The sequence below is a fragment of the Phymastichus coffea genome, unplaced genomic scaffold (genome assembly GCF_024137745.1).
Source record: "Phymastichus coffea isolate CEN01 unplaced genomic scaffold, Cenicafe_Pcof_1.1 PCOF00040, whole genome shotgun sequence".
Lineage (NCBI taxonomy): Eukaryota > Metazoa > Arthropoda > Insecta > Hymenoptera > Eulophidae > Phymastichus > Phymastichus coffea.
This window is the reverse complement of record NW_026706851.1, coordinates 228826-513971: the sequence shown is the minus strand read 5'-3', so window position 1 is coordinate 513971 and position 285146 is coordinate 228826. Positions and strand designations below refer to the sequence as shown.

The window sequence follows — 285146 nt, the reverse complement described above, 5'->3', positions numbered from 1 at the left end:
CACTGGATTACATTCAAGCTTCCATACACACTAAATCGAAAGGCAACAATAAATAAAATAAATAAAATACGAAAAATTTATAGTTAATTAACATAAAATTATAAAATTTTGTATGTAAAAATCTGTTATAAAAATTGAATTAATATCTCTCTTGTATAAATTTTCTTAAATTGAACTTGTAGCTGATATTATTATTATTATATGCTCTGTTTTGTTAAAGCTCGTTTCCATTTCCGGGAATTTCAGATATCTTACTCCTTGGACAGGAAGAGAATCCTTTGTTACAATTGCAAGCTCACAGGTCGGTAAGTGCTTTTGCTCACTATATGTATCGCGTTCCTTATGCACACAGTAACGTGCGACAACGTCACGGCAAATCTAGTTAAAACGGTTTGTATACTACTTAATATCATCTACTTTGTATCCATTTATCCTTACATGCTAGAGTATGGTCCTCTTCATCCCTTTGTGAATTACCGTGATGATCAACTGTAATCTCAAAGATAAAAGTCCGTTTGCCGTCGGCTGAATTGGCTTAACTGGATGTTTACATACTAATGACATTAAAACCAATGTAATATGTTAACTCTAGAATGAAAGTCTAGGCTATTTAATTGAAATTAGTTCTCTTATTACCTATAATTTTTTTGTGCTCTAATGGTGGAAAGATTTGTAACTCAAATATTCGATTACATTGAAAATATTTATTAAAAAAACAATAATCTACAAAGTTGCAAAATCCTATGTTTTTAATTTCATGACAAACAAGAACGAAATAACTGGTTGATAGATATAAAGATCACCAGTGAAACATTAAAGATACTGTCAAAAATCTAATCAATAAAATAATTTAATATTCCACTTTAAAAATTCCATGTTAAAAATTTTACAGTGTTATAGGGACTAATTCTATGTGCAGTTCACTTTTATCAGAAATTTATATTGTGACGTATCTAATTATTCTGATCATTTAGTTCACAATAATAATTATATAAGTCTGAATTATTTGATCAATGCAACTATTTCGGCACCACTAATAAGAACTACTCAACTAAAATTTTAAATTATTTTTATTATACTTGATAATATATAGTGTAAAATGTAAAACGATTATTCATAAGGCAAATTCCTTATCGTATATAATGATCGACTTTTGAACTTTACTTTAACCCAATTCAATCTTCATTAATTCATTACTTTTAGCTAATTAAAAGAGGATACAAGTGCCAATGAGAATGCTGGCATATTCACATAAGTATAAAAAGAGTAGTGGTAGCATTATATTGCATTTTGCATTATCCTTTCAAAATATTGTAATATTTTGCCAAGTTTATTTTATTCATGATCATTAATGATATATAAGTAAATATTTAAACCTCTATAACAGTCTTAATTGAATGAAATAATGTATTGACACAATACCAACGTATTTTATATTCTTCAATCAATCGATAATTCAAATCAACTTTATTCCGGTGTAAAAATGTTTTATCGAGGTATATTTAAAAAATCTAAATATAACTTATTGTAACTTATTTTTACGAAAATATCAATATAGCAAACTGATAAATAAAAATTGCATAGATTTCACGAAATGTATGAGAGTCAAATTAATTGCTAATTAGATAACGTAACCACAAGAAAACACGAATAACAAACTCAGTAAAACATCAAGACGACATTTTAAGACAATGAAAAAACTTTAAATATTTTTATAATAAAGAATTGTGGGACTGTCGTAGGAGAAGGCGAGGAGCGGCTCGCCTTCAAAGAGAGAAAGAGAGCGGGTGAAACAGGGTCTTTAGCATTAGTCATTAAGACCTGACTGTAACGACGCAGTCATGTTGTATCTTATATATCTTACTGCGTTCATTGGAATACAGTCGTTCTCATTCATTCTATTAATTTGTTGGCGAATAGTGTTTGAATCATTAATGTGTTTGCTTAGGCAATAACAGTGAGTTTTATTATTAATTATCAGTTCGATCAATTATTTCTTCTTAATTCCTTATCAATCCTATATACATTTCTTAATTTCATAACTTTCTCATCGGTTTCACGCAAGTTTTACATTTATATTCGGATAATCAAATGCGCTGTACTGAAATACATGAATGTAGCAATAAAGCGATTCGAATAGTTTACTCTTTTTATGTTCTTGTTAATCAATGTTCTTTTCAGTATATATCTTTCAAAATCAAATACTGTAAATTTTTATGCCAAGAGATATGATTGCCACATATCATACGTATAGAGCGAATAGTAAGAATAGAAACTTTTGCTTGATTAAGATCAAAATAGGATTATAGAATAATTATTTTCTTGAAATCAAACCAGATAATATAATTTTATCTGAAAGACTTTATTCATTACGCACAAGCAGAAGAAGTACATCTTTATGAAAGAACGATAAACTGTAGAATAAAGAATTATAAGTATACGCATGCTACATTTTGGAGGTTCTACGACCTGCTCTCAATATAAATTTGCACTCTCCAGTCTGTGTTAGTTCATACTTGTCACAACAAACTGTTAATAGTACAATACGTAATGTGAAGCCTACTTTATCGAAAGAAATTCTGCTTAACTATTGAGAAAATATAATTACTTCAATCACGTACAATATCATCCATTTTATATACTATTTTTCTAAAGGGAATATAATATTGTTTTCTGTGACATAAATAAGTTTTCAGTTGCGGAATGGTATTTCCTCAAGATAAAGAAAAAGTGCCAATACTTTGGAAACAATTGAAACGTACTCACGGAGTATTGTACTTTACTTTATGTAGAAAACGAGCTAAACATGATTGTGGGAGTGTAGACTCTGAAAACATATGACGATATAGGTCGTAAATAAATTTACATAAATAGACAAGACTTATCTAAAAGTAGAGACCGCAAATCGTGAAAAGTTTGTGCTAAAAATACCGGATGGGGATTTACAGCTCTCCATTAATATCGAGAAGCATGAAAAGCCATAGCAACCAAAAGTCGCTCGCCTAATCATCAAATCCTCGTGAAATAAAGATAAAAAAGTTTGAAGTAAGAAGTGAGATCATTGGAAGATTCATTGCTGTGCATTGAAATCGATAACGAGGAAAAATTGAGCTGTGGTTGTCGGTGGAGGAGGGAGGGTTTCCGCACGGATAGCAGAAACCAAAAAATAGATAAGATCCGCTTGGTCGCTCGGCGTTTGCGTCGTTTGCGCTACTGAAGCAAGTTGAGGGAACACAGAGAGTAGGAAGAAACATAAATTTTAACATAGCATATATGGAAAAGGTCGGGGAAAAAGGAGGAGAGACGCGCGCTTGCAAAATCCGCTCGGAAAATCCCAAATAGCCATGACATCAATCGTCGAATGTGTAGGTGCAGAGAAAGAGAAAGATAGAGAGAGAAAGAGAGTGAAAGAGATAAAAAGAGAGAGAGAGAGAAAGAGAGAGAGAGAGTGAAAGAAAAAAAGAGAGAGAGAGAAAGTTGTTGCGGCAGCTCGAACGCGTCGGCGATGCTGTTTCTCTCCGGCGCCAGCGTATATAGTCATCGTGCCCCGAGGGGAAGCGCTAACAGCAGCTTTTTCCATGCTTTAACCAGAAAAAGGAGGAGGCGACGTTAGGTAGGCGCGACGTTAGGTCGCCACGCGGCCGTCCGCATAATCGCTCGGCTGCACTGCGCAGCTGATATTTCACCAGGCCCAAGTGGCCTCCTCAAGGCCTCCTACGTGACCCTAGGATAAACGATACGATCGTCGCTACTGTTACGTTATACGTGCCTGTCTTCGTTTCATTCTTCATTCCGCTCCCTATTGTCTCTTTTTGTTATTGTGCATCCGCCTCTCAGAGATACATTGAGCTATGCCTGCACTGAATTTTCAGACTCGCGATCGAGTCGCGTAAATGACTATGCAGTAGTATCTGTGTAAGACGTAAAGTAGGTAAAGCCGATATGCTCTAACTTACGATCAAAAAAGCTTTCGTTAACATATGCCAGTTCATTTTATAGCTTATGAAATTAGCTTAGAAATTCAAACGGGCAAACAATTCGGTCGTCGGAGCAATAAGCTGCTGCAACGTAAACGGAATGGCTTTTCGGCAATGATTTAAATAATAGATTAAATAATGGAAACTGTCACTACTTGATAGCACAAATATAATACTACAGCGCTGCATATATGTATATATATATATATATATATATATATATATATATATATATATATATTGAATTGGTTATAGTTCTATATTAGTTGCACCTACCTTATAACAAACTGCTTTGATCTCCATTCTGCTTTTTTTCGGTTGTTGTTCAGATGAGCTATCGGCTAGTAATAAGCTATCTTTCCATTAGGATTCGGAAAATGATTGAATAAAAGATAGAGTATAAGTATGCAGTGTAGGTCCAAGAAGAGATTGATAATGTTGCCAGTTATATTAGATTATGGTATCTCGATGAGCTGAAGTGACTTGAAGCAAAGTTTGCGCCGCTCGTCGGCATTGCGCGTCAATTCTATAATCTCATTTTCTCCGTCGTAATTTGATAGTCGAGCTGCTCTTGCTGCAAGTAGTGGAGGTATAATGCGAGTCGGCAGAGAGAGAGAGAGAGAGGCGCTGCAGAGAAAGAAGGGAAACGAGTTAAAATGCAGCTTGTAGGATATAAACGCTGGTAGGTAGAGCGAGGAAACAAGAGCTCTCGCTCGCTCGCCTGCGAGGCCTGACAAGTTGATTAGTCGCACCGACTGTGCATACTAATGTCGGCCCAAAATTCTCGTGCACAGTAGGCATCCGCGTGTGTGCCAGGCTGGCGGCGTACAAGTTGACTTCCGATTTCCCACTGACGCCACTTCCGCGTTACATATTAAATTTCGCGAGCTTCTAATTGGTCCCCCTCGCGCCCGTTCGCGCAATTGCCGGCATCTGTATAACACACCAAGCGTATGCACGGACTTGCCATCACCCCAAGCGACTATAAACGCCTAATTTGTATCGGGTGTTTTTGTCGGAGTTTAGCCTGCAGTTTCGGCGTGCACACATAGCTGCGATATGTCGCGCCACTAGCGCGTCTGCGGCTTTCAACTCTCACCTGCCTATTTAACATCTCAATTGCGTACCGGATCACGACAGCGTTCCTTTTTATCACCTTCGACTTTAATTCGTTTAATTGCTGAGAAATTCCTTCGAAACTAAATTTACTGTCGATCTCACATCTCATTGATCTACCGTGTGTCGAGCCGTCACGATTTTGAATGCAGAAACAATATGAATAATGCTGAACTTAAAGTATTGACATCTTTCAATTATTTATTGACGGACTAATCTTTTATGTCCATATATTTCGATTTTTTATACAATAGACATTGTATTTAAACTTCTTTGAAAAAGAAAACTATAATTAGAGAATTTATTATTTGTAACAGTCCGTGACTCATCGCGATGACATGTACATTGGTCATTGAATTCCTATATCGTACTATTTGAATGTTAATTCTGTTTTATGTAGTGTTTTTGTCTTTGTTGTTATATCCATTAATTATATGAAAACGACAGAGTCATCTTTCGTTGCTATCCTGTTATAGAATGCACGAGTGAATTTTTATCATTTTACATGATATTTTTATTATTTTATGAATTTTTATAAATTTTGTAGTTGTATAGGTATAATATGAACAAATAATAAATACTTTTTTTAGAACACTCATAAATTTTGACTGAATTCATTTTTCTTATTATTATTTTTTTTTATTTATCAACATTTATTTTATATATTTTTAATTATAAATTACGAAAAAACAACAAAATTATTTCAATTAATTAATGTACATGTATTGCTATATTGCATGGAAATATTTTTGAATTTGTTTTCATTTTTTGTTTAACTAGTGTCGTTAAATCGTTTCGCGCGCTCATCTTTTGCTTGAATTCAGTAATATTCAGTTTTACGCTTGGATCAAATCGAAATTATTATAGATGAAATAAAAGAATTTTAGAATACACTATTATATTCATAAAACAATTCTATGTTTTAAAACGCTTACCGTACGTGAATATTAATTGATAAATAATCCAATCACGTTGATATTCGCTGAGTAGCAGTAGCAATAATTTCAAATCTAATAAAATAACAGGTTCTTGGATGTTTAGCTATATATAGATAATATAGACAGCGAATCACATGAGTTGTTCTTTTTACTTTTTCAAATAAATCATAATGATATTTATTTTTAAATAGCGGTTACTATTTAGCGCACTTCGCGCACTCTTTCTTTTATGTTTTTCTGTTGTTTATTACATTATTTAAACATTTTACACGCCAACTTGGAGATTCTAATGAGCACGAATAAATCATGCTGTTTGAAATAGACTACATACATCAATATTTTATTAATGAATAAAAATAGAACTTTCACCTATTTTTTCGTAATAGGTAAACCGATGAACTTTTACTCATTTTAAGATAAATTATCCAAAAGACTAATTCAACCTACGATCAATAAAGCTATTATAGTATATTATACAACACTAAATTTTACATACGCAATAGTAGTGATTATGGCCCCAATCGCATATTATTATGAGTAACACGTTGACCGTCGTGTGCTTTTTGTTGCCTCTATGTAAACATCCATGAATATTCTTCATATTTAATGGGGTTAATATTCTGATAATTAGTTTTCATTGCTCACTTCATAATTTATAATATACAAAAGATAGAATTATATTTTCCTCTATTTTATTCTATTCATTTTCTTTCTCTTTTTACCAAATTTTTATACAACAAAATTTCTTTCGGTATCATACGTGATTATAAAATTAATGAGTTGTAATGATAATTTCAAAACAGAAAGTCTTATGTTTTCAAAACGATTTATCAACGGCATATTTCCATTCTTGCAGATTCTTATCCGTGTTAATTATTCATAAATTAAATGCTGAAATAGAAATCTCACACTCCTAGATATATAATAAAAATATTTCAAGGTATACGAAAATTCAACATTTCTCGATCTATTTTAGTATCAATCAGTCACAAAGCTGGATGTCGGTGACTCACCATTTTTTTAAGATAGAAAAAGGAAAATAGGAAATAGAATAGAACCGTCAGCTGTGCCTAACAATTTAATTTTATTTATTTTTTAACATATTAGTTCATGATATCAAGATTTTCGTAGAATGTCTCCATATAAACAGATATATTATTTTATTTAACTATTTTTCAACTGTATATTATTGTTCAGCTGTGACCATTTGGAGTATTTATTTATATTTATAAATTAGTCAAAATTTTTTTACGATAAATTAACTTTGTCAAATGCATCCGAATTAATTCACAGAATTTTATATGAAATATCAATTTATAATTCTTTTCATTGTTAATGATATTTATCTTAAAATATCTTTGAAATTTATAATAAAAGTATTCAATACATTTATATGTTCGATAAATAAATATAATTGGAATGCATTAAGATTACTTTATTGTATTTGTTAAGGTTAGGCCATTAAGAGAATGTAGGAACCATTAACTATTCAATGCCTATAAATTATTATATTTATTTGTATTAATAGATGTAAAACACCTCGATCTATTATTATTACCTATTTAATCGTAGCTGTGACCCATGTGACTACATTCAGTTAATCAGATCACGAATAACATTATTTTACTCAGCGTCCTTTTTCATATAGAAAAATAAAAATATACAAGATCAGATATACTTTACGCTTTTTTTTTATCTTTTATTTCATTTTTAATTTTCTTTTTAATTATTTGTAGCATTTTTATTATCTTGTATTAGAAGCTATTATGCTTAAGTCAAGTAATACAGATATGTGCATTTCTATTTACATATCTACAATAGATGCACATAAGATTTACACATAGGTTTACATAGAAATTTCTTAATTAATAATTAATCATGAGATGATTAAATTTTAAGTTTACATGGATTAAAGAACAATCGGAGTAGTTTACATACTGATACTTTTGGATTTGTGAGTAGTACTGTTACAGACAGTGGTAATTGTATTTTTAATTTGGATACGTTTTTTATTAATTTCAGTCTTTGCGAATCATATTTATTACATTGAACTGCTAGACTGTAATGATTATAACGATTTCAATTAACAGTTGTAACTATATCGCGTGAAAGATTTTTATTATTGAACCATGGTTTGTATTTGTTATTGTGATAGCTTTTAATGAAATCGATGCCACTGCCATATTCAGTGATGAGACTGCTGGTGTTTTCTCTGGCGTTTTTACGAGCGTTTTTTTTTAAATCAGTGAATGGGATTTTTCACGCACTATTGGGAGCATAATTCGAGGCAGCTTCTACGCATTGATCAGCTTGTTCATTGCTTACGATGCCTATATGTGAATACCCATTCAGTAAAATTTAATTCGGTTTTTATTAATTTTGTTTGTTGAGATTTTGATTTTACTTTTGAGTTTAAATAAGTAAGGATTAAGTTTAATGTCAAATTTAATGTTTTTCATAGAAGTGAGGGCGCTAAGTGTGGACATTTTATAACCGTATGTGTATAGGTGTAGTGAATTTTACAATGTATTTGTGAAGTAAGATCATTTGAATTAGAATTACCAGAAAAAAGTATTCTTTTGTTTTTGTCGATTTGATTGCTTACTATATTATACCTTATTTTATTAATAGTATCAGAGACTAACAATTAATTATGTGAATATACTTTAAAGAGATAGCAAAAGCATAAGAATTGCGTACAATTTTTAATAGATAACAGCTTACATTCGGATAGTAAAATATTTAGTGGGGTGCTAATACGATAGCCGAATGATAATCTGATAACAGTGTTCTGAATTGATTCTAGTTTTTTATCTGAGAGCTTGCTGCGTGGGATAGTAGATAAAGCATGCGTAGTCTATTATGGATCTTACATAACTTTATACAATAGTGACAGGCATCCCGCATTTGCAGCTTACTAAGTGCCTCTTAAAAATTTAATCATATCCACAGATCTGAGACATTTTTTCTTTATGTAGTCAACGTGTTCGTTAAATGTAAATTTGTAAAAAAATTTATCAAAAAGTTGATAAGAATTTCACCGCATTACTAGAATTTATTAATGTATTTTTTAATGTAATTGTAGTTTCTCCTGGTTTTATATTATTTTTGTTAAAGCGTATGAAAACAGTTTTATCTGGATTGAGTTCTAGTCCTAAGTGATATACAGATTGTTATGGGTTTTGTGTAAGTTTTTGCTAGATTCAGCAGTATCGCGAATACACCAGATTCCAATGTCATCAGCAAATTGTGATACTTTCACACTTTCAGGTAAGTTAATAGTAATTCCTGTGATGTATATGCAGTAAAGAAGTGGGATTAGTACTCCACCTTGAGGAACTCCTTTGGAGATTAATTTAATGTCAGTGTCAGGCAATTCCGTTGCGATTATTCTTTAATACCTTTTAAATTTAATAAATTGGATAAGAATAAGTGGACAGCCAATATTAGCTAATTTTGGCATCAGTATCTCGATGTTTACATGATTAAATGCACCACTTACATCTAAGAAAGCTGCTAGAATATCGCGTTGTTTAGAGAACGAATCTTCGAAATTAATTGTAAGATTGGCTATATTATCCACTGTACATTGCCTTTTTTGAAAGCCTGATTGGCTTTTGGGTAAGATGTTATTTTTTTCAATCCGCCATTGTAACTTATTTTTAATCAGTGTTTTAAAAAGTTTGTTTGTACAGAATGTAAGTGAGAGTGGTCTAAGTTCAGAGCCCTTACTTTTATCTACAAAATGTACGAAAGTCTTTTTCCGCTGTGCTGGGTAGCTATTATTTTTATACATCTCGTTAAAAATGTTGAGTAAAATCAGTTTGTATTTTACGGGTAAACTCTGTAATGTAAGATAATCAATGCCATCAACGCCTGGACTAGATTTGATATTTTTATTTTTCAGAGCTTCATTAAATTCCGCGAAAGTAAAAGAGGAACTCAGAAGTTTATTTTTTTTACATGTAATCTGGGTCCATCGCACACCATGCAGGACTAATTGTATCTAACGCTTCTTCTATTTTATTGTTTTTTTGGTGGTGTTCAGGTGTGACTAGGTTTTATTTTAACCCATTCATTATTAAGAATTTTACAAGTGTTCCATATATAAGTAGTATTTGTTCTGTTACCAATGCTTTGGGTAAATTTTTTGTAGTTGTCTCTACGTTTAGTTTTAAAAGTTTTATTAGCTATAGCGCAACGCTTTTTGTAATTAATGTAGTCATTCAACTCTTTATTATGTATCCACTTTAAATACGCGTATTTCTGAAGTCTTAATACCTGGTCACTCTCCTCGTCCTACCAAAGTACTAGATTTTTATGCTTTTTATCTTTAACGTGTTTTTTGATCGGCGTACATATTTTGATCGCATTAGTTATAATTTTCATAAAGTTTTCATATTTTTCGCTAGCAGAAAATTGGTCATATTCTGACGATAAAAAATTTGAGTATTCTTTATCCAAAAGATCAGTAAATGTAGACCAATTAGTACGAATTGAACTCAGCATCAATGTTATTTTACGATAAATAGATTTGTCAACGTTAGCGTGTACATATATAGGGAAATGATCGGAACCCCATGCATCTTTTTCGACTTTAACTTCGATTTTGTCAGTTACGATGGAATTCGTAAATACTAAATCGATATTAGAAAAATTATTAGTAGCTTTGTTCAAGTGAGTATAAGTGTCAAGATTGTATAGAATTAAATTAGAATTATTTATACTGTTATATAAAAGTTTTCCTTGTGTTACTTATTAGAGGTATAAGCAAGTAAAGCTATTAAGGACACAATAAGGAGAAAAAGATATATATATATAAACTGAAGGTAATATTAATTGAGGGAAGGTGTATAAGGTAAATGAAACAGCGAATTCTCAGACTAAATGTTAAATTTTACTGCAATTTTTATAAGAAAGTCAGCCGGCATAAAAAACCCCAGTCATAGGTGGGGGAAAAGCCATTTGACACAAAATACAAAATAAAATACTAAACTTGTCAAAAAGAGAGAACGTGAAAATAATAAGACAACAAACAAAAAAACAATGGCGCAAAATGCAAGCAGGGTAGGCGGTGCTACAAATCTGCACGGAGGCTCGCTTAGCCTTTACAAAGGTCGCAGATTGAATGGCCACTCAATATGTCTTAATACGTTACCGTGATTAACGTACGCACACTCTCGAAAATTGATAAGGAAAGCGCCTCTCCGGTGTTTTAAGGCGCTCGGTAGCTCCGACGTCTCGGACACGGGTCAGCCCTCGCTACGTCGTCGCTGAGATAAAGATGGGCAGAGCCGCGTGGTGAGAGACACCCCAGAGGATAAGTCGCGTCCTCTCCTAAGGCAGCAGGCAAGCCTGTCCTTAGACCTTCGGTACGTCGCACACAGGGAATGTATTAACTCTGGCAGACACTTACTAAGACGTTAACAAGGAATAGCGCGTTAGCAAAAAAAAATTGAGCTCTGCTCAGCGACCGGACGTGTTGATTTTCCGACTTCAACTGCACTTATTTTCCGCCAGCGCAGATGGCGTGAACTCTTGTCTAGCCCCTCCTCTATGGGGCCCTCTTGGCGGACCAATCAAACTCGGAAGGGAATTGCGGAGCGGGGGTTACACAGCCTCATTGCGTAATACAGATTTCCCCAAATACTCTCTCGATTCTACATTTTCTCGGCTGCCTGTTGCACGTCTGTTTTGGGTTTTCCCCAAAGCCCCATGGTTGGGATTAAGTCTTTATGACCTGTTGTTCTATCTCTTTGGGTTTTCCCCAAAGTTTTATGTTTGAAGAACTCTCCAACCAGGCGCAAGACAAGCGATTAAGGGAGCGCATATGGCGCGAACATTCCGCCCGCCTTCGTCTTTTAAACGAATCGTTACATTTGATAAATTAAAGCTACCGCAATTAACCTCGTTTAGAATTTTCTTCTTTATCTTCTGTGTGGATAGGGGCCAAGCAAGCGATGTGTCGACGAAGTGTGTTGGTGGCGGTTTTCACGGTGACCACTCGAATGCGACCGTCTGAGGCCGGATGAGTTTCAATGAGACGTCCCAATAACCATTTAGCAGCTGGGTACCTGTCGTCCCTGATCACCACAAGTTGGCCAACTGTGAAGTTATCTGTGTAGTTGCGCCATTTCTTCCTTTCTTGGAGTTAAACTACATATTCGTTCACCCAACGTTTCCAGAATTGATCCCTCAGCCTCTGAAGCAGTTGGTATCGATCGAGTCGATTGAGTGGGACGTCCTGTGTTTCGTCGCCTGGTATGATGATTGAAGGCCTTTCAGTAAGGAAGTGAGCTGGCGTTAGAGCTCGCAAATCGTCTGGATCAGACGTATATGCAGTGAGTGGTCGTGAATTTAGACAAGTGGTAATGTCAGAGAGCACCGTAGCAAATTCCTCAAACGTGAGCTTGTTCTCGCCTATAGTTTTCTTGAGCAGTGTTTTTGCTGACTTCACGCCAGCCTCCCATAGACCTCTATAGTCCGGAGTGGTAGGAGGGATGAAAGTCCAAGAAATTCCTTCTTCAGCTAACTAAGGGGCTACGTCTTGATAAAAGACCGAGGCGTTGCGGAACATAGCTCGGAGCTCAGCATCTGCTACTCGGAATGTCGTCGAGTTATCGCTATAGAGACGCTTGCAGTTTCCCCTTGCATTGACAAATCGACGGAGTGCTAAGATAAAGGTAGCTGAAGTCAAATCGCCGTCAGGTTCTAAATGTATAGCCTTGCTCGTAAAGCATACAAAAAGGGCGATATAGCCTTTGTAAGAAGTTCGGCCTCGTCCTTTTGAAGCCTTTAAGTGGAAAGGTCCAGCGTAGTCCAATCCGGTCGTGGCAAATACACCTTCCGGAGTCACTCGTGGAGCAGGCAGATCCCCCATTAATTGATAAGCTGTGATGATGCGTCATCACACGAAAAAGTATACTACCGGCACGATGCGGCAGAACAGCCACGACCGCATATACCCGCCCACGCACTCCCGGATCTCGCGAACTATGACCGCTGGAAGTCCCCCTGACCGATTCGCACGACCCTTACGCTCGCGTACAACCCCTCGCGCACTCACGACCCGATCCGACAATTCCCCGGGGAGCTAGAAGCCCCTAAAGTTTCCAGCCGCGATCAGCTGATCGCAAGCCCCCGTTAGTTAAGGCAGGCCTAGCTAGACTAAAAGTAGGAGCGGCCGAGCGCGTGAGAGCAAGCGAGACCGCCGATGCTAGACCGATCGGAAGCGAGCGAGGGGAATCGGTAAGACCAACGAGCGGGAGATAGAAGAGGATAGACAAGCGACGCTAGTTGACCGGCCAATCGTTATCAGCTTAGGGGTGGTTAGACTAATGAGTAAAAACCGACGCTATCTTCGCGACCAGTAGGCAAATTAGGCGCGAAGGACCGACCAATAAACAAGTTGCGCGGGCAAAGAATATTAATATAGACGGCGCTGAGACCCGGCATAGCAACAAATCAGCCAATCAACAATTACGAAGGGGAAGTAAGCTAGGAGAAGCGGCGCGTCGCCGAAAAACGGCGCGCCAGTGACCGTTAAGCCTCGACGGTGAGACGTACCCGTTGAGCCTCGCTGATGCGCGGCACCCATACGCAGACAAAGGAAGTGAAGAGATAGATAAGTGAAAGGATAGATAAGTGAAGTAAGAAGTAGATAAGTGAAATAAATAAAAGGAAAGAATAGTGTAGAGATAAATAGAAATAAAGAGCAGTGCGGAAATAGATAAAAGAAAGAGCAGTGCAGAAATAGATAGAAAGAAAAGAATAGAGCAGAGGAAAACAGACAGGAATTGCGGCAGCAATAGGTCCGCCGACCACAGACAATCCCCTCAGCCGAGGTCCTAATTATTTTGTGGAAGCGACCGAGTGAGTACACCCTTATTTTATATATACCGTGTGTTGCCCGTCCTCACCCTCGGGAGTGCCGTTAGACCTTCGCGCGTCGGAGTGATCCTCCTATATATATTCACCGTTGACCTCTCGAGTAATTCTCCGTTGTCGCACCGTTACGCTGTCCGTCGTCGAAAGACTAGTTTTCGCGCGCGCATCTACGTGCTGCAAAACCATCGCTTAACCTAAATAAATCCTTGATTGGAAGCGGGTTTTTCCGTCAAGTCGCGCGATCGCCGAGCGTCCGCGTCCTCGCGAGTGTCGCATGACCTTCGCGCGTGCGACAAATCTTGTGCGTGTTGACGAATACCTTTGTTACGACCGGACGAACATTAGATGAGCTGCGCTTGACCTTCGGTACTATGTACGCGCTATCAGTTGTTTTCACCGTAGGATTATCGTTCTAAATTGCTAACATTGCCGGTCGAGTAGCCGACCTTCGTACGATCGACCAATTCCGCGTGTTTATTCGAGTGAATCCCGAGCCAGCGCGAGATAAATAATTTCGCATACAACTACGCATTCGCGACTTACCGCTTGTGTTGACAATTGCCTGCCTAGACCGACCTCGCATCGTAGTACGCCACTCGCGTCCCCCAGTAACCTAGACCAGGCTGACCATCGCTAGGGATAGACCACTGGGGCTGACCTGGGAAGTTCTTTTGCGTAATAAATCTGAATTGCCTTTACATCCGACTTGTTATTGATTGTACCCACTTGATCGCCTCATCCCCCGTAGCTTCCGCGATCGGTTTGAGATCGGTAAGAGCGTGCGCGAATTCTCCGACTGCCCTGATTATCACCCAGCCGATAGCCGCCGTTGCAGCCACTACGCCACCAGTCCAGGGAAGGAGCTATCCCCCCTGAACCACTAGCCCGTCAACCGGGGCGCCCCTGCGACGCCCCCCTCGATGTACCCGCTTCTGGGTTAATAGCCGCCATGCCCCGAATCTTCTAGCTAGCCGAACGAGCCGCAGCCGTGGGTGGCCTTGTAAACCACCCGTTGCCCCCTTTCCCCTTTCGCTCGATACGTCTCCCCGCTTTAGACTCGAACGAATTCGTAGCCTAGGACTTCGCGCTCCTGCTTCATTCTTCACAGGTAATAGCCGGCCACGCGCGCAACAACACCGACGGCGACGAGGAGGGAGGCAACGGGGAACCACCCGACCTCACAGCGACCAGCAGGACCACCGAGCCGAGAACCAGCCAACGTTGCAGCGCTACCCGCTCTCCTAACGCGAGAGCGCGGTAGCTGGCGCCCAACATATATTAAATAAAAGCTGTACACGTTGTCTCGGCTGACTGCGCGCCGCTGGCGACAGTACGAGACCGGAAAGATAACCGTCTGTTATTTTTCCCCTCCCTCTCCCCCGTCGCAAATGGCGCCCAACGTGGGGCCCACGCCATCGAACTAGTTGACGATTAGTGGCTAGGGCAACACCCCCGCCCCCGATCCGACCAAGTGGCGTACTGCGATTGTGAATAAGGCGATAATCAGAAGCGAATAATTTGATGAATTTGGCGATTACATTTGATTATATGCGATGTACATGTGAATATGTGATTATATGTGAATATATGTATAAATTTATGCTGCTAATAATAACTTACTAATCTATGTGTGGGCTGACCGAGAATAATAGTTGTAAGTTGTCCGGGTAAATTTTAAGAAGATCGCGATTGTTGGGCCTGACCTGGGACCTTATATCCCCTGTGTTTGCGTTGGGAAGATTTTCTGTGGTAGACCTGCGAGAGTATCCGGCTAGACCTTTTGTTTAGCTAAGGGCTCGAAACCAGTTATTGACCGACCTTGGATAGGTCGTTGATTAGGGGTTTGACCGCTGGATTCGTACGACCTCGCGACTTTCTGTCCCGGGTAGCAAATCCCGATTGGACTTGACTCCGAACGTGGAGTGAGACCAAGCTTGACCAGTCGAACTGGCCAGTAAGGATAAGCCTGACCTTCGGGAACCGAATGACCTCGCGACCGTAGAACTCAGTGATAGACCTCAACTGGTAACTAGTTACCCTTCAGTGATAACTAGATTAAACCGGGTATTAAACCAGAAAACCACAGTGCTTAACGCACTAGCTGTTTGGCGCAGAATGGCATCCAACGCAAGTACAGGAGTACCGACCACCAGGACCGAGGATATGGACACCTTTGAAGGATCCGAGGACCAGCCATGGGACAACCTGAGGATGTGGGACACCCTTAAGAAATCACATGCTGGACGAGAAATAGCCGTGACGATTAAGGAGATGACGCTTGACGAGGTACATGGGGATGTGGAGCGACTTGGACTCCCTATTACTGGATTACCTGACGTTGACCGCCTGGAGTACCTGCGATACCGTCTGCGGGAGGAGCGAGTAAAGCCGGATCAACGAATCAAAGGATCCCTACACCTTAGCACCTTTCCAGCGTACTGCACCGTATTATGGCGTCCTGTGGAGACCAGTAGTGATGCCCAAACGCACCAATCGGAATCCACAGCAGCGGAGGGACGAAGTCGCCCAAAATCCAAAGTTGCTAAGGCTATCGAAGAAAGCGACCACGACCAGAACGCCAGATCAGGAATGAAGGCGTCTAAAGTCCGCCCGCTTTCTAAAGTACCAAGTCAAGCTGACCCCTCCGACCTAGTTGATCCGAGTACCTCAGAGGATGACACAGCCGATCCGACAGGAAGATTACGGCGATCCAAACGGACCCAATAAGCCTCAGCGATCAGTGGAGTGCGCAATCACAAGAAAGCCGACGCTGTCATAGAACAGCCGGCCAAGAAGGGCAAGAATATCCGAAAGATACCGCCGCATGGGGCAGCCGACCAACCCGAGATACATTTGGAGCTTTCGGAACGCACCGGAACCATTCGCCGAGTTACAAGAAGGAAGAGAGGTGTTGCTGAATCGAGTGGGGTAGACCGAGGGACCGATACCGACGAGCCAGCCATAAGGGAGAGCCGAGGGACTGGTCGGGGCGAAGAGTCTCTTAGGAGGGTTGACCTGAACCGATCTTTGCTTCAGTTGGCAGAAGAGGACCGAATGAACCTGTCAGCTGAACCAGGAACCTGCCGTAAGGGTAACCTGACCGGATATGGGCCAGAGAAATCCAGGACATCATGCAGCAGACAGCTGCGTCCTAGTGAAGATCGGCTCACCGGTTCGCACCGCCAGACCAGGACTTCTACTTGTATGGCTGCCTTATCATCAGATGATACAGCCAGTGAGAGCGATAGGAGGACGTCCCCGCGTAAACCCTCTTCGAAACAGTATAAGCATAGACACGCTAAACATTCGAGTCCGGACCGACGTAGCGACAAACGCGGTACTCGATCACATACGACTGACTGCGGATCCCCTGATCGGACTATCAGACGGCCAACAAAATCGACCCGCTCTGGCAAGTCTAGGTCAAAGCAAGTGAGCTCGAGCCCTGTGCGATCACATGGAAAGACCCACTGCTGCGACCACGATTCACCGAAGCCACGAATACGCCAAGGGCACGAGAGCTGCGGTCGAAGACGTAGGCCCGAGAGAACTGACCGACACTCGAGACATTCCCATCGAAGTAGGGATTCGTCATCGGAATCAGACAGCAGTAGTGAACGAGATAGTCCAGCCCGCCGCCACAAATCCGCTAAGGTCCAGTCACACCATCGTCATAGGGGTGACCACGACCGTTGGCGCGAACCTGAACGTTACGCATCCGAGACCAGCGAATCAGAATACTCGAGCGACCTCCAGAGTAGCCCGGACCGACGGCGCCCACATCGAAACAGGCATTATGAGGAGTATGATGTAGCTAAACGTGATTTGAGGAACATCAGGATACTGGAAAGCAGGAAGATAAAATATAACGGATCAGACGGCCCGGAAGAGTTTATCGGACAGATTGAGGAAGTTAAGGCCCGGACCGGAATGACCAGCAGCGACTTACTGCATGTGATATCGTCCACGTTCACCAAAGAAGTCGCATCCTGGTACCGTAGCCTGGCCAGAGAAATCCACTGTTGGAAGGACCTGAAACGAGCCCTGCGAGACCACTACGGACGCAGGTTGACCGATGACGACATTGAAGAGGAGCTGCGACGTCGATCACAAGCCCCGGGGGAGACCATCATCGACTACCTCGATGCTTTCCGACATATCGCAAGCTTCTTTAAACATCCACTCTCCACTTCGACCCAGATCAAGATAGCCCAGCGTAACTTGCTACCAGCTTATAGGAGGTATATGGCTGATAAGTCCATACGACATTTCAGCGACCTAACCTACTATGGGCGAAAATGGGAGAACCTAGAGGAGATGGATGAACAGTATCATCCTCCGTCGAATAAGACTCGTTTCCCAGCAGCGGCTCCGAAGACCAGCAAAAGAATGGCCAAGATTTCTTCGATAAGTTCAGATAAGGTGAAACCGAACCGGAGCCAGGAGACTTTACCGGACCTGACACCGAAGTCAGACAGGAAGCCAAAGACCAAGGAACCCGTGAAGGTCAGCACGACCACGGTACCCAAGGAACCTCCTGACACTCCGATGTTAGCCCAGGTCATGTCGTCGATGAACCCGCACCAGTATTTGGGGCTACCACCGACACCCCCGACCGTCACCGTTCCACCTGCGAACGGCCCGACAAACTCGAATCCCCCGCAGCTAGATCCAGGGTATGAGTCTCGATGGTTACGACCCTCGATTCTCCCCCTACGACCGCCTGTTAGCCCTCAGCCGCCCCAGCCAGACCGTCAGCCGTATAGGCCTGACCAATGTAGAGCGTGCCCGGATGACCACGATTATCGAAGATGCCCGAGACGGAAATGCTACTTCTGCTACGAGCCTGGACATATGGCAGGACAATGTCCAAAAAGAGCTGCACTATTTCCAAGAGAAAGACCGCGAGAAGCACGAGGAATGTTCTGCCAAGTATGCAAGTTACCAGGAGCCCCCTTTGACTTCTGCAAAAACTGCAGTAATCGTCGTACAGGGCTTCTGGGAAACGAGGCTTCGGGAGAGCAGGCGAGCCCGCTACTTTCCCGATCCATCGACAATCTGCGATAAAGGGCTTCGAGACGGACGCACAATGGAGAGAAGAGGATGAGAAAATAGAGAGTTGGCGCACTGGACGAGGAAAAGCGACTACGGAGCTGGGGCCTATGGACCAGGACGTAGTCGAAACGCCTTACTTGACCCTGCAGACGAGCTCTGAGGAGTCAGACATGCCCATCGACCGACCTCTCTGGACGGATGACGAGCCTCTAAGCAAGCTATTGCGGACGCTCGAGACACCGGACACCCTCATCCTGCAACTTCCGACCAAGTGCATCCCGACCGACTCAAGAGTGGAGAACGCAACGTACCCACCCCTGAGTAAAAGGAAACTGGAAAACCTGGACTCTGCTGACCGGGCCGTGGAAAGATCGGACCCTAGATCCAGCAACGACCAGATTTCCGGCGACCGACCCGTAATAGAGCGAGCAAGTAATGCGAATAAATACCCCTGGGTGTCAGGCCAGATAGATGTAGACCCCAGGGGGAAATGCGGTGAAGAAGACTCCTGTGGGTCAGGCCAGACTAGAGTAGGCCCCAGGAGAGAGATGCGGAAGAGAGAACAATCACCCGACTCTGAGGATAGCAAAAATAACTCAGAGTCGGGACCGATGAGCGAAGCTAACAAGTACCCCTGGGTGTCAGGCCAGATAGATGTAGGCCCCAGGGGGAAATGCGACAGAGAAGACTCCTGTGGGTCAGGCCAGATTAGAGTAGGCCCCAGGAGAGCGATGCGGAAGAGAGAACAATCACCCGACTCTGAGGATAGCAAAAATAACTCAGAGTCGGGACCGATGAGCGAAGCTAACAAGTACCCCTGGGTGTCAGGCCAGATAGATGTAGGCCCCAGGGGGAAATGCGACAGAGAAGACTCCTGTGGGTCAGGCCAGATTAGAGTAGGCCCCAGGAGAGCGATGCAGAAGCGAGAAGATTCCCCCGACTCTGAGGACAGCACAAATAACTCAGAGCCGGGGATGATGAGCAACGTAGGCAAGTACCCCTGGGAGTCAGGCCAGACTAGTGTAGGCCCCAGGGGGAAATACAGTGAAGCAAATTCCGGGGAGTCAGGCCAGATGGATGCAGACCCCAGGAATACGAAGCAGCAGGAAGCAATGACCGTTAGGCCTGAGGAGAGCTACGATAACTCAGGGAGACGGACGCCGAAAGGACCGATAGGACCCTGGGAGCCAGGTGGGACAGACACTGGCACCAAGGTAAAGACGGTGACCTTCGCTGACCCCGAGGACAGCAAAAATAACTCGGAGTCAAATGCGAACCCGCAAAGGGAGGAGGACACCCAGCTATGCGGGCCGGCCGACTGCTCAGGAACGACTACGTCATTCGACGCCGGATTAACCGATCGACCAGACGAGTCCGAAACTGACCAGTATGGGGCTACAAATACGCCAGGGACCCTCTCGGTTAAAAGCGCACACTGCGACAACCGTCTGTTTATTCCTATCGCTATCGGTAAGGTAGTATACGACGCCCTGATAGACTCAGGTGCGTCAGTATCTATCATCGGACCCTCGATCACAGCCCGGTACCGAGACCGACTTATACCGCGTTTCAGTGAGGTACAAGGAGTGACCGGGGTCATTGAGCGAACTGAAGGAGAATTGCCACTCCAAGTGAGCTGCGATGGGCATACGGCCAGGTTCAACTTCAAAGCTATGACTAACCTGACCGGACCACCCATCATCCTTGGACTAGATTTCTTGACCGAATGGGACATGGTGTTGCTATTCAAGGACAAGAAATGGAGAGTACGTGGGGGGCGATGGCACTACTTGAGGCCTCGCAAACCCCACGATATTGTAACCTTCTCTGCGGAATGTGCGGGGTTAATCGAAATAACGACCGCCCAGACCGCAAAGCTGAATGAAGTAATAGAAAGGCTGCTACCGCCTGAGACAGACGAGCTAGGACGTACACCCGTAGTAAAACATCTGATTGACATAGGGGACTCTAAACCGGTAAGGCAAGGATTACGTAGAATGTCACCAGCAGTGCAGAAGATTGTACGAGACGAGATTAAGAGAATGTATGATTTAGGCATTATAAGGCCGTCCAAGAGTGCCTGGAGAAGCGCACCTGTGATGATCCGGAAGCCTGACGGAACCTGGAGATTCTGCATTGACTACAGAGACCTGAATAAGGTGACCCGCAAGGACGCATACCCGCTGCCAAATATGGACTCGATATTAGACCGACTTAGGCATGCAAGATACATCAGCAAGATAGACCTACGACAAGCTTATTTCCAGATTGCATTAGAAGAAGATAGTTGCCAATACACAGCCTTCGCGAGTCCTGGTGAAGGGCTGTGGGAGTTTGTTGTAATGCCCTTCGGACTAGTAAACGCCCCAGCCACGTTTCAACGACTGGCTGATGCCCTGTTCGGACCAGACTGGGAACCATATGTTTTCCCGTATCTGGATGATATCATAATAGCAACAGAGAGCTTTGACGACCATCTACATTTCTTAGAACTAGTCCTCAGACGACTCAATGATGCTGGCCTACAGATCAACGCTAAGAAATGCGAATTTGGATGCTCTCGCCTCAATTACCTGGGATTCCTACTGGACCACGACGGCCTCCGACCAGATCCAGACCGTACTAGACCAGTACTGGAATTCCCAGTACCTCGCACCGTCACGCAGTTGAAGAGCTTCTTAGGGATGGTGGAATGGTATTCCCGATTTATCAAAAATTGTTCCGAAATTAAAGTCCCGCTACAGAAACTAACAAAGAAGAACCAAGTATATACCTGGGGACCGGAACAGCAACTGGCCTTTGAAACCTTAAAACGAGCCTTAACGCAAGCTCCGGTATTAGCCCGTCCCGACTTCAGTCGACCTTTCACCGTCCAGACCGACGCGAGTGATTTCGCCATCGGAGGGGTACTGAGTCAAGAATTCGACGACGACGAACATCCCATAGTATACATCAGCAGATCCCTGACAGGACCGGAGCGTAATTATTCGGTAACGGAAAAGGAGTGCTTGGCAGTGATATACGCGATAAATAAGCTGAGGCCATATCTAGAAGGCTATGAATTCACCGTCGTGACCGACCACAGTGCCTTGACCTGGCTCTTTAACAACAAAGAACCAAAAGGTCGCCTAGGCCGTTGGATCCTGGAACTACAACAATGGCCAATCACTGTGAAACACCGAAAAGGGAACCTACATAATCTGCCCGATGCCTTATCACGAATGTCGCCAGGACCAGATGCCGTATCAGCCTTCAAGCTGATCAAGGACACCTGGTACCTGCGACGACGATGGGATGTTAATCAGAACCCGGCAAAATTCCCGGACTGGAAGGTCGAGGACAACATGCTATACTATCACCGACTGGATGAGTCGACCGACCCGGTCACTGACGGAGAGACCAACTGGAAGCTTGTGGTACCGGACGAATATAGACAGCAAATAATGCATAACGATCACCGCGTAAATGGGACCATAAAACCTAAGCAAATAAGTTCACGCCCCAAAAATCATGTTGAGCCGAGAACTAGAAAGGACAAGCCTCTCTAGTTTTACAAAAGGGGGGGGAGAGATGTAGGTCGCGTAACAAACTAATTAACTAACCAGACTAACATCGCACGACTGGTGCTGGCTGATGACCTTCACTAACAGACCTCCCCTATTGACCCAAGCTTAAGACCTTCTGATTTACAGATTCGACCATGCCCCCCAAGTTTGGGACGCGCGCACAACGGTCCTACCACCACCGACCGGAATTGGAATTCCGGCCAACAGAGGACGGACCACAGCCCAAACCCGAGCTCGTCATTATCTCCTCAGATGAGGAAGACGACCACGACCGACCGGACCAGAGGGCAACAGCACCATCTCCCTCCTTCTCGACCTCCTCCTATATAATGGAGATAGAGGAGGAGATTCTGAAAGAAAAGGCTCGCCTCGGACTGCAGGATCGACTAACCCTGGCAGCAAAAAGGGTAGCGGCCCTGGTTCCCCCGGCGGAACAAACCGCAGCCGACCAAAAAATATTCCACCTGGCAGGCCTTATCGAGAAAACGGGTGGAAACCAACCTGCAGGAAGCGGCCAGAGCTCGGACGAGTCGGGGATAGTCCTCCTTACAAGAGGAGAAGGTTTAGATAGCCCCACGAATGAAACCAGACCGACCAGTCGAGACCCGACTCCGGAGACCACGAGAGCGACATTAGTCCTTGCTATCCGGGGGGAAGACCGGCCCGAGGATAGCCAGGAGGACCCGAGACCAAGCCAAAACGAGAGACCGTCGCAACACCATCCGCACCCGGGATGGTTACCGGTCACGGACACAGACGATAGGACCACCCTAATCCGCGGAATCGAGGAAAGAAGGATTAGGGGGGAAAATGGCCGGAGGAGAAGATATAACCTTCGGAGGCACCTGGAATATAATGACCTGGTGAGCGTGATGGACCATTCGGACGCATCCAGCGACGAACCAGGTCCCCCAACCCGCGCATCACCGCCCCGAGGCGTTCGCTCCTGGATAAATTACGAAGCCCGCCCCAGAGATACCGGAGCAGGCTTCGGAAATCTAAGAGCCATCCCTACAGACCCGACCATAGACCCTCCTGGCCGCAGTTGCTTTAACTGCTGGATGCCCGGACACAGTTACCGGACCTGCCCGCGTCCAACGGAAGCCAACCAATATTGCGGCAACTGTGGCCGGAGAGGGGTGGGGGTCGAAAACTGCCCAAGATGCGCAGAGGAGTACTGGCGTCGCCAGGACAGGACAACCGCGGGCCGGCTGATGCACCAGGTGGTACATCCAGAGGCCCCACCTCCCTCCTACGAAGAAGTGGTGCAACCAACCGCCATTGATCGACCGGGGCCATCAACCGGCGCTATCCCACGCCCCCCTGACTATAGACGCCAAAACCGTCACAACCCCAGCCACAGCCGACCGCACATTGGAGCTGCGCATGAAGAACAAGACATTGAGGACCGCCTGAGGGAGCTGGATAGACTTCGTCAAGCCGTGGAGGCTATGGCCGCGGCAGAACGCCGTAATCTGGAGAGGGCCAGGAGAGACCGCAGCGTAAACCAGGGCGAAGAATCCAGCAGCGACTAGGAATCTTGCTCTCGATTAAATTAATAAACCAGCCGCCGGGCCTATTGATCGTAACCGATAGCCTTCATTTCACCTTACTCCGACACTCCCTAACCATCTTTTCAGGTCACTAAATCAGTAGCTGAGGACCAGGTATGTGCAGATCACCAGTAGACCCGCGATGACCGACGAATCACGGTGCATGTGCATGCACCGGATTAGTGGGGGGCTATGTGATGATGCGTCATCACACGAAAAAGTATACTACCGGCACGATGCGGCAGAACAGCCACGACCGCATATACCCGCCCACGCACTCCCGAATCTCGCGAACTATGACCGCTGGAAGTCCCCCTGACCGATTCGCACGACCCTTACGCTCGTGTACAACCCCTCGCGCACTCACGACCCGATCCGACAATTCCCCGGGGAGTTAGAAGCCCCTAAAGTTTCCAGCCGCGATCAGCTGATCGCAAGCCCCCGTTAGTTAAGGCAGGCCTAGCTAGACTAAAAGTAGGAGCGGCCGAGCGCGTGAGAGCAAGCGAGACCGCCGATGCTAGACCGATCGGAAGCGAGCGAGGGGAATCGGTAAGACCAACGAGCGGGAGATAGAAGAGGATAGACAAGCGACGCTAGTTGACCGGCCAATCGTTATCAGCTTAGGGGTGGTTAGACTAATGAGTAAAAACCGACGCTATCTTCGCGACCAGTAGGCAAATTAGGCGCGAAGGACCGACCAATAAACAAGTTGCGCGGGCAAAGAATATTAATATAGACGGCGCTGAGACCCGGCATAGCAACAAATCAGCCAATCAACAATTACGAAGGGGAAAGAAAGCTAGGAGAAGCGGCGCGTCGCCGAAAAACGGGGCGCCAGTGACCGTTAAGCCTCGACGGTGAGACGTACCCGTTGAGCCTCGCTGATGCGCGGCACCCATACGCAGACAAAGGAAGTGAAGAGATAGATAAGTGAAAGGATAGATAAGTGAAGTAAGAAGTAGATAAGTGAAATAAATAAAAGGAAAGAATAGTGTAGAGATAAATAGAAATAAAGAGCAGTGCGGAAATAGATAAAAGAAAGAGCAGTGCAGAAATAGATAGAAAGAAAAGAATAGAGCAGAGGAAAACAAACAGGAATTGCGGCAGCAATAAGTCCGCCGACCACAGACAATCCCCTCAGCCGAGGTCCTAATTATTTTGTGGAAGCGACCGAGTGAGTACACCCTTATTTTATATATACCGTGTGTTGCCCGTCCTCACCCTCGGGAGTGCCGTTAGACCTTCGCGCGTCGGAGTGATCCTCCTATATATATTCACCGTTGACCTCTCGAGTAATTCTCCGTTGTCGCATCGTTACGCTGTCCGTCGTCGAAAGACTAGTTTTCGCGCGCGCATCTACGTGCTGCAAAACCATCGCTTAACCTAAATAAATCCTTGATTGGAAGCGGGTTTTTCCGTCAAGTCGCGCGATCGCCGAGCGTCCGCGTCCTCGCGAGTGTCGCATGACCTTCGCGCGTGCGACAAATCTTGTGCGTGTTGACGAATACCTTTGTTACGACCGGACGAACATTAGATGAGCTGCGCTTGACCTTCGGTACTATGTACGCGCTATCAGTTGTTTTCACCGTAGGATTATCGTTCTAAATTGCTAACATTGCCGGTCGAGTAGCCGACCTTCGTACGATCGACCAATTCCGCGTGTTTATTCGAGTGAATCCCGAGCCAGCGCGAGATAAATAATTTCGCATACGACAACTACGCATTCGCGACTTACCGCTTGTGTTGACAATTGCCTGCCTAGACCGACCTCGTATCGTAGTACGCCACTCGCGTCCCCCAGTAACCTAGACCAGGCTGACCATCGCTAGGGATAGACCACTGGGGCTGACCTGGGAAGTTCTTTTGCGTAATAAATCTGAATTGCCTTTACATCCGACTTGTTATTGATTGTACCCACTTGATCGCCTCATCCCCCGTAGCTTCCGCGATCGGTTTGAGATCGGTAAGAGCGTGCGCGAATTCTCCGACTGCCCTGATTATCACCCAGCCGATAGCCGCCGTCGCAGCCACTACGCCACCAGTCCAGGGAAGGAGCTATCCCCCCTGAACCACTAGCCCGTCAACCGGGGCGCCCCTGCGACGCCCCCCTCGATGTACCCGCTTCTGGGTTAATAGCCGCCATGCCCCGAATCTTCTAGCTAGCCGAACGAGCCGCAGCCGTGGGTGGCCTTGTAAACCACCCGTTGCCCCCTTTCCCCTTTCGCTCGATACGTCTCCCCGCTTTAGACTCGAACGAATTCGTAGCCTAGGACTTCGCGCTCCCGCTTCATTCTTCACAGGTAATAGCCGGCCACGCGCGCAACAACACCGACGGCGACGAGGAGGGAGGCAACGGGGAACCACCCGACCTCACAGCGACCAGCAGGACCACCGAGCCGAGAACCAGCCAACGTTGCAGCGCTACCCGCTCTCCTAACGCGAGAGCGCGGTAGCTGGCGCCCAACATATATTAAATAAAAGCTGTACACGTTGTCTCGGCTGACTGCGCGCCGCTGGCGACAGTGCGAGACCGGAAAGATAACCGTCTGTTATTTTTCCCCTCCCTCTCCCCCGTCGCAAAGCTAAGCGAGGTTTATGTCGTTGGCACTTAATACAACTGTGTATCGCAGATTTGACAAGAGTTCGTATGCCTACAATCCAGGCTTGTCGCAATAAATGACTTAAAGTAAGCGTAGGTCCACCATGTAAAGCTTTGATATGCGCGTAACGAACAAATAATTTACTGAGCGCCGAGCCCTTTGGCAATATTGGCGGGAACGTTAAATGATAAGGTAAATTCGCGTTACTCAATCTCCCGCCTACACGCAAAGTACCGTCATAATCGAGAAAAGGCTGCGACGGGGGAGAGGGAGGGGAAAAATAATTGACAGGTATTTCTCCGGTCTCGCACTGTCGCCAGCGGCGCGCAGTCAGCCGAGACAACGTATGCAGCTTTTATTTATTTCGTTGGGCGCCAGCTACCGTGCTCTCGCGTTAGGAGAGCAGGTAGCGCTGCAGCGTTGGCTGGTTCGGCAAGGTCCTGCTGGTCGCTGTGATGGTCGGGTGGTTTCCGCGCTGCCTCCTTCCTCGTTGCCGTCGGTGCTCTGTGCGCGTGGCTGGCTATCACCTGTGAAGGATGAAGTGGGAGCGCGAAGTCCTAGGCCACGAATTCGTTCGAGTCTGAAACGGGAAGACGCATCGAGCGAAAGGGGGGAAGGGGGGGCAACGGGTGGTTTACAAGGCCACCCACGGCTGCGACTCGTTCGGCTAGCTAGGTGTAGTTCGGGGCATGGCGGCTCTTAATCCAGAAGCGGGTACATCGAGGGAGGCGTCGCAGGGGCGCCCTGACTGATGGGCTAGTAGTTTGGGGGATAGCTCCTTCCGTGGACTGGTAGCGTGGTTCCCGCGACGGCGGCTATCGGCTATGTGACAATCAGGTTATTCGCGCACGCGCTTACCGATCTCAAACCGATCGCGAAAGCTACGGGGGATGAGGCGATCAAGTGGGTGTAGTCAGTAACAAATCAGATTTAAGGGTAACTCAACTTTATTATGCCAAAACTTCCCAGGTCAACCCCAGTGATCTATCCCTCGCGATGGTCAGCCTGGTCTAGGTGACTAGGGGACGCGAGTGGCGTACTACGACGCGAAGTCGATCTAGGCAGACAATAGCTCGGATAAATAATTTCGGGTTTCGGACACGGTCAAGCAATGTCGATTTGTTTATTCGCGGCGATAATTCCAGCTCATTCGAAGTAAATACGCGTAGGAATTCGGTCGGTCGCGCGAAGGTTAGTCACTACTCGCGGTGTTGTTGGCACTTTGTAGCGATGATCGTGAACAAAATAAAGACGACAATGTATATCCGAACTCTGCCGGTCAAGCGAAGGTCTAGCACGACTCGCGTAATGTTTTCGATCGACTCGGAAAAGGAATTCGTAGACGCGCACTCTTAGGAAACTCGTTTCTCGGATGACAACAATATAACGACGCACAAAACGATACTCGGAAGGTCGGTGGCGAAAACATGCACAGCAACGACGACGGGCGCGCGAAGGTCATACGACATACCCGCGCCCGGACATTCGGCAATCATACGGCGATTTCGTCTTTCAGATACGGGACAATGAAACGACGTGACAAAGGAAAAGCTCGGAGAAAACGGCAAACATAGATGATCGCGAGGCGTAATGCGCGCGAAGGTCATACGGCACTCCCGTACCGCGGGCGTTCGGTAATCACGCGACAACTTCGTCTTGCGGACAATGACAACACAACGGCTCGACAAAGAGATTTTCAAAGGTCAGCAATGAGTAGGCGCGAATGTCACATCATCGAACGCGCGAAGGTCGTACGGCACTCCCGAAACGCGGCGGTCAACAATTACACGGCAATCTCGCATTTGTCGGTTATATAAGAATTAAGGGGAGAAAAGCGTATTTACTCCGATAGGATTTGAAGACGATTGCGGTTGCGGCCACTGCCGCCAAGGCCGCTGTAGCGGTCGTTAGAATTGTCGTTGGTGTTGCCGTTATTGCTATTGTTGCGGGTGCTGTCGCCGCTGCTCCGTCACTTCGCTACTCTGTCACTATCTCTATCGCTGCTCTTGTCACTATTTTCTTTATTCTTCACTACCTCTCACTACTTCTCACTACTCGCACTACTTCTCACTATTCTCACTACTCTCACTACTTTTTTCTGTTCTCACTACTCTCACTACTTCCACTACGCTTTTTCTGCTTCTAATTTTCGCTTCTATTTTCTTCTCTCTGCTTCCATCTGCTCTATCTGCTCTATCTGCTTCTATCTGCTCTATCTGCTTCTATCTGCTTCTATCTGCTTCTATCTGCTTCCTCTGCTTCTCGGGTACCGCGCGTCAGCGAGGCTCAGCGGGTACTGGCGCGCCGTTTTTCGGCGACGCGCCGCTTCTCCTAGTTTACTTCCCCTTAACCATTTGTTGATTGGCCGGCTTGTTGCTAAGCCTGGTCTCAGCGCCGTCTATATCGATACTTCTGCCCGCGCAATTTGTTTATTGGTCAGCTCTTCGCGCCTAATTTGCCTACTGGTCGCGAAGATATCGTCGGTTTTCACTCATTAGCCCAACCACCCCTAAGCCGATAACGATTGGCCGGTCAAATAGCGTCGCTTGTCTATCCTCTTCTATCCACTGCTCGTTGGTCTTACCGATTCCCCTCACTCGCGTCCGATCGGTCTAGTATCGGCGGTCTCGCTCGCTCTAACGCGTTCGGTTGCCCCTACCTCTAGTCTAGCTAGGTCTGCCTTAGTTAACGGGGGCTTGCGATCAGCTGATCGCGGCTGGAAACTTTAAGGGCTTCTAGCTTCCCGGGGGAGTGTCGGATCGGGTCGTGAGTGCGCGAGGGGTTGTACGCGAGCGTAAGGGTCGTGCGAATCGGTCAGGGAGACTGCTGGAGGCCATAGTTCGCGAGATCCGGACGTGCGTGGGCGGGTGTATGCGGTCGTGGCTGTTCTGCCGCATAGTGCCGGTAGTATATTTTTGTGTGATGACGCATCATCACAAGGCCTGAGTTTGCTTAGTGGATGTCGCTTAGGTAAAGCTTGATGCTTCTTCATTAGATCAAGCTCTTCCTGGTACGCACAAGCCTGCGCTAACTTTATTAGTGTAATACGAGCATTGTCTAGTTCTGCTGCTGTGAGCCACGTTTTAGGATAAGAACCTTGACCAGCTTTACTTCGCGCGCGTTGTAGAAACGGACGCAAACTCCATGCGGTTATGCGTATGAGTCGAACCAGACTTGAGTATAGTGTGAAAATCGATGGTTCCACTACTCTAGGCTTCACATGAAGCGCTTGCACTGCCCGTCGCGGCTGAGGCCAGTCTTGTGAGGGAGACTTGAGCCACTCGGGTCCACACCACCATTTTACCATTGATTTGAGCTCTATGGGTGTAACGCCTTTGGTAGCTACATCCGCCGGGTTTTCTTTCGAGACAACATTACCCCACGATGCTAACGGAAGCTCGGTCTGTATCAAGGATATTCTATTCGCGACGAACGTCTCCCAATGACATGGGTGTTTGTTAAGCCAGTCGAGCACAATCTTACTATTGTTACGGTGAACAAACGGACAGGTATGTTATTTAAAAATCTAATTTTTGTAAGTGACGTACAAGTTTGACGAGTAGAGTCGCCCCGAGCAACTCGAGTTTTGGAATGCTAACTGTTTTTACCGGCGATACCTTCGTTTTGGCAGCTACCAGAATGACGTGATAGTTTCCATTACCCAATTTGATCCGTAAATAAACCGCTGCCGCGTATGCACGTTTGGATGCGTCAGAAAAGCCGATGATTTTGCGAGATTTTCCCACCATTAATTTCAACCAGCGGTCTATGGAAATAGAAGGGAGATCTGAGAGAGAATAGCTATAATCTTCCCATCGTTGAGAGAGATCAGCGGTCAGAGGTTCGTCCCAGTCACACTTCCCTATCCATATGTCCTGCATAATAATTTTAGCGACGACCGTCACTGGCGCTAACCAGCCTATGGGGTCGAATAGTTGAGCGAGTTCCGAATAAGCCGATCGTTTCGTCAGTTTATCTGTTTTTCTTCTGATTTTGGACGCAAAGTTTTATGTTTGAAGAACTCTCCAACCAGGCGCAAGACAAGTGATTAAGGGAGCGCATATGGCGCGAACACCTTGTTTGTTTGTATAATGGCAATTCCAGCTAGTGTTGTGAACGTTAAAATCTCCCATGAAAATAGATCGCTTGTTTTTTACATTATTAATTATTGTGTCACATTGCAACTGAGAAAGTAAACCAGGAGCTCTGTAACATACAATAATGTCAAGGGTTGTTTGAAATTGGTAATGATTAAGCTTGCTATTTCAACAGTGCTTTCCGGTATGTTGAGATTCTTGATTTCTTTATAGGCGACATGGCTGTGTATGAGAAACAGGATGTCTCCTCCTTGTCTGTTAGGGTGGTCTCTTCGACAGGTTTTGAAGCCTGTCATATCAAAAACCACTTCGTTGTCTTCATTGACTATCCAAGTGTCATCACCATTAAGCCATGTTTCCACATATACAAAAATGTCAACGTTTTGTAAGATTTTTTTGAGTTCTTCTTTCTTTTTCGATAAGCTTCTTGCATTCCAATAAAGAATTTTTAAATTGGTGTTGTAATAATTAGCTATTATAATGTTTGTAGAGTTTATAGGTTTAAAGAGTGTAGTACTATGCCGCTGTTTGTTTTTGCGAGGTGTCATTAGAATCCGGTTCATTGTCTGATTCTTCTCGTTATTTTCTAAGTTTCTTTTTGATACTAGTGAGTTTTCTTTTCAACGATGTGTCAACAAAAGGATGTACATCTTCTATCATTTTTATAAGTCTTGAAATGTCATATGTATATTCCAAGGATAGATTGAGCATTCCATTCGTAGTGTAGGATTTTTCAATACAGTCTTGAAAGCGTTCAAACGTGATCACGTAGTTATTCTCAAGATTGTTTTTGACAGGGGCAAGGGACTCACCTACTGAAAGAGCACTGGTGTTGACTTCAATTTTAGTTTTTTTTTAGCAGCGGTTTTTTAAAAGCTGTGGTTTCAACCGGGTTATCCAATGGTGCATCATAAAGTAGTTTTGTGGTGGGTTCAAGAGAGCTAGAAGAAACAGTACGAGTAGAAGGTGGAGCTTGTCTTTTCAGAGCTTTATTATTGGTATGTATGTCAGCGTTTGTTAATTAAGATTCATTGAACTCATCTATTAGCATGTTGTCATCTGCTGTTAGGCTTTGCGTAGCTATAATGTCGTAGGAATAATGTCTTCTTTTATATACACTTGTTGTCGAAATGATTGAATATACTCTATTTGGTTTAGTGAGACTTGCTCGTACATCCGTAATGTGTGAAACTGGTTTTATACCTTTGTCTTTGAGAGCTTGAAAGATCAAAGCATTCGGAATGATAGGATTTACGTTTGAAATTACAACCCTTTTATTTTTTTCAATTAGCGGTTGAATTTTAAGGGCATAGTGCTTGACTTATATTATCTTGTTTGTAACTTTATTAGCGCTTTCCACACTATAAAAAAACACATATACTCGTTCACCTGAATTTTTTGAAATGTATGTTATGTGTGTAGGATCAATGATGTTTTCCAGTCCATCAATGTAGTCATCATTGATGCAGTTTTCCATAGAGTCGATGATAATTGCTTGTTCTTTTTTAGGTCGAGTTTCAGTAGCAGTAGCTCCGGCATAGTACTTTAGAATGAGTTGTGAGTTTTCTATGTCTGTGGGTAATTTTAGTAATTGTAAGTTAGGAGTGGAAAGGGTGATTTGATTATAACTTGTTGGATTGGAGGTCATTGCTCTATTTACTGTAGGAATTGGGTTTGATTTGTGCATTTCAGACTGAAAATGCAGCTTGATTGCGTAAAATGAAATAGAATATAGGTGCCGATATTAAGGCACCTATTTAGTCCCTCTATACACAAACACATTACACTATACACTCGGGTTCTGTGTTTGCAGAAACACGTCTGTTCGCCTGGACTGCTCGAACCCATTTCTTATTCTTATATTAATTAACATATTTAATGTAAAATACTTTTTTCAAAGGGGAATTTTTCAAATTTTTTATAAAACACATATCACCGTGAAAAAATATGTCTTAGTAATGAAACACGTTTTCGAATTTGTGATTTATCAATTTGAAAAGTGCAATAAATAATTTTTTAGTTTTTTCTCAACGGGTGAAATTATTATTGCACTTTTATCCTGCTTTTTGAATAGAGATTGCAACATTACAACTTTTATTTCATTCTTATAAATTCATAAATCAGATTAGCGATTAGTAAGAGAAAATATTTAGAATGATTTCAACCTCTTATTTTTACGAAACGATTTATTCTCTGCAAGTTTCAAAAAATGAACGTAAAAACAATAACACTACTGCTCCTTTTTTTACTTTCATTATCTTCAAATTTATCCGTATCAATTATGATAAATATTAAAATTGGTTGATATTTTTAAATTAAATTATAAACAAATGTTACCATTGATTTAACAGGTGAATTGTTATAACGACATCTAAGAAAAAAATATGTAACAAATAGTTTTATGAAAAAGGTACGATGTAATTACTTTGGTAGTTTAATACAGCGCCATAAATTCACACCAAGTAACGCGTTCATCGGTCTACCAAATTAAACGTATGAAAAAGCTAGCTAATGAAAAGTCATCTACTATACGTAGAATGTATAAAGCTGACATGATGAACGCGAAGCCGGCTGAAGAAGAGTGATCTCAGCGGGAGATTGGTTGTAAAGGCAGCTAAATAGGTCGACATGCTATTTGCAGCACTACGCATTGTATCGTTTGATTGATGGTCTTGTGCGCTGATAACTAATCCCTTAAGCGTCCAGCGGATGAGCAGCATAAATGAACTTGTTGCCGTCAACACTTACCGCCCCTGTACGGCAACGTTGATTAGGTATATCTCAAAATTTTATACAATTTGTTCTTTGTCACTTCGCCTGTCAAAAAAAGACATCAATATTTAAAATACAATATTTTTGAAACCATTTATTTTTAAAAATAACTTGATTGCCTTATACGATTAAAAAATTGTAACGTTAATAAAACAATTTCTTAAATGCGTTGCAATAAAATTATAAGCTTTTGATAAATCCATGCATGAGATCGTATTTAATTTTGTTTCTCTTTTACGTATGTGGAATCCCATGAAAAAAAATATTTTTATTTGTTTTATCGGTTTTTTACATTGAACGTATGCTCTCAGTCATACCATTTTATAATTTTATGAATAAACGAAATCTTTAAAATATTTAATTGAGTTTTATTTAGTCTAAAACATTGAATGCCTCATTTACATCGTAGGTAATAAGCAATTTCAGACAAATATATCGGGAAATGTACCGCGGGTATAAGTATTTATTTGTATCAGTAAAGTCTAAAATAAGATGCACTTTTAGGAGTCTCTGAACAACGAAAATTTTTCCAATCCCATGATTTTCGGCTAAGTTTTTTCTTGTTATTAGGTCATAAACTAATAAAAATTATTCGTGAATAATGGATAGTTTTACTGTGATTATGCTTCTTTGGGCCATTATATAAAAAAATTGTATACTGGGAAATTGACACAAAACAACATAATTTCCAACGCTTATTACTGAACTTCTAAGTAGTCTTAACAAGTTTCTAAACGGTAGTATGATAGTACATATGAAGATCTTTAACCAGAAAAGTTTCGTTGAAAAACGTTATATGACAAAAAGTTATCAATAAATGACTTTTTACACAATATCATGATCCAGAAAAGAGCATTTTATTTTCTAAATTACTCGCGTATATATGAATGAAGTTTGAATATCTAAAATTTTTTCACATTAAGAACTACTTTATTTGCAAAAAGCAGAAATTTTTTGCAAGTAATTTTTTAACTATAAATAGATATTAGTTACAAGTAAAAATTAGCATGCATACAAATTTCACTATTTTAATTGGTCAAATAACATTTCATATCGAAATTACTTGTTATAACATTTTATAGATTGGTGGTAGTATAGGACATCATTTTAGCTTTAAAATATGAGCTTCTATTTGTTTTACCTTCTAAATTTTATAATGATACAAAAAACAAGAAAGACATGAAATAAAATATAAATTATTAAAGAAAAGCTAGTTGATTTACTGTAGACACCTTGACTCCATTGAATCATGCAACGGGATAGGATGCCTTAATATAATTACGTCGGTCAGAGGTATATACTCTTATTTATTGTTTATGACTTCAAATTAGATTTCAATTCGCCTCATTTCATAAATTTACTTTCAACAACGTAAACTTTTTAATTTGTAATTTTTATTATCAAGTTCACCTATAATCGATAGTCTTTCAGGCCACCTTCTAAATTTAACTCTAAATTACAATGAATAATGCTGACAACAGCTCGTAACTTTTGGCTTTTTTGAGCTACTCACCATGATATAGTCAGCAATGTTCACAGCTGCTGACACGTGGTTCGACTATTCGAGAGCGAAAAGCGAGCTGTCGGTGTATTACAACTTTAATCAGTCGCTGCCTAAATTATAACTGCAATCTTGAAAATTTTGGCACAATATGTAGCCGTAATATTGATCTTCGTAAATTGAGAGAGCATTAAGTTTCTTTGAGAGACATAAATTAATTTCCTTGCGGTAAGAGGATTTTTCACTATTTTACTTATTTACAGAACTGAAAATTTGCTGCGCAATGGATTAAGAAGAGATGATCTTTGAAGAATAAGCCTCTTATGAATAAATAAATTGGAAATAATCGTTAAATGGAGAAAGATTGAATATTTAATTTAACGAAGCTACTTGCTCGCAGTGACGATGCAAGTTGATTCTAATAAAAAGTATTAAGAGCTGGGAAAGTAAATTATGGAGACGATTGCAATGCAGCCGATCCGCGTAGTCCCAGGAGTCATTTGGCAGTTGAGAGGGCTTCGCGCAAAGTGACGGGGCAACCGAGCGCGAGGAGAGAACGGTCGACATAGAAAGGGATTTAAAAGTTAGCGAAGCGAGGGAAGCCGCGCGCCATTTGGCCGTCAAGTCTCGGAAGAGCGAGAGCCACCGAAGACGGAAAGCTTGACGATGGCAGGCTCTGCCGTTCACAGAGTAGATCAACCAGATCGCCCTATACCGTAGCGGGGCTCAACACAGCCGCTCTTTTAGTAGCCGTATCAGCAGCAGCAGAGCAACTTCCAAGTGTCGGTTGTCAAGAGCGAGGTCACTTCGCTTATATGCAAGTGGGCAAGAATGGGCGAATGCTCTTGCCACTTTGAAATTCGTTTCGCAAAGTTTCATTATGGACGGAGTAAGCCCCACTTGGCTAAATAACTAAGAAGGAGAAACGAATGAGAAAAGCGGTTGTAATTCTGTCTCGACAGAAAGCTCTCTTGGCCTCGAGCTGTCGAGAAAATATCTTTCAAATAGTGATCAATTATGGCGAGTCCGCCCGGCATAAGTAAGAGCGAATAAAAAAAAAGGGCCTGATTAACTGAATAAATCACAAGTGGTTGGCTGGGAAAATCCAGCTATTGCGGTCGGCTGCTCTCGCGGACCACTTCTCGCGCTTATAAAAGTTCGCTTCCCGCTGGCTCTTGTCGGGAAAAGTCCTTCAAATCCTTGACACGCGCGCGGCGTCGGGCGTCCAGGCGCGCCTATACCTCAGAGCTGGAAGTGCCTCGAGCGAACGCGCCAACTCGCTGATCGTGTCGCGATCGCTCCCTCCTCGCCTGTAATGGCTTTTCTCGTTGGAAGTTTATTCGGGCGCGCGAGCGCTTGCGACAATTAATGAGCCAAACGCTACCGTCGAATCCGACTGCTGCGTTCAGATTTTTCACGCCAAAGACTGCTAGCGTTACATCGTTGCTTTATGGCTTCCCCGAGCTTGCGAGCGCGCTGCAGGAAACTTCGCGAAGAGCCCAAAACTCGCAAATTCGTGACCCCAGGCACTAGCTATCTAGTGTATCGGCAATTTTCAGTTATTTAGCAAGGGAGAACTTGAGTCCCAAATATATTAAGCCGTCGTAGTTATAGCGTTCTTTAGTCAAGCATGATGCACAATTTCCGCCACGGCTCCCGATTAACAATTGGGCTATTGGAAATAATAATGCGTTTTGATAAGTAGTGACAGCAGCTCGATATTGATTCCCATGAACATGATTTATTGCAAAAAGCCAATAATAATAAGGATAAAATTGCGCTGCATCTCAGTGATTATGGGATATCGAGTGAAGATTGATAGATGTGTTAAATTTTGAAAGGACCGAGTGCAAATAAGAGATAAAAACAGTGATTAGGAATGAAAATGCGACTAACAATGCAAGGGACGAGAGAACGCGCGCGGTCTCGTCAAAATGCGGAGCAGTGGTCGTCAGTGAGCTCGGTAGTGCGAGCGACAAGCTTGGTTAGCGAGCAGCGAGCATCAAGAACAGAATGGTCGTGAAGCATCTCGCGCCTCGCAAAGGAGGAAAGCGGCCGTGAAAGCACATAAATAAGCTGACTAGAGGCTGCGTAGCTGTCGGGCGCGCCAGGAGGAGACGGCCAGAGAGGCGAAATAGGGATGGGGCCAAGTGAAAACGCGAGATGCGCACGCGACATTAGCTATCAGCAAGCGCGTGCACACATAAATTCCAAATTATGCGGAAGAGATAAAGTCGCGCGCGAGACAGAGGCGCGCGGCATAGCATAGCACGTGACCCGCTCTGTGGCTTTCTCTGTGGCAAACGACGCGTTGCAACCGACCCATTAGCCTTTGCGCTTCTTTTCCTTCCCTCTCTCTCTCTCTCTCTCTCTCTCTCTTTCTACTTTTCACTCTGTTTGCTTAATTTCACTTTATTTTTCCATCTTTCGCGTAGACGAGCGAGCACGCGTTGCATTTTTTACTAACGAACAAGCCGCATCTCCTCGCAGCTCTGAATATTATCCAGTAAAATATGCGTTTCCCAACTGCTATACATTAAGGATGTCCTGGTACAAGATTGCAATGAATAGATTTATTTTTGGTACATATCGCATATTGCAAGATACTTCTCATTTCAGTACTAAAATTCATTGATTTTTTTTTCGTTATTTTCATGCTTAATTATAAATGTCAATCTTTTTTAATTAATCACTAAATGACTCAGTAAGTGATAACACCTATTCCGTTTCATTTATTAATTTTGATGCTGCTTGGTTGAAAAATGTAATTTCTTAAATTTTCTTCATAGTTATTTTAAAAACTAACCATTTTTATTTAAAAAATGTTTATACTTTGAGCTAAAATGCATATTTATTTATTTATTAGAATATTAAACTAACCTTTTTAATTTGAAAAATTTCTATAGTTTGAAATAAAACACTTATTTATTGATAATAATATTTTAATTCAAACTATAAAAACTATTAAATTATAAAGTTTAGTTTTTAAAATAACTGTGAAGAAAATTTAAGAAATTGATTTTCTTTAACTAAGCTGTTGAACTTTTTTTATAGTTTATTAAAATGTTTATTAGGTATTGAAATAATTCTATAAATAAACATTTTAGCTCAAACTATAAAAACAATTTTTAAATTGAAAATAAAAATAACCCAATAAATACGCAAACAAAATTTTGTGTTTAATTATTGATATTTTCTAATAGATTCCACAGGTCGTGAATATCTGCTTGCGTTACTGTAGCTGTAATATTTCCGGCCATTATCAATAAATACTATTAATAATCCCTCTTATAATTGCATTCTGTGTAATGTACTTCTTTAACCAGCTATATGAAAAGAATGAAAATATACTATTCCAATGGCAAATTTACATAACAACCCACTAGATTTGTTGCTTGTGTTCTTACTTTTATATAAACCAAAATTAAAGCAAAATATATCGCTATACTCTAACTTATCAGTCTTTTTATATAACATTTGCTTACTCATGTTGATAAAATTTGAAAAATGAAAAAAAAATTGTTGAAGATTTGAAAAAGAAAATTTTGAAAGCTGTGCTTTTAAAATCCTATTTTAATAACAAATTTTTAAGATATCATAGAATCCATTTGAACATTATTAAATACAAAAAACTTAATGCTGTTTCATCAGAAACTAATGAGTTTTACTATTTAGGACGTTGGATGTCTGAGCAGCAATTTCAGATGTTTTGGTGTACATTATCTCCAGTTCAAATTACGAAAGTTGTGACATGAAAGATTATTATGTGTCCGTATTTCGTAACACAGTGAAGTTGCTTAAAGCTTCATGTTAAATCTAATGTCTTGTATATAACTATATAAATATCAGCTCACTACACAGCTCACAGTTGACATATTTTAGTTTGTTTCTATGCTAATTTAATATAATGTATTTAGGAGGAGAATAAAAAGAGAGACCATGTTAATATGATGATTTCTTTAATGTCAGGCGAAACTGTAATTAGTTCGCATTTGTAATCGAGAACATTCAAAAAACAACAAATTTCGTAAATTTTCGACAATAGTATAATATCAACTTATGATAAATAACTTGAAGTAAAAATTACTATAAAATTTATCAAACGGAAACTTATCTATTCATATACAATTTTAACATATTTTAAAAGCTCGATGTTCTTATTGTTCTACGCTTATTTTCTGACAATAAGGTTTGATCTTGATGAATATTTCCTTTATTCATTACAAATTCTTCCACGAAGTCGGAATCGTCGGACATTATTAAAAAATTTAGATATAAAAATTTGTGCTTTACAAAAGGATATCCGTTGCACTGAAAACTTGTTTCGACTAGGTCCACGCTCACGTATGATCATGTTTGACTTGTACGTATATTACAACTAGGGCAAACATTTTAATAAAATTTGATAAAATATTGATATCGATGACACTAGACAAATTAATCTCTTTTATTGCATCTCAAAAGTAGACTCTTAAAAATTGTATCACATTATACATGATTCTTTTTCGTGAAGTGATTCATATCAAGGATATTTGAAATATCCATTGGGAGCAATGAGAAGCCGTAAGATTTGGAGAAAAAAATTAAGATTTGATTTCATTGTTTCTAGAAAAGGGCACCGTTTTATGTATGTCGTTTAGACGAAGCGGTATCTTCGCTGTAGAGTTGCAAATGATTTCTAACGCGATTTTAAAAAAACGAATGAAAAAATAAAACGAGCTCTCGTTTGTAGCCTCTGACGCATGTGCATCTGATTTGTATAAATTCGAACAATTGACACCGAGTATTACGCGATTTTATATGGTTTTCCAAGCAAACCTGGTCGTCGTACGTAGCGCTTGCAACGCACATAAAACTCGTGAAGAATCGTTCAACGATCTTACTTGCCGGGTAACTCTCGTAAAAAAAAGAACAAAAGACACAAGTTGCCTTGTCCGCTTATCCATTAGGCGAAAAAACTGGCGAGCAACCGGGCGAGAGTAATAACAAAATTAAAACTATAGTCACATCCGCAGTTGGCATGATTGGTCTAATTATACCGGTATCGAGGCGCCAGCTTTGTGAGCGAAGGCGTGGAAGTCGGCCAGGTTGCACTGGGTGGCGGAGCTCCTGGCCAGGGCCGACGGCGGCCTCGCGCTCAATGGCCCGCGCCGCGGCCAGGTCTGGTCGAGGAAGCGCAGCTGGGAGTGCCTCGGGCAGGCCCCGCGCCGCGGCGTCAGTGGCTCGGCGAGGCCGGCCAGCAGCAGGCGCGAACCGGCCAGCTCCGCCTCGTGGAAGACCGGGGAGCGGGTCCTCGATCAAGAGGCCTCCTCGAGCCGCGCGGCCTGTGGATCCGTCAACAGCGTAGACCCCGGCCCGCGGGGATGGCTCTCACTGCTTGGGAAACAGACTGGGCGTTGAGGAGAGCGACGCACGGAGCGCGGGAGCAGTCGAGGGCACGCGCAACCAACCTGAGTGGAGCGGAGCGCCAGTCCCCAGCGAGCCTGCGTCAGTGCGTGGCGATGACGTCGGGCGCGCTCTTGGTGCTCTCTATGCTGAAGGGCCGCTTCTGGTCGACCTCGATGACGGCCTCGGTCTTGAAGCGCGAGTCGGCCAGCAACTGCGGGCACTGGGCCGTCGACGACAGGGAGGAGGCGGCGGACGTGGCTGGCGCCGCGGCGGAATCGGCGGCGCTGCTGGGGCTGCGCTCGGAACCGTAGATGAAGCCGTAGTTCTCGCCCGAGCCGACGGTGCGCTGGCGCACCAGGCTGCCGCGCGGCGGCGGCGGCGGCTCGGGCGCGGGCAGCAGCCGGCCCAGTGCCTCGAGCTCCTCGGCGCTGTAGAGCGACTCGTGGGCCGACCAGCCGTGGGGCGCGGGCACGATGGGCGTGTCGCTGTGCCGCGGGCAGAGCAGCGTCGGCTCGGCCGCGACCAGCGGGTCCGGGTGGCAGGCCGCGCAGCGCCTGGCTGTCGGGTGCTCGGGGCTGCTGCCGTCCGCCACCGGCCGATGCGCGTAGTGCTGGTGCCGGTGGTGCGGGTGCTGCTGCTCGTACGACTGCGCGTGCGGGTGGTAGTGCGGGTGCGCGTGGTGGTGGTAGTGGTGGCTCGGATGGTACTCGAGCGACTGCTTGCGCGAGCCCGCCGGCTGTAAAGCCAAGCACACGCTCTGTTGAGGTTCACGCTTTACTGTGCTGCATGCTCGCGGTTGTATTTCACGCGCGAGAACACCTGAGCATCGAGCGTGCGTACGAGGCTGCCTGTGGCTCTCTTACCGCTTCCTTTACAACCGCCGGCTACCGAAATGTTTCGCCGATCGGATATTGATCTATTGGACAACTTTGAATATTGCAAGTTGAATAGCATCGATTGGTTATTTTAAGTTGCAGTGATTTTGAAAGGGATCAAAGCCAATCCGTCGTACTCCACTTGTAAAGTCCAACTGTATTTGCTTATGTTGAATTCACAACGGCGATAGGATTTTGAAAAGGAATTCGGATCCGAATGTCAAAGTACGAGACAGAAATCCGGTGAATGTCGAACGCACGTGCACACGAAGAGACAAAGCGAATAACGGAGAAAACACGGGTGGGGAGGGAAAAAAAGAAGTAGAATATACGTACAGTTGGATAGCCAAATGTAGTAAAGCCCGTGGGTTTGAGTATGAGGCTCGTGTCGAAGATGCTTTCTCTTGTCTGACATTCCATGTCGCGAGTCTCGCGCTCGCCCGACTCACGGAGTTGTCTCTCGTGACTGGCGTTTCTGGCGTTGTTGCTCTGGTGGATGTCGCTGAGATCGACCGAATGCTGCACGACCCGTTGCCAACCAAGCATCGTCACTGGACTGGCCACTTCCTTGGCTGTCCCGGTCGCCGACTCGCTGCTGTGCTGTCGTCGGTGCTGTCTCTGGCCCCGATGGATGTGCGCCATTTGTGCCGCGTCCGCGTCAGCGTCGCCACCGCCGTCGCCAGCACCGCCGCCATCACCGCCGCCATCACCGCCGCCATCACCGCCGATTTCCGTGCAAGCCTCCACGAGAGAAACCGACTTACGGCCCAACTCGTCGAGACTCTTCTCCCGCGACTGGCGGATGTGCTCCTAAATCGACGAGAATTACATTGCTCCGTTAAACACGATCGATTTTAGTCGGCTCGCTGATGCTCGAGTTAAATCTATTTTGTCTACGAGGCCGTCTTGTGATAATCCAACTTTGTCCTTGTATATATTCGAACTCGTTATTTCGTACGTGAACGGTAACGAATATGCAAACGTAAAGCTGCGGGTGATCGAATGGCACGAGTCACACAGATCATTGAATGATCATAGGTACGCGCTCGGCGTGTAGGCATTATTTTGAAGCCCCGGCAGCTCAGCAAAATGTAAATGGATCGAGTAACCCGTATCGAGTGCAGCGAAATCGAAACATCATTGCACGTACGTATATACCTGCTTTGTCGAGAAGAAGTTTATTATTGTTGATGTTTTATTGCGGATCGAATCAGCCCGCAATCGATGCGTTATTTTACTGTGGAGTTTCGTGCAATCGTCGCAGCTAATAACAGTGCGACGACTGCTCGTTGATTAACGCGCATTCAGTATTTTTACGCAGCCACGGCAGAGATATTTTTCAGCTTTCACGCCTCTACCGCAAGCTCGGCACAATCCACGCACAGTACACGAGTGCAAATTAAATACGATTGTCGATTAACGAATGGTTGCTGAAGTGCGCACGCCGATGAATAAAGGGCGTGATGCGAATGAAAGGAAGGCGGCGCGGCGCGCACGTCGAAAGTAGCATCGGCAGGTGACGCGAAGCGCGGCACTCGACGTAAAACAATGGGAACGACTAGCGCGCGTATGCAGGTCGATGAGACGGGTAGAGGGCGAAAGCACTCGACGCGTACATATTGCGCGCGATTAAAAGACCGCAGTACAGCCAGATGCAGAGATAACCGCGTTTCCATACTGGCGCTAGAGTGTGGCCGAGTGGACAAAGAGCAGCGCCGTGGGGGGGCGTGTACTCATTGTAATTCCCGGGCTACACAGCTCACGCTCTCTCGCGCTGTGCCTCGGCCGTTTATCATAAGTAATAGAATTCGCGAGAGAGACAGAGCGCGCGAGCTGCGAGGGGATGCGCGCTGCCGAAACAAATCCGCGGCGTGTATTTTTAAAGCGTGGCGAGCGCCGTCACGGGGGGGGAGGTCAGCTTTTCACGCTCCATTATCCAACGCGCTATTTTCTTTTATATTTGCTAATGACTTTAACGCATTTTTCACGTCCGCGCGCTGCTGGGATAAACAATGCCAACGAAGACAAAGGTCCCCGGGGAGTTGCCTGCTGCCCACTTTTCACACGCCCGTATTTACTTTAATTGCCGTTGGTATCAATTACGCGGCCCACCGCCGATGGCCCATCGAGCTCTTCTTCGCTTCCGTTTACCCAGAATTTTTACAGAAACTTGAGATCCCAGTTTGGGAAAGCGACGTTTGATTATTCGAACGTAACGAACAGTCCTTACTACTAATGATAGATCGGTCGTGATATTCACTAGAGAGCATTGGCAAAAGTTTCGCTCTCGACGGCTCGCATATTTGATTCTAATCAAGTACGCTAGCTAAACTAAATCAATGAACAATACCATTATCCAGCAGTGAGTTTGCTCTGATATTGCGTGGATTATACGCAAAAAAGGATTTATGAAAAATTTTTATGGAAACATTGAATTTAGTATGAAATTATTTATGACGAAGCACAATCAGTGCTTCCCTCGAGTGATTTGCAAAACGGTCAACTTTCCCAGGAAAATGAACCGTAACCAATAAGGAATATGAAAATGTCGAATGCTCAAGCAATATATTATTCTAGCAGTATTATCCTGCAGGAAGGTAACTTGTGAACAAAAGGAAAACGAGCGTCAGCGTGAACGAGTAAGAGCCTTTGTGTTTCCGCAAAGCGCGAGCGGGTCATAAAAAGCACGTCACGATAGACCCATAAAATTGAGCGCTCGCGCGGCTTCGATATTGGTTGATTCTGAAGGAGTTCGCGTATAGCCGTCGCAGTATTATCAAGCGTACGACGTGCGCACAAAGGTGCGGCGCTGCGATCGTAACGGTGAAACTAATAGCCCAGTTGAGCAGTGGAGTTTTTACTCACCTTAATGATCTTATGATCGCGTATGAGCTTCTTCGTGCAATTGTAGATGCAACTGAAGCACAGGCCGGACAGAAGCAACGAGAAGACCACGAGAATGATGATGACGTGTTGAGAATTGAGATTCAAGCTGCTGGCCTCGTTCTGCAACGCGAATAAACAATTGAAGTACCCTATTGAACATAACCAAGTGCAGAGCGAACTGCTAAGGCAGGCTGCAGGCGCGTTCGTTTGCCTAGCGGACTGACGTACGCGTTACCGGCCAAGTTATCCGCAGGCTATTTATCGAGTCGTACGTGGGGGAGAGGGGCGAGCGGCGCGCCGGTCAAGTTTGCGCGACTCTGATTATTCCAATGGGCGCTGCGGAGTCGTTAACGGTTTCAAGTTTGCGCGCCAGACCGTAAACAGTCTTTACTGCCTGGCTTCGCGCGTAAAGCCTGAGTTACGCGCGACCTGCCCGCTGCCTGTCCATTGTGTCGCCAAGTCGATCGTGCGCCCTCTATACTTTACTTACGCCTGATTTACGGGCTACATCCGCGATCCTATCGCCCCAGCCTCCTCTCCGACAATCTCATGACTATATTCACGGGCCATCCCGTGTGCCTACTACACTAGCATTGTTTCTCAATTCGGGTGTCGTCGATGCCTACGATCAGGCGTTCCCAGCACCCTAAGCTTCTCTTTTTTACTTGCACAGCCGAATATTCTTCGCTGGCTGCAATGTCGCGCAACGCGGATAGATATGCTGGCAACTACAATAGATATTATGCACGTGCGCAGCCTGTGAATCATTTTGCGCTGGTGGTTACGGTCACTGTGACGCCGCAGCCAATTAGCACGTACTCGCTAGATTACCGGAATATTTTTCAAATGCACCATTCGAATTATTCGATCGTAACTGTAATAACTCATAGACTGTGTAGCTTGTCGTCGAATATGACATGCAGACGACAATTTGCGAAAAATTCGTAATTTAGAAACAAAGGTATTGGTAAAAATGTGATAAAGTGATGGCACTTGCAGGAAAAAGCTAGTAACGGCTATTATATTTCATAACCAGTTCGAGCGATTTTTGCAATCAAATTATTTTCCAGGAAAATCACTTCGTGGATTTAGAAACTAATGATTGCTGTTTCGTGGACATTCGAGAAGGAGGAAAGCCGAGTTGAAAATGCATCGAAGAGTGTGATCAAAGTAGAATCCGTATCGCAACTGCGCCGTAAACTCGACTAAATTGAAGACTCTATTCAAGTGGCAGGGCAAGAATAAGGAGGATCAGCCAGCCACTAACGACATCGGATAAGACATCGACGTACAACCTAATAAGGAGTATATAATTACTCTGGCCTCGTCACCGTCGAACTTGTTGAAGTGGAGACGAGAGCTTTCGTTGTCGAGAGCCTTGCTACAGCACGATCAAGCTACCGCCGGCAGCGACAGTGAAAAAAAATTAGCTCGCAGAAACGGAGCGACCAAGATACTTACAGGCTCCGCCCTGGCCTCTTCAACGAGCTAGCATACCAAGCAGCTGAAATTGACGAGCCTGTGGTCACTTCGGCGTTGCCTTGTGTCAAATCTCACTCAACCACATACGAGTATATATACCTTTAATTATTCTAGCCCGAAGCTATACTTTCTAACTTGTCTCATGAGCTTTGTATTAGTGCCTACTTTTTATTTCGCAAAAACTATTTTACATCGGAATTTCAAGCGTCAATTTTTCGACTTTTCTTGTCAGCCTTAAACTTGACAGAATTGTGAACAATATTTAGATGTCGATTTAAAAAATTTTTAAATCTATCAATTTAGTTTCGTTTTTGCGGAAACGAAATCACAAAGTCTGTACATGCTTGACAAAGGTCGTAGTATGCATCATTAACACCTAAGGAGTCTTTTGCGGATATTTGCAATATTTATCCTCATTTCGCAGAACGTATTGGTCTTCAGCTTGTGCTTGCCTAGCCTCGACTCGTGCTGCAATATCCTTCATTCACGCACCGCCTCTTTAACAACTTCAATATACATAATGTACTATGCATTGACATAATTTAAAGTGTTCGGATACAATTAGCGGCAATAAAGAAGCCAACATTTTACTACTGAGAAAGTACTAAACGTTGTTATTTAATATCGTACTTTTGGTTACTTTTAGCAAAAGTAACGATGTTACTTATAGTTGTAACATCGTTAAAGTAGGACGTTATTTATCACCACAAGTGGATAGCAATATTAAATCTACTTAATGAGTGAAATAGGATCAAAAGAAGAAGGGATAAGGTCATTACAATGGCTAAGGAGCCAGAAGATATGAAAATTACCAAAATCAGGGATGAAACAAAAGATAACCGGATTTTAAATACCTCCTTGCAAGCAACCAGGAGATCTTCCATTACCATGGTACCTTTTCGCGGAAGCGAGAATGAAGTAGAGGATTTCCGGAAGTACCTGAAATAGTTTTCCTTTTGCCGTTTCTTCTGCGCTCTGCTGCTTCGTCTCTCTCAACTCATTACTAAAATTTCAGCGCGCCTTTTACGGGCCTCGTTGCTCTGGAGAGCTTTCCTGTTCTATTATCATAGCTCTCGGCTAGCATAAGGTCGATCGCATCACGTGCGATTATCAAGCTCGTTAATGGCGTGCGGAAACTGCGACATTTTTAAATTGACCCAACTCTTTTCCGATCAAGCTAGCTGCTTAACAATTACCTGCCTTCCCTTCCTTACCCGTCCTTCCAAGAGACAACCCAGCTAATCTAATCACATCGTCGAGAGCCTCATCGATGCAGTTACGGAACACTGTTAGCTCCATTTCCTCTACGTTCTATTTACTAAGATGTTTCTTAACGAATTCTCTCTCAACTTGCCTGGCAGTCAGACAATTTATTAAAAAATGATAAATGATGATGATTTCTCTTTTCGGACAATAAATGATATTATCTTAAAACTGATTATTTGAAATATTCAAGCTTTAACTTCCTTGTTATTAAGTTTTGCATAATATAACTTTACTGTAATTATCTGAATAAATGATATTGACCTCATACATATCTGTACATAGCGTGTTGTTTTCATTAATTTTCTCACGTAATGAAAAAAAAGTGCGTGAATTGTAGTTTGTAAGACTAACGACTCAACGGGTAAAAATGATTGATAATATTTAAAGTTAAAAACATAGCTGAATAAACTTAAAAAGTAGCATAAATGTAAAATTCAAATGATCGCTTGGGTGGAGTGTGTGACAAATGTGAGAAACCCAGAAAAGGCTGCTCGAACAGTTCATATAGGCAAAAATATTTAGAGATACGTATATGCAGAAAACTATCGAAAAGAACTAAAGGCGACAATCTGCAAGTAGATCAAATGCCATACGAGCGAACGAAGCTCAACAATAAAGAAGCGCAAGAGAGGTAAAATTATTTCTCTGCTGTGATTAATCGACTGTGCAGGCATCGCTTGTCCTGGTGGCGTGCCAAGTATACATAGCTCTCTTCTTCTCTCGAAAGGCCATAAAATCGAAAGCAGAGAGAACGGAACTAGACGTACAGGCAAAAAGTCGATAGACATCGACGCTAAATTAATTGGTTGCGAGGTTCGCCAACTCACATGTTTAATCGTATCGCGGCTGCGTGTTACTGTTATCGAATCGATCGATTATTTTTAAAACGTCTTACCTTACAAATCTCATCATCCTCGTCAAACCGATAACGGCAGTTGTAATGATCATTGCAGGTCAACGATTTATCGATACACACGTCTTGGCAGTCAAATTCAGTTGAGTTGTCGCATGCTTGAAAATAATATACACAAACATTTACATAGTCGTCGAAGACAGAAGGAATTAGACATAACAAGTGTGGCATACATTTGCCTTGTGGTTTCTCACGCGTTGCTGTTATGAGGGCTTCAAAACTACTATTTATGGCAGCTTTTGTCGCAAAAAATCGCAGGTACGCCTCGTTGCCCTCGCTAGACACAAGGTCAGCAATGCTACCACAAAAATTACCAATAAGTTTGGGATTGTGCGGCATATTCGCTTCCTTGTTGTACATTTGAACATAGTTGATATCACACTCGTTTGGCTTATCCAGATTGAATGATATAAACGATATTTGAATCTGAAAATTAAAGTAACGTCAAGATAGACTTATATTAACGTCACGTAAAATAATATATATATGTAGGCTCTTGTATTAATACTTCATTTTGAATCAAGAGGATCTTCTTGAGGTAAAAGAAATTCTCTTTGAGACTTTTTCTAATGAAAACCACCTTGGATCAAGAAGAATCCTTTTGATCCTCGCCTGTGGACATTATACCTAAACGAATTAAAGGAGGACAAACAAGGAATCCGGCTCGAGGACACTTATAGATCCGTTCAAAGAAAGAAAACGTTCTCTTGTATAAAAAGTGACATTTAATTTAAACTGAATTTTTTTTGCATACACAAGCATTCTCCTTGTAAGAAGTTTTCTGTCCTCATAAAAGGAGATCATTTTTCAACTATGTCAGGAATAGTAAGAATATTTTCTGTGTACTGGCATTAAGTTCTTTTATCTCATTCGACATACTGTACTGAGAAAAGTTCTCTTACCACAAAAAAATTCTTGTTAACGTGTGAAAATTTTCATCTCGTAAACACTCTTATTGAGAATTTTATTGTAACAAAAAAATTCATTTGCTCCAAGCTAAAATACTTTTTTCATAAAAGGCTATCTTCTTATTACAATTTTTTCATTACAAGAGGATTTACTAAAAACTTCTGTAGTCTGGTTAAAAGAAAACTTTTCAGTGCAATTTTTCATTCAGTTTTGATTCAACAAGTTCTTCCTCCCTTGGTCTCTCTTTCTCTTTCTCTCTCTCTCTCTCTCTCTCTCTCTCTCTCTCTCTCTCTCTCTCTCTCTCTCTCTCTCTCTCTCTCTTTGTCTCCCTCACTCTGTCTCTTTCTCACACTCTCTCGCTCTGTTTATCTCACTCTGTCTGTCTCTTTCTCACTCTCTCTCTCGCTCTATCTCTCATTCACTCTGTCTGTTTCTCTCTCTCTCTCACTCTATCTGTTTCTCTCTCTCACTCTGTCTGTTTATCTCACTCTGTCTGTCTCTCTCTCTCTCTTTCTCTCACTCTGTTTCTCTCACTCTGACTGTCTCTCTCTTACATGGTTTGTTTCTCTCTCTCTCTCTCTCTCTCTCTCTCTCTCTCTCTCTCTCTCTCTCTCTCTCTCTCTCTCTCTCTCTCTCTCTCTCTCTCTCTGTTTGCCAAATTGTATTGTTGCCAACTGCCAAATGCCAAATTGATTTCCCTACACCATACTACGTTAACAAGTGGATTATTGTGTTACTGCGGTAACAACGCGTCAATAAATTTCTAAAGGGTAAATGTCTCAATCGGCAACGTGATGTAAGGTCACGGGAAGCGATGTATCGTTTTCATTGGCAATCTCTTCAATATTACATTAACAGCAAAATGTGATAAAAAAAGCTCCATAATAATCGCGCTTATAACCGCCAATATTAATTGGTTTACCTTATAGCCTTCTTTTACGGTTATATTCCATAAGCAATCTAATTCTGTTCCCTGTTCGATAGCTTCATTTTTCTCCTTCTCAATTGACGATGTTTTAATTACGTACTCCGTGTGGTGCGTTATGTGTATCACACATGGTTTCGGTTCCTTAGTCTTGACTTGAAAACATCGATTAATAATTGAAATAAGTTGTATACATTTTTTATGGGATCAGTAGTAGGCTAAAGTGACGCCTAATGATGGGTTAATTTTTATGTAAAGTCAAATATTTATATCACAAAATTTTGTTGAAATTAGCCGGGAAAATTACATAAACACTTTTTAGTATCGCAATTGCTTCTTACTATTTGGTCGAGGCATTTCACTGTAAACAGCACGAAATCCAGTACCCTCTATGTACTGGTCACTGTGGAAATGTAACCATAGATATCTCGAGCTCGAGGTGATTTCCGGGAAAGGAAAGGCCCTACAATAATTACCATAGGGCCTCGAATACCCATATGCACCGTCACGTACCTCCAGAAAATCATACTTGCAATTGTCCTCCTCTTCAAGATCGAATTTATCCCGAAATTCCACTCGCAGAACATTACCTTCCTGAGCTGAAACAACATAAATGATACGATTTTACAATAAAAAATCTACATTATTTAGAAAACAATGATATTACCGAATGCATATATTATTTCAAAAATAATAGAATTACATTTAATATTTTAGTGGTTCACTGGTGTTAACCACTAGGATATTTTCTTTAATTCGTAGGAGTTATATAGAAATATATACATAAAAACTTAAATATTATAAAGTTAATCTAAAAAAAAAGAAATTTAATATAAGTAATATAAATACAATAATAAAAATATAATTGAATTTTATCATGAAAACTTTCATATATTCCTTGCAATCCATTTTATTTAGTTTTTGTTGACCAATTTTTATTACCTTATAAAACTTTCAGTTCTTTGGGTAATCTATTAAATATTTTTGTAATAATAATATAACTACTGATTGGATACATCATTTTTTTAATTATGGGGATTTTTATTACTTCACTATGTATGTAGTACGTAATAAGTACATAATCTTATTAAGAGTTATTTATACAACAAAAAAACAAAAAGTCAAGCTAAATAATTTGCAGAGATAAACTATAATAGTGTATACAGTAGTACTACAAGATACTATCCTAGGACCACTGCTTTTTATAATTTACATAAAATAATATACTATGCTGCTATCATTGCCCGAGAGCATAATACTCTCTTTTGTAGATGACACAGACATCATTTCAATCGGAGAGAACTGGCATGATGTAGAAAATAATATGAATATACAGTTGGAGATTTTTGATCAGTATTGAATAAATTATCACTCAACATTGACGAAACAGCTTATATCGATTTTGGTAACAATTCCAATAGTACACCTGTTCCAGATGAATAAATCTATGTACAATGATAAAATAATCAGACCAAAATCACGCGCGAACGAGATACTGCACGATTGCGACGTGTTTTTCTCAGACTTACGCGAAACCGCATTTTTGAACCGCTACTCGCTCGATACCCAAATTATAAGACGTTTGAAAGCACGTTGCGTGCCGAGAAATAATTTACGACCGCATCAACGAGCGTTGCCTGTAAGAAAATCAGTACCCGACGTCGACCGCGGAGCGCACACATGTTTTCTCTCGAGTTTCCGCAGACCTTTTGTCGAGAAATAAAAGACCTTCCCGTCTCGTTTTATGACAAATATGTAAAGACTTGTATCCAATGAGAAATGCGACTTCAGAAACGTTTCTACTTCTCAAAATAACTAAAAAATGTGTAAGCCAGTAGCACCAAATTTATTAATTTTAAGATTACTAATAAGCGCCGAAAGCAAAGGAATGTAAGGGGGGAGGTCGAGCTGCAAGTTTGGATGGGTGCGTGCGATTCTGCGTGATGCGTGCTGACATAATTTCGAGTTCATAATAGGAATTTTATATAAATCGAGATGTTGAGTTCCTCGAAATTTTGAACGTTGCACCTGTGAACGAAAATTGCTGTCCATAAGCTCAAGTAAAGCATGCGCATTGCCAGAACTGATGTTAGTTTGCGAATCAAACCAGCAGATCGGAAACCTGTATATCCGAATCTTATCTCGAGATAAAGACTGGAAGATTGAAAAAATCAAGAGCGGGGGCCGTGGGTCCCACTTGAAAACCAATCGAGACACGTGAGGCGAGTGGGACAGCAGGCTAAAACACCAGCATTAGCGGCTAGCGAAAACAAGCAATGCCCCACGGCCCTTGAGCTGCAAAAAAAAGGAAAACAATGGGAAAGCGAGAAAGGGAAAACCGAAGTCTTTTTTTTGACTCGTTCAGCGCGCATCGAGCAGAACCGTTCGACCTCTCATTTAGGCAAAGTAGCGTTACCATTTTTTTTTGTGCGAGAGTTGTCTGCAGAAGCTCATACAATAAGCGATCTTTTTGTACTTTACTATTAGTGTCATTTGGTTTAACTATAACTTTTATCTCTATTAGCTGTAATTTAGAGTAGTAATATTTGTTACTTTATAGTTTCAATAAATCTTAAATTTATGTAGTCTAACTTCACCTAATTTCACTCCTCAACCCAAACAACGCCAAAAAATTAAAAATAAATATACAAGGTAAAAGAATAAACCGAGTGTACAACATAAAATATCTAGGTATGATAATTCACATTAACAGGAAATGGGACCTACATTTTCTACATTTGTATAATAAAACCATATATCTAATCTTTATATTCCATAAATTATCAAGAAATATGAGTACAGAAAAATTAAGAATTTTTTATTAAAAGGTTTTTTATAGCGCTATCTTTATGGAATGCATGGGGAAGAGCTTATTCAAGGAAAATAGGACTTAGAAACCTACAGACTAGATTATTCAAAATAGTAAATAAAAGCCACTTTATATCAGACGAAAACTTAACATTAAACAAGCTTTCTTTTTCCAGTCTCTATTATACCACTTATAAGGAACAACAACAAAACATTCAATAAAAAAAATTAACAAAGAAGATATAACAGCTTACAACTCTTAAAAAGAATAAGGAAAATATAGATTGAAAAGGTTTATATAATGACTGTTACTCATTTCAATAAACTACCAAATAAACTCATGATAGTGAACAAAAATAGCAGAAAAATAAAAGTTAAAAAAAATGGATAAAAGATAACTCTTAACAACAGAAGTAATAAGGTAAATTCAATTAGAAACAACTTACACATTTATTAGATAAAAAGTTCAGCCGAAATTCATATCTTATATTGGAAGTACATGAGAATACAAATTTTCCGGGCAAAATATTGTTAAATCTTAGAATATATATATACACTACTCATAAAATTTAAGGAATATAAAAAAATACAAGTACCAAATTTTTAGGGTCATTTTCAACAAGGGATAATTCGAAGAGAAATGGTCGTATAGAAGAAAAAAAGAAAATTGTAGCTTATAACTAACGGCTTGTAGTTTGTTATGTCTCTCTCCCTCTACGAAGCCAGTAATAAATATATTTGTAATATTGTTATATGTCGGACCGTCGAACGTCAAGAAAAAAAGATCAGAAGGTTGCCAAGCAGTTGTTGTTGTTGTCGTAAAGTTAGTTAGTTTTCGGGTAGCCTTAAATCGTGTCACTAGGGTTATGTAGTAAATAAAGTTACATTCTTTTTTTTATAATTATTTCGTGTTATTTCTTATACGGGAGTTGGTGATCGTTACATTTTGGGGGCTCGTCCGAAGATTTTCTTGAAGACTACTATGTCCGGAGAAACGCCACGAACACCGCTTCGAGTACCATTTCAAATAAAAACTGCTGGTGACAGTATTGCTTTAGTAGCCGCATTTTTTTAGGCGTGGACGAAAACCAGCTAAGTCAATTTTTATATTTTAGATAGATTGTTAGGGTTACTTGTTAGATTATTTGTGATTTTCGTAATTTAATGAGAAAGATCAGGTTAAGTTTGTAAAGCGTAGTCGATGGTAGTCAAATTTTCCTAGGTTAAGTTATCGCGAGTCACGTATCTTAACTAGATAGGATTTTGGCGAGGCTAGTGACTGGAAATAACACCAAACTTGTTCTCTCACTATTTTTCGATTTTACAGATCTGAAAGTCGTTTGGTGTTCGAGGTCATTGGGAGCACTCTATACATGTTGATGCGCTTGTCTATTAGTTGATGTGAGGTTTTTTCCTAGAAGTAGACGATTAGGCTTTGCTCGATTGATTGGAGATAGAAGATTCCATTTTATCGATTGGCTGACAATTGAATGTGACGATTTTGCTGCTCTGCTCACGGTTGTTTTGAGTCGTGGTTTTTCCGTGAGCCACAGGACGAATGTCGGAGCAGGGATAGAGATGCAGATCCACGACGTGTCAATTCCCCACTCTTATCCAAACAGATGATGCGACGACGATGTTGACGGCGTGTAAAAAGATGTCAATAATGATGATGATGATGATGATGATGATGATGATGATGATGATGATGATAATGATGATGATGATGATGACGATGATAACGATGATTATGAAATTATTCTACTATCAAGAGACGGCCCCTTCGATGAGGTGATCGAGTCAAGGATCAGGCCGCTTGTAAGTCAGAAGATTTCAAGATTTCAAAAGCAGAGATGAACGCCTATTCAAGAGACGGGCCCTTTTGGCCATGAGCGAAGGATCAGCCCGCTTGGAGAGGATTTTATCTTTACTTGGATTTGGAAGAAGAGGTTAATTTTTCAAGAGACGGGTCCTTTGGCATGGTGAGTCGAGGATCAACCCGCTTGAAGAAGACAACCTTTCCTTCAGTTTTGAGATTGTCGGGACGATAATCTGAAAGAAGAGGAGATAATGTTATATGTCGGACAGTCGAACGTCAAGAAAAGAAGATCAGAAGGTTGCCAAGCAGTTGTTGTTGTTGTAAAGTTAGTTAGTTGTCGGGTAGCCTTAAATCGTGTCACTAGGGTTATGTAGTAAATAAAGTTACATTTTTTTATAATTATTTCGTGTTATTTCTTATACGGGAGTTGAAGATCGTTACAATATTGCTATGTATTTATTTGTATAAGATGTTTACAGCGCGGATATCAGCGAACCGGTAAGTGACACGTCAATCATTCGATAGTCGATATTAAGCGCGCAACGCGAACCTCGCGGAGATGCGATTATTTTAGAGAGAGAGAGAGAGAAAGAGAGAGTAGGCGCGATCAGTAGGGTGATAAGACAATCAGCTTTCAACCGGCAACAAGGATACACCTCATGAGAAGGGCGAACAATAAGAGTGCGACGCTGGGGGATTGAAACGAGGACCCTAGTATGAACCAAAAGACGATCGCCTACAAGAGGAGAAGCGCATACGCAAGCCAGCTCCGACTAATGCGAAAACAGCCCGACACAAATAACATTTTATAAAAAAAAATGATCACATCTCACGTATGTCTAATTGTACTTCTCGAAAAAATAATTATTTGTTATTGTACCATTATATTTCTCATAAAAAATAAAAAATATCGTTATCGATAATTCACCTCCTATTTATTCGCATAAAAAACATAATTAAGCAAAAATAAATTCACAGAAAAATTGTACCTTCTGTAGTCTAAATTGTACCATCAGTACAATTCTATAAATTTGTTTCTAAAAGAAATAATAGGACAATTACAAATTACCACTAATTGTTACAACGTACAAGGATGTCATCCGGAAATGCACTTTGCGCAGACGTAGAGCTTTGTAATTGTCCTATTATTTCTTTTAGAAACAAATTTATAGAACTGTACTGATGGTACAATTTAGACTACATAAGGTACAATTTTTCTGTGAATTTATTTTTGCTTAATTATGTCTTTTATGCGAATAAATAGGAGGTGAATTATCGATAACGATATTTTTTATTTTTTATGAGAAATATAATGGTACAATAACAAATAATTATTTTTTCGAGAAGTACAATTATACATACGTGAGATGTGATCATTTTTTTTTATAAAATGTTATTTGTGTCGGGCTGTTTTCGCATTGGTCCAGCTTCGCGAAGCGTGTGCGCTACCAGATCCGGGTGAGTTTAGTGAGAGTGTCACCTGGCTTTCTCTCTCTCTCTCTCTCTCTCTCTCCTCACGCTTGCTTTGTATAACTCTTATTTGATCCGCTTCCTACTGCAACTAGTGCGTCGGGCGCACATTATCATTTCTTTGCGTCGTGTATGTGCGACGGAGTAAGCGTTCGCATACGGCGCGCCGGATCGCTTTCTATCAGCGGCGGTTCATAACGCGGCGTAAGCTTGCATTCCGTCGGCCTGCGCAGCGCATGCGCAACACCTATTCGTTTTGATAGCGCGTTTACGAGTGCCCGTGTTGCACTAACCTGCCAGACGCATGCGCATCGCTCGATTTGCGCCGAATTTTGCGCTTTACAATTTAAATTTTGTATTAACTTCCCTCTTGTCAATATAAACTACTGTTTACCCGAAGCTGGTGCCGGTTATTAACCTAACCACTCGCTCTTCTAACATTCGTGCCTCGTTTCCTTTCGATTATTCACCGGTTGATCTTCGCGTAGCTCACGACATTCTCCGCAGGCCGATTTCTCTTTCAACGAAAAAGGCAACCTAAAGCAGCTGGATCCTGGATGCGCCTATGCAGAAGCGTAGTGTTATAATATATAAATAAAATATAAACAAACATATAAACAAATTTATGTTTCGGCTTCTGTTCAAAATATCTTGAACAAAAGTCCCGTTACAAGTTTTGAGATTTAAGCCGTAAAATTTTTCAGCATAGCCAGTTTTCGAGTAGTCATTGGAAAATCTACGAAAAAATTTTTTCTAAATTTTTCTACGTCTTTAAAATGGTCAATGAATTTCAAACAATTTTTTTCTATCATACAACTTTAAAACTCCTTTAGACAATTGAATCAGCTTTGATTTTATTATTTTAAATTTCCGTGCTATAATTTGGCTCAGAGTAATCGTCGATCAAAACAAAAAAGTTCATTTTAATTTTAATAATCAATTACTCGAAATCCAATGATTTTATAGAAAATGAAACTAGGGTTTTAAAAACTGCAACATATTTTCTATGACATGAGATTAGCGGCTGTTGATAATAGTACATTACGATACAAGTGCGGGAAAGACGTACTTTGCGCACGGAGTGTCGAAAAAATTTTTTTTCGATGTGATAATATTCACTTAAAAAAAGTTGATAATTTTAAGGATATTTACAAAATTAGGTAAAAATTTAGATATAATGGATAAATCAAGAATGTCAACTGTAATTTTTTAACCTCAAAGTGTCCCTAATAAACCTCAAAGTTGCTATTACTTTTATTTGAAAATGTTTTCTTTAATGTGTGACAGCTTATTTTGAAGCTTCTAAAAGTAGCTTTGAATGTTTTTTTTTCTTGTATGAAACAAGTTATCGCACGATCATTTCGGCAATATGTAAGCTAAGATATTTCACTTTAAAATATTTTATTTCTGTTAACAGTAAGACTTTTTGTGTGTGATCAAATTATAATTTTTTATGTACGTAGATTATATGAAAATGAATTAATGTTTAAAAATACCCTTGAAGTGTACCCAATTTCGAACTATGACAAAATTTCATAATAAATTATGAAAGCTTCATATTCTTAAATAATCTTGAATAGAGCTCATTACATTTTCATGCCAAAAAAACAGTAGTTCCATTCAAAATTCAATAAATCGGGTAGCTATCATTCAAAAATTCATGCGATATCTCATTTTCATGAATAAATGGAAAGTTTGAAAATGAGCATCATTATTGAAAACTTATCTCCAAAGAAGTGTTTTACTATTGAAAATTTATCTCCAAACTAGCCAATATGTTTTTTTGTAATATATGTATATAGTTATTACAATTATATAATTTACCTATATTATTTTCATAAATAAATAAATAAATGAAAATAAATAAAGTTCATTGTAATGACAACTAGAGGATGACTAGTGCATGACTTTGATACAGTCGCATTGGATCATTGTTTATAAATTTCTTTTTATTAATTATTTTTAGAAGTTTGTTTTGTAAATTTTGAAGGGAGTATAAAATAATTATTCCAGCACCTTCCTTTACCTTATTTCCGTAATTCGTATAGTATATTTGTAGCAGTATCTACGTACTATTGGTTTTGTTAATTTATAAAAGTAATTCTAAATATCTAGTTTTATTCACATATAGTTAATATAACCAAGTTTATTATTAAGCATATAAACAAATATTACTTCATGATGCTTATTAGTTACTACTTTTTTAATGTATTTTTTAGATCATCCTGTTAATACCAGTATACACAGATGTTACATTTGATATTTACAAACTGTTGTTACGTAACAATGTATTAGAAAAACAAATGTATACATAAACATATAAATGGAGAACAGGAATGCAAATGAATTTGACTTGCAACTAAAGTCATTAAGAGATAATAAACTCTCGAGTTGCCATTAGCAAATGTTTCAGTTTTCTAATGGGTTTAATCGGCTAAATCTCTACGACAAACAGATTTGCCACTAAAATACATGCGACTAGGTTATTTACGGGACTTAAGATCTCGTAAAAAATTTATAAGATCTCTTATAAATTGAAGTGTATACATGAGCGTCGACTGAACAAATGGAGAAAATGCAATCGATTACCGGCCTGATGTAGCGATCGGAAACGAGCGAGAGGAGATAAGATGATTGGGATTATTATAAGGGAAACTTTACTCGCTTGGCGCGTGCAGAGCTTATCCGCACGAATTATTCAGTAGGGCCACCAGATCGTTAGGATTCACTTTATCACATTCTCTCTCGCTCTCTTTTTCACGCTCTCGGGCTCTCCGGGATACCTGATAATGCAAGCATCGCCACAATTTTCCTGTCGATCGGCTGTACTTGCACTATTTGGCGGGCGTGGCAGAGTAGAAGTTGCGCCCTATCGATAATAGCCATTGCAACTCCGCAGACATTCAATCGACTAAAGGTTTTGGCTGATTGAAGTTTCGATTTACATTCAAATCATTTCTTTCGTACAGTTGGAACTACATATGTACGAATCGCTTGCTAAACTAGATCATCTTCGTCTTCAATCAAAATTATGCCCCGCGTAAATCAGAACCACCTACTATCTCTAAATTCACGTTACACAAGGTGAATGTCAATTAACATACTAAGTGCGAATGAATTCCGAAATGCAATATCTTTTGTCCCGGGATGACACGATGCTGACGAAAAGCAGTTCCATTTCGCCTACCTCACTAAGTAGTACGATCAGCTTATAGTCAGGCGATACTTTGTGGATGCATGTCATTAATTAACGCCATTGCAATATTCCATTTATTAATATTTAAATATTCACTTTTACTAAAAAATTGTTTTTGTCATTAAATAATGAGTTCAAATTTATTTTTCCTTATTATTATCAATTTATTATTTTTCTTATTTAAATTTAATTTTCATTATATAGTGCAGTATTATTTTAATACTGTACTATCTAACAACAACACTATAAAAAGTTAATAATTGGAGTTAACTGTACGATAAAATGTGAGATCTTTGAAGGCCTGTGCTACATTTTCATTGATCTCGTGCCTCATTGAAAATGTCTATAACGCAGAAAAAGAAGCAAAGGAGAGCGGAAGAAAAGCAACGGCAGCAACTCCGATTCGTTTTGTATTGGCGCGCAGTGTATTTTTGTTGATGTTGCTGTTTTTTCTTGTTGGCTTTTTGTCGGGATAGAGTTGCGAGTAAAAATAAAGAAAAAAAAAGAACACGAATTTCAATGGGATCAACCGTACGCACAATATTGTCAGCGCAAAACAACGCCAGAGCAGACGCTGTTAACAGACTTTCGGTTTGGCCCAGCTTTATCTGATTCAGTGGCCCAGCTTTACAACTACACTGCTGCTATAGCTGGTGTTAGTGCGCAATTGCACGTCTCTCCAAAGAGCACGAGACAAGAGCCGGAAGTCGATTGCACAATAGATTCAACGACCTGCGAAAAGCGAACAATTGGCAGATTTACAAAACTACGTCGATTTCCTTGTCACTGCATCGCTCTACTATCCTTGCACATCCGAATCACTTATCACAAAATATACTTTTTCTCTTATGTTATCATTTGCTTTTTTAGCTTTCATCTTTGTTTACTTTTTTCTCTATATATTTCTTTATGTCTTCGTTTTATTGATGTCATTTTGTATACTTCTATAAGCTCATTTTACGTTATTTTTGTAATAAATTCTATTTATTTTATTCTCTTAATTTTATGTCTTCAATATCTTATATAGTTTGTTTAATTACTCGTAAAATTGTTGTTTGAAATATAAGTTATTCTCCGGAGTCTTGGTGAATTATAGACTAATGAAAGTAGCGTTGTTCTTTCAATCTCGTCATGGGTCTCGTTACGCGAAATTGCAGTCATGCTACGTATTGTTTATGACTTTTGGAAACGTCAATACGAATATACGTCTTTTTTCTTGATAGACTAGGAAACGCGATGTCAGTTGACACTTACTTTTCAGTCTTCCTCCAACTCTTCTACTTTTAAAATAAGGATATTAGTCCATGCGACTATTGCAGTCAAAATCAGTTAGCTGAGGGCTTTGACGAACTTGTACATTCTCAGTTGTAAACTTTTCCATGATTCTGTTAAAGTCTTAAACAGTACAAAATATTATTATCATAAAAGGTACGTACTCGCATGCCTTTTTCAACCATAATTTTTTATACATATAATAGAGCGGAAAAGCATGCATCTGTATTGCGCAGAGATTCCCAAAAAAACGCTAACTGTCCTTGTCACTAAGGGCATCACTCTCGGCTCAATTCTTAAACCGAAGAAGTCCAGACGCAAACCTGCTAAATTATTATTATTTTTTAAAATTTGTTTATCAATGCTCGGTTGAATCATTACCTACCATTCTAGACACGAAAATCCCACGCCATATCGAAATATATGTATAGTCATAATGAAAGCTAGTTGCATGCCATTTATAGCTATAGAAAACCAAGACTAATGTATAAAGATAGCTAGTGGACCTCTGCAGTGTTAAAAATGAACGTGGTACTTAAACTAACAATTACAATAACAACAATAAACAATAATGAAAAAGGTGATAAAACTAAATTTCAAACAATGGAAACTTCGTATAAATTAAAATTTCTATTCCTTTGTCAGCTGAAATTTCGAATAAAGAAAACGTATTTTCAAATCTACGCGCTGAAAAATGAAGTATAAAAAAGATAAGTTGTTGCTTAGTATAGAATTAAATTTAAATAATAAATTGAAACCCTATGCATTAGCAGATCCATTAAATTTTCTGAACTAACGCGTATAGCTCGGATGAGTTTTCAACTATTCAATGCGGAAAATGTTCTCCTTCTGAACGAAACATCGCCACACTCTCAGCCTGCTTCACCCCTCATCAAAGCAATGAAGCGAACTCATTTAACGAACTCGAGCAAAATTGGAATTACCAGCGCGGTCGAACCATAAATGAAGTTGGTCTATCGTTGTCAAGCTTCTTCCGCTTTGCAGAAGCTAACAGCTTTCGCACATACGTGCTTTGCTCATTATCCCAACGTCTGAGTTGACGACTACCTGACCGCCTTTCAGCCAGCTACCGGAGCCGATGCTTATTCTTTTTGCCGATATCGCGAAAATTAATGATACCACCGCAGCACCACCTGCATATCTCGGTAATTTGAAAACTTGCCGTTTACAAATACAAATGACTTCGATTATTTTCTTTTATCGGGCGATATTATAAATTCAACCTTACCACTAATAATGTATAGCTGTTATTGTAAAAGTTCTAAAAATTATTTCGTTTCTTTAAAGATTACTGTACGACGAACTTCATCATCAATAATTTTTATCATTTGATTATAAAACTCTTAGGATGCATAGTGATCCGAGCTTTTCTGATTATGCGACGTGAACTTGCAGTCTTTAGTGTTTTCGGTTAATCCTTTTCCATTGCATTATTCACTTTGAATTTACGAAATTACACATAATTAGCATAGCAAAACGTAATATAACGTCGTTGTTATAAAAACATGTCGCTAACCATTTTTAAACATTATTTGCAAATTTTGTTAAAAAACTTTCAAGAGAATGCGGGGAAACGAGTTAAAAGCAAAACAGTGTACGCTCGTTGATAGGCTTTGAAAAGACCAATGATAAATAGAATGTGGTCTATAGATAGAAACAATTCTCGCTAACTGTCGAATAGTCTGTCGTGTTTGTTAGTCGTCCAGTTAGCCTACGATAGGGATATCACGTATATTGCGGCTTTTTCATATTCGCCTCGGCTAGCCGAAATCCATAAAGTTACTACTTTATATTTTGCCTTTTGGCTCAAGGCGACAGCCGAATAAATTCTCTTGGCGTGAATTGGTCTTGGACATTGCCTTTGCGGTTAAAGGAAGGATGCTTTCCATTTTCCTTTCAGTGGCGCGTGCTATCTTCTTGTTCTCGTCTTCCCGCAGTTTTCCCTAACATTTTACTTGTTAATAATGCTGCTACTGTTTACTTTTTACCACCAGTCGTTTTCGCGATTCAATTGACGCCGACAACTTCTACTTTACTACGAATAAACTTCATTTGCAAGCATCTCTTCCAGCTAAACTTTGTGCACCTGCGCGTTTACCTTTCCGTTAGCAGCAAACAAAATCCCTATACTTGTTATCTTCAAACATTTGCTTCGAGTCAACAATTTTTTCCTAAAACGGAGAGCAATTCTTCTTTAAATAAAGTTATTTAAAAGATATAACAAATTAAAAAATTTGATCTCTACGCGTATGTTACACAGTATATATCCAACTAGTGCGGAAAAGTAGATTTTTCTCTCTTGCGAGTTTTACGCCGGAACGAAACGAAAGTTGAAAGGTACACATGATGAAAACTGACTCTCTTACCTGAACATGTTATATATATTACACACACACGTACGCATACATACACACGCACACATACACACACAAGCACGGTAATTTTCACAACGTGTGGAAAACGTGCATTCGAGCTCACGTTTTTCACCAAGCGTTTGATGAAGTCTTGTAACAATGAGATTTTAAATCTGACTTGCTGGGTATTGAGCAGTCTCTCGCCTATAGATGGACATTGTGCGCACCAAATTTCTGCCTAAGATCGCTTATGAGCGCCCCTTAATCCCCTTAGAGAGGTTTTAAAAGGAGAAAGAGTCTAACGTGAGAGTCAGAAGAAATTAAGACAGTCTCAAGGTAACAAGTGTGTGGTGTCCGACGAGGAAAGTACAGGAGGATTCTCCAGCAAGCAAAATGAAGAGATCTCCCGGCTACTTCGAGAATACACACATGCACACCAATAACTAAAAATTGTCCACTACCACAGCGACCTTGAACCTGCGAGTCTACTGCAGAATTTGAGATAAAATTGAGATGAATTTCAATATTTCGCTATAATATTTGGAAGACGACTCTACAAACGGTGGATTATTGTATGATAATATCCAAAAACAAGTAAGACGTACTTTTTCTAGTAAGAACAACCGCAAATTAGAAAGAGTTTATTAAAATCGCTCTGGCCTTTGACGAAAATAATAATTCCGATTGCCGTTCAAATTAGAATCGTAAATTGTATTGTAGTATTAAAAATTTGTAAGCGTGATCACGTCAACTTTCAACTTATTTAATAAAATTAACAATTGTTATTAATTATCAAATTAATTTGTTATTGTCACGATCTTGTTCCTAACTAACTCTTTCCACTAACTATTTGCTTGTAATTTCGTTTAACTGACAGTGGAATAGAGATGAGATAATAAAAAACTCGATACATTTGGCAACTTGTAGAACATAAGAGTGTCAGGTTATTGTATACGTTGATTGAAATCGTACTGACAGTAATTTCGTGATTTATCGTTTTATCCGTAAAACTTGAGTAATAGTGACTCGTTCGCACTATTCTGGTACAACGATAAATCGTTGGCACAATTGCTCTACCCCATAGGATATTCCGATGAGAAAAGGAAAATAGTAAAAACGCTATAAGATTCTGGATCTCCGATTCATCTCAGAGTCTAGGTATTTCGGGTGTCGTCGTCCTCGGGAAAATAGAGCGTCTTGAAAGTAACGTGCTGCGATATTAATTCGTGGACAGGCGTTGAGCAAAAGAGGCTCGGTTCGGCGTAAATTAAAAGGAAGCTGTCGCATCGATAGTGGACGGCAAATTTATATCGTAATAGCAATTGTATGCGAGTACATTCAAAAATTTATTAACGCAAGTTACATGCTACAGAATTTGGTGAATCTAAAGTATATGTTCTCTTATTTATTTGACCAAATAACGTTTGTTGTTCCTTCATTATTGTATCAAGTACACTTTATAGCTGATATTTGAGAAGAGAGATAACTAAGTTCAATTAACTGTGCAATTTATACTGTGGAAGTATCGAACGGTTGGAAAATTTTGGCACGCTTTAACGAGTCAACAGTTTAAAAATAGAAATGAACAGCTGCAGCTTTCAGCAATGTATTTTCGCGGTCAATACATTCATGCCCATGTTAACCGACAATATTTACGCGATTACATTGAAGTCTGCGACTTTTGCCATCTGATCCAATCACATGACATATTTCATTGTTTCAAAAAATATTGTCACACAAAAATAAAAAAAGCCAAATAAAAGCCTGGACAACGTAGCGAAAATAGCCAGATTTAAGATGCCACCTGAGTACTTGATAAATATAATGACTATGACGTATGAATTGTTTATCCTATTTATACATATTTTGGGTATCGTGTATATTATTAAAAGAGGAACACAAAAGACACAAAAAGTACAGAATTATGACATGAACAGCATACAAAATATACACAGATGCAATCACGTAAAGGGTAAAGAAAAAAATAAAGGAGTAAAAGTTATTATCCGAAGGATAAAAATCAAAACTCGAAGTATAACAGAAAATAAAAAGAAAAAGTAACTGAAGGAAGATCGGAATATCTGTCAAATATTTACCAAAACTATAAAGAAGCAGTTAAAATCAGATGAAGGAACCTGAAAAATCATAAATAAATATTAGGGAATGGAGTATAATAAAAAAATGTTATGTGGAAAAAAATAACGATTACTTAGAACATCCAATAGAAAATTACGAGAAAAAAAGGATAGATCTAAAATCAATTTAGCAAGTAAATAATAATTCAAAAGTTGCAAAGTGTATCAAAAAATTAGTTCTTAGAATAAATAAAATAAAGATAAATAAATAAAATACAAAGGAAAAAAAATAACAGGAAAATAAGAAAAAAGCTAAGGTAATATACAGAGATAAATAAATAAGAGATTGAGCATTTAGATAATTATTAAATTAATTAGTAAATAAAAAAAACAGTGTATATGTGTAACTCCACCTATATATATATATATAACTTCACCATTTCATGTATACATATGAAAGCATCAGTGATAGTTAGAGAAATAGATTGTTGAACGATTAAATACATTATTTTTTGATTTTATTTTTATTACTTATATTTGGTATTATACATAATTAAAAAATGTAAAACACTGAAATAAACTTATATATACATATATCAATACTACAAGTAACAAATTTGTTTGAAAATTGTTGGTTGGGGAATAAATAAAAGTAAATAAATACATTAAGCGCGTACAATACGTATACACATATAATAATTTTTTATTTATCTATATTTATTTTTCCTACTATCGCCTGGAAGACTTTTTTCTATATATCAATACTCTCCCAGCATCACTTAAAAATTTCACGAATTTTTGACGGACAAAAGAAGAATAATGTGAGAAACATAGAGTTTATTAAAATAGTATATTTTTCATATTTTCAAATTTTCGTTGATATGAATGTGAAGCTTGGAAGCAACTGACGTCTGTTACATCGCGAGAAACTATTCGTAAATGAAAGAAAGGTGCGAACTTTGATATCTATAAAGGGTGAAGCAGCGCGCGGCGACAATAAAGCGAACTTGATTGAAAATGACGTAGAAAATAATGAATTCCTATTTACAGAGCATAAATTTCCATCAATCGAAGGGTTCTGTAGGCGTCCGTTGAATATTCAATGTCAGGCAGCTGAGTACGCGCCCGCACGATTCAACGCCTATTTTCGTAGAGGCCGCGGACCTGTCTCACGACCCTGACTCGAATACGATTAAGCGCTTCTCATTTAACGGAACTCGGAGCTATTCAATCCATCATTTGAGCTTTCTTTTTAAGCTACCACTGCTAGTTCTAAAAGAGAGAGAAAGAGAGAGTGAGAAACCAAACGTGTTTCCTATTTAAAAATCTGACGAATTTCTATAATTTCAAAATTATAACAAAATTACACATGATTGTCATGGATAACTATACTCATTGATAACTCGACGCAAAAAACTTTCAAATCAAAAGAAATCGAATCTGTGTAGCATTCGGCTTTTATAGAAACAACAGTGTTGAAACGTTAGTAAAAATCAAATGCAATTTTTCGACACGATCATAATATTATCTATTAAGGAAATAAACAATATTTTCCTCATTGCAACGATAGATGAACCTAAAAGATCAATTGGTGACGCGTTCATTTCTAAAAAACCGAATTCAAACATTACTCAGATTTAATTTCTACTGATCTGGGAGTATTCAAATTTTGGAATGGTTTTATTATCAAAAACTAAATGGCGCAGAGTTATTAATGAGGTTTTGTATCTTGACCAATCATGCGTAATTTTTCTATAATTTTATTTTTTCCATGATTTTAGTTGATTTTCCGTTGAATTCCTTCATTTAACGAGTAAACGCAACCGCATATTACAGTATGCCTTTCCATGTATTATATAAATAATACAAATAGTGCTATAATTACAGGATAGTAATTCGTTTCTCACTCATGCTGCTTTCAACTCTACAAATGTTTCATTGTCGTTGATTTCCCGTCGAATTTTTTCATTTAACGAGCTAACGCAACCACATACCTCTATGTGTATTATACAGGGTGGCCCATTTTAAGTGATCCACTCAGATATCTAGATTGGAGTGAGTTTTATCGAAAAAAGTTTCAGACAAAAGTTACTCAACTTTGAGGGGGCCATGTTTCTATGACCTTGGATTTGACCTTGGAGGTCATGTTCAAGGTCATTTCAAGGTCAACTTTGTTTTTTTAAATAGGAACCCCCATTTTTGACCCCGGATTCGGAAAGAGCGGGAAATTTTACGTCCAAAACGGTATTTTAAAATTTTTTTTCATGGCCTTGAGAAGGTCGATTTAAGGTCAAATGCTTGAAAAACTGCATAAAAGCGTTTTTTTAATTTTTAAGATATCGAAAAATGACCTCTACAAAATTTGTTCAGAACAGAGTGGGCCACCCAATGCACCAAAAACCTTTGACCTTTAACCTCATTTTGAAGGTCATTTCAAGGTCGAAGTGTTGTTTGTAATGGAAATCCCTCTTTTTAACCCCGGATACGCACATAGCGCGAAATCCGACGTTTGGATAAGGTATTGTGTTGAGTTTCGCGCTATGTGCGAATCCGGGGTCAAAAAGAGGGGTTTCCATTACAAAAAACACTTCGACCTTGAAATGACCTTCAAAATGAGGTTAAAGGTCAAAGGTTTTTGGTGCATTGGGTGGCCCACTCTATTCTGAACAAATTTTGTAGAGGTCATTTTTCGATATCTTAAAAATTAAAAAAACGCTTTTAGGCAGTTTTTCAAGTATTTGACCTTAAATCGACCTTCTCTAGGCCATGAAAAAAAATTTTAAAATACCGTTTTGGACGTAAAATTTCCCGCTCTTTCCGAATCCGGGGTCAAAAATGGGGGTTCCTATTTAAAAAAACAAAGTTGACCTTGAAATGACCTTGAACATGACCTCTAAGGTCAAATCCAAGGTCATAGAAACATGGCCCCCTCAAAGTTGAGTAACTTTTGTCTGAAACTTTTTTCGATAAAACTCACTCCAATCTAGATATCTGAGTGGATCACTTAAAATGGGCCACCCTGTATATTTCTATACGTATTGGTATAATTAGAGAATAGTAATTTACTTCTCTGCCGTGCTACTCTCAAATCCACAAATGTTTGCTTCCATAAGCTTAAACTTGTTTATATGACTGTCGATTTCGTTTTAATTAATAAATACTTATCATTGTTATATATTCAATTCATGAATCTGATTTAGTGAAATATATAACGTAAAAAATCTAGCTAGTTAACATAGATAAATGTGCCAACAACGATATCTTAAAAGTAATTCTTAAAACAAAAACCACCTTGATCCTCTTGAAAAATATGTCTTTCACTCAGAATCTTCGTAAATTTTTGAGTTAGAAATATAAAACTTAGCAAGGTCAAATTGTCTTAGCGTCAAATTCAATTTTTTAGAACGTTTATTACATTTGAAAATACAATATTTTGAAAATAAAGACTTAGTTGTATAAATATATATTGTCTATTTTTGCTTTAAAAATAGTCCTATAATTTTTTCAGATAGTTTAAAGTCAGGAGAAGGCTCTAAAAAATACAAACAGTTACAATATCAATGCTTTGCTATTGTTCACTGCTAACAATCTTTAGTTAAATTTTATAATAAAATCAATAGCACTATTGTATTTTACGTAAGAAAATGTACGTAAAAATCGCAAACGTGCATTATATTTTTAGAAATTGTTTAACGTTCTTCAGAATTTTAGTGAATAAAATAAATCCTTATGACAGTTGGTCTTGCCTGTTTTTAGGTAGGTCTTATGATAAAACCAATTGCACCATCCTATTCTATGCGAAATAGTAAATTGAATGTATGTCAGGTTTGAAAATATATTGATAACTATGGTCGTCTATAAAAACTTCATCAAATAAATCAATTTATTATTATTTGTGTTGAAAAAAGATGATACTATTGCGACGAGACAAGGGGAGGGGAAAAATAAGGTGTGTAGTAATAGTCAATTTTTCCGGCCTCGACCACCGCCAGCGGCGTAGTCAGTCGATGTATGCAGCTTTTATTTTATTTGGGCGCCAGCTACCGTGTCCTCGCGTTAGGAGGGCAGGTAGCGCTGCAGCATCGGCTGTCGTGTGTTCCTGGTCGCTGTAGTTGTCGGGTGGTTTCCCCGCTGTCTCCTTTCTCGTCGTCGTCGTACGTTGACCTCGCGCAATCACCTACAGGAGATGAGAAAGAAAGGGAGCGCGAAGTCCTAGACTGAGTCGTTCGAAAGAGAATCAAACGGAATAAGGGGACAACGGGTAATTTTGCCACCCACGGCTGCGACTCGACGGCTAGTCAGTGATGTTCGGGGCATGAGGCTCTTGTCTCAGAAGCGGGTACATCGTCTCAGGACGCCTCGTCGACAATCTAATAGGCAGGAGAGGATCCTGATCGACCGGTTACGTGGCTTGTGATAGCGATTGTCGAAATGGCAATTAATTCATATAAACGCGTTCGCTAATCTCGGGACCGACCGCGAAAGCTACGGGGGAGGAGGTAATCAAACAGGCAAAGTCAATAATAACACTAAGTTAATAAGGACTCAAGTTTATTAAACCAACTTATATCCCCGGGTCAGCCCAAGGTCAATCGCTCACGATGGTTTACCTAATCTAGCCTGGTAGGGGCGCGAATGGCGCACCATGACGCGACTTCGACTTGGGTTGACGATAGTTGATGCGGACGGTCTTAAAAATTGCGAGGCGATTACGTAACGTCGAACTATTTATTTCGACCACGAAAGCTCAAAAGTTCGTTCAGGGAAACTAGCGATGAATTTACATACGCGCGAAGGACGCAATAAGACTACGCGCACACGGAGAATTTACTTTCCGCACAAAAACCGGAAAAGTTCGCTCATCGTTCGGCAGATCGGCAAAGGTTAGGCAAAGAATCGACCGCAAATAGACACGCGCGCGCGAATAATTCGTTGTTCGGACGGTACTCGGTATGACGGCAACAAAGAAAAATCGCCCGAAAGGTCAGTGACGAAATATGCGCGCATAAGCGAATTTATCAGACGCGCGAAGGTCGTGCGGCACTCCCGATAACGCGGACGTTTAAACAATCACGCGATCTTAATGGGAAGAAGAGAAGCGTACTTACTCGTGCGTTTGTTCGACCTCGACGCGATCGCGACCGCGGCTACCGCCGCTAATCTCGCCGTAGCTACCGCTACCGTTGCTGCCGTTGCTCCTGCCATTGCTGCTGCTATTTGTTGCTGCTGTTGCTGGTGCTGCTGCTCGCTGCTTGCTGGGGCTGCTGTTCGCTGCTTGTTGCTCGTTGCTGCTTGCTGCTCTGCTCTGCTTGCTGCTTGCTGCTTGCTCTGCTGCTTACTCTGCTGCTTTGTCATTCACTCGCGGATTCAGCTACTCCTGGTCGGCTCCAGGATTCCACGGCAACTCGGGCTCAGGTGTCTGGTCGGCTCCAGAACTCAGCGGATACTCTCTGGTCGGCTCCAGAGTTCAACGAGTACTGGCGCGGCGTTTTTCGGCGACACGCCGCTTCTCTTCACTTACCTCCCCTTAGAAATCGTGTCAATAGATGTCAGCGCCGTCTATTTTGTTAATTATTGCCCGCGTAATTTCGCTATTGGCCGAATCTTGGCGCCTAATTTCCTTACTGGTTGCACTGATAGCGTCGGTTTTATTTTATTTGTCGAACTACCCTTAAGCTGTTACCGATTGGCTAATCCGTTAGCGTCATTATCTCCTATCCTTGTCTAACAGCCGTCCGTTAGTCCTACCGATTCCCCTCGCTCGCGTCCGATCGGTCTCGTATCGGTTGTCTCGCTCGCTCTCACGCGCTCGGTTGGCCATACTTTGGTCTAGCTAGGTCTGCTCTAGTTAGACGGTGGCTTGCGATCAGCTGATCCCAGCTGGAATCTTTACGGACGTCCAGCTTCCGTAAAGATTCCGAGTGTCGGTCCGGGTCGTGAGTGCGCGAGGGATTGTACGCGGACGTAAGGGTCGTGCGCATCGGTTTGGTAAACCTTGACGGATAATAAATCGTGAGATCTCGGACATGTGCGGGTGGGCTTATGCGGCAACAGCTGTTCGGTCGCACGTTTCTATCGGGAGCGGGGCTAGCGTAAGGTAAGATAGTTTTTCTGTGATGACGCATCATCATACTATATGTACAATATAAAATTATTAAGTTCCTGACTAGTGGGGCGATATTTTAAAGTAATTTTAACGCGATAAACACATGAAAAATCGAATTAAAATAGTTAATTAAATTTCTGGCTTGTTTGAATAGTTGAAATAAAGAAAGAATTCATTCAATTCGTCTAAATATTTTATCACAAATTTTTAAAATAACCATGAAATATATCGTTAGCTAATTTTATATATTTTAGTTTTTATTCGTAATGACTTTGATTTTTATTTTCACGTCTATTATAAAATGTTTTCAACGATAATACAAACATATTTACACGTTAGGAGTCGGATTTTATTTATCTTTCACATCGCAAAATCTAAGATATAAAATAAAAACGTCATTCTCATTGCACATGAGCTTTTTCAAGAAATACATATATACTTTTTTTAGAGAATGAAAGTTCTCAATTCTACCAGTTAGTTCTCTGTTTGAAGTAATGCTCAACTTATTTAGTAATTTTGTTAATTTCAATGCTTTTATCGAGCTAAAGCTGAAAGATAATTTTTTAATTTTTTGCCTCATCTCTATAAAGTCTGTCTTTTATTAAACGCTTATTACAGCAGCTATTGCTTTGTGGGACAAATATTCCCTTTTTAACTAAAAAGAAATATTCATAAGACCTTTTTTTGAACTACCAAACAGTATTTATAAGCAGTTGTGTAGGAGATTCTGAGCAAATTTATCTTAAATTTGTTTGCAAAGAATCTTGATTTTAATGATGACCTACCTACTTTGCTTTGAATTAATAATCGATCGACTGAGCAAATGGTTTTAGAACCAGAAATAGTAAATTTAATCAATGTAAAGCTAGATACTCGAATAACTCGCGGAAAGTGATTGATGTTGGAAGCAAGGCAGGAGAGGCTATTTATTGTATTGAAACAATTGATTACATTGAAGAGTACTTTAACCCAATTATTGAGAGTGAAGTTCAACAGAAAGATTAATTAATTTCCTTATTTAGTAAATATCGAAAATGCATAGTAAAAAACATAGATGAAATTGAAATAATTGATAAGATGTCTGTGGATATTGAAATTACTAACGATAAAGCTGTAGCTTCTAAGCCTTAACGACTTTATGTCTGTGACTGTGAAAGACAAAATTATAAATGATTAGAAACGAGTTGGAATTATCACTGAAACGGATTCTTCATTTGAAAATCCTGCGTTTTCAGTTATAAAGAAGGACCAGACACCGCATATGGTTATTGATTTTCGAAAGCTCAATAGTGCAACCAAATCAGTTTCATTGCCAATTCTAAGCTTTGACGATTTACTCGATAAATTGCATAAAGCAAACTGTTTGGATTTAGCCTGGGGTTACTTACAGATGCCTTTGACGGGAAATGCCAATGAAAAGACAGGCTTTATCATTAAAACACAGAGTGGACAGTTTGAATACGCCATGTTAGGCTTAGCAAACGCTCTGAGATACTTCACGAAGTTGATGGAAAAGGTTTTAGGATCAGCTCGAAGAAAAGATATAACTTTTAATGTTTGACGACATTTGTATATTCGGAGAAGATTGGTCTCATTCGTTAAAGAATTTAGATTTTATCTTAAACTTACTGGCAGATGCTAAAATAAACCTTAAATTATCAAAATATAAATTCAGAACACGCAATGTTAACTATTTAGGTTTTGTACTGGGCGACAATATACTTCAACCAGGACCGCGGATTATATTGGCAATGGAAAATTTTCCACCAGTGATAGATAAACATTTAATTCAGAGATTTAGCGAGTTTTTTAAGTAGATTTGTACCTAATTTCGTTTTAATTGATAAGTCAATTAGTAGTTTATTGAAAGAATCAGCACAGTTTATTTAGAGACCTGAACAGGAAAAATCTTTTGCAACCATTAAATTGCAATTACTTAGTAAGCCTGTTTTAAAATTGTATAATCCAAATGCTTTTAAAACAGAGTTACATACTGATACATCTACCCTAGGACTGAATACGATAATTTCACAATGCGACAAAGAAAAAGGGCTTCGATTAGTTTATGCTATTAGTCGTTGTACAATTGAATGTGAATCAAAGTATCATTCGAGATCTTCCAGATAGCGTGGACTCTTTTGTCCATTTACTATCATTTCTAATTGGAATATGATTTGTCGTTATGATTGATTATCAAAGTTTAGTGCACTTAAATATCCGGAAAATAAGAAATACGCAAATTACTCGACGGATGAGCCTCATTTCAAAATTCGACTTAGAAATTAAACATAAAAGTGAAAAGTTAATGCAGCATATTAATGTTTTATCTTGAGCATCCAAAAGAAGGTAAACTTCATCCTATCCTACCGGGTCGTCGTTCCTTTCATATTGTACACGTCGACCATTTAGGACCGTTTCCTACTTTAAAAAGCGGAAAAACTTACATTTTAAGAATTATTGATAATCTAACGCTTTTATGTCCTAATGCTATTTTCTAGTGTTTCTACCAGAACTATTCTAAAAGAATTTGAAGAATTTGTCAATCGTTTTGGTACTCCTAGTCGAATAATTTCTGATAGAGATAATTGTATTACCTTACAATTATTTCAAGAATTTTGTACAAAACACGGTATTAGGCACACCTTAAATTAATCAAGACACCCTCAAGCAAATGGCTCATTATTAATGAATGATAATGATCAAATTCTCAGAATGGAGTTTTATAGATGAGCTCTGAAGCAAATGGATCAGAATCCAAATTTTTTCTAGAATTTTTGTTTCAGTGATAAAGCTGTCTTCAAAAGTGATGATAGACTCAACAAACATAACAGTCATTATTGATTTCCTGATAATCCGTATTGGCATCGTCAAGTCATCAAGCAACACCGTTAGAGTGTTAATCTTTGGGCTAAAATTTTTAACGCGCACATTATTGATCCACACTTTTTCGAGGCCACAGTCAACGATCCTTGATATCTTGACTTTTTAGAAAACCATCTACTTGAATATTTAAAAAGCATTTCATTGAATGTTAGACAGGTTATGGCTGCAGCAAGATGGCATTCCAGTTCACTTTGCAGTAAATGTTAGAGCCTGTTTGAATGGTCCATTTGGAAACCATTGGATAGGTTGAGGTGGATTAGTTTCTTGGCCTCCAAAATCTCCTGATTTCAATCCATTAGATAATTATTTCTAAGGATATTGCAAAAATATTATTTATGAAGATGCATCCAATACTAAAATATATATGATAGAAAGAATCAGAAGAGCTTGTGCAGTATTGACACCAGAAATAATTTGAGCTGTTATGAACAATTTTCATCACAGATTGGAACTGCATTCAAAATAATGAAGAACCAATTAAAAACCTATTGCAATCAAACTATGAATCGTTTTTAGTTCATATTAAAAATAAATAATACCAATAATCATTTTTAATTTGAAAATAAATAATTTTATTCATTATGAAGAACTATACCTAATAAGACTATTTACTGGACTCTATTGATTACGAGATAATTAAAACTAGTCCAATATGAAAACTATCTTTGTTTTTTGTATTATCTTAATTTCAAATTTGAAAAATTTCTCTTGACTTTTATGTGGCCTTGAAAGATCGAAGAAATTTTTGTACAATACCGTATCAAATCTTAAAATTTTCGCTCTTTTCAAACACAAAGTTGTCTTTGAAAAGACCATAAAATAAGTAAGACAAAGTCATCATAATAAATCTCTCGAATTCGAATAACTTTTGTTTGAAACGTTAATAATTAAATTTTAATTTTATTATTTCTATTATATCCAGACATAAAATAGTAGTAATATGTACATTTACATCAATTAGAACTTTAGGGCCCGATATACACTCCAAGATCATTTTGAGTTTGATTTTGTCTTGGAAATGACTTGGATAGAATAAATCAATCACACCACGCTAAATAAAAAATGCGATCTTTATAGAAAATATAATAATAACCTTAACATGATCTTCAAGAGTCAAATAGACCCACTAATTGAATGCATAATTTGAAAGTGTAATTATACTTTCTTTTCGGATCCGAGGTTAAAAATGAAGTTTTGAGTAAAAAAAACAAAGTTGATTTTTAGAGGTAACCTTGGGATCTTCCGGATGATACATCAATTAAACGTATGGGGTCAAAATAAAGGTTCCTATTTTAAAAACATAAGTTGATCTTGAAATGACCTTGACAATGTTCTTCAAGGTCAAAGTCAAGGTCACTATCACGTGCCCCCTTGAAGTCTAGCAACTTTTGTCTAAACATTTTTATCTAACTCAACCCAGCCCCAAGCACTTTTGAAAAAAACTGTTTGGGCAAGTTAAAATAGAACACTCAGTATTTACAGACATGTATTGTAGTAGTATATTACAGTATATGTGGCTTAAGTGTCCCATTATTGCACAGGGAATAGTTAACGTCCGAGAGAAGTGCGGACACTAAACTTGCCGTGCAATAACGAGACACTTAAGTCACGAGTATCATATACTATTTTATAGCAATATGTGACTGAAATTTCCGATAGGTGCAATTATGAAAGAGAGCGCGGAAGAGTCGGAAGGAAGCTGGGAGAGGGGGGCCTACAGCCAAGTGTAAAAAGATTAAAAGAAAAATTAAAAAGAAAGTACTTTACTTTACTGAGTGATCCATCTGTTTTACCGTCTTAAATTTTCTATCTTTCTTGCTTGACTTTGTTGCTATTCTATAACGTGAAGCACTGTTTTTCGTCTCTCTTATGTAATTACAGACGAGCTTTATATAAATTTAAACATTTTGATGGCTGAGTAAATAAAAAGAACGAATTCATCTAGCAGTGATAACAATAAGAATGAAATTATGCCTATTGATATTAGACAAAAGCCAATAAAGTCTCTTTAGATTTGTTACCTGATATATAAAAAAAATTATATATTTCTTACTATAATACCTTTAGAAAGTGGCGTTGAGATCAAAAAACGAACTTCTTCCGTTAGGATATCTTTTTGACTAACTTTTCTGAGCTTTCAAAGAAGTACACTCCTACTATTTGTTTATCTACATGTTCGATGCTAAAATCTAAAATTGATTATTTTTATCACATTGACATTAGCACTTACAGTAGATTATTTTCATATCTCAAAAGGCTAAACAAAGGTCATGTACAAAAGAAAATGTCTGAAAAGAAGTTTTTAGTTATTCAAAATATAGCAAAAGTTTTAATGGAAACTTCTGATGAAGTTTATTTGCATGAGAAAGTAAGTATGAATTCATTGTGCAAATTTTCTTAAATATATTGATTTTTAATAATACTTATAGATTGCACTAATATTTGGAGTGCCTTAAAAGGTATGAATTTATAAATTTAAATATTAACGATATAATGAATATATTAATTTAAATATTAACACCCATGGCAAATAAACAGCGATCGTATACGTTCGCTCTTTTCGTCGCTTCGGTCGTTTCGGTATACGTAGCTATGGCTGATCGCTTACAAGTACATTTGAGCTCGGTAAGAATGAAAGTTATCTAAAATTTATATAAATTATGGGCTAAAGACGTTTTAACATATAAATTACTTATAACATTGCACCATTGTTTTCATTTTATCATTACTTCCAAAATTCCATATATTCCAAAATTGTAATTGTCATTTTTGAAAATTACAATTACAAAATTAAAGTATTGTCATACTTTAAAAATTTTACAAAAACAATATTTAAGCCGATTCGATACAAATAGTTATTTATTAATGTAATAACTATCCATTTGATGAGTTATAGAATAAATTTACTATTTAATAAGTTATGTAAAGTATCTGAAAGTAAGTTTCAGCATCCTTGTCGTTTTAAGATAAATTTCACTATTTTCAAAATATGAACACTTTTTTCCATATTAGAAAGAACGTTAAATATATTAACTTTGTGAATTTGTTATCATAATGATCAAAGTATGATCAGCCTTTCTTATCATTTTTTATGTATAGATTAGTATTAGACACTTCTGAAATAAACTCTTCTAATTGTTTACAAATTTCAACAATAGATAAGCTTGGATTCATGAAGTTAAAAATTTCATTCAAAAATAGTAACTCTCTATTGTAGTTGTTTTGATAATCAATATTATTAAAGAGAAATACTCTTAAAGAGAAAAAAAATAAAACATCCATGAATAGTTTCATTCACAGTTTAAAAATGAACTTTCTGTTAAGATTTTGAAAACAAAGATTTATAAACCAATATATTTTGTGATTGCTATTGCTGTTCGGCTTTTTACTCTATATTATCAAAATACATAAGATGTTTAAAGAAAAGGAATGGAAAAAGGTGTGTGCAATAAATAAACGATTGCTTCCGATTACATAACACAACTGCGGCTTTAATTAAATGATAAAATATAAATAAGTAGCACTTATCCGGCATAAAAACTCCAGTCACAATAGGGAAAAGCCCTTTAAGTACTACTTTTACAATAATTTATAATAGATAGATAGAGACAGAGATAAGACGCGGGACGCTGTTAGAGGCTCGCTGAGCCTGTACATATAAACACGCGGTGAATGACCATTCAAAAAAACTCTCGTTTACCCGTGAACATTAACTCTGGTATGATAGGAGAGAGGGTGCTGTCCCAAACACATACACACACACACACGCACGCGGACGCGTCACAACCTCGACGTCTATTGGGCACATAAAACTGTGGCAACGCCCAAGTTGCCGATCTGATGGACAGAAATAAATTCTGGTAGCACCCTAGAGGTACCCGTTGGTTTGATGCCACTGGTTCACAGACACCTCGAATCCTGGACAGTGCGCGCGAACATACAATACAGTTGCAGAAGGTGCATATAACACACACGTAACACGCGCAGCACGTAGCTTTGAGAAGAGATAGAGAGCAAGGATCGGCAGAGCAGATCGTTCGTAGCTGTCGATTTCCCGAGTGGGACTGACTCGCGATGCGTGTTTTGGCAGAAGGGACGCACGGAAAACTCCTCCCTACTCCTTAGGCCCAGCACTGCGGGCGGATCCTAGTTCAGCGATTGAGAGGGCGGTAGAATTCTGCGCGGAGTCCAGTGGCTACCTGTGGTAGTCGCGGCTGACCCTTTTTTTTATGGTGCATGCCCTTGAATAACGTCGTTCTTTTAGACAATTTAGTTTCCCCAAGACATGTTGAGACCGAGAATAGCTTGACATCCATGTATTCTTCAGCTTTCACAATTTGAAAAAAACAACCCCAAAAAAACTATGTTAGACTGTAAAACTATGTTGGAAAGTAATTCGGACTGTTTGAACGGGCGGAGTCCAGATGCGACATGGTTTATTGCAGTGAACGCGTAAACTACCCTAAACTTTCGGGATACTCGGATTTGACAGCTTTGTGAAGGCCAACATAACCATCGGGGAATAAAACTCCCTCTCTCTCTCTCTCTCTCTCTCTCTCTCTCTCTCTCTCTCTCTCTCTCTCTCTCTATCATATTAAATATAAATTCATACTTCATACATCAATTCATCCATTGGTTACTGGTTTTGCAGAACATCTGCCAACAGTAATAACTGATGATCATGCAACTATGACCATGATACAAAGACATAGTGGATGGAAATCTAGTTCAGTAGCTTATGGTTGTATTGAAGAATCATTTGAAAATAAAAGAAAAACATTTGATAAAATAAGTAGTAGAATTGCCATAAAAATATTTTATAAAAATACAGCAGTAATTTCTTCAGATAAAGATTCTTTTTCTACTTCAGGTGAAACAAACATTTAATTTGAAGAGCAAGTAGATATCGATTAAATGAAATGCCAAATTTGTCGTGCACTAGCAGATATAAGAAGGTCCATTCACAGTGTTCAAGTGATAATGAATGTTCCAATATTAATTTAAATCTTTTATTTACTAATTTTATCTTTTAATCAAATTTAAAAATCTCTCTAGAACATTATTAGCCAGCTGACGCTTGTATTGAACCTAACTTAAAACTGAAATAGAGTATTATCGCGAATTGATTGTTTTAAATTACTTTTTTGAGTATTTAGAGATAATGTACTATTTTTTCAATAAAATCGAAAATTTTGAATATTTCTACTTATCATAGTGTATAAGGTAGCCGTGACTTAAGTAAGCTTGTCATTTCATGGTGTAATAATCGACCATTTAAATCACGGAGAAGCGTGGCTTAAGTGAAGATTGAGGTCACGCAGTACTATAAATAATTGTTTAATATTATAATATTAATATTTTAATAGTAGAATTTAGTTATTTGTCTGGTAATTATTATACAATTATTCATCTTTTTTAACTTTAAATTTTAACGAGAAATACATTTAAAAAAATATCTTAATTTATTCTCATTTTAATGTTATAATTTTTAATTTAGAAAGTCGTCAGAACCAAGCCTCTTATGCAAACTAGATTCAAGACCGAAATTTCATATAACATATATAAAACAAGTATTTTGCATAGAATTTTTGAAAAATTAATTAATAACAAAATTTAATGCGATCTTTATCATAATTTATATTACAAAAATTTTTAAATTAGTTGGAAAGTAAAATTAATTATTTATAATTTGTTAAATTATAATTTGTTAAAATTTGTTTAAATTAGTTGGAAAGTAAAATTAATTATTTATAATTTTTTAACATTTTTAATAATGAAAAAATCTGAGCTTTTGTTAATTTATCTAACAATATTATGAGTTCGATAGATTATTATAAGTGCTCTTTCATTAGATTGGTACTGCCTTAATGCGCACGCTAATGATTGATAATAATTAGATTGAAAATATTGTTAAAAAAATTAATTTACTTCATAAATAAAAATCAGATGTCTTAAATTCGTAAATATTAAAATAGTTTGTGTAGAAAAGATGAAGTCGAGTTGAAATAATTGAAATGCACAACAAATGTTTAAAAAAAATATTTTCTTATAGTTCTTAATAATTAATTGAAATATAAAAATACATAGGTTCTTAAATAAATAAAAAATAAAATTGGAAACTGAACTAAATAATTGTCATAAAAAAGTCCAAGGAAAAAGCATGCTATATTATAATTATTTGTAAATATCAGAAGTCATACCCGCTGTTCAAAGAAAAACTCAGAACTGAAAAGCAACTTGCCTTTTCGGAGTTACAAATGCACATTTAAAGCTCCTCTGTGCGACACACAGCACCCGAACCTTACTGCTCTAGTTTACACTTATCGCCGCAACGCCGTCGGTTCTCGGTCGCACGATTCGGTTGCCTATATTTCGATCTCTGCCCCTAGCCCTCTCACCTACTCGGATTGTTGGCCAACCTTCCAATTCAGGGCTAGCTTGTTAATAGTTCTCCCAGTAAGGAACTATGAGTGACCCTGCAACGCCCGGAAGCCATGTACTTCCTCGTGGGGTCTAACGGCCTTTGTGAGTCATGAAGCTCACGAAGCTGTAGGATCGTAATTACGACAACACCATACGTGGTCGTTTACGTCAATATATAGAAAAAGCCAGATGCAGAGATCAAGGCTAAGTTTACAAACGTGACCGTTATTTTTACATAATCTTTGATTACTCGTAGACATATATACGTTAAATACAGTCGATATGCACATACAATTGCTTAATTTTCCATACATCTTGTGCATTTTTAACATTCTACAATCTTTATTTTGTGTAACCACCGTTGTACTGCGTTTATGTAATTTGCCTTAATGCAATCAACCTCAAGTTGATTCGCAGAAATGTATATGAATCTGAAATTATTTGCGTGCGATTTTGAATAAGTATGTTTTTCAGAGAGTAAAATAGCGAGAAAGTGTTATTTCAGGGAATACAATAACCGTGTAGAAAAGAGGGAGAATGTGCGTAATACTGAGAGAAAGATGAGCTTAGAGGTCGGTGTCTGATTCGATTAAAGAGAACTTGGCTGACCCTTGGTTGAGTCGCACGTGCCCACTCTATAAATTGTGAAAGTTTTCGTTCATGTCAAGTGAGTCGGGTTATTGGATTATTGCGTAACATCGTGGACGCGAACTCCGCGGACGAATGCATCTTCTGTGAACGCTTTCCGGTCAGATACTCGAGAAGTAATCGTGGAAAATGCCAGCTGGAAGGAATTGTGCCCCGATGCGGAATTGGAGAAGCGTATACGGCTTGTACTATGCGCGTAACAGCGGTAGGTTGATATCGTCCTATGGTATCAGTGAGTTCTTTCTCTCTCTCTCTCTCTTTCCCTCTCTCTCTCTCTCTTTCTCCCTCTCTCTCTGCTTCGCATGAGATCCGCGACCAGGAACTATCCCGCGATACAGCACCTATGGGTGTACATATAAGTATCGCGAAGACGCTTTAAACCACGGACGAGTCATCATTGCTGAGAACGACGCGACAGTTGAGCCGCTCGGTGCTAACGGTCGTGTCTGCGTTTTTGTACATTGCAAATTCGTGTATCGTTTATTATTATATTTCCGAGGTATCCCGTATTTTATGTCAGGTATTTCTTCAAGTTTGTTTTATTGTCGAAAAATAGCTATAATAATTCGTTATATATGTATTTTGATGTATGCTAATTACTTGATCTTTTATGCCCAACTATATTCAATCCTCCTCGTGTTCGTTTGTTGCTGCGTTCGCCTGGCGCAGCGCAGCATTAAGTGATTGGAGTATTTCTTGCCTACCATCCCCGCGCAGTGAAATAATTATAGTAACCGAAAATCGTGGGCTAAGTTTCTCGTCAAATTCGGCTTTCTCCGTTACATTTCCAGAAGTCTTTAATCAAATAAGAGTTAACGGGTTGTGTTTGATCAACACAACCCAGAATTACAGCGTAAGTTCGTCTTAATCGTTATCGCGTGCGTTAATTTCGCAATCTCTGACTCTGTTCTCTCTCTATCTATCTATCTATCTATCTATCTATCTATCTATCTATCTATCTATCTATCTATCTATATATCTATCTATCTCTGTCCCTAGTGTTGAATAAATGTAATTGCGTAAACTCTCAGCTGTTTTAATGTATACACATTTATAGTTAATATAGCGTTGTTGTGTGTCTCAACAAGTCTTAACAAGTCACACATTTCATTTGACTCACACACTCCTGCATGCAATTAATCCTTCCTCGAGTTACCCATACGACGCAAATATGAATTCACGATTTCAATCAGCAGCCAGTAACAATTGCAGCAGCACAACAATAGTTACGAGGCTGTGGTTAGCTTCGAAAAACTACCTGACGACAAAGAAGAGCAGATTTATGCGTGTTACATATATATTGTTCGCTACATATTTGTCGCCGTGGGCGCAGGGTGAAATGAACTTTTAGTTGGAGTGAGGATAACTTTATTTAATTCAAGACAAGACTTACAAATGTAACGCGACTCGGCAGAACGTAAACCGCGAAGCTGGCAGAAGGCCGAGCTGTTAGCTGGTCTCGGGTTCGGGCTAGAGTCCCGGGTACTCGCCCCAACTACTTGGCGTTTCTCCTCGGAAGAATCCAGTCAAAAGGGCAAGTCCCTCCCACGAGGTCCGTGGAAAGGGTAGCTGGGACCGCGGGTTAACATTAAAAAAACGAAAGTTGGGCGCGCGCTTTCCCTTAAATTAACTCATTAACGCGGACGCGCGACCGTCGACGTTTAATGTGTTTATTGCAGATGGCCATAAAATCTCCAGCAATTCGTTCAAGAATTATGAAGTTTTTTTGCATAAAACGGTAAACTTCTGGCCAACACGTGGAGAGAAAGTGCACGCCACACATATATTTCGTGTATGTACATACTGCGTTTACAAAACAGATTAAGACCTATGTGGAAGAATTAGTAGAAGATAATTTTAAAAAGTAGCCTTTGTTTTTACCAAAGCAACATTTAAGGAATCAATATCTTAAGTCATCGTTTTGATCCTTTGTTTACAATAACCTGCAGTTTAATTGGATGTAGAGCAACTTTTACCAAGTTAGTAAAATTGTTTTTACTAAGTTTACTTTTATTATAAGTTATTACCAAATAATTGTTTAACTGTTATATCTTAATCATTACATGCATTATTATTATTCTATAGGTACTTACGCGCATTATTAGACAATACACATAAGTACGTTCAATTTCAAATGTAACACACTAGAAATATGCATACTTTAATTTCATGCCGAAATATGCGAAAATTCACACTGATAATTCATAAAATTAACGTCTTATCCGCATTTTTCAAATAATAACACATACTTGCATAAGATTAGGCAGATAAATGAGTTAATTTACTTACATGGAATTAACAGAAATGAACACAACAAGATGACGGATGGAGTTTAAATAATTATTCCCTCCGTTTCAAGTAATGTTAGTATAAGTATTAAATTTTATTTAATTAATAATTTTTTTTTTATTTATTTTTTATTTATTTAATAATGATGACATTGAATGAGGATACGTTACATTCAATAGAGAATATGGATACTGACGACAGCTTGTATAATAATAGGAAGAGGAGAAATAATAATAACGCTTAGATCAACAACAAATATAAAGTACGCCCTAACTAATATTCTACCTAGCCATTCAAAGCAATGTTCAAAACAATTCTCAAAACTTTCCTAATGATTTTTTCATTTTTGAGAGTGGACAATGAAGGGCCTTATGACGTTTGGATTAAAAAGGTCCAAGACGATAAACAAGAACTGAGTGCTTTCAAAGTAGGTAGTGTTATTTTTAAAATATATACTATAAGAACGTTACTGATATCAGAAATAGAGTCAAGTTTTAAGTGGAAATCCTTTTTTTAATAAAGAGAGGAGACGAATCTGATCTTAAAAGATACCTCGTTAACGGAACACAATATGGAAGCTTTCATTCCTGGTTATAGAAGATTCAGAAAGGGTTTGGTCAGAGGTGCACCTCGACCTCTTAGTATTAAAGAGAAGATTATCTCATAGTTTGAAGTTATTGAAGTGAAAAGGATGAATGGAAGAAATAGACAAACTCTTGGCGATGAAGATAGCTGTCTAACTCATCAATAAATTTTATAAGAGATTATTAACAAACATTTTTAATGATTTTTATAGTCATGTTTTATTTTTTGAAGTATGGTCAAAGTACCGAATTTTGTATAAGAGTAAAAAATACATTACGATAACAATACTATTTTCGACGAAATCATGAACTTATTGTACGTGTTGGGGTTGGTGAACAAGAATAAATGTGCGTATTTAAATTCGAAATAAGACTGACAAGTTTATTAACAAACACAAATAAAATTAAATTGATTTACAAATACAATACAAATGAAGCGATTCACAATGAAACATACGTTTACGGCCGTGATTACGGTAAACGCAAATCGCACGCACGTTATAATACTTATTGGACACGAACAACTTGCCCGTGCGAGATCTGAGCTCAGAGTGAGTCAAAGCTTCTCTTTCTCGGGAAAACAAATTTTCCTCCCTTCTCCCTTCTTCCCAGGTGACGTCGCCAACCTGGGGCGTGACCCGTAGAGGGCCTGAAAAAACAAATAGCGCTGGCGCGCTCTTCCTCTCTGTATCTCTCCTCTTGCCTTGCTCGTATACTGCCAATACAGCCTCGGACCCGCCCGCTTGCAGGGCCTGAGCTGTACAACCCTCTGCCTGGGTTCAGAGGTCGATGTCTGGGTCGTTGGGCTCCTTAAGTAACCTTGCTGGTCACGACGAGCAATGGCAAAGAGGAGATTAACAATTCTTCACGCATGCTAATATAAAATAATTGCAGCTCTGTTTCCCAGATCCCACGCGAGCACGCGCCTTCCTCCTAAACTGTTTATCATTTTTTATCTCGGCTTCATTCTCTGGTACAAACGCCATTCACATCTCGCGCTGCAAACGTTTATCTATACTCAAACTCACACACCCAAGACTACAGCTTCATCGCATATGCCGCAATTATTCTAACGATTGTCCACGACGAGCAGACTTTCCAACATTTCAAACCAGTCTAAGAAAACGTGTCAAACAGACCCCCCTGCGCTAAACGTGCGCCCATGAACCAGACGAGCAACGACGGGTAATAATGCAAAAAAAAAGAACACTAAAAGAGCAATAAAACAAACAGGCGTCGATATTTAATGGGGGTTTCGCTCTAAAGGCCGCGCGGGCTAAATTAATGGAGACTACTGGTGTGCGCTCGACGACAAAAAAGAAACAAAGATCTCTGCCTAAACTTTTTCCGAACATCTGCTGGACACATGCGCGTTTGAAAATTTCTCGCTCGTAATTGCGCGAACTTGATCCGTAACAGTACGACCCTCGTATATTACACGCAGATACTTATCCAATGATGAGTACCAAAAGAACTAAGAAAAAGCGAAATAACTTTTATGCTACAAAATCAACTTGAAATTTCATTAAAAGATACATTGTATTTCATGAATCTTGACACTCTTAAAGTTGTATACATGACGATAGCATCATTATTTTCTGAGAAATCATGGATTTATTGAACGACACTTATGTAACAAACGATATCCTATAAAACTTGGAGGTTGGAACTTCAATTATTGGTTCTTATGTTATTATGACGTCGATAATCGACTTCTCAGGTACATTCTTTTTGTTCTATGCCCGCGCGTGTAAAACGAGATGAGCGTGTGTATTGTAGAGAAAGTTTGGGCGCGCGAGATTTTAACTTTGGTAAAGATCGAATTAAATGCATCAGTACCACGGATGCAGGAGGGAAAATGAACACAACGATATTTAAAGAAGGGAAACGACTTCGCGAATGCTAAATAGAGAAAGAGAAAGAAGATATGATTTTATTTAACTTACTTTTATTATTCCCTTTTATTTTTGTGCGCTTCACTTATCGTAGCTTTGCGCGTTTATAACAAGTTTTTACTTTATCTTCCAAATCGTCTGTTGCTGCTTGGCAATTAATAACAAAAATGCTTCGATGATTGGAAAAAGTGCTGGCACAAGTGTATTATATCTAACGGGGATCACTTTGAAGGGACAACATAAATATTAACCAATAAATAAATATTTTTTGAGAAAACCATAAAGTCACCTTACTTTTTGAACACCCCTCGTATTGTGTCGTTAGTGTAAAATTTCCGTTTGTTCTTTTTATATCGTGGCGTTAGCATTAAGTGCGCGCTGATTTGTTACTATTTGGTAAAATTTAAGTATTTATATTTGCTAATAGGTTAACTCTAACAGACATTCTTCCACTCAAAATTCATTGAAACTCTATCAGCGAGTATTATATAAATCTTAGTATCTCAACGCGTGGACTTGACTAAAAAAAAGGAAATAGGTAGTTGGTGCGAATAATAAATTGATGTATTTCTTTACAAACTATTGATATTTATTAAAATTAAACTATCAACTACCGTTCAGCCGGAATAAAACCCCCCGTCTTAGTTTGGGGAAAAAGTCATCGAACAAATAGTTGTTACAATTAACACTCGAAAACAATCTTTCTAAATTGATACACTTTTATGATTTGTGATTTACAATTATTAACTCGGTAATGTTCACGGTAATGTATGATTATTTCCCTATTATTATAAAATATAAACAAAATAATCTCTCTATCAGTATCATTAACTAAAAATACAAATGCAACGAAGCTAACTGGCAAAAATACAACTAGTTTTAAAGAAGTAAAGAAAAAAATTTTAAAGTTGCAGAATCCTAATAAACACAATGGAAATATTAATAACATCGATGTCAATTTTTCCGAAATGATCCTTCGTGCAGTCAACCAGAGCATCCCCCGACCCAAAGAAATGTTTCGTAATAAACGTATCTTTTGATAGATGAAGACTATAACAAAGCTATTAAAGAATCTAAAACAGCATTATACAAATCCAAAATAATAATATTAAAGTAAATAAAATAAAATTAAAAAAAAAACCCTATTAAAAAAGTTTTAGACCAAATCAAAAGAATCGATGGAAAAAATTATTCATCTATTTCAGTACTTCTCAAAAATAATCTAATCGTAAATAATTCGGAAGATATAGCTAATAACACTAGCAAATAAATTCGCCAAAAACTCTAGTTACCTTAACTACACCGCCGAATTTTTAACACATAAAGAAATCTAAAACTAGAGAAGACTTATCGAAAATTATTGAACACTATTATAATGATTGAATAACCATGTTCTAGCATCTTGGAATCATCAGTGATGAAGCAGATATTTGTTTGACTCATTGTTGTTGATAACAGTTTTGGTTTTCATTCCGACATCAAGGACTGTTGATACCTTGAATCTAAAACTTCTTTAGATTTGGCCATGCTCTTATTGTAGTTTGTTGTTGAATACTTTGCGGTTTATTAATGACGTTATCTGGGATTAGAAGTTCCTACATTGTTACTCGCAACATTGGCCAAATATAGCCTTGTATTTTTCTTCATCCAGTACAAGTTTTAAGAAGAAACAAAGTGTTTAACAACATTGCCGCGATATCATTAGTATATGCAGTTGACTACACCATCATCAGGGTGCGCCTCCTCTAAGGTAATTTTGACTCCCTAACCAAAGCCTTCGGGGATAGAGCGTTGAAACCGCTTAATTATAGAAGTCGATGCATTGACTCGTTCAGTTCAGTTATTCTGATTCAGTCATCAGTATAATACTGTTTCTTTTTGCAATTAATGATTTTACAAGCTACATTTCAAATTCGGTGTAATATATTATATTTTTATGACGACGCAACGCTATTTGTTTTTTAAAGAAAAAATATCTAAAAGTGAAACGTTGATACAAGAAACACTGAATAAAATCTCAGAATTCGCCAATAAATCAGCTTCAAATTCTCTAACAAATAACAAAGAATTGTTTTCTCTAACAAGAAAAATACTATTATAAAATAGAACTAAATATTCCGAATGACCCAATCTAAATAGTAAGAGAAATCAAAATCACAGGCTTAATCTCCGACTCACAACTCTCGTGATGATTAAACATATTGAAAATCTTATCCGCTAGAAACTGGGAAGCTAGCCAATAAATTTTAATTATCACTTTCAAAGCAGTTATTTAAGGTAAAAAAAAAGTTATCCATTGAAAGGAATGTACTTCCACTTAACCTAAGAAAAAAAACTGACAACAAACTATTTATTAAAACTGATCTTTGACGAAGATCAAAACCACAAATTAATGCGTGCAGCTATAAATAAAAGAAATCGTAAAATCTAAACAAGAAATTTAAAAAATTCTTAAAACTCCATTTTATTAAAAAGCTATCTCATTATTGAACAAAAACGATATTAAACCAGATAATATAATATCAGCTACGATCTAACATAGATCAAAAATAAAACATACTGCACAAACCCACCTTATAGCTAAATCTGCTTTTCCATTACATCACACGGAACAGCAATTCTCTGTATAGTGCAGTTATGTGACAAAAAAAATACTCCTAAAGTGTCCAGTAAGGTTAAGCGTACACAGAGCAATAGCAAGATTCATACTGGATACGATAAATTATTTATCCGACTCATCCGAAAATCACATATTTTTCTTTGACTCTCCAACTCTCACAGAAAAATTATAAAATGCCAACACTACAAATTTCGGAATTGCAAAATAAATTTGGTACAAACTGTTTCTAATAAGAAAACTATTAACATCTGCCATAAGAAAATACCGTAATCAATCGCTAACCAAACCAAAGAACTTTATAAATTAGCTACAAAATTACATCTTGACAATTGTATAAAGAAGAGATTAAGAACATCATCGGTAAAGTCATAAAAATACAATAGAACAAGACATGGGAAAAATACCCGAGCAGATATAATATAAAAATAATTAGACTGAACACAAGTGACTACATCCTTTTACATAAACGCGCTTTCAATATAAGAAAAAAAATTATATTAACTAGACTGCGCATTGAACACGCAAGAATCGCCCACAAGCACCTTCTCCAAAAAACAACACTCAACATCTGCGAAAAGTACAGAAAAGTATTAACCGTGAGACATATTTTATGAGACTGTTCAGTGTCCAACCTTCATCGTAAGAAGAAAAAATTTTCAACTGATGTGAACAACTTATACGATGTAGTCAACAGCAAAGAATAATATGTATGTCTTGAAATTTCTTGAAGGAATTAAATACAATAACCTCTTCTAACCTCATCCTATGCTATAACACAATAAACAATGGATCTCAACAAACAAATAAATATGTAAGATTGCGCCGACAATCTTTAACCTTATATCTGTATATTTACATATATATATATATATATATATATATATATATATATATATATATATATAATTTATGTAATAATCTATTAAATACTACCACGTAAAAAAAAGTTGCAATATGTAACATGCATCATTATGTATGTAAACGTATTATAACAATAATGTAATATGACATACGAGTCGCTAATACCCACAAAAGGGATGAGACCTTAAGTAAATAAATAAATAGTATCGACTTCTACAGATTCGGCATCGCTTCAACAAACGTTGGCACGCAACGCGGGAAAAAAGAAGAATCAAATGAGCTTACGCGCTCTTGCTTATTTTGTCGCTCGTCCGCGGCCGCTAAACAAAACAGAATAAAGCGGGTTGCGCGAGGAATAATAGAGACCTGCGTAGCAATAGGTTAGCTAAGTTATCGGAACAAGTTAAAGAACAGAAAAAAATAGTAGGTGAAAAATAAGAAGAAAAAAAAATAAAGCGGAAGAGGTGGCGATCGACCGATGATTTACGGCGCCTCGATGGGATAGCTGCCAATTTTTCCGCAGTTACGCTGAGTCCGTAACTTTCCGACCGGTTTTAGGCAAGCGTCTAGTTCACCCCGGTTATTTGCTACCCTTAATTCCCGAACACTTTCTCTCTTTTCAACGCCTGCATCGTCTTTTATTACTTTGTCTTTTCGAGATAGAGTTCTTGCGCATTTTATTATCGTCGACGTTTTTCTTATCGTAATTTCTCTTCTTTTATCCTTTTTTTTTGCTTTTTGACTATGCTTTCCTGTTTTCTCCAGCTATGTTTGTCTGCAATTTTATCTTCGCTTCTATCAACATGTGCAAAAACTAATTTATTGGTGAATACAGTCAAAACTGAGCAAAATGATGTATCTGATTCCGAGGAAATGAATCTGAGTCGATTCACGTAACTACAATGACAGTATTATTACAAATTATACTAAAATTTTGCGTGTGCTGTAATGTAGAAAATCAATGGATATGTCGGCTGTCGAGTAGTACGAGTACACGTATAGCGAGTCGCTTGCATCCGTCAAGTAACGCGTACGTGGAAGCTTCCAGTTACGGAAGTTCTGGCACTCTTGCAAGGATGCACAACTTGGGCTTGTCTATAACTAGTTCTTGCATCAGAAACCGTCGCGAGTCGATAACTTTCGGTGGCCTGGTTGCTACTACGTCATTAGTGCCCACAGTCATTGTTACACAAGAATGCTAATGTCGAACTTTCGACTAATGTCGAAATATTACGTCAACTTTATCTCAATAGTCTAACAAATACTAACAATTCAATGGGAATGTTACAAGGTTCGAGAATTTCATTTTGATCTTACGACAGCTCTTAATAAAATAGAGTTATTGTAAGCTATCAATCGCACCCGCTGGCTTTATGAATATGTGCTATAAGCTACTACTTTTAAGAATCTGTCAAGATAAATTTTCTAAGATTGTAATTCACACATCCCTTACCTACTAAATGAAAACGTTTCTGAACAAATGCTTTCTCAACAAATTTTATGATAATTTTGAGGACATGAGCGATGAGTATTATTTAATAATTATTGAAAAATCGCATTTTCTAAATAATTGAACACGTAGTTTTCAAAATCATCGAGTAATCTGATTATTAACACGAAACAATTTTGTCTTATCGGACTCACCTTCTAAAACTTTGTAGCAGCTAATATTTTTTGGATACTGATTGGGATATCCTGGACTATAAAACTCACGTCTAACTTTATCTCCCTCACTGAATTTTATACATGGATTTTCTTCTTTATCCTCCCTTTTACGTCGCTGATTTTGATCTGTATCATCTAAAGAAATATTTTGTACGGTAGTTTCCGACGTGTGCGATGCCTACGGAAAAAATATAAAGGCTCATTAATTATAGTAGCAGTTGTCAATATTATCAATTGATTTTTGTCTTATATGAAGTTTATGCCTGAGGGAAGTACATTTTAGAAAATATATACGAGGTGTGTTCAAAAAGTAACGAGAATTTTTAAATTTCGCGGGTTTGGAGAGTCCGCTTGTATAAAATTTTTTTTTATTATGTTGGTACACATGCCCCTGAAGTACGATAAAATTTTCAGCAATATTCATTGCTTACTTTTTAAGTGGCAGCCGCTAACGTTAGACGTATTTTTCGAGCTCGGCGATTTTCGTTTGTGAAAAAAATGGATCAAAGAATTTGTATTAAATTTTGCGTAAAAAATGAAATAAAGTGTAGTAAAGTTTGTCAAATGTTAACAAAGGCATATAGTGAGTCTGCTATGAGTAAAGCAAGGATTTATGAGTGGTATAAGCGTTTCCAAGATGGCCACGAAAACGTTGAAGATGACGAACGACCCGGACGCCCAAGCACATCAACAACTGATGAAAACGTGAAAAAAGTGAAAGAAATGGTTATGAACGATCGCCGAATCACAATCAGAGAAGTCGCTGATGATGTTGGCATATCAGTTGGCTCATGCCATCAAATTTTTTCGAATGTTTTGGGTATGAAACGTGTGGCAGCAAAATTCGTTCCAAAATTGTTGAATTTCGAACAAAAACAGCGGCGAATGGAAGTTGCTCAGGAGTCGCTAAATAAAGTCAATAACGATGCAGAACTACTAAAACGTGTTATAACAGGTGACGAAACATGGGTTTACGGATATGATGTCGAAACTAAGGCTCAATCGTCCCAGTGGAGGCATTCTGGATCGCCGACACCGAAAAAGGCTCGACAAGTGCGGTCGAATGTGAAGGTTATGCTCACTGTGTTCTTCGATTTTAATGGCATAGTGCATTATGAATTCTTGCCACAAGGTCAAACAATCAATAAGCAGTACTACCTACAAGTTCAACGTCGTTTGCGTGAAGCAATCCGAAAAAAACGCCCGGATTTGTGGCAAAACAATTCATGGCTTTTGCACCACGATAATGCGCCTGCTCACACTTCATAGCTTGTTCGTGAATTTTTGGCCAAAAACGAAACTGTAACGATGCCTCAGCCTCCATATTCGCCAGATATGGCTCCATGTGACTTTTTTCTATTTCCAAAAATAAAGAGAACATTAAAAGGCCGTCGTTTTACAAGCATAGATGACATTAAAAGCGAATCGCTGAAAGAGCTAAAAGCTATTACAAAGATCGAGTTTCAAAAGTGTTTCGAGGATTGGAAAAAGCGTTGGCATAAGTGTATTGTATCCGAAGGGGACTACTTTGAAGGCGACAACATTAATGTAGATGAATAAATAAATATTTTTTTCATAAAACGAAAATTCTCGTTATTTTTTGAACACACCTCGTATATTCAATTTTTTCGTATATTAAATATAAAATTCTAAACAATTAATTTCCTACAAGAATTCTATTGCAGTAAAAAATTGATCAAAGAAATAAACTAGTTAATCTTCAGAATAAGATACGATTTCTGTGAATCGTTTTATTCTTGACGATCATGTGGTGTTACGAAGCTTAAAAAACTGAGTATTTTTCAAGTTATTTGTAAAACTTCCAGTTCAATTTTCACTAACATTACAAGATATATCTGGTGACATAAAAGTTGACGTTCCTGATAAAAAACGATCTACGAAGCGAAACAAAAAGTGACCGAATATGAGCCAAGGTGTACACCTTAAAGGTTACTCAAAGAAAAAAGAGCCGGTACGCTCAAGTAAGAATCGACAGGTCAAGCAACGCTTAGTTAGGCAAAGTGTAGAACAAGATTGGAAGACTAAAATGTATGGATGCGCCGAATCGATAAGGATAGGATGTAGTATGACCGCGAGTGAGCAAAGTTAAATTGGCCAAAGTGCAGAACAAGATTTGAAAGCCGCAAGACGCGGTGTTGTGCACTTACCTCGGCCGTAGACGCGTAGCGCTGGCGAAAGCTCGGTGGGTCCAGCAGGAATGGAACTCGATTTGAGCTGGACGCAGCGAGATGAGTGTGAGCCGCTGAGGCGACGAAAGGCAAACCGTCGCGCTGTGTCCCGGGGGAGCCGCGGATCGCGACCCCGTCCAATTGGCTGCTACTGCTCTCGGCCGACATGGCTCTCGCGCTGTTGCTGGCGTTTCCTGCGAACAAAAACATTTTTCCTTCGTTAGTTTCTTTTCAAACACACGAGAAAGAGAGTGGGAGAGTTCAGCCCCTCCTTACAATTCATATTCTCTTTGAGGCTTTTCACTTGCCAACACCAACAATTCCATCTCGTGGCTAGCTCGTTCGCATTTTTTCCTTACTAGCTGCCTTGGTAAGCGTCAGCCCGGTAAATATTTGAAGAAACGTTGCATATTCTATTCATCTTTCTCCCGGTTATATTCTTACAAACGCTTGCTATTCGTGAAATTTTATTTAGAGTTAAGACAAAAAGTATAAAACACTAATATTTGCCATTGATGTATATTCAAGTTTTCTATTCAGAGCTATACACTAGACTGATATATGATTTTGACTCAGGTTATTTTATCATTCAATTAAAATTAACACGCATATGCTGTACAACATAATACTTATATTTTAATTACACTGATAAAATGTCTACGCTTTGAGCAACGTCGAGAAATCGTGTCAAAATGTGTGATATACTACCAAAGCAACTAAAGTACTTTTACAAATAAAACAAAGAAATCATGCTCGAGAAGAGCAGAAAATTTTGGCTGTTCAGTTGCCTGTTCACATGATCGATTCCAATGATAAAAGAATCGCAAGACATTATAGAGAAAAGATTCGACCAAAAACTCGGTACGTACGAAAAATGTCGGAACGAAAAGTCGTTATTTATGATGTAGAAGTTACATGTTGTATTGAGTATTGTGGGAGCTACAAATGTGTTTAGATATCTGGAAGAAATGACGTTAGGAAGTATTAAATTTCAGACAGATTTTGCGATACACTCCCCTTTGGTATCGATATGATATTTTATGCCTTCAAACATGGTTAAGGTGTCTGTTACTTATAGATTGAAAGGAGCGATGCAGCGTTGATAGTATTGCCAAAGAATCAGTCGACGATCAAAAACCTACGTGAGCGCGTTTTCTATGGCCTTCTCTATTTTACAACGTACACTGTACATAAAAAAGGCTTCCGATCAATATGTGGATGGTCATAGATGCGTGAGTAAAACTATTTGCATTTTTTCTATCCTTTTTTCTCGTCGTCGGGCGTCCCTTTATCTACGTCTCGCTTATCAAAATAAAAATACATTTTTAAAAACGCCCTGCCGGTAAAAAAGATTTTTATTTTCCAGTTGGTCGGACCCCCATACACACGCGAATGATCGACAGACTGATGCTATCCACTGCACATTTTACCGTGAACACAAATCTAATATAGGCTCGGCGTACAGTCCAGAAAAAATCTGCTGTGATGAATGGCAGATGAGAGAGCTTTTTGTTCCGATAGCCGTCCCTGACGGGCGTTCCAATTTGAAATTTTTTAGGAAAGTCCAGTGACCATGACGTGACTTACATTCAGTTGTGATTTATTTCAAGAGCTCTTATCGTGGTCTGTTTAAGCAAGAGTAAGTATTAACATTTTTAAGCACTATTCCTAAAGAACACAGAGCATTTAAGTATTTGCGCTGTTTAACCGAAATGAAATGGTTTTCGTAAAAAAAAAATGGAAAGCCTTGTTGAGAAGATTTAATAGAGTCGCGATCTACCTAAATATACCCTTTAAAACTACTTTGCGAAACAGATAGTTATTGAAAATGTGATATGCATAAAAAATTGATAAAGTCGGAACTGATAATATATAAAAGTGATACCTGGCTTCGCAACATTCTTCGTCATAAGAAAATTATCCTACGACAAGTCCTATAATTTCCTATCCAAAAACATTCACTAAGTTCTCTAGACTTTTTTGGTCTTCGTATATATTGTCTCTGCGTAGGACAAATGTTACTTATACAGTAATTGTATGTACATTGCACCAATATTACATTATATCTTTACAAATATGGAATACCACGTCGGAGTTTGTAAGAATTATATGACATAACCGTACGCTGCATGAGCTCTCCTAACGTGACTCAATTGCCTCTCAGAATTTAAAAACTAGTTATTTCAGAAGACAATTAAAATCTTTTAAAGTGCTTTATTAATCCGAACGTGCAAAATTGCTAGTGGTGACAATAGAAGTTGAAAGCCGACTTTATTTTTCTTCACTGTTTTCGTATTTCTCTTTTACTTGCTCCTACTATTTTCTAAAGAAGAAAGCTTTTATTACTACGTTTAATTAAAAAGTGAATTCTTGAAGTTAGGAATTGAAAACAATGGAATAATGAAAAATTTTATTGTCTAAAAGAAATTTCATATTATAACGAATAAAAGACAATACTTTAAAATGGGCTATTGAAAGCAAAACTGAGAGAGAGAGAGAGAGAGAGAGAGAGAGAGAGAGAGAGAGAGAGAGAGAGAGAGAGATTGTACAACAAAAAATTAATGGTATTTATGCCGTAAATGTAAAATAAACGATATATATATACATGTATAGGCAGGAATTTGCAGAAACAGCTTTCATCTTCATATCAAAAGCTGTTCATCAAGTGCCAGTAGTAAAATGTTTTGTGAAGTTTTCCCATTAGCATTCGAAAAGAGGTGCGATTATTCGAACAGCGCAGCGAAAACCGACATGGTATATCCCAGCCGAGTGCAACTTATTAGTTGAGCATTAAAAAGCTCGACGAACGATGAGAATCAAAGTGGCGATAAAACATTGGTTATATATAGAGTTCTGAAATACGTGGTGGGCCGCTACCAATCAACAAGCCCGATGTGCAAGATTAATCGAGCACTTCGACCTGCAGGATTGTCGTCAATTTGATGCATCGGTAACCGCCGTCGCTCCCCTATCTCTCTTTCTCTCTTTTTCTCCCTCAAAAAAGAACTACACTACCAGCGAAAAGAAAACCTGACGACTGTTTATCAGTACTCTGCGAATAAAGCTAATTAGTTGCGTAATCGCAGCGGGTCGTAAAGCTCTGTGCAGTTTTCCAGCGTGGACGACACGTGGAGATCCGGAAATTTGGAGCGATTTAATCGCACTAGGCGTCTGCGAGAGGCAAGGATATCTCGCTCGCAGCTCGCACAGCCCAGGCAAATAAGTTAGCGAGAGTGTCCCTTGGCCTCGTAAAGCACAAAGTTTGCCGAGCGAGGCGCTCGAGATTTTAAAGCTATCATCGCAACGCTGGGAAAATGGCGTGTTTTGGCTCGACCGTTAGCATTAAATCCTGGCCGACGTTTTCCACGATTGAAAAGCACGCTAGACATTAGTGCAATTAATACGCGTTATACTTTGAATCGCTCGGAATCTTCATGACGTGGTGACATTTCATAAAAAATATAGCTGGAGGATGTACACTGGGAGGGCTACGCGTGTGCACTTTTCAAGTATAAACGAGGTATTCGTGTTTCCAGCTGGCGAATCGGCAAAAAATGAGACGGCACTTGATGTAATGTTGATCGAGGTAAGCATGTCGCGGTAGGCGTCGGTCGTAAAAAGGACGAAGCTCGTAAAACAAGTGTGAGCTGGATGTAATTAAAGTGTGGCTGCCGGGTATATAGGTATATCGTCAACAGGCGGAGGAAAGCTGCGTGTGGTCAATGAAAAAGTAAAATTGACTCGAGCGTCTCGATACACTCGTAAAAGTATAGTTGAAAGTTTGCCAAAGAAATATAAAGCTGCCTACGGCAGCTCTCCGCGCCGTTAAATAAAGTCCACCAACTCGAAAGCGTAATCTCAAGCGTCGAAGTAGAATGAGCGATATGAGAAAGCAAGGGACACGCGAGTGCTGGCAAAGTGCTATATAGTTGAGGAGCAAGAGCGCGCGTTAACCCGAGTGCGACAGCGGCGCGAGAAAAAGGGAGACAAGAAAGCTCGCCAGAGAAAAGAGACCCGAGTAGTTGGTCGCCTTCTCGGACTGTTCAAGTTCGCCGCTGCTTGGTCTTTGTCCCAGAGCGACTGCTCGCCGTACTCTGCCACGTAGACTCAACTTACTGCAAGCGTACAAACCCCGCAACTGGCTATGTGCAAACAGTGCCTTTTCCCCACCGTCGCAATCCTTTATGCCATCTAATAACTTTCCTTGTGCACAGTGTGTTCTTAATTAGTAAGAATCATGAGTGAATGCTATTCACTCTCTCTGGCCTTAATGCAGTTCGTTACTTAAACCATGGGATTATCGATCAAAATGACAATAGAGTACTTGAAGCAGCTATAATTATACTTTTAATTTTTTTTTTCAAGGTGTTGTTAAATAAACGTCACAAGGGTACGGTTGAAGAATTCTTTAATATGTAATAATTGTATACATTAATGTGCGTTTGCATCGTCAGTGCGTTAGTGACCCAAAAAGTGTGCGGGACGACGCATACATCGCTTATTAAATAGAGGAGACTAGAGGCCTGCAATGGCTCGGTCGGTAGGGCGACGGACTCGCACCCGGTAGGCCCGGGTTCGATTCCCAGTTCCTGCTGATTGATACAAGCACCACTGAAAAAAGTTTCATGTGCTTTGTTCTCAAACACATTGCAAGCCTCCGTCGCTGATTAGCACTGATGAAGCATAAATAGAGCGACGTTAAAAATAAAAAAAAAAAAAAAAAAAAAAAAATAGAGGAGACTGTACTCGCACATCAGCACCCCATCACAATACATTAGAAAAGTTTACGCTTGTTCATGATTCTTAGACTTATAACACATCCACTTACAAGCGTAATAACATCTTAATTCCGTTGTGAACAAATACCAATCAAATTCTTTAACGCATTAAATGTTTTAAATGACAATGCTTCAGTTAAAATGTCAGCCTATTGATTTGCCCAACATATGTATTTAACAATTAACGAATCGTTATTATAACAGTCTCTTACAAATTTATATTTAATATCGATATGTTTTGTTCTACAACGGTATCCCTGATCCTTAATTAAATGAATAGCGCTTTGATTGTCTACGTATAGTACAGGTGTTTCTGAAATTGTAGCAAAAATACATTTAACAAATCGCTCTGACCATGTAATCTCTTGTGTCGCATCACGCGCAGCTAAGAATTCTAATTCTGTAGTAGAAGTTGCAAGTAAATGTTGTTTGTCATCTTCAAGCAATCATTAAACCTTCTAATTGTAATATAAGACCGGAAACAGTTGACCTTGTAAACTAACCCATGGGTTAGCGTGCATTTTAGGTATTTAATTATACGTTTATCGCGTTCCAATGATTTTTGATCGGGTTTTCAGCGAGTCAACTTAATACTCCCACTGCAAAAGTAATATCAGGACGCGATACATTTGCGAGAAAAAATAGACAGTTGATTGCTTCTTTGTAGGGAAAGTCAAAATTGGAACCCTTTTCCCCCTTTACAAAAATTGTATTTATGAAATTTGGATCAATCGGTACACTAATGACTTTTAAATTAGTTGAATAAAACTTATTAACAATTTTCTTGGCATACGTTTTTTGATTAATATGTATAGAACCGTCATGTAAATAATTAATTTCTATACCTAAAAATATTTCCACTTTACTTGTAGTAATTTCAAATTTTTTTTGATATGAGTATAATCTGATAGACAAATATAATCTGATAAACAACAGCTCCATCATCAACATAAATTATAAGCATTAGTTTATCAGTGGAATCATTATTCGTAAAAACAAATGAATCTACATTATTAGTGTATAAATTAAGGAGGCTCCAGGGCCATGGCGGTTCTCAACCGACTCTCAACTTTGTTTTCGCGCATTAAAAAAATACTTCTGGGATTCAACTCGCTGTTATTTCAGCAATTATTAACCAATCAATGTAAAAAAAATCAGAGATGTTCCTTGAAGACTCTAGTATCTTATAGTTTGAGTTAAAATTCAGTACATAACGTAGTATTCCCAAAAAAAATTATAACCTCAAAAATGACGAAAAACGTAACTTCGGTTGATAAAAGTCTACTATGAATTTTGGAAATTCCACATTTTTTGATTGCCAGATTATTTATTAGCATCTCAAAAATCTGTTTATCAAATTTGAGGCCTTAATGGCCAGAAGAAAATATTATACACGAGATAATGTAAACCGACGGCGTTCCGTGACATCGATTTTTAGCAACATTTTCGGTAATAACTCAAAATTTCCCACGGCTACCCATATTATGTAATACACCATCTGAAAGCTCAACTTTTTCTCTATAAAATATCAGTTTTATACCATCGAACAACTCCATTAACATAATGTAAATGAATAATTTCTAAAAAAATTTCGCGTCTCTCTATAAGAACCTATGTATAGTCTATACGAAATGAGTCAACTTTGCGATGAAATATCTCAAAATTTCTCACGGCTACCTTAATAAATAATTATGCCGTTTGATTCAGCACGTTTTTATCTATTGAAATAATTACAACAGACCTCTCAAATTTTCGCGCTGGAGCCTCCTTAAGTTTTATTAGGCAGTTAATAAATTTGGTGTTCCAGCAACAAGCGGATTGTTTTAATCTATATAGACTTTTTTGAAGTAGACAGACTTTACCGAAGCCGTGATTAAACCCTTCAGATTAGAGCATATACACTATTTCCTTAAAATCTCTATTTAGGAAATCCGATTTAACATCAAATTGTATGCATCTTTGGCGAAACCGAGATCGCTAAAAAGGCTCATATGAAATTATATCTGGCTATGGAGCTGAAAATATCTTTGTAATCTACATCTTTTCGTTGTAAAAATCCTCGTATCACGAGGCTAGCTCGAAATTTATTATTATTTTCGGTGGATTTCCATTTCGTTTTAAATACCTATTTGTTTATTAAAATGTCAAGAATTGGAGGCGAATTTATCAATATCCAGATTTTATTTTTTGCTAAAGTGTCTATTTCATTTTTCATTGCTATTTTCCATATATCAGCATTTTTAATCTTCAAGGCTTGCCTATAGTTTTTCGATTTGTCACAACATGCATAAAATAATTCGTCTATTCTTTCAAAATCAAAAATGAAATTGTTAACAACATTTCCGCGATATGGAGGTTGTAAGTTTTTGCGATTGTGTAGTTCATAGCGAGGTGCATTGATTTCCACTGCCTCCTGTATATTTACATTTTTATTAGCATTTGTTTCAACTATATCTCTATTTACATTCTCACGTATATCGAGTTATCATCGGCGGCGCCATTATTTATATCGGCAAATTTTCATCATAGATATACGAAAGACTAAAATTCAATACAGAATAATTGAAGTGATTTTATGAACTGAGTTTATATTTATTTCAATTACATTTGAAGCTCTAAATTTCAATCTTGTCATCCAATCTTTAGTATGCGAATTAATTGTCTGATTAGATAATTTTAATTTCACGAGAGTTACACTATCCAAGCCAAACCAATGGGCTCTCTGTACGTGTGCCTATCTACTATAATATACCTGAAGTCGTCGCCCCAGGGGTCCCGGCTTTACAAAATCTATTGTAACTGTTCGTAGCGTGGGTAAGTGTTTACTAGTTTTATAATATGTTTTCAAAAGAAATTTTGTTTGTAGTTTCATATTTTCTTTTTCATTTTTCGAGTCTAATTTTAAATCGAATCTAATTAGTATATCAATCGAGTTAGAGTTTATTCATAAAGAGCTAGATGGAGATCACATACGATTTCTTTACCTGTCCATCTGACTCACTATGCACTCTTATGTGCAGTAAGTTAAAAAAATAATTCATATATGATAGCGTATGTATCTAGCATCGCGTTAAGGAGAATAAAATACAACTTCTAAATGAATCGATTTGTTTTGTTACAGTAATTGTCATAATGGCTGACGATCCATTTTCTTACCAGAACATTTATCTACTGTGTGAAAAACCAATACCTCCGCAGTCCAATGTCCGCGAGATCAAAGATGCGGCCTTTAACAAAGTTGTGAAGGCAAGTAAAAAACGAGGTGATAATAAACATGAAACGATTAGTCATCTACCGTTTATTACTGTTCACGAGAACTGCGGAAAATTTTATATTAAGCAAGAGAAAATCGATGCGTGTAGATGACGAGTGGAAAAAGAAAACAGAAAGCCACACATTTGCATGCCACTCGCTCTACTATACCAGTTTTGTTCGACTTTATAATAGAGAAGAATGTCAATTCAGTATTAAAGCAATTTTGAAAAAATTTTATGGTGATCGCGACATAGACATAAGAAGTTTAAAATAACATTTATACAAATTTTTCGGTAATGATATTGTCACCCATCCTTCGAAATACGGTCATATTATAACTTTCATTGGTGTGAAAATTTTGACTGAAAATTGGTAACTAATTAGACTAAAAAACAGTAAACCTTGGATGTTGAAAAGGAACGTGCGAATATCTATCAATCGGCAGGTAGAATACTATTTCAAGATATTCGACAACAAGTTTACTATACATATATAGTAATTCAGTGCCGGAGAATTTTCTTAATTAGATAAACACAGATATACTGTGGTCACTCCGATTGATATTAGAAGAGATCATTTGCAAAAACAAATGCAAGCCACTTGACTTCGAGCCGTTAATTGTAACTATAGCACATATGATTATTTCTGCTACTCGTTCAAGATTGTATCTTTCACTTATCATGATCAGTCTCGGCGCTATGTTTGATAAGCTTTATAGCTCACGGGAGTTTGTACAGACTTTAAATGCAGCAGGCCTTTGTGCATCGTACGATGAAATTCGGTTATTTGAAGCTTCATTGTTGAATCATTTGGGAAATACAGAATATCATGATGAGGATGATAATGATATTGATGAAATACGAGAGAGTGGAAGCGAGAATGAATCTGATAGCGGGCTGCTGCAACCAAATAATGGTCTCATGATTCTTTATACGAAGCGTATTGAAACCACACTAATGTAAATATTTGTATAATTCCATGTATGTGATAAATATATTTTGTAACGGTAGTTATTTCTTCGTTGTTGTAAATCGCTGTCCGTTAACAAAATATCTATGCCGCCGTTGTTTCCCTCTTCCGACCAGCTCCGTGCTGAAAGCGCAATCTAAAAACGGGCGCGAAAGCACGGGAAAACGCAAAGGAGCGACGGTTGCAGGTTCTCGGAAAACGTTGCGAAGGAAGGGGGGGACGTGGAGAATATCTGGTGTCGCCGAATAAATTCGCCGTCTTACTCAAAATGATCAGGGCGGATTTTATTCGTTGTTCGTGGATACACTCGCGCACATTCCGCATCGACCGAGAGATTCGAGCCGCACGGTCCGCTTAGACATACGCGTGAGAGAGAGACGGGAGATACGGTTTCGGTCGGCGCGCAGGCCGCGCAATTTTCCGCACGCGAATATTACAATATCTGGGAGGACTTACGTGAGCGAATGCTGCTGCAGACAGCTTCGCCTTACAATCCTAGTTCAGTCCCGCGAAGGTCGTCGCCCAAAGTCGTCGAAGCCAGGTGAACTATGGTTTAGTTCTTGTTTATCGTGGGCGACGATTCGCGACGAGTCGGATTCCCCCGTTCGGATAGTGTTTTTCAATTCTGTCGCCGTCACACGATTCTATTCCACAGGACACCAACCTCAACTTCGGCACTCTCTCTTCGCGATGACTATTCCACCTCGCTTGATTATTTCTCACACCCAAAAGTTAACAGAGGAAGCAAAAAAAAGACAAAGGATCTGTATCCGCGTGCTATCTGCTTGCCGGTCTCACGTGTACCTCCTACTCGGCGTGTCGCAACTATCTCTCTCTCTTTCTCGCTGCGCGGGCCCATTGCACATGGCGCGCCATTTCGAATCCCGCTCATCTACCCCTTAACGAGTCTACTCGTTACAATTTATAAGTTATTGCAAGTAAATAATATTTATTCGTGAATCCTTATTAGATAAAAAAATTGTTTTCTACACGTATCATCAGTGTTTCTATTTAAAAATACAAGATGGAAAAGCAATCTACATATGTCAACGATCTCAACGAAGAATAACCATGAAACAACATTTTTTTTTGGTGTTGGATTATTTGTTCCCATGATAATAACAACGACAAATATTGGATCGTGTGAATGGTGGAAAAAATTAAGGTCCACTGAGGTATCGATAAAACGTTCACGTGTGTGTTCGTTATTTCGATAAACAATGTAATAATATTGCACTAAAAGCAGAACAATTACGAATGACAAACGCCGTCCACGAAGTTTTAGAAATGTATTAAATGAGTTAATTCGATTCCTCTTAATTAGCTACATCAAATTAAAAAAAAACGTCAAAATCACTTGTTTACAAGCGAAGGAAAGTTAGGTTGTTAGTTTCCTCTTCTTTTTTATTTAATCAAGCCAAATGTATACATTGAGGGTATTGTATTTCTAAGTATATGTCAAATAATCTCACAAACGAAGCCGAAGGTATTTTTTTTCGCAGAATTGTTGTTTGGTAGCCGCGTACAAGCACTTGACTTTGAGATTCAATAACTTGGAATAGAATCATCGAAATTAAACGTTCGAAGTGACAACTTTCCATTTTCCGAGCACTTTACGGTTGATTTTCCAAAACAAAAATTTTTTTTATTTGATTTGAGAATATTTTTAGATTTGAGCCAACAATTGCAGCTGTATTCATTTTACAATTAACACGAAAATTGATGTTTAAATAAAATTGTACTGGTTGATTAATAATAAAAAGTTATCGATTAAATCACAGCATATGATAATTGCAAGCATGTAAAATGTTACGAAAAATTGCGGCAATTGTAAATCTGTGGTTTTTTACTTTTTTTTTAGTGTCTAAAAGTTTATCTCATTTAGTTAACTAATGCAATAACTAGTTAACTGATAAAGATAGCAATTTGATTTTTTTACCGTTTTGTTTGTGAAAGACGAAAGTTTATAGAGAGTATATTATCAATGAGGTCCAACGATATTGTCAATTTCATTTTCGAGTGCACAAGATAGGCTCCTTTTTCGTGTTTTTTATTTATTTATTTTTTTATTTAGTCGCTGCAATTGAAGGAAATTGAATTTTGTAACTTTGAAACATAACATTTTATTGGAAATTTCACGCTCTATAACTTTGTTCTCTTACATCTTTGTCGTTTAGTTGATACATTTTACGAGTAAAATGGGAAAATGTGTCGCGAAAGTGCCATTTTTTGCGTCTTTTGCCATTTAAACATTTATTATGCAAATATTTCAGATAGATTCCAACAATAATATAGAGTATTCAATTTAATGTAGTGTTTCAAAAGTTTTTCTACTGAACCGACTGGACTAAACTAAGATGTTATCAAGGTAAATTACTGACGAAAAACCCAAAGATCTTAAGTATTTTACAACTACCTTCATAACTTTGATAATTATATACAGTATAGTACACAGACCAAATGGTAAACAAACTAACTCATACAGGATTTCATTAAAATAAAATCGCAAATATTTTTTGCTATTCGCGTGAATTGGAATAAAATAATGCGCGTCTTGCAAATCTATTGAAGCTAAAAAGTAATTTACAAAAATTAATTCCATAGCTGTATTTAAATTTTCCATCTTAAAATATTGCTCATACACTTATTGAATTGTTTTAAATTTAAGATAAACCTATGTGAATCTTCTGTTTTTTCAACTAAAAAATAAGGAAATATCCATTGATCTTCAACAATTTCACATCTTTGTATAACACCTTTTCTCAAAAGTTTATCTATCGCTACCTGATAGTCTTTGAATTGAACAGTATCTTTTAATGGTTCCTGTACATAAGTTTTATTATATTTACCTATTTGATTTGATACTAGTATTTTATACCCTTGTAAGCAATTCAAGACGAACTTTTCATCAGTAATCTCCTCCCAAACATGAACAAAAAATTTTAGTCTGCTGGCCTGTGAAACTACATCTTTTAATTCAACTTTTCCTATTTTTGTTGACCCATGGGACGTTGGGGAGCTGCTTGAGCGCTGGGTTCACAAACTGTTGTTTATTTTTGAAAAATGACCTTTGTTTCTGTCGTCCTCCTGTAGGTATAAATCCCGTTTGATTCAGATGACATAAGAACGGGAACCTTGAGTTTAAAGGCTGTTTTCCCCGTTTTTGATTGTTTTATATTAATTTTATTGACTGTCTGAGGTTTTCAGAACTTAGCCATTTTAGTAATGGCTTTTGCCTCTATCAACTTTTCTGACAGTTGATCTCTATAGAGATAGTCTTTTGTTATGATTTCTTTCAAAATGGCTACAGTCTCATTTGATAACCTTGATTCAATAAACGTCTTTTGTTTACTTAGACTCCTTAAAAATCATGAAGGTTAATAACCTTGCTGCATCGCCCAAGAATTCCATTAAAGTATCAAGTTCTATATTTTCAGCATCTCCGTATAATAAAGTCATCAAGGAGCCAATTATTGACATTAATTTTCCACCTATACTTTGTACTTTTATCATTTATTTGTCTTTGGTGACTGCTATTTCCTTTATTTGCCCTGCTCTGCTTAGGATCATCTCCAATCTGGCAAGAATATAATTATACATTAATTAGCAGTTCCAAACGATATTTTGCATCAAGTGAAGTGCGCTTCTTTCTTTTTTTGTTGTCTAACCATTCAGTTAGCATAGACGTCGTGCATTTATTTATCTCATCTAACCAAGTAGTTAACATCCATCTATATGAAGCTCTTGTCTTGCCAAACTAACAAACCTTTGTTCCTGTTGCTTTTAGCATCTAACTCTGGTGTTAATCTTTCTAATTCTATTTTTTCTTTAATTCTTTTTATCTTTTTGGCATACTTCTCTAGCTTTTCTTATTCATTTTTATGCTTTCACTTACCCATTTCTTTCGGTTTCACAAAGAAAATTCATCCAATTTCAATAAATTTTATGCAGAATTTTCAAGCACATGCTGTCGCCTCGCGCACACGGAAAAAACTCACGATTGTCAGACGCGAGCGGTTACAGGGCATTTCTCCTCTTTTTGGACTTGAACGTGTGATATTAAGCCTATCTAGTGGAGAGATACTACATTTATAGTGTAGAAGAGCGAGGACGCAATATAATTTTTTGTTGCTGTGCTTAAGTATTTATTTTCTTGGCCTCGTTGATTGAATTTTCGTAAATTCCTTTTCGAATTCGGAAAGAGTGCTTAATTCTCCGTAGTATTTGAACGTTCTGGCAACTTTCTTCCATAATTAGTCTAGAAGTAGGATTTACAACGGTTTGTTGTTCTAAAGTATCTGAATTTAAAGTGGATATAAAATGATTGAAAGATGATGGTAACGTCATCAACATTTTTGTGATCAGCATGCTATCTGAAATGTTTTCGTTCACTTCTTTTAACAAACGGCACAAACTTTTTATTTTCGATGTATGAGTGACGAGTCGTCCTGCGGATCCTTTTGAAAAGAAGACCATTTTTGCTGTAACGCATGTATGTTCGAGTCATTTTTGCTTTCATATACAACATGAAGTTTGTCCCTCATTGCTTTGGTCGTCGTACAATTTAATATTAAAGTCATTGGCTGTTTTTCCATTGAAGTTACGATGTACTTTTGTGCTAATCTGTCCTTCTTGTTGAATTTTTCCAAGACATTTTGGTGGTCGGCAACGGCATCTCTCTGCGGCAACGTCTGCAGGGACAACTGGTTTTCGAACAGTCCCATCTATCGTATGACACCAAAAACATCATGTGACGATAACACTATTCTTATTTGAAACTTCCATATGCCAAAGTTTTTAGCATTTATTAGCTTTGCCACTTTTGCAAGATCACTCTCCATTTTTATTCTTTGCGCGTTTGCACTAAGGCTGGCAGATAAAAATTAAACACAAATCTCACTTTTATTATTTAACTTCAAGCTACGGAATATCCGTATTCTAGACCCATAATCTGTTGTTAAATAAACGTTACAAGGGAGTAGTTGAAGAACTCTTTAATATGTAATAAAAGAATACATTATGTGAATCTGCATCAACAAAGCGTAGGTAACCCAAAGAGTGCGCGGAGTGACACGTGCATCGCTTAAATAGGGGAGAGCCGAACCCTCATATCAACGCCCCACCACAATACATTAAAGAAGTTTGCGCTTGTACATGATTCTTAAAATTATAACACAATGAATACGGAGTTTTATTTTGTAAACTGCGTTCCACTCTAAAAATTCATTCAATGGTATGCATAATCTACCGAAAATTACTTCCCAGTTACATCGAAAATACAGAACAGAAGCGCATTTCCGGAGAATAATATTTATTTTGCGAAAAGTCGTTTAGCATTCTTTTAAAAATATGTTTGTAGAACGTGATGCTTACAATGGCATAAATAGTCAGCAAAAAGATGCCTCCTGTTTTAGACTTTTAGCCTTGTAAGAATATTTTAGGAATGCATGATGTTGGACCCATTGAACGATCGAGAAACTCATGTGACGAAGGTCATATATCTAATATCAAACAGGTTCTATGCTGCATGCACGATAAAACACTTTGATATCTGACAAAGAGCGCGTTAGTAAAGAGGATGTTGCATAGACTCCGTGCTAACGGAAATACAACTTCAATTGCAATGTGCACTAAGCACGTTATTAATCGGTTTTGTTATCAAAGTGCAGAAGCAACTGCTAACATCAATTTACGACTGAAGCCAGTGGAAGTACAGAATATAGAAACCTCGTTCTTCAGAGAGGATATTACTAATTGAATCAATTTTTTTATCAAGTGCGTATGCTCACATATGATTTCAATATTATTGATGTCAAATTTTTTTGTCTTCAATTTACCTAACATATATCACTACCATCGGATCAAGATTAATAATATATAGTAACCAATATCGGAAAATTCATTGATTGCAATAGTTTTCCAATATTAGAGTTTTACATGATACGCCAATTGGTTGCGCAATATCTTTTTGATTTCAGTAAATGGGTATTTTATGTAATAGAGGATTTTATCGAAAAGATAATTGTAATTGTATTGAAACTCTTTAGACTTGCTACAGATGCTTGTTCACGTTACATTTACATTAAAAAATGTTTTCTTATAACTTTAAATATTACTTATAATAAATTAAGATTTAACTAATTATAAGAAAAGAAAAATCACTTGCGAATTGCATCTTTGCAATTGAAAAATTTGAATTAATGCACTATAGTGTTTGGGAAATCTGGAGTGGTTTCATAATTTCTCTCTTAAAGAGTCGGTGTTTAATAAATAACAGAAGCTATTTAAATAGGTTTAAATTATAGGTGTGTTGGGTCATTATAGTTTTATGGAACATAGCACTATTTGTTTTGATACTGACAAAATTATTCGATAAAACTAAATACTTTCTATGAGGTAAATAGTTCAAATTCATTTATCGAATGCTTTTATGAAATAGCCTTTTTATTAGAAAGATTTCGGTTGCTTTGCTGGGATGATTTCTTTCTAGTAATTTTTATTTTTCATTGTCATAAAATTTTATATTTTATAATATTTATCGTTATATACACTTATGTTACGTGATAACTTTTTGAAAATTAAGATATTTACACTATTAACGTAAACCAAATAAAATTACTCAAGCTAATGATTGCATTGTAACAAGAAGTTGTTAAAATAATTGTTTATTTTTCAGTGATACAAAAGCGAATAAAGCATAGGTAAGAAGGGACATTTTATTGTTGTCGAACTCACATTTCCCAACGAGGAGGAAATAATCATAATAATTAGTAGATTTTAATATGGTCTTATTACTTTATTAACTTATAAAAGAATTGAAGCACAGATTTAGACTTCTTTCATTCCTTCATGCTTAACTGAATAGTTTTATCAAAAAGTATTAAAATGACTAAATCTGGTGGACTACAAACTTTTGTGAAATATAATTTTAAAAGCTACGATGCTTGTAATCAAGAAGACTCTCGATAACCCTTTTTCTCTCGCTCTCTCGCTTTCTCTCTCTCTCTTTCTCTCTCTCTCTCTCTCTCTCTCTCTCTCTCTCTCGATTCCTCCTATGGCTTTCTCCTACCCAGCACCACGAACGGAGACTTGGCTTCACTCTGCGTCGGTATATGGGATGTTCCTCCTCAGTCAGCTCTCTATTACTAATTTTAATATCCGCAGATACAGTGAACTCAAGACATGGCTGTTTTCGTTATTCATGATTCTGGAACAATAACTTTTTCAACGCAAAGTTGAATCCGAGTTCCTAACCAATGCACTACTGCAGCTACCAATAGTCTCGCTTCCATTTAATGTGTCAGCCTTCACCTCCTCCTCTAATTACCTCCAAACTCCCGACAACTACCTTTCCTTCAATTTTCCTCCATTTAACAAATCTTCCTAAACCTTATCTTCCATCTTTTTGATCCCACATTACACCCGATCCTTCTTTCCACTCTCTAGATCGATTTCTCCTTATCTATCCTTTGTATTCTATTAACTGCTTTATTTTTTCCCTTGGTAAACTTTTTGCTATTTTTAATTATGTCTTATTTATTACTCATCCTCCCTTACAGGGCGATACTTATGATACTTATGAATCCTATATAGCTTTCTACCGTTTCTGTCTCTAAAATTTTTATGTAAATAATGTATATATTAGGTTACTTATTATTGTTACATAAGCTATTATCTCAATGTTAATTCATGTATTTTTTGTGAATTTTACCTTTTCTGAATTGCGTATCTTATTGCGAAACGTTGATATTTTAATTTCTTCAACTGCTTGAATCAACTGCTTTTACTTGTGCTATCATGCGAAACTTTTGTTTATTTTATTTTTGTTGACTTTGTTTATTTTGATGCTTTTATTTATTTTATTTTGTTTGTATCCCTTTTGTATTTGCTTAAAACCTACGGGGTTATACCCCAAGGTTGATAAAGTTAAATCAATCAATCAATCAATCTTCCGTCGCCTCTGAATGTAGCACCACTGAAGCAACCTATTTTAATTGTGCTTCTTGAGACTACCCAGATTCGTGCCAGCCACTGATAGGAAAGATGCATACTGGGCAACATTGGGTGATGTCACTTGACCTGAACGTAATAACCGCGTCAATGCACGCCGGTTACATGCCCCAGGATCACCAAATTGAATAGAAACCGTTAGCCTTTACTAGGTCTTGCGATTGAAGTTGATCTGGTACGACGCATGGCTAACAGAAGACTGCCTCTCTAATCTTTTTCGTTTGCTTACTTCTCCTCAAACCGGCAGGCAAACGCCAAAGTAACTTACCGTCATAACTAATTATTATACATAGCCACAATAACAAGTTACAGAGTATGGCACTACAGTATATAATAGTTGCAGTGTCATCAAAGTATTTTGTGATGCAATTAAGATATTACCACACGTCCTACTACCATTAACGATCGTAAAATAAAATAATTATAATCAAAATAAAATACTGAACATATTACCGAAAGTACTGAGAGAAGTAACGAGGAGTAAGAAGATTTTTTTCATTTTCGCTAAACCCACAAACTTACTACTACAACTCTCACAGAGCTCACCAACCGCACAGACCAACACATCGCTCTAATCCTCCAGAATCTCGGAGGATGATTTTAGTCCGCGTAATTAATAAAGCTAATCTCCAAATATATATCTCCCATCTAATTTCGAGATTTTACCGTGCAAAAGCAACTCGTGGAATATATATATTATAGGACAATGTTTTGCATTTATTCAACCAAGTTTGGTTAATTAATGCTTAGTGCCATTGAACAAAAATGCCCTTTCAAATTTTATATAATCGTCGGAATGAATCACAATTTTTCTGGAAGAAATAGTACTCGACTGAATTAATTCAAATATCGGCAAGTCGATGACAAAGTTTTGCTGTAAAGTCTTTTACGAAAAGTTTTTGAAGTACGATAATCTAGTTCGCTTGTAACGTTGGTAAGTGCAAACTCTATCTTATAACTTCGAGTGGAGCAGTGTGCTCCCTGAAAGAAGAGACTCAAAGATGAAGTAGACTTATAGTTTAATCAACTAAAACGGTTAAAAGCATTTGCAAAGATCATTTATGCATCATTTACTCACGTCATACAAGGTCCAAAAAAAATCCACTGGTTCGGGAAAATTCCAACGTTTAAAATTCGTTACAGTTTGATCAATTTTTTTCCTACCTGTCCTCCATATGCCCTTCATTAACTTGTAAAAAATCTCTATTCCAGATATAGAATAGATAAGCCTTAAAATATTTTCTTGATATCGCTTTAATTGAATTGATGAAAAATGTAGCCTCGAGCGAGGTCGTTTCAAGAAGTAATGAAACAGCGAAAATGAAAAATGGCGCTTAGAGTGGACTTACATGGTAATATAAGTTGGTAGGCCAATAATTCGGAGAAGCACATATATACTGCCTCTGTATTAATCACCGATTGAGGATCCAGCACTCTCGCACGGCTCTCCAATGCACTATCCTACTAATATCCCACAAGCCATGGGCTTATTGAGAATTCTCGGCGCATACAAAGTACTACTAGGTCGGGGTACGGCCGCGAGACGAGATAATCGATTAGACTGCTACATATCTGCACCTGCAACGCAGTCGTATAAGAAAGAGCGTCGCTTTTTATGCCCTCCACCTACTGAAGAGAGAGAAAGAGAGAGCGACTCGAGCTAGCTACTAAATAAATTATAGTGAGTTTTCTTTCTCTCCGGTGATAATTGTTATTCAAAGCTTTTGCGCTTGCATTTTTTGTCTTTTGTTTTTCATTGCGTGCTCTGCAATTGACGAGGTGCACTTTATTGGCACGCGTGCTGACTCATTGCTGCAGAAGCAACACAATGAACGCGCCTTTTTTTTCATCAGCCGCTTCGATTTCCATAGCGCGGCCAAGTTGCGGACGGCTCATTGCAAAATACCGTCCATACCGCGCCGGCTGATCGATTGCCGTCTGTTACCACGTGAACTCGCGACTCGTGTCGTGCGATATTACATGTCATCGACAGTCGCCCGCTTAGGCGAACAGCGGCCGACTTTTCGACGAGAGCCACTCACTTGCTGCATGCGGGCCTTCTCGAACATTTATACCAAGTCAATCAACTAAAAAAAGGATACCCACTCGCTCGTTCTTTTAGTGCGAGCATTCAAAAGACATGAGCTTTTCAAAGTTTATGCGGGTGTGTACATGAACGAGTGAATCGAATATGACGTTTTATCATTTATTTTCAGTTCGCGTGCGGTGATTCTTCTCGCAAGCTCTCATTCACGCTGCTTTCGGCTGTCGTTCGCACCTCGTGCGCCTACCAATAGTTTTCTGCCAGCAGCAAGTTGTTTTCCGTTCAACCTAGTTTTAGAACGTGAGCAAACAATCGAGCGCGTTACATCGAGAGTTTCCTGTCGAGCAACGAGCCGCAACCGGTCATAAAAAAAATTGAAACTTTCTCTTTTTCAGCCACACGTGTTTTTTATGGCTCGCACATGTTTTTCCGCGGAAACCCTCTTGGCGGACGTGGGCCAGAGCTGTCCGGTGAAAAGCCCCGGAAGGGGGAGTAACCCTCGCCTATTATGCACTTCGGCGTCACGACTTTCAACACGGCGTATCGGCCCTTGGCCGGGTGAGCTAGCGTCGCCCGCTTCTTGCCCTCCGACAACCAGACAACCCGATATGCGCTACGGTTGCGCTCAGGAACGTTCACATAAATATAGCGTTCGTTTACGTACGACGCAACTCTATTTGCAACGTAAAAATAAACTTTAGTCAAATTCCGCGTGCCAATAGACATGCTATTGCGATCGTAAGGCGTCCGAAATATTCGCGTTCTATATAAGCTTTGAGCGCATACATATACGTATCCAAGTGAAAACAATTTTATAAAGTTTTCGACACACTATTGTAAAGCCTTTTGTCCAAATTTGCTGACTTTTAAACTTGTGACTTGATAACATTTTTTTTGGTTTTTATAAAGCTTGACAAATTTATTGTGATCAAATGCAAAATCCTTTTTTGACAAAGGACTTTGTAGCGACAAATTGACAAAAAAACTCGCCATTTAGCTTCTGCTTGTCAATTGTAAAGCATATATTTTTTTTCGTGCTACGACTTAATTAAACAGTTATGTATTTATAGCACATTCGATTGAATGAATTACAAAGTTATGCAGTCTATTCTCGAAATCGATCGATCAACTAATCCATATTGCGTATTGAAGTACGCGTTGCTAAATATTGAACTAGCGTATACGCGCAGTTCCCCTGATTAATGGAAAAAATTTTACAGCAATTGCAAGCTTGGAAATCTCGTTACGCGAACTGGCAAGTACTATTTCCATTCGAAAATTGACGGCAGCAAAGCCGCCAGAGAGAAGAAGGAAAGCGTTATTGACGTTGGCAAGCAGCGCACGTTAATCGCACTGCATTTTTTCGCTGCGGCGACTGATGAAAAATAAAGCTCGACGGTTGCGAAAGTTGATGGTTACGAAGTGAGGCAATAAACAAGTGCTTGTGTAGCGGCGCGCGGGATATAGGATCATTATAATAACTCATCGAAGACAGCTATTGTGAGAGGTGGGAAGCATGTTGCTTAAAAATGTATCCGGCGGCTAGATAAGGCAATCCTTTCTTTTTTCTCTTTTTTTTTTCTCGCGCCGAGCCGAGACCCATCCGTAATCCGCGCGAAGGAGCTTTCCGCGGCAGCGGCACGGCGGCGGGGGTATCTATTTTTCAAACGATCGCGCGGTGGAGCCATTACCGGCTTACATTCTCACTTTCGGCACGGTCCTCGCTGCGGCGGCCATCCCTTAGCCTATTATTCTCCCGCCCAATCTCTTTCTCGGAGCTCGGCGGTATTTCGACCCCTGTTTTTTCCACTCGCTCGTTCTTTTGCCCGAAATGAAATATTGCAAGCCTCTTGCTATCCCGGGCCAAGGCCCATATATATAGTCCGAGCATTCTCGGCGCGCCACCCGCGCGGGTCACCTTCCATTCCGTACTGCATCCCTTGTTCTCATTATGCGCCCTGCGAAGCTTGCAACTTTCAGCTGTATTTTTTTGCATGTGTTTCTTTGCCGCTAACCGAGCTTGGGTTGGATCGAGGCACGAGCCATTGTGAAGCTGTTGGTAGCAACATTATAAATGGTGAAAACCACGCAGTGCTGCCTGATTGTTCTACTTATGAATTATTAGCGAAAATAGCTCGTCAGTGGGCTTTTATGCTGCCGCGATGGTGAGACTTCGCATTCTGCGATAAGGCGGTAATATTTAACAATACTAGTTTCAGCTGTCGAGCATGCGAATAGACTTTGTGAGTCTCGAATCACCTGCTGTTACTTCTAGCGCCATTCAATATTTTACAATATCTTTTTTATAATGCGCGTCAAAGCCAGATTCAGTATAAACACGCCGTTCAGCCAATGTAATCTAAATCAAGTTTTATATCATGAAACCTTGCACCAGCCTATAACTATATTTGAAAATAATTAAAAATATAAACATTCTAAAAAATAGTAGAAACTACAATCAATTGTCAAGACTGAAACAAGCTATTCTTTTTATCTAAGCAGCTTTTTCGTATTTGCTTATAACGAGCTTTGTCAGTCGACGTGTACCTTCATTATAGTCTCAAGTAGTTTACGTAGAATTAAATAGCTTGACACGTTGCGCTACCGTCACAGTCTACTCGTCCACTCTTCTAAAGCATGCAAAGACCTTTTTAACTTATTAAACAGCTCTGTTGGAAATGAAATTTCACTTGAAGGGATTCATTACGAATAAGCTCATTAATTAATCCACCCGTGTAATCTACAAAGTATTTTTTACGATTTCGTAGATTTTTCGAGCTCTGCGAATTCCAAAGAATCTGTCGTAGGCTATGGGTCACAGGAGATTTCGTGGCCGATCGAAAAACCAAGGCTTTCTAGATGTACTCGTATTTTGACGATAAAAATTGATCTTCAAATGTTATTAACAAATTAAATATTTAAACAATTATAACTTTTCTCCTAAACAAATTTTCGTTCCAAAGGGCATATAGATCGTTTCTATATTTAATGACAAATCCGTCGGTTTTTTCAGATTTGAAAATTATTGATAAGGACCGGAGATATTTAAATAAACTAAAAAAAATCACGACAAAAAAAATTTTATTGTTTACTAGGGTACAGCTTTTTTCTAATTAAGCTACAGATTCCAGCAAAGTTTCAAAAATTTCCTTGTTTCATGAAGAATGTAATAGTTTTCGAAAATTTTGAAAATATTGATTAGAGCCGGAATTATCGTTAATTAACTAACAGAAAAATGGATGAATTTTCAAAAAGTATTTGTTTAAACAGCGTGACGTTTTTTCCCTAGGAGGTAACCGGTACAGCAACTACATCAAACGATTTTCTACTGAATGGTAAATACGTAGTTTTTTTCAAAATGTAAAAATATCAAGTAAACCCAAAGATACGAGTACAGCGAAAAGACTGAATAAAAATATAATGACGCGTGAACGCCAGGAGCGCGCCTGCCGCCGATCACTATTCACCGTGGGCGCGCGTAAGCTACCTCCAACGCAGCTTCTTTTGTAGGCTATAATTCGTATTTTGCAACTTTTTACCTAGAATATGCAAATTTTGTTACCACCAGTAGATGAGCTCGTGTTTAATTGTACTGGTGAAACTTGCACAAGAGAATCTTGTCTTTGCGTTCGAGCAGGCATTCCTTGCATTTCTTTCTATGAATGTCGAAAATCAAACTTTTGTAAAAATGTACATAATCATAAAGAATAAAGCGTAGCTAAAAATGTATGTATAAATTGATACTATTACGATGATACATTTGCATTTTTTCTAGCCATTGAAACAAAAAAAAATATGACGGAACCGTGTACGACGCTAAAAAAGTGCAGTCTGTAGTTTATTATTCTAGGTAAAATGTTGCAAAATACGAATTATAGTTTACAAAAGAAGCTGCATTAAAGGGAGCTTGCGCGCGCCCACGGCAAATAGTGATCGGCGGCAGACGCGCTCCTGGCGCTCACGCGTCATTACGAGTATATTTTTATTCAGTCTTTTCGCTGTATCTTTGGTTTTACTTGATATTTTTACATTTTGGAAGAGCTACATATTTGTCATTCAGTAAGGAATCGTTTGACGTATTTGCTTAAAAAAATACCGTTTGAAAATTTACCCATTTTTCTGTTAGTTAATTAACGATAATTCCGGCCTTAATCAATATTTGTAAAATTTTCAAAAATTATTACATTCTTAACGAAACAAGGGAGCTTTCTCAACTTTGCTGGGATCCGTACTTAATTAGAAAAAAGTTATACCCGCGTAAACAATAAAACTTTTTTATCGTGATTTTTTTTAGTTTATTTACAAGATCTCCGGTTCTTATCAATATTTACAAGATCCCAGGTCTGTTCTTTGGAACGAGAATTTGTTTAGGAGAAAAGTTATAAATGTTTAAATATTTAATTTGTGAATAAAATTTGAAGATCACCTCTTATCGTAAAACACCATGCAGATTTTGATTCAGGAGGTCAAAATACATCTAGAAAGCCTTGGTTTTCCGTGAGACTCCAATCGGCCACGAAATCCCCTGTGGCTCTTAGACTATCTGTCACAGCAAGTCAAAATGACATGAGTCAACTTGCTCAAAGTTATTGTTAAATAACTTTGAGATATTGTATTCATATCTATAATGTTACATTTGTTATCGCTATCATCTTATCATTCAATAAAAATGCAAAATGATGAAACAAACACGCCAAAGATATAGGAACCTAAACTAATGTAAATATACGGAAGATTAACATATCAAGGAAACAGCTACGTGCTGATAAAGGCATTAAAACTAAAGATAAGTAAGAAAATAATAGACATTTTTATATTTATTATTTATTAATAAAAGATAAAATGTTAGAAATAAAACGTATGCTATTCATGCATCACAAAAAATTATTTGTTGTGCTAAATGAATATAATTTTGCATCAAAATAATTTCACACTTTTTTAACTCACAATTCTTTCATGACCGTATTATTATTTAATTTTATCCTATTTATTGTTCAACATTTTATTTTAATTAGTCTTCGTAGATTTTACTGGACAGCATAATCGTCCTATGTATTTAATTAAAATTATTTATTATCTTTTCAAATCGTTATATTGTTAACATTTATTGTAAAGCAAAAGTTCATTTGTTTCCATAAAGCGCGAAATAGATTAGAGTAATTAGTATGGGGATGTATTTCAACTGAGAGTATTTAATCGGACGTCGATCATGAGCACTTTAGCAGTCGAAATTAATGCAATTTGGCTGTGTAATCGGTATCATCATGGTTGATCGTCATCAAATTTGCTTACAGAATTTTACAGATAATAAACTGTACAATAAATATACTGTTATACTATTATACTATGTATACTGTATACTATATATACTGTTATACTATTATACTATGTATAATAGTATAATAGTATAATAGCGTTATTGATCTTAGGTCGAATTAATCTTTTAAGTAATTTTTCCGATATATCTTGAAATGAGTAAAAGTTCATCGATTTTTGAGAAAAAATGGGTGCACGTTCTATTTTTATTCATCAATAAATATTGACGTATATAGTCTATTTTAAACAGCATGACTTATTCGTGTCCATTGAAATCTTGAAGTTGACATGTAAAAGGTTCAAATAATGTAATAAATAATAGTAAAACATTGAAAAAAAAGCGCGCGAAGCGCGCTAAATAACACTAGTTATCATAATTTCTCCTGCAATTTAGTAGCTGCAATCGGGTGTATTCAACTTCTCGCCCTGAAATTCGCTTTCAACTCTTTTTACTGGACAGTTAAAAACTTATTACACGTTGACTTATTAATATTGAGTAATAAAGTGATATGACCAAGAGACTTGTTTGTGAATGTAAAACTTGTGTTCCTAATCGACGAAAAAGTTATTTTTTGGTTAAATTCAAATATATCCTTACCTAATATTGTCCAATTGTGTCCCATTGCATATTTGTTGGCTTATATCTCTTTCTTATAAACAAAATTTACACATTTTTTACTGTAAAACAAAGGCCTAAATAAGAAATAAATAGTATCAAATTTTTTTGCCAAATTGTTACGTTCTAACTGTTTAATGCTCCAATTTACAATTAATGGGGATTCATTTTTTTTTAATTTCGACGTTAAGGTAGGATTTCAAGGAGCTCCAAAAAATTAGATTTATTTGAAACTGAATACTTTATGGCGAGTATCGTATTTTGATGAACGTTTTCATATGAAATGATATAAACGCGGTGAATGCAGAAGTGAACGTATCTCGTATTTTGGAAAATTATATTACCAAATGTAGCCTCGAATAAAATTTATTATATAACTTTTCTTAATTATATAAGAAATTAAAATTTTCACCTGGTATACGGTTAATGCAATTATGCAAGAAAAGACAAACGGAAAAGGATTGATAATAATCCAAATAGAGAAACCTCCATAAAAGCAAATATTTTACAGATACATTATTAGATATACGATTAGTTATATTACAAAGGATAAAATACTCATGTTTATTGCGAAAAATACCTCGCTGGATTCTTTATCTTGTTTACTGAAGTTTTATGTAATTGACAATTATCGAACGCCAGTTTATGTTATCATATTAACGTTGATTTTGGTAATTTGGCCCCTTTGGTAATTGATATTTAGGGTATTAAATGTCAAAGCAATGTGTAAAATACTATAAATTGATACGAGTAGATTATTATTAAATGAAATGAAAATCTGATTTGCGTGATATAAAGCACTTGATAATTTAAGGTTCAAGTAAAACTTCAATCTGGCGACTACTAGCCAACTCTGTAGCGTGGTTTTAATTTCGAAATCCACACTAGTACCTTGTCTATTCTCCCTCTTTGTAGCCAGTTCACAAGCCCATTAAAGAAAACGTGAGTGATTCGAGGAAAAAAGTAGAAGAGTGAGAGAGAGAGAGAGAGTAATTCGAAAGTGGTGCACTTCCAAGACTTATATAGCTTATATAGGTATAAGCAGGTATGCGCGTCTATCCCAAAATTGGCCTTAATATTTCATTAACTACCAGACTTACACTGATTTCGCTGATTTACACGTTAATCACTAATTTCCGCAAGTTCAGTAGAGGCTCAAACTCTTAATCAATATTACGGCTTAGTTATTTATGGCTATTTATTGTTAAAGATTTCATTACGCTAGACATATTATAAGTCACATATACATTCAATTTCTTCTACTGACCAATCAAAGTGTCTTTTTATGATTTGACTATGACGTTGTACGAAGATTACTTTAGGTCACATAAAATTGATATAAATATTCCTTCTTCATCTGTCTTGTTATTTCACTATAATTTTCTGATTTAGCCGCACACTCGCCCAAATGGTGAAGACCATAAAACAACCTAGTCGATGTTAATAATGACATACCCACGACGAACATCTCTAAATCAGTAATTTTAATAAATTTTAGAAATGATCTTGAATGTTGCAACAAAAATAAAAATGCTTTATTTAAACAAAAATATATTTGGCGGAATTGTAAAACTATTAGAAAATTATTAAATGTAAAAAGTCATTCAATGAAATCTAGTAATTTAGTAAACGAAGAATTATTATCCTCTCATAATAATTACTTCTTCGAAAAAAACTTTTATTGATTACTTGTTACGTTAGTTAGTGATTGATGAAGCCCTCGTTATTAGCACTTTATCAAAATACAATTACAAGTTGAATCGTTTTATAGGATGCGTAAACAACGCATTCTATAAAATGAAAAGCAATGACACAGTAAAAGTTGCGTGAAGTTGGTTAGGTATCACTTTATTTCTCTAGACCATGATAATTTAATAAGATCAAATCTATTTTTAGAAGAATTAACATGTTCAATTTTTTTACGTTTTCATGTTTTTATACACAACCCGTTATCGTTAATATTGACATATGATACTAAAAATCAACAGTTACGAAAAAATACAAGACGATTTGTTAATCGTCGATGATAATAAAACTGTAATGCTAAAATTGAATATGTTCACGAGTTTCGAATTATCAAACTATGAAAAATTCCTATATACGTATAACATTTTTCAATTTCCTCTATAGCCTGATAATTTGAACATTTCTCACCTTAGATACAAAACTTCTAAAATTAATATCTTATTTAATCTTTAATTATTTGTAAAACTATTATAATTGGAGTTGATTATGAGCTAAAACGTATTTATATGATCTAGTATCTGAATAAACAAATTTTAAAGGTGCAAACTGAATAAAACTTTGGAGAGAAAATTAACTGTCACAATTGATATTTCAGGCTCCGCTCGCAAAATGCAAATGAACCTCAGCCTTTTAAAGTGCAATGGTTCTTAATTTAAAGTTTTTAGCCGTGTCTTACCTTGAATAATAAGGAACGACGACGTTTGAAGCAGAGTTCGCTACAAGTAATCATTCGAAACTTTATTCACCCTTTGACCTGATTTCAAGCTTGAACCAAACGATGTTACATTATTACGCTTAAATTCTTATATTGCCGATACAAGTTTGCTTATCGGACAAAGTTTATAAAATGGTTAAAGAATTTACAAACTCATTTTTGACGTGAAATATTTATCGGTAATGATGCTACTCTACGCTCACATGCGGAAGCCTGCTGCTTCTATGAACAAAATTACAGTAATTTGATGTTTAATGGTCATTTGAATTTACAATTCAAAATTTATAACAGTCCTGGATGATAATGATATTTGAAGAAAATTTTCTTATTATAGCATCTGATAAATTATTATATTCAAGTACGCACTAAAAAGTAGCATTAAAAGTTGGCTATTATAACACGGAACATTTAAGTTTTGCAAGCAAAGTAGATGTGATATAGCTAATAATTCATTGTGAATAATGACAGATCAACCAATTATATTTGAATAATAATATTTGAATTTAACTAGGATCGTATAGGTAATCTGAATAGCTGAATTCATAAATTAAGTGTTGAAGCGATTGAGGAAACTTAGTAAAATTGAAAATCATAATGAACGTACGAACAAAAGTAATAAAACTAATGTTAATTCGACGGTGAATAATGATATCACGTAGTAAACAGTGAAACAACGCTTATTGAGCTGGCTGAAGAGTCAAGCTATAAGACTGATTGTAATAAAGCCTTACAAGGGTTAGACAAATAAGTAGCAAGCCGCAGTTGCAGTGCAGAAGGGCCATTTATACAATTGGATTCGCATTCGCGTATAAATGTTCGTTCTCGTTTTCGTGCATGCGCAAGACACGACAAACACGCCGTACGCGCCTCATTAAACAAGACACGACGACGTTAAAGGAGCTTACGTACATCCCTGGTTATATATGCTACACCAGCAACTCCGCTACCGTCGCCAGTCGTCGCGTCGCCCTCGCGCACAGCAATTTCATAACAGATATAATCACCTAACCCTACTACCAAATTTCCTGTCCTACTGCATTAAGAAAAATAAGCTCTGCCAGAAAACAGACCCATTCGTTTTAGCTCCTCCTTCTGCATATGAGCTCTTTGCGCTAGTGGGATTCCTTTTGCCAAACAATACTAGTGGATGGCACAATCAAACTGGCTACTTATGTCTGATGTGTCTGCTCAAGTCAAAATAGCCGATAAATTTTTAGTGTTTCACCGAGCGATAACGTTTTCAACCTACGTGTCTGCCGAAGACAATCAATGCTTATGCATTGGTCCATGCAAGTTTTCTTCCGATTCAACTGAAGCGAAATTAACCGCGTACTCATACCGGTTTCATAGGCTATATTCAAATCTTCTTACATTCTGGTATGGGCGATGTCTCTTTCAAAGCTAAAGCACAGAATTGTCTTTTCTCATCAACAACTACAATTATATTAGATTATGTAAAACTCTTACCGCTAATATATACAAAAACAGATTCATTTGAAAAAATAATCAGCTGGTGATCCTTTTGAGATGCTAACTTTCCCTAAATCATTTCTGTATTCAATTTATGCAAGGCTCAATTTATAACTTATTGTTATTATTGCACTAATCTATTGTGCTTCTTTTGATTTAATAAAATTATTCAAATTGAAAGTAAATTTTCTACCGTAACTTAGCTTTGAACATCTACCTGATGATCACGAGGAAGAGGTTTGAAATATAATTAATTGATTAAACAAGCTCACCTGTAAGCGAAGTTTAATCGTAATTATATGAAAAGCTTCTTTCGGAGAGATCAGTCCCACCCAAAAATTTGCCCATATTTGACTGATAGCCAACTTCCTTAATTGCTACGGTATAGCATTCTTGGCACTTTAAAGAAATGACGTTTTCAAGGAGATACGCGAAGAAGATTGCACTGTTTTTCTTTTGTTTTTTATCTTTAATAAAAAAAAAAAGCTTGCGACACAGAAGGTATAAGTAGGCCACTGCTCAATGATCTTTTTGGAATAAGGTTTCCATACAATCACAATTAAATGTCACTTACATGAAGGCTCGTTTAATCGATCGATTTTAGCAAAAAGTACACGTGTCAGTGAAGCCTCCGAATGCTAGCAGCCGTAAAAGCCTTTACTATTATTTTGAAAGAGCACGATAATCATTGAAGCATGAACGAGTAAGAAAGCAATGCGCTTGAGTAGCGATATAAAGCGAAGTGCTGCGAGCGAATACTATAGCTGCAATTGGGAAGGAACGAGTGGCGTTTGAGCTGGGCTTTCCGCACTTTGCGCTTTCAGCGCAGCCTCATTTCCAGCAAATTAATTAACCTGCTCGCTTAATTAGACGGGCCGTGTCGGGTGGACGAGCCGGCGGTGCTGGCGGGCGTCTCGCGGGGAAAGCAGCCAGCCACCTGCTGATGTCTATTGGCCAGTTTGCACGCTGGTCACTTTTATTCATGCGCATATCGTATACGCGACTGGTGAACTAGGCAACTGTCTACTGTCGCTTGATTAAGAGCACTGCATTAAAAGGATTACTATACTTTCTGCATAATTTCGACCTATGTTGATGCTACAGCCACACTGCGGATTAAATGTGTCTAGTCCTCGGGGACAGATGGAACTGACACGCAACGTCTTGATTAATCCTTCGACGCTCTTACTTTTCCCCTCGCTTCTCAGCACACATACGTCCGCTTCACGCGAAGCTTTCATTCATTTTCATGTTCGTCAACTAGTTGTACTTTTAGTTATTAATATATACACTCAATTACCCTTAACTTGGCATATTTCATGGTATCGACGATAGATGCGCAATGAAGCTAATGCTTTCGCCTTAGTCGACTGAAAAATTTCTTTGACAATTTCATAGTAGTTCAATTGCAAACAGTTCCATCTTCGATCAAGGAAGCAAGAAAAGTAATAAATTGTAAAATGGAATTGCCTGTGCAAGTGAATGTTTTAATTACTTTGATATTTCATTAATGTTTCATCAAAATTTCATCAGCTAAAAGTGGAGGTTTCATGAATTTGATCCACGAATTCTGAGTAACTTTGCTTTTGCAATTCACTTATCAAAAGTTGTTCTCGTGCATAATGCGGTATAGTTATGATTAATTTTAAACTAAAAAGCATCTATTCACTCTAGCAGCGGCAATCTAGACAGATGCACGTAAATAAAGTCTATAGTCGAATCGACGACTTAATTTATAATGCTCTAAACGTTTCGAGCGATTCCGAACTTTTCCAAAGTGATTTATTTTTTTTCACTTTCACGTGTTTGATGTCAATTTAAAAGTATAGTTTGGAACATTATTTACGTTACAATATTTCAAAACACATGCATGCTATTTTTTTCTCAAGACCGGTCATCAAAGCGATATACTATAATATCTGTGTTTATAAAAATATTCACGATCCTTGGACATCAAGTAAAATCTTTCTTCTTTTAGCTCACACCTTTCAAACATGGTCAATCTGACATGTGAGTAATACGCTAGAGACTTTCCAAATCAACTTTCTAGCTGCATGCAGTTAATAATATAGAAATTATTATTTAAATTGTGCATATGAAGCCCAATTATCAACGCCATATTGCTATTTACTAAAAACGGATCTTAAAAACATTCCATTTGATATTGGCGCTTTGTAGCCACGTTTCAAATAATAATGTTTATGTTATCGATTGTGAAAAATGATTTGAAAATAGTCTCTACTGTACTACTATGTTAGATTTATCGTTTATGAAAAATGTATGAAGAGCTGGGCTATAAGATTTATCTATGCTCACGTAAACGTAATATTGAGTAATAGTGAGAAAACGAATGAAAAGTGGAAGTAAAAAAGAAATAAAAATTCACTTAAGATCGGTGAAGTAGAAGTAGCATTAAAAGGCCTTAGATATAGAGTTGGATGAGGCGCAGTAAAAAATGGCGCGAGATCGTTGTCCGCAGGATAAGGGTTCCACGAGGGCAGTGTATATACGTATTGCGTGATCGTGCGCCAGAGACGCGAGAGAGGGAGAGCATATAAGCTGGCTCGTTTCGGTCTCTAGAATCGGGAATGGGGTCAGCCAGCGTACGATCTGTCATGCTGTGCACAATTCAGACATAGTCTGCTTATTACGAAGCTGCTTGGTCGTCGCTGTCCGCCTCGAGATCGTACGCCGATGGTTTCGCATTTATGTGCCAATCCTCTGTACCCCTTTCGCTCGCTCGAGTTCAACACACAGCGCCGCTTTGACGTAAGCTCCCATTAGTTCGTTTTAACAAAACCGCAATAACGAATCCAGCTGCGTCGAGTTTTAATGTAACGACGCGATGCATTATCATTCTATTTGGTGAAAAGGCTAAATCGGATGTACGCGCGTTTATCGAAGTGATTCCACAGTTGCAGCTTGTATATCGAATTCGAAAAGATATTACGAGAATTGTGTCAAGTCCGATATATAGCTAGCACGTACGCGAATTAAACCGAACGACACAATACGTCTGCATCTGTACGGTAAATATTCGGTATTGCGTTAGGCGGCGAATAAAACGAACAGCTCAATCTACATCAATACAGGGAGATGGCACGCGCTAATCCTTCGCAGAGTCAAGAGCTTTCGTGCGTCGACATATATTTAACGACCTAACTGATAAGCGTCGTGCATTCGTACAGTGTCGCCAGCAGATGTCCGGCTACTGCTGCCGGAGATTTACAACGATATTCAATAGGCAAGCCCCGAGCTTATGAGAACTGCTCTAGTATAAAGAAGATAACGACGCTCCCCGAGAACGAAACGATGACTATGAAAAAGCTCGCTAGTAAACGAAGATTCGCTTTATCGTTGTAATCTGGTTTCGAATCCCCTCGCGTGAAACGGTAAAAGCTTGACCCCGCGAGCTTTGCCAGTGCATGCGCAAGGTTGACCTTTGTTTCTGTGTTTTATCCCCTCCCAAGAGGCATTAAGTAGTGACGCTGCGGGGGCTTCTCTCTGTCTCTCTCTCCCTCTCTCTTTGTGCTTATCTGCGCAATATATATCTGCACTCTTAAAGCGATACATTGTTTCGCAATTATACCCCTCGTTAACTTTCGTCCGGCTTTTCTCCGAATTAGCTCAGATCAGTTGAGAAAAAGCACGCATCCACCCGGAAGTCACTCCAAGTCCACTACAACTTTGATTTAGTGCTTTTGAATTTTTGAAACATTAAAAACAATCCTCTTGGATAAAGTGCAGTCCTCCGATTAACAAAAAATGTTATTGTTAGAAATACAACTTTTTAAGGGCAAAAGAATCTTCTTGTAACAACAAGCTTTTTTCTTATTACACTTCAAAATGACTGTTATCTTGTTAAAAAATACGAGTAGATTAAGAATTAGAAGAATACGAGAAAATTACGAGAATACTTTTTTCAATGTTATGTTTCAAATTACTAATTGTACAAATATAATAAGATTCATCAATTTCATTTCATATCATCATATAATTTCTGAATTGCTCGTTCGAAATTTTTAATTTAAAAAAAGGTTTAAAGTTCACGTAAAATATATGATAATAAAATATATTTCTACAATATCATCAAAGCGTAAAAAATCCAGTGAAATATCGTAATACTTTTGATTACGAAATCCAACCATGTAAAGATTCTGTTGAGTTAAGAAACGAGATTTGATTGTAGCTCTAAATTCAACAGCCTTAGGCTACTGCTGGAACAGCAGCCTCGAACAAAGCTATGTCATTGTGAATCCGCTTGACGATTGTTGTCTTAGTACACAGCAGACGAGACGTGTTATTTGTTAAAACGATTATACTTCTACGAGGTTTTTACCTTGAATGCGCCTGAACTTTAAATAAATATGACTTCGGGTATTTTATGAAATTGTTATGTTTCATTCGTTAGAATAATAATCAAATGCCGAAGCTCTTTCGTCAGAAGTCGCTAGCAACTTTTTAAATATATGTATAGTCTTCTGGTATTTGAAGATATCAAATGAAGCCTATATCATCTTAAATTTTCAAACAAAATACAATAACCTGCTGCTTTTTTTATTTTTCTACGTAAATCCTTTATAAAATGTCGATCATTTCCCAGCCGATCAGTTTCTTTGTAAAAACTGAACAACAGTCAATAAATCATTTATTTGAACGTAATCCATTCATACTTTATATTATAGGCCAGAACGCTACATTTTTATTACTCTATTATTAATATTCTTATAAAGGCTCATCGTTTTTCGTAACCTACACAGTTAAATCAATAAAATCTTCAATATTAGATTTATCAACGTATCATTTTAAAGAAAGAATGCAATAGGATATGAATATATAAATAAATTTTCTTTGGAAAACATTAGTTTTAAAACATTAAAATTTATTTGATAGGTTGCCAATTTTAGATTATTTGAAGATATTTAATAATAATAAAATAATAATCAATAAAAAAAAATCTAACCTAGATATTAATGTTCTTAACTAAATTGCATGGGTGTGTAAATGATGTATAACAACTAGATAAAGATTTGAAATTGGTTGCAATATTATTTAATTAACACAATGAACCAGTAACGAATGAAATAAAACTAGTGTCTATCCGACATAAAAAATCCTAGTCGTGCGCGGGGGAAAAACCATTTAAGCGCCTTAACTTAGTATGATGCAAACTTACAATAATTGAACAGATTTTAGTAAAAAAGGAACGAACACATGTAGGATAATTAAAAAACTACAAGTAAGAGAACACACCTTAATATAATTCTCAACAACGCACCAGATTACGAATGTCCATCTTATCATAAAAGTTTTACCAGCTAGACGCACACGCACTATAAAGAGTTGAGGGAAGATGCCTTCAGTAGAAAAAGCACGGCGTAGCTCCGACGTCTCGGATACAGCCCTCGCTACGTTCACGCCATCGCCTGAGTTTACCGGTGGGCAGGAGTTGCCGCGGTGTTAGAGGCACCTCAGAGAACGCAGTTCGTCCTCGGCTAAGGCAGCAGGTCGTTCTGTTCTTAGCCGCCGTTGAAACGAGCGTTGCTGGTGTACAAGAGGTTCCACGCACGGCGATACATAATCAACCGTACGCAGATGTGGATATACTACAGTTATACTGAGTTGCGTTAATGTATCACACAGGTAAGCTGCGATCCAAAAGGAAAGGAGAACTTTCTTTTGATATCCAGGATGCGTTGGTCATTTTTGTCTCAGAGGAAAATGGAAAAAATTCCCTACTTCTTGTGTCCCCTAACAACGCCTCAATCAGCAATCAGGAATGTATCGCGTCATCAAGCCCACGCGAACTCGAATTACCCTATATACGGTCACTCAGCTACCCGAGGTTATAGCGAGTACCCTTCATTGATTGCTCCTCACGATACGATCTTGGATCACATGGGCGATCTGGGAATTGCCAAACGTGACGAAATGCAAAAAAATATAATCGGATGCAAAGCTCTCCTATTTCCTCCCACTTTTCACGGACGGACATTCCTGCTCATGCGAAACATATGAAACGCAGATATGGCGAACATAGATTATAATCTAATTTAATAATTTATTAACAATTAACAATGGCAGTATAATTAATGTTGAATAAATTGATACATTAACTTAAATGAATGAAACATTAATGCAATTTTTTTTTCTAAAATTCAGAAGCCATTCCTTCAAGTTGTATATCATAATTGCTAATCACATTTCAATGAAAAACCACTCATATTTTCATGTAAGAAGAAAATTCTGTTATTTCGTTTTGAAAGAACAACTAGTAATGAGAAATAAGAAGTTACTGAATAAATAAAAAAAAGACACGTTTAATAGACACCAGTGTATCCAAAGCCACTATCATTTAATGAAGAACAGCGAATACTGCGAGATAAACTTATATTGAAATATTTTCGGCAATGAAAAAGTTCCAAAATAAATATCGATCACCGTAGCCCGTACAATATGCTAAATTTGTTTTTTCCGCTACGACGATTTGAAAAATGTCAACCAACGAAAGCTTTTACCGACTTACTGCTACGCATAAATCTCAGTCGCACCGAACGTGCACTACACTTGTAATAAAAGAAAAGTGTAAACTTAATTGAATCGCGCGAATGCAGCCATGTGGTATTCGATACAACGAGCGTGGAATGGGGAGGTGCATCGGAAAAATGGACGGCGTGGCGAATGTAACAAAAGGCTGGCGCGTAAGCGCAATGCCACGATACGGGAGGCGACTATTTCGGTGTATATGTCGACATGGCTGTTAAGTGCCTCAGTGGCCGCTGCGCGACTAAAAATAGTGGTTAACGCTCGCAGCTGCGAGTGCAGGCGAAAGAGAGCATGCTCTAACTGAACTAACGGACAGACGCTCGCGACGAGAAATTGCGATGGAGGGCAGCATATCGTTGCTTGTTTGGCATTACGTGCATGCGCGGCGTCGATAACTCACCGAGTGCGAAGAGCAGCAGTAGAAGCGGCGCGAGGACTTGTTGCGGTTGGCTGGCGCGTGGCAGGCCCGAGAGCGGCAGCGGCGGCATCCTGCTCGATCCTTCCTCAAGTGCATTTATGAAGAACCAGCGGCTCGCCGAGCTTGCGCTCCCGCCGCAGCCTCCTCATCAGCCAGGCTCGCTCGGTCGGCTGCTGCGCTAGTCCACGGTCCGTTCGCGCACTCGGCTCCCCGGTAAAACCCAGTCGAGCCGACGAGCCGCCGGCGACGCCGAAGTTGCTTCCCTCCGTCGAGTCGGCGACAATTATTTACGAAGATAATTGCGACAGGCCCTATTGTTCGGCTCTTCAACGACGACGCCGCCCGGTGCTCACTCCGTTCCCGGCGGCGCTTTCAATAATAACGCGAAAATTCAGCGGCTGCTTCAATCACTCGCGACGACGCGACGCGGCGACCAGCTCCGGCTGAATTCAAACGAATGTCTCGCGAGAGAGCGGCGAGAAACGGCGCCTGCGCGCGTAATGAAGAGCAGCTAGCACAGCGGCTGGACAAGATGAGGAGCGTGCGAGCCTGTGGCTTCCAGTTATTGCATTAGAGCTGCGGTTGTCGGGAAGAGAGGGGAGCATTAAACGCCGGCGTCGCTGACACTTGTCTTTTGTGTGCACGTGCACCGGCGCACGCTGGCCGCTGGCCGCTGGCCGCTGTTGCTTTTGTGCGCGCGCCCACCGCTGCCAGAGCTGAAAGCACACAAAGAAGAAAACAATGAAACCAGAGTGTCGCAGACAGATATCGGTGAACTTGGAGAGGCGCGCGTGTATTTTCAAAATTGGGGCCACGAGCGCGTGAATCGGCGTTTCCTTTTGAGTTGAGCTCTACGGGCGAGGCGCGCGGAGAGGGACAAATGCACCGGCTAATAAGGTCAAGGCGCGTTTTCTTCTGTCCCGCGCGAGCGCCGGGCCAGCTCGCACAGCTTGGTCCGTGCTCCAAATTCAACCTGTTAATTGTGGGCTTTTATTTTAAGACGACGCGCGCGCCTATGCCCGCGCCAGCGGCTGCGACATCAGGTCTTCAGCAGCCAGTGTACATTCTCTGTTCCACTGAATTCCAGGCAGGAATCGTCGCATTATGAGCCACCGTTGTGTCGCTTCGTCAGATCATAGAAAGATAGAATAGAAAGGTCGACGATCGTGGGAATGATGTTCTGCCCGCTGTGTGCATTCGTTTGCGCATTACGCAGCAAGCAAGTGCAATAACACCGCTATTCAAGGCGCGTGCGCAGAAGTTTCTTTCGTTTCAACTATTTTCATACCACTCTCTGACTACAGCATTCGCGTTGAATCAGTTCAAGAGCTTCTACCGTGTACTTCTGGCGCCGATGAGTGCGATAGTAAACATGAGCTTCGCTTGGAGGAAGCTCATTCCTTGAGAACCTCTTAGCAATACAAGCGACTTGTAAATCTTTTTCTCAATCGAGAGTCAATATTTCATTTCGCAACCAAGTTTTCGAGGGCTCTCCCGGTATCAAAGTCACGAAAGGAAGCTGTATATAGCCGATTTCACGTGGAACAATTCAACTCGTCGTACCCCACCATTACCTTTTAATGACTGACGCAAGCTCGTCTGACATTTTAATTATCTTTCGATTTTCGGGAGAAAGAAGAATTAAAATTAATAGCCTATCCGTGAAGCGATCTCACGAGTGACGTTCATAAAGGAGAGACGCCAATATACATCAGTTCAACGATTGACGGGAAGTAAAACATGAAATTTACGCTTCGAGTAGATGTGAGCCAAGCGTACACTCAATTGTGTTGAATACACAACTGTTAACAAACACTGTGCGTTCATCTAATTCAGCGTCCAATACCAAGTTGAGGCTTTTGAAATAAATCGGGCGTAACGAGCTGATGAAATAGACGAGCGGCTTACATAGGCCTAACGACTATTGAACATTTGACGACAACCGAAATCCAATAGTCCGTACGTCGGGAAAGCATGTTGCGTTGGGCGCATCATTCTGCTCTTTTTCCATTACATAAGCGGCGGCCGAGATCGCCGATACGAGCCGAGAACGAAAGAGCTTGCAACCGTATTTTTCCGAGAGCGAGCGGACGTCGCGCGAGCCGTGCAGTCGAGAAGCATAAATCTCGAAGGGCGTGCGCGACAGTGTGGAGCACTGCTGAGATATTTCACCGAGCAAGATAGGCCAGTCCAGCGAGGGTGTCACGCGCGCCGCCTGCCAAGAGGAGAAACGAGTATCAAAGGACGAGCCACGGACAAAAGAAGAGCGCGAGACTCGGCTCCGCGAGCAGAAGACGGCACGTGCCTGCGAGGCGCTTTTGCGATAGAGTGCAGCCGTCGTGAACCGACGCCTAGAAGTGCTCGCTTTGTGTTTTCTTTCGCTGCCGTGCTAATTAATGACTGCTTCATTTGCTCGTCAACATTTTATTGTCGTAGAATCGTCTTGCACCAAATCACTAAATGATAATCGGATTTTTTAAGTGATGCGCTTTTATATTTATTGCAATTTTTTTCAACTATTTAAGTGATATTAACCAGTTCATTACTAGCCCATAGAAGAGGAATTTTAGCCTGTTTATAGGAATTGTATAGTGCAAATATGTACATATAAAAAATACTATAAACTCAATTAGTAGCATAAATACAATAAATAATCATAATAAAATAATTGAAAATTTATTGTGAAAGCTGTTGTATATTTTTTATTGTCCATTTTTTTAGTTCTAATTTAACAAATTTTTAATTATCATATAAAACTTGCAGTTCTTCGACTAATCTATTTAATATTTTAATAGCAATAATACAACTACTGTTGTTATACATCGTTTTGTTAATTTTAAGAATCTCAATACTTTTGATTTTTCTTTTGCCATTTGAGTTATTATATTTTGCACTTAGTTTCTCATAATGATAATGTAATAATCCAAGTTATACTAATTATTTTCAGAAATTTGTTTTCTAAGTTTTGAAATGGATATAAAATAGTTATTTCAGCACCTTCCCATATCTGGACTCCGTAATTTATAATCCACAAAAATATACTTAGCACATTAGTAGCAATTCACATCGATTGTGCTGGACCTGTGGCTGGTTTTATTTTATTGATTGTCGTCGATGCTTGCAGTACAAAAGTTAAAATCACTAACTCAACGACAACCTCTCAACAAGCTCTATTATAATAGTACTTCTTGACAAGTTGTTTTCTACTTATAGTGTTCCGTTAATAATAGTTTGATATAACTACCCACGATAGTTCATTCACGAAGAGTTGAAACATATTTTGATGTCAAGAGAAGTGTAATATCATAAATTGATTGTGCTCCCTATCATTTTTCAACAAACTATGCACTAAAGAAAATAAAAGTTCATTACGACATGGATTGAAAGTTTGTCTTAACAACTCTGGAAAACACCAGATACTACCTCTAGTTAAGCGACATCTTAATTATTTCTCTGTCGAATTATACAAGCACCTCTTGATCTTGTCTGACTAGATTCAACGTAGTTAAAAGTCGCTGTCAAGAAACAGAAAAATAATTCGAAAATGTATACGTTTACAAAAATGTATTTTATCTTTGAAAATTTGCGAATGAGTAATTGGATGCCGGGTGTCATGATCGCCTGATTTAAAGATTTACATTGAAAAGTCGTTCATCTAGAAAAAGTTTACAAGCGGCATGCAGATCAAATAATTTCGTACCAACCAAAGGAAGGCTCTCAAAAAACTGAAGATAGTTCAAGGTTGCAAATTTTTAGAAAAAACTAATAAACACAACAAAAGTCGGCGTCATATTCATTTTTACGGCGAAGAAACAAATTTAAGATTTAGTTTGAATACATCGTGGTTACCCAGTCATCGGAACCATTTCCTTTGATACTAGAAATTTAAGTTCAATCTTCAATATCAAGTAGCATAAAACATCAGGATATTTCAATTCAAATTCAATTACATTTACCAGACGTTTTTTTACACCTCCATCTTAGCCGACTACTTCCACTAATAGCAAGACATCTTTTCAAAATAAGCAAGTTCCGGTAATTTTTCCATAGGATTAACGCTCAACGAAAATAAAAAAGCCAATAACGTTGTTCAAATTTTTATAGATATGGGAGAAAACGATGATTATGTTACAGTTTAATTTCTATTTTTCATTTGTTCACACCAATTTCATACTTTTGATTGATTGATTATTTCTCTTATTTTTCTGGTATCTTGTTTTTAGTCTTTCATAGATTGTACTATAATAAACACGTAATTAAAGTTTTTTTGTATAAGAATTTATTTTGTTCATTTCAATTAAAATAAGTTGCACACATGAAAGGTAACAAGTTTATATCCGTAAAATTGTGCATATTAACGATAAATAAATGTCAAATTGAAAAAGAATTATAAAAGCTTTCCTCTTTAGTTGATCGCAACATAATGTTCATATATTTATTTGTCTGTCAAGCTAAATAATTGAAAGAAAAATCTTGAGAATAAGTTCTCAAATAACGAGGACATATTGTTGACACAACATGTAATCACAATAAAACAAATAAATTTCGAAGAAAAATATGACTTTCAAAAAATTTTCTATCTAGTTAATCATCACGAAAGATGTTTCCCAACAATAAATTACTAAATCGAATGAGTAGAAAACAATGATAAATCAGTACATCGAAAAAAGAGGAGGTTGGAAAAAGGTTATACTGATAATCAAAATATTTTTTTTACAACAAAAAAAAACCTTAACAAACAGTTTCGAATTAGACTAAAAATATCCGAGTAAGATATACTTTTTTTAGAAGTATGAACACGTTTAACATGATACTGTATTTTTGCGTATACCGAATCAAGGTTACGAAAGGAACCAAAGTCAAAATAATAGATACGATATTTCATTCTCGACTATTTGTTAAGCTTTTTTGAGGAGACAGATAATCTTACTTTAGATTCCTCGCGATACATTTGGGAGGGACTTATCGGTTATAAAAATGACAAATAAGCAAGGTAAGTAACAATAACGTAAAACTGAAGAAGTTAACATGGAGTGAAATTGATGTCTAATTTGTTATAAAATTTTAATTTTTCAAGACAATTGAAAAGTGTGTAAATCAAAATATTTTAATCTTAAATTTTACTTTTGCATTTTTTAGTAAAGCTTACTCTAGCGTATTATTATACCTCTTCAACTTCAAGCTAACAACTGTATATAGTGCATATCGTCTTTGCAACAGATTTAACCTCCCGAGCTTGTAACATAAAGATTATCCATCTTCAAAATACTTAAAAGCAGACAGTTTAGTATTTTGAACTGCTACTTTCTTATTGACACGTCGTTTTACCAAGGAAAAATAGCGGTTTAAAATACAACATTTCAGTTTTAATGCATAAATTATCTTACTCTTATATTTTTAGTCAAATTCGAAATTTATTCAATTTCAATTAATAATTTTATGAAGTTTCAGTTATGATTCCAATAAATATTGAAAATAGTTAGATGACAACAATTTATATTCAAAGACATACACTAGTTAAAAATCATTTCATGGATATAATGTTATACAAATAGTTGATTGACTTGCAATTTCTTATTAAAATGCAGCTAAATACATTATACTAATTATAAGAAACCGATATAGAAAAAAGAAAAAAAGATCGTATAAAGGTGGAAGAAATCAGAAAAGTTCAGAAGCAAATTATAACTTGGAGTGAAGACATTTTTAAAAAAGAATAAGCAGAGAATCATAAGGTACAGAAGTACAAGAAATCAAATCTCGGAAACAGATTTCAAGTAGTTCTAGAAAAAGGTCACAGCAAACAAGATATAGCAAAGAAAAACTTGTCGACTGCAATTGCGATGTATATAATTTTGCTAATAGCAATGTGTCTTTTGCTAGGCAAATGTGTAGCTAGAAATTATTGAGAACAACTTTTAAGCAAACTTATCCACAGACAGATCCATACATACATCGGATAGTTAAGTTACTCAATATTTTTAAATAATCAAAACTTTTAGCAAAGCTACGTTGACGTTACACCGTATATTAAATTTGATAAGCTACAAACAAATCGCGTAAGTACCGTACACAAAAATCATAAAAGCGAACGATTTTATTTTTCGCTTCGAGTTTTAATTTTAGTTTAAATTGATATTATTTTTCATTTTCCAGCATTTATTTTTGATTTTAACAATATTTTAATAACTCTAAATCTCGTATATAACTCTCATTCGAAATTTGTAGTAACGGAACCTTAAAGTTTGTTATTCAAAAAAGATTGAGACTTCAACCTGCAATATATCGATAAAAAGAAGTTACGTTATAACCATTTTTCAAACAATGTTTTAGAGTATGGGGACGAGTGAATATCTTTCGCACTTTCTTCTTGCTATAGCACATTTTTTTGTAGAAAAGTGATGTAAAGTTGATATTTTTATAAAGTTGATGAGCAGTGCGCAAAGTAACGCAATTTTCGAACTTGCAAACGAGCTCAGAGAGCATTAATGAAAATAGCATGCTTAAAGAGTTATTATGAAAGAAAAATTGGTCGCGCACATCTCATTTGAAATAAAAATGTCGTGACGCATGTGCCGCACTAATGACGAAGTGAAATAGCTAAAATTTAAATAGCGGCATTTTAATGGACTGTGCAACGAGAATGTTAGGCATGCACATTTTGCAGCGGAAAAAGCGTAGGTCACTGCTGAAATAGTTGAAGCAATTGAGTATTTGACGGGGACAGGGGAGGAATTTGGGCGCTGAAAGAAGCGGCGTGCAAATAAGTATAGAATCGAGTGTCGCAGAAAATATTTGTCGAGATGGAAAAACGAGTAGCGAAGGAAAGAAGAAGCAGGAGAATTTTTATTGCGGCGCTTGCTCGCGCGACAGAACCCGACAAAGGCGGAAGAGAGGCGGACTTGTCGCGCAATGATTGCTTGGTGTTGTAGCGTGCAAAAGTCTCGTTGGCGCGATGGAGAAACCGATAAAACGCTAGCGATTCGCATTGCCGAATAAAATATCTTCCAACGCTTCCTCGCTGCCGTGCAAAAAACAAAAGAACATAAACAACGAGCTTATCAACAGAGAAGCCAAGGAGCTGACTATAAGGAAGCAAAACAAGCTCGTAGCAAAGGAATAAACTCTAAGGAAGATACAATTTAGTTAGCAGGAAAATAATGAAAAACAACGGCGGCTCAATCTATACCTGTATATATCAACCTGTGAGATGAACGGGCGCCTTGGCCACATACGAGTATATAGCAAATACCAACTTGCATGCGGTGCGCCAGAAGTGCGCGTGGGTAAAACGATATAGCGATCCCTGATAGAAAAGGTCGTAGCAAAAAATCATGAATCAGTAATCCCACAAATTGCCAAAAACGGTAAAACACTACAAAAAAATGCAAAGTATTGCAAACGATGACAGAAAATAGTGTCTGGTTTATGGAATTGGCCAAAGTTCAAAAGTAAAATCTGTTTTCAATAGTTTGCATTTTTTACAATTTCTTAAAATATTTTTCGATCGCATGTAAATTTTTTTAAGAATATACGAATTTTCAATGTTACGCGTTTTCACCAGGACATACGGCAGCCACTTCGCCACGCGTCAACGGTCCAATCAACTTTGCCTGCACACAGCGCACCTCACATCCTATATTCCTCGTATGGTATATTCTCGGTATCGTTCAGCACTCTTTCAATTTTCCACGCAATTGATCTGTTAGTGCGCTGTCGGCAAACTGGCTGTGCACAGAAACTATTAATGAACAGTAAAATTTCGCAGACTATCAATTAATAGTAAAAGCGCGTATACTAACTTTTTTTGCTTGTTGGCCACGTATGGGGCGAATTGATTGGAAAACGCTATGTTATAAAAGCTATTTTAATTTTCCAACGCTATAATATGGCATAGGTTTTTACGATTTCCAATCTGCTATTTGAAAATGCGATTGTTTCTACGAAGAATCGCCACGTTCACGTATATACGCTGATTTTCCAATTTTGGAAAAGAAAGTTTCGCATGAAACATTGAAAGGCCTCTTGTAGTTCTATATACGGTCAGCAGAACAATTCGATTTTGGCGTGAACTCACCGCGTTGCTTGGACTTATACGAGAAAAGATAAGTAGTGTCGAGAAAAGGAGCGAAAGAGCGGGAAATGGCGCTGGGACTAAATTGAAAACCGATAATCCTTCTTAACGGGACTTATCGTGGTATCCTGTTGTGCCCTCATATTCCAGCTCCTTATTGAAATCCTTTTCTTGCTGTCACGCTACATAAAACGAATTTTTGGAAGCCGCAGCAGTGTTTTCTCTAGCTGTATGTGATCGATTTTTTAAAATTGAAGCTCACAACAATTGACAAGATCACACGAAAGAAATGTAATATATATCACAGAGGACAGCAGAGCCATTCTTTGGGGTGGCCTACAAGACCTAGCCCCAGAGCTTCCACACTCAAAGAAACCTCGACAATTAGGAAGAACGAAATAATTGTAGACGAAAACTACAATGTCTTTTGAAACGTTAACTAAGTTAATTGTTTTCGTTAATATTCCATATTTATAAATTTCCGAATCCAATATCTATAGAAAATATATCAAATGGAACATTTCACGCTGTACAAATATTAAAAATTTATGCAATCGTTTCACTTAAAATCTATAAATTGATATACTTTATTTATTTGGTTTTGTACAGTGTGAGAAAGAAGAAAAATGTTTTACTTAAAAGCGATATTTATAAAATAGTTTTGGCTACTAGAGTAAATTATATAGAAAATGCATGTTATGCATATAAAATAATAATTTTTATGATTTTACTACAACACTTGACAAACGGAAGACAACCTCTCCTTCGTCGACCCAGGGCCTTTACAAAGTTATGGATAGCCTGAAGTAGGAGTTTTTTTTTAATTGAAAGAAAGAATTAGAAGATTAGAAGAAGATTCTGATTTGTCTGGAGGAACAAATCAGAAAAACCATTATCAGAGGTATTAGCTAAAGAAAAATATGACGTAAAAGTGAAAAGTCACTTGAGACTGCACAGCGAGTTTGGAATGGTTTATTTAGTAGCTTGAGTAATACTATATGACATCTCTGCACGTATACACATGCTATATCGGTATCATCATTACGTAAGTGTATACGTGATGCTTCGTATCGGAAAACGTCGCTACAGTGGTAATTAGCAAGTAGTGCAGTTGAGATACATGGACTTGTTAGCTAATGCTTGCACTGATATTGAATTCACAGCGCTCCGGTCCATTCGAATCCATTCCCAAAATAATACACAAATAAGCCATGCATACATGTATAAATATGAAGTAATACGTTTCTTTGCGAATTCGCCAAAAACATCGCTTCTGCCATTTTAAAATTCATAATTTGTTTATACTTGTGGTAAAGGACAAACATTGCAATGCTACTATATGGATTAATCCAATCTCAAATGAATACGAGCTATACTATTACTACGCGTACAGCTTCGCAACGTGCGAATTTACATAATTGAGTACAGGTATTAATAATTACGTTGTTGATATTCTTAACTCGGTCGAATAATTACACGTAAATTGTAGGTCTGTCTAACTAGTTCCGCGTAGGAAAAATCGACGGAAACGATTATAGAAAAGAAAAAGCGAATAGTGTACGTGTAGCGTACAAGAGATAGGCAGCAGAGCAGCAAAAGCGGCGATTCTTCGATGATGCCAGGCACGTTCTCTCATTCGTAAAATCGCGCTAGTTAAGAAAAAGAGATCAGATGGGACAGGACGGAAGGAAGTAAGTAGGCGAGGACTCGGAGTTGGGACTGTCGAATCGAAATAAAAGCCTTATCCAGGCCTGAGCGAGAACACCGAGGTGCCGGCTGAACATACGTACGCCATGTACGAGAAAAAGCCCATCCGCGCGTCACAGACACAATAAGGCAGAGAGGGAGATGAGCTACGAGAGACTCGTGCTGACTAAGAGCCGGCGCGCGCTCTGCAATAAACGCACCAAAAGTCGCACGCCCTGCGGATCTACTCTCTCTCTCTCGCGGTGCTCATTCTTTTTTCTGCATCGAACGACTGCCGCTGCAAGCGGCCGAGTGCTCTTGACTTTCGCTCCCGCTCATTCGTCATGTTCGACCTACTAGTCACTTCCGTCGCCACTCGCCGCTACACTGCAGCCAAACTCCTTTTCCCTGCAACCTCTGCCGCAGCATCGTCATTTTCAAGTTTGGACAGACACGCGCCCCTTTCTCCCTCTGAGCCACATATTAAAAAGCCGACGACTTTTTCTCAGCTCTGCCATTCATCTTTCGAATATGACAATCGCGCCACGCTGCACCTCAACTGTTTATTCATGTAGCAACGCTGTTTTGCTTAGCTCTCCTCTCAACGAGCACTAGCTCCAAATACAAATAGTTGCCGAAGACAAAGGCTCTTAGGAACCTGTGTCTTACCAAGAGTATCACGCTAAATTATTTGCTTCACTGGAGAACTGACTATTGTTCTCTCATTCCAATCCACGTTATATAATTAAACGTTTGGTAATAGCATTTGTTTTTATATATTCCATTTCGTTTTATATAAAAGCAGATTTCGCTTTGTACTCGTGATTGATAACATTGAAAATAAGTTTTTCTACGTGATGCGAAAAGTTATCGTAATCCATCATCACTCGCTGCGCTTGCTAACGAAATTCCGCTCGGCAAAACAGGGCAACCGCGCGTATCGCAATGTGAAATACTCGGAAGTTTTAGTAAATAATTAGCAATTCGTTGGCCGGCTTTATTCGTATAAAAAGAAATGCGGGCAGTCTCTCGAGGTTTCGCTAAAAATAATGGTTTCCTTTGTGAAGAGGCGACAGTAACTTTAAAGAAATCACACTTGTCAGCGAGTGTAATATTCAAATGCGAAAATTGTTATTCTCGAAGAGGGTCGCCGTTTTACAGCTGCACCGAGCGGAAAATCCTTGTATACGAGGAGAATTCTTCTTGCCGCAGAAAAACGTATTCGGCCGTATATATCTGCGTAGAGAGCACGGAGCTATTATAATATTTGCCCGAGGATTGAATCCGTTTGCCGTTAGAGCCGGGAAATGAATATGCATGATAATTGTCGCGCTAAAGGAAAGCCACGAGAGCCCACCGTGGAAAAAAGCTCTCGCTCGTAAGGTAGGCGAGGCGCGCGGCGCCAGCGTATAGGCATGTGATCGAGGCCGCTTGGCGGACCGCCGAGATTTTTCGCGGGTATTTTCGGCCATCGCTGCGTTTACACATGCGCCAGCCTATCGCTTTCTCGTTCAATTCGTTTCGGCTTCCAGCGCTATCCGACGGTAAAACGCGCTCAACGGTCCTCGCTCAATTTTCTTCCCCTTGATGCCCAATGCACTAGCTGCTTGATTTTTACAAGTTCAATGCACTTCACCCACCTTCGGTGCCAGATGTTCAATGGTATGCGCACGAGTCACGTGATGTTCATTATTGCTGTTCGCGTTAATGCGAGCTTCGTAGTTCAATGCTAAAGTACAACTGGAAATCAACACCCTTGTAAGGTGATTCAATTTAGTACTGATTTTAGCCTCAGTCTATGGGAATAAATTTATCTAGAATATTTTTTCAAGTGTTATGAAGTCATCTAAATGAATTCTACAATACTCAGAAGTGTTTACGCTCAGCGCCAGAATTTCTCATTTTATAGTGCGACAGGTTTATCTCGTTGTATATATACCGAATGGCCGTCATTTGAAATGAATATCATGGATACTGCTGATCTAATCATCAAAATGTTTTTAGATGTCGCTAGTATTGCCGCGTGGTTGTTGAATATTGACTCATACGTCTACTATATTACAGCATCGCCATTTTCATTTTTTCGACTTTGTTTTCGTTTATTTATTTTTTTTTTTAAATCGATTGCTCATTCATCTTTCTATTATTTTACGGATTGACGATCAGTTAACTTTTTTTTTCATTTTTGAGCAGAATTCTAAAAAGAGGGAGTGAAATTTGAAGTTAAGCTTGCCGAAGGCTTATTTCGAGCTAGGGTACTATCTAACTTTTACCTTAATAGCTAATATCAACCTTAATTTTCAGAAATAAGTTTATCTGACCAGAACATGAATAATATCAATGTATTTAAATTTTTACTCGTTCGGAGCTTGCAAGCTTTCGGTGAATTTTGTACTTTTTATTGTATATATTTAATTATAATTTTTAATAATAGGTTTCGTACATCCTTCATTAGTCTATTAGACTATTAAGATCATTTTCTTGCAATTTTCAAAAGTATAGGCTACCATAAGCATGAGAATTAAGCCGATAATTATGTATACACTTCTCTTTCAATAAAGTTTATCAGAAACAAACTCCCGTTACTTGCATCTCTTTTCATCGTGATTAGGGATGCATAACGCGGGATGGCTTTGCGAGGTTAAATAAAAGTTTCTCGAAAAAAAAAATGGATTTGCTCACCTTGATAGTTGGGGCAGCGTTGAAACAAAAGAAGAGAGAAATACGCATCAACAATTCCTTTTGGGCAAGCTTTGGGCTGGGTCAAACTGCAGATAAGAGGCGATTGAGATTTGCGAGTCGACCGTACAAACTTACAGTGTATGAGAGGAAACGAGGTTTCCGCAGAAAACTCGAAATCGAAAATACATCGCGTAAGAACGACTCAAGAGAGAGAAAGAGAGAGAGAGAGAGAGAGAGCAAAGCGCGTGTCGGTCGCTATGCTCCGCGGCCTCGTCCGCGATTCTTGCAAGCACGTGGTGTACGACGAAAATACGCTATAAGGAACGGCAGCTGCTGCGGGTGCGTCGCCGTCACCTCTCGCGCCACTATTTTGTACTTGTAGCAAGCCGAAGAGTAGAGTTCTTCGACGCGTCGCGCACGGAGTTTGCTCGCCGACTGACTGCTCGTAACCGGCGACCAAGTTCGCTCGGCTTTCGAACGTTGTCCCATCAGTGGCGCCGCGTCGCGCGCGAAGCTTGCGACGGTCGGCGCCACCCGCTCTGCCCGATTTAATGAACCACCACCAGCGCAAAATTCACTTCTTTCTTCGAATTTCCCATGCGACAAGCAGACGCTACTCTTTCTCTTCATCCTGTCTTCGCTTTCTCTTTTCTATATTCTTTTTTTTACAACTGTGTAACGCTTTCTCGTGTCGATGAAATTTTCGGTCGCCGCGACTGGTTACCTAGAATTCTTGATATTTTATTACATATTTTAAAGTCTAAAAAAAGCTAGTTCAAAGGGTAACAAATCCAATGAGATCAACCACATTAAAGAATAATTCTTTTATCTTATAAAAAAGAGAAGTGACTTTCTACGTTATAAAGAAGAGAATTTTTTTTTCTTATAAAAAAGAGAACCTGTCAAAGCGAAGCCAGTTTATTCGCGATCTGATTGACTGAGTGATAATCATGTGATCAGTTATGAGATAAAATATGTTGTCTATGCTTATGAAAAATTACTGCAGATTTTCGTAGACAATTAAATCGAAAAGTGTATCAGAATAGTTGGCATGCATTTGCTATGAATTGATTGATTTAATCATACTACCCTCAAAATAATGATCGACTAATACCTTGATAATGACATTAATTTAACTTTGCTCTAGTCGAAAATTTAGGTTTAAATAAATAAAGTAGACAATAAAAGATATAAATCGATAGATTATTACAATAAAATGTTGTACAGTGGTTTTGGCTTTATTAAGTTACGTAAAATATTAGAAAATTTTTTTGAGAAGGCATTAATTACAACCATGTATAAAGTCTATACATTATTTACATCGTGAAAGATATGATTATAAAAAACTAAAATGTTTTTAAAACTTATAATACATTTTTTATCGTGTTTATCAAATTTTTGACTGATGATTTTGCAACATAGAACTCGAAATGATGAAAACTTAAAACTTCATTGAACATTTTTAAATCATGAGTGTCATCGTAACATCGTATATTTACTTTATCTATATTATATATATTATAATAAATAATATCGTCGACTTTATCTCATATTTAATCTAGGGAATGTTCAATGTATATTTAATGTTCAAATTTTTAATTTCGTTAATAAAACTTTTGATCTATATTCGTGCATTAAAATGAATACGAAAAGAAGACGAAGAAGATGAGCGCACGTGGCGCGCTAAACATAACTTGTTTCATAAAAGCGGAAAAAGCTCAAGCTTAAATCATTTAAAATCAAACAGTTGATTTTAAGTTAGATGTATCTAATAATACCAGACTGCTTTGCAAACAGTTTTGCTTTGCAAAATATAAGACCAAAAATGAATTTACAAAACTTTTTATTTCGAAATGAATCATCGTACGTCCAATTGTCTGTCTCAAGTTAACACTCTCTCAAGCAAACTACTTTTTTTAGCATTGGAAAGTGAATGTCAAATTATGTGACTTAAAAAACGAGTTTCTATATTAACTGTGGAAACGTATAAAATTTCAATAAAATAATTTCAATTATTACAAAATAGTAAAACTGTTTATTCAACTTGAAAATAATACGTTTCTCGTTAATCTATGAAAAAAAAAACTTATTTATACTTAGGTTCTTTTACTCGATAGTTAGTTTTGTCGAAATTAATATTCTATGCAAGACAATCATTATATTTATGAGTCAGAGAACCGAAAATCAGCAGCAACGTTGCTAAATTAAAAAATATCTTTCATAATTCACATATCAAAAATCACTATTACAAATTGAAGTTGAGGCATAACCAATGGGTAATAAAGTACAATGATATATTTTGGTCATACGAGGTTGAAATCACTTACTTGCACATGTTTTGTTTTTTGACTCGACATGTGTGCGAAACGAGATTTGAAGCACGCTTGTTTTCCTGAATCTGCATAAATCGAGTCGATAAACTCTTATCTCCTGGTCACAAATATTAAAGTGAATTCACCACTCGGATCATTTAGAAATTATTTGAAAATTCAAAAAATATAAAAGCCAAGATGTACAAGAAGCCCTTTGGATTAGAATAAAAAAATACTTTTGCGTATATTCTGAAGCTTAAGGCCGTAAATTAAAACGTGACTTTCTACGTTAATGATAAGTTTTTAAATGCCCCTAAAAGAGTTCCGCAGGTCTCAGTCCATATTTTGGAAAAATCTTTGAAAAAATCTTTTTATCGCGATCCACATATTCTAAGTATAGATCCTTAAATCTACGACTTTTTTAAGTATTTGTATAAAATACTTTTAGGAGTTCCAAAAAAGTATTTTCTTATACAGATCTTTAACCACTTATATACGGATACCTTTAAACAATATTAAATTAAAACAGTATGAAAACCAGGTGAAACTTGATCGAACGAATAATCGAAATAAGTATTAGCTGTATTAATCGAAAAACTTTGATTTTTTATGAGTGCCTATGTACTCAAAAAAATACGATCTTATGTTTTGTATAGTACCTGTATTGTCCAGCACATTATTACATGCAGCTTAAAACATATTTCATAGATATTTTTATCTAAATAATTTTTTTTCATTAAAACAAAGGCTCTTTTATAAAAACAAACTTTTGAATCGCCGTTGAAGCTGATCAATGTGACATTGAATAATTAAAGGGATGTATTAAAAAGTTGAAGTTTTATTGAAATTGAATAGTTACAAGGCATTAAGAATGCATGCATATATTTTATACAGAGGCTACTTAACAACTGACTCTAGAAATGCTCTTGTCGCTCCTCACTTTTGCTCAGCTTGCACTTCCGCGTGGAAAAAGTTGGCCTCTTGTACAAAAAACAATTCTAGCTCGAGTGGAATCGTTTTATTGCAAAAGAATTCTGCTTGTAATAAAAACATCTTCCTCTGGCAAAAAGATAATCTTATAAAAAGAATATTTTCTCTTGTTACCAAAAAATATTTTTTTCAAGTACGCGATTTTCTTCTTTTTATAATTTCTTTAGACATCCAGTCCCAACTAATAAAAACATGCTTATAAAAAAAAACGGACATGCTCTTTTTCTTTTCTAACTAAAAGATTCAAATGGCATCGAAAACACTTGACACTCTTTATACGCATTTTCTGACTTTCCTGTATTCTCTATCACATACAATGTACAGCAATACTCTAAAAACATACCAAGATATAATATTGAATTAAAAAATATATGTTAGTTATATATCTACTATTTTCAATAATTACATTCGAATTTTCGAATTCCTTTACACCGAAATTATAAATCGCTAAATTTTCGACTTTAAATTCATACGAGCTGGTTTCCGATTACAATGTGCATGTGAATCGAAACTGAAATCAAGATATAAAATACAATAATATATACTGAATCATAAAAGATCATGGAAAATTTCAAATTACAATTACATATTCAATTCTTTGCGTTTATTTTAAAAGCCCATAGATACTTGAAGAAGTATTCGAGATGATGAGATTCAAATGTCAACCGATACAAAGCATACGCAATATTTCCTATAATACACAGCATTTATATGAAAACCCAAATATCTTTACATGATTTCTTTGAATAACCAAAACCATGTGTTATGAATATACTCAAATCAAATGTTTGCATCACCGAGAAAATCCCTCCCATTCTTTTAAAATTTTTAAGTGATCGTTAGTAACGTCTTTCTTATTCATTTGTTCAAATAATCAATCTTCATTTCCTATCCTTTCCTAAGAATTGATTTGTATGAAAATGAAAATTCATTTTGTCGATTGGCGCTATTAGAGAGACTTGGTTTGATTGATAAAGCCGTACACCAATGCCACGCTTGACTTGGCTATACCCTTTAATAATAATTTGATTACACCAACAAATTAAGAAATCTTCCTACCAAAATTTATCATTAGTAATTTTCCCGCGTGAACCAACTAGGTTGTTAGATAATTAATACATGTTTGCTAATGTAGTTATTAACCCAATTGGGTTTTTGAATTAATTGTATCTTATGCTTATGGTCCAATATCGCAACGATAGCGATGCTGCGTAAGCGTTGGGGCATTAACGTTGGAGACCCGACGTGACAGACCTAATGCTCGAAAATTCCAAGGTGAAACAATGGAAACCTAACTCAATGCTCAAGTAATAACGCTAGAAATTCTACACTGCAAATGGGATGATGGAGGTCTCCAACGTACTGGTAAACCCGAACGTTCACTTTGATCACCAGACTTGAAATTGTCACGTCCTAGCTTATACAGCGTCAGAACCAACCTCCAGCAAGGTAATTCCAATGATTCAGTTGCACTTGCAGAGATATATTTTCTCTTGCGCGCAAGTGTTTTTTAAGCGTTTGAACAACTTAAGATATACGAGTGCTCCAATGTTAAGCTCACTCTTTTTTTCCATAAAGAAAGTTTGAGCCCACGTTATTAACGGTCTGTCTGTTACGTTCTTAGCAAGTATAAGATAATGCAGTTTTTGCTCTAATACGTTAGAAATTAAATGGATCATTTTTATTTTTATTTGAAATTCGTTAATCGGTACTGTATTAACCGCTTCAAATATTTAATGCTTATAATTGTATAGAAAAGAAATCGTACTCACAAGTAGGTGGACAAAGAGGTACAACAACAATCTCTTACTTTCTTTTTTAGTTTATATATGAGTAATTAATCAATTTTTCTGTCTCTCTGTAAAATTAAAATAGCGGCGAGGCAAGGAACAAGCGAAACGCGAAACAAGCTCACAATTATGAGGCTTTAACTTTGTATAAAGAAATTTTGAAAGCGTCATCTGCATACGCGTGGACACACACACACACGCACACACAAACACACACACGTACACACATATGAAGTATGTATTTGTATATATACATATACATAGAATGCGAGTAAATTTGCTCCGTGGCTTTTGATCTCGTCAGTGTTGACTTATATAACCATAGCAGCAACTCTTTCGCCGCAGCTTGTTTCGTTTACTATGACGAGCGAAGAGAAATGCGTGCCACGAGGGTAGCGCTGCGAGTGTCCTCCTCACTAAGGTGTATACCTACATAACGTTAAAGCAGAATTTCTGCTTCGGAGAGTACGTAGCCCAGCTCTTTCTCGCATTATTTCTTAGTTTTTTATTTCCTTTATCTTTTTCAACTGGTTGTCTCTGGCCAACGCCTAGCGCGCCGTATCCTCTTTTCAGCTCTTATTTGCCCGAGCCTTTTATGGGCGCGCAGATGGTTTTTCAAGTATTTTTCATTAAATCTAAAGGAAGATTAAGGCATCTCGCGAGCGCGCTTTTTAGCGGTCGACCGAGCCGCGCGCGCCGACCTTAATGTATTATGCGTACTTTTCAGTTTCTTTGCGGGAACGCGTATAACGTAATAGGACGCATCTAGTGCAGAGATGCCCTTTGACGAGTCGGCAGCCAACTCTAAACTAATGAATACGTCTGATATCGTTTTTAGTGGTTTGTTTGCAAATTACTTGTCTACAAAGCTTACTACAAGCCCCAATTTTTTCAGTTCCTCTCTACTAATGAGTTCTTGCTATCCCTCCTTTGATTTTAAACAATTACAATAAATAAATACCAAGCCTATAGATGCATGTCCAACGTTATTCATCTTTGCAGATTTTGTAATGATATTCTGAAAGTCTTTGCTACTGCTTTCGATGTAAATTTTTCAAAGACAATTATAAAACAATGACTTTAAAAGCGATATTGATCATCGACTGCGTGCAACGAATCGGAGAATAACTCATATGAACATAACATTTATATTTTAGACGTACAACACAAAGTAGTTCAAATCCCCACGCAAACGTTTGATTCATTTGATAACATTTATCAAAATAAGAAGTTTCGCAATTATTTGGATTTAAATTGATGTCCACAATTGCATTCAAAACAAAAACGGTTATAATTCTTAATTACGGAAGTTAGAAGTGAACATTTTTCTCCGCATCGCAATGTGTGAAACATTAATGAAAAATTCATAAGTCAAGTAAATACGGCGTGTATTTCCAAATATCAAAAAAATGATGTTTTGTCTTTTTTTATCTTGGTTATAAAACTTGGTCGTAAAGTGTACTGAAGCTCTGCTCATTAAATTAATACATTTTAAAAAGCAATAAATTTGCAAACAGTCTACTATAAAATTAACTTGTTACAAAATTAACTATTTGTCTATAATAAAAATAAAATAGATAACTAAAACTTTAATATTTTAGGTCCTTCTAAAGGTTTTCGTGGCTTCTCTAAATATTAGAAATTGGATCTAAAACTTCACAAAATATAAGTTAAATTAGAGGTAATGAATCCAATGATTGTTAAGTTGTTTGAAGTGAAAAATAAAGAGGGGTAATCATTCTGCATATTCTATCAAGAATTTAAAATCCAATTCTCTAGGCATCTATGGATGATTCATCATGATAAATCTATTGTAGATAGTTTTTTAAATACTGATAATAGGTTGAAAAATTCTGTAAAAGATTTTATAGGTAATAAAGAATAGCAAATTATGAGCGACTGATAGGTATAATTATGATACTAGGTAAAGATACTGTGAATCTAATCCCTAAAATTCAGTGCTACAATAGTCAGGTTTTTTTTTTTCAAAAAGTATTTCATGGTACTACCAAATTTATTGTAAAATATTTACAACGATAAACATTCGGAATTCACTTTGAATTATAATTGCATTTATTGAATAACAATCAACTGCAACTATAACTATACTACTTGGTAGTATGACATGAGAAGTGAAATTTAATGGAAATATTTGAAAAACGTATTTTAAATAAACGAGTTTTCGTAATTTATAACTATTTTTGTTTTCTTATAAATTTAGTATTTTAATATCATAAATAATATATATACTCGTACAATGGAGAAAATGAAATCAATATCAGGCCTGCATTATATGGAAGCCGATCTAGTATCAGTTTAGAATTGTTGTAGTATATTTTAACTTATTGTACGTAATTGTCTGATAAAGAGAAATAATATCTGATTGTTTCATATAATGAACTTGTTAATAATACATGAACATTTATGTGTGTGTGTGTGTGCGCGCGCGCGCGCGTGTGTGTGTACGTGTGTGTATGACTGAGAGTAAAGGTGGCTTTTATCTTAGAAATGCGAAATGCGATTTATTTGCAAATCCGATAAAAATATTAAAATAATTGAAGCAGAAAGGCGATTACACAATTCAATTTCAAGAACACTTAATTAGCAACAATTTAAAATAAGTTAAAGTTAAAGCACTTAATCATTAAAGATAAAGAAAATGAATTAAAATATATAAATTATTTAAACTTAAAAAAAAATGCACTCATACTTTAGTGAATGCCACTAGCCTTTTCTATCTAAGCTAATCAAGACTAACACAACGTCGCGCAAGGTGAGTTGCTGAAAAAATTCCTTCTGTGGGTTTTCTTTCATTCTGACCCCAAAAGCCGTAGGCGGTGCCTTTTCTTGATCTCTCACCAATGACTAATTTCAATCCGCTGCACCACTCCTTGCTCTAATAAGTAATTGGTTAAGATAGTGCCGTTTTATGGCTCGATTGATTAGCTTCGATCGTGACTGATTAGCTTAGATTGTACCAATTTGTGGCTCATAACAACTTGCAAAGATCATACCAATACTTGGCTCATATCAATGCAACAGATTAATGGAATCCATTGTCGATAATCAGCTTCGGAAGTTAAGGTTCCGACTAGTTTAGACTGGATAATTAGTTATAACAGTGCATTTTTGAAATCAAGTTTCAGCGATGTAAATGTAATTTTGCTATATATATAAACATGTTAAAATGTAAGATGTTTCCTATTAAAAGAAATTTATTATGAATTGTAACTATTTTATGCGTTGGTGCCTCAAAAGCATAATATATTGCTAAATAGAGCATATTATATTGTTAACATATGGGATATTGTGTTCGTGGTAATACATATCATTGTATAATTAAGGGTAAGCTTATAATGAAACAAAAATTTTACTTACAAGGCGGTTGTTTGGATACTATTCCTTTGAAACATTTTTATTATTCATGTTTTTCGAATTTATAAATGATGCATACGACCGAAATGATATTTGCTAACACTAGTAATTATTATTTAGCTATGTGAAAAAAATAAAGACGATGATTGACCTTCAGATGGCCTTAGGGTATCAAATGGCCACGACATATGATACCTTATCCTGACGTAGAAGATTCCGAATCCGTGATAAAAAATGAGGGTTATCAGTTAAAAAACAAAGTTGACCTAAAAATGATCTTGAAAGTGATTGCTACGGTCAATATGCCACTCGGCATCGGAAAGCTTGTTTTTTTTTATAAATTTTACATATTTAAAAAAATTTGTTAGAAAAATGGGCAGGGGTTAATGTTCAGAAAGAATGCCTCATATGTATATGTATATATATATACATATATACACTGCCCGTCAATCACTTTTGCCATGCTTACCTCAAAATTAGGCAAACTTGAAAGTTTTGTATCTCGGTCGGAAATCATCGTATCACAAAAAACCGCAGGGCATTTTAAAGGTAATTGCAAAAGCTTCCATTTAAGACGTGCAGGGACTTAAAAATGAAAATATGTGTTTTTAACAGTAAAAAAACTGATTAAAAAAATTTCAATTTTTTTAACCTCGACTTAAATCAATGCCAATTTAGAACCAGGCGGTGGAGGGCAAATCGACCAGAGGGGTTCGGAGGGTAATGTCTTTCCCTTTAAAATTAGCCCCCGCGGGATTCTATCCGATGTTTTTTAACCGAGTTACGGCGTTTTTTGTAAAAAAATAACCTTTTTTTTCAATCCTCAATTACTTCGACTTGCGTACGTTTTGGAAAAAAATGCCAAGGAGAAAAAAGTTTCATTTTGTGCCCAAGAATACGAAAATAAAGTCAAAATAAAGAAATTGAGAAAAAATTTTTTTCGGTTTTTTAGCGCATTAAAAAAATAAAGGAATTTAACTTTTTTTTTTCGCCTCGTTTTAAAATGTCTAGGGATGTAGTAAATCACAAAAAAACTAAAACTAAGCGTAAAAAAAATTAAATTCCTTTATTTTTTTAATGCGCTAAAAAACCGAAAAAAAATTTTTTCTCTATTTCTTTATTTTGACTTTATTTTCGTATTCTTAGGCACAAAATGAAACTTTTTTCTCCTTGGCATTTTTTTCCAAAACGTACGCAAGTCGAAGTAATTGAGGATTGAAAAAAAAGGTTATTTTTTTACAAAAAACGCCGTAACTCGGTTAAAAAACATCGGATAGAACCCCGCGGGGGCTAATTTTAAAGGGAAAGACATTACCCTCCGAACCCGTCTGGTCGATTTGCTCTCCACCGCCTGGTTCTAAATTGGCATTGATTTAAGTCGAGGTTAAAAAAATTGAAATTTTTTTAATCAGTTTTTTTACTGTTAAAAACACATATTTTCATTTTTAAGTCTCTGCACGTCTTAAATGGAAGCTTTTGCAATTACCTTTAAAATGCCCTGCGGTTTTTTGTGATACGATGATTTCCGACCGAGATACAAAACTTTCAAGTTTGCCTAATTTTGAGGTAAGCATGGCAAAAGTGATTGACGGGCAGTGTATATATATATATATCTACTTTGGACTTTGCTTTGATCGCTCAGTAGGTCCTTCTTCCAGATATGACAAAGTAAGAGAGCAAGAGTGCATCAGCAGAGAGAGCATAATGTGAAAACTCCCACTACACACACACACTCTCTCTCTCTCTCTCTCTCTCTACAATTCCTCATCAGCTATTACTAGCCAAACTTCGAGCTCTCAATTTCTCTGATCGCACGCTAAGCTGGTTTTTTTCATACCTAGCCGACCGCATCCAGGCAGTCGTGGATGAAGGAGTTAACCTCTCGGATTGGCTCACTGTTGCCACTGGGGTTCCCCAAGGCTCGATCCTCGGCCCGTTACTTTTCGCCATCTTCATCAATGATCTGCCGACTGCCCTACGTTTTTGTCAGGATCATCCTTTATGCTGACGACTCGCAACTATACATCCACTGCAGCCCCCAAAACATCATTCAAGGCATCGCAAGGGCCGAAGAGGATGGACTGAATTTTGTGGACTGGGCTCATCGTAACGGTCTTTCGCCAAACCTAGCCAAGACTAAAGCAATCATCGTAGGTTCCCAAGCATACATCACAGCGCTCAAGAAAATCCCCTTCCCTAATATCCAAATCAATGGTACCTCCATCCCGTTCGAGAAGTCTGTCAAGATTCTAGGTCTTACCATCTCCGAAACACTTGAGTGGAAAGAGCACACAACCAACATCACGAAGAAAGTCTACGGTGCACTCCACTCTTTGCGCTTTCAAAAACGCTCTTTTCCTGAGGCTCTCCGTAAATCCTTAGTCGAGACTCTTATTTTCCCGCACTTCGATTACGCCTGCGTTACCTTTATTCATCTCGATAAAGAACGGAATCGTCAGCTTCAAAATGCTCAGAATGCATGTGTTCGGTTTGTCAAAGGCTATATCCCTTTTATTCCTACCCCTAACATCTTCACTCACATAACTCACAATAGACTCAGTTTAAACTGGATATCACTCAGCTCCCGAAGACACCAAGTACTTCTTACCCTTTTCTATTCGGTAAATTGCAGAAAACTTCCCTCGTACCTTACCACCTACCTCAAAGCTTTTAAGGATCTCTCAAATTACGATGGAAGAAATCCCCCCCCAACCCTTTAGCTACCACTCAGCCCGCACTGAAGCTTGGGCTAAGTCTTTTGTCAAGCTAGGTATGTGGCTTTGCAACAAACTCAGCATCACTCAATTCGACATCGATCGCATCCCTGAATTAAAGCAGTGGTTTAGAATGATATGTATAAATGCTGAATGGAGTGAATGGAAGCGTACAGCGTTAATCAAATCATGTACAAACACCGTAATTATTGATGAATGCATAGCGTCTCTCACTATTCCAAACGAGTCAGCCTTTAATAACTCTAACAACTATCTACTTGTTAAGGGCAGAAAACTTGATCTTCCATTTATCGATACTACCTCGGGGATAGAAATTGATGAACCCTGAAACTGCGGTATTAGCAATTAATATAATTAGCGCTATTAACTTTACCCTGATGCTTACTATAATTTGTTTTCGATCAGCTACTTCGTACATTTAACCCTACAACCTAATTATATTTACATTCATTTCTCCACCTTGTTTGTTTACCATTAAGTCTTGCGTTGATACACTGCGATACAAATTGTTACCTAGTTTTATCAACATATCTGCGAACTATTATATTTAATCTTTTCATAATTTTATCATTTGTTTTACCTCATACATGTAATTATATTATTTACTCCATGTTATTCACTATCCGCCAGACGGGGTACTACCCCAAGGTGGCAATAAATGTTCAATCAATCAATCAATCAATCTCTCTCTACACTCCTAGGCGCAAGAGCCTAAGTAATATGCTTCTTCTGATGTTACTACGCATCATCGAACACTCGTCGAACGCTAATTGGATTACACGCACCTTCTCTTTCTCTTTCTCTCTATCCCCCATATTCTTTCATACTTTTGTATAGGAAGGAAAAAGAGCTGAGTGTCTGAATTTTGACCGTAGTACTTGCATAATGGCAAGGCGTTATGAAAAAGAATGAATATGTATAGTGTTTGCTTTTTGCAAAACACTCCCGAAAAGCAACCTAGAACTGATCACTCGCTAGAATTGACACATATCGAAATAACAAGACCATTTAAAATCCAAATATATTCAGGCAATAAAAGATTTCTTATTGCATTCATAGATAACTTTTCAAAATTTCCCAATGCTTATGCGGTTATTAATAAATCATTAGGAGGAGAAGATTTAGAGAACTACCTCATTACTGAAAGATATTTGCTTAAATAGAATTTTAGACTCTGCTACAGTAGAGCGAACAATGCTAAAAAATTTTCAAAAATTATGAAACAGCAAAAGATTCAAGAAAGAGTCCAATTTTTCAAATCTAAATATGTATCGAATCCACAAATAGCACATCAGAAAGTTTCGATAGAACTGTATTAGAAAAGCTTAGATCCGTTATGATAAATTCAGACTTCTAATAATATTAAGATTTACTATAAAAGTAGCGTAGCTATTTTTAATAGAATACCTAATTACTTCATAACTATAATATTTGGATTTGTTTAAATTTCGTTCGCCTACTGTATTTCTATGTGCAATCGACGCTGTACTTGATATTAAGATTTACTATACTGTAATTAATATTAAGATTTACTATACTGTAATTAATATTAAGATTTACTATAAAAGTAGCGTAGCTATTTATAATAGAATACCTAATTACTTCATAACTATAATATTTGGATTTGTTTAAATTTCGTTTTCGCCTACTGTATTTCTATGTGCAATCGACGCTGTACTTGATCGATGTAAGCAATAAAGGGATGCACCTTTTTAAAATTTTATGGAAAGTATTTCATTCTTTTCTGTTTCACAGTAAAATTTTTGATGAGTCTAACAAATCTCTTAATGAAACTAAAGAAAAAATTCTCATTGTCGATACTCCGTGCGTATAGTGCGTCTTTCCCGTACTCTCGGCATAAAACATGCGTTGAAAATCGCACTTTCCACACGTTGTATAAAAAAATACGGTGCGGCACATTCGAGAAAGTTTCTCGTCTCGTGTACCTTTCCACCCTCGCTACACTCGGGCGTAAACGCCACACGAGACAAGAATCTACTTTCCCGCACTTGTAATGTACTTTATTGCCTACATCAATCGAATACAGCGATTGATAATAAATATATTGATATTAAATTAAATATAATTATACCAATATATTTAATATCGCTCCATCACGATATAAAGGATCACATAAATAAAATTATATATTTTCGGTGTATATTGTGTATATATTTTAAAATGTTGTGTATATACATAAAAATAATTAATATAATGTTTTTAATGATTTGTGAAACAATCTGAATCGAGTATTAATTATTTATTCTCTAACTTTGAATATGATTGAATAATTGAACATTTTTTAGATCCTATGTAATAGTACATTATGCACCAAGGGACTTACAGTGGACAATATATGTACTGTGCACCCATGGTTCACATATGATTTTTGATCAAAATTTTCAATAACTCCATAACCTCCGTAAAGTTACATTTATTAGCTCTATATGCAGGCAACGCAGTAGTATATTTTTTGTCTAAGAATAAAGTGCCTCGTGTAGGCGTGATGGGCTATTTTACCCGTTCAAGGCACACTGCGCAGTCGAATAAACATGCAATAGCGAATAAAATTGTGACAGCAATAGCACGACAGAATAATCAAAATGAAAACAGTAATACTACCGATACAAGCCAAATCTACGAGCGAAAGCAGCTGATATGAGTTTAGAGTTCGCTCACATCGATAAAATAGAACACAATTACGATATATATATTCATTGAAGATTCGCGAATACTATAGTCGGCATTGACAAACGATACAATTCGAAATAGAATTTTCCGCTCTACAACTTTTATGCAAAGGTTTTTCGAGTATTCATGGCCGTTGACAAATTATTTGTGAAAAACCGAAATCATTATCAATTTTTATCAATTTGAACAATTTCTAGAAAATTTTTACAGATAACTTTTTTAACATAGCTTACTCAGACTCTCAGGAACGACGTAAAAAACGCTGGAAATTTGTTATTTCGATTTCAGAGCTACGTTGACTGGACTATAAGATCGAATATTATTTTATATATATGTAGCGTATTTTAGAATCTTTAATTTCGCTTATAACTACTTTTGTACCATTTTGAAATAATGCAAATGCAGAATAAAATAACCACAGCGTGATTTCTAACTTATCGACATCCACTAAATAAGAAGTGTGCTCTAGTGATCAAGTCACCGGCAGTGCAAGGCTGCAAGCAAAGAAGGCAGAGGCCAGAGCCGCAGAGCGCAAAGCAAAGACCACAGACAGAGGGCGAGAGATCCACGACTAAACGCTACTGAGACAATGTGGAAGAGAACGAAGGAGGATAAAATTGCGGTCTTCCGGCGCTCCGAAGTTTACACGTACAGACTCGCGCAACTGCATCGTATATAGAGTAGTGGTGGCGGCAGCTACTACTAACAGGCACCACCACAACAAGTGTCGTGCACCGACTAACAGACTCACACATGCATTGTGCTGCAACTGTCGCCGTCTACTACACACGATAGCTATAGCACCAAGCTCTTCTCTCTTTCATCAGCACTCGGCTCAGCATCAGCAATCAGTAGCACCACCGCCGCCGTAGAGGAGAGCAAGAGGAACGGACAATTCCTCAGACGGTGAATGGGTCATGGCAAGTGATGGCGTATGTTAATGTCGCCGAGTGGAAGACCAATCAAGTGTGCGAATGGCTCAAAGGTGCGTCAAATCTCCAATTTATTACGTGCTCTTCAAAACAACAAAAAACTCGGGTGTGCGTGGAAGCAGTGCAGTGCGTGAGAGCAAAAATTGGTCGTCTCTTTGTTAGTTACTCCGTGGGAAAATGTCTTTCGCTTCTTTTCACGACATTCCTCTCTCTCTATCTCTCTCTCTCTCTCTCTCTCTCTCTCTCTCTCTCTCTCTCTCTCTCTCTCTCTCTCTCTCTCTCTCTCTCTCTCTCTCTCTCTCTCTCTCTCTCTCTCTCTCTCTCTCTCTCTCTCTCTCTCTCTCCCTCCCTTCCTCTCGTTTTTTCACTCTCATTTGTAATATCGCATCGTCTTGCTCTTAAATGTATACATGCTCGCACGCGATTCTTCAACGAGAGTGTCGCGTGATAGTGTGCGTTCATTCTCAATTATCGCGCATTCATTAAAACTCACAGGCCACGAGAGCGGGAGAGCGCCATTCATGAAAAATGATCAGCCATTCTCGTACGAACTAGTTCTGTTTGTCAATCAGTGTACATACGTATACATATGTACATGCCGTCGAGAGAAACAGAAAACGATATTTTTAGGCTTGTTTTCTCCCTCAGTCTTAAACGTATATAAACTGGCGACGATGTGTCAACTCCTCTCTCCGCTCGTAGACATTAGCGCCAATACAAAAGCAGGCATCAATAGGATCATCAGAATTCTTGGAATTCTAGCTCAAACTTGTTTATGCCATGACCGCAACTGGCGGCTCGTTTTTGAAGATCTGTAGAGAGCGAGAAAGAGAGAGAGGGAGCGCAAAAAACATCGCTCGATTCTCCTTGCAAACTCGTTACATGTTCTCTAGTCTAGCCTCGAGAAGAAGGGAGAGCAAATAAATTCGCTTACAAGCGCGCGACTAAAAGCGTAGAAAGAGAGAGACACACAAAGTAAGAGCAAAAGAAGGAGAGGGAGAACGGAGGAAAAGGGGGAGAGGGAGAACCGAGGAAAAGGGAAAAACGAGCTCAGACCGATGGACCATGCACGGACACTCAATTTATCCAAGGGCTCACGTACACGTAATCAACATTCTCCTCCATCAGATGCATCTCTTGCATCGCTCCGTTCTTTATTCCGCAGCCTTTATTGAATGCTCCTCCTTCTTTTACTCGACGAGTTTATTGAAACAATTAATGTGATAGAGCAAAACGTTTCTGCATTTTTTCCTCACATTTTTGATACGGCTTTTAAAAACCTACTGCTTTCAATTGTTAGTAAAAAATTAATGATTTCTTGAATATTCACAAAACACTTATTAGATGCAGCAATTACTATTGCTAAATAAATCTGTAATATTTTTTTTAGGATTAGAAAACTCTGTCCTACCCTATGTTCATAGTTTTATGAACCATAATGTCAATGGACAACAGTTATTGAACCTCAGACCAGAAGATTTGGAGCATCTTGGGGTATTTAAATTAGGTCATCAAGAGATCATACTTGAGGCTGTAGAATATTTGAGAAATTTTCACTATGAGTTGGACAGAGAAAATTTGCAACTTCTGGCTATGCGCCTTTCCTGTCAGGCACATAGTCTATTCAACGAGCTATCAAGACAGACAGACTCAAAGCCTGTCACTACACAAACTCTATCCGACGTAGTAGCTATTATAATGGCTGTCAAACCACTAGTGAGATGGTTGGACAGACCTCCGTTTAGTGGTCAATTAGATTATAATGATAAAAAGGCTGAACTACTGAAGTTATCCCTAGAAATGGCTACATGTGCACAACGAGACAGATTTGCAGAAAAACCAATTGAGGAAATCAGAACTACCTGTGGACAAATGGCTAAACTTGCCGATTACATCATACAGGATGTCGCAGATCCAATGATTTTACAACCTTCTTGTTTGGATTTAGCAACTTTAAAAAAAAGACCTGGCGATGATTTAGTAAGAATATTCCATTTCTAAAGATAAATATAATAGAAAAAAGATTTATCTATTGCTTAGTTCTGAAGAATTATAGAAACAATCACTATTTACAACGTTATTTAATACCTTTATATAAAAGTTTTACTCTTAAACTTAGTAAAAAAATGAGTAAAGTATGAAATTTTATGAAAATATAAAACATTTTTGAATAATTTTATAAAAGCTATAATAGATAGAGTATCTTCATTCCTGACTAAGTTAATTGCGATAGGGACACCACTTCCTTTTGCGATAATAATACGATAATAGATGCTGACTGCTTGTATTAAGTTTGTCAGTTGGTTGCTTTGTTTCGAGAGAAATTAATCGAAAAACTTTTCAGGGTTTCTGCATACTTCCGTCTTTTCATGGCGCTCATCAAATCGCGGAAATTAAATTTGGTTCGGCTGCTCACCAATGTGGAAAAATGGAAGAGGGTGATGAAATAGTACAGGTATTATACTATCTAATAATATTATTAAGATTTAAGTATAAAAAGCGTAAGAAAATAGTAATCGAAAACGAGTACGAAAGTTTTTATCACCACAAGATAATTTGAAGTGATTGTTCGTGAGCCTTGAATAGTATTTTGTGATGTAATCTATTCCGTCCGTAAATGACAAATACTATGACTCACATTTTCCAGGTTAATTATCAAACTATAGTCGGCTGGGAACGCAAGAACGTACTGGAATTGTTCCGCGAAAGCCCAGCGGAAATTTTACTAACTTTAAAGCGTCGACCCCGGCACACGAAAGTTTACGGTCAAATTTATATAAAACCTTATAGATTGCCGAGTAATAAGAAAACGCCATACACGTCGAGATGGCATCATAATTTACCATCTCCCAGACCCGAATTGTTGACAATACCGGACTTTACAATGCCACAACCACGGTTAGTTGGATTCGAATTAAAAACGAAATGCAATATTGTTAAAAAAACGGAGAAAAAACTCCATACAAAAAAATAAATGCATGTTTGCAGGCACGCTCCTGAGGTTTCCACACCCGAGTCGGCCTCGATTCTCGATACAGTCTCGATGCTTGACACAATGACAACGGACGATAGCAGTGATTCAGACAGCGAAATCGAGCCCCCATCCTCAGTACGACTGTATTCATCGAAGCCGCGCAACTTAGTTCAGAGACGCGCCACCATCACCGGTGCTTCACCCACGGTCAAGCACAGCATTGACATTGAGCAATTCTGGCGACAACTCAAGAAGGAGCACAGCACGACCTTCCAGCTACGAGACAAGGCCGCTTCATGCGCTCACGGTCTCGACAGCGTCCAGACCACCCCGTCTAGGCCACAAACCTGCCTGGGCATAGAGCAGCGAGCCAAAAAATCATCAACGACCAAGCAGTTTGAAGCTGGTAGGAAGGTGCAGTTCCAAGACGAACGTCACGCACACAATACCAAACTGGATCAAATTACGCTTAATAGTGATAGTTGTGGGAAGCAGCTGCAAAGAGGTGTCGATTCTGGTGAGTCATTTCGACTGATTCGGTTTCTTTATTCGCTATACAGTTATTTGCCTACGAGAGCAAATACTTGCGTGCCGATATACTAGTTTTTTTTTCGATCCCAGTATTCTATTACACCTTTTTTTGCAACGCTGTAATTCAGAACAAAAATTCCTCTCCATTTACCAAGTTATCAAGTGTCGCAAAGTTCATTCACACAATGACATATTACAGGAAACAATAATTCTCAGTCGCAAACGATAAACAAAGCGACCATTAACTCAGAAAGCAATAATAAAAGCAGTGATAGTAGCGTGCCTTCGGAGGAAACGCATAGACAACAAGGCTGGAGCTCGAGTCCAGTGCGAGACAATAATGAGCCACCGACCGTTCCGGCCCGAAGCTCGGTGAACAAAGAACGTGGTAGGCTTGACAAAAGTCATAGTACGCCGGCGTACGACCTCACTGAGTCGGACGACGATTTCCTCGAGAAGAAATTCGAAGCGGCACTCGACGAGCATCACAAGGAGCAACAGAAGTCGAGGGCCGCCGCCGCTATCAATGGTAGCAATAGTAGATTCTATAAGACTGATTCGCACTTCTTCGATTCTACGGAGGATTTGGAGGTAATTGAAAAAACGTTTGTAGAAAAACCTTCAAGCAATGATCGTGAGAGAACGAGACTCGTTGGTAATGTGGCCAAACGAATAAACGATATTGAAAAACACATTCACAACAAAAGGTAGTCTTTATATCCTTCATGTATTATATTTAAGATTTTATTAATGTCGAAAAATCGTCATAAAGTTTTTCATTTACAGCAACGAAAATATATCGAAACATCATCTGGTAGCATCGGCGGTAAAGGCGAACGTTTACATTAAAATTAATGATATCGATATAAACGATAATTTGGACGAGTTGGAGGTAGATTCTGGTAACATAACTACAGATACCGACACCGACGAGGAGAATAATTTTTGTAACAAAGAGATTGAATCTTCGTCAGGAGTATTAGTTTCTAATGAAAGTGCAAATAGTAGTGTTGAGTCAAGTAGTAGAGAAAGTAGCGAAGACAAATCAGAGTCGACATCAAGCTACATTGAAGGAGTTGGTACACCGAGTTGTAGCAGTGACGAAATCACTCAAAGAAATATAAGAAATAATGTCAACAATAATCTTAATGAAGCAGATAAATGTAATGGAAACGAAGATATTGATAGCAACAAAGATGCGTTAACGGAAGAAGACAATAGATCCCAAGAAAAACTAGATAGCAATAATTGCAATGACCAACTGATAAGAGCTTTGTCACCAAACATTCAAATCCATAAGAACGCTTTTGTTGAAAATATTAGCACGAAATATCCGACATCGTCGATTCTCTCACCTTCCGTGCATCCTGAAACTCCGAAAAAGGAAATCATTTTAAAACCAGAAGTGAAACCAAGACTGACACCGCCCGAGCCACCTCCGAGAAAATATTTTACTAAACCAGCTCCACTAAATTTTTCTTTGCCTCCACAATCAATAGATAATAATCCTCAAGATCATTTTCATCATCAGGTATCAAAGTTTTCATCTATGTTTGAATGTAATTAATAAAATCAAAATTTATTTTAAATTATTTCATTGTCTATTTATTGCAGATTCCACATTTACACGAAAAACCCAAGGTCCCTGATAGGCCAAGTGTAAGGAGAGACTTAAAAAAAACTGATGTACCACCGGAAGTTTACCCAAGAGAAGAAAGGACACTTCCGAAAGAACACCGTCGAAAGAGTGATCGTTTTGAAACATATTCTGACTTTGTTGAACGCTCGACAGATTTTATCGACGAGCCAAGTACGCCACAACACTCGATTAAATCTAAAAACTCGCTTGTTGATCAATACGGCTACACTCAGATCCCTGAGCCTAATCCAAGAGAAGATACTTTTACGCCAAGTCAGCCTTTGAATAATGTCGTTATATTCGAACAAGCGCAGCAAAAGCACGAGCGCTCTTTAAGTATAGATTCCGCAGACGGCTCTTGCTATTCGCGCCAAACTCAACTTAGTAACACTACTACCCCCGAGCATAAGCCAAGAACTCTTGAAAGTAAATCACACGAAAAGGGAATGGTTAATAGAGCAATGATGGTTGCCAGGAGCATGGGACTCCATGGAAATATAGCTAAGGCTAGCAGCAGTCCAAGGAGCCCTAGAAAGCAAAATATCAATTTAGCTAGTACGTGTTTTTACTATGTTTTTTTATTAGTAGTATATATCAACATTAACGTTTGATATAAGTGAAGCAAATAATTTAAAGGCAACTAATAATGATTTTAGAACGTCGACATGTTGGAGTTAAAGACGTTGCTCCTGGAGAATTAGAAGGATGGTTAACGTACAGGAGTCGAGGTGCAGGTGGAGCATGGGCTAGAGCGTGGTTTATTCTCAAAGGTGCATCACTTTACAGGTTGGTGTCTTAACAAATAAGATTATTAAGTATTCTCAAAATACCGGTAAATACATTTTACCATTACAGGTTCAAAGTACAAGATAGTACAAAAGCTGATTGTCTTATTGCTTTATCGGGATTCACAGCATCGCCAGCGCCAGAAGTAAAATCGCGTAAATTTGCTTTCAAAGTATACTATACAGGAACTGTATTTTATTTTGCTGCTGACACGGAGGATACTCTGGCTCTGTGGTTGGACGGTATAAACAAAGCTACTCTCGGAGCTGATCGTACAAGTGGTTTGTTTAGTGAAACAGACGAGAGCGACGGAGAAAATAAGAGCAAAACTAAAAGTTCGACGTCAGAATCAAAGCTACTAGCCGAAAAAACATTCGGTTCACTCAAGAAATTTGGTAAAAAAGATCAAGATATGGGTGGCGCTAGTTTAGATAGAAAGTATTTGAAATTTTTAGGTGCTAGGACTCAAAATGTACCTGTTCCTACTGCACAATTTAGAAGTTATAGAAGAGTTTTACCTACATCTACGCCAAATAGGTAATAAATATAATAGAAACGTACTTTATAATAAAAAATAGTTGCATTTGAATTAAAAATGAATTATTGCTTGAAAGGAAATCTGAAAAAATGAGCTCACCTGATCTTCAAGTAACCATTGCTGGAAGTACATTTTATGGTTTGAATACCTCTCACAGTGCTACTGACGTACTTACTTCATCACAAGATATGGGCGATTACCGCCGTACTACAGATAGGTATAAAATGCTTGATAGTAAATTTTTAATATAAGTAAATAAAAATAACACTCACATGTACAAAATTATACGTTTAGATTTCGAGGAAACCGACACCAACGACCTGATGAACTCCAGGGTTTTATAACTTTAGAAGAATTTATGCTTTCTCGTCAAGAGGAAGAATGCCAACGAACTGCCAATAATAATGCTAACAACTCAACGCGCTTCACTCCTCTACATAATGATCATGTACATTTTCAACATCGAAATATTGCTGAGAGTTCAATTAACCATGTCATTCAAAACAATGGCATGATTTACGGTTCTCCACGAAATGGTGACGATGATTTACCACCCGCACCACCACCACCTAATCCAACTCGTGGCGAATTATATGCATCAAATCATTCGTTCGATAGTGAAGCAAGCAGTAGCAGTAGCAGAAATGAAACAGCAAAGCCGAAAACTCATAAAAAACCTTGGGAACCGAGCTGTTTACAAAAAAAAAAAACATCTGATAATGATAACCCCGACGTTCAGCAACCCTATGGGCAAACAACACCAAGTGTAGACTTAACCTACAATGTGGAGATAGGTAATGATCTTCATACTGGTTTCTCAACTCTGGATTACGGAGAAAGATTAAAACCTCAACCGTGGACTAGACATACGGAAAGCAATGCTAATGCAGAATTTCAGCATGCCACTAGAAGAATCCTTAGAAACGAAGGTAATAGTACATTGCGATACAAGTGCGCAAAATAGGCATTCCTGAGTATCGTATGTAGTATCGTATGATGAGTATTGTATTTCTTAACAAATTATGCAAAATGCAGCGGCAGTTGCGAGATTATGTTAAATATGAGTGGTTAGGTAGCTCTATCCTTCGACAAAAATGCAATATTTTGGTACATTAATAATATAAAAATTTGAAATTATAATGATTGTCAACAAAATAATACCCATTTATCAAAAGAACAAAATTAATTTTTTTAAAAAAGTTTTAATGGTTTACATTATAACTGTTAATAATTACATTACACTAATTTAACAGAAATGGAACGTTGTTTGCTATATTTTTTGACTTTAAATTTGCATTAGTTTCTTTAAGAACGAGTTAAAATTCCTACACCATTTTTATGAGGTAAATAAATTCGAATAAATCTTCAAATTTACATTACAAAATTCGTGCAGAAACATTGGCTCGTCTTCAAGAAATCACTATTAATGAAAATCAGGTCTATTATAAAATTCTACAGCTAATTAATTTATACATAGTAAACGGAGAAAATATGTCGTCTTACCTTCAAAAGTTTACATCAACGAAACATGGTACTTGAAAAGTTAATATTTATAAATGTTACAGTATAAATTACAATTAATCAATTTTAGAGCCTTCTAGCTAGCGATTTCATCATAAAAAATAAAGAATTCAGCAATGAATTTGAGCTGTCACCGGTGGTTATTTGTATTGAAAACAAAATATTGCATAAGTCATAACCAAACAAGTGTTACCAATTTTGAAAAATTTATTTAATGTTTATGAAACAGCACTGTTATGAAACTCTACTGATGAAATATTTATCATAAATGAAGACTAAATAAAAAAACAAATATTGATACAAGAAATACATAGGTCGACTCAATATAGATGATAGACAATGCCATGCGTTTTAAAAATAAATTATGCATAAATTTTCTTGTGTAGTCAATGAAAAGTTGTAAAAATTTGTTTGACAATTACAAAACATAATGTAACACGATTACAAAATATAAAATAACCATCAGTAGGATACAGTTGATTTATTATTTAGTCTTCATCTATGATAAATAATTCATTGATAAAACTTTATAAACAAATTTTTTCAAAGTTCAAGTAACACTTGTTTGATTATGAGTTGCGCTAATATTTTATTTTTGACGTAAACACCGGTGACAGCTCAAAATCATTCAGAATCATCAGAATTGATTAGTCATAATCAAAGCAATTTTAATATACATTTATCAATATTAATTTTTTTAAGTACCGGCTATGTTTTGTTTCAATGAACCAGTGGAAGGAAGGCGCGACATATTTTCCCCGTTTACCATATATATTTTAGTTTGCTATAGAATTAATTACAAAAGGGGTTTTTTAATTTAACTTTTTCTAAATAAATCCATTTTGTTCTTTAGGTAGATAAATTTCTCTAGATTGTTATATAGCATCTTAGTATCTTAGGCTCAAATGTTTTCGCACTAGTATCAAAAGATATTATTTATAAATAAGACTTATTTTCATACACTTGTACCCTTGTTTCGCTCAGGCGTAAGCCACACGCGAGACAAGAACAGTACATTACCTAACTAGTACCGGAAAGTAGATTATAGTCTAGTCTGAAATTTATGCCCGACCTAAACAAGGGTCAAAAAGCACTAGTTAGGTAAACTATTAAAATACATTGCTTTATTTTTATTTAGATATTGACAGGAATTTACGTGAACAATAAAATATTCTTTTAGGTCATTCTGGTTCCAGTAGCGATCTCGCTCACCAACCGTCTTCGGAAACATTGCAACGCGCGAAAAAAGAAACAAATATAGCACGCAATGGTAGCTTTAACATTGCTGATCACCGTCGACGAGATCATGTTCATCCAGAACGAAATTGGATTGATTCTTTACGCTCAGCAGATAAAAGAAGCTTCACTGTTGATAAAGGTCGGTTGAAGAATATTGCACAGTGCCAACCAATGTCCTCGAGTTTTGACGTAGATGATACGAAAGCAGCTTATGAAATGCATCTTGATAAAGGAAACGATCAGCAAAAGAAAATAAGCACAAAAGGACTGAAGAACTTTTTTGGAACGAGAAGTCCGCAAAAGTCAGGTTGTTTAGATAACCCCAGAGAGCAACAAAAAACACTATTAGGTAAACTTTGGAAAATGTATTACTAGTCTTTGCCAGTTATTTTTAAATAATAAAAATTTTGTTCATTATTGTTTTTTTTTTTGAATTTTCAATGTTGAAAAATATACCATAATAACTTCTTTTCCATAGGTTCTCCTCGATTACATAGAGCTATCTTCGGAGATAAATCGTTTCATCAACGACAAAACAGTCGTTCTGGGAGTCAAAGTCCAGCAGAGAATAACCAAGCAGCGAGTTCGTACAGCGGAACGAGTCAATTTTCAACTTTCAATCAGAGCTTCAGTTCTATTAATTCTGCTAGTGACTGGAACACAGATGTGCCAACTTCCCACGTTCCAAAAGTGAGCATCATATATAATTTTTGTTGATTTTTATTATCAAAAATAATAATAAACTTTAATAAATATGCAAATTTAAATAGTGTATGGTTGGTGGGATCGCGCAATGCCAAAAAAGGCCACGACATCTACTGGCACCACCAACATTGCCTTACATACCACCGCCGACATCTCCGCCACCCGACTACCCAGGTCTTGAGTATCCTCCAGTCTTTGAGCCGGGAACTTATTCACTCTCTAATGCTTCACTTCTTCGACATAGAGGTTCTAAAAATAGCAGCCAGAACATGGGCGAGTAAATCTTTTTCGCGAGCACTCTTTTGCATACGTACGTGATGGTTCACACGTTCCTATCATTAAAATATTTTTGTCTTTTGCAAATAATGCAAAATAAATTTAAGTAATATGTAGAAAATTATCGGCAAATAAGTTTAACATGTCAACGCTTTACAAAAAAGAGTATAATATTATTTTCAAGATGAAGTTTTACTAACTAAGTATAGCTTGTAATTTATTTTCGTGCCTTACATAATTGGTGAATTTTGTAAAGAATTGCCAATACGCCTTAGATCTTACCATTGCTAAAAATAAGTAGGTCATGGAATGAAAGCTGTAATTTATCATTTTTGTAATTGTTGCACAATTGAGAATAGCCGTCCATAATGTGCCTATACAATAATTAATAACTAGAGAGCACGATGTATATCTTATTTGTAATTGTGTCGGCTAACGATTAAGTTAATGCTTTGTAAATATTAGTTCCTCATGGTTACGTTGTTTATATAAATTTTTATTGTTCTGAAAATGTACTAATACGTGGTACAAGTGCGCTAAGAGAAGATTGCATGTTATATTGCGCAATTTTTATATATTGTAATTTTTAACACGCTTCTCTCACGAATACAAATCCTGTTAGAAAAGCTTAACTGGTTTTAAAGCACTCTTGACTGATAAATGATATCTTCCACTATATATCGATATAAAAATTATGAATTTATAAAGTTGTTACATTTCAAATAGCACAACATTTTATTTGTATTACTATGAAGCTTTTTAGAAAATGGAATACTTCTTACAAATATTGGATAATGCAAGTCAATGGATGTAGTATTATTAATTTTAGAATTAAAGAAGTATTTTTAATACATCGTATGGAAAGTACGATTTTGATTTGCATTCGACGAAAAATGTGCATTTAAATTCGCTCTTTCCATACGTTGTTTTGAAAATTACATACCCAACATGTTCGGAAAAGATACTATTACCTCGTGTGACTTTTCATCTTAGCTTCTCTCAAGCGTAAATCTCACACGAGAGAATGATCTACTTTCTGCTACTAGTTAGGTAATATACTATTTCGTAACGGAAAATTCATATTTAAAACGATAAAAAAATCACGATTGTATTTATAATTAATTCCAATTAGTCTTCCTGAAGCAAGACAAATTGCTGAAACTTTACAATGTGCGTTAGTCAAAGATCGAATATTGTATAAATTAATTAAATTTTAGAAAGAATTTTATTTTTAAGGAAGTTTGGCCAACATACGATCACGCATACTCAAATTACGTATTTTATGTAGAACGTTGGATTTTTAAGATTGGTTAGTAATAAAAGGTTTTCATATTTATAAATATTAAACAATTTTTTTTCCAATAAAGCAATCACTTAAAGCGGAAGACCTCTTTTGCCCGTGTCTGTAACGTAATCTATTTCTCTTTGACTACACTCAATAATATTTTTGTAGCATTCATAGTTGAAGGAACAATCTTTCATAGAGCTGCTATAGTTTGCTCTTAAAGGTACACATATTGATATTTACGTTGGTCGACCTTTGATTAGTGTCTCGCAACCATTGGTCGAGTCAAGTCTGATTTAATCGGCAATAGATTCGTTGATCAATTAAAAAATACTCGATTGAAAAAGCTTGCATTGCAATATAATCTGTTGAATTTCATTTGTGAGCTCTGTCGGCAATAGAATTGTTGATCAATTTAAAGATATTTGATTAAAAAAGCTTGCAAAATAATCGAGTTGAGTCGCGAGAGTTGAAAATAGAAAGGTAAGCAGCAAATCATAAGGGATGGCAAGTTTCCTGTCAGGACCGGCAGCGCAGTTGGTTGGCGCTGGCATGCAAGCCATCGGGGTGGGTATTCCCGTAGGAGAGACCTCGACTAAGGTAATCGACGGTTTGCGTAACGTTGGGGTACCGGTGCCCCCAAAGACCTGGTTCAAGCGCAAGGACGACGACAAAGATCAGCAGCAGATAAGGCATCGTCGAGCAAAGGACGAACGCTCCAACAAGACTGTCTATGACAAGCTCGAGGCTCACGTGAACGGCGTGATACAGGTCGTCAAGCCGGTGATTGAGCTGAAAAACCTAGTGCGCGAAAACTGCTGCAAATCCGCCGAGCGTCCCAGACGAGGTCAGTCGCTGACCACTTCACGCTTCCCTTCCTGCATGATTATAGCATTCAATGAATCTCTCTTTGACTTCAAGCAATTACCTATCATCGTTTCAGCAAGCTCTCAATCTCCCACAGACGACCTAAAATATTACACACCTCAGAAGTGCTCCTCGAAGGCCTGCAATCCGTTTAATGATCAAAAATTAGCCTCTCCCAAGGTAACAAATAACAACACTTCTTGTTTTTTTTTTAAAACACCACTCGATTACCCAATGAGCTGTGTTCGTGGTACAATTTAAACAATTTTACTTCAGCGTAAAGCTGCGAATAAGCGTGAGAAACGCCCTTGCGCCAAACTACAGTACAACAGCTCCGATGAAGAGGAGCAGCACTGCATCTGCTGCTCCAGATCGAGATCGCTGTTCAAGCTGCCTTGCGGCCGCCTTATTTGTTCCAAGTGTGACGAGACAGCAGATCACGAATTAGAATGTAAGCAGTGCAAAGCAGCTGAATCAAATCACACTTACGCTTACTAGAAACTTAACTTTCCGTCAATTCCGTTTTCTATTACGGTACGCAATGGAATGTTTAATTGTCTCTCTTTTAATCGTTTTTTTTTTACTTTCCTTTCTGTAAATATTTATTAAAACTAACACGTGTATTTATTACAATCTGTATAATTTATTATGACATACGACGATAGTATCTTAATATATAAATGTTTTCGTTGCTTCGCTACAAATAATACGCATGTTGTGTTTTTTTTCTACGAAGGTGAACATTATCAAATCTATTAATTTATCTTAACAATTGATTTTGAACTGTTTTTCGGTTAAATATCATTATGAAACTTCTATTTTAATTTTCATAGTTATATGTTACGGATAAATGTGTATAACGTAAAAATAAATTTATTCTAGTCTTTAGTCATTGATACAGACTTGAATCACTTATTGAAATTCACTTAATGTTACTGAAATATTTTATCTCTTGTTAAATTGTATTTGAAAATAAAGTTAATTTCAAAATATCATTTAAAATTTTGAATTGTGAATTCTGTTTTATCGACGAAGTGCTGTCTAGCTCAGGATCGACATCGACATTGTTATAAAAATGAATCATTATTTTAAAGTAAAGCGTTGATCGTGATACCTGATACAGTACAGTGCATTTAAGTGTAAACAGCAAAACATAAATTCAAATAGTTAAGTTTAGCCAATAGATTTTTCAAATAAAACACTTTTTTCATTAGTATTCTTTTCAAACAAAGAAAAGTTCATGGCATCTTTTTCGTAACATGAGAATAGCGCAAACTCTTAGGTTAGTTGACAGGTAAATACATTTCTGTGAGTGTGCTACGTGAAAAATCTGAGTGGATGAAGTAAAAAATTTTTCGTGAAAATCCGCATCTTATTTTATTTAATATAAAAATTTCCAGTAAACATGCCTCGCACCAAAACACGACGAACGCAGAATCCAGTTGCCATTATAGATTTAACTGAGGATTCACCTTCCAACACATCTTTGAGATTATCAAGGATTCGACCAAGAACTGAAGAATTGCATGCCGATAGCAACGGCGACGATAAAATTGTAATTCCATTAGATGATTCCACTGAAGATTCTGATGGCGATGTGGAAGATTTGGGTATTCATAGAAACAGGTATAAGTCTTGAAACTTATAACATCTGTTATTAGCAATTGTCATGACATAAAAATAAAAATGTACAATTTTTAGTAGGACAGCAATTGTAGTTAATCTTGACGATACAGTACTCTTAGATGATAAACCAAGTGAGAAAACTATAGATAAGCAATTAGTGTTAAATGAATCACAAAATAAAAAAGGAAGCTTATCCTGTCCTATATGCTTTGAAAGTCTATCAGATGATAACATGATACCTATGTCTACTCCTTGTGGACATGTGTATTGTTTAGTATGTTTGAAAAAAATTACAGAAGAAAAAAGAAAATGTGCACTTTGCCAGAGATCAATTTCTTTAGGCAAATGCATACGTCTTCATATATAGGGAAATTTAGATTGAAAATTACGTTTTAAACATAAAAATTTAATTGTATCAAGTGTATTTATTATCCTAGAAATTTGACAAAGAATAGAATGTTATATACAATTTTAATTAATATCAATATTGAAAAAATGAATAAATTAAAGATATTTGTACTAAACATTTTAAGAATTATTCTATCTGTTTTTACATTCTTCTTTATATACATACATATTCCAGTATAATTTTGTTAAAGTTGGGCAGATAATAAAGTCTACTAATTTAAATCAGTATTCCTATTGTTATATAAGTTATTAGTAGTCAAAAGTTATCTCAAATAATAAAAATTCAAAAAAAATGTTTTCAGATGTTTTCATTGTTGTAACAATTAAGAGAAAAAAATCCTTTAAATATTTTTATTCATTCAAATGTCATTACTATTCATTTCCGAAGACAAGGTTTTGGTATTCCAAAAGCTTTGTGTAAGATTATTTAAACAGGGAGCAAGCTTGGCAAACATAAAGATAGGTCAATATATTTTCAAACTTAGACTTAATGAATAACAATACAGTTGAAACGTGGAATATATATATATATATATATATATATATATATTTATCATTCTGCTACTTGCAGAGGTACATTATTAACTAATCAGTTCATGACTAATTCATGCTGGATTATGAAATAAATATACCAGGATGCTAGAATAAAACACAAAGGAATAATTATTTTTTAAAGGAAATATACAAGTCAATTTATTCGCAAGTCATGTTCCACGTCGCTCTGCGTGTATTATATTACTATGATAAGTGTAATTTATATTCCGTAAATGCGCATAAGTTCCTTGGCACAATCGACTTTAAATAATTCTCAAGTTTCATCCAACTCCTGATATTGTGAAAGTTCCTTAATGCAGACGTATAGTTTTTGATGCATAAATTAAAGCTATTAACCATTTTAATGAAAAGTCATTATTGCAAGCTTATTCAATTTCATACATTTTTATAACTACTTTTCTATAGTATTGTAAAAGTTATAAGTAAAATATTTACTCGATTATTGTGCTTATTTCAAATTTATGAAAGATTCATGTAGTATTTTTTATTACTTTAAGCAAATGAGTATTGATAACAGCGTTGTTATAAGCAACGGATTAATTCATCTGCTGTATTAACTCGTTGTCAAAATTCAAAGTCCAATGAAAAGTACGAGCTTGCAATCGCAAGTTCAGATAATTCATAGAATCAATTAATGTATTTCATTCAAGTCGCATTATATATATATACACACACACACATACATAATATACGTATTTAAAGAGGATTGCGAACCCAATCCACGGAGCGCGAATCACGTGACAATAAGGGTTCGCCATGCGTGCGGAAAGTGACGGACTATGTGTATATGTATATATATATAAAATACTCTCGAGCGTAGAGTTCACCGTAAAGCCGCACGTAATTATTGCCCGCGTAGCCGCATCTATTGTTGCATTGTAACATATTATATATATATATATATATATATGTTACAATGCAATATATAAATTATATTATTTATTTATTTACGGTTGCCTGCGCGCGCAGCAAATATGTATGTTGCGTGAACAAAAGAGAAGCAGGGAGCTCCGGAGCTATAGGGAGGGCCCAATAGCCTAGCGTGGTGGCAGCACTTGACGGTGCTGCTGTTATCGTTGAGTGTCTCTATCTCTTCCGGCATGGCCGGCAGTCGTCGATGACATCTAATAGAGTGTGGAGTTTTCTTGAGGCTTTTTCCCTTTTATATGAAATAGTGTGCATCCTATGCACTTAATCGCATTCATTAATTGCTTCCGTTTGTCCACTAACGTGGCAACTTCTCTTTCTCGTGCGAATGTGTTGTGTGCATTGAACAAGTGAAGAAAAACTAAAATTGTAAATGTGCAACACGTGTGAGTGCATGTGGCGTGCGGTCATTGTACTCCGCGACGTCACTCGCGAAATTCGCGGTTAACTTCGCTTTTTTCGTCGTTAAAATTTTGTGTAATAGTGAGAATAAAAAGGGTTTTTTATGCTTTTTCCCTTAGTCCTAGTGTTCGTTATTTTCCTTTCTATTTCTCTCTAAATTAAAAACTTAACAATCAACACGATAAACTAACAATGTAACAAATAAAATTCAATAAAAATTAACAAAATAAATTTAACATTAACAAAACCATTTATTCTGCAAAATAAATACAGTTCTTCAAAACAGCTATGTAGAAGTATATAGATGCTGCGAACAAAGCTCACAAAGTCGTCGTTGCGCTGTGTCAAGAGCTGGTCGAGAGAAACAGTAAGCTGCAGTGAGTTGTGGCGCACGACAACAAAGCTTTTAAAACGCGCACGTAACACAGTCGCATCCATTATGCGTTGTCGTCAATCGCGCTCTGTACTACTAAGTGGAGAGAAAAAAACCAGCCAAGCTGCGTCTCTCTCTCTCGCTCTTTCTCTTTTTCTCTTGCGCGAGTACACAAACAAAGGAGCCTCGCTTGATAACGCTGCGCGAGTGTCACAGTCAGACACTTCATTCTCTTGCTCTTTTTGCAGTGTTTCGTATTCGAACAGAATAAATTCGGTGTAACATCGCGACGTAGTCCATATTCCGAACGTAGTGAATTCGGTGTAACGCCGTGACGTAATGCATATTTCAATCCAAGCATTGAGCGACTGATTGCAAGGAATGTGTATGCAACATCGGGAGCTTAGCGAAGAAACTGAAAGTGGAGCTGTTCAGAGTGTAATACTGGCAAGTCGATAGTATGCACGTACAGAGAAGTTCCAAAGCACACGCCAACGACTGAGGCAGATGGCCGTCAGGGGCTGAGAGGGAGAGAAAATCAACCCAGCAACTACATGCCAGCTGTGCGTGAAAAAGCTGTTTTGTGTTGTTTGCATCTCCTTTTGACACGCCAACTTGGTCAACGGAGTGTATTAAAGTGTCCGCGAGTGGCCTTCCTCAAGAGCAACGTCTTCGCCTAATTCTTTATTTAGTGATGGCTGTTCCATGAAATAAGTAGATGTGAAGTCACTATCGTTAATCAAAATTCCTCCCTGTATAGTGTGTGTCTGTCCGTCCAAGTTTCGCTCAAAACAAGTGCATCAGTTTTGTCATGGGCACCAAGCCGTTCGATTGTCTAAAATCTCGAGAGCGATATACTGATTCATGGGGAGCTTTGCCATTCTCGATGCTTTGGGAATTATGAAGGGCCTCATCCTTATATTCTGTGCTTTGGTTCAACTAGAAGGCCAGGGGGTACGAATGCATACGAACTAAGTAAACGGTGTCGCTCATGCTATTCATACTTGATGCGGCGCAATGACTCAGGCAACGTTGACATTTTGAATTTTAATATTAACTCCCACCAACACAAGCCCACATTCGCGCAAGCTACGACAATTCACCAGCCGCCGTCGTGAACATGCTACTTTTGTGTCACTGAGTTGCTTCTCAAAGGATTCAAGTGTAAAAAGTAGTAAAAAGCCTAATCTTATTTCATCGATTACATATATTAAACACACCTTCTATCGCTGAATAACAGATCAACTAGCGATTGTTAATCATGGCACTAAAGAAGAAAGACTGGCAGAACAATTACCAAATTAATTTTAAGCAACATTTTTAATTGACCAGTGCTTTTATGTTTGCCTATGATTCAAAAGTTATGCCTGTTCATCAGATTAATGTCAATCCCCCTGATTGGCAACCATCTCAGTCACAGGCATATGCTAATAGTGCAACTAGTCCAATGAGCAAGGAGCAGCGTCCACCAGAATGGACACCACGGGTAAATTTATTGATATAGCTCAAAATTTATCAGAAGAAAATAATTAGTAACTTTATTTTAGTCCAAAAAATCTATTATTCTTAGCTTAAAAAAAACTTTTATTTCTTTTATCATGCAAAAGTCATCTCCCTATTTGTCTTTTAAGAGAATATACGAGATTGAAAAAATACATAACATGCCTAAAAGAAAAACGATAAATGATCTATATAAACCTCAGCCAAGTCACTCAGAAATAACCCATCATAGAAAATTACTTCTAAAGTATAAATATTAATATATAGTGTAGGTCAATAAAATAACCATTTGGTTGTAAAGTTTACAGCATCGATTGTCTATGATTAGTACAAATAAAACATTTCTTGATACTGATATTAATAATCTTGATTAACTATTACCAATTAATATTATAACTTATATTTATAAGTTATTTTTTTCAATAAATAATAAGCAAAAATATTTATACTTTTTCATGAAATATCAAAGTTTCTAAATATTGGCTGTTTGCCATGAAAAACATATGTTTGAGTTTCAAGATCAAATCTTACAGCAAATTGAATGGGTATTTTATATAATATACCAATCACTACTATATATAGAAAAAAAGTAACTTAAGTTTTTAATCACGGTCAATTTTTCAAGTTCTTATACTAAATAAAATATATTTTTAGGAACCAGCATATGCACCCATTGTAACAGTAATACCAGATCATTGTCACTCATCAGTCAGCACATTGTCATCAAACAATCATGACATTTGTCGGTAAGCATATGAATCAATAGTTAACAAAAGACTTGAAATTTGCATGTATTTTTGAATAAGAGAAAATTTTTTGTGCTATGTAAAAAATTAATGCAATTCATAAAAATAATATGAATAAATTATGTTAAATAACAACTTAAATTTCATGAAGAATATGCCATTGTGAGGGAGAACCCGGTGCACCACTTCTGGCTCCTTGTTACTGTAGCGGTAGTCTGCGATATGTACATCAGACATGTCTTCAACAGTGGATAAAGGCATCTGATACACGTGCTTGTGAATTATGTAAATTTACTTTTATAATGCACGCCAAAACAAAACCGTTTTCCGAGGTAAAGCAGTTACTTTTATTGGTAAACAAATAACAAATAAAAATCTGCTAAAGATGTTTTGAATGTACATATTTAATAAAATAAGCTTATCAAACTATTTTTATTGAATAAAATGATAGAAATGGCTAATAATTCTTTTTTATTTAGTGGGAAAAATTGGAAATGTCGGCTCCTGAAGTCCGCAAATTATGGTGCGCAGTAGCATTTCACGCTGTTGCAGCAATGTGTGTCGCATGGTCTTTGTATGTTTTGGTAGAGAGAACTGTTGAAGAGGCTCGCAGAGGATATGTTGACTGGGGTTTCTGGATGAAACTAATTATTGTTGTGATAGGATCTACAGGAGGATTAGTCTTCATGTACATCCAGTGTAAAACTTACATAATGTTATGTAGACGCTGGAGAGCGTTTAATAGGTCAGTAAGTTTTGCATTGAAGTTAATCAGAGAATTTTATTAAAATACATTTTATCGAAGGTACTCATTCATTAATTTAATTAAATAAAAATAAAAGATGAACTTGTTGCTGATAATTAGTCATCAAAGTGATAATTTATATAAATAAAGTTTAATGTTAATTAATTTGAATAATATGGACCTTGGATAATTCAAATAAACATTAATATTTATATGACAAGTAAACAATTTTAAGTAAAATTTTGAAGAATGATAAATAATGATTGAACAACTTATTTTGTTATTCCAAATTTCTCGATAATTCAAACCCTTTACGTTACAGAAATTCAATTTAAACATTCATTAAAATTAATAGATCAAAATATTTTTTAAGGTAGATTGTTTCATAAAACTGTGTAAATTTAAAAATAAAATTTCAGAGTAATATTCATTCAAAACGCTCCAGAGAAAGTGGTGCTTCCTCCATCGCCGACAGATTCCCTTCGTGAAGTGACGGTGCCTCTGAAGGATCCAACTGCTTCGATGCCCGAGCTAAATCGCAACTTATTACAAAGAAATGTTGAGCCACCATGCGCTTCCCAAACAGTTAAACCGGACTCTGCGTCAATTTCGCAGCGACCAGAAGCTCAACTCAAACTTTATGTCTTTGACAAACTCTCTTCCTCGGAAGATAATTTGTAATATATGTTAGAGAACTAATCACGTTCCTTGAAGAAATCGTGATATTCATATGGACAAGATGTCATTTATATAGTGAACAAAGACAAATAACTAAAACAGTGATAATTTTCGAAATCCATCCCTGAGCGATAAAAATGAACGATATTTTGAATTTGAATTTGATCCAGTGCTTTAATTTTGCGTAACATGGATATACGGTTCTTATTTCCCAATTTGATCAGAGAGTGGAAATTCATAGGTGTATTCTTTTTAAAGACAGATGTTATTTTGTGCCATTTGATACATTAAATTCAATAGTCTTTATAAAAATAGTTTTCAAAGTATAATTAAAAACACATGATTATTACTTTCATTATTTTTTTCCTCAGTGGTCCGAAAGTAGCATTTTTCCGGTCGTTGCTCAATCGGCAACAAGCTAATTTTAGCCTAGCTGGGCAAAAATAATACATTACACGTTTAGGGAGTTAAAGTATTGGCAAGTCTATAGCTCGTGTAAACACGTTTTTACTTCCCGTGGTAGGTATATACTATATTGTTCATATTAGGGAGGCCGGGAATTCGCATTTCCCGGGTGCCTGGTACGGAAAATATATACGGATCACGGTCAAAAAATGGGCTAGCCCATAGCTCGTGTTTCTCATGTGCTATGGATTTACCAATACTATCCCGGCCTAGGCACGTAATCTACTAATTCATCTCGTTACTTTTGCAAATTGTGAAACTTTCCCTTTTATTACCTTGAATTTCCTCTTTTTTGGTGCAAATGTATAATATTATCTGTGATGTTATCAAATAAATTTACTATATTTAACAAACATAAAATTAGGTATTTAAATAATATCAAAGATACAACTTTCTTCCTCATTGTAATATCTGAATAAATGAAAAGATACCGATTGTATAATCAATTTTGGAACATCAAGTGAAAGTTGATTATAAATAGATAAATCGTTAAAATTTTTTATACTAATAATAACAAAATTGGCAAAAACAAAATAAATAAATCACTATTAAAACTGATCATCGATTCGATTACTATTGGCACAACAATTCACGTTATTCTAAAGTTGATATATTTTATATTTTTTGTATGCTTAGAAACATATGTGATTTGTACAATATATCGGATTTAAAGCTAAAGAGTGTAAACATTGCTAAAGGCTAAAGTTTCTAATACTTTTTATTTTCTTAGTAATGTTGTAGACTAATAAATGTAATCTACGCTTAATAAACTTGAGTCTGATATAAAAATACTTGTAAAGCTTGCATTCCTTTATGATGATGTAAAACTTTATTTTAATTACTAATACTAGTTATTCTTAATTTTGTTGTACTTACTTTCCTGTAGTTGTATTTTTGCGTTCTTCAGTGCGCGAATAATATTACAATAAAAAAAGTAAACGAATGAGAACTGTCTGATGGACTTAGTATAACAGAAGGGATAATAAAAAATGATATTAATCTATATCGAGTTTCTTGAAGCTGCCTTCGATACCAAAGAGGTCTGACGCTGATTTGGCTTTACCAGGGCGTAGCGTTTCGTTGACACGCATAGTAGCCTCTTCTTCGAGATAGAAGTCGCGATTTGCTTCCACGTTTTTCAGCACCTTATCATAAATATCCATCATTGGTCCAGCTTTTCCGCCAGCTTCGTTTGGAAGAATCTCCAGTGGTATGTGTTTTTCCAGACTTTTCAACGTGTTATGCAGAAATAGCTGTTGATCACAAAGTGCAATCAATCGTTCATTCGTGCTTTCAAGCAACAACTAATACGTAATTATTGATCGCTCGCTCTGAATCTACATCTTCTTTTTACGTAGACAGTGCATTTTATAACTGCGGACTGAAGGTATGTAGCTACTCATTACTGTTTTTTCGCAAACGTACGCGAAATATCAGAATTAAATAAGAAGCGAGAGAAATTGAAAAGTACGAAAACAAATTGTTGAACTTAATTATATTCGTCAATGAGAAATAAAAAAATTGATCGACTGGAAATAAACGTGGTAATTGTGCCAACATATCAACATACGAGGTATGTGCCAAAATATATCAATATTTTCCACTGATTCGTGAAAAAATTTTGAAAAACAATACATCACTAACCGAATCCATAAGCTCCTTCTTCATGAAAGGTTTCATGAGGCCAAGGATGAAATCCATAACCGAGGTGGTATTCATAAAGTGCAGGGCTTTGAGCCTGATAGGCACGGCCTCCTGAAGGTAGTAGAGATACTTCTTCACGCCAATAGGACTGATCCGAAGAGCGTGGACCATCTGCACTCCGACAATGTCGCAAATGAGCACGTGGCCTTTCATCGTGCCATTCTGCAGGGCCCATAAGTCGGCGATCATGTTGAAGAGGCGCATGCCGTCGTTGTAGACGAAGCGCTCCGGCTCATAGTTGATCAGCCGCGAATATATGACTCCGTAGCCCTCCGGTGTCTTTTGCTCCAGTGGCACCACCAACCTGCAATACTCAATCGCGCAATTCTTCGATGTCCGTCTACATCATCGTGCTATTCAAAAGCCTTACAGGGTACCCATGATCAATCGGAGTTCTTTCGAACCCAGAGGATCCCTGTTGGCGAAGAACTCTGGTACGTGGGTCCTGCAGGTCAAGAAATTTTCAATCGTCGTTTTCGTCGGCTCCAGTCGATAGTAGTTACTATGCAGGAAAACGACCAAGTCCAGCTTGCTAACGTTTTGCGGAAAATGCGGCTGCTTCGAATACCAGTCCATCAGATTATCCAAATCTTCCTGCTTCAGCTCGGGATTCTTTTTGAATTCCTCCTCGAGAGACACTCTCTTTAACGTATTCATTCTTCCTGTTGTCGGTAATCCCTATGATTGTAGATAAATGATTCGTTTATATGCTTCAAGTTGATTTAAAGTCAATAGATAATCAATTCAAAGTCAAGTGGAATGTATTAGCTGTCATTATTACTGGCATTATTTTATTTTCAAAAATAACTTACCGAAAAAGAAACACAAGAGACGAGCTTGATGCTGCAAGAGTTAAATAAATACTACTGTGCGAGGCGCTGCTCATTTCGAATAAAAGCCATTGGGAAAAATGCAACCATCACGCACTCGCGGATGTTCGTGGAAAAATATAGACAAGCGACATCAGCAAAGCGCGCAAGGTATAAATTATCCGTGATCACGATATTCCACCAAAAAACTTGCTTGCCACGGCTGTCTACTGAATTCAACTTTCACGTGGCTTCTCTGAGTTATCAATCAGAACATCAAATCTTTTTTACTGAAAGCTATAGACTTTTTTATTCGAGTTTTTATATCGGTTTTCGTCGAAACGCCAGAGGTGCGTCCAATCATTTCGATAGTCTTATTTTAATAATTATATTAGAAATAATCGACTAAGCAAAACTTATAGCAAGTAATTTTCAATGAATTTTTGGCATAACATTGCAACCTACTTGGCATTTCAAAGGCGACTGAATGATTTGTACGTTCATCCGCAATTAACGAACATTACCAAGCGTAAAAGTATCCCAGCTAAAAACGTACAAAGATTTGTCCAATTTTGACCTTGTACATCTTGAAAATTACGTATTTTGCTGAGCTAAATCACACAAAAACTGAGTGACGTGGTAACAATTAATCATACCTACAATCGAGAGGAACATACGCGTACTTATTTTGATATATGTGAATTCCAAATAAATCGCGGAAATGACAGGGCACATTTTTGTGCATTTAAAATAAATATAATCTTAATAAAAGCATGCTCATTTTCAATAAAACTTTTATAAGTAGTGGAATTTACTTGAACATTGAAATATTTTATTAATCATCTGATGTAAAATTCCAACAGCTCTGCAACATTATAATTAGTAGTGATCTTTGTCATCATTTTCATTTGAAAATCTTTTTTTCAACAAAGGAGCTTAGTAAATGAAAATACAGCTTTCTAAATTTATCCAAAAAATTTGCAGATTAAAATAATTCATAGTATATTAATTTAATTTTTAAAACTTTTATTGTCTAGTAACATTTTAATGATATAATATGATAATAAAAATAGTTATATATACTAGTTATATAACAGTGATACAAATAATAAAAACTACAAACTCAATTGCAATAAATCTTATACAAATTTACTTTATCAATAATGAAAAATCTAATTTACATAATTAGACGTTTCCCGGTTGTACAATCAGTGTTTAACTATATACCGCGCTCTATTCGGAAAAAAAAATCGGTGTGGCGAATTTAATTAGTAGAAATAATAGATCATTAAAAAACTTAGTTTTCCCTAATTATTACAACAATCTTGGAACTTTGCAAAATTGTCTAATACTAGTATAGATTCAATCACTTACAATGTATATATTACAGTGGTGATTGAATCATTTTACATTTTAGTAAATGCAACTTGAACGATTCCTACTCATTGATTTAACAGCTACTATTAAACAACACGTGAAACATAAAAGAATTGAAAATCTACATTTTCACTGCCGAATCCAGGTGTATATCCTAAATTTTGAAAATCAAAGTTTATATCGTTTTATATTGCATTAATTATAATATATAATTAATAAATTATAAAACATATATTTTGTGACTATATTATATCATTTCAAAATAGTATTATTTTGATCTATTAGAACTTTTTAACGTTACAGTATTTTTCCCTTTCTACATAATGCATCAACCATGATAATTATTTCAAGCTGACTCTGGCATGGTTTTAGTTAACACTGAAATTGGTTGAATTAGTTCATTTTCGTGTTACCATCTGTAAACACGAAAATGCAACATTTTATTTAGTTAATTGTTCACGCAATAGCTTTCGCTTCGGGCAAGAAGCTCTCCCAATGCTTAATGAGCTGATTTTGATGCTGCAGCATCAATTCAAGGTATTGAGTTAACTGTTTTTTAAAGTCCTGTATTCTTATTATCTCACAACGCTCTACCTCTTTTCTTATCATTTGAGATATGTTATCGAACTCTTCCTGTCCACGCTCGACCTTAGCTTCCCACTCGATCACTTCCGTAGCTGCTTGACTTGTCTTATCTGTACGACCAGCTTGCTCAAGACGAGCCTTTTGCTCGCGTTTTTTGTTCAATATCATTTGTGCATGTTGCCAATTTTGAAAGACCTTAACTCGTTCGTGAAAAACATCCTACAAAATATAAATATTTGTTTGCTTCTTTTCCATTGAGTAGCAATCAATCGATGTATTAAAACAAACTCACCTTAATAGCCCCAATAAGTGCAACATAATCCCGTAGCATTTCTCCAAACTGGTACAAATCACAATTGGCTTGAGCTTTTCTCACTGATTCAACTTTCTCTAACGTTTCAGCTAATTGAGCCAAAGCTCTACCAAGTGATGCACTAGGCTCACCGTGTCCCAAAACAGCAATAGATCGCGCAGTAGCATCCGTACAATGGGCCAATTCTTTTCTTTGACTTGTTAAAACATCTACCGCAGCATGTAAGCTACGAAGTTGTGAATCAAGTGAATCGATGTGAGTCACCATTTCTTCAAACCACTAAGTAAAGATAAACTTTGATTAGTTTTGTACAAGAAAATCAATGGTTCATAACGCGTCACATATCAATGTGAAGCGTTTTTTTACCGTATCATTTTCATCCATTTTATACGTTATTTTATTAACTGTTTCTCCGACTTTATTGAATAACCGCATAACTCCAGCCCCACTCAAAGCAGAAGTATTTGTAGCTTTCGGTAATTCCATGTCTAAAACATGTTCAAATGACCATACATAATTTTGTCATTAAATAAAAAACACTTACAAATTAAAAAAAACGTTACCTGCTTCTAAAAACTCTCGAAAATCTGGATCTATACAGAAAATAGGATGTGCTGCTACTCTATTCAAAAATCGCTCTAAAGCGGCTCTACGTCTTTCGATAAATTCGGATGAAAGAGAGTTCTGTTCTTGAGTTTTTTCTCCCGACATTTTTACTTTAGTCGTGCCTACAACAATAATTAATAGTACAATTGAATGCCATTGTGAAAAAATACATTAAACTAAAAAACATAATATTATCAAACATACCAATGACATTTTTTTCAGGAGCTGGAGGTATAATTCTTCCACTACGTAAGTATTTATCTGTGAGTTTATCGTGCAAGCCAAGAAAATCACTAAAACGTCTAATTACACTAAAACTTCTTTTTTTATACATCTGAATATTAGTTTTAGTTTCAACTTTGTATGCTACATATGAGCCCATACCATCACCCATTTTTTGTGGAGAAGTGATTGTGATTTCCATAAACATGTCAGATGGTTCTGTTGGTACCTGTTTAGAAGAAAAAAAACCTTAGAAAAAATTTAAATCAATTACTTAAAATAAGATATAATATAATATATATTTACTTCTTCCATTGATTGAGATTTAATTATGTTACTTGGAGGCTCTCCTTCATCATTAATTGGAACATCATGTAGATCTCCAATATCACTACCCGTTGGATCCAAAGGAGGACTAAGTGGACCTGATGGAGCAGCTGGGCTTGACAATGTAGACAATGAATTATCTTGTGTGGCATCTTTCAACGATAACTTTGGCAGATTTGTCTGAATATTGGATTCACCATTAAATGGTGAAATATTTTCATGCGTATTTTGTTCCTATTATAAATATGTAATATAAATTTTTACTTTACTTATATATTGTTATACCATAAAGGTTGAATAAACATAGAATTTTTTAATTACTGCTAATAATAAAATTGATAATATTATTAAAACCTCACAATCACATAATGAAAATTATTAATTGTATCATATTAAAATTATTGTAACTATTTATTTCAGAATGCTTCTCTGTTTATCTAAATAATGATCTGGGGAATCAATAATAAAAAGGGGCGGATACATGACCTAAATTGGAGCAAATTAAATTCTCAGAAAGTGAAGATTTTGAAAAATAAATATATAGTAAATCTATGTATTAATGTAATTTCTAACATATGATCTCTGGGATTTTTAAAATAAAATAAAAGGAAATTAATATACAAAACTGACATTTTTTGAACCTAGACTGCTATAAGTTGAACAATAATATTAAAAAAAGTAAAGTAGAAAAATTGAAACAATGTAGTATACTTTATATTACCTGTATTGCAGAGGTAAAAATATCACTATCATCGTCGTCAAGATCAATTTCATGTTTAGGTTCATCGTTGTCGAAGAGTGGTACAAAGTCTTTATTGTCAGCCATCTTTGCCAATCTGTCAACCTCTATTTTCTACAGTCTGTCGCTATTCGTTATTCGGATGTGCTGACAAAGTATAATATATGTTATGCGGCACACTGTGAAAAATATATATGCATCAACAATTAGTACATTAATATTTATCACGAAAAAAAACTTTCAAATATTTATATTTATGTAACTTGAATGCATTTGCAATTGATTAAAAAATTTAATTTGTAGATTAAAATGGAATAGTAAATTATACCAAACATGAAAAATAATATTTATTTCTTACATTTAGAAACAAAAGATTATATTTAGTTTGAAAGAAAAATTCAATGGTAAAAGATACATTTAACTAAGTGTCTTCGATATTGCTAAGATATGACATTCTCGTTCTAAATGTCTATATAAAAGTCCGAAGATATGTTATTTCGTGTACCTTACTATGTATTACAATTCCTTATTCCACTGTAACTATGAATTTAATTGTGGCTAGAGAAACAGAAGAAGCCATACCCATCTGTTGATACCACAAAAACTAAAAGTTCAACTTACAATGCTGTTATCGATGATTAACATAAGGGAGTGTTCACAACAACGCCACAGAAAATCATCAAAATATTTCTTTTCACTGCATTTACGTCATCACGTGGCGTTGACATTTTGTAGGATCAGATAAAGAAAGTAAAAATAAATAAGAACTATAGTATCTTTCAACTTAAAAAAGTTGTACTAAATTTATTAACAACTGTATCACCTATCTAGCCTACTTCGACAACGTAGTTGCAGTTCACTCGATATACGTCGATACAAGTGACATAATACAAAATACGACGACCAAGCTCAATTCCAGTTTAATAGACAAAATTTTTTTTTTTAGAATTTCTTCACTAAAAGTTTTTGGAAGGTCATCAACATGACTGATGAATCAAATGGCGAATCGGGATTTGAATTTGTAGAAAAAAAATCAGAAGAGATTCTAAGCATTGCTATGACGGAAATATCTAAATCGGGTTAGCAAACTGATAATACCAAATTAGTCGTTCAAATTAGTGGGACATCAATGTTTATTTAATTGATCAAATCCATTAGCTACATACAAATTTTACATGTCTTTATCATTAGGAAAAATATTTTGCTTTTATCAATCATGTTGCTTTTGTTGTTGGGATAATAGGAACAGCTGTCACATCACATGCAACTGGAGGTTTAGTAAATATAGCACCACCAAGTGCACTACCAAGTTTTGTTACCAGCTCAGTGGCTACTACTAACTCTCTAATAAATCAATCACAAGAATTGTTAAAAAATGAAAGTATTAAATCTCCTTTGCAACTATCGGAAGGTATTACAACTACACAACCAACTGCATCTACTTTTACAGATAATATATCACAAGGTCCACAAGTATTAATTGCACCAGATAGTCCTACAATGGATACTGGGGCTTTTGCAGGAAGTTTATTCACATGGGTTAAAGACACAGTTGCAAATAGTAATGTTTTGAGTAAAGTTGCAGAAAAAGCTAAAAGTAGTGTTAATTCCATGATAACAACGTTAGATCCTCAGATGCGAGAATTTATATGTAAGTAACTTATTAATATCTATAGTTCTTCAAAACAAATTTATTATTCTCTTTTCAATTCCAATAATATCTATTAATAACAAAAATATAATGAATTTTTTGTAATATATTTGAATGTAGCTATAATTTATAATAAAAAAGTTTAGTCTATTTAATTTCAACTTAAAAAATATTTTTTAATGTTAATACATGGCAAAAGGTTAATACATAACTGTGCCAAGAATTTAATTTTAGCTTTGTAAACTGACTCATATATGCTGTTCTATTTTTAAAATATGGCCATTATCCAGTTTTAAATCAAAGTTTGGCAATGCCCGAGTGTCAGTGTTAGAATTGTTGGTGTCAAAGGCAAAGAAGCTTAAGAAGTCTAAATACAATGTAAAATTTTTTTTTGATTTCTCAAAACCTGTAGAAAGGTGAAAAATAAATATCAAACATGAAAAGTAAAATTAATTCAAACATTAAACAACCATGTTGTTAAACTTAGTATAGATCATGGAAACATAAGATAACCAATGAAAACAATGTTAGTTAATGCTCAGACCTACATTCGTGCATTTTTAGAATTATATATTTCAGATTCTGGTGGTGATATTGAAATTATAATTGCTTCTGATAAGGATGCCAAGATTGCTCCTGTACGAGAAGCTTTTCAAAATATTTTTGGGAACGCAACAGTAAAGTGAGTATTTCTATTGAAAAATATTCATAAATAATTTATTTATAAATATTTACAAGTTTTAAAAATTAGGTTTCCTTTCTAAGGTGAATTTATTTATTATTGTAGAGTAATATATGTATATATAATTATTTACAGTGGTACAAAAGTTGAAACATCGAGTGAAGCAGCTCAACCTGTTGGTTTTGCTGCAGGAGTAAAAGCTGCACAAGAAAGAATAGCTGCTGTGCGAAAAATTCCTTCTATTCCAACTGACATTCCAATCATAGCAGTAGAAAATTTCTTGTTAGAAGTTGGTCAAGGCAAGTGGTATGATTTGGGAGTAATTATTTTGGAAGATATTAAACAAAACATCAATTTACAAACCTTCACTCAAATGACACCTGTCCCAAGCCAAATAGTTGAAATAGCACAGGAATCAACTCCAAAAAATTATTCCAAAGATGGACTTGCTGTTACTATTGGTAGTTTAATGGGTGCTAATTTACAGGTATCCTTAGAATTATTTATTTTCCCTGCTTTGCATTAGCTACATATAAACTAAAATAAAATTTGTATCCTCTGCTACCTAAAAATCTTTAAAACATTTATTTTCAGGTGCCTCGTACTGAATGGCACAGTGCCTTGACTGGAGTATCAAGAAAAGATATTATATTCTTAGCTGCTCAGTCTCTTGCAGGAATATACAAAAATACCATAAATCCAGTTTAGGAAAATCCTTATTTTTACACATATATAAGTTATACTTTTTTAAAAATATTTATACTTCTACTAAAAATTAACATTTTTATAAATATTCTAACCTAAAGATCTATTGTTATTTTAAAAGTAATTGGAAATATCATCACAATTTATATTTATGTTACGTAAACATTCAAAGTAGAATTTCCAATGAAATAAAAATATGGATAATATTAATGACTAATATGTAAATAAGATTTACGTACGTTAAAATGTAATAAATTAATAAGTTATATAAAAATTTTCATTTACTTATCTGCCTCGACTAACAGTGCAAATATGGTAAAACGAAAACTCTGTATTATGTATTCATTTTTAAAAATTTGTAGGATTTCAATTGTAAAAGTGTTTTATAAATTCAATTAGGACATGTAATTCAATCGTAAAATTGAATGTCAAATTGTAAAAAATAATAAATATGTTAATATATCACTGAAGCAAATTAATTTTCAAGTATTTGAGTAACTTAGCTAATTTTGTTCAATCAATAATATTTTCTTATTACAAATAATAGAATTGTTTATTTTATTCAGTCAAATGGGCGAGCTTAATGGGACAACTTAACAGGACAAACAGTAAAAAGTAAAAAGATAAAATTACAAAATGTTTTTAAGCACAACATATTGAACTTTTTTTCTAAAACAAAAGCCACTGGCAGCTTTTATTGCGATTCTTTTTAATTAAATAAATGTATAAAATAGTATTCCCCGTGCTAAAGTAAGAGTTTTTCCGTTTCTTCATTCCTGCTTTTTAATTACAATTTATAGTAGTTGTCCATATTTCTGTTTTGTATTTATAATTTTTATTTTCCACGATGTTGCGCGGAGGAACAAAGTTCATATAACGGCCGATGGAAGAGACGTATACTGCTCCAGCGATATTAATTGAATTACAATATTTAAATAATTATTTAAATATAATGTATCCATCCGTGAGGGTTACAGTTTGTCGAGGTATGAAGCCAAGTCTGGCAGACCTTCCTTCAGCCCCTTCCTCTTGCGCGTGTCCTGTAAAAAAATTTAAATTAATCAATGATGATAAATCAAAATAACCTACAAACTTAAACCACTTAGTGTATTTATTAAATTGAAAAGTATAATGTATGTTTCTTTATTCAGATAAACCAGAGTTGTCTGGAACACCAAAACTTCAAAAACAAATTTACTTTTCCACGAATTTAAAAACAACAAGGGTATAGCAATCCACAGTTATTAGTTATGATCGTGGAATGACATGAAAGCTTATAATCATCATTTAGTTGATTGATTTAATTACCTGTACAACTTGGTATGGTCGGGTGCCAGCATCCAGTGGGTCACCTGGTAAGATTTGCCAGTGATCGAAGACGCACTGTGGGAAAGCTTGTCCTCCAGTGTTAGAACGCAAATCAGCAGTGAATCCGAACGATTCGTTGACAGGAAGGTATGCCTTTACGACGAACATAGGTGTACCAGCCACTTGTTGTTCCTCAAATACGTGACCACGTCTACGATTGAGCACACCATAGATACCACCCACAGCGACTTCGGGACACTATATATAAAAATGATCGAGACTGATAGAAGCTGATTCTAAATTGAATTAGCATGTGAAAAATAAATTAAAAACAAATCCATCAGATTGTCAAAGATAATTACGGGAACTTGATGTGTATAAACCATTGTATTACGATGTTTAATAATATTTATAGAACAAACTAACATTAATGTCCTTGGAAACATTAGTGTACAAAGTATTTACTACTTACTTGAATTTCGCAGAGATATACAGGCTCCATAAGTCTTGGTGAGGCAGTGAGTAAGCAAGCATAAAGACAACGTCTCGTCGTGGGGATGATTTGTCCACCGCCTCTGTGAATAGCGTCAGCGTGTAACGTAACGTCGTAGATGTTGAAACGAACGCCTCGCAGATTCTCTTCAGAGAGAACACCCTCTTTTGAGGCCCACTGGAATCCGGCAACCACGGAATCCTTGATTTCATTGAGGTATTGAACTCCCTTTGTGCAGTCGACAAGGATGTTGGGTCCAGTTCCATCAGGACCGAAACACCAGATTTTCCTGGCCTCTGTGACATCGTAATCGTACTTCTCGCTCAAATAACGAGCACGCACCTTGAAGTCATCTCGTGGATTTACATCACCCTAAAATATACAAGTTCATTCGGTTAAGCTCATGAAATATAATTATATTTATCATAAACATTACTCTTTAGAAGTAATTATATCAGATTCTGTTCATAGCCTCTATCAAAGTTATTCAGAAGAGGTGTCAGAAATATTTTAGAACGTTCATCATAATGTAAGTTTATAATTTAGAAAATGTTTGAACCATCAACAGAATAGAAATGTATTTTTAGTTGAAAAATCTTTTAGAACAATCGTACACTGTCAATATCTTCAGCAAGACCGTCGGGCATAGGCTGGGCTTTCATGAACAGACGGTTGTGCTTGTTGGGTGACTTGGATAAGCACATCTGGTCAGACTCTTCTGAAACTGTTTCTCTGTACGATACAACTGGGTCCGACTTCTTAATAGGAATACAAGCGTGGTCTTCCTCGAGATCTTTCAAGCAAATCTCAAGATGTAACTCTCCAGCGCCAGCAATAATGTGTTCGCCAGATTCTTCAATGATACATTGAACCATAGGATCTGATTTAGCCAAACGTTTCAAACCTAAAAATTCAATTTGATTATTAATAACCTAGTTTGAAAATGGAATAATTGATTTCATTATTTAAATTATTCAGGTGTCAACGATAATCACGGTAGTTCATAACCCAGTGCTCAAAATGTTTTTCATCATAATAAAAAAAAAAAGAAAATGATTAACGTTATAGTTTTTAACTATACCTTCTACAAGCTTTGGCAGATCAGCTGGGTTCTTGGGCTCAACAGCGACACGTACGACAGGTGATACAGAAAATTTCATAACTTTCATGTTGTGAGCTTCCTTGTAAGTGGTGATTGTTCCAGTCTTGACCAAGAATTGATCGACACCGACAAGACCGCAAATATTGCCTGAAAAAAAAAAAAGATCAAATGTGTTCGTTTTCAAGGAATATTAAAAAAAAAAAGACATAATAAAATCAAATAATTATCGTAAATGTTAATGTCAAATTATTTTTTTCTCAAACAAGTATTTTCTGTACAGATCTATGAATTATCACCATGTAAAGTATAGAAAAAAGTTGCATTTGTAGTACCAAAAGTCGTATGTAACCAATCGAACTTACCAGATGGAACGTCTTCTATGGCTTCAACGTAACGACCCATCATGAGGATAGTACGTTGGATGGCTTTTTCATACAGATCTTCCTTCTTGCCTGGTTGGAAGTTGGGTCCCATGATACGAGCCTTCATACCAGTAGATACCTTTCCAGAGAAGACACGTCCAAAGGCATAGAAACGACCCTTATCAGATGTTGGTACCATTTTGGAAACGTACATCATAAGAGGACCATTGGGATCACAATTCTGAAATAACAAAAATGTTTCTTTAGAATTTGCAGCATAAATTGATTTTGAATTAAATATTTTTAAACTACTGAAAATCAGTTGGCCGTTCTTTATGTCTGTCAAATATTTTCAGAACAGGTCTGTGATAGAACAATCATCATACTTAAATAAATTATTTTAAATTATATTTTTTATAGTAGTAGATTGTAGGATTGTTATTACCTTAATTCCAACGGCAGCTTCGTCATCTTGAGGTCCTTCGTATAACATTTCCATTCTGTACTTCTGAGCTGTTACTGGAGATGGTAAGTGAATGGCAATCATCTGAAGTAAAGCTTCACCAGCTGGCAACCAAGTACGCATGACAACCTAAATAAAATATTAAAGTTAAAAATCCACAAGAACAAAACATTTTTTTAATAAACATGTAAGTTAAAAAAATTATCAAATTAAGTTCTTTATCTTTCTCATAATTGTTCAGAAGAGTTATAAAAACTATTACTTAGAATAAGTATTACATGAATAAAAGAATTTCACTAATAAACTAGAGGAAAAAATTAATTAGTGTTCATAATTACCTTAAGGAGTGCTTTTCCATCCTTATCTTTATCTTCAGGTTTGAGTACAATGCCTAATTTTTTAAGCAAACCTTCACATTCATCTTTCTTGTAGTTCATGATGCAGTCAAAGACCTAAATACGAAAAATTCACGTTTATTAAACTTTTAGTTTTGGAGACAATATTTATTTAATGTTATAAAGCTGTGGCGAAATGTCGTAGCATATCATTATCAAGCATAAGGATAGAGGCTCAATGATAGCGTTTAGACGTAATCACCGCTCACGTGACAGTTAAGTCTCGCAATATTTAATCTCCTTCTATGAGTGCACTGTCTGCACTGTCAAGGTACATGAATCAGTTGACTTCAAAAGAAGACAACGTTTTCTGTACTACAGAGAGACGCTTATGTGCTAGAAGGATTGTAAAAATATAAAAATATTTTTACCTTGTAGATAGGGTCCAAGACGTACATACAAAACGAACGCTTGTTGTCAACTTCCTTCTGCTTGCTCCATTTCTTAGTTTTGGGGTTGAAGAAAGATTCTCCCCAAAGTCTGTTCATCATCTTAACAGTGTCTACACCAAATTTCTCTGCATACATCTCAGAGAATTGTTTCAGGGTAAAAGCCCACCCATGAAGACCAGATCCAAAACCAACTGAACCTTTGCTTGGGTCAACCTGTAAATAAATAAATAGATAAATATTTTGATCTACTTTACTTGTGTAATAATGACTAAAATCAATACACTCAGTTGGCCGTTCTTTATGTCTGTCAAATATTTTCAGAACAGGTCTGTGATAGAACAATCATCATTTAAAAGAATGTATCTAAAGAAATGTTAGAAAATTAAGCTACTTACACGAACTTCACCCATAGGTCCATCATCATCAGAATATGTAGCAATGATAACGTTAACATTTTCAACAATACGCTGGAAAGTCTGATAAAGATCTTCACTGTCCAGTTGAAGTTCCAAAAGAGCACGGTCCATCTTGTTCATAAAAAGAACAGGCTTGATACGTTCAGCAATAGCTTGACGTAACACAGTTTCAGTTTGTACACACACACCTTGAGAAGAGAATATTTATAAAAATAGAGTAAAAATAATTAACAAACTTTAAAGAAAACATCTCACTAATATAGAAAGCCTTACTTACCAGAAACACAGTCAACAACAACAAGAGCTCCATCAGTAACACGGAGAGCAGCTGTGACTTCACTGGAGAAATCAACGTGCCCAGGTGAATCGATAAGATTTATCAAAAAACCTTTCTCCTCCTTATCACGTTGGTCAGGGTTGGTAATGAAAACTAAATCCTTGGGTTCAAGCTCAAAGAACATAGAGATGGCCCTATGAAACGATAATTATATCTGTTATGTATGTCACACTAAGCAACATAGATTAGGTGGACTAGCATTGAAGTAACATACGTGGATTTGATGGTGATACATCTCTCCTGTTCATCTTTGCGGGTGTCAGTGAAACGGGTTTCTCCTGCCTTAGCACCGGCAATAATACCAGCTTTGGACACAAGGGAGTCAGTCAATGTTGATTTTCCATGATCCACATGGGCAATGACGGACATGTTCCTGATGTTCTTCTTTTTGTCCATCATGCCACGAATCTCGTCTACCGTGAAGTTCACCTGAAATCAATGATGCCAAGAAAAAATTAGTAAAATGGGCCATTGAGAAAGGCAAGAATGATCAAGCCGTCAAGCCGTGACAACAAGAAGGAAAGTAGTAACTATAACGAAAGTACCTTCAGGTTGATTCATTTTTACCGGAATAATTGCACTTGACGCATTATTAAACAAACGACAGGACAACAGCTTTTAACCTCAACTGGTGCTGCGTCGCTTTGGCGAGCGTTGTCCACGTGGTTCGCGGGCAGACAAGTTGCTTGCAATTTTCATTTGACATTCTCAAGAGATGTGTGTTAACGCAAGCGATGCAAGATAATTGTGGATAACGGTTTTAACATGTGCACCTTCGATAGAGTATGCATAGGAAGTATTGTAGAATGGCTTAGCGAGATCGTCAGATAGTATCTCGGATTCAGTGAGAACGGTCGAGAAAATGGACGAAAATCGAAGGACAGAAGGTGCAAGAGCCATTGCTCTAGACGAAAAGACAGTCAAGCCGAAAACGAGGTGTGAGCACGGGGGCCACGAGAGATAGAGTTGCGCAATCTCAAGCAATCAGTTAGATTTTCCGAATTTCCAGCGGGTGCCAGAGCTTCGGTAGAGCAAATATTGCGCACTAGAGTAAAAGCAGAGCTCAAGGAAGCGTTGTTCGGAACTATTTGGGGGTGTAACTACGTACCATCTTGGATGTTGTTGGATTACGGCAGGTCTGCTTGAAAATATACGTGCGCCAACAATGGCGGACTCCCTGGGAAAGAACGATGTGAGTCCTGCGTACAGTTACGGGGACGGAGGGAGCTGCTGGTTACTGCTGCTGAACGTCACTCGTGGCGCGCGGAGCAACGAAAGACAGAGAAAAGCCAAGAGAGACGTTGACTCAGCCGATGCTAGCAGTGCGCGCGCATCACATCGCGGTGATCGCGTATAGAGTAGAAACTACTATTCTTAAATAATCTCCATAATACGCCGTACTCGATTGAGAAGGCTTACGAACTTGCGATTCCAAGACGACTGAGGGCGCCAGTCGACGATGTTTTACGTAAGACGTAGTGACACCTCTTGACCTCTCTGAGTTCTCTGACTTGAATTATTTTCAAACTTGCAACTTGCAACATTCAGTAACGTTTATGCTGTATGTAATCGCAAATTACTGAAAATTTTGTAATAACCACGAAATTCTTCGTGTGAAATCGATCTATTTACCTATAAAATAAGCTCGAATAACTATTTTTGTATTATATATTTCACGTTGAATAATGTTATATGCCATGACATGTTATTTGGAAGTTTTATAAAAAAAATTTTGAAAATAATAGCTCTAAGTATTTGGACACTTAATCATTAATTTTAACGAATTTTCGTCGTGTATTCCCACCCTCAAGAATACACAGCGATAAAATAAATTATTCAAGTCCCTTTTCAGAGTAGCGCTTTGACCCTCGCTACCGGTTGCATGTACGACAAAGATCTTTTTCAAAAGAACGTATTCTTAAGATCTTCATCTTTTATACATCGACAATTACTTTTGGAGCAATATTTATAGTTTTGACCGCTATACTTTCTTATTTTTTACTGTAAATTAGTGCTCAAAATAATCACGTCTAAAACAGTGACATCGGATCATTTATAATTCTATAATCAATACTACGACATTATCATTACAACAAGGAAAGTCAATATGTCACTACCAACATAGTAAATATTTGTTTTTTTTTTTCTTTCAAATTTATACGTTGGCAAAAGTCTCAGGATTTTAATTATGGAGAAATTGAAAGAAAACACAGATTATCAAAAGCCAAGCTGTTTGCGTGCAAGCTTACTTTTTTCTGTCGCTCGTTCAAATGCTGTGCCTGCCATTCTCATCACCTGACTCATAAATTCAACCCCATAAAAAGATTCGCACACTTCGGAGTCTCGTGGCACGAAAGCTCACGAGCTTCGCATTCCAGCTAAGCGTCGACATGTACGAATTTGAATAGATAGCGATTTTAGATGAAAAACAGGTTCGGTTTGTTCGTACTATACCAAATATAGCGTGAGCAGTTGACGAAATACCAATTTTATTATGATTATTTGTAGTTTGCGTTGATCCAAGTAAATGGAATAGTGCACCTTCTTCACCCTAGCATGTATTTTAATTACAATTATTACCAAAATGGTCGATGTAGATTGAAGTAAAACTGAGATGTAAGAAGATGGAGACATACACAATAACTCGATTAATGATCCATACTAATGAGTGTGATACAAACAATCCATCAAATTCGTCAATGCACTGTTACAATATATGTACTAGTGTTAATGCCTCGTCAATCGTTTTATAATAAAGTAGGAAAGGTTTTTGATCAGTATTGCATCTTTTCCAAACAGTTTAGTACTACAAGTTTGATCAACACATTCATGGATGAGAACTTTGTTTAAAATGTAGATGCGACGAGCTGCAGCGTTGATAAATGAAAATATTGTATAGGAAACGCTGAGTGTTGCATTCTTCCGAATTGGGTGCATATACAAATAGACGATTGGTAAAGTTCAGCGTGTTTGCGATTAAAGCTTTGGAGTCTAGGCGTGCAATTCGCAGAAAGAATCAATGAGGCGGTATAACGCCCGGCCGAGTTAGCGCGCAAGCGTGTGATCGGAATGATTCTGTGAGCGGCTAATCCAGGTCTGCGGACCTTATATATATATCTCTCCTTGCGCCTGCATGTCAATTGCTCACCTCGACGCGCGCAGTCTGCATGCGACCGCGCGTACGTAAATAATTAAGGTGTTGCCTTGGCTGGCGCGCGGCGTCGACGCGGGTCGACGACCCTCTTTACACTTGCTTTCTCTTTCGAAGCGACTGAACTTTGATTATCGCGCTCGCCTGGAATAAAAATCAAGGGGTGCGCCGCTGTTGCTCACCTCGACATTGATTTATTTTTCTTCCTTGCTCCTCGTCTCAGCTTTTCCGAAGCGCGCTCGAGCTTTATATTTTTCACGCGCGTGATCGCAAAGATTCCATTTCCGCGCGCATTTCCTAAACTGCAGATTAAAAAATAGGCGGATTATTTTACTGTTGTTGGCGATAGAAATTCATAATTTTATCGGCAAATATTACAATGGTACTGCGATCAGGGAGAAAAATGTTTTGTAAATATAAATCCTAATCTGTAATTATTTTTGCCATCGGATACTTGAAAAAGAATTAAGAATCTAAGAGATCCGATGCCCAAACAATATAGATCGCAGTCATGAGTTACTTACCTCGATGCGAGCAAGGACATTTAGTTAGTATGCACGCCGAGTTTGCCTATGATCGATTCTGCTCTATTGTCATAAATATAAGATATAGCCTAGTGTCGTGTGTGGCTCAGATGTTGACTTGTGATTAGAAATGTGAGTCACGAGCGCACCTATGAAAAATATTAATTGGACTTGTCCTTTTTATTGGATTGAATGTTCAGCCGAGCTTCCGTATAACGTGTGTTTTGCGAATGAGAGAAGTGAGAATTTGGTACAAGATGCGAATTTATTAATGTAATTGCAAAGTCATATAAAAACGACAATATTTACAGATATCGGGTTCGGCTGCGTCCATTTGTATCGGTAAAATCGAGTTGACGAGGACCGTTGAAGAAATAAGCTAGAGACGAAGGCTATGGCTATCTAAAGAGGGCGATCTTAATTGATAATTTGCCTGATGCAGCGTGCGAGCGATCCAGCGTATAATGCGACATCAGACGATTTTCCGTGCTGGCTCCGCTCTCACCGCGATGCGACTTGGCTTTTTTCGCGCCGACATCTGCCCGGCTGAGCTCGGATCGTCCGCGGCCTCGTTACTTCTTCGTAGCAAGTTCGATATGTCCATTCTCTGCAGCTCGCTCCTACTCAGAGCCTGCGCTCTGTTGTAGTTACTGTTGTTTATGCCACCCTTGAACAATTAATGCCTTAGTTTTTTTCACTTTCACTCACTTTCTTATTTTCAATACGATGCCCTGTAACACACCTCTTTTTCCTGAATTATGCCCGCCTTGTATTATCGTAACCAAACTGCACATCATTTCGAGAAAAAAATTATCAAATAAAACAGGTTGTTTTCTATTTAAAGAAATATTTCACTCGAAAATCCTTTTTATTATTTTCTCGATTTTGATTTTACAAGATAATGCGATTGTCGAAGTGATTCTCGGTACATACATTTAGAAAAAGTCTCCGTGATACAAGCTGTTTAACAACGACATCAAATAGTACATCACCTAACTAGTTTGGGAAAGTAGATTCTTGCCTCGTGTGAGGTTTATACCCGAACCACGGATATTTTTCAATACAACGTATGGAAAGCGCGAATTTGTGAGCACGTTTTTCGACGAGTGTACGGCAAAGTCGTACTTTACGCACGGCGTATTAAAAATTGTACTATCTCAAGTCTAGAAATAGCCTAGTCTTTTTTTCAATAATTCTTTGACAAAATAAACATTAGAAAATTGTTTGTGTATGAATCGTACATGTCGTAAGTTGTATCAAAATGTTACAAATGTCATACAAAAATACTTCAAGTTACTCTGTACAAGTTTATATACATACATCGGCGTTCAAATTTTCAGCTATTGTTGATTGATCTTATTGTAAGAAAGTGATGAAGATTACACGTTGAAAAAAATTAAGTATCAATTAAAATTAATAACGTAAATTCAGAATGAAAGTACGTGAAAATAATATACGATTTCAATGAAACACATGGTGTCTACGAATATCAGTGCATTTATATGCACTCAAAATAAGTTTGAATGAATAAGCAAACGGCTGTAAAAAACACACACACAAATGAAATATTATAGCTGCGAAATGTCGCAATCTTTTTTAAAGTGTGCGGAAAGAAGTTTGTGTGCTAAATGCGACTGTGGTTTGTTATTTATAGTCACTAGTAAAATACCTTAGTTGGGACTCGGCAATTTCTTTCGTGAATAGCTAATCGATCGGGCAGAAAAGTTCTTTTGCACTTTGAGCACGGAATCAGGAGCGCCTTGAACATTTAAATGATATAGAATTTTTTTTTCTTAATCACTTGATTAAACGACTTAAATCAGACGTTTTTATATGGTGCAGTAGCATATTTCGCTTTACAAATAATCTTCGTAGCTTACTTGCCGTGCAACATCCATATAAACGAGTAACATTCGAAAAAGGAAAAAGATTCGGCCGGCTTTTCGTTCGCGTGTCATGCCCGAAAGCAAACAAGTAAAATAAATGGCAATTAAACGTGGTATATGTACAACATTGGAGCATGCGGAGCGTGTTTTGGACAATAAAAATTGAAAAGCGGTCGAGTGTTTTCAGCGTATCGTCCGAGGACGAAGCGAAGAGTCGTCAGGCTTAATGCGCTGTTACCTGGCTGTATTCCCAAGCTGTAGTGTTCCAATCCTCGTGATCAATGGGAACGTTTGGTCGTTGCGGGACGTTGCGACGCTGCGAGCTCGGTAACGCTTTATTTTCCCGATGCCATTTCTGCGCTCGTACGCAGTAAAATGAAACGGAATCAGTCACGATTAAGGCATGAAATCAAGAACAGAACGAATTTCCGTCGAGAAAGGAATCGTTCGTTTGAATAAAGACAAGTATCATGCAGAATGTTGAGATGGGCATATCGAAATCGATAGTCTCATTGAATATGCAACGAGACGACTGTGCTCGACGCATAACTCGTATAGCCAGTGTAAGTACGGCAGAAATAAAGTAGCGGGCGTGCGACCGATGGGGATAGAATTAGATGGAGTAAGAAGTACCTGCAAGCACTTGGGCTCGTGAATGGGAAAGCTGGCGGTGCCGAACTCTCGTCCGCAGATGTAACAAGTGACAGTCCGAGGTCGTCGTTTACCCGTCGACGTGGCTGATTTGTCCTCGTTCGGCTTATTCGGATTCGCGACCGAGTTCACTTTCCTCTCTTGTCTCGCCAAACCTGCCTCTTGCTCGCTCGATGTTTTCTCATCTCCGGACGTCGACGTCGCTGTAGGGACATAATGCCAAGGCTGATTTTATTCTGTTTGCTCGTGCGTGCGCGCAGTCGTGCGGCTGGAAGTGCCAGCGAAACATCGCTCGACGTGACGTGCGAAAGCGAAGGCCAATAGCCAATAACCAGTCGACAGCGAAACGGAAGAGGCGCAGCGGACGAGTCAGTGGAAACAAGCCGATACGGTCAGACGCACGCGACGCGCGCGACACGAACGAACAAACGACGTCGGCAGTCGGGACGAGCCTGGCGAAACCACTCTCCGCTGATAATCTCCAGCGCCGCGCAATGTATTGAAATGCACTCGCATTAGCAATGGAACTCGAGCTGCATATCGCGGACGAATGCAAGGCGCTGCGGCGACGTTCGGATATGGAGCGAGATCGGCGACTCACCGCTGGGCTGCTGATCGGACGAAGGCGAGGCTGGCTGCCGATCGAGAACGGTAGCGGCCAGCTGTCGCTCGAGTACTTCCACCCGGCTGGGCGCTCTGATGCTCGAGCCGGGGGATCGGCCGCCCGGCGAGTCGGGCGGACTCTTCGGGTGACTGTGAAAGCGCTCGGGCTGAGCGGCCCGACCGCACGCCCGGCACGGTTCCGTCGGCAGCGCCGACCTCCTGGCCCTCGACGTGGACGCGTGGCCGGCGGTGAACAACGCCACGTCGCTCGAGCTGACCGTGTTGCGCGAGCTTCGACATCGCACTGGCGATAACTGCGTCAGGGGGCTGCCGCTGCTCCTCTGCCTTTCCTACGCCCAATCATTTCTCGTTGTAGCGTTTGCAACAAGGAGCCCTTCTCCAAGTTGCAGCCGTTGCAAAAATTATTCGACATATCGAGAAAAACGTCTAACGGCCTCTTTACATTTCAAATCACTGTAAACTTATAATAAATTACATCAATGAATTATTCGCTAACCGAAACGGAATTGAATAAACAGGCCGACAAGCATCACCGATGGCGTCATCAAATTCAATCAGTGTCCCGATATATAAGGTAAGTAAAGCGTTCCGCGCGAAACAATGGCCTACGGCAATTAGTCAGCCGGTGTCTATATGTCACAGGAACATCGACGCTCGCATCGACATCGTCATCGGCTCAATAATATCGCGTGCAAAGCGCACCAACTATTGCGCGCCGGGTGACAAGCTAGCGACAAGTGGAACATAATTCACCCTGTTTCCGTTGTTATTGTCGTCGTCGAGCTTTCTGGCGGTGCTGCTCGCCGTCCTACAGTCCGATTCGGAGTTGGTCGCCGACGAGTCCGAGCTGGACTTGCGATTGACGGCGCCCGCCAATTGCGCTCTCGGCCTCACCAGCTGCACTCCGTTGTTGTTGTTATTGTTGATGTTGCGGTTGTTGTTGTTGTTGTTGCTGTTGCCCTTGGTGCAATTCTCGAGACTTCTGAGCGTAGAGTTGTCCAGCAGCGGATTCCTGGCTAAGCTCAGGCTTATGCGCGTGAGCGAATCGGTCAGCGACTCCTGGTGACATTTGTTTACGTCCGATCATGCGAGTTGCAAGCTCCGTCTGCGACAAGCCTCGACGCGGGAGGAGAGCCGTCGAAGGCAGCTGCTTCAACGGTTGCCGAAAGGCAATGGGCAGGCTTACTTTACTGAGGAGCGACATATCGAGCTTGTCGATGAGCCGAGGGTCGAGGACGAGCGGTGCCTCGAGACTGGCCGTCCCAGGCCTCGCTTCCTCCTCCTCCTCCTCCTCCTCCTCCTCCTCCTCGGGACTACAGCTCTCGTGCTCGCTCGTGCTCGGCGGTCGACTCTTCCTCGCGCGCCTTTTGCGCATCTTCGGCCAGGTGTCGCAGCAGCTACTGCCAGCGCTCGCCTCCTTCTCCGAGTCTGCGGACAGAACAGAGTATAGCTCGAGCTCGTTCTAGCTTCGTCGCCCGACTCGTGGAGAGCTATAAGTGGCCGTTTACTCGAATGGACAATGTGCCGCGAGTACGGCTGGAAGCTACGCTATAGGGTGACTGACTTGTGTGCGAATGGGGGTTACCCATGCGTGAGAGCGTGAGAGACGTAGGTTGTCGCGAAGGAAGGGCTGTTTCAGCGTTCGCGACCTGCCGGTGGTCGAGCGGCAGCGGCACAGATTGTGCGCAGACAAAAAGCGCGACAGGCGCGGCTACCTGGGCTACTCTGCAAGTCTTGGCGAATCACCAGGAAGGTCTTGTCAGAGGGCAGCTCGGCCGATCCTCGTGACCACTTGATCATTGTTCCGCCTGATAGGCCGATTGGCGTGGGCTCTTGCAGCGCGGCGGCTGCCTCACATGCCGATATCCGTCGTCCGCGATGCAGCTTGCCTACTCGGCCCGATACACTAGTCAATTTTGAGCTGACCTGAAAATTAATCGCCAACTTTAGCTCGCGCTGCTTTCGTTGCCGAGGTTAGCTTTCAAACGCGCGCACACACGCGCGCGCGAATCGCTACTTCTCCAGCTTGATTTTTATTCGATGCGCACAGCCTACATTCTCGCTTGGCTTTCTTTCTTGCTTTTATTGCCACTCGGCGTCACTTATTTGCAATGAAACCGCCTCTCGAGCCCTCTATCGATCCAGATCGCGCTCGTAAAAAAAAAGTTGCGCGGTCATCGAGCGGGAAAAAAATTCGAAAAGGATAGACGATAATTTGCGGCGACACTGCTTGCTCATTTATTTGCAGACGAAGAGCGAAGCATTCCGAAGAATAGCACGTATACGCGTCTTGATCAGCGGCAAGTATTATCTGACGCCGCCACTGAATCGGTGTCGACGTGTAAATCAAAAGCCAGACTGCGGAAGCCAATCTGTCAATCTGCTTTTTCTTTTACGAGAGGCCAGCTCGACCAAGTTTATTAACGCGTCAAGTTAGGATTACATGCACTGGAGCGCGCGCGAGCTTCTAGGGCAGCCCGTTGTCTTTGTGCTCGATCTAGCGTGCTTCGCGGAAAAGCGCCAACCAGTCGCTTTACCTGGCATTGCGTTGCGGTATTACCGATGAACAGCGAGTCGTTTGCTCAATCGACGAATGATGCGTTGAAATTAGCACCTAGTGGCCACCGGTTTTCGCTCACAAGCAGGCAATAAATAACGAGAAGCCGATGCACTGCACACTTATCGAAGAAAACACGAGTGTTGAAAGGCCAAGCGAAAATTAGGGCGAGGCGCGCGCGCGCGTTCCAAGTTCGATACGATCGACTAGCGTGGCGCCGGTCGACTGAGTCAGAGACTCTCGCCGAGGCGGCATCACCTTGCCATTGCCGCTAGGGAACGACCGCGAGGCATCGATCCAACCGCGCGCTTTACCGCCTCCCACCTGCCCCAGCGTACATCGCTATGTCGCTTGTTTGTACTTGTATACAACAGCTGCGCGGGCTCGCGCGCGGCTCCGCTTCCGATCTCATCGAAGCCTACATCTGCGAACCAACCCCCACTGCGATCCCAACCGCGCCGACCGTTTTCCTCGGCGATTTCTCTCCCTCTTTTCTTTTATATCGAACGCAATTAACCCCTTTGCCTTACCGATCGCGAGCACCACTAACATCACTCTCCAGACCCGACGCGCGATAACTGATTTACTTTTGCCGCTCTCTGCGATACCCGGCAAATCAAGCCGGCAGACAACAGAGACGTTTTTTCACCTTTACTACGCTTGTCGGATGTCAACCAAATGGATCGCTACAAACTATTTCAATGCTCACTTATTTATTATACAACTTTGTTTGCTCGTCTGCGACAAGTCCTATATGTAATTACAGAGATGTTTATCGTTCCCATAGAATCAATTAATCATCATTGACTCACTGCTCACTGGGCTGCGGCGATCACGTTATCTTTCCTTTTTCGTATTCAAGTACTCGAAGATTCGGGAGCTCGATGAGCATTTTATGCGCCTACGCATCTTCGCGTACAAAAGCGTTTCGCACGACCCGTTTTTCTTTAAGGTTCTCCTGGATGAATCATAGAACCGTACAAATCCTTAGCAAATATCTTTTATGGTAAACGTTACAGTTTTAAAACCCGCTTCATGATTTATTTTTCACTTTCTTCTTTTTATTTTCCAATTTTTTTTTCTCAACGATGTAATTTATAATCGTTGGATCTCGTTTAGTATATTATTTCAATAATATCAGATCCCCTTGTTGCACTTTTCCCTTCCCCTTTAATATAAAAAAAAATAATAAAGCGAGATATATCTTCATATTTTATTCAATAATCTTCAACGCGTTTTAAATAGAATTATTAGGATTTTTAATTAAAAATAATTTCTTTGAAAAATTCTTTTATTCAATATGAATCATGATTTCATTACGATTAATATTTCGATACTTTTTACAAGCTCATTTTTCTTCATATCTGAATCACTCTCGTTTAAACAAACATCGTACTATTAAATATAATACATATTCAAATAGTATATGAACAAATTATCGACGATATCGATATCTCTTAAAGTGGAACCATAATTGAAAAATATTATTATGGAATTGACATCGGAAACCACGTTTGTACGAATATTCCCACTCTCTATTTACAATTTTAAAAGCTATATCTTCATATGGAGGTCCAGCTTTGAATCTAAGTATTGCAAAGTCTTTGTTATCTCCACATGGAGTCTGTAAAAGAAAAATAGTATAGTCAAATTTCTATGAAAATTATATAGAACTCATAAATTAAAATGGAAAGCATTTGAAAGAAAATTAAAATACACAATAATACATTACAACACAAGTGTAGGCATTTCCAACGTTAAATTTAAAAACATTTTTCAAATGTGTAATTATATTTTTTCTTACCAAAAAATACTCCGGCGTGACGTTTTTATCGATCAGATCTGGATAAAAAATATTAAACTTGTAGCCTTGAACAATTTTAGGCGGCGGATTATCCATGTCGTAGTGAGTTTGATTATATTTATTCCACTCGAAACCTGTATGTACTCTATTGAAATAACGAGGTTTTCTTGGTCGATATTTATCTGACCATAGATATACCTGCGCCTCTAAAGACGACTCAACACTAAACTCAGCTTCGTCGGATCCCATATTCTTACTAACTTCTCTACGCATAGCATGTTCTTCTGCAGTCAGAACACTTTGTACTTTGTTGCCAGTTCTAAGAACTTGATTTCTCGCAAATTCTAAACGTTGAGCATCATCTTCCTCCAAAGTTACTATTGTACCAGGTTCGAGGTCTGATTGCTGAATATATGGCGGTGAATAAGAGCCAGATTCTTCGATTTCTTCCTCCCTAAACACAGCATTAATTATTAATAATTTCAAGTAAGATAAGAATATTTCAAGAAAAGTATATAAAAACAAAGTCAAAGTCAAATAATTTATTCCATAACATACTCTGAATGGGTTTCTTCGTCATTCGCAGGTGCCTCGCTAGTAGACGGTTCTTGATCCGTTTCTATACTACTTGGTTCTAAATCAGTTCTTTGTGCTTCCATAGGCTCGCTATCGTTTCTTGCTACTCCCTGTTCGGCCATCAAAATATTTAATTTTTGCTTTAAATTTTCTTGATGGCGATCTCTTAGTCGTGCTCGGGCCATGTGAGCTTTAATGATAACATTTTTTATTAATCTATGTTAACACATATTCAAACTATTTTATTAACTATTATATTATATTAATTATTTATAAAATTACCTTTCAATTGAGATAGTAAACTTTCCCAGTATCCAATATCAACACCTTCAGCTTTACCACTAATTTTATTTTCAATTCTTGTTTGTAAGGCTTCTAATTGTGCTGCTGTTTTGCCTTTGAAAATTGCTGTTACATCTTGCGCAACCGACTCATGTATGCCTTCTCGTCTATTCAAAGCTGAAAATTGAAATATTTGATCATTAAATGAATCAGTTATATCATTCTTATAAAAAAAAAAAGTATATCAGAATTGTAAACAGAAAAGAAACAAATATCTTGAATTTAATTTTCACTCTTAAAAAGAGTGATTTGAATTAAAGTTTTTTTTTAATTTCTAAAAAATAATATTTGAAAACAAGAAGTATATCATATGCAATCTAATTTGAAGCTTTTATAATTTTTATGATTTAAAAATCAATTTACAAATTCTTTATTTTATTAAATTAATAAATTTGATGAATGTGGCAAATTGAACTTATACTGCCAGCCAATTTTTATGTATTATTTGTTTTACTAATAACTTGAATCATAATATCTTACCCATTTGATATTCTGATTGCTGTTGTAATTTTTTCAGTTTTTGCAACTCATCCTCAACTATAATTGTGATATCATTCCAATAATCTAGGTTTTTACCTCGCTCAAGTTCTTTATAAACTTTTATATCTTCTATTAAGTCTTCTAAGTCTTTTATATGTAATCCTCGAAGATATGTGTAAGGTTCATGCATTTCTACTGCGTCAACTTCATCTTCGGCTCCAATGTATTTTGCCAGTAGATCAATAGGCTTTGCTCTTCCATCTTGAATTCTTATACGAGATCGTAATCTTGCTTGCTCTAAATGAAATTGATCTTCTTGTCGATGCCACAGTTCTAATTGTGCAGCTTCTTTTCCCCTTTGCTGTAAAGCAGCCTCTTCCTCTCTTTGTTGTCTCAGTAACTCTCGTTCTTGTCTTCGTTTTTTTACTTTTTCTAATTCTCTTTTATTTTCTTCTTGCTTGTATCTGTTCCGCAACTCTAGTTGTTCCCGACTTACTTCTGTTAATCCTTCCTTTTCTAATTTTTTTCCCCAAACAAAAGGTTGTAGCAAATTTGCATCACCAAATGGATTATCAGTATTTGTATAATGTAAATAGTCATTGTCCCAACCCATTCTTTCTTTTCTTTTTCGTTCCTTGGCTTCTTTCTTCTGCAATCTTCTTAATCTCTTTTCTTCTGGGGTTTCTTTCGCTTTCAATAACTCCTTTTGTTTTCTCCTCTCTTCAACCATTTTCAATCTTTGATTCTTCAGTTTCTTTTGTAATTTTACTGATCCATCACTAGAACTCGATGACGACGACGATGACGACGATGTAGAGGAAGCTGATGACAACCTACAAACAAAAAACAACCTAAGTATTCCTTCAAAACACAAATCATTTTATTAAGAAATGAAAATTTACCTTCGTCGTGATTTACGTTTTTTTGATGAAGGTGACACTAAACGGTCTCTATGTTTTGATTTTTTGTTATTGTTGTCTTTTTCTGACTTTTTACTAGCAGGTTCATCATGATATCCATGTCGACTTTTTTCTCTATGTCTTTCTCGTCCTCTATTTTTACTCCTTTCTCTATTCTTTTCCTTATCCTTTTCCCGTTCTCTATCATAGTCCCTCTCACGATCTCTTTCCCTTTCTTTTACTTTACTCATATCTTGTCGTTTTTACTTTTTCACCTGAAAAAAATTATAATAAATTTGTGTTTTAATTAAAAATTATAACCTCAATTTGTATAAAAATAATACTTCAAACATATCACTTAGTAAGTCACTGTCTTTGGCAAATCAGTGAACTCCTCATAATACATGTGCAATTCACGGACAAATTAGTGTTAAAAATTTACTATAATTGTTACAAAAATATTGAAGAAAAATAATAACAGATAATGAAAGAGATTATTTCATTGAACAATATATCTTTCTTCACAGATAGCGTAAGCACTAGGCGCACACACATAAATATATTATGCGTATTGCATATATATACACATATAACTCAGTAGGTAAAGAGATACATCTGTGTTCAAGTCAGAGTCCAACATTATCTACAAAGCGTACATATACGCGCATTATATGTATACACAACCTAGATATACTTATTTATCACATGTAGTGCTAAAATTTTTTTTCAGAATAGGCCCCCTGTCTAAATAGAACTGTTAACTAAAGAGAGAGTGGGAGAGATCGGTTAGACCCTGGCACAAAAATAATTGATTTTAATTAAAAAATGACAAATAATTAGTTTGAATATAATTGTACCATTTAAAAAGAACAATTTAACAATTTTTATCCTATGAAAAAGTGAAATAAAAAACAATAGAATGAAATCTCGGAAAATCTATTCTTCGACACAAAAATGTTCATTTTCGAAATGAAACACTGCAAATAGATTCAGTTCAATTTGTACTAACTAAAATTAGAAAAATGATAATTTGTGTTCTGCAATACAAATCAATTAAGTTCTTGAGAATGGCATTGATTAAATTTTTAAATAGCAGCGGTTTTCCTTTTAAGCTCCGCGATATATATACTAATAGACGCCATACATCATTGCAATTGTATTGTAATATGTTAGATACATGATGATGTGTAGTGTGTGTGTATACAGTGCATGTGTATGTTACATACGTGCCGTGTATTACTGTCCGGACATTGTTTGAAAAATTGTCATAATATCTAATTATACATTTGTTCATATCGTTTTTTTCCTCTTAATTTTATGTTATGTTTTATTAAAAATATAACCAGACCAGATAGAAAATGATCTTTTATTTCTTAAATAGATTTATAATAAATGGCGTTATTGTATAATACTCGTTGAAAACACACACACACATACACACAGGGCGCTTTCGCGCAATAGTAAAACTGCGACGACGGAACATTCTGAGAGCTCTTTCTTTTGGATTTTTTTTATTTTTCCGAGAGATACAAATTATAAAATTGTTATTTTTAAATAGCACATATGAAATCGAAGCTAATTACGTGTCATGTTTTGTGATTATTAGTTGTTTTCGTGCTATGGTCTGACCGATCAGAAAAAGTTTCATCAGAGATTAGGTCTTTTCTAATATCTGCTTTCATGTTTCGGATTGTGACTAATTGATTTATCGACTTGTCTTGATAACGTGAAAAATAAAAATTATGCATTTAGACTTTTATTTCTGATCTTTCATTTATTGAACGATATTGCAATCAAAATAATTGATTAGATTTTGTAAATATAGTCTATTTCGTATGTACGCGGGTATTTTCAAATATCATAATATTCTGATAACAGAAGCCTAAATTTCATAAGATAGAAGACTGAGATAATAATTATTAATCATAATGAAAGACAATAAAAAAGAACACGATTCTCATATTTTTATAATCCTTTGGGGGTTTATTATACATATTATTTTGCTATGGGGAGTTTTGGATGCAAACTTTCATTCCCTTATTATATCAGGATTACCTGTGATTAAAGCACCTGCAGGTGCTCCAGCAAAACGAATTCTGATTTTTGTTGCTGATGGACTTCGCTATAGAACTTTCAAACAATATACTCCTCCTTATCTGCGGTTTGTATCTTAAAATATATTATAATACAGATATATCAATTTACAAAAATTATAGAATATCATTTTTATTATTTCAGGTCAATCATTGAAAAAGATGGTGTCTCAAGTATTTCTCATACTCGAATGCCAACAGAATCTAGACCTGGAAATATAGCTATTGTAGCTGGATTATATGAAGATCCCAGTGCTATCTTTAAAGGATGGAAGGAAAATCCTGTTGATTTTGATACTGTATTTAATCAAAGTAGATCATCTTGGCTATGGGGTAGTCCAGATATCATTTCTTTATTTACAAAAGGTCGAGTCAAACTGTAAATTCCTATAATTTGATGAAATACTTGCATAATAATTATAATAAAAAAATTATTAGGTGGTAATTCAAATATACGCGCAGGAAGCTACCCAGCTGCTTGGCAAAACTTTGTCAAGGAAACCAATTCAGCAAAGCGATTAGATAATTGGGTATTTGAACAATATTCACAGTGGTTAAAAACAGAGGGACCAATATATAAGACTAATGATAAAATAGTACTTTACTTTCATCTGTTAGGCTGTGATACTATAGGACACGCTTCCAAACCACAATCAAAGTAATTCATTTTTTGACTTTTTTTCTTTACAATTAAATTAATTTTTCATATCATAAATTTTGTTTTTTTAAATAAAAATTATTCTGCAATATCATTTTTTTAGAGACTATGTAGAAGTTATGATGGAAGTAGATCGAAATATAAAAAAAGTAGTTCGAGAAACTGAACGTTACTTTGGAAATGGCACAACTGCTTACATTTTTACTGCTGATCATGGAATGACTGATTGGGGTTCTCATGGTAGTGGTTCAACTGATGAAACAGAAACACCATTTGTTGCCTGGGGTGCAGGTATAAAAAAAGGTCCTTTATACCATAATATTGAGCAAGCTGATGTCACGCCTCTCATTTCTACTCTAATTGGTATATCTATTCCTGTGAATAATGAGGTAAATTTTCTATGTTGTATTTCAAATAAATAATTTATTCTCACTAAACTCTTATTAATCAATTATTTTGTATTTTAGGGCATACTGCCTTATGAATTGTTAGATCTGAAATATGAAAATTTTATCTCACAAGCTTTTCTGAAAAATGCTCAACAGCTTGCTGAACAGGTCAAAGCCAATAGGGAATTGACAGTAGGTCAGAGTTTAGTTAATATGTATTCTAAAGATGAAGAATTTAAAATGAAACTTACTAATGCTGAAAATTCACTAGAAATAAGTGATAATCAGCAATTTTTAAAAGAATGTAAAAGCATAACTAGATTAGCCAAAGAGGTCATTACTTACTATAGACGTTATCAAACAGACAGATTTTTATTCTGCTTAATGCTTATGTGGGTTGGGTGGATTATATTGCTTTATACTCATATAGGTGGTATACCAGGAAAAGATATTCCATTTGGACCTATTACATGGTTAACATTAGCAAATATATCTCTTGTTGTCTGTATGATTCCTTTAACTATTGAATATGCAGGTATTAACATTTTCCTGTAGAAAATAAAATTTTATAGTAATCTACTAAAAATCTTCTAAAATTTAGTTACAGGTTGCAAGGAGTGGCGATTACTAGGATATGGAATAATTGGTGCTGTATCTGTTTGGTTGGCTAGCAGAAGTATCATAATACATATTATGCCTCCTATTAGCTTGATTTATAAACCATGGTATGAAGTCATAGGAACTATAATAATGATTCCAACAATGCTTGCTGGTCTATCATATAGATGGGCTTTTAGTATTAGTGTGTTGTTGGCTGTTATATTGGAAAAAAAAATTTTTTCCAAAAATGCAAAAACTACCTTTATTTTTACCGGAGCTACTTTAGCAGTTTTTCCATTATTACCTGTAGTTGGACCAGAACCAAAAGTATACATAGTGTATGAATAATAAATTTCCAAGTATATTAGTTCTGTCTAATTTTATAAACTTTAATAAATCATTATGTTTATTTTTTACAGATTATTAGCTTTGGGTATAAGTTTAATAGCAATAATAAACAAGAAAAGTATTTACAGATACATTAAAGCTATTGAAATTTCACGACTTGTTCTGACGTCGCTTTTATGTTTGAATATTATTGATGGTCGGTCTTTCTTTTCTTGGTTCTTAATGTTTAGCACACCATTCGTCATATGGCTGCATCCCAAAGACTGGGAACAAAGAATATTTGGTGTTACTATAGCTTTGATGAGCCCTTTAGCTCTGTTATCAGCTTCGTATGAACCTTTGTTTTTTTTAATTTTTGCAAGTCATTTACAGTATTGGCCAATATATGAGTACTCATTCAAGTCAAAAGGTGGGCCACAAATTCTAAGATTAAGAGATGTCAGCACTGCGGCTTTTCTTGTATCCTTTATATATTTAATGTGCTTCGCATAGTTTTGAAATAAAAGTAATGAATATTATTCCTAAATAAATATTTAGATGTTGTACACGTTATTAAGCTTCTTTGGTACTGGCAATATGGCAAGTATTAGTTCGTTTGACCCATCCTGGACACGTCACTTTTTAACAGTATTTTCGCCATTTACAATGACGACGCTCATATTATTGAAGACTGTTATTCCATTAATACTTGTTGGATGTATTATCCGTACGCTAGCGAAAGATTCAACAATATTTTGTGCGGTTTTACTGTTGGGGGATTGTCTGGCACTACCACTCATGTACAGGGTGGTCTCAGTGGGAAGTTGGCTTGATATCGGTAGCAGTATTAGTCGGTTTGTCATAGCTATTGTGCTCCCTTGTCTTCTCGTGCTTGTTTATTACATGAGTAAGCCCTTCACAACTTTTAGTTTGCAAGAATTCTTAGGGTATAAATCTATCAAAAGTCAACGACTTAAAATTTAAATTTCTTGAGTCTTCCCGTTGTATTAATTTATACAACTTAGCGAAATAGTGCATTATCGTAGAATGACATTTTAGTTATTAGTTCATTGCTTTTAATTTATTTTGCTTTATAAAAATATTGTTTATCAAAGTTAGAACAGATGAAATATGAGATATATTCATAAAATATCACACCAAGTGTTGTTACCGTTTTTGTTATAAATTACTCATTACATTACATTTGTAGCTAATAAAATTGAAACTTCTTAACAGTAAATATTGTGGATATTTATTTAGAGATGCTAGTTGCTTCTGAAAAAACAACACAGTGGTCATTTCAACATTATTAGCATGTTGACAGCAGTGTGGCCCATATATGGGTCCAATTTTTCATTAGTATGTTTTTGAATTTTATAGAAAAATTTGATGTCTACTTTTTAAATACTGTAGCATAATAATATCTGCATATATTTTACAATAGCAGACTATTTTATTACAATATCCTAAAAAGATTTAAAACAAACCATTTTAAAGATGAATCTAAAAGAATATTTAGTGAGCTTTTTTTGTGTTAAATAAACAAACTTTTCAAACTGTCGCGAAAGCTCTAACTATAGAGCTTTTGAAGTTTCTGACCTCAATTTTTATTACAATACAGAAAAATCTTAACATTTTATAATGGTTGAAGAATGTAAACAATCTAAACACTTGAATAATTCAAGACTTAGAGGTTTATTAAGAGTAAAGAAAGTTTATAGGTTGGTTATTACGAATAGCTATGAAGCTGTAAAGTTTAAGTTAACTTGATAGCTTAAAAGGAAAGCTTGAACTGGTGTGGGAGTTCAAAAAGTCCAAAACATAATTTGCTCGACTCTGATTAGAGTTCAGATCCAAACTGACTCGAGCTTTCGTAGAAGACTATTCTTATAACTGTTTTGCTGAAATGTATTAGAAATACGAAAATATACAAGAAATACTGACCACCCAAGTTAATCACATATATCACATCATTTGAATGATCAAAATCCACAAATATTTTTGTAAAATGTCTTCTTTTAGTTGTAATAAAATTAGATAATAAAATTGATATTAAAAACTATATTCAAAGAATAAGAAAATTTATTTGAAGCATAGATTTGTTTGATGTACGGAAATTGTTTAAATTGTAATTATAAGTGTAATTACTCGCCAGCAAGTAAAACTATTATAGAATGTGCCATAACAAAATAAAAGCTTTAGAAACTATTGTCAATATTTTTACATCAAAAAGACAAGTGACAACATGAAAAACCAAGCAGTTTAGCATCTAAGAACTACAAATGTTCAATCATCCTTAAATTATTTAGTAATAAATTGATGTGTATTGACTAGATTTAAATAAACTAACAAAAATGAAAATATGCAAAACTCTTAGAAAGGTTCATTAGAAATGAAAATTAGTTCATAAATTTGACTGATTATATGTATGTACATTTCTTGCTTTCATTTCCTATAATATTTAAATTGTAACAAGTTTTATGTACAAATGAACTTTGTAGTAAAACCAAATATAGTAACTATAAAATACATTAATCACTGATACAAAAAACCAAGATTATTTATCTCTCTTAATTTGTTACTACCAGGAAAGAAATTCGACATTACCATTACCATTTCTTAAAAGTCACTTGCCTTTGAATGTATTAAGTTAACTTGGTTTTTGCTTGATCACACTTTGATTGTTCTCTTCACTAGTTTTGTTGTTAATGGATTCATGCTTCTTTTCAGGAAGCTTATTTTTGGTTTTCTTTGCTAGATCTTCAAGTGATTGCAGTAGATAATTCAATTCAGCTTCTTGCTTAAGAGTAGCTTCATACAATGCTTGAATATCGTCAGTAAATTTTTGTAATTGCATCTGCCTGAGTTCTTCTTTCTTAGCTTCCTTTGCTACTTGACGATTGTATTCCAACAAAAGGCAACCACCTGCTACACTGAAGATGATGATTTCACTCATTAAACTAGCACCAAGTTCAATGGCCATTTGTTCATTCAACTTAGCTACTTTAGTAGGTTTGCCCAAGTTCATTAAATACATTTTGGCTTTGACTTCTGCCCAGTGATAAACTAAAAATATAATGTATTTTTAATTGACATCTTCAAATATTTATCACAGAAAATTATTTAAGATTTGAAATATGAAGTAATATGTTATTAGTAATATACTTACATTGAGCTGGAGGTATAATGAAATAAGTTCTGAAGACAGCATGATTCTTTGCATTGTTAACAATCATTTTGGACAAAGGTTTACTAATTTGTTTGATAAAAAGAACTCCTAATTTAGCAGCAGGAAAAATTCCTACAGCCATTGTGCTGCTTTAAATGACTACTTCGATAAAAAGTTTGTTACCAATCTTAACTTCTTACTTGTATCTGTTACAAAACAGTATAATTATTATTAAACATGTTTTTGGGAACATATAAGATAAGTGTAATAAAACAATGCAATAAGTATCTAAATAAACAATTTAGTTGTGTTTATCTGAAAAATCTCTAACAATTAAATTACAAGGTCACATAATTAATTTTGACATAATTGATTTTGACAAATTGTACTGTTTATTGTAATATTCATCTACTGATAAATTTGTACTTGTTATTTTTATTAAGAAGGTCAAATAGAAACAGCCTAAAAGTTTCGCGACCTCTTCTCTAACCTGTACTTTGCAAAATATTGGCAAAATATCAATTACGTAAAGACTCGATTGACTAACAGAATGAAAGACTTACATATTGATCTATACGCCAATACAGAGTATCTTTATTCATAATTTATAAAACGTTAAAGATTTTCAACTTTCCGTTCAAATTTTCATAGCGAAACAAGTAAAACATTGCCTCACGATCGCTCACCTGCTTGATACTCCAATAATCCAAAACGCATGCGCAAAGCACTTGCAAAATTTAATTTAAAATTTAATTTCGCAAATAATATCATTGAAATAAATTATTGAAAAAGTAGTTTTTATTCTTCATGATTTATATGATTGACATATTAGTTTTTTATATATTATAGCTTTACAATTTACATATTGCATTATTATTATTTACAATAAATAAAATTATGAACGTGATCATCTCTATTTAAAAACTTACTTAAATGATAGTTTATATAATTATGTAATTCAGACTGAATTATTTTTAACTATTATTACATTCTCGATCGCATCAACTAAATACTTCGTCTTGATGTTTTTATAACTTGATTATTAATTATTTTCATTTATATTATAAACCTAAAATGTCTATGAATGTAAATTGTCAAATAAATAAGAATTGTTCAGCTTATAAGTGGTTTTTACTATTGTAATAGGGTCTGGAGACACTGAGTGACAGAATTTTTTAAAACTTTACGCTATACTGTTGCATAAACAGCGGATGTCATCATTTTCTCAAAATTTTTATATCGAAATTAAATATATTAATTAGATCAAAAGTTGTTAAATTTTAAAAAGTAATGATAAAATTTGTTCAAAAGGCTGTATTTCATATACTAATAAAAATATAGAGATCAACTTTTTGTTAAATACACGTAAAGCTTAATTAAACTTAGAAAATATTTGTAATAATAAACAATAATTTTTTATTTTCAAAAGTCATTAACTTTATTCTTAAACCAAAAAGTAGCTTTTTTTAACTTCTGTTTCTACGAATTTCCGAGGAATTTTTATATAAAGAACAGTTATGAAATTCAAATATATGGGAACCGTGGACCATCAAGACAGGCGCCTCGCCGCGCTGTGCGGTATTGAGTGAACGCGTACTATTGTAGAAAACTGCTTTCTTTTTTGGCCCTTTCTTCGATCTATCTAGCCAAAACTCTGATTTATATTTGATTTTATGAAAATATGCCATTTTTACATTAAGCATATGATAATTAAATAATAATATATATTATTTTAATCGCGCTTGAGACCGACGTTTTCAAATTTGCGACTGCGTTAAAAATATTTTATTATTTAATACAAATTAAAATTAATAAATGAATACGAATAATCCTATCGTATTAAATTCGATAGTCTCTGAAAGTCTTGTATATTTAAGCCTTAAATTATCTTCATCACTTACGAGAATGTAAGAGTGAAACGTTTATTGTGTATTCGCTACTAGTCTCAGCTTTTTTAAATCTATCTTTTAATTCATTTATGAAATCCTCTTGAATCGTTAACCAAAACACAATCTTTTAATTAAAAAGTACAAGACAAGGAAAAGTCTATTAACGTTTCACATTCTATTTTTCAAGTTAGGATATTGATACTTAAAAAGCGTGAAAGACTCGTATATATAGTGTGCAAAACAATAAACGACTTTAAACTTGCATACTTTCACCATTTTGCTTTACATTTCTAAAACACTGCTTGGACAATCTTTCACAGCCTAAACAGGTTCTACTGATATCATCTTCACGACAAAACGCTTCGACGATTGCAGTTATGTCAAGTGTCAATAATGTATAAATATTAGAACGGACGATGGATATGATAAAATGCTTTCTTTTGACGTACTTTTATTGATTTTAAAGTAGTATTAAAAGTTCCGATTCAATAGCGTTTATGCTTATTAAAAGTAGAACTGTTAATATATGAATTTTGTCTGCCTGTTCTTTACTATTTTCAAATTTTGTTTTTATTTCCTTAATCAAACTGAAATGGATTTTCCTCTTTATAAAATGGACTTTTATAGTTTTTTATCAGTCAAGTTTTCAAACAAATCAATAGAGCATCAATTTTTTCTATAACTACACGAGGTTTTTCCAGATCTGTTGAGATTAAACACAGTAATTTAAATTAATAAATTTAATAAATTGCAGTTACCGGAATTTAAAGTTCAAGTTGTTTATGGCTTCCGACTACAAATATTTTCATATTGTTACCTTCAAGCTGAAGATCTTCATCAGTTTTTGGCGACAAGCATAATTTGATTGAATTACATTCAGGTGAACTGCTACTAAATCTTAATCCTCGTGATCTATGTCCATTGCCTCTAAATTAGTCTATTTCCATATATTCTTTTTGTTGTAACATTTTCATCTTGACAAATGTAATCGACGTATTGATTACCTTCTGCTTTAGTCACTATTATGCACATAATTACTGATATCTTTTGTTATATTTTACCATAGTTTTTCTCTCTACAATTATTATGTAGCACTTTCTTTTACAAGATTCACAAAGTCAATCTTTACCACTAAGATATGAACAGAAACTCTGATAAAATAATTGTAGCAATACGGTAAAATGCCCGAGGTGAAACTTGCGGACCTTAAAAATATTTTTGGACACTTGCTTCTATCTGTGGCAGTCTCATGGTTCGACCATCCACATCCAGATGGACAGACCAGCCACGAGCGGCAAGGAATACGTTCACTGCATATATATATAAATCCGCATAGCGATACGAACAGCACTTAAATTCGAGCGTACTATATGAGGGAGATGTTACCGGCCGTCGAGCCTCACTGACGAGTCCAGTCGATAGCATCGGGACGAAACGCTTTCTACCTTACCAACCTCTCGAGTGTGAGCTTGGCTACCTCACACTACGACCAACCTTTTACACGAGACTCCTTGGTACATACAACATACATTCATACATACAATTGCCTACAATACATCTCCATCTCTCATACAGCCAAAAATCTATTGTATTCTGTTGTACAAGATGCAGAATTCAAACATGAAAATATTTTCAAGTTATGTAATCCAGCCACATTGAATATATTTGATAATTTTTAATTAAGAAAAAAAAATAGAAAAGGTTTTAGTTAAAAGACTTATAATAATTTTAAATTAATTCAATTATGAATATCATTATTATAATGGCCATCTCCATTGGAAATAAATATACAAATTTTATTATAGAATTTCTTTAAAATCTGTATAAATATTTTGCAATAGGTTAATAACTTTTCATTTAATTAATGTATCGGTACGAAAATTTGGAATAATGATGACCTTATTCTACATTGTGAAGTTTGAAAAACCTTTCTCTCTCTCATTCTCCCTCTCTCTCTCATTTTTCCTCTCTCTCTTTCTCATTCTCTTTCTTTGTTTCTTTTTCTCTCTCTTTCTCTCTCTTGCCTGCTATTGGACGAACCGAGCCGGTAATTGCAACGAACCCGAGTCGACGCGACATGACGCGATACCCACGCCATCGGCCATTCATTCCGATTCCGGCAGCCAACGACGCCGGAGATAATTGTAGTATCATATATGTAAGTACATACATCGCGAACAGCACCATTTTGAATTGTAATTTAAATTTTGAGGTTATGAAAAAAAGTGTCGTAAACATATTATGATTGAAGAATCAATGATGTTACCTCCAGGGATGGAAAATGTTTATCAAGAAAATGAACCTTTACAAAATCATAAAGTCACATCAAATACTGATAAAAGGAATCGTCCAAAGAAAAAGAAGAAGAAAAATAAGAAGAAGAGAAACGAGATAACGACATCTAAAAAAATTATTGATTCTGCTGAAAGAAAAGATGATGAACCCGAAGTTGAATATATCCAAGATATACCCACAATCAATGATCTCGAGCCAATGTACCGGCAATTTGCTAAAATCTTTGATGCATTCAAGTTGGTTGAGAATGAAAAAAATAGTACAGATACTGGTGAGACGATCAGCGAATATCCACCTCCTGATGCAATTGTCAATAATAAAATTGGTAATGGTATGGATGATTATGACGATGATGCACCTCAGCAACGACATCATCAGCATGGTGACAACGAAACTCCACGATTATCAAAGAGGAAACTGAAAAAATTAACAAGACTTAGCGTAGCAGAACTCAAACAACTAGTGGGACGACCAGATGTTGTAGAAATGCATGATGTTACTGCAAGAGATCCAAAGTTACTAGTCCAATTGAAAGCCTACAGAAATACAGTACCTGTTCCAAGACACTGGTGTTTCAAGAGAAAATACTTGCAAGGAAAGAGAGGTATAGAAAAACCTCCATTTGATTTACCTGCTTTCATTAAACGAACAGGTATCACTGAGATGCGAGCTTCTCTACAAGAAAAAGATGAATCCAAGACTTTGAAGGCCAAAATGAGAGAGCGTGCTAGGCCGAAATTGGGCAAAATAGATATTGACTATCAAAAACTTCACGATGCATTCTTCAAATGGCAAACCAAGCCAAGAATGACTATTCATGGTGATCTATATTATGAAGGTAAAGAGTATGAAACACGACTAAAAGAAAAGAAACCTGGAGAATTGTCAGATGAATTGAGAACTGCCCTTGGTATGCCTATTGGACCAAATTGCCACAAAGTACCCCCTCCATGGTTGATTGCTATGCAGCGTTATGGACCACCTCCAAGTTATCCAAATTTGAAAATTCCTGGCTTAAATGCTCCAATCCCAGAAGGGTGTGCTTTTGGCTATCATGCAGGTGGTTGGGGTAAACCTCCGGTAGATGAAAGTGGACGACCCCTGTATGGTGATGTTTTTGGTGTTCAAAGAGCTCCTGGAGGTGATGCTATGGATGAAGAGATTGACAGAGGCTTATGGGGTGAACCAGAATCTGAATCGTCTGGTGAAGAAGATGAAGAAGATGAGGATGAGGAGAAAGAAGAAGAAGGTACGTTTACATTCTGCCCTTAAGAAATTAATTTATCTTTTTTTTTGTTTAGAATTTGCAATATTTTATTAAATATGATTATAATTGTCCTTTTTTATGACAGGTAAAGAAGATGCTACAGGACTGGTCACTCCCGGAGCTGAAGGTTTGATAACTCCAAGTGGAATCACATCTATTCCTGCTGGTCTTGAAACTCCAGAAACAATAGAATTAAGGAAACGCAAGATAGAAAGTGAAATGGAAGGAGGAGAAACACCTGCATTGTATACTGTCTTGCAAGAAAGACGAACAGAGGGATTAGGTAGTAGCATGATGGGTAGCACACATGTGTATGATATGACAGGTGCAGGTGGTCAAGCTCCACCATCTGTGATAGCTGCACGACGAGGTGCAGTTTCGACATCTGAAGTCAGGGCAACAGAAAGAGAAGGAGCAGTTGAATTAGCTCTGGATCCAAGTGAGTTGGATTTGGACTCTGAGGCTATGGCTACAAGATATGAAGAGACAATGCGTAATCGGCAAGCTTTACGACGTGAAGATTTATCAGACATGTTACAAGATCACGTTCAAAGACAAAAGGTAAATTTTTTATCTTGATACAGAACATGCACCAAAATACGTTATACTAATCTATTACTTTCTTTTTTTTAATTCAGAGCAAACGAAAACGTCAACAAAACCAGGAAAGCAAGTCATCAAAGAAATACAAAGAATTCAAATTTTAAGCCTTTTGATTCGGGTTTTTGTAATATACCTTGTATAAGCTTACTTCGTTATGATATAGTATAATAACTCAATACAATAGCTTGTTTACTATTAATCAATGACAATTAAAGTAATAAAACAATTTGATTGTACAGAAAATAAAAAACAGGAAGCATAAATCTAATTAGATTGGTACAAATTTTATGTTTGATTATTGTTCTATTACAGACTGTTTCTGAGATCTACACCCTCACATTTTTATCAAAGTTTGACACATTTATTATTTATGTAAATTGAATTATTTGCCCCGATATTCAAGCAATAAAATCAATTATTTCAAAAGTAATTAACAAATTTTCGATTTTTGTTTTAATGTAAATATTTCGTTCACTATAAAGATATTTAAATGAATGTTTTTAAATACTTGTAATGTTATGTACACAAGATCATTGCGAATGTAAATTAAATTCTTTCAAGAAAGCTAAACACTTTATACACACTTACTCATAATTAAAAAAGTTGAAAATTCGTGTTCCTTAACATGTTTTCTATCGAAAACCATCAATAAAAAACATGTTAACTACTATAGATGATGAATGATTAGCAATACAAGCTAGCGATGTCCGGTACGCCACGCCACAGTCTACGTTGCGACTTATGAGAGTGGATTAAGAAGTACTCTACCCGGATATTAATTTGCATGCAGTTGAAAACCGAATTATTTTGAAATATTAACCATTAATGGGATTAAATAGATTTTTTCTGGCAAGTTATGGGGTTACAACTTTCCAAAATAAGGTCTTTGACCTACCCGCGTTTGATCAGATCGATGGTCAACTGTCGAAAATAATTTAAATTTTGAACTTCGCGGGTCGCAAATTAATGTCTGAACAGTGTATGTTTTCAATGAAGACACGTTTTTCGTAAAAACTTTTTGTACAACGCAATCTCCTTTTGGAATACTTTTGCTAACGTTCTGACAATATTTTAAATCCTCTAAAAAACATATATCCAACTTTTCAAACAATAGTTTCTATCTTAACGATGACCTTGTTTTAGTTGAATTTTTTTTTCTGTAAGTCGTGTTTTCATGTTGGGGAAAAGAAAAAAGTCGCAGAAAGGTTAACTTAGAGGAGTATGGTGGATACTTTAGAAATTTGTAGCTCAATTTTTGCAATTATTTAACCATGACATTTTCGACTTTATCGAAAACAGATGTACAGTTACGTTTAAATTCGTTGAATCAATATCTAATGGTTATCATAGATGATGAAGGATCCTTATAAATATTACCTAACTTTGCTTTTATTTCTTTATACGTTTTTTCAAACATAAAAATCAAATTGCTTTTTTTTCATTGTATCGAAACATGTTTAACATATTTAATACAAATAGCTGTAAAATTAAAACTCATTTATAACAGTATGAATCATTTTTCACGGCGTCACGTGGAAGATTGCAGTGCATACTGCTTAATCGTACTGCCTACTAAACTTAACAATATCACCTATCTTCAAACACGGTTAATCATTAATCTATCCTTGTAGTGCTTTATGTTCAAAAGAGTTCATTTGGTTCTATATGTCTATAATACATACGAGTTACTAGTTTTTCTCAAAGCTTGAGAAATTATTAAAAAAATATTTGATAAAAATTTAAGGGACCGAGCAAATTTTGTTTTCATTACCATCTAGTTCACACACACATATAGGATAAGACAATAGAGGATAATAAAACGTTTATATATATACTTAGTTTATTTATTAATTGTTGCGACGGAAGTCATCAAACTTGAAAATTTAATAAAAATATTCACAGTGAGCATTCTTTCTCTCATTTGCTCTCGCGTTCTTTCGCACAATCTTCGCCTTACCGTGGTCGCGCGCATTCGTCTAGTGTAAATACGGGTCAGCGAACTTGGCGTTAATATACTCGACAATTTCTTTAAAGTTTCATTTCTTATTAAATGTCGCACCTTGACGCAGCTTGGACACATCACGGATAACCATCCTTGCTTACGCTATTAAATCACCGATGTTTCCATTTCTGGATTTTATTTTTTACTTTTTATTATGCATGTATTTATAATAATTATATACAGAACTAGGCATTTACTCGAGACTTGATACAGGAGTACTTTTATTTTTCAATTTTCGACAAAAAAAAATTCTTATGCTAATCATTTTTTTATTTAATTTTTTCTTTATCTAATAAGAAGTGTTAGAGAAGAGCACTGATATTAATAAAATACTAAAACTAAGCTTGATTGTGTATCAGAAAATTAACTAACTCACTACATATACATAAGTAAATAAACATATTTAGGATTTCGATGTTTGTACAAAATTTTTGACGAGCACGAATCCACATCACTTAATTATACTAATTAACGAACTCAAAGAACATAAAAACAAAAGAACAATTAATAACCTCACTCCTGAAAGCCATTTGAATTATGATACCTAGTTCCGCTACGACATTTTTTTTGCATTTTCATCGTTATTACGTACTTACGTGTGCCCATGGCTGTGTATGTTTGTGTGTGGCGCTCATATGCATATGTACATTTAATTAATAATAATAATTATTATTAATAACAACAATATAATTGATACGAATAGAAAATTATAGTTCACGATGAATGACTCGATTTCATTTTGAAAATTGAGGATATCAACACATATCGATCGAAAGTTTAATGGTCACTAGTCGTCATTAGCATGTTACTTAATCGTTCACCATTTTAGTCAATTTAGCGACGCTCACTATATTGTATTTTGGCCTCGGCCGCTCAAAGACTGCGAGAGCACAAAGCACGCATCATTCGCTATATTCTATTATAGATCTTTCTTTTGATCGCGCATATACTGGCTATCAGCTCTTCACACTCGTTATCGCTACTGCTTCCTCGAAATCGTGCCAAAGTCTCGAGATTCCAAACTCATTCAGTCGAGTATGACGACCATGTCGTCGGATCGTACCGTCCGTTGAGGTACATTCAGTCGACGCCAAGGCTTGCGAGCGGCTCGTCGCAACTCTATGGCCGTCAAAGTTTTTCTAATTCTCCTAAAAATGGGAAAAAGGAAGAAGCGTTAATTTGGTTAAATCCAAAGCGTAAACGACCGTGAACGAATAAAAGCAGAGAGAAAGATGACGATTGCTTACTTGGTCTGCTCCGTAGCGCGGAAGTAGAGGTCATCGGGGGCATCCATCCAGGACATGACTTGTTTGCGAGCGTTGCTCCGAGACATGGGCCCCTGAGACAGCATACCGTGAGGATGAGCGGCGCGACCATTGAGTGGCGTCGTAACCAGAGGCGGTATCACGGACGCCCCGGCCACGGTAGCCGGACTCGCGGCAGTGGGGTGATCGGCGCGCGCGTTAGCATGCAGTGGCTGAGCATGGTGTGCGCGCTTCGGAGGCGGCTGCCCCGGCGAGACTGCGTTGATGGCTATACCTGCAGCAAGCGGAAATCGGTCGCTCGTTAGAGCTGTCCTTAGCGCGGTCGCGAGCGTCGCTTCACTTACCATCCGCGCCGTTCAGCTCATCGAACGGTGCCCTTGTGCGCTTCAAAGTGTTTTGTGGCGTCTGCAAAATGGGTGGAACGGGAGGAGTGGCGGAGAGTCGATCGACCACGTCCGACTTGTTGGGCACTCTCTCGTAAAGAAGACTGCCGTCTGACGAACAGAAAGGCGGTTTTAGCGGGACTTGCCGGTCGTCGGGGGCGCAAGCCGCGCCGCGGGGACGCTCACCTGGCGCCTTGGGGGGCCGCGGGAAGGAGACGTGCTCGGGCTGCTTGAGCATGCCCGGAGCGGTGAGCAGCAGCCAGTCCCAGTCGCCGGGCTTGCTGGGCTGGGGGTGGTCGCCGAGGCGCGTGGCAATGTCGTTGACGCGCGGCCGCAGCCGCGGGCGCGGGGCGCGCCCCAGCAGGCGCAGCTCCTGCGGCGTCTTGGCAGCGAGCTGTGGCGAGGCGCAGAGGTGCCGCAGCGGCGCCGCGTTGATGGGCTGGTGGGGCGCGCGCGCCGCGTGCCGGCTCCTGAGCTGCGCGGCGCAGAGGCGGCGCGCCGCGCGGGCCAGCGCCGAGGTGCGCAGGTAGAAGGCCGAGCGCGTCTTCATGACGGGTCGCGGCGAGCCGCCGCCGACTCCCAGGACCGTGGGCACGCCGGCGGGCACGCCGCCGGTCCCGGCGCCGCCCCGCACGTCCAGCCCGTGCGCCGAGGCGTAGTGGCGGCTGAGGTGCGCCTTGAGCTTGAACTCCTTGCCGCAGGAGGGGATGCTGCAGCGGTGCGGCCGGTGCGCGCCCGCGGCGCCCTTGCCCTCCTCGTCCGAGTTGGCCCCGCTGCGCTTGCGCTCGGCCTCGATCTCGTCCATTCGCGTGGGGCACTGCAAAGGTAAAGGGAAGCCGGGGCGCGCGGCGATGAGCGCGAGTCCGAGGTCGGCGGCGCGCCGGCGACTTACCTTGAGCCCGCCGTACTTCTTCCAGTAGGTCCAGCAGAGCTGACAGAGGCGGTACTGCATGTGCGACGGCCCCCACGGGTACCACTGGGCGCTCTGCAGCGTCTGGCAGCTCTCGCACGGCTTGCCCGAGGCGGCGGCCAGCAGCATGGCCGCGTCCTGGGCCAGGTTGCCGTTGCTGCTGCCGTTGAGAATGCTGACGGAGGCCGGCTGCGGCTTGCCGTTGCTGCTGGGCGGCTGACTGTTGCCGATGGGGATGATGGAGGCGCCGCCCTGCGTGGTGGCCGGGGGCGCCGAGTTCTGCGCGGCGCCCTTGCTGTAGTTCGGTATGTAGACCTGCTTGAGCTTGCTCTCGGCCTCGACGGCCTTGACGCGCTTCTGCTGCACGTAGCGGTCGGTCGTCTTCCACATGTAGTAGTACTCGATGATGTTCTTGAGGCTCTTCCAGTGCAGGAAGTCCGTTCTGATGTCGCCAAAGTCCTTGCCGTACTTCTCGAGCGCCTCCTCGAAGAGGTTGGCCTCGGAGGCCGACCACTCCTCCATCTCGTCGCGGCAGAGCACCGGGCCCGAGCTCGGGACCAGGCTCGACATGGCCTTGGCCACGTCGTAGTTGTGTCGGTGAAGCGTGTCCATGGCGTGGAAGAGGGTGATGTCGCGCGAGGCCGCGGCCGCGGACATGTGCAGCGAGGGCTGCTTCACCGAGGACGAGCAGTCGAGGGCGCGCGCGAAAGTGCCCACGGAGCGCGACACCACCAGGAACTGGTCGATCTGGCGGTCGGTCAGCGAGTGCCGCGGCGTCCAGACCAGCTGCTCCAGGTCCTGCTGGCGGCGCGCGTCGGCCTCGCGTTCCGCCGCCGACAGTGGGTGCGCGGCGATGTTGTCCGCCTGGTAGCGGCTGCCCACGCGAATCTCGCCCTTGTCGGCGAGCAGCGTGCGCTGCGCCGGGTCGAACACCAGGCAGTAGAAGAACGAGTCCTCCTTGTTCAGGTAGGTCAGCAGCGACTCGGTCTCGTTGAGCAGGGTCACGCAGCACTTGCCGCGGATGTGGGTGGCGGGCATGGTCTCCACCTGGCGCGACAGGAACAGCTCGCGGTGCTTCATCTGGTGGCGTTGCTTCAGGCTCAGCTCGCTGGCTGCCTGGTTGCCCAGGTTGGTGGCGGCCACGACCGCCGCCGTGGCCGCGGCCACGGCTGCCGACGCCGCTCCCGCGCCCGCGATGCCATCGGCGCCGGCGCTGGCGCTGCTGCTGCTGCTACTGCTGCTGCTGCCGTTGCCCGGCATCGACGACGACGCCGCTGCCGCCGCCGCCGCCACTGCTGCCGCCGCCTTCGCGACGCTCTCGTCCACTCCAACTGTCGAAACGATCGCACTTTTAGCGTCCGCTTTCCCATCCTACTCGGCATGCTGCTTGATCGAGCTCTGTCCATCTCAATGTTACTCCGCCAGACTGAAATGCGCGCGCGCGCGCGTTCGCTTTGACGTTGCGCGCGGAAAGCCGCGGGCGGACGGACAAAAGCGCGCGCGGATATCGCAATCGATGCGGGACGAAGGCCTGGGATTCGGCCTGGAAAATTCTGCTGAAATTGCACGCACGCCGGGCCGCCAGCGAGAGCGGAGGGGAGAGGCGAGCCGAAAAAACGAGACGCGCGCGCGCGCGCGATCACGACTGCGCTCGGCGAAACAAAAGGAACGCTTCTCGCCAACGATTCGTTGCAAAGAGAGTGCAGCAATCGGCTGATTGTTGGCTTATCGGCGAGAGCGCGTCAAGATTACGGGGGGTGAGGGGCAAGGCGTTCACCTAGGCGCGACAGTCATCGAATGCAAGCGCAGACCAAGTTATCGCGAAAGGTCGTGGCAGGCAAAATGCGCTGACTGGGAGCAAATCAATATTACAGCATCGGTGGCAGCAATCGCAAGTAAATCTTGGCCAGGGAGCGTAAGTCCACTCGCATCGTCGGCCACAGATGCAGAATCGACGTCGGCGCTCGTTCGCACGCAGACGCGACCTCCGCTCGCTGCTCCTATCGTCCTGTCTGCAGGCGATGAGCGGCTCACGCGTATCAATCGTCGCAAGCAAAATATACGTAAACGAGCGCGAACGCATGCGACACTGAACAAGTATGTGTGCAACATCGAACAACGAAGACAGCTACATGTGAACGAGATGAAAGGAAAGCTACACATCGACGGACGGGAGCATGTGGGTGTGTACGCGAACGCACAGCGGAAGCCTCAGATTACTAAAGTGTCATCACACACGCAGCGTTGGCCGCCTCGCGAAAAAAAAAAAAAAAAAAAAAGAAAGAGAGAAAAAGGACCCGGGACGGGATGCTGGAGAGGAGAGAATGACACAACAGGAGACGGGGGAGAGACGAGGACGAAAGGGCGGCACACTCGTCGGAGCGAGCGTCGAGTCGCGACGGTGGAGCGCGCGAAGCCGGTGGCAGCATACGCGGCTCCGGCCATTGCGCGCGTGCCGGCGCTGCGGCGAGATGCACCGGAAAGAAGGTGGGAAGTGATCGGCGCGTGTGCGCCCGCTCCGAAGCCGCGAGCCAGGCTCCGGCTCGCGGCCGGCCTACCTTGACGCTGCCGGAGCGAGCAGCTCTGTCTCTTTGGCCTTACAGCGATCTGCCTAGTTCTCGCGGCAGCCGCCAAGATTACAAAGAATTTCGTTCGTTTTCGCTCGTGGACGGGACGAGGCTTGGCCAACGGCGCTATCGGTCGCCTGCTATCATCACTGGCTTCCGCCGCTGCGCGTTGCTTTCGCAACATCGATCAGTCGCAACGCGACTAGTATATAATATCAAGGGGCTTTTTCGCGAGCCGACGTGCGACGAAAGATATATGTACGTGTGCATGCGACACAGAGAGAAAGAGAGATAAAAGAGATACAGATAGAAATAGAGAGACTGTGTGTGAGAGAGAGAGAGAGAGAGAGAGAGAGAGAGAGAGAGAGAGAGAGTGAGAGAGATAGAGAAAGAAAGGTGGTCGATGATGATCGTTGGACTCACCAGCAGCGTGGTGGCAGTCGAGCCAGGGGGAACTGGCTGCGAGGCTCGCCGCCTCGTCCTTGGCAGACTCCTCGGCGAGCAGCTTCGGCAAGTCCGAGCTCTGCTGCTCGGCCACTACATGTCGTGCGTGCATGTGCATTCGGTTACTTTCTGTCGTGCTGTGCTCGCTCGCGGAACGAAAACGCGCGACATTCCGTCACAGGGACGCGGCTCCGAACGCGAACAAAGAATTAATCGGGAAAGCGCGCAGCTGTGCGCGCTCTGCAATTGAATTTCGGCCCGATCGATTCGAGCGACGAACTGCAGCAGCGATGCCGTACGTCCGGCACGCTCGCTCTCTCTCTTTTCATAGCCACCGTTGTCTTTCGCCTCGATATTACTTTTGGCCCTCCGCGCGCCTGCTAGTTATTGCACATCGTCCACTTCTCTCGAATAGAATTAATTAAAAGCACACGAGAAGTATGCGCTTTGATACATATCTAGGCTCCGCCGAAGCACGTCTTTCGCCCGAATTATTTTAACCTCCGTTTTTTTTTTGCTTTTTTTTTCTTTCGTTTCATTCCTTTCTTTTTTCTTCTTTGTTTTCTTTGTTTTATATATATGAGAGAAACGACTTTTCATCGAGCGAATTGTGACAAAAATAAAAGATGAAGAACAAAACTCGCTTGACAGAGTACAAATGAGAGTAACGCAAAAAATCAAACGACTCGGGCATTCGGAATAAGTTGACCTGCACTGACACTGATTTCTCAACGCCGTGCACGAGCGACAATATTGCAAACGCTCGAGAAATTGTAAAAAAAAAACAGCCCAGACGAGGTGACATGTGAAATTGGGTATTGGTGTAATTGCCGCAGACATTATTGGAGACACGCGTGCGCAAGGCATGAAAGACTAGCTAAGAAAAGATGGAATTTTTTAGGGGGTTCTCGGTCTTTTTATCGTTACAAGGTGCAAAACCGGTCGGCGTCTATCTGTGTGTGTGTGTGTGTGTGTGTGTGTGTGCGCGCGCGCGCACGCGAGATACATCAAGACGCCCGAGGCTTAATTTATAGTAATTGTTCGGAATCACGAAAGCAATCTCGAGTAAGGTGTATCCCTTTTCTCCGAGCAAAAATCATGCCGACTCTCGAGCCTCTACCTTTTTTGCCTGCTTTCGTATCAACTAGTTTCCCGCTACGGAGCTTTGACCACTGACTTAACACTACGTATACGAATCAATGATATCTTTGGTTGAACGCAGAGGGCAATCTCAACAGCTATCGGCTCGCCTAATTATCCAATGGTAGAACAACATTGACAACTGTCTCATCTCGCCGCATTAAATTCGACGCGCTCTCATATATGTGGAAAGAAATTCAAGAGGTACGCGTGCGCCGTACAAGCCAGAAGATTCGACACGAGTGTGTATGCCTGTGTGGGTTCGCGTGAAAGCGTCCAAGTGTTGGAGCAGTGAAAAGGGAGCCCCTGAGTGCCAAGACGCGCGGGGAACTACTGGCGCACACGCGCGCGCAGATACACAGTCGGAAATCGAGAGAAAGAGAAAAAAGTCTGCAGAGCGCGAGCACTGAAAATGAGAGTGCGAGAGACGCGAGATTCCAGATAAGAGCACGAACGTCGGGACGGAGGAAAGGAGAGATGGAGGGAGGGAGGGAGGGAGGCAAAATTATGACTCGGCTTCGGAACCGCGAAGAAGAAAGGAAAGAAAAAGGCAGTGGTCGCGGCCATATCTCGAAAAACCATTTTTCCGAGAAAAAACAAATAACAAAACCGAGCATGGTCGGCGACTAGTAGATGAAAAACAACGCAAGAGAGAGTATACATTATGGCCGAAAGTAGACAACGTCGACAAAAAACACAAAATGCTCTCCATATCGCGCTTGGTACTCTGGATAAAAAGTCGTGAGAGAAAAGCGGGGGAAGGGGGTGGGGCGCACATCCGGAAAATAGGAAGTGCGGCAGCCTGAGAGGGAGAGAGAGAGAGAGCGCGCGCGGCCGGTCTTTTTACGCGCACACGTATATGCGAGTACGCGCGCGCGAGAGAGAGAGAGAGAGAGAGAGAGAGGCAGGCAGGCAGGTAATGAAGGCGCTGCTGGCGGCGGCGGCGTCGGTGGCGACAAGAGGAGTAGGAGGAGGTGGAGATGCCAGATAAAGGGAGAGGGGCAGAACGAGAGAGAAACTGCAGCGACAAAGAGAGAGAGAAAGAGAGAGAGAGAGAGAGAGAAAGAAAGAGAGAGAGAGAGAGCAAGAGAAAGAGAGACGGACTCGAAACTCTCGTTCTGGCGCTGCCACGTCGATATGTTTCTCTGTACTCTGGGCTTCCAACGAAATTTGCAATAAATATGCAAACGGCCGTACGACTCGGCGTTGGCGGCAGCCTCGAGCGAAGACAGTGGCGCGGCCGTCAGCCATACTCAGCCGACGACGTTGATCGGCCAACGCTTCTTTCCGCGCCGAGGAACGGTCGTCGACGTGGATTTTCACGTGTAGTAAAATCGCGGAACAGGGGATCGAGGCAAAGTGGCGAGCGGCGGCGCGTGCAAGAGCGAGGCCGACAGCGGCGGCAGCCCCCAGCGGTGGCCGTACGGTGGACGGGGCGTCAGTCATTCATTTAGTTGGCCGCCACGAGGGGGTGGCTCTCTCGCTCTCGCACTCGCGCCGCGGCTGCCGCCTGCCTGCCTCTCTGTCTGGTCGGCAGAGCGAAGCGGAGCAGAGCAGCAGATCGATACAAGCGTCCCTCAGCCTCTTCCGCGTCCTCCTCCTCCTCCGCCTCCTCCAGCCCGGAACAGAACCGGCGTTCGCTCCGCTCTGCCCGCCGGCTTTACTTATTAAACATTCCTACTGCTCTCGCAAGCTCCCCGAACAGCCGAGAGGCCCGGCGCGATCATCGCCGCCGCACCAGCTGATCGCCATCGTCTCCTATGTTCTCTCTCTCTCTCTCTCTCTCTCTCTCTCTCTCTCTCTCTCTCTCTCTCTGGAGGTTCGTGCACTTTCACTCCGCGCCGATCGACCGATCTCTCGACCCAATCGGACAGCCACCGTGAGCCCCGGCCTTCTCGTTGCTGTACTCTACCCGACAGCAATTAGCAGCTGCCTCGCTCGCCGTGCGAAGGTAACGCCGCTCTCGACCCGACCGCACAAGGTCTCCGCCCGCCATCCGATAGGCCGCGATTAACGCCTAGATATATCCGCGTTGCCGTCGATAACTAATTTGTCTGTACGCCCAATCCGACACAGGAGCGTCGTCTCTTTTCCCAACCAAGCTTGTCCCCCTTTTCTCTCTCTCTCTCTCTCTCTCGAAAATCGATAAGATCCTCTCCTCCCAGCTCGCGTGTTTCGCGCAGCGACCATAGCTCCCCAAAAATCTCTCGCTCGCTCGTTACACGCGCCGTTCGTTTATTTTCGAGCTCGATTGTCTATCGACGTTCGCATACATTTTTAGCAGTGTTCTTCTCTTGTTGCGTAATGATTCGACCGAGCCGTTATTTGTAAGACGCTTTTCATGGCACAGAAACGAACAAACGAGATATTGCACGGAGCATCTAACAGTGTAATGCCCAACTCGTGCGAAAATCGCTTAGTCCGACATTTGATAGTTAAGGTACTTTGCAAAACGACGCGTGGAGAGCGCCAACCGAAGTGCGCGTTTTTCGCCGAGCGTGCGGCAAAGTCGTACTTTCCGCAGGGCCTGTTGAAAAGCTTTCGGTCGCACCAATTCCGTTTCAATTAGACGCATCGCCAATCGATACTCGATATTATTCCAATTAAAACGATGAATCTGCGTTTCCACTGCTAATCAAATATCTCTAGTCGACTTGAAAATACAAATCAATCTCTCGTGACGAATCCAGTCAATCGAGCTTACCAAGGAATATGTTGATTGTCGCGGAATTGGCTCAACTGCAGCAGCGGCGGTAGCAGCAGCAGCGGCGGCAGCAGCAGCTCGTAAAGTGTAAAAATACAGTTGCAACCACTACAAATAACGTTACTACCGATTGCTTCTAATCAGCTTCAATGAATGCACCGAATCGTCCATTTGGATCAAGTGAACGAGCACAATGCCCCTCTGCTATCCAAAACGCTTAACGATGCTCGTGCCGTTTCGACGCAGCAGATAACGACTTGGCGGTTGGTCGACGTGTCGCCGCTCACGTCATTTTCGCACAGACTTTTGCGTAAAAACGAAGAAAAACAAGACGCCAACGACGAAAAAAGAGGCACACAATGAAGCTCGAACGCGCAACGGCGTGTCCAACATCGGCGGAAAATCGATGCTCCCGACCCATACTCCCGGGCGCTAGGTTCGCGGCGGGCCGGCCGGTCAACCCCCGTTTTCGCGAAATTACGAGCGCGCGCCGCGTACCTACCCTGTTTGAAAATGGCACTCCGATTGCGCCGTGTTTTTGCGCGATTCCCCTATTCGCGCTCACATCGCCCGTACCACACTCGTCATAAAGCCTACGCGAAAGAATAGCGCGTGTAATTGACTGTGGCAGAGCCATGCATTTTCCAGGCCAAGCCTCCTTTTCTTAGGCATTGATGCGCTTGATTAGTGAGCAGTTAACACTAGACTTTGTTTCAACAATCCAATAATGTAGCTTATATTTTTAGACGCAGCTCGATCAAGTAGCCGTCACATTTTTCATTATGTCGTCGCTTGACCACGAAACTTAATGGGTAGGAAAAAGAAAGAATTCGTTCGTAAACGATGATGAAATGGCATGCTGTTGAAAAAGATTGAGAAGCAGACTCAATGAATAAAAGTATTGTTCTCTCATATGATTGCACGCGGACAGTTTGCGCCGAGGCTCGACAGTCGAAACACAGCAAGGCATAGCTGGACGCTACCTTGCGTTTCGAGCGACCCGGGAAAACCAGTAGGCGCGCAGTCAAGAAGGCTAAGAAACGAAATGTCGCTTCGGGTGGGCCGGGCCCGAGCTGCGACGTTCGAGGGCGCGTTCGAGAGCGCGTTCGGGGGCACACGCGAGATCGCCAGCGAAATGTAGCGGTGCAAGCTAGCGGCGGCCAATCCCGAAGTGAATCGCCTGTCGATGTCGCGATCGAAAAAAAGATAGCTGTAGGCCTAGATAGGTGGTGAACTTACACTGGTGTTTGTCGGCGAGCATGATCAGGGTCGGCGGCAGGTCCCTCCGCCTGAAGAAGCACATCACCTTGGCTTCCACATTACCATTGGCCGTCTGCAAGAGCCGAGTATATCGATTAGTTTTCCTTGCCTGTAGGTGTGCGTCGCTGCCTCTGTTGTGTTGGTGCGCGCTCGTGTAACGCACAGCGACGCTCATTACGCGCCTCTCCCTATACGTATATATATATTGGACAAACGGAAGAGAGCACACGGATTTCGCCTTTGATCTCCTCGCTCTAATTAATCCGCGCCCACGACTGCTCCTTTTCCGCACTTCATGGCGACAACTTTCCCTTGGTTCAACTCTACTTCCTTTTTCGGCCAAATATTCCAATGCTCTCAACCAAAACTCAACCCCAATCCGCACTTTTTCCCACCAAGTCCTTCGCCGTATTCCCGACAATCGACTGGTTTGATAACGAATCCATCATTTTAGACTGCATACACTTCTCCCGGCTTTTCAGTATAATAATCCAAGCTATTTTCATTAATGTTATCAATAGTAGTATACACATACCTTATTCAACTCCTCTATTCTTCGTATCTGGTAAGGGGAGTTCGACGATGTCTCAAAATAGACATAATCTGCAAAATAAAAGTCACAAAAATTTTATTGGTTCCTTTTACGTCATATTTCACGTATTCAATGCATTGCATACTTGTTTGAATAATGCCAATAATTTTTTTAAAGCGTTTTTCTCCAATCACGTGTCTTAGATTTAGTAATTTATCCAAAAACGCAACATGTATTTTTTAAGATGAAGCTGCAACATGCATACGAAGATCAAAACTCAATGGAAAGATCTATGGTATATGGTTTGACCATTAACAACGAACGAAACTTGTTGTGAGTTTTCGTTAGCTGCCCTTAAAAACTACAGAGAATATTGTCATGCAACCTGGTAAATGCTATTTGTATTGACATCGGCAAATCGTCTGCATACGAGCAGAGCAATGCTGCAAAATTGACAGATACATGTGGGCGTGAATCTACGCGAATGTTAGCAATCCCAAGCCTAATAGAAGGAAGGTAAGAGTACACGCATGGCTGGGGTGAAGGAATATCGCGCGGAAAAGAAAAGTGCGTAAGGTAAGCGAAGCAGGGGAACGCCGCGGTCTCAGAGCTGCGTACACGACGCGAATGACCCACTCGAATGCACTCGAGCGAGTGCAGCAGTAGCATTCTCGACACCTGAGCGTAAGTGAGTGGGTACCTGCGTGCCGCCAAAGTTAACGAGCTTCGACAGCGTCATTAAACAAGACACTCGTTTCTCGCTTTCTCGCTTTTTCTCTCTCTCTCTCTCTCTCTCTCTCTCTCGCGTATCGAAAGTCGCGTTGGCGCGACGCGCCGCTTAATTGAGCCGGTGATATTTGCACGCGGGAGAGGAGGGGTGGGACGAGAGCCGCAGAAGGAAGAAAAAGGACGGGAAAGCGGCTGAGGAGTCGAAGGCCAAGCCGAGAGCGCGACAGATGGGGATGGGGCTCGGTCGTATGGACGGCCGTAGAAGCGTGGCTGCTTCGCTGCGGGGGCAGGGACTCGGCTCAGCCCTTGGAACGAATCGCCGAAGAAACGCAGCCACGCAGCCACGCAGCCGAACGAGCCAACGGCTCTGTCCGCTAAGCTCGCCAAGCGAAGGCCAAACGAAGGCAAAGCGAAACGCGGCGGGAAATTGGCGCTCGTTGGCGTGCACGCGCAGGTGCAACGCTCCTCGCTCGCTTTCCGGCTGGCACGCCGCGCGATAGACGGCCTACTTTTTGCTCTACTCGATCATTGGAAATCCATTCGGCCAGCACCAGGTATGTGCACGCTATGCCAACGACGTCAAAGCAAATCAATTGGCTCGCCGCGCAGCCGAGACGATGTTTGCGAAGCGACCGAAGGCTGCCGAGGCATCCTTGCTCCTTCGAGTTTTAAGCGAACGCGAGATCGCGATGACAGGCGCGTCAATGGGAGCGTCAATTGGAGCGTCAAACGAGATGAGAGAACGAGTTAAAAATATTCTTTGAGCGTTTATCGATCGATCGCTCGCAGCAACAACTTCCGGCGAGCGCGCACTATAATGGTCAATTTCGAAGCCTGCATTTTTGCATTGCAACGGTTCATATTGGATTCCGATAAATATTGACGAGGAAACGAGCGAGCACATCGAGCATGCGGCAGCCAAAGATATAGATCGGAGAGGGCCGCGCGGTAGCCCAAGTTTAACGAGAAGAAAACTGGAAAAGACGAAGAAAGTGTTCGACAGGGATTTTCGTAGCAATTAGTGCAACTCAAACGGCAGGGCAGCATTGAGGAAAGAGAAAGAGAGAGAGAGAGCAGAGAGCCAGTTGAAGAAGATAGGAAGCTATATAATAGTCGACTGGCTAGGCAATGCAAAAGCGCGTATGTGTGTAGCAAGCAGCGGAGCGAGCGAACGAGAGAGATAGAAAGAGAGAGAAGCTATAACGGATTTCGTGCACGGTGCGCTCGACGAAGCTTTGGGGAAAACGGAAGGGAGAGAAGAGTGCGGCGAGCGAGAGCAAGAGCGGGGCGAGAGAGAAGGGGCCACAGGGGGAGGAAAGCCGAGCAATAAAATGCCGACAGAGACGCCGATGTGCCGGCAGCAGTGCGCACAGTACCTGAAAAAGAAAAGCCACAGAGAGAAAGAGAGAGAGAGAGAGAGAGAAAGCTGATTTGGAGGGGCCGATTTATTGCGATGCTATACCTGACCAGCCGCAGAAGCTTCGAGACAACTCGCATACGCACTCATAAACTCTCTTTCTCGACCATTAAAAATAGATTGACGTCGTGCGCGAGCTGATCGACTCTGCAAGACTTTTTCAAAGAATGCACATTGCAGCTGGCAAAGTTCCGACCCGCGGTCAGCTGCCGAATACTACGATGCAATTAATGATCGTCGCTGGCTACTGCAAAAAACTTTGATGATAATCCCGTCTGCGAGAGTCCACAGGCGATTGAACGCACAATTAACGTTGATCGATAGCCAAAGGCGAGCGGGCGCGACATTGAAAAAGACGCATATGGCAGGCAAAAGTATCGATTGGCCAAAGCGGAATATCGAACAAGCGGTGCACCGCCAGCAGCAGCAACAGCGTGCTGGCGTTCGGCAGACAAAGAGAGAGAGAGAGAGAGAGAGAGAGAGAGAGAGAGAGAGAGAAAACGCGAGAGGGCGATCGGCCTCGGACTGCAATCAGCGGCTTGGGCTAATCAGGAATCTGCTCGTGTACTTATTTCGCGCGCGCCTAATCAAAAAAGAGAAGACTCTCGACGCGGTAAGTAGTTGCCGCGATCTCTTTCTCTCTCGCGCTCTTGCTCGGGCAGGCCAAATAAAAAGAAGAGAGCGGAAGAGTGAAGGGGGAGGTTGGGGAGGGGGCAGTCTCTTTCTCGGCGGCGAGGGGAGTAGCGCCGGCTGCAGGGACGAACGAAAAGGAGGCAACGCGAGCAGTCAGCCCGACTAATGGAAACGGGGGGAGGCACACACACACTCTCTCTCTCTCTCTCTTTCTTGCTATACCTCGGACACGACGCACTCGCTCGCACACGCTCCAACGCCACTACTTCCACATCAGCCGCTCACCCATGTTCATCGCCTTTCAACTGTCCGCATCTCGCGCTTCTTCTACAATGCAGCTGTTTTGTCAACAATATTACCCATCATGTCAAACACCCTTTTCGACTTTTGACCATGGCTTTCTCTGGAATTTTTCAGTGCACTATAGCTCAAAAGCATGCCTTGTTGACAAACTTGACCCACAGCCTAAATATAGAACATTCCACTATTCTTATAAATACATACCATTGCAAATTGTATGAGATACACATAGTAGCTGCCTATACTACCTATCTTGCACTCATATAGAAACTTAACATATCTTTACTTGTTTTGTCTTTAAACCATTGGCATCACTTGTGTATGAAATTCATTGAACAGCGAGAGATGAGGTTTTCGTAGTGAAGATAGATTACTCACCTCCCACTCTATACATATTGGCTGTCATGTTGCTAGAGTCTTGATAGCCTCCGAGAGCGAAATTAGCGTTCTCGTGGTTGCTGTGACTTTCGTGATATTCGGCCGGCATCGGCATGAAGAAAGTTTAGTTTTTCTATTTCTCACATGTACACAGTACACAACTATTGATCAATGCAGCCGGCTGCTTCGCACTTTTTCAACAGCACTTTGCCACATTACGTTACAATTGTCCTTAATTGATTATCAAAAATGCTATACAAAATTTTATTCTTATTCTTCTGTAGAAAATATCAACTATTCTAATTTTCCAAGATTCCTCCTCACAATAATCAAGTTATCAGCTATATGTATCATAGATTCTGAAACAGAAAAATATCTTAATGAGTATATCGATGGTACACAGACTTATTCCTACATCAAATTATCAACAAATACCTATATACATTTTACTAAAGATGAAATAATCAATTAGATTAATTAATAAAACAAGTAGACATCAGAGCTCTCAAAATTTCAAATTTAAAAATACATTGTGATAACCTTAAAGATTGAGATTATTAAACTCAGTTGTTAGTATTAATAGTTTACACAATTTGATCAATCTAATAGTAAAAAACAAGAAATATTTCCAGTTAGATATCAAGTGTTTGGAGAACGAAGGTTGTCCCGATGAGGCATTTATCAACACTCATGACTATCAACAACGCAAACCTAACCAAATCACCAGGGATGATAGTTAGCGTGCAGACATACGTACGTTATTGTACAGTGTACAAATTGTGAAAGGAAATAGATTCTACTACTGACAAGTAGTTCGCTGAAGATAAAAAATTATTCAAGAGAAATCACCTGGCAGTGAGATACTGGCTGTTCTCGCCTCGTCCTACGAACAGCAGGGTAAGCGACAGAAGCAGCAGCAGCAGTCACACTTATTCCCGGTTCACAGGGTCTAAGCAGCATCCTCGTTGTACTCTGCGATCCCAATCTCTTTCCGGTTTGTTTCTTCGACTACAAGTTGCTACAGCAGCGGTAATAGAAGTAGCAGGGTAGCAACTCAGCGGCGCGGAGCAACACCGCCATTTTCGTTATGTGTATGTTGCCTCCGCAGCACAGCAGCAGCAGCACAGCACAGCAGCGGCGGCAAATGAGAAAAGCCGCACGCGACGCGGTGGATGCGCGTACTGTTTTTCAAAGCGTGTACGGGAACTTAGAACCGCGTCTTTTTTTCCTCTCTTTGGTTAATGGGTTCTCGAACGACGCGCGGGTCCGCTGCTAACGCAGCTCTTGCGCGTGTCTGCCTGTCGAATCGGCGAGAGGCAATGGCCGTTGGGGACAGACAATTCGTGTCTGTCTGTCTGTGTGTGTCTCTCTCTCTCTCTCTTGCTGTTAGCAGAGTAACTCACGCTCGTTACAGTTCGCGCCCACGCGCAAAATATCGGTGGCAGCGTCAAGTGGATGGTCGCTGGCTACAGTCGGTCAGCGATCGCGCGTCTTATCGCTCGTGTTGCTCGCCAGACTATACGTGGTCAGCGTGCAGCTATGCAGCCGCTCTCTCCTTGCACACGACTACCGCTCTAACGCACCGCTCTAGCTCTACTGGCACTAAGCTTGCTCTACAGAGTTCTACTAGACACACTACACGCGCGCGCGCCAGCGTCCCGTCGGCTACTCCACACGCACAAACGATATATATTATATATACTTACATTTATGCAGACCAGGGAACACGCACACGCAAACACAGACGCACTGGCGTAGCGGAACCGCCACGCAGCCGAAGATTGCCGACGCTAGCGTCTCCGAGCGGCAGATGTGGAAAACAGCCTATTCGACATGGACACGTCCTTGTCTAGCTGATTTATGGTCCCCTCGCACTCGTACCCTCAGACCCGGTTCGGCGGCCAATTCTCCTATATAGTGCCGTCTCGCTCTGACGCCGGACTTGTATGTATGCATGTACATACATAAGCTATAGCGCACGCGTACATACACTACACCGGCATCCAGTCACTACTGAACGCTACTGACATCTGCAATTGTGCCCCAGACCCGCCAACTTCCAAATACATCTATTTTTCAAAATTCTATTAAATTTATGTTTCATAACCGAAGTTTAGACAATACATAAACCAATCAGAACCATTTTTTAGCAACCCAAAAATTGGTTATAGTTCATCAAGCATTTGAATTTAATTTAAACTTCAAGAAAAAACCACATTTGTACCTGCGTTGATATAACTTTAATAACGGCTGTTATTGATAGATCACCAATTTGGTCGGAAAAGTAATAAAATATCAACATAAGGTTGTCCGTCTGTACAGTCGCTATATCCTTATAGATAAAACATGGAATAAAGGGATAAATAAAACTAAAATTTAGCAGTATATGAAATATTTATATTTATGAAATTAGTCTTTCTATACAACGTCTTTCATTCGTATCGCCTTTCAACTTTACTCTTCTTCTCTTTCTTTAATAATATATTTAATAAAAATAATCTGAACAGTCGACACGCGTACATAATAGCAAAAGATAATACAATAAATGATGGATGGATAAATGAAAGGAAAATCAATAGTTTTATCGCTTGCCATCGATTTAAAAAGAAACTTGAACAAGTCTCGCCTTTCTCGTGCAAAACAATACAATATATAAGGAAAGATATACCGTATTAGGAGAAATATATTTGCATTAGTGAAAATGCGTTTTTCCTTGTTTTTACAAAATAAATAGATTGGAAAAGAAAGTCTCATTTGCACAAAATCTCAATTCATTCAACATTCTCTCATCTTTTCAGTCTCTCTAGATTGTTGTCGCGCATTGTCCATTTTCATTTTTTTCAAAAATAACAAATACACACTCTCCTGTTCTTTAACAATTGAGTATACAATGTATATATATTTACATACGTAAATTGGATCAGCTTCAGTTAATTAGTCATTTCGCACGTTCCGTAAATTTTTTTAAAATAACCTTTAGCATTTTAATAGAATGAAAAAAGTAAATAAACATACATTTTTCGGTTGACCTGACAACAAAATAAATAAAAATAATACTATTTTCATTCAAAAGTACGTGCTACTCACTTGTTCTCAATAATCATCGTGTATTAATATTATTTTACATCATATAATGCCAATTTATCTAATAATAATTTACATCACACGATTCTTTTTTTTTCTTTAATTGATCAAATCTGCCATTATACTCACAGGTGGTACATTTGCTCATATATTTTATTACTTTTGTACGTTCCATCGCTATACCCTCTCTTTATTTATTTTTGTTTCATCAAGAAAACTAAGGCACGCACTATGTTCCAAGTTTATTATCCTTTTGTTTTTCAGTGATATTACAAATATAAATAATAAAATATTTTTATACATACATTTTTAAAATTTTCCAAATAGGCCCAGTCGAGTCTACTACAATTTTAAGAAAATTGAGGCACAAAGAGAGCTGATGGTCCAAAGTATTTTACGTGCACTTTATATAGAAAGAACGTTATACTTTCTAAATAAAAAAGAAAACAATGACACTAATATTCATAAATGTCGATTCCTTTAGGTAATATCTTTGTCTGTACATATTCCTTATATATATATTTCATATGTTTGCTCTTAAAATATAGAGGATAGTGGTACTTTTTATAATAATGGTTGTAATAATGGAAAAATACATCGTTAATGAAAGTCGATAACAAAATAAATGTAAGCAAAACATGGTGGGTTTATCTGCACTTGATGAACAATCTTCTCAATAAGCAATACTCATAGCTAGCGAGCAGTTGAGAATTTGAGTGCAGCTATAACAAGAACAAGAAACACTCTTGCCTCGCAAGAAAGAGAGGAAGAATAAACACGCAAAGTTACTGAGGAGGTAAAAATCAATAAAGAATGAAGTATTATATATAATAAAGGAATGGAAGGAATGGAAGGACAGTTGACTCTTTTTAAAAGTCTCGTCAATCACAACGAGCTATAAATTTTGCGCCGAAATTTTATAATACACGTACGTATTGCAAATTGACTTTCCAGTATTCTGCTTAATACTTCTGCAGCCTATTCAGCTACGCTACGCCGTTGTCAATTCTAATTTTCGATTTTGAAAAACGTTCGTTTACCTTATGAAAAATACATAGTATATTTAGGAACTTGACAACGACTGTGAAAAGGAAAGTCATGAAATATTTTTATATATACAAGTTTAATTAACCAAACCGTTTCTCATTCCGGCGACAAATCTCGCACAGTCGCCACATGCATTTTTAAATGTTCTGCTTAAACGACCTGCCCTTAATCATGTTGCGAATGTCTACAGGAATGGAACTTGTGACAATGCGATTCACAAAGTCACAATACTCAAGTCTTCATTTATCAAAATAGTTTGATATGTTTTTAGAATAAATATGTATATTGTTTAGAAATACAACTATAACACAGTTATTGTCTTTCAATATTACAGTTGTTTTATAGTTCTCCAAGAACTTGGTTGTTTAGCTTGATAAAGTGAATCTAAATCGTTATCTGTTTCTAGTTTTAGCATTTTAGAGAGAACAAAAATTACATTGATAATTTACTTTTGAATATTTCAACATCGACTTAAAAGAGTATTTTCGCATTATATATTTTCAATTAAAGTATAATAACTATAAACTTGAACTTTAGCTGACATTCAAATGTTTAGAAATTTTCTTATAAAAATATCCACAAAACAAATATTAAATTTAGATAAAAATTTGACGGCATTTTAGTTCTTTTGTTTATTTGTACTCGCCACATTTTTACATTTTTACGAAACGATATAGAATTGTTGTTTTTAAATCGGCATTAAAGATGTTCATTGTAAATTATCAAAATTTCATGTTGTATCCATACTCTTTATAAAAATATACTTGCATGTATATCTTCAATAATAATTAAAAATACTGCCAAATTTATGCTATAACATTGAAATCTATAATTTTTTATTGTAACTTTATTTATTAGTTTTACGTGGAATATACAAAGACGTAATATATTTCGATTTTTTGTTATTTAAATATTGTATTATTCAAAAATAAAAATTTTCAATAATTTGTGTGAAAATTCTACAAATTTCACAATAAATAATACCATATATGTTAATGTTACAGCTAATGTTTAAAGGTATGGAAATACTGAAATCTTACAAATGTAGTACTTTAATATAAATCATTAAAACTTTACATCCATAATTCAAAAACTAGAACATTATTGTAAAAGTGAAATTCCTTTCTAATTTGTCTTTTTGAAGGTTTTTTAATAATTATAATATCAGATATATTATGAACAACCCTACATACAATATACTTTGATAACTGATATGGAAAACTGAAAAGTTGTTAATAAATCTGCGCAATGAGCATTCATTTCACATATTTGCTTGAATATAAACGATATAGAAACCTTAAACTTCGTAATTGGCTGGTAATCTTCACAATTTGTATTCAAAATGAAAGGGAAATTTACCTACCGCATAAATGTTACCAAATGGTATGCAATAGAAAATAATATTGTCCTCTCATTTTATGTTAAAGTCACTCAAAATTAAACGTCTTTTTTTTACTCTCATAATAGTCAAAATGCTGGGCAAAGTCATTACCTTCAATGGCAAAGAACAACGTAATATTGAATTTGTTTAAAATCATTAACTAGCTTTATGTTTTTCTAACACAGCCAGTCTTGAGAGAGTAAAACATTCTAGAAAAAATATTGTCATTTAAGCAGAACAATGCGGTGACGAATGGTACGAGAATATGAACACCAAAAAACAGCGGTATATTGTCGTCACTACTCGAGTTTCTATCTACTACATACATACTGCTTAGTTTGTATCAGGGATGGACATTGCTAAAGTATTCATAACGTTTCGTCGTTGCACGGGCAGTGTTCGTGGGCATGGATTATTCAAAGTTTGCTTATTCATTTTCAAAACGTCCATTTGTAAGGCACCAACTTTTGGGCTCTTGAGATTCAACCCGCGTGCTTGGACAGATTCAGAGGCATATCTGTAATATATACATTTGATTTTAGGTATGTTAATGAAGCTTTGCTTATTTCATCGCATAAATAAATTTATAGGCTGTGTCGGGAAGCACAATTAGAAAAAAAACAAGCAATAAATTAACAATAAATATTAATAAACTAGAAACATTCAACAACATTTAACTTAATGTTTGACTGACCTGAAGGAGGAGTGAGAGTCTGCTCTCTGTAATCCTTGTAGTGATGTGCAGGTGGCGAAGGCGAGGGAGTGTGATGAGAAGGCTGTGGAGGCGCCGGGTAGAGGGGCATAGGCGGGTAATGAACCGGTTGCGAATAGTGCATCCAGCAAAAAGGAGGCGCCCGATAAGCAGCCGCCGGTGGCATCATCGGCATACCATACAACGGCGGTTGATGAATCGAGGATGCAGCAGCATTGGGGCTCAAGTAAGCCGCTGCCGCGGCAGCAGCAGCTGCCATACCCGGATCCATTCGACTAGAGCGCGGGTAGATCGGCTGCGCCGACGGCGACAGCTGGTGCTGTGGCGAGTGAACTTGGTGTTGAGGCGAGTGCACTTGGTGTTGAGGGGACGAATGATGATGACGCTCCTGGGGCTTCAATAGGTTGCGCAGAAAACCCGGCTCACTCTCCGGACCACTCGGCTTGTCCTCGCCTAGGATACTCGTTATGCTGTACGAAGATAGCTGCTTTGACACTGGAGCTGGACTTTCGTTTATATGCTTTTTCAAAAAAATTATATTTTAATTTCATCACTTTGCTTTTAAACATCACGGGCACGCGCGTGCGCGCGCGTGTATTATTTTTTTTTAATTATAATGCAAATGAAACGAATAAAAACTAAAATGTCAATGTTATATTTTATCAATACTTTCTATTTAGAAGTTAAAGCGTTTCAAAGTTGTCATGGTCTTATAGTCAGTGAAAACGAAAAATTAATTCTTAATTGATGAATACTTTTGCAAAATTAATGATGTTGAAAAAAATAGAATGGTTATCAATTGACATTTCATTAGTTATTTTTAGAAAACTACTTTGTCTATGTAACATTATAGAATTTGAATTTACCACAGTGGTGTTTGTGGTGTGAGGTGGTGTTGCCCTTCTTTTAGATGCTTGATCCTCAAGCGTAACTCGCTCAAGCTCGCGCAGTATACGCTTTCGTGGTGAGACAACATTTGGATCCAAAAGCCGCGCGAGCTTATCAATAATGATGTTGATGCTCTTATTGGCCGGGACACCATTGAGCTTGCGAATCCCTGTTGCGGTTAAAACTTGTTGCTGAAGTTGAGATTGTGGTTTCTGATGATTGGCAAGCGAATCTTGAAGCTGCGCTAGAGACGAATTTGGATCCAGTGGCTGCCTTCTTTTGCGGGCTATCAGTCTCGGATGAAGGCACAGTCGTGTTTTAGGATTACGTCGGTAATAAAAGTTAAACTTAGTCGATATGTTACGCCTGGGATGGCTCTGCTTCCAACAATGGTCGCGCTGCCATGGACTCGACTGGATCGACGAGTTATCGTCTGACACTATAGAAACATAAAAATTTCAAAGTCAATAAAGTTGTCACTTTATTAATAACTTCTCATAAACAATATATGAGCATGGTATAGAAAACTGAAATCTTCACGAGTTATTTTAAGAGACAACAGGTATTTATGATTAGAGACGTAATCTTATTATAACAACATTTGTTATATTTGTATATCACGTGAAACTAGGTGTCAAGGATTGTTACTATTGCACAATGCACCAAAATAAGGAATTGCTTTTTATTAGAACTAGCAGAAAAAAAATGTTATGTTTTTTTGAGTTTTTTTTAACTTAATAGTATTTATCATATATTTAGGAAACGATTTCTATTTTATGTTATTACTTAAGCAACTTCGTATATGTATTGAAATGAACATGCTAAACTTAAAGAAAAATTGAATAAATTAAAAAAAAATGAACGAATCGACGAGAGAAGCCAATGAATGTTCAGGAAAAAAAACACTGACCACTGAGAGAGGCCGAACTCTCCTGTCGGCTAGGTGTGACACTGGCTGGCGGCCAAAAGGTTTTCTTGGGCACAGGAAACCAGGTGGTTCTCTCGCCGTCTCTACGATGCGACAACTCAAGGATAAACTTGCCATCCTTAAAGAACTTGAGTCTACCCCCTGGAGTAGTGTGATTGCTGTTGTTGGGCAAACTTGCAGGAGCAGCAAGCTCATGTTCCTCGGTGGTGGTGCTGCTGCTACTGCTATTGGGCCTCTGCTGCTGAAGCTGAGGCTGAGGCGAAACAGGTCCTTTGCCATTGGATTGATGCTGCTGCTTACCCAGCTGCTGGAGCACCGCCGTGGAAGGCTCTCGCGAGCACATCTCTGTCATGGCCCTCACGTTGTGGCTTGCCTGAGGCTGCAGACTCTTGCATCCCGAAGACTTTTCACGCATCCTGCTGTTCTTGCACCAGCCATTCTTTGCCTGTAAATTTTTATTAAATGAATGAGTAGTTTACACGGAATGCCAATCTTTTCACTAGTTCATAGAAAGGACAATTCAAAATAATATCAGTCCTTATAAAATGAGTTATTAAATGAATCATCGATATAAAGCTTCTGTAAAAAAATATGACTGTGATAAATACATCCTTGCACATTCTTGTATTCATTAGCAACTATGATGCATTTTAGCAGCTTTTTTATGTTGGATTTTAATAATATTTTAAAAGTAGATTAGCATCAAATAATAACATAATAATCCCATAAACACTTCCATTCAAAAATAAATATATTACAAATTTCATAAACATGCTTAGCTTACATGTTCATAATTCACAAATGACATGATGACATTTAAAAATATTAAAACAATTAATTTTGCCATTACACCATGGATGAAGAAGATTGATCAATTCTTGTTTACAAATAACTATAGCATATAATAAAAAAAAGTATGCATCTGCTTATCTCAAGAAATATTTGTATCAAAAAGTTGTCATTATTTTGTACAGTTGCCTATGCGAATAAATATCCTTAATACACACCTAAAAAAGGATTATATAACGAATAGCGTATAATTCTGTTTCAAGTTTCATCAAAATCTATTCCAATTATCACTTGTTTCATCCATATTTCATCAAGGAAACCATGCCTCAGTTATTAAAAATAAAAAATTGGCAATAAATACATGAAATGAATGCACTTGTTAAAAATACACTTGAACCTGAATCACTTCTGTACCACTTTTCACTTCCTGTTTAAGTATATGTATCAGCATCTCACTTTTCCAAAAACGAATATGATAGAAAGAGAAAACAGTACGCAGATATGTACCTTAGCCACACATTTTTGGTAGTAGGTTGTTGATCCTTGATTTGCCAGATTTTACAAAGTTGGTGTCAAACCACAATTGTATTCTGCATTTGTTGGAAGAGTAACAGCAGCTTGAAGGGCTGGCAGCGATGAGCACTGGCATGTGCTTTTTGGTTGCACCAAGAGTCTTTAACCAAGCAGCCAAAGCTGTCGTTTTTAGGACTGTTCAACACCCACGTAAAGCACTGAATCGGTGGGTAGAATGCGGACGATTAGCAGCCTCGATACCGCTGCTCTGGGGAATGCGATACTGCGTTAGCGCATCGCAAGTGCAGATGTGACAATCAAGTTGTCCGAGAGGTGACGAGACGAGTCACAATTACGGGGCGAGGGTGCAAGAAGTTGGTTCGGCAAGCACAGCAGCTGCACAACCCGTATGACCTTCATGCGCCCGATCCGAAGAGAGTTGCAGCGGCAGCGGTGACGGTGGCGGCAGCAGCATCATCATCCTCTCGTGCGGACACACACACATGCGCGCCAGTTCTCGTATCGCCGAGTGCATGAAGCAGCAGCACCGTGGCACTCGAAGATGTTGTTGCCATTCGGCAATTAGGATATACGACGGAATAGCTGCAGTGCGTATACGCGTGTGGGTGTACGACGTGCTTGCGTGCGCCGCCCTCCCTCGGGGCGAGGGCCAAGTTGTAGATCTAAGGCGAAGAAACGGGAGCGGTTGCGGCCAAATGTTTGTGAATGCTAGCCTTTTACCCCGTCCATTTGGCAGCTGCGCTCCGCTCTGGCTACTGCTGCTGGCACTTTCTCGCGAATTTTCGAGGTGCGGAGCTAGCTCGCTCGCACCGTTTGCCGAGTGCGTATGGCCAGCTCTCCTCTTTTGCTCTTACTCCGTCCTCCGTCAGGCGCGCTCTCGCCAATCTGTGTGTGTATGCGTGTTGGTATGGGTAATCCGGGTGCTTCCGTTTCTTTACGTGGGCGCCGCGCGTTTTTCCTTCTTTTTTCGCTCTCTCTCTCTCGCTGGCGCGCGCCTGATGCACACACACACACACACATACACCGCAGCCGCTTCGTGTTTTCAGTCTCTCTCTCTCTCTCTCTCTCTCTCTCTCTTTCTCGCTTCGTCCGGCCGTTGTATGTATATGTGGGTCCGATGGCCTGCTAGTACTCGTGTGCGGCCGCCTTACGCCTTCGGCCGTTTCTTTTTTTCTCCAAGCTCGTAGCTCGCTCCGTCTCTCTCTCTCTCTCTCTCTCTCTCTCTCTCTCTCTCTCGCTTCCCAGCTCGCTACTCCTCGCTTCTTGTGTGTGCGCGTGTATGCGCGCGCGAGAGAGTTTCGTCGCGAGCTGTTGCACCGTGACTGCCTGCCACGACTGCTTTCATTCTCTCTCTCTCTCTCTCTTTCTCTCTTTCTCTCTTTCTCTCTTTCTCTCTTTCTCTCTTCCTCTCCGCTTGTCTTCCACCGATCTCCGAATGCTCAACTCCATTCGGAGACCCATATGCCACCTCGATTCAGTGTACGCGCCACTTCAAACTATCAAAATTTTTGTAGTAATGCTCCGAAGCTCTACGGAAGTGAGAAAGAGAGCGAATATTGTAGCTTAAGCCTATTCTGTGCTGTTTTTAGCGCGCTTCTTGAGGCACATCTTTAAAGGATAATATCTCTAGAGCGAGGAATGTTAGAGTTCTTTACTCCGTTCGTTGCGCTCTTGTTACTTTCTCCGTCTTTCTGTCTTTTTCTCTTTCTATTGCAAGCCAGCAAAATCGCTGACTCTCTATATCTCCTAATTGTTTTTTTACATCGTTTCATCTTCCTTTTCTCTCGCGGACAGCGGAGAGGCGCCGCCGTTTCGTATGATGAAAATTGTCACGAGATCAGCGTTTCGCTTTCTTTGATCGTTGTTGTAATTCTTCTCGTGAAAGACGTCACTTATTTTTTTTATCTTTTACATATGAATGTCTGATATAAATAGCTTAGGCTGTACATTTTACGGTTCAAATAAATTGCAAGTCTTGGCAGCTATTTAAAAAAATTCCGAGGACAATGCGTATTGTTTCTGTAATTGCAAAATATTCCATTGTGATTATGCTTGGAGATCAAAAAACTTTGACAACGCAGGCATTCTTTCCTCCTTTACGAACTATTCGACTATTTCCTGTATATATACGATATAAAATTAAAACGTATACAAAACTATTCAACATTATTGTGTAAGTTTGATGAATTTCCCCAACGTTACTTGATGTATATCATTGCGCTACAATTATAATATATTAACTATATTATTTGTGTTTATTTCATTAATAGATAGTATATTAAATAACTAGTGCAGGAAAGTAGATTCTTGTCTCGTATGAAGCTTACGCCTGAGAGAAGCGAGGGTGGAAAGACATACGAGACGATCTCTTTCCCAAACATGTTATACACACACACACACTGATATACACGCAGTATTTCTGAAAACGACTTATGGAAAGCGCCTATTTGAACGCACGCTCGCTTACATTGATCCTTATTTCACATGGTCTTTAAAGATACTGTATAGTCAACGTGTTTAAGAACGAGATTGTCATTTCACGTATCTTTCCACAAATAAATATAAACATTTTTAGAGCAATACTCCGAAGCTTAGTAATACGTCGAAGCCTTTCTACAAAAGAACGCGTGGAAAGCGTTTTCCACACGTTGTTTTGAAAAATACCGTAATATACATGTTCAGAAATGAGATTATGGTCTCGTGTGCCTCTTTCCATCCTCGCTTCGCCCGGGCGTAAATCTCACATGAAACAACAATCCAATTTCCTGCACTAGTTAGGTAATATGTTATTAAGATTATGTAATAAATTTTTTTTATTTCAACAAAATACATTTTAACGAAAAAGTACACTATCGGCCATTGCAAGCCAATAATTGTTAAGTAATGATTAATTGAAAAATACCTATTTTACGATGAATAATTTAAAAGCCCGCGAGGAACTCACGCATACAAGCAAATGGGTATTTCGTTTAAAAGTTAAAACGTTCACATATATGCTTACTTATGCTCATGCATATGAGTGCAGTAAAAAAACACCCACCATATTCAATAATGCGCGCGCACCCGAGGATCTTACACGAGCCGTGCACGTAGTAAAAAAAGGAGGCGTGAGCGAGCAGCGCGCCATCAGTGACGAATTTTCAAAATGGCGACTACCGAGCAAGTGCCGGCTGAGAGCAGCGAGAACAGCACTTTCGTCACGGAGAACACGGTAAGTCCTAATTTAATAAGCTTGTGAACATCGCAATTGAGTATTGACATCTCGTGGTTAAAATTTTAATCGTGCAATAGCTGCAACGTCGTGGTAACATATAGCTCATATGTACGTTCGCAGCATCTTCGCTTCCTCTTACTTGCTTTCTCATTCGTTCGCAACACCTCGTGAAACATATCGAGTAAATTGAACATTTGATGGTTAACGCACGCGTCGCTTCCATGCCAGTTGAGCGAAAGCACGCGTTTCTGAGCTAATATTTTGTGGCGTGACAGTACACTCAACGGACAAACACTTCAGAGGGTGAGAAAGGGGTTATTATGCAGTATTTCCTCGCGACATCGATTCGTCTCATGCGCTCACGAATATACTACAATACACTGCTTATTTACCGCGGTGCGGCAATCTAAAAGAGACGCGGCCGTTTTGGCGGGCACGTGGTGCGCGCGAGTTCCATATCCGTTGTTGGTTAGACAAGCACGCCACTATTTGACGCTTTCTTCCATTGACTCTTTATACTTCATTCTCTTTCGGACGAATTACGTTCTCCGTAAAGTTTCTTAAACATTTGTTCAATTAACAGCATAATTTTTTTAATCACATTTCGCTGTTACCTCCAACCGTTTGCATGATGAATAACATTGTAACGTATCCTTTCCATTTTCTTTTTCGGTTTTTAATAATTGAGTTTCGCGCCATCTTATCCAATTTGATTTTGAATTCAACTCATGAAATTTCTAATGTATCTTGATTGCTGCTACTACTTAATTATTTAATTTCCACAATCTATTTACAGCATAATCATTTCATTTAATTTTATTTGATTGGTGCATATAACATTTTTACAAATTCATTATCTTCCATTTGCTATAGTTTATAACTTCTTCATTTAAAGAAAAACAAGAAAATTGCATCTTTTCCATTGCTTATGCGAATATTTCTTGTAAAGATTATAAAGTTATTGTTGTGCATTTTTACAGACATCTAAAATGGAAAGCATGGATGTCACAGAGCCAGTAAACTCGGTAACAGCCAACAAAGAAGCAACAACTACAGGTTCAACCAATTGTAAAGATGGTGTAGCAGTTGATGATATGACTTCAAGAGATTACTATTTTGACTCGTATGCCCATTATGGAATTCACGAAGAAATGTTGAAAGATGAAGTACGAACAGTAACGTATCGTAACTCTATGTACCATAACAAGCATCTATTCAAAGGAAAAATCGTATTAGACATTGGCTGTGGAACAGGAATTCTTTCTATGTTCGCTGCTAAAGCTGGTGCTGCCAAAGTCATTGGTATTGAATGTTCCAACATTGTAGAGTATGCCAAAAAAATTGTTGAAGCCAATAATCTGTCTGATGTTATTACGATTATCAAGGGCAAAGTAGAAGAAGTTACTCTACCAGATAGCATTGAAAAAGTTGATATTATTATATCAGAATGGATGGGTTACTGTTTATTTTATGAATCTATGTTAGATACTGTTCTTTTTGCAAGAGACAAATGGCTTGCTCCAGATGGAATGTTATTCCCTGATAGGGCTACATTGTACATATGTGGAATAGAGGATAGACAATATAAGGATGAAAAGATCAATTGGTGGGATGATGTCTATGGCTTTGATATGAGCAGCATACGTAAAGTTGCCATTAGTGAACCTCTAGTCGATGTTGTTGATCCTAAACAGGTGGGTTTTAAATAGGTTCTTTAGTAGGGGAAACGGTTCGGTTGTGGACACTCTATGGTTTTTGGTTCATAATTTGTCCCCAAGAGCACAGCACGATCAGACGTGTCTGTTTGCTTTGGTATTTGGCATAAAAAGATTGGGTTGCCATAATATACAAATAACAAAACCACATCTGCATTCTCTTAACAGAAATACAGGAGAGTATCCACAACCCAACCATGTGCACAACCAAACTCTTCCCTACTATTAAATAAATCTAAGTATGTTTTTGAATAATGTTCAAAGTCTCAATTCTTGTATATTAATCAAAAATAGTTTAAAGATTTATTTACATTAATTTTTTTCTATTCTCAACAGGTGGTGACCAATGCCTTCTTAATTAAAGAAGTTGATTTGTACACAGTGACCAAAGCAGATTTGACATTTTCATCGCAATTTGTACTACAAGTTCGGAGAAATGACTATGTTCAGGCACTTGTCACTTTCTTTGAAGTTGAATTTACCAAGTGCCATAAACGCATGGGATTCAGTACTGCACCTGAATCTCAGTACACGCATTGGAAACAAACTGTCTTCTACTTTGACGAATACATGACGGTTAAAAAAGGAGAAGAAATCTACGGTAAATTTTCGATGGAGCCTAACGCGCGTAATTATCGGGACCTAGACTTCACGATTGACATCGATTTTAAAGGCGAACTTTGTCAAATACATGAAAGCAACCACTATCGTATGCGCTGATACCAACGGGACAATTTCATTGACAATATTCAGGCCGTGTATAGTTACTTTTGAACGAAAAAATGACCATAATATTCAAGAACTTTGTGACTACCGATAGAAGCTGGAATCGAAGATTAAAACGATACACCAACTGTCATGTAAAAACGAATAAACGGATTATAAACGTTATTAAATTTGTTTGTCTAAATGTGTGTGCCAGCAATTGTTGGTTACTGTCGCTATTACTGAAATTACATACAATTTTTTTACGTAAATCTAGAGTTTTAATTTCTTTTTTGAAACCGCTTTTACTGTACTTCCAATTTTGTAACTTATTATAACCACACTGACAACAATTTAGTAATTTTAAGCAATTTCAATGAAATATAAAACTTATTATCTTGTAGAAAAAGAACATAGAACATGAAATGGCATCGAAATTTATTTTGATGATTTTGAATGAATATTACGTAATTTTAAATAAAGACATTGTTAAGATATTTTAACATGAAATATATTGATTTTCTTACACAAATTTTAAAACATGAATGTTTTTATCCAATTTGTAATAATATCTGATATATAAATACAATATAAAGTAACAGAAATGTATAGCTTATTATTCTTTTGTATCACGAATCACGAAATATAAGTCTTGAATTTGCAGCAAAGGCGCAAGTAAATGGAATGCCAAGACTTTCATACTTTAATAATCCAGAATTGGATTCTAAATTTTATGAAACATGTTTTTGTTTTGCCACGTCTTGAATGAATTTAGATTTTTATATTTGGAAAAGTATTAACAAAAATGATCGTCTGTTACGTAGAATCATTGTTATTGCTTATATCTATGTAGAAGATATATATTGCGTGGCTATTATATATACTGAATTACCAACTCTAAAAATAAATACTATTCTTTGCTAAAAACACGTTTCCTTTTCTATTGATATATGAATCACCGCATTTTCTCCTCAAAGCTCAATAAATTATTAACACCTACGTTGCTAATCCTTTCAACGAGTTCGCTAATTTTTGTGTCTTATAATCTGTCCTAAGTTGTATGAAAGTTGAAAGTATGGAACGATCCAGCATTGCCTGTGAAAAATTCATATTCATAGAAATTATGACGATAGAAAATATTTAAAAAAATTTTAAATTGAAGATTATGAAAAGAGTATTATTCTTTAATATTTCAGATGTTTAATCTAACCTTACAATAGGTTGAGTATTTTCCTCTTTCTGGCGTTGATTAAAAGATCCAAAAAGATCTTGGATTGTTGAAATCATGCGAGGAACACCTGTAGTCTATATGTAATATTATATAAAGTAAAACGTACCAGCTGATCGCCAGAGCAAACTTGCTTGAGGTTCTCCGGTTTGACGAGCAGCAGATTACACAGTGCGTGAAGCGTGTCGAAAAGGGTAGTGACCAGAGGTACGCCAAGCTCCTTGACGCACTTCCTGTACTCATTCATGTCGCAGATCGCGCACATCGCGCCGGCTGAGTTGAATTGAAACTGCTGCAGATGCTCGTAGATGACCCGATGGAAGCGAATGCCCAACTCGGTTAGCACGTTTTCAAGGCCTTTGCCGTCGAGTCGATCCCTAATGTGACGGATCATTCCAGAGACATATTGGCAGACAGTCAGACACGCCGGTGTATTTAGAGTATCTACCATCTCCGTTTCCGGTTTGAAATCGGTCTTACGTTGCTCTGTTTGCAAGTAGACTTTTACCCAGCCGACAATCGCATTTATGCTACGGTCCAAGCCAGTATCAATTTTCGATTCTATTTGCTCCAGAGCAAACTTTTTCTTTGCTAGACAGTCTGCATGCTTAGGCGACGATCTAGATTTTTCAAAAACGTTTCACTTATAAATTACGTATTTGAATGAATTACGTAATATAAAAAAAATTTTATATTACATACTTTTTCAATTGTAAAAAAATGTAAAAAAAACTTTGTCAATACATTAACACACAATCACTTTTAATAAAGTAATTATAAAGAATAGTATACTGACATAATTAGCGGCAGTAGATCTCCACAGAATTGTTCTTCCAACAGTCTTATAATAACATTGCATTGTCTTACGATAGTAAAGAAGTGTATCTCGGGTTGAGTCCTACTTTCGGGTATAGGTACGCATTGCAGGCCAAGTTCAAGTGCGTAATCGATGTGCTCGTTTATAAGATACTGGAGAGTCGTTTCGAGAATTTGGGTAGCATTCATAGGCAACTCCGAGGGTTGTGAAAGTAAGGAACACCTTTGAAGCGCTGTCTTACTTCTTTGCAACAAAGATATCGCTAACTCTTCGGATAAAAATGTCTCGCCACCATAGTCTTCAATCTGAGCAATGTTGATGTTAGTGCGCGTGCTTAAAACCGCTTGCAAGTCACGCTTCAACTCTTGAAAGCCTCCACTCTGCAGTTGCTTCTTTTGGTGATTCTTTGACTCATAGTACTGAATTAAGAAAGCTGCTGATTTTTCTCGCAACGCCTTTATTTCCACGCTGTAATTTTATATTTCTATTAATCACTTTATTATAGTATAAGATCACAAGGAATTACGCGTGTAGTTAGCAATCTGTCGTTATTTACTTTAGATTTAAATTTACTTTAATACTTTATTTTAAAGATAAATAAAGTTTCAAACATCTTTTACAAAAATGACAATTAAATTGATTAATTATATGACCAAGAAAATCTTTTTTTCTGCGTCGAGTTTTGAGAAAGCCACAATGCAATGGATGGTCTCGAGAACAGTTGTTATAAGACGAAACAGCAGCCATGCGAGCGCTTATATAGTTTTAACAATAATAACAACAACAGAATCAACAACAACAGCCTCAACAAGCAATTACAAATTTGGTAAATTTACTGATATGCAGTACAACATTTAATATTAATATAATTAACACTATAATATTGCTATTTCTATTATTATTCACTTGTTTGTGTTCTAATTGCTAATTCATTTGTTCACGATTTACTAAGGATTATTGAGATATTAATAAACTTTGTTTAACGTGTAATCAACAATAAGTTATTAAGAAAGACAAATAAAGTTTTAAATATCTTCTTTTTAAAATTTACCAAAAATTGATTAATTATGTGATGTCTATAATAAATTAATATACAAACTAAAAATACTAATAACAGAATTAAAAGTAATTGTTAAAACGTACGTAATATAAGCATCTAAATGTTTTTGAAAAATATTTCTTGTTAACTTTGGCAAGTATGTATCATCAGTGCCCATATCAAAACTTTTTAAGTCACCAGAAAGTTTGACGGTTTTCGAATACAGATCATATAAATTGTTGAGATACTTTTCTGGATCTGCTCGATCTGCCAATTTTGCTACAGCATATTTCTGTATTCTCAAATGATAGATATTTAGAACAAATTTTGCCATAACTTGTTCTGGATTAGAAAACACTTGTTGTATAAGTTTATAGTTTTTGGTACACATTGGTAAGACTTCTTGAAAAACATCTTTTCCACCAAATGAGCTCATCTGACTTTGTTCAATGAATGCATTTATACATTGTGAGTATCCCTTGAAGTGCATCAACATCGAAGCCAATTTTTTCATTCTAGTAGCATCTTCTGCACTTTGAGCTCTTACAAACTCCTCGATTAAATTTCTTTCAATTTCATCATATTTGGTAGCTATTTTTTTCTTTGCATTCTCAAATTTTTCTGTAGGAAGTTCTTGTGAAATCACATGAAGTTTTTGAATAACATCTGCTGCTTCATCCAACTAAAACAAATGGTGACCATACTCTACAGTTAATACTAAAATGCAGATATAATATATTATTCAATTACTTACTGATGCCTTTTCTGTAAAAATTGGATCAGTCAATGGACCAGGACTCAAAAATTCTGAAAAATGTCTCATCAATTTTTGTGCTTCAACAGTTCGAGCTCTGGGAGTATTTACACTTTCTAATTGATCTCCCAAATGGAGAACTTTTATCGCTACAAAATTTATTCTTTCATCTAATTGATGAAATAAATCTATTGCTTTTCTATTTCTCTCTCGTAGATCAGACATTTCTAATGCATGCTTTGCTTTTTCCTCCTTCAGTGCAGTTTCCAATTTATCACACTTTTTTTGTTGCCTTTCCTCCAACACTTGCAAATCTTTTATTGCTTGTAAAAATGTTTCATGAACCAGAACTGGATCAAACACACCTGAAACTCCATCTTTAGTGGTATCGTTAACTGTTCTCCAAGCTAACCTTTCAACAAATTCTTCAGGATCAAATGGCTCCTTTAAGAAATAAAAAAAAGTTGATGATACTTCACTTAGCAAATTAACTAAGTGTTGTTAATTTAATAATAGTAGAAAACATTTTTACGTGTACATATTTAAAAAAAATATTTTCACTGAAACGCTAACCTGTTCTAATTCTTTCATATATTGTTGCATCATCTTGACAACTTAATTGATAAAACACTACAATAGGACAAAATAATACTTTCTTATAAGTAAAAACGTTATAAAAATAGACACACTTTGTTTACATCGATATTGACAAGTTTATTAGTTCGTCATGTTTTGTGAAGTATGGAACAATTGCTATTCTATACATTTAGTATTTAGAAAAAATTTTGCTAAGGATTGTTACCGATATATGACAATTACCGAACATCGCAATAATGAAAACAGATTTGAAGAGAGTGGCTTTTATTGTCTCATTTATCAAAATTGAAAAACGGAATTAAAGTGACTTTGGATCAGCATATTGTATAGCATGCGCGCGCAGTTTGATGCCGTCAACCTATCGAGCATTCGCGGATGAAAGAACTCAGCGTGAACTCGACGAAAATTGATTTGAAAAAATTCTATATAAATTACACGTAACTGGCAAGGAGAGCAAAACTCGTTGATAATTTTACACAATTCAGATCTTCTTAATAAAAAAATTCCAAAAGTTAAACGCTTCCAGATAGAAGAAATATATTGAATATGCGCTACATTTTATTGCTGTCTTTGTAGAAATGAATCTATTAACAAAAATTTTCTTATTCACTGAAAATATTATAACCATCCGTTGGAGAACAAATATACTATTTATCATATTACAGCGATAAATGCCCTTGTAAGATCATATACGATAACCTAGATCTACATTTTTATGGGGCAATACTCTCTCAAGAGAAATTGCATTGTTATAATCAAATCTACATCAATAGGAATAGGTTATTTTTTAGAAGAGCCGTTAATGTTAACTATTTGTTAGAATTGGATTTTTTTAATCTAGATAAGTCTTGGAGTACTTAAAATTATTGGTTATTGAAAAATAGTACATTACGAGACAAGTGCTGAAAAGTATAGATTCTTGTCTCGTGTGACGTTTACGCCCGAGCGAAGCGAGAAACTCTTTCCCGAACATATGCCGTACCGTATTTTTTTATATGACTTGTGGAAAGTGCGATTTTCAACGCACGTTTTCTGCCGAGCGTGCAGGAAAGACGCACTTTGCGCACGGAGTATCGAAATGTACTATTAATTCATTGGATATTAAATAAGTAAGCATCGGCATATACCAGCTCTTAACATTTAATTACTAATCGGAAAACTCGATTTGCATTAACGAAGCTACAAGAAAATTGTAAGAGTAATATATTTTATTCTTAGCATATTGCTATTTTTGAAAAGTAATTTTATTAATATTAGTATGAACTTGTAAATAAAAGTATGACAAAAGTAAACGGAATAATTCTACGACTAATACGATCGTGAGTGCTTTGATCTATTGACTTCGAGTGGCTGCTGAGTTCCTTCATCCGAACTGTATAGATAGTAAGCCGTCCTGCGTACTACTATTCTCAACTCTATAGGGTATACCACACGGTCCGTTTAATCGTACACTTCGTTCTGTACGTCGCAACGCACGAAATTTGTAGAATTCCACCTCAGATTTCACATTTATGATGATAGAAATAATCTCATTCGAAAATGCGCTGCTATAATGAGTATTTTCAACTGTTTATCTTATTATTAAAGTGTGTGATTTTTCTATCTTTTGAATGTAAAGTTGTATGTACACAAACATTTATTGGATATTTGAAAAGAACGACCGCAGTTTATGTCGGTTGATCAGTTCAATCAGCTGATGTCATCAGAAAGAATGAAGCATTGAGTGCAGTGCTCATTCGCGTACGCAGCTATAGCTATACTTAATAACTAACAACGCAGCAGCTGGCGGAAGAAGGTTGACGTGTATCAGATTGTGTGGTTGTGTCGTGCGTCTTTCAGATGGTGCGTGCAGACTATAGTCTCAGAGATGATGAATGTTAGATAGAAACACACTGATCATCGTAGCTCAGTAGTTTATTAAATGCAAGAAATTTTTTAGTGTATAAAAATATGTGGTCGTTCTTCTCGCGTGATCCTACCAAGGATTTTCCTTATGAAATTGGCGAGCCCATAGAAGGGCTTGAAAACAAGAGTATTTGGAGTCTCCATAAAGCCAAAAAGAAGGTAACAATGCAACATCCTTACAAGATGATTGATTATGAGATAATGAGTCTTTACTGTTATCGACTGTATAACATATTATTACAGTACTTTGCTCTTTCTTTGAACATCCATTATAATAGTCCTATTGAATATGAGTCCTATTTTTATGATTGAAATAACATTGATTTTATTATTGACAAAATGTTTCTGATACTGGAACTACTTTACAGGGGACAACAGCAGCAATTGGAGGTGAAGATATATCTGTCTTTGTCTTCCAAGTCAAACCTGGTGCAGAATATTTGTTGGATATTGCCAGAGCGGCAGTTAAAAGACTGAAAACTTTACGTCATCCAAGCATTCTTGCTTATTTAGATAGTTTAGAAGTAAATAAACATGAACTTTTTTTTAACCATTGCTATTTAGATATTTCAATGAATTAACATATTTTTGATATTACAGACAGATAAAGCAATTTACTTGGCTACTGAACGGGTAGAGCCCCTGCATAACCGTCTTTCCAGAATTGCTGATATTGGTGATGGAGTAAAACGAGAACTTTATTTGTCATGGGGAATTTTTCAGATTACTGTGAGTCAGTTACTGGTTATAAAACTCTTAAATAACGTATCTTACTAAAATGATAATGAATAATTCAAGATTTTTAATATTTTTCTAGAGAGCTTTGAGTTTTTTAAATAATGATGGTAATCTACGCCATAATAATGTTAATGTATGGTCAGTTTTTGTTAATGAAGAAAGTGGAGAATGGAAGCTTGGTGGTGTTGAATTTATGACTGCTGTCGATGCTTCTTATTCCTCACTACCACATGTGCTTCAAGTTTATCGGCCATCTGAAGCAAAAGATAATTACAAGACCCCAACAAAATGGTATTCATTTTTAATATAGAATTTCTATTCCACTAAATTAATTCAATACCAATTTGTTTGATAATGCTTGTTATATTTACAGTTCCATAGATATTTGGGGTCTAGGCTGTCTCATTTGGGAAGCTTTTAATGGTCCACTGTCTGCACCAGGAAATTTAGATACTATGGACCAGGTTGGTATTGCATATTTGAATATTTTGAAAATTTTTTATTTGTACACTTAACTTTGTGGTCGATTTTAGCTTCCCAAAGCAATCATAACAATGTATCAAGAAATGATTAGCAGCAAGGCTGAGAGCCGACCAAACCCAGCAGACGTAATTGCGCGCTGTCGAAGCAACGGTGGTTTTTTTAAAAACGACCTGGTCGACGCGCTGCTATTTCTCGAGGAAATTCAAGTCAAAGAAAAGAACGAGAAAAGCCGATTTTTCGGTCAACTTACCTCGCAATTAGATAGTTTTCCGGAAGGCGTAGGTCGTTACAAAATACTACCACAACTCATTGCCGCATTCGAGTATGGTGATGCCGGGAGTGCCGTTTTGCCTCCACTTTTGCAATTGGGATGCACGTTACCTGATACCGAGTACCAAAAGCGAGTTGTTCCATGCGTTGTTAAATTGTTCGCCTCGAATGACAGGGCAACGAGGTTAAGATTACTTCAGCAGCTCGATAGGTTTATCAATCACTTGCAGCCCATCACCGTTAACGAAGCAATATTTCCTCAGGTTTCTATCTTTACTATTAGTAGCAATTTTTTAATAAAATAACTATTTTATACAGAAACAATGTTTTTTGTACAATAGGTTGCCAGAGGTTTCTTGGATACAAATCCAGCAGTGAGGGAACAAACGATCAAGTCAATCGTCCATTTAGCACCAAAATTAGATTATAATAATCTTAATGTTGAAGTTTTAAGATATTTTGCAAAACTTCAGTCGAAAGATGAGCAAGGCGGAATACGTACAAACACAACTGTGTGTCTAGGAAAAATTGCTCAACATTTACATCCCCAAATTAGACAAAAAGTAAAATAAACATTTTTTTTAATAGCCCAACAATGTAAAACAACGTAATTTGTAAACACGCTTCTAGGTCCTGATCGGTGCCTTTATCCGAGGAACACGTGATACTTTTCCGCCTGCGCGAAGTGCCAGCGTTTTAGCACTTGCAGCCACGCAGCAGTACTTTTTTCTACACGAAGTATCCAATAGAATATTACCTGCACTATGTCCTTTGACTACGGACCCTGACAAAGGAGTGCGGGATAATGCTTTCCGAACGATAGGTGGCTTCCTAGCTAAGCTTGAGAAAGTTTCCGAAGATCCAGGACTTCGAGAATCTATGGGTTCGTCTATATATTCAGTTGCATATACATACTATGCATAAACATTGATAAAAAGAATTGTACAAAAAATACTGTTCATGTTTGTAGAGGCTGATGTAAACACCGCCGCACCTAGTCTTAGTAATGCAGCAGCAACGTGGGCAGGTTGGGCTGTGACTGCCGTTACAGCCAAATTTTATAGAAGTCAATCAGATACGGCAAAATCTTCGGCACCACATGGAACTTCGAGAATTTTGTTTAAGAAACCAGCATCTTTAGGTATTTGAAAATTTATGAACATTTATATGATTATTGTTTGTCTATTTTAGTTGTTTCATTTTTAATTAACATCACCACTTTTCATTGCATGATAGTTAAGATATAAAAATAATTTTCATTTTTTGGAGTTAAATTTGTTTTTTTAAGAGTTGAATATATTAAATATTAAAAGAAATTTTCTTTGTTGAAGTATCAAGCTAAACTCGCTAGAAATGTTCTTTATCTTACGAATATCATGAATATATTAATTTAATACATTTTTTAAATGCTTTTAAACAAAATAAACCACTTCTATACCTAATAAATCAACTAACATTTGCATTTCATTCCTAACAGACTAATTATCATGTGGCAATCATTTGCACAAGTGCGGGATTTTTAATATTACAGGTTTTTTTACAGAGCATGCTAGTAGTTCTCAAAGTAGTACAAGCACGACGGCAACAACAAGTAGCGCAACCAGCATGACTTCGCTAGATCATGACCATGAGCACGAGCATACACAGAACACTACGAACACCAACTCTGATGGTGACTGGGACTGGGAAGGTGACTGGGGAGATATGGAAACCCAACCACCAACTAGTACTCCGCTATCTGCTCACGTTACGAATGCTTCACATTCACCCAAGAACGTTCACAATCATGAACAATGGATTAGTTTAGAAGAGAAACCCGTAAGTTTATTGATCGAAATCACATAAAGCTTTTATTTATACCAATATTTTCTCATCATCAAATTATATGTTAATTATTTTTCATATTTTCAGGAAGAGGAAGCCACGGAAACTCAAGAAAAGAACGAATCGTTGGAGTCAGGATGGGAAGATGGAGAATTTCAACCATTAGACGATTTCCAAACAAATGAAACGGGTAAGTTATCTTGGTAATAAACTTCATTGATCATATTTTTATGAATTAATGTTTTTAGGAGGGGAAAATACGAATAATAAAGCGGAAGATGCTCAAAAGAAAAGAGAAGAACGTAGATTGGCAAGACAGAGGCAGTTAGAGGCAAAGCGAGCGGCAAGGCTGGGAAGCAGTACTTTAGCTAAAAAGATCTAACTCAGATATACTATATATAAGATAGCAAATGACAATTTATGATCGTAATTTACTGTATAAATAATGACACAGGAAAACTGGACGATATAAGGATGATATTATCTTCGACAATTCAATAAAATGTTGATCATATATTATTAATATCTTCATTGCCATGGACAAAGGATAATTTAAATGAGTCTTTCAATAAAGACCATAAATTTTACAACAAAAAATATATATTCATCGATACTAGTCTTATCTTGCTACTTATCAATACAAATCTTACAATCTAGCGATTTTATAAAAACATTTTTTCTACTAACAGTATCTTTTCTAAGTTAAAAAACTTTGTTTCATCGTGACATTAAATTTTTCAATAAAAAATACTTAAATGGAAGATTGAGACAATTGTTACTATCATAACCGTGACTGTTCCGCCGGGTTATCGTAAGAAAATCGTATGTTCATGGAATTAGAGTTGCCGGGTTCTTTTTTGAAATCTAAACTTTCGTAAAATGGAATTAAGCGATCTTTGCATTCCAGCGTAAGTTTATAACACTGTAGAGTCCGTGCTAAATGTTTCACAGCCATCACTACAAGTTTGCCAAGTTGTTTTCCCCTGTATTCGCTGTTCACTACGACATCCTCCAAATGCCCACGCTGTGATAAAATATACGTTAATTAAAATTCAATTAAAATAGTTTGATAAATTTTTATATGTAAAAGATGTATTCCTTCAAGAAATGTTCGTTCATAAAATAAAAGTGATTCCTTGTGATGAAATAAGTAAAAAGAAAAGGAATCAAAATTGTGTGTGATAAACCGAGATAATTTGCTTGTGTAAATTTGAAGTAGTTAGTACTGACCAGTCCGCAACTGTGAATGAATTTTTGTTCGACAACGAGAGTGGCACTGCCTATTACTTTGTCACAGTTGAAATCTTCTACTACTATAACGTAGTATCCTCCAGAACTTTTCATATTATGAAAACGATCTACATGAAAGATATTGAAAATGTAGTTGAGGTCAAAAAGTGAATAGTGAATGTTATAACAGTATAAGATGTAAACTCACTTAAAAATTGATCTTTTGTAATGTTTCCCACTTCTGTTAACTGACTTAATAGCTGTAAAAAGCCTAAAGCAGAAGGAAATAAGATAATAAATAATTCACAAATCGTAATCCACCAACAGCGTTCTTCGTCTGAATAATTATTTGTACCTTTCTCGTAATCTTTGCTGTTGAGTGGTCTGAAAATTAATCCATCGCTACGCAATTGGTTAGCCACTCTTTCCAACAAATTAGGATTGAATAGGGCTATACCATCCACCTCGGATAGAGCATTACGCTGAAGAAAATATTTATAATTCAAGTGTAGAATAGCTCGATTAATTTAAATTATAATTTTAATTAACAAAAGCTTAATTAATTTAATATATGAATGAGAAACGACAGTTTCAACGATATTGTTTATCGAATAATCAAATTCATTTGATTTTTAATAATAAAGTTAGCCAGCCGTTATAAAAAATTAACGTTATTTTTAGATTGTTGGAATTGACCGCTCGCGGGTATATTAAATAAGAATAAACGATAAAGTTTACTCATTTTCTACATTTTCACGCAACATATTGAGAAATGTTCGTGCATTATGAAATGCAAGTGTCATAACTGACTGAAGCGAAGGTTGAACTTGATAGAATCAGCTGTTAATACGAAAAAAAAGCTTGATTATACACGCCTATAGTGTAGGATTGAACGATTGGAGAACGACGCGACGATGACGATCATGCAGTATGATCTCGCTGTGCAAAGAGCTGCACTGACACGAGTGCCTCGTCGTTTGGAACTTACATTTTTATGAAAAAAAAAGCAGTGCACTCCACGAGCTTTCAAAACACACGTGGATCAAAAGTTTAAAGCATATGGCTGGTACTTACGTGAGTTCGCGAGCTAGCCATTGTCGTCGATTGCCAACAGGACGTTTACTGGTGTCGTGAACAAGGAAGCCTGCAAGCGGCCAGAAACGGCTCAGTCGAGGACCGGTTTTCGTTGGCTGGCTGCGCCTGCTTGCGTGCGGCGTGCCGACCATCAAAATGCCTCAAAACCCACTGCTGCTCTCGCCTGCGACCGCGCAGTCGCGAGAGCGAACCCCCGTCCTATCAAATTAACGACAGCTGTGTACGTTACTTCGTTTTATCGCATGTATAGTACTGCTATTCTTGCAATGCTCGCTTGTTGCCCGAACTCTCATTCTTTGCGAAATTTTTTCAATGTCGCGTTCATACCGTTGCTAATTATCATTTTCAGTATTTTAAGCTGCTTCATTGACAATTTCCCTTTGAGCGATTTATCTCAGCCTCGCAGACATTTTATATCAAATTCTCAACAACGTCAGTCAAAAGTGTTTTCAGTCAAAAACAAATTTTACCCCCAAATACAATAAGATAATGTTTTACATTTATTCCAAACTAGCCACGTATGGATTTTATTTTTTTGTAAAATATTGCGTTGGCTAACTTACAATGATTCAATATAAATTGCTCGAGCTTATTTAACTCTATAACACTATACAATTGAACTCTGTAACATTATAAGCATCAAGTTTTCAAATATTAGTTACCAAAAGTTGATTAATGATTAGCCCATCATGACTAGAAAAAAAGCTATAAAAATCAAACATCCCGTTATTTACGTTTCTCCCTGGGGCGATATAAGCGCTTGGAATATTTTGGCGCGACGCATACAAACTTTCACCTGTCCACACCAATCGAACGTTGCTTATTCATTGCTTCCCATACTAGAGCCTCGCTTATCTTACTTTTACGATGGTTTTTCTGAATGATAATTGTTATATATGATCTGCACTAAAATATTACAAAGCCATTTATGTCATCCTTAATTAAATGCTGCAATACATTATAAAATATATTACGAATTACGATTAATTACGAGAAATTAGGAGTGGTGTCGCATTGTTTACAAAAGTGTAGAAATCGCAGCTGTTGCACAAATGTGATATTTAAATGTTACATGTATTTTATTGTAACTGTGTAATTCCTTATGTAATAGATAAATAACTAAAAATAATTGAAAATACACAATTATTTATTATTTAAATGACAAAAGAGTATAATAAAATCATTTAGTCGGTTAAGTTCATTGTGTTAATTGAGTAATGTCTATATACAATTTCGGACTTTTACAATAATATTGTTCTTTTTTTTTGTTTATTTATTATTTTCAATTATCAATAATACTTATAGAACCTGAAAACCTAGGTTACAACCTAGGTTTTCGGGTTATAATAAATAATGCTCCAAATTGAAACTCTGACCGAATCATGAATTATTAATGATCCACTGGTTCAATAATGTATGATTACGTATGTTTTAAAAATGAAGTGTCATTTCTAACAAGATTTATATTTAAAACTTAATAATCATTTAACGTGCTTGTTTTCATGAGTGCTTAAATGCGGCTTATAAATAAGCCCAAATGAACACGTAGTTGTGCCGTCAGCGCGTCAACTGTGTGCCATATGAAATCAAACCAAGGTAACCTCGAAACCTTTGACAGAGGATTTCTATGACTGACCTACAGTAGGCAGTAAAAACATTTTCTAAGTGGCTGTCAAATATTATTCCGTTTTATTATTAATTTATAAATAAACAAAATGGTCTCTATTCTCAATACTATCGATACCGGTCACGAAGACATGATTCATGATGCGGAAATGGATTATTATGGGTTAAGATTAGCTACGTGTTCGAGTGACAATTCCATCAAGATTTTTGATTTAAAGAATGGATCGCAAAATTTGGCAGCAGAACTGAAAGGACACAGTGGTCCAGTTTGGCAAATTGCTTGGGCTCATCCAAAGTTTGGGAATCTCATTGCATCATGTAGCTATGATAGGTAATTTCATATATTCAATTTGCAACTCATTCGTGCTCAAAGTCATTACTATTCATTTATTTGTTCAGAATTTCCTGTATCTACAAACGTAACAACTGAAAGCTGATATATAAAAATTATTTCATTTACAAAATATTCAAAATTAATTCGTCTTTGTAATTTTATACTAAAGAGAAAATGGAAATTTTTACTTGCTATACAGCAGAGTTTCATATTTATCTTAATATATATATATATACATTTAACACCTCTAACATCAATATAACAAAATAAATATGTATGCAATTGATTATTATTTATTTATTAATTAGATATGCTTATTATTAAGAAAATTGTAATATTCCTATTTTTCTTCAGAAAAGTTATAATATGGAAAGAACTCAATGAATGGACAAAAATTCATGAACACACTGTTCACGATTCTTCAGTCAATTCAATTGCTTGGGCACCCCATGAAATTGGACTTGTTCTTGCATGTGGCAGCTCTGATGGTTCCATATCTATTTTAACAAATAATGGAGATAACTATGAATCAACCAAGATCCCAAATGCCCACACTATTGGATGTAACTCAATTTCTTGGTGTCCAGCTGTAGAATCAACCTTAGATTCTATTTCACAACAAAAAATCCTAATTAAAAGATTAGCATCTGCTGGTTGTGATAATTTAATTAAAATATGGAAAGAAGAAGGAGAAAGATGGATTGAGGAAAATAAATTAGAAGCTCACAGTGACTGGGTAAGAACATATTTGTATAAATGTTCATTGAAATATTTATGAACTAATATCTTTCTGCAAACATGCAATCCCTAAAAAGAAACATATTTTAACAATGAAAAAAAATTGTTCAGGTGAGAGATGTTGCATGGGCTCCAGCTATAGGCCCACCAAGAGCTGCTCTAGCTTCATGCTCTCAAGATCGTAGAGTAATCATTTGGACTTCCACAGACTATGTCAGCTGGACACCAAATATTTTAAATGTTTTTGATGATGTAGTATGGAATGTTAGTTGGTCTCTCACTGGTGGAATACTCGCGGTCAGCGGCGGAGATAACAAAGTTTCTCTGTGGCGTGAAAATACCGAAGGACAATGGATTTGTATATCAGAACTCAACAAAGGCCAAGGAAATATTAATAATCCCGATCAGAGAGCCCTTTAAAAAACTTCATTATCCAATATAAGAGAAAAGGAGTTTTTTGTAAATTCCTACATTGTATACTTATTTGATTAAATATATAAGTTTGTATAAACATTTTAGATGATCTGTTTTACTTTTTATTAATTTTTTTAATGTAGAAAAAATTAATCTTGTATGTACAGTGAAGCTGTAAATACAATATCTCTTTTGATCTTTGTAGATGCTTCTTCCATTTTTTCTTTCAATGCAGGATGGCCAATAATGATAGCTGCATTTTTGACATCTTGCAATGTTTCATTCAGCTGTTGAATACATCTGACAATGATGCCCTCTTGAATGTCAGTGAGTTTCATAATTTTAGCAAAAGATTTTGCGCGAGCCCACTCGTAGACAACTCTTATCAAATGAAAATCTGGCTGCGCTATAGGTTCTAAACCATGTTCTGTTTCTATTTTAACTAATCTTTTATAAACTTTTGTCATTTTATTTTGCAACTATATAAAAAAAAAAGTATTAAAGAATGTTGTTAATACGTGAAAAGGTAATTTTGTTTTACACTTGTTCAAAGCACGTTACTTGCACTTACTTCGTTTAATCGAGGAAGTTCTTTGTACTCATTTTCCTCGTCATTGCTTCGATGTTGAAAAACTAAAGATGAAAGTATAGCAGCAATTTCTTCAGGATGATAGTTTGTTAAAATATTGTCAAGAACTAACTCTGTTAACAATATTTCATAAGTTCCCATTTCAAGGGCTACTCGTCCTTTTAGTGTAACTGGAAGGAAATCATTAAAATGTAATGATTTCAATAAGAAATATTTAAATTAAATATATATACTTGAATGGGTTTTTCAGGTAAGAAAATAAAAATATTTATCCTTTAGAATCCTTGCAAGCTGAATTTATTTGAAAAATTTTCCAACGTTTAGGCTTGTAAAGATCATATGAGGAATCATTTTTTATTTGATTACTCGAAAAACCCATTTAAATTTCAATAAGTTAGTGAGATGCTTTGAAGACAGCATCATCAAACATAAATATACATACCTCGATCTTCACTATCGATATACTTCAATTCTCTCAAAACTTTAACTCTTGCTTCATACTCTGGATAATTACTTAAATACTCATCACTCAATGTTTTAAATAAATCTTGTTGTTTTTGTTCAAGTTCTTTGTGCTTAAATACTTGTTCGAATTCCTCTTCAAAATTGGAATCCATCACTATTCGATTTTTAATTTCTTCCAAATTTTTTGCTACCTCGTGTAACGTCAAATCTTTTGTTTGTAATTCAAAGCAATTTAATTTCAGTTCTACAAATGGAAATAAAAAAGATGGATTTGAAAAGGTTTCTGTAGTTATTTTGATCAGTTCTTCCACAGCTGATTGACAAGAAGGACCTGGAGTAGCATCCCTATCAAGGAAACCAAATCATTCTTTAAATATTTGTTCAGTATCAAGTAAACCACCTTATACTTACTTAAATCTGGGTATCTGCCTCTTTTCCCAGTCAGCAAAAATATTCCTAGTGTTAACATTAGCAATAACATTTGTCACTTCTATTATAGCTGTGGCTGGCACAAATACTATTTCATGGGTTGGATTGTCTTTTGGTTTATAAAATTGAGTTTTTATTAAACTTATCATATCATACCACAAGTCAGATTTATTATCTGATGTAGCTGCTTCTTCTTCTGCAAGACTTGTCAATAGAAATACCTTGTACAATACTCCGTGAGTTTTCTTTTGCAAGCCTAAGAAAATGCCTAATTTATTTATATGATGTTTATAAGAAACCAATAATATTCTGCCTTCAATCATGGCTTTAATAGCTTTTTTTAATTCTAACATGTAAGGTCTCAGATCTTTCCATAAATCTAAATAATATTTTGCATAAGAATAGAATAATTCAAAATCTTTTTGATGCTCTCCTAACGGTGGCGTTTCCGCAATAAGATTCAAAATCTTATCTAATTCAATTCTATTTTTTTCTAAATTGGTTAATGTCTTCACTTCTCTGAATGATCTTCGCATCATTTCGCCAATAGGAATAGCTTCATTTAATCTTTTCAAATGGAGCACCATAGAATAAGTAACTTTGAATTTTGAAACTAAATTTTGTGGTGCGCCTAGGCACATTTCTTTTAGATCCTTTTCATCTGGAATAGTTTTCTTTTTACATAAAATTATCACAGTACCAGTATCATCATGTCCTCGACGCCCTGCGCGTCCAGCCATTTGGATATATTCAGTAGGTAACAAATTTCGGAAAGAACTGCCGTCATATTTCTCAATAGAGTCAAATACAACAGTTTTTGCTGGCATATTGACACCCATTGCAAATGTTTCTGTTGCAAAAAGTACCTTTAAATACAGAATCAATAATGCATTAATACCCTTCAGATATCTGACTTATTCTTTTAGAGGCTTAACACATACCTTAACAATTCCCTTTTGAAAAAGCATTTCTACAATTTCTTTTAAAATAGGTAAAATACCACTATGGTGGATACCAATACCTAATGTTAATAATCTTTGCATCCTTAAAACTTGTGGCAACTCTACGTCTGTACCTTTTAAATGCCTAACTGATTTTTTGAAAAATTCTTTGACATACATTTGATCTTGATGAGTAAGTAAGCTTTCTGTAAAAGATTCTGCAGTCTTATCACATCTATTTCTAGATAACGTAAAAACTACAACTGGCAGCAAACCCTTAAAAAAATTGAAAATCAGACTTAACAATTGTATTGGAAATTTGTTTTAACATAGTCTTAATAGGTAAATTACGTTGGACTGAAGATACTCAAGCAATGCATTGTAAATTCTTTTTTCTTTAGTTGTTATGACGTTAGCTCTTATTTTATCCTCGAGTTTCTCTTCTTCTTCTTCCAATGCAGCAACTGTACTTACTGTCTCTTCAACACTTGCATTCTTTAGCACAGCTGTAACTGGTTTCATAACTAGTGCTGGCTTTTGTTTAGCATATTGGTATTTTGTTTGCTGTAATTTTGCTTGCTTTGCTAATCCCTCTTCTTTTGCTGCTTTTGCTTGCTTTATACTAAGCACGAAAAAAATTAAATTCACATTAGTAAGAAAATCAATTTTCAGTTGTCTTACCACTCTTACCTATTTCTTTTAAATCCACCATCTTTATCAATCAATAGAAATATCTGGTCTTTACTTTTTTTATCATAGCCTGTATATAAATAATGTTGCAAAGGTACAGGCCTTTTTATTGTACTTATTACATACATTTTTCTTTTCTTAATTTGACCAACCCAATGAGCAAATTCAAGAGGATTGGGAACTGTTGCTGAAAGCATTACAATACGTACTGTAGGAGGTAAAAGAATAATTACTTCTTCCCAAACATGGCCACGCTGTAAATTCATTTGATATGAAATATTATTTTTATGGTAACATTTTCCCATTAAAATATGCTCTAATACAACTTACATCTTCATTATTTATGTAATGAACTTCATCAAATACAACATATTCAACATCCCTTATAACTTCAGCTGCACAATACAGCATTGATTTTAAAATTTCTGTTGTCATTATGAGACATGTTCCATTTGCATTTATTTGTAAGTCTCCTGTTATGAGACCAACGTTATCAAACTTTTCTTTGAATTCTCTAAACTTTTGATTAGAAAGAGCTTTTATAGGGGATGTGTAAATGGTCCTAAAAGTTGAGAATAATTATTAAGTCACAATTCAGAATAAACAAATTAAAGTTATTATCAAACCTTGTCATATGTTTTTGACTTATAGCAATTGCATATTCAGCAATTGTTGTTTTGCCTGCAGAAGTATGAGCTGCTACAAATACATCGCATTGTTCTTCTAATTTAAGGATAGCTTGCTTTTGAAAATTATCAAGTTCATAGGGAAATGCCATAGCAGGTTCAACAATTTTTTTGTCAAAATCTGTGACTGGAACATTAATATCTATTTGTTCAGCCCATTTTGTTTTCAAATTAGTTTTAGGGACTGATTCTGATATTTTAAGTACTGGAATTTTTCTCTCTTTGAAGGGTTCAATAACGTCATCAATGTTAGGTAAAGTGATATTTTCATTATTTTTGTGATTATTATTTTCTTTTTCTTCATTTTCAGTGCTTCTAGGCCAAAAAGCTACAGAATGCCCTTCTTTGTCTATGACAGACAAAAGATCATCGCTATTTTCTGTACATATTGAATCCACTTTTGATTTTTCGCTTGCTGAACTTAAACCTTTTGGAGTGCAATTATCAGCCATAAATTCAATGCCAGACTTAAAACCTTTGGCCAAAGTTTTCAAATTATTTTCAAAATCTATCTCGATCTGCTCAGGTGAATCACTGCTTTTTGGTTCATCAAAGCCACCCGGCCAAAATAAAAAATTACTTACATTCCCTATAAAAAGTAATACAAATTTCAAGAAATATCATTGAAACTATTGGATATATAAAAATTATTAAACATTTAACATACCTTTAACACCTTCTATAGCAGGTCCTGGTGCTCGGGACATGGACATTGAATTTCTTACATTCTGACCTACACTTTCAATATCAACTTCTTGCAGTTCACCAAGACAACCAGTTATTGGATCTCTTTCATACTTGAGTGTTGTTCCAGCAGGTGCTAAATCAGTATGCAAAAGTAATAATACATCTGGGTTTCTGTCCCAATATTGTTGTACTCTATCAAGTTGATGTATTGGAAGTTTCTCAGGATATACAATGTACTCTTTTAATTCAGTTTTTATATCTGATAATATTGGAGGAGGGCCAAAAGGCATCTACAAAAATTATAAAAATTAAATTTTTATTTCATCTAATGTTAAATATATCAACTTATAATCACCTCCAAATAATCTCTTTCATCTGAACCAGCCATTGTATAGACTTTTAAAACTACATAAATCTTGTAAAGCGTTTAAATTGTTATAACCACAATCACCAGTTATCTATTTCAATTTATTTTAAAATATCACATCAAATTTATAGATTTTTACTTGGTTTCATAAATTATAATGTTTATAAAAGTTCAAATTTAAAGTTCTTGTTGTATATATCGGAAATTAATGAAACATCTTTTGCTGTGCATTCAATAACTAAATCTTAACCATCTTGAGTATCTCGTATTGTGCTGTTTACATCAGAATTCCATATCCATGTGTGCATATGCGTGTGCAATTACACTGTACACATTGAGTGGGTAGGTATTTAATAGAACTACTATAGGACTGGACTAGTGGGAGTACTAGGAGTATATTGGATTACTTATCTCACTATATAAGCTGTGCAGCTTATGTATAATATATATATGTATGTATGTATATATATTATATCAGTTAATTATAATCAACACTGTTGTTATTTTTTACCATCAGTTATAAAGTGACTGCGTACTTGTGAATTTCTTTTCAATTTGTAAAATGATGTTTTGACAGTGATCAATTAAAATATTGTGCCAAAATTGTTATAAAGCAGTAAATAATTTATTTGGACAATTTTCAGCAGTGAAGAATGATTGATATTGACTGGCCCTGGCAATACAGTTTTCCTCCTTTTTTCACGTATGATTTTCCTTTACATTTTATATCTATTTCTTAAATTACAAAGCTTTTAATAAAGTTGCAGCTTTTGAGGTTATGTAATTTATTTTATTTATTGTATTTTTAATAATTTTAAAACTGTTGACGAAATTATAGATCGTAAAATAGTTTGTATAAATTGTAATCATGGCTTTTTAGACAGGCTTATAGATTTAGCAAATTTAATGTTAACTGGAAATCAGTCCAATATATGTATTTTTAGTAAATATTAACAAAAAGTTTTTTCATTATAAAGTACTTTAATATTGTAGACTCCAACCTCATGCTGAAACCAGAGCAAAACAAATTCAAGCATGGAAAAGCTTGATTCTGGAATATTTCCGTACAACAAAGCAAGCAATTTTGGATATTCGTGAAATTCACAGTAGCCCATTATTCAATAACACATCTATTGAGAGTATCCTTTTAAAAATTTAAATTTTTGTCGAAATTGAAGTGCTAAATGATATTCCTTAATCCAATATATAGGAAAACTACCATCAGAAGTTGTATCACTGATTCTTGATGAATTATCAAAATCAGGCAATGCTACTCCATTAGATAAATCAAAGCAGCGATGGCTTGTTTCATGGCATACACTTGATGAATGGGCTGATATACTGTACTCTTATGCACAAGGAAGTGGATTTGTTGGATCTGTTTGTACATTCTATGAATTAACACAAGGAGAGGACTCAATGGATCAAGGTTAATTTTTTAAATCCAAATCAAGCTGTAAAATGTGTTTTATTTTGTTTGTTCTTTCAAATTGTTGTTTACAGAATTTTATGGTTTGGACAATGAAGTACTTGTGAGAGCTTTAAGAACATTAGAAGCATCTAAAAAGGCAGAATTAATAATGTTTGATGATAATGAAGGTGTGAAGTTTTTTTAAATCTGAGTCGTTGATAATAACTTAAAATAGTTAGCATTAACATAATTTTATATATAATTAATTCCTTTGTGTATAATTTATATGCAATTATGTATTTATATACGTAAATTTAGTTACATAATTACTGCAATAAAACTTGTTAAAACTATTGACTGCATGATGATTTGTGTATAAAATTATAACTGTAAGTACCTGAAGATGCATAGAGCATAGGTACGACATTTATAACATTAATATATTTAACAGTTTAAAATTAGAGCTCTTTCTAAACTTTAACATTATAGTCTTGGTACTTGGTATTTGAGCATAATAAGTAGAGTTTTTTTGAGTGTGTTATATAGAAAATAGATTACAGAATATACATTCTAATTATATGTAACATTATATGTAATCCTTTGAGGATAAAATACGTATAAAAAAATCTTTGCAGTACGCAGATCATCGGAAAATTTTTCAAATTTTCACTGGTTCGAAGTACAACAGATATTAAAATTTAACATTAAAAACTATGAAGCAGACAATTTAATCGTCAATTTTTCTTAAGTGAGCAAGTTCAGTTGCCTCTTGTAAATCTACCGCAGCGTCCGCTGAATCGAGTTCTCCCTTGCTCATCTTTTCTATAATTATAGCTGCTAAAGCATCGCACATAACATTGACAGTTGTTCGGAATCGATCCCTTAAAGAAAACAGTTTCCAATTAATCAATATAGTAGATAATTCGAAGTACGAAATTGAAACAGAAAATAAAAGATATTTACAAAAGCCAATCGACGGCAAGAATAAGAGTGACGTCCTTGTCAGGTAGACCAACGGTGTTGAGTACCATAACCATAGTAACGAGGCCAGCTTGGGGTATTCCGGCAGCGCCAATGCTAGCCGCGGTAGCAGTGATGCTTACGCCGATGATTTTACTGATACTCATCGGAATGTGGCGTACTTGAGCGATAAAAATTGCAGCTACAGCTTCATAAAGCGCCGTACCATCCATGTTGATCGTCGCACCGATCGGCACCACGAATCGCGATATCCTTGAGTCTACTCCCATACTGTCCATGCATTGAAGCGTTATAGGCAGAGTAGCAGAACTAAAAATAACAAAACAACAAAAATCCTAATCATTTTAAACTGTCACAAGCGGTTGACGAGCAAAGGTTTCTATGTTAAATAAATTCAATCGCTCTTCGTTGAACATGCGCAAATACTTCCACCCCCTGAGGAAAACGCTGACAAATGTTGCAATTAAGCTCATTTTTTGGCGCGGGAATACATCTTTTGAAATCATCATCATTAACATGCCTAGATATATAATATTTTAATAAATAAATTAACACTGCTGATATGACAAGCTGATAATTACCTTGAGGCTGTTCCAAACGCAGTTATCATAACTTGACTCATTTTTCCGATCGCGCGGAATGGCAACTCCCTCGTGCAGACAAAGAAAATTATGGATAAAGTACCAAAGCCATGCAATATTAGTCCAATCATCACCGTTAGAAAATACATTCCTAACGATTGAACGATACTTGCAAAATCTTTAACCTCCATGATTTGAGATGCTACTAGGAATGTTACTCCCATTGGTGACAACCTGCCGACATTCGCAAATTGGTCTCACTGATCTTGTTATAATATTATTATTATTATTATTATTATTATTACGATAATTATTATTATTGACTAACAACGCACTGCAGTACTCGTCTTTGCTCGAATTAATATCTCGAAAAGCAGCCTCATATATTCATCCGAAATATTCACGAACGACCTTGTCGGAAATAATTTATGTATAAAATTATAATAAAAAGATCTCAATTAGTAAATTTGCTGACAGTTATTTACAATTTATAGCCATTTATAAAGTTTAAATTTTGGGCATATATAAGAATAATAAACAGTTATTTTCTGTTAAAAAAACGCCATTATTAAAAAATAACAGTTTTTTTCAGTTACTAACAGTTATATGCATTTTTATTCACCAAAACAAATTTCTTTTGAGAAATAATAGATGCAAATAACTGTAAATAACTGCAAATAACAGTTACCACTAATTGTAACTATTGGAATAAAAAATTATTAACTATTATTTGCATTTAATTGTTATTATTAATTTGTCAATACCAGACACGAAGAAAGTACTTATAAGCAAAAAAAATTAAGTAATAATAACAATATATAAGTGTTTAAAATAATTTTTAATTATCACATATGATAACTAACTATTTATTATAGTTGTAAACAATTAATTATATTTGTGAAATTGATTAAAAACTGTTCATTACTGCTATTAAAAGCAAATTTTGTTATGCTAACAAAGTGCATTTTCCAAATTGTCTATAACTGTTAATGACTACCTAATTATTACTGAGAGAATAAAACTGTTAATAACTGTTATACCTGTCTAAAATCTGATGTTCATAAACTATTTTAACTTGCAAATAACTACGTGTAATAATTTAACGCAAAAATTATTCCCAACAGGGGATTACACGAAATGACATTTTTCAAGTAGAAATCCTTGTCATTATCTGACGATGGTCAGTTTTATGGTTAGAGTAATTATAAATGTTGTTTGGTAGTTATCAAAATAATTCCAAATAATGGATTACTCATTTTCTAAAATACCTCGACATGCGAAAAGTTATAAGAATTTCATTGTTTAGCTTAAAAGAACTTACCAAATAACCCAATTTGTAATGACCATCATAGCTTCTGATAAACATGTGAAGAAATCTAACAATGGTTTGCCCTGCTCTCCCATTTTACCGATGGCTATTCCCAGAATAATACCGAAAATTACGAGACCCAAGGTATTTGTACCATCTCCGTATGATGACGATATGGTCCATTCATGTTTGTTCGTTACTAGAGAAATAAATTATAAATGGCTAATTTAGTAACATCGACTCTATTGTCGTTTCAGAAACGTGTATGAAAAAATTTTAATTCTACCGTTTGTCGCATTGGCTGGTGGCATCAATTCGGTTCGATACTGAAAACCAATAAAGAATAATTTCATTACATAATTCTTCAGTATTACTTAGGTCAAAAAGTAGACTTATTTGTAGCTTACTTGGGCTAAGCAGGCTTGAACTAAATTAGGTGGGAATATATTTCTGTGAAAGAAATAAATAAATAAATTTAAACGTTTGTTGTTAAATAAAATACAGGAAATTGTGAATTTTTGTAATAGATCGATAATTTACCTGATTAAATCTAAAAGTGTATCGGCAGTGGTAATGTTTCTTTTCGGAGCTTTGTTCTCATCCGTTAAAAAATCAGCCTCGTTACCATAAGTTCCAGGTCGTATTGTCGTAACCAAAATTATGCCAAGAACTACAGCACAAATGGTCGTAGTTGCGTAATAATAAATCGATCTCATACCAATCTTACCTAGATAAACAAAATTATATAAATTTTGAATTTAATTTAAAATAACTACATAGCATACCAACAATTATTGATCCAAATTATATTTGACCTTCATATTCTATATAAGTAATATTGATACAGTATGATCAAATTTCAGGAAAATCTATAAATTACATTGTTTATATACTGGTATAACATTGAACAAGCAATAAGTCACATCAAAATACTAATATTTTTCAAATATTTTAGTATTTTGAATAACTACATCGAAAAAAATTTGGAGCACGTTTTATGTTTCTGAATGTCAAATAAATAAAGATTTTCCAATAAACGACAAGAAATAATAGTAGTAAATTTGCTGTCGCGACAAAGACTATTTCTGATTCTTAATTTTAATTAAATTTTCGGGTGTAATGATGTTTGCTAAATTCTGTTATTATGCGTTTACGCGGTGCGCGTGAATTAGAATTGTTTTGTAAGTGCGTAACCGTGACTTTTTTATTTGCACAGTTATGCAGTAAACGGAATTGTAATTAAAAAATGTACACCAATGAAGTTAAATTAAAAATATATAAGTACCTATTTCTCACGACATCTTTCCATAAATTTGCAAGAAAAAACTGAGCTTTTCCCAACTCGTCGATGGCCCTGGCAGAGTCTTTTACGATCTGGCAAATGAGAGAATCGCGTAATATTTCTCTCAAATAAAATAACAAGTTTCGCCAGTCTTCCGGAGTAAAACTGACTATTTTATCGCGATGTCGGTAAAAAGAAAATATGTAAAATAAACGAGAAAGGAAAAGCTTACCAGAAAGACCAAGGTCGAGACTGCCTATAGCGCTAACAATACTGGAAATGATGAGGGGCAGAATGAGAGCTTTGAGCATGCGGAGGAAAAGGTCACCGGGAAACTGGATGTACATGATTTCTCGCTTCGTCCAGGGATCTTCTTCGGATCTTGAGTATTTTAGGATAAAGCCCAGGCCTATGCCGAAGAACACGCCGATCACCGTCAGCAACATCAGCGCGTTCTCCGACATGCAACTCTTCCATCTTTTCGTTCTCGACATTTGTGCCTCTTCGATAGATCAACTTGTCGACTCCAATCTGCAATTTCAAATTATTTGACCATTCTCCAGTTGCCACTATAAGCAAGTTTGCCGAGTATTTTAACTCATTACTGCACGTAATTAATAATACGATCAGCAATGTTTTCAATGATGAAATATTAAGTCTATAATTCATAAATAAATATATCTACGAGTGTCTAGTGCGCGAGTAATTAAGGCGTACTGATGTAGACTACACATAAAGCATTCACGGTGATTCGTTTTAAGCGAAAAATTCAACTCGAAGTTGATATGAAAAAAATAATAATAAAAAATACTGCATTTGTTATTGTAATTTATATACGTCTTATTGTAATCTCGAAAAGAGTTAAGTATAGAATAGCGATAAGTTTGCCGCTTAGCGAATATGGCTTTATTCTTTGAAAAACGCGCAAGTAATATGCAACGATAGGTATAGGAAACGTCACTGGTTGTACTTGGAAAGAAAAATGACGAAAAACAATTCACTTAGTATTTAATTCAGCCGTATAGTAACAATTCTAAGCGTTAGTTTGACATCACCGACGCGACGCAATCTGGCAGCATCGAGAAGAATAGAAAGTGCCATCAGGCGCACCTAAAAAATTTCATTAAATAGAGACGTTGCTTTCGGAGTTTGTAAATTTCGTAAAAACAAGAGCGCACGAGCATTTATTTACGATAAAGGCCGAGAGTGAAGAGTAAAAAAAAGACAGACGAGTCAATTAGCGTCATGGTGATCGAGGAAGTGGACGTTTTTGTCAGCGTCGTACCACCCGTCATTGGCCTATCTTTTTCCATGTGTCTCTACTGGCTTTCCGTATGTACATCGATTAATCGCGTGTAGCTCGCGTCACGTATCGCCATAGCGCCAATCATCTGGTTCGAACCGGCTTGCGTCTTTTCTTAATGTCTCGCGCTTCTACGTTGTCCATCACCCACATGCACAGTCGACGCTATATTTTCGAGACGCACTGGAATTTTCTCGTTTCCTCGTTTTATTATTCATTCAGGCTGTTGCTGTGTATATAAAGCATACGCTTCGCATAAGTAGATGCTGCCACCACGAGCCTTTGGATTAGCTCATTGCGTTTTTTACTCTACTACACTCTAATAAGTTTTTCCTCTTGTATGCTTAATTAAAATTTCAGAGTTATTCTCAAGGATTTTTATCTAAACGCTTTGTTCGGCTTCAAGTTTAATTTTCTATTTCTTCTTTTCTTGCGCGCCGTATATCTTCATTTAGCATTGTTTTTTTAAAGACTGTATTCTATGCCGCTACCTCATTTCGAGTATACAGTTATTTGAACAGTTACACTACTTTCAAGAAGTTTATTTATTGATGCTAAAATAAAAAATATTCATCTTAAGTAGACTAAATATATAGATTTGCTTTTATCAAGTGATCACGTGAGTCTCTCGAAATTTTACATTGTCGTTTTATTAGTCATTACAATAATGCAATGGAAGCATCCCTTTTAATTAAGCATATATTTGCTTGATTGACATGGCGATCAAAAATAACGAGCTTTCGATATGCGTGATAAAAATGAATAAAATTACACAATTACGTAAGTCGAATTATCATTCGCGCGAAATCCAAGTTTATTTCGAAAATCGAAATAGCTTTAAATGAGAAATTGCTGTGTATTCATAGCTTTTTTTCCTCTAGTGCTTTATCTATAACAATTTTCTACGGAGTGCTTCATTGCATATTCATCGGTTTTTTTATTTCTTTAATATAACATTGTTAATGAATCAATGAATCAAAGAATCGAAGAATCAAAAGCATTATTTAAATATTTGATAAAATCAATTTTTAAGATTTTGAATTAAGATTTACTATCTTAAAAAGTAATGAGTCGTCGACATTCTTGTGATTGGTTGATGCTAAAAAAGAGCATGAAAATTTAGAATTTTCGTATACTTTGAAATATTTTTATTATATATCTAGAATTATGAGATTTATATTTCAGCAGTCAATTCAATTTATGAATAATTAAGATGAAAATCTATAATAATTAAAATGGAAATATGACTTTAATAAATCGTTTTGAGAACATGAGACGTTATTTTTTGAAATTATCATTAGAGATTGTTAATTTTATAACCACCTGTGATACTGAAATGAATATTGTCATATGAAAATTTGGTAGAAAAAATGAATAGAATAAAATAGAGGAGAAGATATTTTTATCTTTTGTACATTGTGACTCAAGAAATATGCGAGCAACGGAAACAAATTATCAGAATATTAACCTCGTTAAATTTGAAAAATATTAGTGGGTGTTAAACGACGTTAAACGTCTTACTCATACTAATATACGATTGATACCATAATCACTACGATTGCGTATGCAAAATGTAATGTTGTATAACACTATAATAGCTTTATCGATCATGGGTCGAATTTATCTTTTGGATAATTTATCTTGAAATGAATAAAAGTTCATCGGTTCTTGTGAAGAAATGGGTGAATGTTCTGTTTTTACTCGTTAATGGTGTATTAATCTATTTTTAACAGCATGACTCATTCGTACCTATTAGAATCTTCAAGTTGGCATGTAAAAGGTTCAAATAATGTAATAAATAACAGAAAAACATAAAAGAAAGAGCGCGCTAAATAACACTAGTTATAAACATAATCGAAGGCAAACGCAATTATAGCCTGCAGAATTTTATTTGAAAATCCAATTGTTCGTAACGTATTATACTACTTGAGCTCAACTCCGGTACAGTACTGCTCGAGTCGGTGATACTAGTGCCGTTTACGATATGACAAAGCTTTACACCCCAAGCCGTACCGTACAATGACATTTACATCAGTTTACCATGAATACCTATTTCAATCATGAATTAATTATCTTTCAATTTTTAAATGAGGCAACTTGGATTCTTTTCCAACACTGTCTTTCAACAAGCGTATCTAATTCTTTATCGTGAAAGCTCGTTTTTTAAATAGCACTGATAATGCTCTCATGTTGTCGAATAGATAAAGAGCAACAACGAAGCAAACTCATTTCAATGAGGCAGATCACGGCACAGAAATGATATTCATTGTTGATGAATGTAAAGTATTATAGCTGTTGAAATGTTGCTAGATATTGAAGTCACGAGGCTTCACTGGTGATTTTTTGATGCTAGTGCGTTTTCGTTGAGTCGTTTTATTGGAAATCCAGCGCTCTTACATCAAGGGGAGATCGACAAAGGGAATAATGCACTCGCAGACGCGCAATATTTATCAATTGTTTTTTTTTCCTCCACGACTTTGCGTGCCTCGAGCAATTGGACGAAACATATACCTCACTTATTACAAGCGTAACGGCGATAATACGGAGATAATCTAACCTTTTATTGAGTTTATAGTGAGATAAAAAATACGATTTCAAGCAATTTTTCACTATAAATCGACAGATTCAAATTTGATAACACAAATTCATTTCACGAACATTTTTAATCTCAAATCATAGAAAATGAATGGTTTTGCAAGACCACAATCGATTTATTCTTGACGGTAGATTGTCCTTTTGATAAATTTAAATGCCGGCAAACAAACATCGATAGGTAGTCATGAATATTTTAGACATAATATATTATTTTGTCATAATATAGTCATAGAAATGGTGAAGAAGCAGGCTTATTTGGTGGCTGGGATGAACAATCACATTTCGCAAATGTGCGGTTGGCGATGATACTTCGGATCGCGACAGATGCCTTTTTTCAGCAAGCTAATACATCAATCCGCGAATGTATAAGTTATTTTGTTTTCATTTGTTGCTCGCTCGTCACCTGTGCTACGATTTGTCGCTTGAATTGATGAAAATCGACGCATTATTCAGAGTACACACAGTGGGTAATTGCTGCTGGAGATGTTTTATCGTGACCCGCAGTCACGATCAACGCGCGCTTTGCGTTTCCCGCATTTAATTGAGCCGTCGTTCTTTTAGTATTCTTTCCTCGCTCTCGATGAGCAAGTGTAAACATCTCCAGGAATAAAATATAAATAATGTCTTGTTACAAGTTTCGATAGAAAAGAAAAGTGATACAAACGTTTCTGATTGGGAAACATCAACGTATAAAGTAAATTATGTTCGACAAAGCGTAAGATGTAGACAAAAAAAAATTATGAAGTGCGTGGGCTTATCGGTTCTTTGACAGATATCGCAAAACGAGTGATTCAGAAGCTGTGGTCAACGCGAGTTGAGAAGTTAAAATTTCCCCGACGCGATAATCCATCGCTCAATTATTTAGCAAGTTTACTGCCCACCACATCGGATGCATTCGAGTATTTTGAAAGTATGTCGCGATGGCAATGTCACACTCTCACTCGCAAAGCTTTAGCGGAACAATGTTTCAATATAAAAGGAAAAAGCACATAGCGCGTTGAATGCTGCCAGTCCGCGTATAAGATCGCACAGGGGCCGGTAAGCGATGTACTCCCGAGAGTTCCAGTAGGAGGGAAGCGCGCCGAGGATTGCTTCGATCATTCAAAGTTTATTCGCGTGCGAAACTTCGCAACGTCGGCTTTCCTCGAGAACGCCGAACGCTCGAAAGCTTGTTTTCATCCTGAAAATGAAAGCGACGGAGAGAAGGTTCCGATTGCGCGAGCGATCGAGGGCAGCGCTGCGGCACAATCGCACCATAAAGCATTATACCAAGTACGACTTTGCGCTCAGATTTGTGCTTTCCTCCCATTGTTTTGAAAAGAACCGTAGCTAACATGCTCGGTAGAGATTCTGTCCAGCCTCGCTTCGCTCGGGCGTACACCTCTCGCGAGACAAGAATTTACTTTTCCGCGTCAGTTAGCTAATGTACAATTAGAATCCGTGTAATTTCGTGCGCCAGTGTCGACTCTGACTGTGACAGGGACGAAAATGTGCTCGCCTTCTGGTAAAAGAAATAAAAAGAGTGTCAGCTATGAAAATTCGCTGTTTTTGTCGCGCTGGGCCAACCCAATTCTTCACACACCATTGTAGAATATTTAAGCGGGTTCGCCGATGAGTAATCGATTGTGTATACCGGGGAGCACACACGTATCAATCTCGAGCTACGTGTTTGCCTCCAAAAGCCGCACTGAAATCATTCGCTCCTGGAGGTTTCTCGGAGCGCGCGCGCGCATGGTACAGCGAGCTTACCGATACACACGCCTATCGCGCCAAAATCAAAATGTCGGCGCGGGCGCGAAATGTGCTCGATTGAAAATGAAAAAAAAAAAAAAAAAAAACAGCAATGCAGAGGCTCACCTGCAGCTTCGGTGGCAGACTGCGCGAATGACAGTAGCGGCACTGAACTTGGCTCGACAACGTAGGCTGTTAACAGTTACTTGCACTAGAAAGTATATAGCGACAGTGGAGCATCGACCGTTCACGGCAACACGCGCGACTCGCGAGGCTCGAGCGTTGGCTTCGGACTGCGAGCTGCTGCGAACGCGGCTCAACTCGCCACTAGCAATATCCATACACGCGCGCCGCCTCTCTCTCTCTCTCTCTCTCTCTCTCTCTCTCTCTCTCTCTCTCTCTCTCTCTCTCTCGCGCGCTCCCGACCTGTGTACTTTGAGAGGCGCACTTCAGCGTGTACTGGCGTTTGGACGCGCCATCGGGCATTCCAGATGCCGGCTCGCACGGTGCGCTTGGGGAATCCCGAGATCTGTCTTTTTTTCTTTTTCTTTTTCACTAGACTTTTTAGCGCCACGAGGTCGCCCCTTATTTGCCATCCTTTCGGCCTTCGATAACGTCACGTCGTCACTCGCCAGTCATCCCGGTTTCCAGCTTTTGCCTTATACTTTTTCGACAAAGCTACTACTCTCGTGAGCCGCCATCCACCTCTCCGCTTCTGTTCGGCTATTCTTTCATATGCTAATTCATCATTTGGTCTATTACTTAGTCCATGCCTCCAGACTTATTGTCCATTTATCATTTACAGCTGACTTACAATGAGAACTTCATTTTGTCAAAGTGTAAAAAGGATATCACATTTTATTGCCTATAGTAGCAGCACCTTTTTTGCTCTATAGCAATAAGACGGACTATGGACAAGATGTAGCCAAAACATTAAACATCCTGACCGTAATCGGGGCTCAAAGCGCGAAAGGGCAGCCACTCGAAGTCAATAGATCAAAGCACGCACGATCGTATTAGTTGTAGAATTATTTCGTTTATTTTTGTCATACTTTTTATTTACAAGTTCATACTTATATTAATAAAATTGCTTTTCAAAAATAATTATACGCTAAGAGTAATATTACTCTTACAATTTTCTTGTAGCTATACGTTAATGCGAATAGAGTTTTCCGATTTAAAATCAAAAGATTACTAATCAGAAGAGTAACTCTTGATTAGTAATCAAAAATTAAGAGCTGGTATTTGCCGGTGCTTCCTTATTTAACATCCAATGAATTAATAGTACATTACGATACAAGTGTGGGAATAGTACATTACGATACTATCTTGTCGAGACAAGAATCTACTTTCCCGCACTCGTATCATAATATACTATTTTCAAATCCCTACTGTGATAAAACTAATAATTGTACATTTTAAGAGATGTGCATCAAAACTTTGAGTTTAGACTACCAAATAATATACAGTTTACTTCGTATGTTTCTGCTGTTCAAAGTTATTGCCTTTAACCCATCTGTTATTTACAAATATGTTTTATTAATCATTTATGATTCCTTAGAATATGACTAAAATTTTAACTCATTGTGCCTAGTTAATCAACATAATTACTGCACTTATGTAATTTGCGATAAAATTACAATGTAAATAAATTTTTTCTTTATTTACAATCTACCTAATATACAGAGACAATAAGTAAATATTATTACTAAGTGATACGTGCATATGAAATTCAGAAGAATGCTCCAGAGAATATTCTACCTTTATTGTAAAGTGTGCATATATCAAATAGATTGAGATTTATTTATACTATAGATGCGTCAAGCGCGCTCATACCACCTTTTTCATTTTTTTATGTCAACTCACTGACTATTCATACACCAACAGTTTCGCAAACAAACTTAAATGCTCCAATACACGATGAAATACATATATGATTATAAAATTAAAAAATTTCACAATTGTCAACTTTGAATATTAAATAAATAAATAATTAACTAGAGTTCGGAAGAAGTAAGAAAATTATTTTATAGTTTCAAATATATAAATATAAAAAAAATTGTCAAACTTCTTAAGATATTGATGCGTAATCGTATTCATAACTTAATATTATAAACAGCAAACTTTAGTTGACGCTTTACGGTTAAGAAGAAACGAATAAACCTACTTAAAATTGACTGTTTGCTTAAGATTTTAGAGTTGAAAATTCAAATTAATTTATCATTTTTGTACAAACTAATTATTTGACTTATTATCTGATATTTTGCTTAATGTTAATACATATAATTACGTCATTAGTCAGTTACAATTTACAATCGTTATTTACAAAACATTTATATTTCATATATTTAAAATTCACAATTTATCACATTGAAAACTGTTAATTCAACGTTCTTTCCAACTACAATTATCCAGGATGATTATTCTACATTATTGTTTATTACTATTGCTATATCGACAATGATTTTGAGATTTTTACAGATGACAAAATCAAAATATTGATTAGTAATAATCAATAATTAGCATAATCTTGAAACGTAATATCTTATTTTTTCAAAAAGACTTATTTCGCACACTAATCAAATCAGCGACACATAGTCATATATGCGTATACGTGATACGTCATACCACGTGACCATCTCTCAGCCAATTACATCATCATATCACGAATAAAACGCGACACTTTCCAGTCCATCTTCTTTATTATATAGGACATTCATTAGTCTATTTTTTTCCACAACCATGAATATATTCATTGACCTTTAAAAAATCAAGATTATTATCACGCTAGTGAAAGAAAAATGAAAGGCGATATCTTAGATAACTCATTAGTTTGTGTTTCTTTAGTGTGCGGTGATATGGTAATGGATGTCTGGGAAAGTCTGCTGATAAGTTTATTTGGGTAGTTTTGAAGTCTGATATTATATTTTGTGTAAAACTTCTTAATTGCTTCTTTTATTATTGAAACCTGTAGATTATTTCATAAAATTTCATTCGGAATGAACCATCGTAGGACTTTCCAAATCTTTCCAGGATTTCAATATTTAATATTGAAGCAGCACCCCATTCAATAACTGAAACCAGTTTTTTTTTCATTCGCGCACAATCAAAAGAATTTTTCATTCACAACAATTGTAAATATATTAAAATATTAATAGAAATTATCAATGAAGCTCAGTTTGTTTTATCAGTACAATTTCATATATCATTCGAATCATTAAACATTGATAAAATTTTCTAGAGTTTCCGAAAGAAATATTCTCTTTAATAGTGAGTTACAATAGTGTTCCAAATATTCAAAGTTTTAGAATAATGATACTCGGGATCGCCTGTGAAATTACGTCATAATGATGAGTTCGTCGGTTGTGGGATCGCAGGTAAAAAAAAGACTAGTTATGCTGACTCTGCTCGAATGGCGCAAATTAACACTCGGTTACTTTTTTCCAAAACGTGAACGCAGATATAATGGGCAAATCAACATAAATTAAGCGTAAAATTTATTGCTCACATGAATGATAACATCTACGAAAAATCTGTAGCGAACAAATAACACGGTCGCAAAATTATTTGGCGTGAAAGATAACCGCCGTACGGTGTCAGATTTAGTTTTTGCAGTTCGATTATCTCCGCTTAACATTTTATGACAAAATAAAATAAAATAAAAATACTTTCATTTTAACAGTTATCAAAATACTGTGCTCACTTATACGCAAACTCTATTAATATATATGCAATGATATTTGTAGTCATTGCA

The 285146-nt window shown here is 37.6% G+C and overlaps 22 protein-coding genes across 42 annotated transcripts; 10 read left to right on the top strand and 12 right to left on the bottom strand.

Annotated features, from left to right (window-relative positions):
- Positions 1-39055: 39055 nt before the first annotated feature.
- On the bottom strand, positions 39056-141624 carry LOC131664055 (uncharacterized). 3 transcript variants are annotated; one of them, XM_058934907.1, is made up of 12 exons: positions 141210-141624; positions 128750-129483; positions 92864-93078; positions 90675-90873; positions 50048-50305; positions 49704-49861; positions 48046-48298; positions 47855-47970; positions 44191-44331; positions 41662-42135; positions 40513-41186; positions 39056-40438 (listed from the first exon to the last, which is right to left on the bottom strand). In XM_058934907.1, the coding sequence occupies exons 2-11, from the start codon at positions 128835-128837 to the stop codon at positions 40551-40553; spliced, it is 2538 nt and encodes an 845-aa protein (XP_058790890.1). In that variant the 5' UTR covers positions 128838-129483; positions 141210-141624; the 3' UTR covers positions 39056-40438; positions 40513-40550. The 3 variants fall into 3 exon arrangements, with proteins under 3 accessions (XP_058790890.1, XP_058790891.1, XP_058790892.1); XM_058934908.1 differs by having other exon boundaries at positions 39056-40435; XM_058934909.1 differs by lacking the exons at positions 90675-90873; positions 92864-93078; positions 128750-129483; positions 141210-141624 and adding an exon at positions 69830-70179.
- A 14090-nt stretch (positions 141625-155714) lies between these two features.
- On the top strand, positions 155715-167621 carry LOC131664065 (uncharacterized). Of its 2 annotated transcripts, XM_058934924.1 has the most exons (16): positions 155715-156087; positions 157425-158014; positions 158379-158489; positions 158682-158932; positions 159023-159525; positions 159739-160246; positions 160326-161070; positions 161154-161733; positions 161835-161964; positions 162034-162359; positions 162420-162501; positions 162579-162719; positions 162797-163431; positions 165204-165611; positions 165741-165952; positions 166033-167621. In XM_058934924.1, exons 1-16 carry the CDS (start codon positions 156030-156032, stop codon positions 166246-166248), a joined length of 5496 nt encoding a protein of 1831 aa, XP_058790907.1. In that variant the 5' UTR covers positions 155715-156029; the 3' UTR covers positions 166249-167621. The 2 variants fall into 2 exon arrangements, with proteins under 2 accessions (XP_058790907.1, XP_058790905.1); XM_058934922.1 differs by having other exon boundaries at positions 162034-162501.
- Positions 167622-167782: 161 nt separating this feature from the next.
- LOC131664066 (uncharacterized) lies at positions 167783-170669 on the top strand. 2 transcript variants are annotated; one of them, XM_058934925.1, is made up of 5 exons: positions 167783-168375; positions 168472-168575; positions 168672-168846; positions 169796-170021; positions 170097-170669. In XM_058934925.1, exons 1-5 carry the CDS (start codon positions 168033-168035, stop codon positions 170386-170388), a joined length of 1140 nt encoding a protein of 379 aa, XP_058790908.1. In that variant the 5' UTR covers positions 167783-168032; the 3' UTR covers positions 170389-170669. The 2 variants fall into 2 exon arrangements, with proteins under 2 accessions (XP_058790908.1, XP_058790909.1); XM_058934926.1 differs by having other exon boundaries at positions 167784-168375; positions 170100-170668.
- A 1324-nt stretch (positions 170670-171993) lies between these two features.
- Positions 171994-176365, top strand: LOC131664133 (E3 ubiquitin-protein ligase MARCHF8-like). Its single transcript, XM_058935017.1, has 5 exons — positions 171994-174172; positions 174841-174932; positions 175084-175264; positions 175412-175677; positions 176097-176365. Exons 1-5 carry the CDS (start codon positions 174026-174028, stop codon positions 176356-176358), a joined length of 948 nt encoding a protein of 315 aa, XP_058791000.1. The 5' UTR covers positions 171994-174025; the 3' UTR covers positions 176359-176365.
- Positions 176366-177815: 1450 nt separating this feature from the next.
- LOC131664134 (alpha-tocopherol transfer protein-like) lies at positions 177816-179487 on the bottom strand. The gene is made up of 4 exons (XM_058935018.1): positions 179337-179487; positions 178895-179202; positions 178465-178828; positions 177816-178073 (listed from the first exon to the last, which is right to left on the bottom strand). The coding sequence occupies exons 2-4, from the start codon at positions 179179-179181 to the stop codon at positions 177816-177818; spliced, it is 909 nt and encodes a 302-aa protein (XP_058791001.1). The 5' UTR covers positions 179182-179202; positions 179337-179487.
- An 881-nt stretch (positions 179488-180368) lies between these two features.
- Positions 180369-184228, bottom strand: LOC131664131 (sorting nexin-2-like). Of its 3 annotated transcripts, none has more exons than XM_058935012.1 (8): positions 184124-184228; positions 183485-183681; positions 182743-182997; positions 182419-182665; positions 182172-182336; positions 181975-182096; positions 181588-181887; positions 180369-181514 (listed from the first exon to the last, which is right to left on the bottom strand). In XM_058935012.1, the coding sequence occupies exons 2-8, from the start codon at positions 183587-183589 to the stop codon at positions 181167-181169; spliced, it is 1542 nt and encodes a 513-aa protein (XP_058790995.1). In that variant the 5' UTR covers positions 183590-183681; positions 184124-184228; the 3' UTR covers positions 180369-181166. The 3 variants fall into 3 exon arrangements, with proteins under 3 accessions (XP_058790995.1, XP_058790993.1, XP_058790994.1); XM_058935010.1 differs by having other exon boundaries at positions 184008-184143; XM_058935011.1 differs by lacking the exon at positions 184124-184228 and adding an exon at positions 183861-183968.
- Positions 184229-184236: 8 nt separating this feature from the next.
- LOC131664132 (protein PRRC1-like) lies at positions 184237-187213 on the top strand. Of its 3 annotated transcripts, none has more exons than XM_058935014.1 (6): positions 184237-184381; positions 184449-184581; positions 184746-185153; positions 185733-185835; positions 185971-186322; positions 186430-187213. In XM_058935014.1, exons 2-6 carry the CDS (start codon positions 184485-184487, stop codon positions 186541-186543), a joined length of 1074 nt encoding a protein of 357 aa, XP_058790997.1. In that variant the 5' UTR covers positions 184237-184381; positions 184449-184484; the 3' UTR covers positions 186544-187213. The 3 variants fall into 3 exon arrangements, with proteins under 3 accessions (XP_058790997.1, XP_058790998.1, XP_058790999.1); XM_058935016.1 differs by having other exon boundaries at positions 184246-184347; XM_058935015.1 differs by having other exon boundaries at positions 184238-184581.
- A 139-nt stretch (positions 187214-187352) lies between these two features.
- Positions 187353-193075, bottom strand: LOC131664130 (translation elongation factor 2). Its single transcript, XM_058935009.1, has 13 exons — positions 192917-193075; positions 192023-192237; positions 191749-191942; positions 191451-191659; positions 191035-191268; positions 190607-190720; positions 190251-190397; positions 189806-190046; positions 189423-189590; positions 188956-189245; positions 188321-188713; positions 187849-188106; positions 187353-187580 (listed from the first exon to the last, which is right to left on the bottom strand). The coding sequence occupies exons 1-13, from the start codon at positions 192917-192919 to the stop codon at positions 187512-187514; spliced, it is 2535 nt and encodes an 844-aa protein (XP_058790992.1). The 5' UTR covers positions 192920-193075; the 3' UTR covers positions 187353-187511.
- Positions 193076-195735: 2660 nt separating this feature from the next.
- On the bottom strand, positions 195736-205818 carry LOC131664049 (splicing factor Cactin). Its single transcript, XM_058934899.1, has 13 exons — positions 205647-205818; positions 205306-205577; positions 204404-205236; positions 203864-204040; positions 203560-203771; positions 203006-203455; positions 199831-199938; positions 199398-199703; positions 198622-198973; positions 198003-198223; positions 197608-197724; positions 197153-197242; positions 195736-196150 (listed from the first exon to the last, which is right to left on the bottom strand). The coding sequence occupies exons 2-13, from the start codon at positions 205551-205553 to the stop codon at positions 195956-195958; spliced, it is 3309 nt and encodes a 1102-aa protein (XP_058790882.1). The 5' UTR covers positions 205554-205577; positions 205647-205818; the 3' UTR covers positions 195736-195955.
- A 733-nt stretch (positions 205819-206551) lies between these two features.
- On the top strand, positions 206552-211277 carry LOC131664052 (GPI ethanolamine phosphate transferase 1-like). Of its 2 annotated transcripts, XM_058934905.1 has the most exons (9): positions 206552-206590; positions 207352-207463; positions 207541-207761; positions 207834-208053; positions 208157-208442; positions 208521-208977; positions 209044-209380; positions 209462-209849; positions 209928-211277. In XM_058934905.1, exons 3-9 carry the CDS (start codon positions 207587-207589, stop codon positions 210351-210353), a joined length of 2289 nt encoding a protein of 762 aa, XP_058790888.1. In that variant the 5' UTR covers positions 206552-206590; positions 207352-207463; positions 207541-207586; the 3' UTR covers positions 210354-211277. The 2 variants fall into 2 exon arrangements, with proteins under 2 accessions (XP_058790888.1, XP_058790887.1); XM_058934904.1 differs by lacking the exon at positions 206552-206590 and having other exon boundaries at positions 206830-207463.
- A 193-nt stretch (positions 211278-211470) lies between these two features.
- Positions 211471-213249, bottom strand: LOC131664053 (putative OPA3-like protein CG13603). The gene is made up of 3 exons (XM_058934906.1): positions 213102-213249; positions 212539-212744; positions 211471-212435 (listed from the first exon to the last, which is right to left on the bottom strand). The coding sequence occupies exons 2-3, from the start codon at positions 212678-212680 to the stop codon at positions 212020-212022; spliced, it is 558 nt and encodes a 185-aa protein (XP_058790889.1). The 5' UTR covers positions 212681-212744; positions 213102-213249; the 3' UTR covers positions 211471-212019.
- Positions 213250-216545: 3296 nt separating this feature from the next.
- Positions 216546-219083, top strand: LOC131664072 (splicing factor 3B subunit 2). 3 transcript variants are annotated; one of them, XM_058934936.1, is made up of 4 exons: positions 216546-216585; positions 216679-217971; positions 218075-218550; positions 218628-219083. In XM_058934936.1, the coding sequence occupies exons 2-4, from the start codon at positions 216684-216686 to the stop codon at positions 218694-218696; spliced, it is 1833 nt and encodes a 610-aa protein (XP_058790919.1). In that variant the 5' UTR covers positions 216546-216585; positions 216679-216683; the 3' UTR covers positions 218697-219083. The 3 variants fall into 3 exon arrangements, with proteins under 3 accessions (XP_058790919.1, XP_058790920.1, XP_058790918.1); XM_058934937.1 differs by having other exon boundaries at positions 216551-216585; positions 216700-217971; XM_058934935.1 differs by having other exon boundaries at positions 216554-217971.
- Positions 219084-220436: 1353 nt separating this feature from the next.
- On the bottom strand, positions 220437-236923 carry LOC131664104 (metastasis-associated protein MTA3). Of its 3 annotated transcripts, XM_058934974.1 has the most exons (10): positions 236106-236921; positions 235257-235615; positions 231803-231870; positions 231247-231340; positions 226143-226256; positions 223135-224483; positions 222429-223059; positions 222204-222353; positions 221842-222133; positions 220437-221742 (listed from the first exon to the last, which is right to left on the bottom strand). In XM_058934974.1, the coding sequence occupies exons 2-10, from the start codon at positions 235369-235371 to the stop codon at positions 221622-221624; spliced, it is 2934 nt and encodes a 977-aa protein (XP_058790957.1). In that variant the 5' UTR covers positions 235372-235615; positions 236106-236921; the 3' UTR covers positions 220437-221621. The 3 variants fall into 3 exon arrangements, with proteins under 3 accessions (XP_058790957.1, XP_058790956.1, XP_058790958.1); XM_058934973.1 differs by having other exon boundaries at positions 222429-224483; positions 236106-236923; XM_058934975.1 differs by lacking the exon at positions 226143-226256 and having other exon boundaries at positions 222429-224483.
- Positions 236924-237650: 727 nt separating this feature from the next.
- On the bottom strand, positions 237651-244726 carry LOC131664136 (uncharacterized). Of its 2 annotated transcripts, none has more exons than XM_058935021.1 (5): positions 244593-244726; positions 243279-243741; positions 242347-242807; positions 241463-242000; positions 237651-241285 (listed from the first exon to the last, which is right to left on the bottom strand). In XM_058935021.1, exons 2-5 carry the CDS (start codon positions 243709-243711, stop codon positions 241251-241253), a joined length of 1467 nt encoding a protein of 488 aa, XP_058791004.1. In that variant the 5' UTR covers positions 243712-243741; positions 244593-244726; the 3' UTR covers positions 237651-241250. The 2 variants fall into 2 exon arrangements, with proteins under 2 accessions (XP_058791004.1, XP_058791006.1); XM_058935023.1 differs by lacking the exon at positions 244593-244726 and adding an exon at positions 244304-244442.
- Positions 244727-245122: 396 nt separating this feature from the next.
- Positions 245123-250708, top strand: LOC131664137 (protein arginine N-methyltransferase 1). Of its 2 annotated transcripts, XM_058935024.1 has the most exons (4): positions 245123-245206; positions 247645-247830; positions 248814-249527; positions 249885-250708. In XM_058935024.1, the coding sequence occupies exons 2-4, from the start codon at positions 247765-247767 to the stop codon at positions 250266-250268; spliced, it is 1164 nt and encodes a 387-aa protein (XP_058791007.1). In that variant the 5' UTR covers positions 245123-245206; positions 247645-247764; the 3' UTR covers positions 250269-250708. The 2 variants fall into 2 exon arrangements, with proteins under 2 accessions (XP_058791007.1, XP_058791008.1); XM_058935025.1 differs by lacking the exons at positions 245123-245206; positions 247645-247830 and adding an exon at positions 247923-248136 and having other exon boundaries at positions 249885-250707.
- Positions 250709-250885: 177 nt separating this feature from the next.
- LOC131664135 (exocyst complex component 5) lies at positions 250886-256050 on the bottom strand. Of its 2 annotated transcripts, none has more exons than XM_058935019.1 (7): positions 256030-256050; positions 254665-254721; positions 254092-254535; positions 253442-254019; positions 252278-252766; positions 251591-252101; positions 250886-251348 (listed from the first exon to the last, which is right to left on the bottom strand). In XM_058935019.1, exons 2-7 carry the CDS (start codon positions 254695-254697, stop codon positions 251250-251252), a joined length of 2154 nt encoding a protein of 717 aa, XP_058791002.1. In that variant the 5' UTR covers positions 254698-254721; positions 256030-256050; the 3' UTR covers positions 250886-251249. The 2 variants fall into 2 exon arrangements, with proteins under 2 accessions (XP_058791002.1, XP_058791003.1); XM_058935020.1 differs by lacking the exon at positions 256030-256050 and adding an exon at positions 254911-254928.
- Positions 256051-256093: 43 nt separating this feature from the next.
- LOC131664041 (N-terminal kinase-like protein) lies at positions 256094-260294 on the top strand. 2 transcript variants are annotated; one of them, XM_058934884.1, is made up of 12 exons: positions 256094-256752; positions 256962-257117; positions 257194-257322; positions 257411-257622; positions 257705-257795; positions 257865-258347; positions 258426-258647; positions 258715-258967; positions 259055-259225; positions 259616-259902; positions 259996-260098; positions 260157-260294. In XM_058934884.1, the coding sequence occupies exons 1-12, from the start codon at positions 256639-256641 to the stop codon at positions 260288-260290; spliced, it is 2355 nt and encodes a 784-aa protein (XP_058790867.1). In that variant the 5' UTR covers positions 256094-256638; the 3' UTR covers positions 260291-260294. The 2 variants fall into 2 exon arrangements, with proteins under 2 accessions (XP_058790867.1, XP_058790868.1); XM_058934885.1 differs by having other exon boundaries at positions 256097-256752; positions 259628-259902.
- A 395-nt stretch (positions 260295-260689) lies between these two features.
- On the bottom strand, positions 260690-262397 carry LOC131664043 (probable glucosamine 6-phosphate N-acetyltransferase). Its single transcript, XM_058934886.1, has 5 exons — positions 262213-262397; positions 261494-261620; positions 261347-261409; positions 261139-261266; positions 260690-260932 (listed from the first exon to the last, which is right to left on the bottom strand). Exons 1-5 carry the CDS (start codon positions 262231-262233, stop codon positions 260690-260692), a joined length of 582 nt encoding a protein of 193 aa, XP_058790869.1. The 5' UTR covers positions 262234-262397.
- A 1403-nt stretch (positions 262398-263800) lies between these two features.
- Positions 263801-265448, top strand: LOC131664059 (protein SEC13 homolog). Its single transcript, XM_058934916.1, has 3 exons — positions 263801-264190; positions 264548-264929; positions 265043-265448. Exons 1-3 carry the CDS (start codon positions 263949-263951, stop codon positions 265349-265351), a joined length of 933 nt encoding a protein of 310 aa, XP_058790899.1. The 5' UTR covers positions 263801-263948; the 3' UTR covers positions 265352-265448.
- On the bottom strand, positions 265382-270468 carry LOC131664057 (superkiller complex protein 2). Of its 2 annotated transcripts, XM_058934913.1 has the most exons (12): positions 270188-270468; positions 269813-270122; positions 269086-269734; positions 268790-269021; positions 268460-268713; positions 268121-268391; positions 267770-268045; positions 267529-267694; positions 266811-267084; positions 266377-266744; positions 265917-266104; positions 265382-265824 (listed from the first exon to the last, which is right to left on the bottom strand). In XM_058934913.1, the coding sequence occupies exons 1-12, from the start codon at positions 270218-270220 to the stop codon at positions 265495-265497; spliced, it is 3351 nt and encodes a 1116-aa protein (XP_058790896.1). In that variant the 5' UTR covers positions 270221-270468; the 3' UTR covers positions 265382-265494. The 2 variants fall into 2 exon arrangements, with proteins under 2 accessions (XP_058790896.1, XP_058790895.1); XM_058934912.1 differs by having other exon boundaries at positions 266811-267694.
- A 4-nt stretch (positions 270469-270472) lies between these two features.
- LOC131664060 (vacuolar protein-sorting-associated protein 25) lies at positions 270473-271840 on the top strand. 2 transcript variants are annotated; one of them, XM_058934918.1, is made up of 5 exons: positions 270473-270541; positions 270844-270902; positions 271193-271338; positions 271410-271628; positions 271703-271840. In XM_058934918.1, the coding sequence occupies exons 2-5, from the start codon at positions 270853-270855 to the stop codon at positions 271813-271815; spliced, it is 528 nt and encodes a 175-aa protein (XP_058790901.1). In that variant the 5' UTR covers positions 270473-270541; positions 270844-270852; the 3' UTR covers positions 271816-271840. The 2 variants fall into 2 exon arrangements, with proteins under 2 accessions (XP_058790901.1, XP_058790900.1); XM_058934917.1 differs by lacking the exon at positions 270473-270541 and adding an exon at positions 270559-270651.
- Positions 271841-272330: 490 nt separating this feature from the next.
- Positions 272331-281709, bottom strand: LOC131664058 (excitatory amino acid transporter 3). 2 transcript variants are annotated; one of them, XM_058934914.1, is made up of 9 exons: positions 281519-281709; positions 275996-276294; positions 275022-275208; positions 274889-274931; positions 274768-274807; positions 274494-274680; positions 273173-273406; positions 272574-272900; positions 272331-272491 (listed from the first exon to the last, which is right to left on the bottom strand). In XM_058934914.1, the coding sequence occupies exons 2-9, from the start codon at positions 276255-276257 to the stop codon at positions 272338-272340; spliced, it is 1434 nt and encodes a 477-aa protein (XP_058790897.1). In that variant the 5' UTR covers positions 276258-276294; positions 281519-281709; the 3' UTR covers positions 272331-272337. The 2 variants fall into 2 exon arrangements, with proteins under 2 accessions (XP_058790897.1, XP_058790898.1); XM_058934915.1 differs by having other exon boundaries at positions 275022-275151.
- Positions 281710-285146: the final 3437 nt, after the last annotated feature.

What these genes read in the sequence shown, in the direction of transcription:
- LOC131664055 (XM_058934907.1), bottom strand. Translation starts at nt 128,837, where the DNA reads ATGCCGCCGCTGCCGCTCTCGGGCCTGCCACGCGCCAGCCAACCGCAA. An exon ending in CTGCTACAAAGTTTTAGAAG is followed by an intron (nt 50,306 to 90,674) that starts GTGAGTCCGATA and finishes ATGTTGTTTCAG; the next exon opens with CTCAGGAAGGTAATGTTCTG. An exon ending in CCGTAAAAGAAGGCTATAAG is followed by an intron (nt 48,299 to 49,703) that starts GTAAACCAATTA and finishes TTTAATTTTCAG; the next exon opens with ATTCAAATATCGTTTATATC.
- LOC131664065 (XM_058934922.1), top strand. Translation starts at nt 156,030, where the DNA reads ATGGCGTATGTTAATGTCGCCGAGTGGAAGACCAATCAAGTGTGCGAA. An exon ending in AAAGGTGCATCACTTTACAG is followed by an intron (nt 161,965 to 162,033) that starts GTTGGTGTCTTA and finishes TTACCATTACAG; the next exon opens with GTTCAAAGTACAAGATAGTA. An exon ending in CCTACATCTACGCCAAATAG is followed by an intron (nt 162,502 to 162,578) that starts GTAATAAATATA and finishes ATTGCTTGAAAG; the next exon opens with GAAATCTGAAAAAATGAGCT.
- LOC131664066 (XM_058934925.1), top strand. Translation starts at nt 168,033, where the DNA reads ATGGCAAGTTTCCTGTCAGGACCGGCAGCGCAGTTGGTTGGCGCTGGC. An exon ending in AAAAATTAGCCTCTCCCAAG is followed by an intron (nt 168,576 to 168,671) that starts GTAACAAATAAC and finishes ATTTTACTTCAG; the next exon opens with CGTAAAGCTGCGAATAAGCG. An exon ending in AGCAGATCACGAATTAGAAT is followed by an intron (nt 168,847 to 169,795) that starts GTAAGCAGTGCA and finishes AAAAATTTCCAG; the next exon opens with TAAACATGCCTCGCACCAAA.
- LOC131664133 (XM_058935017.1), top strand. Translation starts at nt 174,026, where the DNA reads ATGTTTGCCTATGATTCAAAAGTTATGCCTGTTCATCAGATTAATGTC. An exon ending in AAACAAAACCGTTTTCCGAG is followed by an intron (nt 175,265 to 175,411) that starts GTAAAGCAGTTA and finishes TTTTTTATTTAG; the next exon opens with TGGGAAAAATTGGAAATGTC. An exon ending in CGCTGGAGAGCGTTTAATAG is followed by an intron (nt 175,678 to 176,096) that starts GTCAGTAAGTTT and finishes ATAAAATTTCAG; the next exon opens with AGTAATATTCATTCAAAACG.
- LOC131664134 (XM_058935018.1), bottom strand. Translation starts at nt 179,181, where the DNA reads ATGAATACGTTAAAGAGAGTGTCTCTCGAGGAGGAATTCAAAAAGAAT. An exon ending in CGATTGATCATGGGTACCCT is followed by an intron (nt 178,829 to 178,894) that starts GTAAGGCTTTTG and finishes TGAGTATTGCAG; the next exon opens with GTTGGTGGTGCCACTGGAGC. An exon ending in AGAAGGAGCTTATGGATTCG is followed by an intron (nt 178,074 to 178,464) that starts GTTAGTGATGTA and finishes TGTGATCAACAG; the next exon opens with CTATTTCTGCATAACACGTT.
- LOC131664131 (XM_058935012.1), bottom strand. Translation starts at nt 183,589, where the DNA reads ATGGCTGACAATAAAGACTTTGTACCACTCTTCGACAACGATGAACCT. An exon ending in TCGAGAGTTTTTAGAAGCAG is followed by an intron (nt 182,097 to 182,171) that starts GTAACGTTTTTT and finishes AACATGTTTTAG; the next exon opens with ACATGGAATTACCGAAAGCT. An exon ending in CACTTATTGGGGCTATTAAG is followed by an intron (nt 181,515 to 181,587) that starts GTGAGTTTGTTT and finishes TATATTTTGTAG; the next exon opens with GATGTTTTTCACGAACGAGT.
- LOC131664132 (XM_058935014.1), top strand. Translation starts at nt 184,485, where the DNA reads ATGACTGATGAATCAAATGGCGAATCGGGATTTGAATTTGTAGAAAAA. An exon ending in GACGGAAATATCTAAATCGG is followed by an intron (nt 184,582 to 184,745) that starts GTTAGCAAACTG and finishes TTGGGATAATAG; the next exon opens with GAACAGCTGTCACATCACAT. An exon ending in TCAGATGCGAGAATTTATAT is followed by an intron (nt 185,154 to 185,732) that starts GTAAGTAACTTA and finishes TATATATTTCAG; the next exon opens with ATTCTGGTGGTGATATTGAA.
- LOC131664130 (XM_058935009.1), bottom strand. An exon ending in ATGGAAAAGCACTCCTTAAG is followed by an intron (nt 190,398 to 190,606) that starts GTAATTATGAAC and finishes TATTTTATTTAG; the next exon opens with GTTGTCATGCGTACTTGGTT. An exon ending in AAGCTGCCGTTGGAATTAAG is followed by an intron (nt 190,047 to 190,250) that starts GTAATAACAATC and finishes TTGTTATTTCAG; the next exon opens with AATTGTGATCCCAATGGTCC.
- LOC131664049 (XM_058934899.1), bottom strand. Translation starts at nt 205,553, where the DNA reads ATGAGTAAAGTAAAAGAAAGGGAAAGAGATCGTGAGAGGGACTATGAT. An exon ending in TTTACTATCTCAATTGAAAG is followed by an intron (nt 203,772 to 203,863) that starts GTAATTTTATAA and finishes TTATCATTAAAG; the next exon opens with CTCACATGGCCCGAGCACGA. An exon ending in AAGAAACCCATTCAGAGTAT is followed by an intron (nt 203,456 to 203,559) that starts GTTATGGAATAA and finishes GTGTTTAGGGAG; the next exon opens with GAAGAAATCGAAGAATCTGG.
- LOC131664052 (XM_058934904.1), top strand. Translation starts at nt 207,231, where the DNA reads ATGAAAGACAATAAAAAAGAACACGATTCTCATATTTTTATAATCCTT. An exon ending in CATTTCTTTATTTACAAAAG is followed by an intron (nt 207,762 to 207,833) that starts GTCGAGTCAAAC and finishes AAAAATTATTAG; the next exon opens with GTGGTAATTCAAATATACGC. An exon ending in GCTTCCAAACCACAATCAAA is followed by an intron (nt 208,054 to 208,156) that starts GTAATTCATTTT and finishes TCATTTTTTTAG; the next exon opens with AGACTATGTAGAAGTTATGA.
- LOC131664053 (XM_058934906.1), bottom strand. Translation starts at nt 212,680, where the DNA reads ATGGCTGTAGGAATTTTTCCTGCTGCTAAATTAGGAGTTCTTTTTATC. An exon ending in CATTATACCTCCAGCTCAAT is followed by an intron (nt 212,436 to 212,538) that starts GTAAGTATATTA and finishes TTATATTTTTAG; the next exon opens with TTTATCACTGGGCAGAAGTC.
- LOC131664072 (XM_058934935.1), top strand. Translation starts at nt 216,669, where the DNA reads ATGATTGAAGAATCAATGATGTTACCTCCAGGGATGGAAAATGTTTAT. An exon ending in TGAGGAGAAAGAAGAAGAAG is followed by an intron (nt 217,972 to 218,074) that starts GTACGTTTACAT and finishes TTTTTATGACAG; the next exon opens with GTAAAGAAGATGCTACAGGA. An exon ending in ATCACGTTCAAAGACAAAAG is followed by an intron (nt 218,551 to 218,627) that starts GTAAATTTTTTA and finishes TTTTTAATTCAG; the next exon opens with AGCAAACGAAAACGTCAACA.
- LOC131664104 (XM_058934973.1), bottom strand. Translation starts at nt 235,371, where the DNA reads ATGCCGATGCCGGCCGAATATCACGAAAGTCACAGCAACCACGAGAAC. An exon ending in GAATAGAGGAGTTGAATAAG is followed by an intron (nt 231,341 to 231,802) that starts GTATGTGTATAC and finishes CGGCTCTTGCAG; the next exon opens with ACGGCCAATGGTAATGTGGA. An exon ending in CGCGCTACGGAGCAGACCAA is followed by an intron (nt 221,743 to 221,841) that starts GTAAGCAATCGT and finishes TCCCATTTTTAG; the next exon opens with GAGAATTAGAAAAACTTTGA.
- LOC131664136 (XM_058935021.1), bottom strand. Translation starts at nt 243,711, where the DNA reads ATGCGTGAAAAGTCTTCGGGATGCAAGAGTCTGCAGCCTCAGGCAAGC. An exon ending in ACACCACAAACACCACTGTG is followed by an intron (nt 242,001 to 242,346) that starts GTAAATTCAAAT and finishes TTTTTGAAAAAG; the next exon opens with CATATAAACGAAAGTCCAGC. An exon ending in GACTCTCACTCCTCCTTCAG is followed by an intron (nt 241,286 to 241,462) that starts GTCAGTCAAACA and finishes TATATATTACAG; the next exon opens with ATATGCCTCTGAATCTGTCC.
- LOC131664137 (XM_058935024.1), top strand. Translation starts at nt 247,765, where the DNA reads ATGGCGACTACCGAGCAAGTGCCGGCTGAGAGCAGCGAGAACAGCACT. An exon ending in CTTTCGTCACGGAGAACACG is followed by an intron (nt 247,831 to 248,813) that starts GTAAGTCCTAAT and finishes GCATTTTTACAG; the next exon opens with ACATCTAAAATGGAAAGCAT. An exon ending in ATGTTGTTGATCCTAAACAG is followed by an intron (nt 249,528 to 249,884) that starts GTGGGTTTTAAA and finishes TATTCTCAACAG; the next exon opens with GTGGTGACCAATGCCTTCTT.
- LOC131664135 (XM_058935019.1), bottom strand. Translation starts at nt 254,697, where the DNA reads ATGATGCAACAATATATGAAAGAATTAGAACAG. An exon ending in ATATGAAAGAATTAGAACAG is followed by an intron (nt 254,536 to 254,664) that starts GTTAGCGTTTCA and finishes TATTTCTTAAAG; the next exon opens with GAGCCATTTGATCCTGAAGA. An exon ending in CATTTAGATGCTTATATTAC is followed by an intron (nt 252,767 to 253,441) that starts GTACGTTTTAAC and finishes ATAAAATTACAG; the next exon opens with CGTGGAAATAAAGGCGTTGC.
- LOC131664041 (XM_058934884.1), top strand. Translation starts at nt 256,639, where the DNA reads ATGTGGTCGTTCTTCTCGCGTGATCCTACCAAGGATTTTCCTTATGAA. An exon ending in TCCATAAAGCCAAAAAGAAG is followed by an intron (nt 256,753 to 256,961) that starts GTAACAATGCAA and finishes ACTACTTTACAG; the next exon opens with GGGACAACAGCAGCAATTGG. An exon ending in ATTTAGATACTATGGACCAG is followed by an intron (nt 257,796 to 257,864) that starts GTTGGTATTGCA and finishes GGTCGATTTTAG; the next exon opens with CTTCCCAAAGCAATCATAAC.
- LOC131664043 (XM_058934886.1), bottom strand. Translation starts at nt 262,233, where the DNA reads ATGGCTAGCTCGCGAACTCAC. An exon ending in TGGCTAGCTCGCGAACTCAC is followed by an intron (nt 261,621 to 262,212) that starts GTAAGTACCAGC and finishes TATTTTCTTCAG; the next exon opens with CGTAATGCTCTATCCGAGGT. An exon ending in TACAAAAGATCAATTTTTAA is followed by an intron (nt 261,267 to 261,346) that starts GTGAGTTTACAT and finishes TCTTTCATGTAG; the next exon opens with ATCGTTTTCATAATATGAAA.
- LOC131664059 (XM_058934916.1), top strand. Translation starts at nt 263,949, where the DNA reads ATGGTCTCTATTCTCAATACTATCGATACCGGTCACGAAGACATGATT. An exon ending in GCATCATGTAGCTATGATAG is followed by an intron (nt 264,191 to 264,547) that starts GTAATTTCATAT and finishes ATTTTTCTTCAG; the next exon opens with AAAAGTTATAATATGGAAAG. An exon ending in TAGAAGCTCACAGTGACTGG is followed by an intron (nt 264,930 to 265,042) that starts GTAAGAACATAT and finishes AAAATTGTTCAG; the next exon opens with GTGAGAGATGTTGCATGGGC.
- LOC131664057 (XM_058934912.1), bottom strand. Translation starts at nt 270,220, where the DNA reads ATGGCTGGTTCAGATGAAAGAGATTATTTGGAG. An exon ending in TGCTATAGAAGGTGTTAAAG is followed by an intron (nt 269,735 to 269,812) that starts GTATGTTAAATG and finishes TACTTTTTATAG; the next exon opens with GGAATGTAAGTAATTTTTTA. An exon ending in TTCAAAAGGGAATTGTTAAG is followed by an intron (nt 267,695 to 267,769) that starts GTATGTGTTAAG and finishes CTGTATTTAAAG; the next exon opens with GTACTTTTTGCAACAGAAAC.
- LOC131664060 (XM_058934918.1), top strand. Translation starts at nt 270,853, where the DNA reads ATGATTGATATTGACTGGCCCTGGCAATACAGTTTTCCTCCTTTTTTC. An exon ending in AGTTTTCCTCCTTTTTTCAC is followed by an intron (nt 270,903 to 271,192) that starts GTATGATTTTCC and finishes TTAATATTGTAG; the next exon opens with ACTCCAACCTCATGCTGAAA. An exon ending in AGAGGACTCAATGGATCAAG is followed by an intron (nt 271,629 to 271,702) that starts GTTAATTTTTTA and finishes TGTTGTTTACAG; the next exon opens with AATTTTATGGTTTGGACAAT.
- LOC131664058 (XM_058934914.1), bottom strand. Translation starts at nt 276,257, where the DNA reads ATGTCGAGAACGAAAAGATGGAAGAGTTGCATGTCGGAGAACGCGCTG. An exon ending in TCTCGACCTTGGTCTTTCTG is followed by an intron (nt 275,209 to 275,995) that starts GTAAGCTTTTCC and finishes TTGTTTATCTAG; the next exon opens with GTAAGATTGGTATGAGATCG. An exon ending in TTCAAGCCTGCTTAGCCCAA is followed by an intron (nt 274,808 to 274,888) that starts GTAAGCTACAAA and finishes ATTGGTTTTCAG; the next exon opens with TATCGAACCGAATTGATGCC.